At 49.6% G+C, this 288,358-nt stretch overlaps 1 protein-coding gene across 13 annotated transcripts; it reads right to left on the bottom strand.

The window, feature by feature from the left end:
- Positions 1-53,481: 53,481 nt before the first annotated feature.
- Positions 53,482-284,783, bottom strand: DYSF (dysferlin). Of its 13 annotated transcripts, none has more exons than XM_025353665.1 (56): positions 284,320-284,783; positions 257,792-257,847; positions 256,750-256,841; positions 234,048-234,153; positions 225,349-225,463; positions 223,952-224,044; positions 223,371-223,576; positions 221,658-221,786; positions 221,168-221,230; positions 220,389-220,439; positions 216,935-216,965; positions 216,246-216,361; positions 210,739-210,865; positions 208,672-208,775; positions 201,649-201,717; positions 201,430-201,473; positions 197,502-197,584; positions 188,958-188,999; positions 187,184-187,299; positions 186,618-186,731; positions 185,128-185,305; positions 184,394-184,518; positions 182,240-182,346; positions 176,588-176,780; positions 174,322-174,477; positions 170,463-170,594; positions 170,208-170,374; positions 168,945-169,059; positions 168,545-168,650; positions 168,137-168,279; positions 165,040-165,213; positions 149,581-149,674; positions 148,957-149,034; positions 140,531-140,712; positions 138,458-138,598; positions 137,757-137,786; positions 136,473-136,502; positions 127,891-127,992; positions 127,612-127,773; positions 126,434-126,599; positions 125,825-125,901; positions 95,477-95,575; positions 83,542-83,670; positions 80,800-80,955; positions 79,188-79,279; positions 75,562-75,732; positions 74,720-74,862; positions 72,498-72,637; positions 71,180-71,268; positions 70,819-70,914; positions 70,281-70,422; positions 65,768-65,867; positions 60,840-61,018; positions 58,953-59,062; positions 57,587-57,734; positions 53,482-53,791 (listed from the first exon to the last, which is right to left on the bottom strand). In XM_025353665.1, the coding sequence occupies exons 1-56, from the start codon at positions 284,405-284,407 to the stop codon at positions 53,753-53,755; spliced, it is 6,336 nt and encodes a 2,111-aa protein (XP_025209450.1). In that variant the 5' UTR covers positions 284,408-284,783; the 3' UTR covers positions 53,482-53,752. The 13 variants fall into 13 exon arrangements, with proteins under 13 accessions (XP_025209450.1, XP_025209452.1, XP_025209449.1 ...); XM_025353667.1 differs by lacking the exon at positions 223,952-224,044 and adding an exon at positions 118,810-118,872; XM_025353664.1 differs by lacking the exon at positions 284,320-284,783 and adding an exon at positions 271,553-271,778.
- Positions 284,784-288,358: the final 3,575 nt, after the last annotated feature.

Below are 288,358 nucleotides of genomic sequence, written 5' to 3'. Positions count from 1 at the left end.
AAGATACATGCACACTTATGTTCATTGCAGCACTACTCAAAATAGAAAGACATGGAAGCAACCTAAATGCCCATCAATGGCAGATTGGATAAAGAAAATGTGGTACATATGCACCATGGAATATTATGCAGCCATAAAAAGGAACAAAGATCATGTCCTTTACAAGGACATGGATGGAGCTGGAAACCATTATTTTCAGCAAACTAACATAGGAACAGAAAACCAAATATTATGTGTTCTTACTTATAAGTGGGAGCTGAGTAATGAGAACAAATGAACACATCAAGGGAAACAACACACACTGGGGACTGTCAGAGGGTGGGGGGTGGGGTGGGTAGAGGAAGAGCATTGGAAAGAATAGCTAATGGATGCTGGCCTTAATACCTAGGTGATGGGATGTTCTGTGCAGCAAACAACCATGGCACACGTTTACCTATGTAACAAACCTGCACATCCCGTACATGTATCCCTGAACCTCAAATAAAAGTTGGAAAGAAAAAAAAAGAAAATGAAGCATGTATTGTTCTGACAATACAAGGTATAGAACGTAAAGCTTACCACTCTCCTCTTGAGAGATGCAAAAGCTAGCAATAATTCCTTCTAAGAAAGGGGTAAATCAATGGATGGCAGAAAGAGATGTACAGGATTAAAGAGGCTGAGATACCCTAATGTAGAGCCTGTACTGGTTTTTGAGAACACAGAATCTGAAACCATCCCAGCCAATACAAAAAGAAGACATACCAGGACCACTGGCATTTGCCTGCAGTCCTCCCTTTTATGAAGCTCTCCCCTTTTGATCCAACTCCAAGTCTACCCTTCCTTAGTCCAGACTCTTCCCTTACAGAAATCTCTTTCATACACAGGTGTGAGAATCTGAGAACAGCTGTTAATGGAATCTCTGGGGCATTGACTTTATAACAAGCCTCAAGGCCTTGAGCTAAAGTAAGAAATAACCAAGAAGAAGAAGAGGATGGCAGTCAAGAGCATCAGAACTACTCGGGGAGCTTGTCCAAACCACACACCTAATGATTTGGAGACATCCCAAGAGTGGGTTGAATGTTTTCAGTTCAGCCATATCCCTGCATAATTTACATTCTGCCCAGGACCACTCTGTCCAGCTTCCTCCTTGCCATAAAAACTGGAAATTCTACCCTCCAACCCTTAACAAGTGAATGGAAGCATGTTAGAAAACTACAGCCATGCACCACGTAACATAAGAGGAGTATAACATTTCAGTTAACAAGGACCACATATGCCACGGTGGTCCTGTAAGATCATAATACCATGTTTTTACTGACCTTTTTCTTTGTTTAGATACACAAATACTTCCCGTTGCACTACCACTGCCTACAGTATCCAGTACAGCAACACACTGTATAGGTTTGTAGCCCAGAAGCAATGGACTGTATCATATAGCCCAGATGGTAGTAGGCTCTACCATTTAGGTTTAGAGAAGTATACTCTATGATATTCACACAACAATGAAATGGCCTATCAATGCATTTCTCAGAACGTATCCCCATTGTTAATTGACACCCTGACCATTAGCATTGATTAGCACTTACAATTATTGCTCAGCATCATTATTATCCATTGAATTAAAATAGTTCTTTATACTATTTAAAACTTTATCACATTGACCATACGTCATTGGAGCCTCTTCCTTTCCCTCTCCCCATAAGATAATAGAGAAAATAATATTATCCTCACTTACAGATAATGAACTGTTGGTTTAGGAAAAAAAACTTGATAGAAATGCTCTCATTTTACAGATGAGGAAACCGAGGTTCAGAGAGCATGGCTAACCCAAGGTCACACAGCATGTTAGTGTCATGGAGTAAGAGGAGCATCTTGTCATATAATACTAGCAGTAGCTGTCATTAGCTGAGTGTTTACTGTGTGCCAGTTCCTGCAGGCAAGATACATCCAGCATACAATCTTTGTTAATCCTTATGACAACCCTTCCAGTAGGTGCTATTATTATCTTTGTTTCATCTATGATGATGTCAAGACTCAGTGTGGTTAAGCGCTTTGTCCAAGGAGGGATGCAGTGCCTCTGAGTGATACTGGCTGGGTGGGCACGGAAGTGCATGGAGTGAGGCTTCCTAGCCTGCCAGCTCCCTCCACGCATGAGCTCAATTAGACCTGACAGCCAGATGTCTGGGGTGGTGACGTCAGGGATTAGGGCAACAGCTGGGGGGCAGCCAAGCTCTGGTTGGTAGCCCCCGCCCAGACAGTTCCCCATGTGCTGGGAGCCACATGGGAGCCAGAATGAAAGAGTATGGCTGTTCCTCCCAGCTGAGGACACCCCGCTGATGAGCCTGTAGCTGGTCTTTGTACACCAAGAACAACTAAGTACTTATGGGTCCCTGGATGGAATGGGTCCTTGGAGAATGTTGGACGCAGTCCCTGCAGCTCCAATTTCAATGAGGTAGCTCCACCTTCTTGCCTCCACTAGAAAGGGCCCCTTAGGGACTTTTCCATCCTAGTGGCTCCCAGTGAGCAGAGAATGGTGCCTTCCTCTCCTCCATCAAAGCCCCCTCTATTCAGCCACGACCATTTCACCATCCTGTTCTATGGATCTGCTCCATGGTTTCCTCCCAGAGGAACATCTTGCTCCTTTCCCAGGCCTGGCCCGTGCTTCAGAACATACACCCAGGCTGACCTCACCACTGTACTTCACAGACACTTTGGTTTGAGTGTCGGGCAGTCTCGGGTCACTGGCAGTGAAAGTCTCCTGTAGTGTCCCTTTCCCCAAGCCCTGACACTTCCCTCTAGCAGCAGCCCTTGAAGCCTCTCCAGTATCCAGATGTTTGGTGTCCTACAACTGGCTGATCTCCAGCCACACGGCGGCAGCATTAATAGACCCTGCAGGCATAGAGGCTTCTGCTGGGGAAGATGGTGGTCAGTTTACTTAACTCAACTGTAAACAAAAGCAATAATTAGCCCAAGTGAGCGGGGGAAAGGAAAAGGAATAAATCAAACCCAGGCTCAAAAAGCACCTGTGAAAAGGGTTCCCTGGCCCACTGGAATAGTGGCTGTAGTAAACAAACCATGAGTGACCTTGGCTCACAGACTATTAATTTGCTGATTGTTGATGGGTTTACACAGCTTAAAATGGGAATAAAGCCATGGTTAGGCAGCAGCCCAATCTTCTTGTGTGTGAGCATTTAGTCATTGAATTAGCAAAGGTGGATCAGCCCTGGTCTGGGCTGTGGGCTGGGGTGAGAAGAGACTCGGACCCTGCCGTAATGGGGTGCATTCAATGTAGCTGTGTCCTCTACAGACTTGGAGACAAATAAGGGAGGAGTCTTTTTTGTACTCAGATAGCTACACTACTAAGCAGAATCAAATAGGTTTAAGTACTAGTTAGCACTCTTGAATGCAACTTGAACCAGATTAGGAAAAGAGATGGATATCATCCACTCAATGAATCCAACCATGTCATGGCAAGAGCAGGATGCAGCTGGGCTTCAGGAAACCTTCAAATGCTCCAGAACACTCTCCCACTCTTTCTCTCGCCCAACCCCATGACTCTCTTGGTGTTAGCTTCCTTCTCTTACTGAGCAATGGCTCCCTTCGCATACACACACAAAAAGACCTCCAGTAACTTCCTGGCTATATAGCTCACCATTTCTATCTCATTCTATTTCTCAGTTTCTCTCATATATATATATATAGATAGATAGATAGATATAGATATAGATATATAGATATATAGATAGATACATGTAAAACATATATCATATATATAAATATATATAAAACATATATCATATNTAGATACATGTAAAACATATATCATATATATAAATATATATAAAACATATATCATATATATAAATATATATAAAACATATATCATATATATAAATATATATAAAACATATATAAATATATATATAACATATATATCTCTCTCTCTCTCTCGGGATCAGTGGTGTATGCCTATAATCCAGGACCAATAAATGGTCCTTCCTTCTTCTTCCTTTTGGTCTATCTTCCCCTTTATCCTTCCTCCCTCCTACCTGGGTCCCCAGCCTGCCCCAAGTCCTTAGTCTTGCTTTCCCCAAAGACTAAGCTCAGACAAAGCCAGCATCCCCAACACTGATGACATTGATGAAACCTGCAACTTGAGAGGGACAACTGTTTGATGGAAATTTCTGGAAACTTTACTTATCCTTTTCTTCCCAGACCCTTCATGGAGCACCCTATTCCAACCCTTGTCCAGACTCCCCTCCTGTCCAGCCTAAAGCAGCTATTGCCTCCAGCACTTCAGGAGGCAGAGGCAGGAGGATCACTGGAGCCCAAGAGTTCAAGACCAGACTGGGCAACATAGAAATACCCTATCTCTTTAAAAAAATGCAAAAGATAGTCAGGTGCGGTAGCATGTGCCTGTGATCCCAGCTACTCAGGAGGCTGAGATGGGAGGATTGCTCGAGTGCAAGAGTTTGAGACTGCAGTGAGCCATAATTGTGCCACTGCCCTCCAGGCTGGGTGACAGAATGAGACCCCATCTCTTTAAAAATATATATATATATATATATATTTAAATATTTATTTTTAAATTATTTGAAGAAATATTTAAGTATATTTTTATATAAATATATTTTGTTTAAATATATTTAAATATATAAACATACTTTTTATATTAATATATTTAATATATATTGCATGTACATATGCATGTATATATAAGGGAATAAATATATATATGTGTGTATGTGTATATGTGTGTGTATATATATTCACACACACACACATAACATATATATATATATATTAGGGAAGGACTCTGATTGGCCTGGAAGACACATGGCTGGTCTGGAAGCAATGAACTAGAACCAGAAGGGGAGGAGTTATGACTGGCTCAGCTTTAGAAAGTTCATCAATTGTGATCATAAAGGTAGGGTTGTCAAAGACCAGGGCCGTTCCCTCTCTTCAGCCAGGTGAGTGGCGGGGGCATCAGGGAAGGGAGAGGACTCCAGATGATAGAAGGAGTGCTCGATGTTACTGCCTCAGTGAGGCACTGCTCTCTGATGACAGACGATAAGAACTATATGGCAATGTGAGCAGCGGGGTGCAGAGGGAAGACTCTGTGACTGAGTTGGGCGGATCGAAGGAGGTGGCATGAAAGTTAGCCCAAAGGTTGAGCAGATGTTCAACAGGTGAAGAAGGAGGCAAAGGCACTCCAGACTGAGAGGAGCAAATGACAAACACAGGAGCCCAAGAGTGGGTGGTTATGGCAAGAAACAGCATGTCCAGGTGATGAAGAAGGAGTTGAAACTGAAAAACCTGATGGCTTCTGATACGGTTTGACTGTGTCCCCACCCAAATCTCATCTTAAATTGTAGTTCCCGTAATCCCCATGTGTTGTGGGAGGGACCTGGTGGGAGGTAATTGAATCATAGGGGTGGTTGCCCCCACACTGTTCTTGTGATAGTGAGTTCTCACAAGATCTGATGGTTTTCTAAGGGGCTTTTCCCCGTTTTGCTCAACATTTCTCCTTGCTGCTGCCATGTGAAGAAGGATATGTTTGCTTCCCCTTCCATCATGAATGTAAGTTTCCTGAGGCCTCCCCAGCCATGCTAAACTGTGAGTCAATTAAACCTCTTTCCTTTATAATTTACTCAGTCTCAGGTATGTCTGTATTAGCAGCATGAGAATGGACTAATACAGTCTCCATCTGAAATGGCTTGGAAAAGAGCGTGGACTTTATTATATAGTCAAGCAGACGCTATGAATATTTCCTGAGCCAGGTTGACAAGTTTACCATTAGTACCTCATTCTATTTCTCAGTTTTGTTTAAAATATATGTATATCAGGCTGGGCTCAGTGGCTCATGCCTGTAATCCAGGACCAAGAGGTGGTCCTTGCTACATGGTCAAGCATTCAACAAACACCTTGAGAATGCTTGTTATCATTCAGGCATCATGTCAGGTGCTGAGGACTGGGAGAGGGAAAGCATGTGATTTTGCCCTCATAGAGCTCCTGGGCAGGTGAGAGACAGATTCATAAATGGATCATCATAATTCTGGTATGGGACAGAAGTTGTGCTGTGGAGGCCAAGGATCAGAGATAAATCTCAGCCCCCCAAAACGCATGGAAAGGGGAGTGAAGGGGCTTCCCAGAGGGGTTGACACATAGGCCAAGTCCTGAGGGCTGAGACGATGTTGGCCATGTGGTTGAGGAGAAGGAGAATGAGAAGACGCAGAAAACCCAGGCAGAAAACAAGGATGTGCAGTTTTCAGAGCTCACCAAGCTGTTTGGAACAGCAAATCAGGACGAAGAAGAGGCAGAGACCAGGGGTTGGATAGGAAGGAGCAGCCAGCGGGATGTCCACTGCAAGCAGTGAGAGCCAAGGAGGTCTATAAGTAGGTGACAGCTTGATTGAAAGCACATTCTGAAAGAGTATGGCTGTATCATAGACCTCCCAAGGTGAATGCAAGCAGAAGGCAAGGGGACAACTAGCAGGCGGCTACGAGGCCAGGTGAGAAGTGAACAGGACATAGACCGAGGCAGGGGAGATGGAGAGAACCGAAGGCTTTGAGGGAGCTTGAGGAATGGATTACATGGGAATGATGGAGAGAGACCAGGGGAGGGTGCCAGACACAAGAGCAAAGGCCCCAGGAGGAAAAAGAGATTCAGGAAGCAAATAATGAGTTAGGTTTGGGGAATACCGATTTTGAGGTGCTAGTGGGACCACCAAAAGAAATTACTCAATTGTGAGGTGAAACTGTGGGTGTTGAGTCAGGAGGTATATCTGTACTAAAGTTAGCCACTTAAAAGTCATTATTCAGGGGTTGGGGAGGGCAGTGAAGCCGTGAAGAGCTTTAAGTCCAATGGACAACACATACAAAGAGAAGAGAGTAGGCCTAAAACGGGAACCCTGGGAGCAGCAAGCAGCACTTGACAGGGCAGACAGAGGAAAACATCCCATGAAACACATTGACAAGTAATCATCAGGGAGAGGCACCCTCCCCGCTCTCTGTCCCCATATCTGTTCTCCCCTCCTTACAGGCAATAGGATTTTCAGCCAGATACATGTCCACCTGCCTGGAGAGTATCGTCCTCAGTGAGACGTGGCCAGGTGCTTATGCTCTGGCTAGGGGAAGGGAGCTGATGTGACGTTGCAGGCTCCAAGTCCTGTCTTTCAAGAGAAGCTGCCGGCATCCCCTTCCTCTTCTTTTTCCCACTGATGACAGGGTCTGGAGCATCCATTCCAAGCCAAGAAATGAAAGCACATTGAAGATGGCAACACGAGTAGAAGGAACAGATCCTGACACCATCAAACCACCACACCAGCCATGCACCCAGCCTTGTACTCAAGAAAGGAAAGAATTTGTGTCTTGGTTAATTTGTATTTGAGGTTCCATTAGTTCAGAGGGGTAACAGAGAGAGGCCAAGGAGGAGAGGTGGTCAGTGTAATTGGCTTTGCAGAGGTCAAAGGAGGACGTGGCAATAAGGCTCTGGTGACTGCAGTAAGCATAGTCCACTGGAGTGGAGGGGCTGTCAGCCAAACTGTGCATGGCAGGTTGAGTGGAAAAGCGAGGGTGGACAGCAACTTCAAGAGACATGGAGAGCCAGGAGATGAGGTGTGGGTGGGAGAGAGGGGGTAAGGAGGCCCTTTCTTTGCAGGAATGATGTAAGTCCTCAACTAGAGCATTGTGGCTGGGTTAGCCAAGAAGGGGGCAATGAGGGGTGCTGCCATCATTGGGATATAGGGACATCCCAGGCCACAGGGACCCATAAAACATCCCAAGGTCATGAAAGGGGCCAGGAAAAAGGAGGGCATTGCCAAAGCAATGGCTGCTTTGGGCTGGACAGAAGGGGAATCTACATAAGGCCTGCAGTAAGGTGCTTTGTGAACGGTTTGGGAAGGAAAGGCTAAGTTTCCAGAAAGGTCTGCCACACAGCTGCCCCTCTCAAGTCACAGCATTCATGGACGTCATCACCATTGAGGATACTGGCTCTGTTTGAGCTGAGTCTATGGGGCAGGCAAGACCAAGGGCTCGGGGCAGGCTGGGGGCAAGGGGAGGAGGGAGAAAGGCTGAAGGGGAAGACAGACCAAAAGGAAGAAGGACCATCTCTTGGTCCTGGGCTTTCCATCCCTGAAACAGGAAGAGTGGGGACTGGAAAGGTCTGGGTCAGGAGAAGGTGCCGCCTGGATGGCCAGCCACACGCTGGGCCCCAGGCTCCCCTGGAGAGTAGCTGGGAGACAGAGGGTCATGGGCTCTGGTTCTCACGTCGCCAGGGCTGAGGGGAACATGGTTGGAATGCACCACAAGCCAGCAGTCATCCCTCAGGGAGGCCAGTGGGGAATCTCCAGCCCTGAAGTCATCACCACCCGAGGAGCCTGGACCCCGACATGGAAAAAGGGTCCCGCAGGGGCGCCCGGCGCCGGCCGGCACAGATGAGCTCATCGTGCTTGCTGCCTCTTCCCCTCTTTTCCAGGCATCTCAGATTTCTAGATGTCAGGAGCATGTGACAGACAGGCAAGAGGACAAGAAGGGGGCTGGATATGGACTCAAGGTGGAATGTGGGATGTGGGAGGCCAGAGGTGCGCCCCCAACCCCAGCACTGCTTCTGCCTCCCTTGCTTTATCCTGGGCCAGAGGCAGGCATGCTACCTTCCCTCTTCACTTCCCATTATGGCACCAAAGGAGCCCACCATGATCAGGCCCCTAAGAAAACACACCTGTGTTTCCTGGAGAAGAGCCTGCACCTCTGTCCTCTCCCATCAGCCCAAACTATTATCACTGATTTGCTTTGGAACTGAGAGGCCTGGACTCAAACAGAATAGGAGACAGGAGGTCAGTGGCAGGAGCCTGGTGGCACTGGGGGCATCATGATCAGAGACAAGGAGCTTTCACATTATCCTACAGACAGAGCACTGTGCTAAGAGTCAGAGATACGGCCGTAGCTCCTCCACCACCACTTCCTAGCTCTGTGACCCTGGAGAAGCCACTTTCTTTCTCAGAGCCTCAGTTTCCTTTCTATTAAATGGAAATGCCACCTGACCCTAAAGTGAGGATCTATTGAAAGCACAGAGGTGTGCTTTAAGACCTTAAAGTTTTTTGCACTCTAAGAGAACACAACATTAATGCAAATAAAAAACAATGGTGCCAGGGGGCACCATTCACATTGTAGCCTTTAAGCATGGCTTCCCCGGGAGCACGAGCCCATTTACAACTGCAATGTGAAGGGTGCTCTAGGAAGTGGTGCAGACCTGCAGACCTGATATGGTTTGGCTGTGTCCTCACCCAAATTTCATCTTGCATTATAGTTCCCATAATCCCCATGTGTCATGAGAGGGAGCTGGTGGAAGGTAATTGAATCACGGGGGTGTTTACCCCTATGCTCTTCTCATGATAGTGAGTGAGTTCTCACAAGATCTGATGGTTTTATAAGGGGCTTTTCCCCCTTTGCTCGGCACTTCTCCTTCCTGCTGCCATGTAAAGAAGGATGTGTTTGCTTCCCCTTCTGCCATTACTGTAAGTTTCCTGGGGCCTCCCCAGCCCTGTGAACTGTGAGTCGATTAAACCTTTTTCATTTATAAATTACCCAGTCTCAGGCAGTTCTTTATAGCAGCATGAGAATGGACTAATACAAGACCCAATCCTATGGCTGGGACAGTAACTGTTCAGAAGGGTCCTTGGGTGGGGAGTGGGGCTGCCATAGTCATCTGACCATTTGGATGGCTGTCTGGGAGCCAGGTCCTTGTAGAAGAACAGTTCTGCTAAAGACATTCTAGTCTAAACAAATTCATGCTGCTTCCTAAGAGGGTGCTGCAGGAGGAAGCCAGCCCAATGCCACCCCATTGCATCTCCAAAAGCTACGCCAAGAGACAAAGAAGAGATAGGAACACCTTGTCAGATCTGGCACCTAGCGGGCTAACCCAGACACCCCTGGATCACTTTGCCCAGAGTCCTGTGAGTTTATCAGTTTTAAAGACTAGATTTCCTGTCTGTACAGGGCATACCAGACTGTCAAGGTCATTGCCATTGTCAATCAGAAATGTTAAAGGCCAAAAGTGGCCCTGGAGTTTGAACACTTGGGCCTGACCCCTCCCCAGTATAGAGTCTCCATTGTGGGAATCTGAGGGACAAGGGGCAGCCAATCCTTCAGCTGGACAGCTCTCTTTCAGCACCCAGAACTAGAGGTTTCAAGGTGGGAAGTGTCGTTCCACCAGCAGGGAGGATTTTCTAATGGAAGAGAGGGAAGAAAATGAGCTACCAGTCACTGAAGCCTTGATCTGTGCTAAGTATTCAACCTACTATTGCCCAGCATACAATAAGTGCTCAATAAATAAGGTGCTAAATGAACAAATAGATGAATGGGGGGAGGGGTGTGAGCCAAAAATCATTTAACATCCTAACTGCAGTAATTCCATTTCCTATGATATAATGCCTCTTTTAAGTAGATACCTTAGTGTTAAACTAAGCACCTTGGAGGACCATGTGGTGGCAAAGCTGGCCTCGGAAGAGAGATGGAAGGCAAAGGGAAATACATTGTCCAGCATAGAAAAACAAAAGGTTGACAGATTTTGGAGAGAATCCAAGGGACCAAAAAAGGATGCCTGGGACCTGGGGAGAGGGGCTGGGCTGGGAAATACAGCAGCAGGGCTGGGTCTGCAAAGAAACACAGTCAATGAGAATGAGCAGCAGACTCAAAGACTTTTCAGAACAGTAAGGTCTAGAGATCACTCTTGAAGCTGTCACCTAAGCTGCACTTGCAGGGATCCAACCCCTAAAACATCACCCGCAGAGCATAAGTAAAGACTGCCGTGCAATTCTGCATGAATTAGGCCATCAAAACTTTCAGGAAATGGAACAGGCTGCTCCATACATGGAGAGTGCTCCATACATGGAGAGTGCTCCACTGCTGGAGGTTTCTAAACAGAGTTCTTAGAAGCGGGGTTCAAGCCTCAGAGGTGGGTTGAACTCCCAGGTCACTCCTAATCCTGATAATTTGCGATTCTGATAAAACGGTCAAGAAAGTCCTTCCTTCCATTCATTGAGCCAACACCTGCCTCCCTGTATGTTTCTCTCTTCTGAAGCAATACTCAGAAAGTTTTGGCCCTTGTTCACATTCAAGTCCTTCAAAGATTTGAGGGTGTTTTCATGAAGAGACCATTGCTTGTCCTCCAAAATCTCATCTCTCTGGATTTGGGCAAACATTCAGACTATACTTCCCAGCCTCCCTTGTCATTAGGTGCATCTATGTGACTAAGTTATCTCCAGTGATAGCTGAGTAGAAGTGATATGCACCACTTCCTGGCCTGGCCTATTAATAACCGCCCATGGGCCATTCCTTGTTCTTTTTCCTCCCATTGATCAGGATGTTGACACCTGGGGTGACTTTGGAAGCCATGTATTGAGGATTGCAGTGTTGTTACCAGAGAGCTTCCTGATGTAAAGAGAACCAATGTACAAAAGGGGGACAATGCATAGAGCATTCCCCAACATTATTTAACTACGGTGCATTTTACTTATGGTTTATGTTGCAAAATATCTGAGCATGGCATTTGAATCCCCTTCATGTTCTGGATCTACCAATCTTTCCATCCTTATCGTCTGCTGCTTCTTTCAGTGAATCCTGTGCTCCAAACAAACGTTCCCAGAATCTGTTGGATTTCTGGGAAACCAGAAATACCAGAAAAACCAAGGACCAATGGAAAGCAGGTTTGTGGACTTTGCCATGACTTGTCCTGTCTCTTGCTCCTGGTGTTTCCTTTCTCTAAATTGTTTTCCCCTCATCCCTAAGCCCCTCCGCATTGGCCAAGTTCCTCCCCCATGACCATACCAGCCTTCTGTAATTCCTCCATTGCTCTTTCTACGTCCCACACTCCATAAGCAAACAGTGCCTATCATAGTCATTAGAGAGTTCACAAAAATTCCAGTTATCCTCTTTCCAGGCACCTAAGAAGATTGTATTTCCCTGTCTCTTCTGAAATTAGTTTTGCTTTAGCCAATAAAATGTAGGCAGAAATGATACGTGTCACTTCTGAGCAGAGGCTTGAAAATCCAGCACATGTTTAACCATATTCTCTTTTTCATCTGCCACAAGACTGGCAAACTTACAGATGGAGGCTAAACCATCAGCCTTAATCCCAGAGTGAAAATGATGAGGAGCACAGTACAGCCAACCCACAGTGTCCAGAGAGTGTGAGTGAGAAATTCTGTTGGTAAAGGCTATAGAAATTTTGGAGTCTTTCATTACCACACTATAACCTAGTCTAAGCTGACCAACAGAGAAACAGTGCATAACTCATCACATTCTCTCCTTACTGCCATGGTGATCCTAAGAGCACACCGAATTGGATCCTTCATCAGCACAGGTCCATAGGTGACAATGAGAGCAGGTCCCCCTTCTAACCTATTTTAAACATTTTGTATGAGGATTTAACTTTTGCTGCACAAACTCCCTAAGATGTGGGAGATGGCTGTTACTGCAGCATAATCTAGCCTGTTTAAACTAATGACTTTAGATGCCCTACATATATGTCTGTCTTTGATCTTAATATCCTCATGTTTACAATAGTGTCTGTCATTGCTGCAGCTACCATCATTGCCGTCATTTCCAATTCCACCATCCCCACTACTATGAAATTCAATCATCTTTGCCAACATTCCCACCACTACCACTTCCAACAATAATTCTGCAATCACTCCCACCATCCCCATCATTGTCATCACTCAGTACCACCACTCATTTTCACTTTCATTGCCATAATTATCAAATCTATCCTTATTCCTAACCCCTCCCCTTGCATCACCCTCATTACTGCCATCAGTCCCATTATTACCATCTCTCCCAAACCACCACCACTACTGCCACTATATCATCTCCACTGTCTTTGCTAGTAGCACCTCCTCTGTCATGTCTGCCTTTGCTGCCACTATCACCTCTATCGTCACTAATACAATCACTTTTGTTGTAGCACTGTAACTATTTCACCATTATCTCCAACATCATCATCAATATCATTTTCACTATCACTGGCTCCATCACTGCCTATCACTTCTCCTGTCACTTCCTCTCTTATTCTTATTATAAAAACCCCCACTGTCATTGCCACTTTTTCCACCTCTGTCAACTCCATCATCACACTATCACCTTCAACTTCACTGCCACCATCACTGTTAGATTCTAGGAGTCATTCACAGCTTTCCCTTCCCCCTTGTCCTACCCTCAAGGAGGAGGATGGCAATAGTTACTCAGGTCTGAGAAGAGCTTATGGTGCACTGTGCTGAAGAGATAGTGTGCCAGACTAAATGTCTAGCCCACATGGGTGAAGTATGAGGGCTGGGGACTGCTCCCCCAGTGAGAAGGCTTTTGGCTTGAACCTTTTCTCCCTACTCCTCTCTCTCCCATGTGGCAGCCACATGGTCCTGGAAAGGCCAGAGCAATGGAGCAAATGCAAGATGTTTCTGTGTTTCTTAAGCTCCCTTTTGTGGCTTTCTGGTGAGCGTGGACATATCCAAGACTTGGGTTTGGACCTAGAGGCAGTAGATGGAGCAGGTCTTTTAGCTGATTTTGGTTCTGAGCCATTTGGACTGACTTATTTGGTCAATATGTTCTCCACATAATCTAGCATGGCTTACTAGAGTTCTCATTTTTATATTCTATTTAAATCTTTATTTTTATCAAAGTAATACATGTACATATTTTTGAAAGTAAAATGTTCTACAAGGGTTATAATAAAAAACATCAGACTTTTGCTCCAATCCTGCTCACTTCTGAGTCTTCTTCTCCTGAGGCAAACATTTTGAATTGTTTTAACTCTTTCTTGTATTCTTTATTTCCAGATTTCTAAGTGACATGATAATATGGTATTTCTGCATTTTTCAGCTTTAGATTTCATCTTTTGACCTATCAATAAGTATTGATCTAGATGTTTATGGAAGATGAGGATTAAGTTCTCTTGCACTACCACTTACCCACACATATCACCCCCTAACGTGTACACACACACACACACACACACACACGAATATTGATATTGATCACAGCCATATTCAGGCTTTGCATTACTATTACTATATGACTATGACTATCATTCACAATTGAGCCCCTTTTGGTTCTTATATAACTCTTTTTTCTCTAGGAGTTAGTAATTGCCTTGTTTTACCATTTGCTCAATTGTCCATGGATCATTTACCAATTCATTCCCAAACTGTCCAACAGAACTAAAAATTTCCTTTGGCTATACACTGCAGTCAGTTCCATTTTCTTCTTGTGGATCTCTTTCCTGATAAGTCCTCCATCCTTATGGCCCATCTGACTGATTGTTCTCTATATATTTGGATGACTCTCATCCTGAAATTTTCCTTCCGTGATTCTCAGACTTCCCTTTCACTCTATCCTGATTGTTAGGTCCTTTGATTCCTTTCTCTTCCTTGGTTTACTTCCTAATTCAAAATGGATAACATTTGTCAATATCCTCCTTAAAAAATGATGCTTAGAAAGTAGTTTTTAAAGATCATTCATATCTAAAATTATCTTTATTTTTACTGTCACACTCAATTGTTAGTTTGGCTGGGTATAGAACTCTGCTTTGGAAAGCATTTCCCTCAGAATATAAAAGCATTGTTTATTTTCTTCTAGCTTATATGGTACTTGTTGAGAACTTTTATGCAATTCTGACTCCCAATAATTTGGAAACCAACTATTTTCCTCATTCTATAATTGTTAAAGTTTTTGTCTCCAGAGTTTTGAGATTTCACTGCAGTGTGTCTTTGGCTGAATGGTTTCTTGGTTTGGTTGATGTTTTTAATTCAGCTCGTCATGTACCCATAGAAAATTTTCAGTCTCTAAATTCATATTTTACAGTTCTAGTTAATTTATTATATTTTTCCTTTGGTAATTTCATATCCTTCCTTTATTCTGTTTCTCTCTAGGACTTATAGTTGCGAATCCCACTCCTAGATTGATAATCTAACTTTTTCTGTCAATTCTCATTTCTTTGGTATTTTTGTTTTACCTTTTGGGAACTTGTCTTGACTTTATCTTCCAACCCTTCTTCTGTTTTGATTTGATCTTTAAATCAAGTATGAATGTTATGTTTGTATTTCTTTTTTATGTTCCTTTAAAATATATAACGTTTGGCTCTCATTTAAGAGAGACATTGGCTGGGTACAGTGGCTTACACCTGTAATCCCAGTGCTTTGAGAGGCCAAGATAGGAAGATCACTTGAGGCCAGGAGTTTAAGACCAGCCTGGGCAACAAAGCGAGACCCCATCTCTACAAAAAAATCTAAAAATTAGCCAGGCATGGTAGCATGAACCTGTAGTACTAGTTACTCAAGAGGCTGAAGTGAGAAGATCGCTTGCACTCAGGAGTTCAAGCCTGTAATAAGCTACAGTTGAACTACTGCCCTCCAGCCTGGACAACAGAGTGAGACCTTGTCTTCAAAAAAAAAATTAGAAATGGGCCGGGTATGGTGGCTCACACCTGTAATCTCAGCACTTTGGGATGCCGAGGCTGGCGGATCACGAGGTCAGGAGTTCAAGACCAGCCTGGCCAATATGGTGAAACCCCATCTCTACTAAAAATATAAAAAATTAGCTGGATATGGTAGCGCATGCCTGTAATCCCAGCCACTAGGGAGGCTGAGGCAGGAGAATCGCTTGAACCCGAGAGGCAGAGGTTGCAGTGAGCCGAAATCACGCTACTGCACTCCAACCTGGGTGACGGCGTCTCAAAAAATAATAATAATAAATTAAAAATAAAAGTAACTTCACCTCATTTCATCATTCTGAAAATGTTCATTGTAATTTCTGTGCTGCTTTTTTCATCGTTTCCTTTACTGTCCTTTTTCCTCTTTGTTTTGATCTCTGCCTTTTGTGTTGAAGGGCTTTCTTAAATGTCAAGTAATTATTAGGTCCCCATTTACGTCAAAGTGTGAGGCATTAAAATCTTGACTGAGAGCGGTGGGAGGAGAAGAGAGAAAGGTATGGACAGGTGGGCTTCACCACTGAGTGGCTGAGTGGGCTCACAGTTTCCCTGGGAGACCAAATGTCAACAACTGCAAGTCTTTTCTCTTGGGAAAATCAAGAGAAGTTTTTCTGAGAAAACTTTTCCCAGGAAAGTTTCTTCTAATGTCTTGCTCATGTAATATTAACCTGGCTACCAGTATTCTGGGATTTGAATGAGAAGAGAGCTAAGAGCCTCACCTTTCAGAAAACAAATTTATCCTTAATATCCTTGTTTTCAGACTGGCTCCTCACTCCTCCCTCAACTGTGCCTGGTGCCCCTGTGCCCAGAACCTTTCTGGTCCTGGGAAGGGATGATTACCTGAATGAACAGAGTAACGGAATAAATCTGGGATGGGGAGCTTCTTACTGCTTCTTTTTTTTTTTTTTTTTTTTGAGATGGAGTTTCGCCCTGTCACCCAGGCTAGAGTGCAGTGGCACGATCTCAGCTTACTGCAACCTCTGCCTCTTGGGTTCAAGCGATTCTTCTGCCTCAGCCTCCTGAGTAGCTGGGACTATAGGTGCGTGCCACCACACCTGGCTAATTTTTTGTATTTTTAGTAAAGACAGGGTTTCACCATGTTAGCCAGGATGGTCTCGATCTCTTGACCTCATGATCCACCTGCCTCGGCCTCCCAAAGTGCTGGGATTACAGGCATGAGCCACCGTGCCCGGCCTCTTACTGCTTCTTTAAAAAACTTCTAATCAACCCTCCCATTTTTCAGCCTCACCCTGAATCTGTGCCTTTAGAAGTAATTGGTGCCTCCAACTCCCAGGCCTCTGTAGGATTCTGTGGCTAGAAATAGTTCACTACCTGTTGGTTTCTACCATCTACCCACACACCCTTGCAGTCTTGGGTTTCAGTTTTCTGTGGTCTGCTAAGTCAGATACCACTCATCCGTGTACTTTCTCATTTCCAAATTGTTAGCTTCTCTTATTTGCTGATGTTTCCTTTCCCATTCTCTTTTTCCTTGTGGGTTTATGCCTTTAAAAAAACTGTATTAGTGACATTTTAGTGGGGCTTCTGGAGGTAGCCAAAATAAACATGTGTGTTCAATCAGCTACAATTAAGAAGTTTAATGTTCTCTATTGTAGTTCAGGGCCAAAGTAACAGTTAATCATAAGGCATTCTTCTACCTTGCTTTGCCTGCCTTCTCTGTGCCTTTATCTACTGAAGTGGAAGACTGGTTGAGGTAGTCCTGATCACAAATCACCCTGTCTCACCATGACACCAAATCAAGTGTAACTTATTCATCATCCTAAACAAGCAAACATTGTCACCTCTAACATAGCCTTCATCACCACCATCACCATCAATCACTTTTATCCCCATCACCACCACTATCCTCACCTTTACTTCCTCATTACCTGCATCATAGCCTCCATTACCACTTTTACCACTACCTCTTCCATCACTTTATGTACCTTCTCCATCATTTCCTCCATGATTTTTATCACCATGGTCACTTCTTTCACCACCACCACTCTCTTCACCATCATTATCTCACCATCAACTCCACTGTCATCGCCTCCATCATTTTCACCAAGACTTCCACCATCCTCCAGCATTATCTCCTTTAGAAAGATGTTTTACATTCTATATTGAATATATCCTTCTCCCATGAGTTGCCATAGTGATTTTCAGTAACATAGAGAAGTGATTCCCACATTTGAACACACACACACTTCTTTCAGAAAAGAAAGTGGTGGAAAAGAAGCTACTGATTTCTGCAGCTCAAGTCACATTCATGGGTAGAGACAGGGGACAGGGAACATGCGTTGAGCCCTTTCTAAGCAAGAGACATCATACTAGGTGTGTTAGAAAGGGATCTTCTTGGGTGAGAATCATTGCCCCAGTTTTATAAGGAGGTAACTGAGATTCCCAGATGCTAAATAATGTACTCAAGGCCACACAGTTAATAAGTGGTGGAGCCAAGATTCCAACCCTGTGTGACTTCAAAGTCCATGTTCTTTCCATTACATTATGCTGGCAAGAAATCTCAGGAGCTTGGTTTAAGCACAATAGGATATGACTCTGAGAAGAAAAAAAAAAAGACATAGTCATGGTCTCTAATCCCAGGGCAATCTGGTCTAATGAGACGGGAAGGAGCCCCTCTCTCAAACAAAGAGATAATCACTGTTATCTGATGAATAAGACTAAATCCCTGCCTTTACAAAGTACAAAGGCAGACCCTTTACTTTGCCTGAAGTCCCCAGCAACTCTTCCCAATGCACAAGCCCTGCCACCTCTCCCTGACCTTGGATTCCCTGAGGGAAAGAAAAGGAGTGTGGACATCCAGTCCTGGGAATGCCTGGGGTTGAGAGAGCTGAGTTATTTTGGGATTGTTTACATTTGGAATCTTCCTGATCTTTGGTCCCAGAAAAACACCCACATGTTGGAAACTCTTCCGAGTTATTCACTGTTGGGGTTTTTCTTCATCTCCTTCAGCTTTTTCTTCTTCTTGGATGGAAAAAAAATCTGCTAGTGATTAGTCACAATCTGTGAGGCTCAGCTTTTGACAGCCCCACTGAGAAGAGAGAGACAAAGAGGCTCAGAGAGGGGCCCAAGGGCAGATGCTGCTGGGAAGGAAATATGAGTTCACGGCATTGACCTCCCGGAGTGAGGGATGGTCCATTCACCTCTATCTACCAGGGGACAACCACTCCCTGGATGTAGGGCCCTCCATGGCTGTTCCATTCCAAGTCCTCATCCCAACTTCACTGGGGAGCACAGGCCAGGGCATGTGTTAGAAAGAAGCCAGGGGGTCAGGACTGGGCAAGCAGGCTACAGAGAGAGAAGAGGAGTGGCTACCAAGAGCAAAGGATGCTTGCCCCATGGGGTCCCTTTGACCGCAGCCTCCATGGATAACCCAGAGTACCCCATATCAAGGTGAAAATAATAGCTGTAGATGAAAATCCCAAACCTCCTTGGACAACCATGTGATCTCTGGCAGGTTTTATCACATCTTTGTTTTCGTGGAAATCCCAGGGTGTAAGTGGGCCTCCTGCTTTTTTGCAAGGAGGTTAAAGGTCGAACTGGGCTAAGCACTGTCCACTGAGGCCAGGACAAAGGGATATTGTTCTAGCTGAAGAACGAAGGCCTGGAAGTCAGATCTGGATTCAATTTTAAAATCTAAGGATTGTGAAACATGGTGGGGAGGGGGAAATGAAGGGAATTTGGGAAATCTCCCTTGGTGTAGGTCTTTTTAAAGAGGTTTCAAAGCAACAAAGGGAAAATCAATTTCAATACAATAAGCAACAATACAGCAGGATGGCTTAATGTCAGGGAGATGGCAGAGCCTTCCCTAGAGTGAATGGGACCCTGGGCAAATATTTTTTTGCCAGGCTCCTGTCTATATAAACAATTGAGTCATTCAAAATCAGCATGTCAGCACCATTCTGAAAGCCCAATTTCATGTGATCCCACATAAAAAATTCTTCACCAGCCAGGGGAGCAATCCACTCACCAGACTGCCTGCCAGGAACCAAGTCCAGCTATGTGGCCCCAAGATGACTGCACAGGCATGAGGCCCATTGCTCCTTGGTACATCTAGTCAACCTCACACATGGGTTTGAGTGTCAGAGGGTACCCCAAGGAGGAGAAATAGGGACTGGGGCCCACACAGGTACCAGTTCAAGCTCAGGGTGCCCCAGCTAGACGGCACTGCCAGCCCTGGTCAGTTCCAGCTACAGTGAGAAACCTAGATTTCAAGGAGAGTGCTACAAGGCATGAGGTCCTTCTTACCCAGGTCTGAGGGTGGTCCTGGGGCTGGAGGCAGTAGCCTCTCAACAAGGCTCTTTATACCTCTACAGTGAAGGAGGCCGAGGGGCAGGTAGCAACATCGGCTTTTCGGTCCAGGCTCTGTTATTGGCTATGTGACCTCAGGTCACCGTCTGTTCCTCTCTGAGCCTCAGGTTCCTCATCCATAAACCAGTAATGGCAATGCCCACCCCATAGAGCTGTCGTAAAAATAGTCCAGTTTCCTGATCCTGCCTTTGCCTGCAAAGGGCCGACTTGCCTATGGGCAGTGTGACCCAGGTCTAGAATCTTGGCCCTACCTCCAGGGGCTCCGGGGCAGGCCTGTTCTGGCACCATTTCTCCTTGTCCCTAGTGCTAGCCTTGGGAACATGGCTCAGCCTTATTTGAAAAGAGGGGCCACCAGGCCAGCGGGGAAGCACAAGGCCGAGGTAAAGGCCTGTTATCCAAAGTAGGTAGTTGAGGGCAGTGAGTCCAAGCTGTGGACTTGACAGGAGGGGAGGAAGGCCCAGGCTAGGTCACCAAAGCAGGGTGCTTGAGGCTGTTATTCCAGCAGAAACACTGCCAGCGTGGACTGACAGAGACAGAGAGGAGAAAATAAGAGAAGGCAGCCTGACAATCAGAGCAGAATTGCAGTGATACAGCCAAAAGCCAAGGAATGAGGAAAGCATTCACCTTGGAAAAGGAAAGGAAATCACTTCTTCTTTATGGGAACTACAGGGTAGGGGCTGAGGAAGGTTCTCATCTGGGGGTCACGCTGACCTTGTAGGAAAAGGAGGTGGCAGCTGAGCCCCCAGAGAAAACTATTCAAAACTGTTCAACCTCCATCTCCATCCAGTGCTATGCACGACTGAATCCTGGTGGCTGCTGAGCACAACTCCACATTCTCTTCCACAAAACTGCCCCACGAGTTGGCTAAGGAGTAGCCAGGACCTGGGGCCAGCTGGGAAGTAGGGATCTGGAATAAGCTGAGCATGTCCTCTCTCTGTCTCTCTCTTTCTCTACTGATTACCCACCCCATTCTCCAATACTAAGGGAAAATCCCCTCTGACGGCACCTGCTCTTGCCTGTGGAGATAGATGGAGGTCCCCTAGGACTTTCAGAATTGTCAAACCAAGCTTGAACAGCCCCCAGAGGAAAACGCAAAGGACGCCCTTGGCAATGACCCAGCAAGGACTGCCCTAGAGCCTGTCATGGAGACACTCCATGGGCCTGCCATGTCCACTACTCTCCCATGCCAGGCAGCTAGCTTGGTCATCCACTGTGGAACCCTCTGCATTCCCAGCCTGGGGGACAGATCCCTGCCCAATTCTCACCTCCACTAGGGAGGGCCCCACTACCCCATTTATGGCCACTTTTTAAAAAAATCCAAAATGTAGTCTGTCAAAGAATCTTTTATCTTACTTGAAAATTTAAATGAAAAGTCTTACCAAGATACAAAAGTCAATTTCATTTCATTACAGTACCCATTTAATGTACCAACATTACCAGAAAGAAGAGGCCCTTGTGTACATCAATGGCCCCAGAACAAGGGCTGGAGCTGCAGGTGCAATGCCATAGCTGGCAATTCAGTCCTTTCCTTGTGACAGAGTCTGGGACAGATACTGGCCCTACCTGAATAGGGGGAAGAGCTAAGTTCCTACTGAGTCTAGAGATTCTGAATGGGTGGAGGAGAGGTCTCCATAGTTGTGTCCCAGATCAATCAGTCATCCAGGCCTGAGATTTACCAGAGTGAAGGGGAAGGGTGAGAAAGACCACTGGGTGAGGAGAACACATGAGAGCGCCTGCACCCAACGGGAAAACTGAGACATAGTTGGCCAAGTTTGGTGAGATCGGGAAGCTGCGACCCCTCAGGTCAAGCGATGCCTTCCTGCTCAGAATGTCATTCTCATTTATTGTGATAATGAATGATTGAATATCCTTTTAGATCGCTCTCATACCTAACAACTCCAGAGAGGGAGGCTGTACATTATTTCTGCCATTTGACAGTGGAGAAACTGAGGTGAAAGGATGGCAGTGTGTCCTTCCCCTGCACCACCCTCTTCAGAGGCAGGAGCATGGGGAGGAGCCCAGGGCAGCTGTATGGAGCCCCCAGGGCCTGGCTCACCCCAGCATTTGGGTGGAGCCCGGACATCCCTCCTTATCCTCCCCTGATGGAGGGAAAAAGAGCCAATGCTTCCCAAGCCAGGGCATGAGAAGATGGCTCTCCCCAGGATAGGAGGGGCCACTGATCACCAGGAAGCAGCCCAACCATTTTCACCAGGCAGCCTTGCCCACACGCACCGACCAAACGGCCTGGGTCAAGGCCTCTGACCTGGGCCTGTTCTCCACGAAAACTGGCGCCTTGGGAAACAGCCCTCATCTCGTAGGAGAAAGATTTAGCCTCATCTTGGGTACCTGTGACCAAATACGCCCACTTCATCCTGCTTAGGCCACTTGGTGCTGAGATCAAACCTAGGTTCAGTCCCATCAAAAGACTGGGAGCTCCCCAAAAGCAAATTGAACTGTTACGCATTTACTCCCGAGACTAGTTCTTGCCTATCTATTTCCCAGAAAGAACTGGGATTTGAAGTTTGATGATTCCTCCTCCCAGATAGCCATTTGTCTTAGATTTCCCTCCACGGACTGGCCGGGACTCACCACCTGTTTGCCATTCAGTGAATGAGCCTGAGTCTCCCCATTGCCCAGATGGAGAAAGCAAGTCCCAGAGACATCAGGTGACTTGCCTGTCAGAAGTGTTCTTAGTCCTGGACCTCTGGCCTCCCAGCCTGGGGCCCTTTCCTCCAGACAACCTCGCCATGGCCTCATGGTGTTCACCCCAAGTAAAATCCTGGAGCCAGGACAGGAACTGGGACAAAGAGAAGGAGGACACTGGGGCCCAGGCCTTGACCCCAAGTTCCTATTTATAATCCTTGTTCCGGAGACGGCCACTTAAACACACATTCCTGATAACTGAATAATCTTTGGCACCAAGCAAAAAATAGCCTGTGGCCCAGACCACAATTGCACAGCTGGAGCAGGGTGAGCAAGGACGGCGCGGCCCCAGTGGGGCAGGACAGGCTGCTGAGGGGGAGGGGTGGCGGGCGGGGCCGGGTTGGGACAAGTGAGTGGGACAGCAAATATAGCTGGTTAAATATAGCCTTGCCGACCTGGACACAGTGCCAGACTCCTCTGCAGTGAGCAGTTCCCAAATCGGCTAGCATCTCCTGTTCCCAAAGGAAGTGATAGCCAGAGGCCTGGAGGGGAGGGACTTGAGGGGCCTTGGTGACGATGGACCCCAAGGCTCAGGAGAAGTCTGCAGACAAACCGATGCTCTGCCAGCATCTTCTGGAAGTGCCACTTTGATGCAGGAAGCGTGGCTGTGCCCTGAGGTGGATAACAGAGGTTATCTCATTCCCCAAATGAGCTGGTCAAGACCCCAGACACCTTCCAATCCCCGGAGGACTGACACTGAGGCCTTTTCTCCAAGAGGCCTCAAGTCAGAAATGGAAATGAGAGAAATGGAAAGTTCTGAAGTCCAGAGTCCAGAGGGGTCGCTGAAGCAAGCCAGGGGCCTGACCTAGGTGGGGGCCTCAGAGATGGCAGCCATGGACCTCCCTACCCATACCCCCTCCTTCCCCTGAAGGATTCTGGCCACACAAGCTGCTTGGGCTGACGGTGTCGCAAACCTTTCTCTGCACCTGTCAGTTTCCTCTCAGGGCCCCTCAAGTTGCTCCTTCAGGGCCAGAGCTTGGGTCTGAGTTCTGAGACTTGGAGAATCTGTTATGTGCCCACCTAAGGAGTTATCACAGTGGTAAACAAGGCAGACAGCTCCAGATCTCAGCCCCTCTGTATGGTGGTGGCTCCTGCACTCCCTGGAGGTCCCAGGGAGCATCTCACTTGTGGCTGAGAATAAGCCTCCTCCTCATCCATGTCTACTCACCTGTAAGCCACCTGAAGAAGTCTCACCCCAGCCCTTGTTGCCATTGTCCCCCGAGACCCCATCCATACCCAAGTGTGTCCCCAAGCTCCCAAGGTCACCAAGCTGTACTACTTTTCTGCCAGTCCTTCCTTGGCTGGGGTCATCAGGGTCCCATGGGGAATTTGAGGAGACCATCCCTGTCTTCATCACTATCCTCACTGCCTGTGCCTCCAAATCCCACAAAGTCCAACACTTTCTCTCTAAGCAGGATATGATCCACACTTATCATACTTCCACCAATCCTGCCTTCAGCCTCCTTCCAATCCGGGGGAATCCTCCTTGGATGTGCTCTTATGGGAAGTAGTGGCACACTCCTCCAACTCAGAAAGTAAGATGTGCCAAACCCTCCCCATCACTGTTCCTGACAGTCAGGCCAGGTACTGTATGTCAGTTCAGCAAGGACCCTGCAGGAAGGAACTGCTGAACCTTCCTAAGCTGCGGCTGTTAAGGTTTCTGCAATTGTGTAGGGGAAGGGGCTGCAGCATGCAGGGTCGGTGCAGCCAACTTTGGGGTCCCAATGTCAGACACTGGCCCTTCATTCCACAAAGATGTCCCAAGAGCCCACAATATGCCAGGCAGCACTGTGCATATCGGAGGGAATGAGACCCAGGAGCTATTCTGGTAGATGCTCAGAATCAAGTGTGCTGAGAAGGACAGCGTGAAGATGAGGGATGTACAGGAAGCCTAGCCAGGGGATGGGGTCAGGAGAGCCTCTGGGGGGCAGGAGCCAGAGGGGTGAGGGACTCCAGGCAGGACCCCTGTGTATAAAAGGGCTCCAACTGCAAGAAAGGGGGTCTGTTTGAGGATGTGAAAGAAGGGCAGCCTGGCTGGTGCTCAGAATGAGACAGAGAGAGACAAGAAAAGACGGGAGAGACAGGAGGAGGCTAGAGAAGTATGTAGGGGCCAAATTATGCCTTGGACTCTGTGTTAAGGGAACTTCTGAGGGAAATAGGAAGCCACTGAAGGGTTTTAACCAGGCGGTAGCCTGATCCATTTATATGTTACAAAGATCCTTCAAGCCACAGTATGGAGAGTAGATGGGAGAGGGCTTGGATGGGATGTAGGCAGGCCACTTAAGAGACACTGTGAACATCCAGGGGAACAGTGGCAGCAGCCTGAACTCAGCTGATGGAGGTAGGAGGTAGGGAGAGGTAGGCAGTTCCAAGACATCAATAGGAAACAGAAACCACAAGACACAGTGAATACTTGGAAGAGAGAAGGAGAGACAGAGAGAAGTAAAACATGCATTCATTCATGTATTCAGCAGCAAGGCAATGAGTGTCTAATGCACATCAAGGTCTTTGCTAGGCACTGAGGATACAGTAGTGAGCAAGACAACAAAGTCCCTCCTCCTGGGGGTTACACTTTAATGGCATGGGAGCAATGTAAAATAAATAAGTAAACGCAGACAGGATCATTCACAATCATAAGCCACATGCCAGGAAGACAGAAGAAGTTGAAACTGTAGGCAGCCTTCCAAGCCCCTTGTCCCTGCTTCTCCTTCTGGAACGGGCAGTTTCTGGTACAGCACATTAAAAGGCATGAGCTTCAAGCAAAGAAACTGCTTGGTTGCCCCTTTCCTTAGGTAGACAAATGACCTTGAGTGAGGTTCCTGGTTATTTTAGAGGATGAGGTTGTCATCCAGCCTTGCTAAAGGCTTACACAGAGTCCACAGTCAGCTCTTCAGATCTAAAGAGCCCTAGCCATGGGCCACATTGCCACGAAGACAGAACAAAGCCTGGCCTCCAGGTGTCAAGCCCAGAGTCAGGAAAACCATCCGCCATAGCCCTCCCAAGGCCCCTCAGACTGACGCCATATGCAGGAGTCCTGCCAGTGAGAAGCTAGGGCCATCCAGTTATGGGGACACATGGCCTGGGAGCCCTGCTGTCCCCTGCCCCAGGCCTCGCCAAGGAGTTTGGAAGTGAGAGGTGCTAACATCAGGATATGGCAAGAGTCTCCATCAGAGGAGTGGGCGGGAGACCTTTCATGAGCTGGGGCCTCACTGCAAGTCTCATCCACACCAGTTACACTGAGGACCAACTTCTTCCCAGCCACACTCAGTCCTAATTCTGGTCACATCAATGTGACCTCAGACTGACCACAACCGTGGCCACAGACCGATCCTGAAACTGACTCAGACTGATTCCAGTCCTGGCCAAGACTAACCTCTGATACTGGCCACAAAACTGACCTTGTCCAAAGACTCATCCTACCCTGGCTACAAAACTGACCCTGACTTGGATCACAGACTGACCCCTGACCTCTGACCAGGGTTAGTGGAATGGACCATGCCATCACAAGCCTCACAGGGCCCACAGGTATCAATCTGGCTCTACTCGAGTGACAGCCACATGTGCCAGAAAAATGAGGATCTGTCCTGTGCAAACCCAGGGCCACCTGCAGCAATCAGTCTCCCAGGCAAGAGGGCTTCAAAGCAGCATCCAGAACACCAGAAAGAGGCCACGCAGTTGCCCAGCACACCAGCTTATTGGCCTGTGGATCTTTGCAGTGCAGTTCCCCGTCAGGCATGCCTCCTTCTCTCTGCTTACTCTAATCCTGCCACCTGCAATCTCACCCACCCTAGGAAGCTGATCCGACTGCTCCACTTAGCTTTTCAAAGATCTTTGAAATGGGCAGGAAATGTCTTCTAAGAGCGTCACTGAAGAGTGTCTTTCTCCAACCTTTCAAACCAAGAGTGGATGCAGGACCTGCCCTGTCCTTCCTCCAGCAAAACTCAGTGGAGACCAGCCTGGAGTTTTTAAAATAAAGTTTCATTGTTTTCTTGCATACATCGTTGCTGGGGAGAAGTCATGTCAATTTGACTTGGATTTCCTTTTGTAGGTTATCTGTTATCTCTCTCTAAATAAGTCAGGAAGAAATGGGTTTGGGACCAAAGGATCAAGGAGAGGCTCATCCCTTGGGACAGCGGGTATGGACAATGAAATGGGAGCCTGGTTTGAGGGTTCCTGGCTTATGCTGTCCCCCACACTCTCCGCTGTGCCTCTGCTCCAAGCTTCTTCCCATTTTCGTATTCCAGAGCCTCCAGGTTCCTGAGAACCAGGGTGCTCTCCATATACAGTCCCTATTCTCAGAGCTCTGGACCCCCATTATTTCATGTCAGGGGGCCATTCCCCATTCCTGCATGGCTGGCCAAGGGAACTCGCACATATGGGTACCTCTTATGCAGAGTATGTGAATAATTGTATCCGCATATGGATGTGCATGCATGTGGATATGAGTGTGGGCATGTTATGTGTTTCCATGGGTGCATGGATATACCTGTCCATAAACATGGATGGGAGAGTGTGTAGAAGGCACCTGTATGCATGTGAATATTTGGTATGCATGTAGACCTGTATGAGGTATGTGGGTATTTGTGAACGTGTTATGTTTCTGGGTGTGTCTATATGTGTGCATCTGGGTGTGTGTATGTTTTTTAGATGTTGTTCTTCCATCCCTGAGCAGCAGTGTTCTCCTTGTGAGAGGCTCCCTGCAGGGTGCCCTCACCTGTGTTTCCTGCACACGCCTCAGACTGGATGTGGCAGATTCCCAGCAAAGCTTCAGGGCTTGGGTTCAGTGGGACAAGATCCCAGGCCTCCTCTGTCTGTGGACAGAAGCACTGACAGAGCCAGAAGCCTGTCAGGAGTTCAGTGCCCATGGGTGGCCTGGAGAAATGAAAAGTTCAGAAGCCTTTGGGGTGGTCTTGTGCCTCAAAGCTGTTACCCCAGTGCCAAATCCAAGTTCAAGGGGCAGTTACTGCCAGTATATGCCACCTGCAGCTAAAATCCTGTCCCCAGGCTCCAAGACTGCCAGTATGCAAAGTACTAGCTCTGGCCCCCACTCTGCCCGTACATCATCACTAACTCCAAGGTCCACCTCCCCCATTCCACCCTCCACACACACCCTTGCAGAGAACAGAAAGAGACAACCTATGTGTCTTTTACTCCAGGAATTTAAGGCTTCCCACAGGTGGGATTCTGAGCAAGCCTGAGGGGTAAAACCCAACAGCACCAGTGGACAGATTCTGCATCCCTCCCTCTCAGCCCTGCCCACCCGTGAAGCAAAATCAGAGGCTTCAGAAACTGTTTAGGGTTCTACCCCACCCTGAAGGCTGAGAGAGATTTTTAGAAGGTGAACTGACTTCCTCTATCTAGCTTTTAAGTTCTGAAAGGAGTCTAGGACCTCAGCACACAGGCTCACACACTGATCTACACTATCCTTCCTGCCAGGTGGAGGGAAAAGCAGAAAGTGAGACATCCTGGGAGTGCTGTGAGGCATCCTGGGAGGGTTGTGCGGCATCCTGGGAGAATTGTGAGGCATCCTGGGAGAATTGTGAGGTATCCTGGGAGGATTGTGAGGCATCCTGGGAGAACTGTGAGGCATCCTGGGAGGGTTGTGAAGCATCCTGGAAGGGTTGTGAGGCATCCTGAGAGAGTTGTGAGGCATCCTGGGAGAACTGTGAGGCATCCTGGGAGGGTTGTGAGGCATTCTGGGAGAACTGTGAGGCATCCTGGGAAGGTTGTGAAGCATTCTGGAAAGGCTGTGAGGCACCCTGGGAGAACTGCGAGGCATCCTGAGAGTGTTGTGAGACATCCTGAGAGGGTTGTGAGGCATCCTGGAAGTGTTGTGAGGCATCCAGGGAGGGTTGTGAGGCATCCTGGGAGGGTGGTGAGGCATCCTGGGAGGGTGGTGAGGCATCCTGGTAGGTTTGTGAGGTATCCTGGGAGAACTGTGAGGCATCCTGAGAGAATTGTGAGGCATCCTGGGAGGGGCATGACGCATCCTGGGAGGGTTGTGAGGCATCTTGGGAGAATTGTGAGGCATCTTGGGAGGGTTGTGGGGCATCCTGGGAGAATTGTGAAGCATCCTGGGAGGGCTGTGAGGCATACTGGGAGGGTTGTGACGCATCCTGGGAAGGCTGTGAGGCATCCTGGGAGGATTGTGGTGCATCCTGGAAAGTCTGTGTGGCATTCTGGGAGGGTTTTGAGGCATTCTGGAAGGGTTGTGAGGCACCCTGGGAAGGCTGTGGGGCATCCTGGGAAGGCCATGATACATCCCAGCAGGGTTGTGAGGTATCCTGGGAAGGCTGTGAGACATCCTGGGAGGGCCGTGAGGCCTCCTGGGAGGGTTGTGGTGCATCCTGGGAAGACTGGGAAGCATCTTGGGAAGGCCATGAAGCATCCTGGGAGGAGCATGTGGTTTGGGTCTGTTGCCAGCTGAACTGCTTATTAGCTTTGTGACCTTTGGCAGGCTCTGTTGTTTTCTTATATACAGGGATGAAATCATTTGAAATCCAAATTGGAGTACTCTTGAGAGTGAAAGGGGGTAGTATTAATAAGTATACCCAGAGAACAGATATCAACTCCAAGTGTTGGAGGGAAATGGAACCTATGATCACCCTATGTCATCTAGAGTAGTGACGAAGATGATGATGATGATGATGATGATGGTGACAGTAAAGGACTGTCCCTGGTAGATGTTCAGGCATTTCTATTTGGCCTGGAACCAGGGGATGAGCACAAAGGGAGGGAGAAATGACTGCAGACACTCCCTGCACCTTCCTTGCAGCCCCTCTGCTACAAGGCCTTCTGCCCTCTCCCTGCCCTATTCACCTCCACGTGCCCCAACTCTACAACAGCGCTGATGCCTTTAGCAGTAGCCTACGTTTATCTCCAAGCGAGCACGAGGTTCGAAGATCAGATAAACTTTCTGGCAGACGTGGGCTGACGGCAGACTGCCAGAGGTGGGAATGGCCCTGCAGGCGTGGGGTCAGTTGGGTTATTTTGATTTCTCCATATGGAGTGAGGGCTTCTTGGGAAAGAAAAATCTACAGCGTGGAGGGAGAGAGACTCGGTCTCTGATGAACTGCACTTGGCTTTGCCATCTAGCTTGGAACAGGAGAGGGAGAAGAAAGAAGTCCCAGGGCAAAGAGCTGAAAAGGCAGGGAGGAGAAGGAGCCAGGGAAAAAATAAACCTGGAGAACCTATTTTAAAAGTCATTCTTTTTGGTTCCAGCTCTCCCCCACCACACCCCAAAGCCCAGGCGTTGGGCCACAGGGTGTGGTGACGAGGTGTGTGTGGTCAGTGATGGGAAACCCTTAGACATCCAGAACGGCTGGGGAAAGGCCAGGTGGAAGCGAGGGGTGGGCGGGGCCAGGCAGAGGTCACCACAGCCAGTCCCCTGTCTCCCCACCCTTGAATGTGCCTTAGACTTTTGCCTTAGACTTCAAACTTCTTTTTTATAGTGATACACATTATATGCCACAACCCAAAATACACAAACTTCTCCTCCAAAATACTTGCCCTTATTAAGCTGATGCATCCTATATTTTTAATTCTACTTTTTTTTTTTTTTTAACGCTGATTGTAACTCATGACATTGCTTTCACAACCCAGTGTAGGTCATGACATATGGTTCTGAAAAATCAGTACTCCAGACTAGTACTTCTCAAACCTTAATGTACCTGCCAATAAATCAGCTGGGAGCTTGTTAAATACATATTCTGGCCCAATTGGACTGGAATGAGACCTGAGACTCTGCACATCTAACAAGCCCCCAAGTGATACCAGTGCTGCTGGTCCTCAGATACTGGAGTAACAAGGCCCTGGACCACATTTCCTGGGCAGTACCAATTTCAGCAAAGTGTTTTGGGGATCATGCATGAAAAGTCAAAGGGGAAGATGGAGGGTTATCCCACTGAGGGCTATCCATCACTCAGCCTCCAGGCAAGGCTGCAACCAAAATGCAGCAAAGACGTGGTGCCATATGATGGCAAAGAGCTGCCTCCGGGGATCCAGGTCAACTGCTATGATCTTAGGGCCAAGTGAGGGTACAGTAGCCAGTCAGCATTAGGAACCTTACACAAAGAAGAAACTTGTGACCAAGCACAGTGGCTCACACCTGTAATCCCAGCATTTGGGAGGCCAAGGCAGGTGGATCACGAGGTCAGGAGATCAAGACCAGCCTGGCCAAGATGATGTAACTCCATCTCTACTAAAAATACAAAAATTAGCCGGGCGTGGTGGCAGGCACCTGTGATTGCAGCTACTCCGGAGGCTGAGGCAGAGAATTGCTTGAACCCGGGAGGTGGAGGTTGCAGTAAGCTGAGATTGCGCCACTGCACTCCAGCTTGAGTGACAGAGGGAGACTCCATCAAAAAAAAAAAAAAAAAAAAAAAAAAAAAAAAAAAAACAGGAAAAAGAAAAAAAGAAAAAAAAAAAGAAAACAGAAACCTGTAAGTTTGGGGCCCTCACTCAGCACTCTATCAAGCAGGATTGATAACATCACAAACTGAGGTTACTCATTCAAGATCTAGTATTAACCAAGAAGAGCTCTCTGGTTACTGTCTAGTTCTCTGGGGAGAACAGTAATTTTGACCCTGTCTGTAAGGTACTCAAGTTAGAAAACATTATGCAGGAATTGCTTAGGGCAGCAGGTCCCGAACAGAGCTCCAGAAAACACTGGCTCTGCAAGATCATCAACCAGAAGTGAATTCCAAGGCAAAATGTGTTTGAGAAATATACAGCATGTTATTTATCTCCTCCAGTCATTCACAGTGAAAGGTTCTGAGAAGACCTGCCATCAATAATCCTGTTTGATTTGTTTGAATTCATCCTTTCCCGAACTTACCCAACCATGGAAGTCTTTTCTTTTTCTTCATTTTTAAACCATTGTTATAGACTGAGTTGTGCCACCCACCACCGGAATTTATATGCTGAAGTTCTAACAGCCAATGTGACTATTTGGAGATAGGGCCTTTAAGACAGTAATTAAGGTTAAATGAAGGGCAGGGTGGGACCCTGATTCCATAGGACTGATGTCCTTGTAAGAGAAAGAGACACCAGAGCTCTCTCTTTCTCTCGGAGTGCACACACCGAGGAAAGACCATGTGAAGACATGGCAAGAAGGCGGCTAATAGCCAGGAAGAAAGACCCACCAAAAACCAACCTTGACAGCACCTCGATCTTAGACTTCTAGACTCCAGAACTATGAGAAATAAATTTCTGTTGTTCTAGCCAACCAGCCTGTGGTCTTCTGTTATGTTAGCCCGAACAGACTAACACGCCTGTCTATAATCATAGATTATAGATAGCAAGAAGTAAGTGACCCAAAGTAACACAACTGCACAGAGCTGGGCACACAGAATCCAAACTCAGCTCCAATTGAATCAGAAGACATCCTCAACTCTCCAGAGGCTTCAATCTAGTTGTGTGCAGATACGATATACCCACTCATGATGAATAGACAGCTCATCTTCCCAGGCACAAGACCATGTATTAAGAAACACTGGTGTTCTCAAAGGTTTCTCAGAGAAGGTTGATTTTAGAAGGGGGTGCAGGAGTAACTACATGAAACTGATGAGATCAGCTCATGGCAGGAACTTAGGTGCTAGGCTGAGGACCTAATATTGGCACTGTCAGAGAATAGAGAGCTATTGGAGGTTCATGAGCAACAGGGGCATGACATGGTCTGAGTTGACCAAGATGTGTGCGATGGCCAAGAAGGAGCTTGGATCGGGGACGCCCAGGGGCCAGACTAGCCATAGAGTTATTCTGCAGCGGTAGAACATGGATGGGGTGAGGAGGCTAACTTCACCATCCTGCCCCAGTCTCTGCCCCCATGATCTTGCCACCTGGGGTAGGAATGTATGGCCCCAAGTTGGATTTTCCAGGCCTTGACATTTAGAGTTGGTCCTGGCAGCCAGCCCCTCCCAGAGTCTTGCTGGGGAAACACAATGAGGGGTAGAGGGCGGGTGGAAAAACTTTTTAAGGTCACACACACACACACACGTACGTCTAGGATGGCTCAGGGGGCTCTCTCTGTTCTGCTCCTCTGCTCCCTGTATATGAGTGAACCGCAGCTCAATGCTGTCACCTTCATGTGTCCTCCCCAGGCCAACTCACTCAGTTTGGAATTGTTATCACATGAGAGGAAGGAGAGTGGCCTAAGTCAGGCTCAAGAGGACTGGCTGGGACATCAACCAGGCCACCATCCGCCCCCTGAAAGATGCTCAGTTGGTCTCATCAGGACAATGACTCCCCAGTACGGGGAGTCCTGAGGCTGTTCAAGGTGCTTTGGAGGTGCCCTAAGGGGCCAGGTACCCCAGCATCAGCCTCCTCACCATCACTCCCATCCAAACCAGCCCTAAACCAGCTCAGGTCTGCTTTTACCTGTTTTAATAAATTGGGGTCCTTAGACATTTTACTTAGTGAAAAAGATCTAAATCTCAAAAAAATATCATCCTAGGGTTTGGGGGAGCAGAGGTGCTGAGCTGCAGTGGATACTTCCATCCTTCCAGGCAGGGATCGGAACTGTGATAGGGGAGGCCCTGCCATTCTCTATGTCATGCTCAGTTCCAAGCACAGTTTTCCCATTTCACATTACACACCGAGTATGCAAGAAATAAGTTGCTTTGCCTGGCCCTGGCCACGCAGCCAGGATCTCCCATCTTCCCCGGGAGGGGTGACAGTAATTCCAGCACCTATTGGTTCCTGGAGGGAAAGGCCCCAGGACCACTATTGCCCCACTCCAGACAGTAGCATGCACAGTGTGTATTCTAAGGAGGCAATCAGGCACGGGGACAGACAGCAGAGATGACAGGAATTGGGATCCTGTCACTGCCAGCCTCTTACAACTCATGTGAATGTGTGTGAGCCATTCAACTATTCTATTTCTTGTCTGTGAAAGGGGAACAGGTAATAGTGCCTATCTCATAAGGTTAGCGTGAGGATTAAGTGGCCGTATTTGCAAGCACTTGTATCAGTGCCTGACTCCTCATAAGCACTCCTCATATGTGAGTGTTCAATTAATTCATTCACTTGAGTCCATGTAACTGGTGCCCAGGAGTTGGTGCAACTCAGTGGACCAGGAAAGAAGACAGCCACTAGAGACAAGAGAGTTCAAGGCTGCATCAAGACCCTGGATTTGAACCCTCTGACACTTACTGAATGATGATTTGGGCCAGCAAATCCTCTAGGAATTGCCCCTCATCGGGGAAGCCTGCTGAGATTAAAGCCACAGCTTCTTCCAGCGCTCTTTTTGAGCTGTCTCACAGACCACCCTGTCCTCTCCCCACACACAGATGGCAAACACTCTAAGCCCTGAGCAGGTTCTCCAAAGAGAGGTCCTGCAGGGAGGGCCTAGGTATAGGGAGACACTGGCTCTTCTAGCCATGGTCAGAAGGGTCCTCTGACTTCTTGTATCCTGTGCTGTGACCACAACTCACTTCCCAGCCTTCCCTGCAAGGGCCAACATGGCCAGGGCTGGGGAGGCACCTCTCCTGCAGCCCCCAACGTCCCTCAGAGGAAGGTTCTGTGTCTCTTCTGGCCCCTGCTGTGAGAGGCCACAGGGAGGGGCTGCCATTTGGGGGCCCTGGCTGGAGGCTTCGATGTCTTCCAGGTGTGGGGAGGCCCAGCTGGACGGGCAGGTGTGGAGAGGGCCAGAGCAGCTGCGAGTGTCTGGAAGGCATTCGGGCAGCTAATGAGTGCAGGATCTAATTAAAAGACTGGAGGAGGAATCTGGGTCCAAGCCACGTGGAGCAGGAAGTGTAGACCAGGGGCCCGCCTGAGCCTGGGTTTGGTGGGGTAGGAGGAGTGCTTGGCTGAGGAGCTGGGGCCAAGGGGGAACACAAATATGGTCCTGACCCTACATTCCCAGCCCTGCCTCTTCCTTCAGGACCTCAATCGTATGGATTCTAAAATGGCTGGGGACTTTGACACCACGTCACTACTCTCTGCAGAGACAATGGGCTCTGGGCTGAGGGCTGAGGAGAGAGGCAGGGGTGAAGAGTGGCCAGTGAAATTCTCCAGGCCTAGCCCAATTCAGCCCACACCTGTTTCCAGGACAGACACTCAGGTGGGGGCTGCACTCAGCCGAGTCCCGTGGGGACAGGGGACAGGGGACAGGTCTGCCTTTGCTGTAACTCGGAACTCCACAGCTTCTAAATTAAGATCTCCAATTGAGGCCGCTTTCCTACGGTGTTTCTGAGGGCTGGAGATGGGTGGATGGGGAGTGCTGAAGAGGAAGCTGAGAAGGGTCAGCTGATACCCTCTGATACCCCCTGAGCCCCATGAAAGTGGACCAAGCAAGGACATGTCTCCACCACTATTACCCCATCCTGCTGTCACACGGTCACCATCAGCACCATCACCGCCACCTCAATCCTCCACATCGCTGTCACCACCACCACTGTCACACCCCTAATGCTGGTCACCAGCCAGCAGTGCCCTAAAGAATGTCCCCTCTGTTGGGCTCCCACCTCACTCCCTGCAGGCTGTGTCCCCCTCCTGCTCTGGGCCAGCAGACCCCGGCTTCCTCGTACACAGTTCAGATCCAAACGTATGCTCTATCCTCACCTCACCCCTGCCAGGATCCTGGACAGGGATCTTCTGACCCTCAAGGTCTCAGGTGAGGGCCAGGGCAGTGTGGCCCCCAGTGTCCACACACAGGAGCTTCCACTAGCTCTCCCAAAGAGAGACCTGGCTCTTGGTTCCACTCTCCTGAAGGCCTCTGCGTACCCCAAACCTGGAATTCCCTTCAGTCTGGATGGAAGGGTGCCCCGTGGAAGACCTGTTTCCAGATAATGGGCTCAGGACCCCAGAGGTCTAGTGAGGGTCTTCCCAGGCCCCTCTACACATGCTCCCTCCCACCCTCACAGGCTTCCTCCCAGTATTCCTGCCCCTCACCACCCCTTCCCATCTGCTCCCAATCACTGCAGCTAACGTCTCCCAGCATGCCTTTCCCCTCCTAGTCCCTGAGGGAGGCTGGGGAGCATGACGCCCCCAATTCTGGTCCCTTACTCAGGGTGTTAACGAGGAACAGGTTTTCACCCCAGCTGTGGGCTGGGCCCTGAGATGGGAGTTTCCTCTCTCCTGCCTTCTCCTTTATTCTTCAAATGGCCCAATTTCCCCAACAGATGCTGGGGGATGAGAGGAGAGAGGCAGGTGGGGAAAATGAAAGCTGCTTTCTGGAGTGGAGGTGACAGGGAGGGGAGGAGAAGGCAGAGGAAGAAAAGCGGGTGACTGAGAGGCGCCCCAGTCCTGAGGTGAGAGGGAGGGGAGGTCATGCAGAGGCCAGACCCACAGACCTAGAGGGAAAGCAGGGTCCTAGGAGAGAGCTGGACACCGAGGTCCCCGCAACCAACCCACAGCTTCTCGGCCCTCAGCCTCAGCTGCCTCACATGGACAGCCTGATCCCATCCTCCTCATCCCACAAGTCTCTGGTCAGGCGTCTTCCTAGGGACACCCCGCCCTCCAGTAGGACAGACCATCCTCCCTGTCCCAGAAGCAGCCTCTGCCACCCTGCAGGGCATGGGGACACATGCTTGCCCAGATCTGCCTGCCTTCCCAAGGGCAGGGGCAGTCTCATTTATCAGCTCCTGGCACAGCCTTCGGGGCTCAGCACACGCTCAGCATCTATTGGCTGATTGAATAAATGAATGAAGTAAGGACACTCATGCAAGTGGGCAGCACGAGGAAGAGTGGAGCTCTGCTTTCTGCTCCCTGCTGTGTGGCTGTGTGGGCCCAGGCAGGCTCCCACCGCCTCTGGCCTCACAGGTGGACTGGATCAGCTGGGTGGGAGCCCTACCTTCTCCCCATATGGAAGGATCTGAGGGCTAGGGCTGAAAGGTGCAGGCAGAAGCTGCTCTTCCAGGGCAGAGAAGGCCTGGATTGAGCTGATCCCTGAAGTCAGCACCCAGGTTGGGGAAGAAAGGGAAGGGCTCCTCCTCCCCCGAGAATGTCGGCACGTGGTCCACCCAGCTCTAGGTGTGGATCCGGGGGTGTTTTGCCCTCAATTTCCAGGAAGGAAAAACTCCACACATGTCTGGATTTCTGGTGCAGGATGCATTACCAGGTGGGGCCATCCAGAAGTCCTCCTTGGTGCCTGACTGCCTTCCCTTCTGCTCCCTGACCTGCAGAGGGGCCATTCCGAGGGGCAAGCAAGGACAGGGAGTGTAGGAGCAAGGCCCCCGCTGCTGTCCTCCATCCTTCCCTGATCTGCCACACATCCCCCGACTCGGCTGCTATGGCCACGACGGCAGGGCTCCTAAGGAAGGGCTTTGGCATCTTGGAGCGCACTCTGCTACATCATGCACAGTGAGCATAACACCAACAGAGCTGGGTCTTGAGCCAGGCAGGGACAGTGCCCGGGGTGCCTGGTTAAGGGACATGTCTGCTAAGAAGGCAGGCCTGGGTGGACCCGATGGCAGAGGTCCCCAGTTCTCCCTCACCTGGATGCATAGTCACTCTGCAGAGGTTAAAAAGTCTTTTCCTAGCCCCAGACCGAGCCCTCACCCTGGTCCTCAAAAGCGCTCTCTCCATCATCTCTCCCTCCTCCCTTCTCTCCTCCTTAACAGCCCCTGGTCGCCAAACTCCTGGTGAAAGAACTCTTCCTGTCGCCCCATGGAGAGTTCCCTGCACACTCACAGTCGAGGTCAAACAAGCCCCATAGCCACCACCAACCGTGAGGTCCATCTCCTAGCCTTCACTGGGGATCAGGTGGTCGGTGGACTGGCTGAGGCCAGCTCAGGGTAGGCTGCAGCCCCCAGCCCTTTCCAGGGGCAGAGCAGCACAGTGGCTGTGGCCTCTGACCATGATTTAATTTGCTTCTTACAGACCACTCAGGGGTGCTGCTTCCTCAAGACGCTGCCCAGGATTCTACATGGGAAAAACCCTGAGATGCTTCCCCAAGGCTTGGCTGCTCTGACCTGGGGTGCCAACTCCTGGTCACCCTTGCCAGGCCAAAGGGAGGTGTAAGAGGCAAGTCAGCAGCCACAGCCGGGCTCTGGATGAAGGAAGGGTCGGCCCCAGGGCAGAGCCCTCACACTCATGCAGGGGGAGCTGGCTCCAGGGCTCCGCCTTGCCTGCCACTCGCCTTTGCACTGTAGCTCCTCACAGGGCAGGGGAGCCCGTCACCTACCAGAGACACCTCTCCTCACCATCTCTAATGTGGGCACCTCTTGAGGGTCCTTTTATACTAGCAGCCTTGAGAGGGCAACGTGCAACCCAAAGAAGAGGCAGGCTGATGGACAGGCAGAGACATTCTCAGAGCTCTGATCCTCCTGCCACCTCCTCCAGGAAGCCTCCCTTCATGGGGAAAGGCCTCCTGTGAGCCAGGGCCCCTTGGCTCTGAAGGCTTCCAGAGGAGCTGCTGCCAAGCCACTTGCTCTCCCTGTGGCTGGAGAGGCAGCTGGCCCTACATCCGGTCACCACTTTCCCCTTCATAGGACCCCAGTGAGGCCCCCCACCCACCCACTCCCAGGGAGTTCAGTGGGTCCTAGGGGTTCATGCAGGTGTCCTAGTCCTCTGGGCCTGCTGCGCTCCCGGCCTCCACTGCAAGCTGCACCCCAGCCCCAGGCAGGCAAGGCCCCGGCCCGAACGCTTCTCTGCCAGGAAAACACCAGCCCCCGCTATTCTGGGCCTGCCACCCTCAGGACCATTCAAGCTCTACCACGCATTCTGGGTCCTCTGAAACATCCTTCTGATCCTCCCAGGACCCCCTCACAAGCCAGCGTGCACCCCCGCAGGACCCACATGCCTGCCTTCCTCTCCTGCCAGGGCCCGGCCCTGGCTCTTCCTCCTCGGCAGCTCACTCATAGGGGCCTGCGTCTACCCAGGTCCCCATGCCCTGCCCTTGGCCAGACTCCCCCATACCCTGAATGGCCTCGAGTCTCGGCAGGGACCAACCCTGCTACACATGTGAACGAGTGTCTGTCTGGTCTTTGCCATGGGTCCCAAGGGCCCCCAAGGGCAGTATCTCCACCATTTGACTGTGGGCTTAGTAGAGGCTCTGTCTTCCCCATGAGAATACATGTTTGCCAATGGCAATGGTCATGCCTTCCCCACCAACCTCTGAGCTCTCCAAGTGCAGGGGCTGTATCTCCCCATCAGACCTGAGGCTCCCTGAGAGCACAGATGGGGTCTCCTACATAGGCCTGGGGGCTCACAAGGGGCAAAGTCCACGTGTGCCCTATCAGTGTGCATTCGAAGGGCAGCCATGCTTTTTCTCCAATCTAAGGGCTCCCTGAAGGAGAGCAGATGCTCTCACCTCAGACATGGGGCTCTGTGGAGGCAGAGGCTGTGTCTCCCTCATCAGACTAGTGGTTCCTAATGGAGCAGGCCCACCTACATAATTCACAGGGCCAGGTACAAAACACAAATGTGCCTTTTTCCAAAATTATTAGGAATGTCAAGGTGGTGATAGTAGGGCATTAAGCCAAACGTGGGGCTCTTCTGAGCGTGGGGCCCTGTGTGACTGCATAAGTCACATGCCTGTAGAGCTGGCCCTGTGTGGAAGGGACTGTGCCTCCCTTGTAAGATGAGGCGCAGGTGAGGAACTCAGAGGCCAGGTGGGCACAAAGCCAAAGGGAATGGGAAGAGGCCTGGAGGTGAGCAGGGCAGGCCCCAGGCCCCAAGGAGGGACACACAGGGTCACCTCCCCAAACAATAGGGCATTCATGAGCAGCCTGGCTCCGCAGCAGGGCCCTGACGCCAGGCCCCGACGCCAAGCTCGGCCCTGTAATTCATGCTGCAGTCCCCGAGCCGAGCACTGGCAGGGGCTCAAGTAGGAGAAAGTTGAGCTGCGGAGGTGGCTGCAGTGGAAACATCTATTTTTACCCTGGCAGACGGGGAGACAGGTCAGCGGTGGCTTTGAGTGAATCCCAGTGCAGCCACCCAGGGCCTAGTCCCAGCCTAGGGACAGCCCAGACCGGCGGAGGGCCACCCAGGCAGCCCCCGTGCAGCACCAGGTCAGGCCGGCCTCAGACCAAGGAGCGAGTCAGAGCATCCCCGGAAGGGGCCCCACCAGGGCCGTCACATTTCTCCCCAGCCCTGCCCCTGGCACTCACTTCTGTCCCTGTCTTGTGAACAATGTCAGCTCAGAACAGAAGTGGAGATTCCTGCAGCCCTTCCCCAGCCGTTCCTGGTCAAGCACCACCACCCCCACCCCCGCCTCCCCCGCCTCCCCCGGGGTTCCTGGGGATGCCCTGGGCTATCAGAGTCTGAGAATGGAGAAATCAGAGGGAGAAGTAGAGGGTCTCATCTCGCCTGCCCTGAGGCGGGGCGATCTGCTCAGTGACCCTTATCTTGGAGAGGTCGTTGCTGAAGCCAGTGAGTGAACACTGGTGAGTGACTTTCAGACTCTGCACCAGCCTAGCTGGCACACTGGTTAGGTGGCTCCTACCTGGCTCGCGGGTGAGGCTGGCTTTTCCTCAGTTCTTACCTCCAGCAGCCAGCACTTGAGGCCCCCACCTGTACCCCCCGCAGGTGGAACACTGTGTGCTGAGGTGTTTACGTTACATAAACCCAACCACGCTCGCTTGTCAGGAAATTTGTGGCTCCCCTGAGGAATGAAAACTCAATGCCTTCCTGCACAGGGCCAGGCAGGGATCCTAGCCACAAGCCCTGGGTCCACCTCTGGCTCCTGGATCCCTCTGGTCTGCTGCCAGAGGGAGTAGCATGGGGCGGGTTGGGTGGGGGTGGTGGTGCAGGAATGTCCCCAGTCCACTCACCTCTCTCTGCCCTGGTGGGCAGCCAACCAGCCCCTCTGGCAGCCGGCTAAGACTGAAGCAGAGGAGGACCTGGGTCCCCTGCCCTGGGATTCACCTCCAGTGCATCCTGCGGAGCTGATGGAGAAGGCCACCTGCCTTTGAGTGGCAGTTTAGCATCCCCACTCTGGGAAGCTCTCTCCTCGTTTAAGGACAGTCTGCAGTCCTCATAATCTCCAGTGCTACCACCCAAGTCTTTTGGACCCACTCCTCAGCCACCCATCCTGATCCATCGCCTCCTTGGCATACTACAAATACTCCTGTCCAGTTCTAAGCATGTATTAGCTAGTGTACTCTCAGGTCCAATTTGCCCTCCTTCCTCCCTGTCCAAGTCCCATTCCTTTGGGGCTGAGGAATGAACAATTGCCCTCCCCAGATGAGAAGGTTGGGGTCAGAGATCCTTGGGGCAAGAGCTGCCCTGGAGGATCGGGCAGGGGTGCAGAGCCAAGAACCGTCCATCCACACATGGCTGCAGAGTCATGTCCAACACAGCCCTGGGTTGGGGGGGTGACACCTACATCACTGTCCTTGAAGACGGGGCCCTTAGTGGTGTGCAGTGCACTGCCAGCTTCTGAGGAATGACAGAGGATCTGGGCTCCCCAGGGGTATCACTCACTTTTTATAGGTCTTCTGAGCAGCCCTGAGGCCATCCCCTAACAAGTCCTGCCTGTTCTATGGGGCCTCCCCGATTAGGGTCTCGCTCATAAACCACAGAGGTCTGAGCTTCCATGGGAGGGAAGAAGGGCCATGCCCCAGCCCCAGCTGGGGGAGGAGGGAGGAAAGGGGGCTGCAGACAAATGGTTTTTACACTTTGAGTTAATGAGGGTCAGGCAGGGGCACCCACTGGCAGGAGGGAATAAATGAGAGAAAAATTGAGGGGGGGATGGAGGAGAAGGAGGGGTGAGGGCTTTGAATGAGGGAGGTGAGTGGAACGCCTAGTCATAAAAACCTCTTACAGACACGCACTCACACAAAGACACACATCAGCCTGTGCAAGCTTCCTGAGCCCCGCTGTGTGCCCAGCCTGGGGCTGGAGGCTGTGAAGCAGTGGCCTCCAAATGCACTGATAGCAAACCTCCACTGCTGAAAAGTCTGAACATGCACTCCCCGAGATGCTGATTTCTCTCCCCACACATCTATCCATGGACAACAGTGAGGACTTCAAGGCAGGTTCTAGGTCTAGGATGAGGGCCACTGCTGCAGGTGACCCATGCAAGGCCTCTGGGTCATTCAGCGGTGTTACTGACTTCTTGGCAGATCTGATTATGTCCTTGTTGTTTTTCAAGCTGCAGTGCAATGGTGCGATCTCAGCTCACTGCAACCTCTGTCTCCCGGGTTCAAGCGATTCTCTTGCCTCAGCCTCCTGAGTAGCTGGGATTACAGGCGTCCGCCACCAAACCTGGCTAATTTTTGTATTTTTAGTAGAGACGGGGTTTCACCATATTGGCCAGGCTGGTCTTGAGCTCCTGACTTCAGGTGATTCACCCGCCTCGACCTCCCAAAGTGCTGGGAGTACAGGCATGAGCCACGGCACCCGGCATGTTTTTTACTTCCTAATGCAGCTTCTCTGGGGAGCCCCTGCATGCGGTGAATGCATGGGTTAGCTGTGCCGTCATTTCTACTTCCCATGGTTAGCTTATCTCCCAGCCACCATTTTCCCCTGTTTGTATGCTTAGCTTAATTTCAATCAGAGTAGTTCCACGGTAAGAATTATTTTCAGCTGTATGTCCATTTCCATGAGGGTTACTTTAGTTACATCCAGAATGTGTAATCTGTAAATCCCCTTAACTGACCAGGTTCACACCAAAAGCTAAGACACAAAAAGCCATACACCAAAAGCTGAAAAACAAGGATGGCACTACCACTGCCTTCCCTCAGGACTCCTATGCACTTAGCATAGAACACATGACCATGAGTCACACGGCATGAGTGGCGTCCAAGGTCTATCCAAACATCATATATTAAGAAAGAGTAACAGATTGGATTTGTAAATGTTTTCTTCCCATACCCCAGTGAAGTGTTGTGCACTTCCCAGGGAGAGGTTTAGAGACCATCCCTGGGGAGGCACAAAGAGGAAGATGCTTTACATCCCCTCAAAGACTTAGTCAAAGGTGGGAGAAGAAAATGTAAAAGAAGATTTTAAAGCTGAGCATCTACCAGGTGCCACATTCCACATTCCTGGCATCTGGACCTCACAGGAACTGAAGGAGCTCTGATGACCTGACCACGTTTGACTAGGGGGAGCAGGGACATAACTGCCCCAGGCCTCACAGATGGCGGGGAGAGAAGCCAGAGAGCTGGAGTCAAGTTCAGGCTGGCCTGAATGATTCCTGTTAATGTAAGCAGCGGGTGGTAAGGGCCCTGAGGAGACACACACCACGAAAGCAGGAGCTCCAAGCCTGCCCGGATGGAGAAATCAGAGGCAGCCTCATGAAGAAGGCAAAGGAGGGGTTTCACCCTTGGTGACACTCAGACAGCCTCCCTCATCCATACTACATCTACACGTCCCTGGGGGCCTCACCTAATACCCCCCACCTGCATCCCCACCCCCAGCTTTCCCGTAATGCCCTCCGCAGAGGAGGCAGGTGATCCTGACCACCCCAGCCCTCCTGACCAGCGAACTCATTGCTCCCACAATCCCCCACCCCAGCCTACTCTGGGCAGGGATCATGGAGGTGCCCTGAGGCAGGCGGAAGGCCTGAGTGTCCTTCCTCTATGGCAGCACCGCTTGTAAGGAAAACACCGTTTTCCCAGTTTAATCCTAACTCCTCAATCTTTCCAGTGATTCAACTTTTGCCTAGGGCTGTCTGAGAGACTTAAAAGAGCCCTGCCTTAGACAAGGAAGCAGGGACTCACCCACCCACCCCAGACCCGTCAGGACCTCTGGCCTTCTGAGCCTTCTTATCCTGCCCTTATATCTCAGTGACTGCTTAGACACTTCAAAACAGACACCCAGGATGGCCATGGAGAAGCCCTGCAGAGAAGATGCTCAAAAAGAAAGAAAAAGGAAACTACCTAAAATCCATCAATAGGAGCCCTGGCTAAATACACCATGGTTTCTCCGAGCGATCAATGATTATACAGCCATAAAATCATGTTGTAGATGAATACGTATACGCGGATGGGTATTCACAGTACAGTGGTTACAAACCACTCTGCACAGTGAGATCACATTTAAAAAAAAAATACTAACATATGTTTTATACTCACGTGGAAAATTCTGGAGATACCCAAGTACCAGCAGTGGTTCTTTCTGAGTAATGGGATTAGTGGCTGTTTTATACTCTTCCTTTTGCTAGCTGTTTTCTCCGGTTTCTATAATGAACATATATTACTTTTGTAATAAGACAAAAACCAATAAAAGCTATTTTTAAAAATAAAATAAATAGTCTCCCATGCCCATCTGGAAATAGTGTGCTGCCCTGATCACTGGTGGGGGTTAGAGTGGGCAGCGAGGAGTGTGAACTCCGGAAGCATTTCCCAAGCCCAGGCTGGGGGCCAGGTGGCCAACCACAGGAAAAAGACGGCCAAGGGGGCTCTGTGCTTGTCTTCCCAGCTCAGCCTAGAGGGGGTGAGGACACCCACTTTGGTCCTAGAAAGAGTCAAGCAGGGAGCAGATAGGAATGAGCAGAGACACCTTCCCTGGCCCAAAGTTTCCGATGAGCCACAGAGGGCTGAAGGCCCCACTTCCAGGCAGTATAAACACAGTTAAGTCAAGCTCAGTCCTGCCTCAGCCCCTTGCCACTTGCTGTGCCCCCTACTGTGATGCTGTCCCCCAGGTTTTGCACGGCTCACTCTTGTCCTTCGGCCAGGTTTCTGCTTCCGCTTCACATTTCCAGAGGGCTTCTCCCCTCTCCCGTCTAAAAAGGCTCATTTGTTTAGTTAGTTCCTACCATAGTGATTTTTTTTAACCTCCTTGCCTGGCTTTATTTTTCCTCCTAATGCTTCCTTATCACCGCTTGAAATTCTTTCTCATCTGACTCCCTGACCAGGAGCTTTTACAAGGGCAAGAAGTTTGTGCTCAGAACAGAGCCTGGGCACAGGAGTTGTTCAATAAGTATTTGTTGAGTGAACGAAAAACCTGTAAACTTCACAGTGCCAACACTACCTCTACACACAATGGCTCCCCCTGCCTCCTGCGTCCCCCCTCCCCACCTGGCAGGAGTTCTGGGTCCAGCCTGGAAGTCAGCAGATGTGAGACTGGTTGGGCGGGGTGACTGTGCTAGGGGCAGAGTCAGGAAGTTGGGGTAGCACGAAAAGCAAACATTCTGAGTCCACATGGCCGGGGTTGCCTTTCATTAACAGCTGCATGATCTCCCTGAGACTCAGTTTTCTCATCTCTAAAACGGGGCTCAAAATAGCTATCTCTCACGTGTGAGGACTAAAGGCAGCATCGTTGCCTAGCACAGTGCCTGATACACAGTTGGCACTCGGTAGCCAGGGCTCCCTCTCTGACCAGCCTGGAGGCGGGCCAGTCTCAAACTTCATCCTCAGCCGTGAATGAGCCATCTCTGGGGGGCGGGGGAAGGGCTGGCTTCTGGGGAGCACCCTACTCCTTCTCCTCCTCCTTCCCTCTCTCCCAAGCTCCCTTACCTGGTGCAGACAGGAGGAAAAAGGAGAGGAGCAGAGAGGAGGGCTTGTCCTGGGTGAGGGCCTGGGAGCCTGGCCTGGTGGGATGTGAGTCCCAGGCACCTGGGGCAGCCTAACTGTACAGGGTGTGGAGCCTCCCCCATGCAGAGACCCCAGGGAAGGCAGACTGGGTGCTGACCCAGGGCTGACGCGGCTGCCCACAGCACATACATGGGCCTCTACTCCTCTCTGTCCTCCTTCCTCCTCCCCTCCATGGCGGAGGTGCTCCCTCGGGCCCATTCTTTTCATTCTTCTGGCAGCCTGAGCCTTACTGTGAAAACCCAGCTCTCCTTGGCCAGGCCTAGGTTACTTAAGGAGGCTCCAGAGGACCCCAGGGAGTGGCAAACAGAGCCCCCGCCTCCAGTCTGAGGCCTGCTCCTCGAGGCCCTGGACTTCTCCCTAAGGGACCTCTTCCTATGGGGGCTTTCCCCTGCGGGCCTCGGCTCCCCCACCAGGACCAAATTTCCCCATCACTCTCCTCCCTCCCAGTCTCAGACACCCCGACTGCCCACTCACACCACCTCACCACCACCTGAGAAACAACAGTAAATCGAATCTCCTCCAATTCTCTCTCCTCTTTCAAAACTGGCTTCCACCTGGCCTCCTCTGGCCATTCTTATGCAATTAAGCGCAATTCAAACACCCCAAGGGATTCCTTTAAAGTAACTGATGCCCCATCGCAGCCCTCCCCAATGGAAGAAGAGGAGGAGGCAGCTATGTCACAGAGGACTGCTCCTAGGTCTGAGAGGAGATGCGCCTCGTTCCTAGCCTGTGGCGGACACGAATGCCCAACCTCCCCCATCCCATGAGATGGGCGTCTCCAAGGAGAGGCTGGTCATGTCTTCCCCAGCAGGCCTCTCCAGGGACATTCTTGACCTAGGAGGGCTCCTAGCCTAGGCATGCTTGCAGGCTAAGACCCCTGATTGTGTGGGTCTGAGGAAGGTGGGTCCAGAGTGTGTCCCCAAAGGGGCAGACTCTCCTTAGCGGAACTCAGAGAGGGGCATAGAAGCCAAAATGCCAGCATGTGAATGCACAGTGGGAAACACAGCTTGCGCCAGCGTAATTTACACAAGGACTGCCTGCAAGCAGGCCTGTGCCGGGAGCCACAGCACCATCAGAAGGCTGCCTAGGAATGTGGAGGGCAAGGGACATATCATGGCCACACCCCATTAGCCATGGGGGATAGAAAGTCTTGCCACGGAGTCACAAGCCAAGCCTCTCTTCCCCGGACATTGTCAAGGTGGGCGTCTGAGACTCCCATTTTTCTCCTTGGGTGGGTGAATGCACGGCCCATTAAGACTTGCCAGGACCTGGGACCAGTGGCCTCCTTGGCAAGGCTTTGCCAGTCTATGCTCTGAGCCCGCACACAGTCCCTTCCTAGTTCAGCTCTCAGAAGGCAGCTCTGCTTCCACTAGCTCCATGTCTTGGATGGCACCTTGCTGCTGCTCCAAGATCTGATTGGTGCAGGGAATCCAGGAATCCAGGGACAGCAGGGAGGGGGAATGAGGGTGTGGCTTCAGAAGGGTCCCCTGCCCTGCCCCATTTTCCAGGCCCAGCCACGTACTTGCTTGTCCCCTCAGTTCAGTAGCTGGCAGAGAGTCATAATTGAATTTGCAGTACGGCCGAGAATGAACCAAAAAAAAAAAAATCCCTTTATATGTCTGGGATTAATTTATCCCTGATGGCCACATTCACATGCTCCTTTCTGCTTGAGTTTCCAGAGTATATTCTGGCCAACAATGTGAAGCACGCACACGCGCACACACACACGGAGAGGAAATGTATGTGGAGAGCACACTTGGGTGCTTGCTGTGTTGATGCCTGCGTTGTGACTGGGTCGGAGGGAGTACGGGTGTGTCCTGGGTGAGTTGGAGTGTGGCCGGGCATAACCAGCTGCATGAGTGGGTCTATACAAGGGGTCTTCAGTGTGCACATCTGGAGGGACCCCCATTGCGGTCATCTGAGGCGATAGCCCACCTGAAGGCAGCATGTGGAATAACCGCAGTCACGCTGCTAGCTAGCTATTAAAGGAATGCCTAGACACAGTGGCCGAGACACGGTTGGGTGGAGGGACATTGAGGCAGCTGCACAGTTTCTCTGCAGTCCTTCCCCATTTCTAGGGAGAAAGCCGAGCCTTTCTAAATGGAGAAATGAGTCAGCATTGCCCCCACGTTGGAGGAGCCTCCCAACAAGGGGAGCCATCTCCCCACTGCTCCGTCTTCTTCAATCCTTGCCTCCTCCCCAGCACGCAGGGCAGACAGAGCTCCTTGTTTAAGTGAATGATTACAGTTCTCGTGCGCTAAGCGCCTGCTCTGCATCATCTCAGGTAGTCCTCACAACACCCCATGAGGAAAAAGCCATCATTCCCGTGTTTCAGATGAGAAAACTGAGGCCTAGAGGTCACACGACTTGCCCAAGGTCACATCGCTCAGTGGCAGGGGCAGGACTTGGACCAGTGTGTGACTGATTCCAAACGTCATGCCCTTCACCACCAGACTGGAGCAAGATCTCTGCTAACCGGGCATCTGTTAGGCTGGGAATCCCTTTTTAGACTGAAGAAGCCTTTGGCCCTGAAGTGCTGCTGCCTCACCAAGCCTCCCAACTGCATCTGGATCTGCAAGATGGGGGGAGCGCTCCCAGGCCAGTGGCTCCAGTGAGAGCTGAGGGGGGCACCTTTCCTGGGGTTTCAGGGTATCTTTCTGTCTTTTGTATCCTGAGGCATCTTTGACCTTGTCCTCTTCTCCAGGCAGTAAGCCCAGATGGTAAAAGTGCTCCAGGGGAGGGAGAGGGAAAAACAGATCACAAAGAGGCAAAATACACCAGCAGGTATTTTTAAAATGTATTACCCTTTATACATGTGAGTGATTTGTGTATTTCGCTCTTTTGCCCTTGGTTCTCGGTCAAGTCCTTTTAGAAAAGATCCCGGAACATCTCTGTTGATGTAAAGGGAAGAGTGTCCTACCTAGACCTGAGCTCAGTGGGGACACAAGTGGGCTCCTCAAAGGCCCCCCAGGGGGCCCCGATCCCCTGCGGGAGTGCGAGGTGGGAGTCTGAGGAGTATGAAGCAGAGGCAGGCTCCAGACTAGGTGGAAACAGGGAGAACCGGCTAGCGGGGGCAAGCGGTAAGCCTGGGCGCCAGCAGAATGGTGTGGTTCTGGAGCTGCAGGGATAAGGAGCACGAGGAGGAAATGCTCCAGCGATTGCGTGAGGTTCTTGGTCTTGTTCCTGTCCCCGTCTGCCCCTGTCATTCTGTCTCTGGTCCTCACCATGAGTCTGTTTCTCTCTGCATCTGCCTCATTTGTTGTCTCTCTGTTGCACACACATCCCCCACCCCATGAAAAACTGAGACCAAAACAAAGGCAGAGAAACAGAGTCTGCAAGCCATGCTGGGCCAAGCCACAGGGAATAGGAGCCGTAGCGATTTTTCCCCAGAGGAAGGAACAAAAGCACATGGGGAAAGGGGAGAGGGGAAGGTTGGCGTCACTCATTTCAATAGCTCGCAGCCGTGTGAGGACCTCGCGTGTCAGGGTGAACCCTTGCCCTCACCCAGTTCTCTTTCCCAAGCAGGAAACGTTTCCTGGGCTGTCACCGGGTCCCAGTCAGGGGATGCCCACCTGGCTCCTCTGGAAATCCCATAATCCTACATTTATGAAACACATGGAGAGAGGATTGAGACAAGTTTGAGTTCCCTGGGGGTGGAGGCAACCTGGGGAGGGGTTGTGGGCCGGACAGCAGGGGCTACACTCAGAGCCCTTTCTGTCTGTCTTTCCACACTCCCGTCACCCCGTCCTGGGCTGTCCACACAGCCCTGGAAAAGGAGCAGAAAATGGTGTGTGTGTGTGTGTGTGTGTGTGTGTGTGTGTGTGTGTGTGTGTGTAGAATCTCTCAAAAACACCAGCAGACAAAATAAAGGCAGGGAACTGAGTATTCTGGATACAAAAGGCTTATCAAGCTTTACTGAACCACTTTTCTTTCACAGATGAGAGTTATTCTTCACCTTACTGCAAGAATTGGTCTCAAATGTTGAGAACTAACTGAATTTAGGAACATAAAACCCTATTTGAAATGGCTCAGAGAGCCTGGCTATTTAAAGAAAACTTGCAATGAAACACTTAGTAAAGTCCCTTCAGTGAAGGAAGCAGACATCTCATTAAGAATTGAGATGTGATTTCAGCCCTGGAGGCGCAGACTCCAGGGTGGGGGGGTGGGACAGTCAAGTCTGCTGGTTTCAATGGAGTGTTAACAAGCCCTGTAACCGAAGAGGGATGGCATTGACTGAGCGTGGCAGACAGGCACCAGGGCAGGACAGGGGGAACACCCGGAGGAAAGGGCCAAGCTGAGACCCAAGAGATGGACACGGCAGAAGGAAAGGCAAGAGGTGAGCAGGGAGAGTGAGCAGGGCTGGCCTCCCTCCTGAGGGCAGTGGAGAACCACGCAGGGCAGATCTGAGAGAGAGGAATGGCCAAAGGCAGTAGCATTTGGGTTTCAATGACGTTGGCCTGTTGGGGGCCTGATCATAAGTGGAGATGTTAGTAATGGGACAAGAAGTAGCTTGACTCAGATTCAAGAAGCAGAATTTGTGGGATTTGGTGATGTCTTGCATATAAGGAGTAGGAGGGGGTAGGACTCAAGGATGCCTCCCACAGGTGCAGCTCCAAGGACTAGATGGGTGGAGGGAACAACAGAGCAGGAGTTTTTTAATGGGGCAGAGAATGGAGACTTTGAGTGGGGGGGGTTTGAGTTCACAGTGCCAGTGCGTAAGCAGTACATTAAGGCGCCTGCAGCGGAGGGGAGAAACTGGGCTACAGTGAGGGATTCCGGGGTCATTCACCTGTAGAGGGCAGAGAAAGCGGGGTGGGTGAGGGTGCCTAGGAGCCACACAATATGAGAACAGGGCCGGGGAAAGAGACCTGGGGAACACCACAGACCAACAGAGGGGGACCACCAGGCGACTGTGGTATCATGGAAGCTGGGTACAGACAGAAAGTTGATCAAGAAGCAGAGAACGTCTGTGCTGTCAGCTACAGCTAAGAATCGTGAAGGGTGGGCGTCCACAGATTTAACCACCAAGGCTAGATGGTGCCCTTGTGTGAATTAGAAAAAGGTGCCCCTTCCTCAAGGTAATTTACTTCCATCAGAAAACTACTGTAACACACTGATTTTATTAGAACAAAACACTTTACTGCCATCTGTGGGAAAATTGCTATAATAAATAATAAACGTATGATGTCTTATATGTGGTGCCTGTGCATGGCAGCCGTGGTTATTGCAGATGGCAGTGAAAACCAGTTTCAGAGGAGCAGAATGAAATTCGCCGGCAAGGAGGCTTGGAGCTGTGGGTAACACGGGACCCAACCAAAGATGGCTTACGCTATAAGGAATGTCTGGCCCTGAGTCACAAGCTGTCTCCTCTGGTGTTATGGCGGCTTCAGGGTTGGTGCTTCCTCAATAGCTTCACCAAGAACCAGGTCCTCCCCACTTCCTCTGCCGTCCTGTGTGTGCTGGCTTTCTTCCTCAGGCTCATCGCCTCAGGATCACAAGATGGCAGCCACAGCTCTAGTCATTACATTTTTCCGTAAGATTGAGAGGCAGAAGATGAGGATGTGTCTCCTTGTGTGCCCCTTTTTATTAGGGAGAAAACATTTCTAAAGGTGCCTCAGTCCCTGTCATAACCACCACCCCCTTCCCCCGCCAGTTGTGATGTCAAAAATACCTCCAGACATTGCCAAATATGCCCTAGAGGACAAAAGTGCCCCTGGCCGGAAACCTTGGCCCTAACCATGTGGAAACTCCTAGAGATCTTTGAAGCAGCTTCTGGTTATGAACTACTGCTCCCCCTATTGTCTTTTCCACCCCTGCTCTTGACTCCACAGCTCCTATTCATCATCCATCAGTGTATTGTAATTGCCCATCTACTTGTCTGTTTCTTCTACTCAACTGTGAGCTCTAGGAGGGTGGGAACCATGTTTATCTTACTCAAGATTGTATCTCTAGAGGCTACCACCCTGGCTGGTACACAGATAGCCCCCCGCCGCATATATGTAATATATGTTTTATGTATATATATATTACATATATATTTATTTAATGAGCAAATGAATGGACGGATGAATGGATGAATCACCCTGAACCCTTTCAGACCTTTCCCATTTGGCTCCTGGATTAGTGAACCAGTGTTCTAGAATGTCCCTCTGCAACCAGTCGCACAGCAGCCTGAGCAATTGTCCTTTGCCATTTGTGACCACAGACCATTTTAAGAATCGGGTGGGATCACTGGGCCCTCACCCCATCAAAGGCAGTTTGACATAAGGTTTATATACCTGAAGCCCACCCATGTACCCCCAGGGGACTCCTGTCTCCCAAGAACTAAGCTAGAATGGTTTTTCAGAAAAACATGATTCTGATCAAGGTCTGTCCAGTTTCGAGTCCTTCTGGCCTTCCTCACTGCCTCCATAACGAAGTTCAAACTCCTCAGCTGCACACACAAGGCCCTCCCTACCTGGCCTTGCCCTTCCAGCCTCTCTTCCCTCTCATCTGTTGGGCCACTTCCCTCCAGGCTCACTCTCCCCAGCCATGCCCTGAACCAGCTGAGTTCTTTGACAGCTCCGTCACTCGGCCTCCACTTCTGCCACTGAGAACACCTTTCCTCTCTTAGCCGCGGGGCCAGTCCAATGCTCCACTCAAATGATATCCCTTCTTGAGAGTCTCCTGCACCTTCCTTTCTCAGGGCAGTGGGCACTCCTTCTTTGATACTCCCAAAAGGGAACAATTTCCCCACCATGCTGGGAGCTATGGAAGGCCAAGAGTCCCATGCAACTCATCCTCAGACCCTGCTCTAGGCCTGCTACATAGAGCATCTCAAGGCACGTTTGCTGGACGTGGTGTCCCCTTGCCATCCATTCCTCATCACCCTCTGAGTTTTTCTTAGTGGCCTATGTGGTCTCAGAGAGCAGCTTCAAGCACAGCCCTATGAATGGAGCCAGCTTTAAACTGAAGCCAACTCTGAGAACACAAACTCTCAATGACCTCATTGAGGAGCTGGATCGGCCTTTACCTGAAGCCAATCATCTGGGTGTTTCATTTCTGTAAAGCCACTGAATTCCCTTTCCTAGCTTGAGTGGGGTTTTCCATTACCTGCAACCCAGAGAATCAAGAATAAAGTGAAGGAACAAAGGAAAAAATAAGCACAACGACCCCTAACGCTCTTTTAATCCAGCTGATAGTTGCATGGTATTCATTCATTTCCTCTTGCCTTTCTGAGCCTGGAAGACAAAACAGAGCTTCTTTCCAAAGCAAACCCCCTCCTCTCCTTCTCCAGAAACTGATTCCATGAATTACCTCATACTCTTTCTTGTGTCTTTGATCTTTCCCTAACCAGTGGCTTCCTCCTTCCTCCCTTCAAATATTCTCAGGTTTCCCCTCTCCTAAAAACTCTCTCGGGGCCTCCTGAAGCGGCGGCCCCACCCCTTCCTTCCTCTCCCTCTAGCCCTCCCTAAAGGCCAGCCTCCTCTCACTGCCTCCCCACAGGAAAGCTTAGCGTGCTCAGTGAAGGCTCAGCACCAGACTGACCTTCCCAGAAAAGCTCTGACCCCAGTCTCTGCTGTGTCCTATGTGCAGTGTGGCCCCTGGCTCTAGGGTTCAGGTGTCAGGGTCTCAGAACTCATAGCCACCTCTAGCCTGAAGCTCTCCTGAAGTAAGAATCACCCTGCTTTCAAGGTGCAGCTCCCTCACTCAGGAAGGCTCCAGACATTAACCCTGTCCCAACCACCTCCAGTCCTGCCAATCAGTGAAGAGCCAAGGGGGACTGGGCCAGGGTGCAGGGTCACAGTGGAAAACAGGGGACACCTCCTGGGTAACAGGAGTGGAGGCTGCCAGCACTGTGCTTACAGAGTTCAGCCCCTCGGGCAAGAGAGGCAGGAGACTCTTGGAAACGTGATGTTTTCAAGCTCTTGGCTTTCTCTCCAAGTATGTTCCTGCTGCTCCTGTAGATTAAGCCCAATTCCTGCAGGAAATGTCAAACCAATGGCTACAACTAAGCTTTAGACCACAAGAAAAAGGTGTCTTTGTCAAGATCAGATTCTGAAAGCAGAGAGAGGAAGTGGAGAGACAGAACCCAAGCAATCCCAGGATTCTATGGGAATAGGCCAAAGCCAGAGGTGCTGTGGCCTCCCTGCCTAGCGGATTCCTGGCCGAACCCTCCCCCCTGGAGTTCCCTTTCTATAAAATGGAACCTCTTCCCCAGCATGGTCAAAGAAACCAGAAGATACGGGTAGCTGCCCTCCTAGGCAGCTTGGGAAAGAGACAGGGGGTGCCCGAGTGAGGAGAAGGCAGGGGGAAAGGGGAAAGTCCTGGATTGGAGAGGAGGCAGAGAAGGCCGGGGCTAAGGCAAGCCAGACACCAAGCCCCAGGCCCACCCCACCCCCAACCAGTCTTGTGAAAGAAGCAGCAGTTCCACAGGGCCCCACCCACTGCTTCTGGGCTGCCTCTCCCTCCAGAAGGCTGGGCCGGAAGTAGCTCCTACACCCAGTCCACCCTCCCCACCCACCCAGGCACATCCCCCTTCACAGTCACACCCTGTTCAGGTACCGTAGAGATACACACACTGACACTGCTGTGTGGTTCAAACTGTTTTATACTGAAATATGTCCAAGCTGATCCAAAAAAGCGTTGGGTCAGGGGAGAAGGAAATGATGGAAGTGGGGTGATCTCAGAGCTCCATGTAAGCAACTCTGGGAGTGTGGGCCGGTCCATCTGTCTGTCTGCCCACCCTGGCAGGACGATCAGGCCTTGGAGGTCTGGAGGAGCTCGCCGAGCTGAGTGGAGGAGGCAGGCCAGTCCCATGCTGGAGGGGACCCCACGCCCGCTCCTACAGGGCAGGAGAGTCCTCAGCTGAAGGGCTTCACCAGCTTCATGGCAGCATAGTTCTGGAGGGAGGGAGGAGACAGGGACACATGGTGATCCCACTGGGGCAGGCACAGCCAGAGCTGCTGTCCCGGATCTGGGGCTCAGAGGACGGGGCTGAGCTGCCAGCAGGCAAGAGGCTGAGAGAGGAGGCTCGTGGCTCTTCAACCACCTGCCCAGGCCTCGCCCTCACCACTTGCCATCCATCCCATGCGGGGCTCAACACTCGGCCCTGCCTAGTGCTCCAGCCCATCAGGCAAACCCATACCCTCCAAAACTCCACCCGCACCCTCCCACCTGGGGGCTAAAGCTGCCCAAATTGCTCTGTCTTCTCCCCCATTAAGCCAGGCCCATTCCCAGGTTCCAGCTGACTGCCCAGAGGACTCTGAGCACCCTGGACCTGGCCTCTTCCGTCAGACAGGTGCTGAAGGCAGGGCCCAGGGTCCTCCCCCACATGGCAGCCCAGGGCTCACAGGTCATCACACCCTTGTCCAGAAAGCAGAGAGAGAGAGAGCTGGGGACGGGCTGTCGTGGATGACCCACGGCACAGCCCAGCACTAGAGGCGGGGCGCCCTTGATTGAGCCCTGCCTGCTGCAGGATTGACAGTATCCTCCCCTCCCCACTTCTCCCCTCCAAAACCATGAAAACACATACAACACAACACAGGGCTCCTAATTGGGACAGTATGTTCCCCAGCGCCGGCCGGGGAAAGCCAACTCTGGAAACAGAGCGGGCCTCCTTCTCCGCCAAACGCCTCCTGCCTCCCCACGCTGGCCCTGCTCCCGGCTGGCTCCGAGGGGGAAGCTGAGAGGAATCAGACAGGCTGCCCCCCGTACCCCTCCCAAGGGAATTTCCAAGAGGGTGGGGGATTAGGCCAACTGCAGGGAGCTGCCCTGTCCTTGAGCCCCTCTCCACTAGGCCCTGGCTTGGGGCGGGCAGCCTCTGTCCCAAGGCCTGAAAGCCAGGTGAGGGTCACCAGGGCCCGGCCCTCATAGTCTGGTACTGGCCAAATGATTGAGTGACTTGGGTGGAGGGAGGCAGGATGTGCTCAGCTTGCAGCAAAGACCTGCGAGCAAAGCCAGTCTGCAGCCTCAGGCCCAGGCCATCCCCTTCATCCCTAGACCCCTCATCTAGGATCTGACACCCCCATACCAGCCCTGGGAGAGGGGAGGCAGGGTCCATATTTTAAAGAGGAAAACTTCCAGAAGAACTCAAAGGAGCGTGGCCCACTGCTGGGCGGCCAGGAGACAGGGAGGAGTTCTGACCAGGCCCCCCACAGTGCCGCTCTGCTCCTGCCCACAGGGATGAAGAAGGACCACAGGCTGGAAGTAACTGGAAATCTTTCCTTCCTCTCCCGGCCAGGCAGCAGGGCCTCCTTCCCCAGGCCCCTGGAGGCCTAGATCTGCGGCCCAGTAACCTCACAGTGCAGGGTGCAGCTGGCAGGGGCTGGGCTTAGGCATGTCACGGGTGGTGGTGATGCCACCCACTTTGGACCTGCCCTTCCCCTCCCTTTGGCTTTTCAGAAGGAGGCGTGGCTTAATGAACAGCACCCAGGGAAGATGACGGTGCTCCCCTAAGCACAGTCCCAGCCACAGAAGGCCAGAGCTGGCCTAGCGCAGCCCCTTCCTCACGTGAGCAGGAGGGATTTGCCAAGGTCACAGGGAGAGTCGGTAATCCTGACTTCAGCGACAGAGCTCTGTCACATCCAACAGGGTTTCTCCAACCATCATGTGCCCAAATGCAGATTCCCCCTCAGCAGGCTGGGGCTGGCTCGGGACTCTGAGTTTCTAGTGAGTTCCCTGGTGCTGCTGCTGCTAGTCCTCAGACCACACAGAGGGCAAGAGTCTGCAACAGCTCTTCTCTTCCTAAACTCCCATGGCCTGAGCCTCCCGAAAGAGCGTTGGACCATCCACAGTATTTTTCCTTACTCTCTGGTTTCAGTGTCTCCCCAGGGAACTGAGCGCTCCCAGTGGCACGAGGCCTCATCCTCTTCTCCCTCATCCCCAAAACACGCCCTTACCTCCCAGACACACACAGGTGCTTAGAGTCTCTGTGGCTAACTGAACACTGGTCAGCTGGGCTCCGAATGGGAGGTGGAGCTTGAGGCAGGCTGGGAAAGGTGCCGCCTGTGCAGGAAACACCAGGCAGAAGTCCTGGCGCCTGACCCCGGATCTCAGGTCACAGCGACAGCTCATGCTACAGGACACCACATGTGCACACACCCTTCCACAGTCCTGTATCTCAGCTTATATTTGTCATCTCATCTTCCTTTGCTTAAAGAGGCCTCCCACATGGTACACACCTCGGGTCCCTGCAACCTAGATCTACCCTGGACCACAGTCAGATTTTGCTGATCAACAAACCTCAGAACCTCAGAAACATTTCGCCATGGCGCCTCGGGCGACCACAGCCAGCTTAGCAGGTCTGGCCTATAGGCAGACCCGTCACCACCCTGGTTCTAGACTCTCCTTAGTCACTATGGCCCAGAGGGTAGCTGATCTGGGCATCCAAAGCAGACGTCTTTTCCCCAGCTCCTCTCGGTTCAGCTGTTAGGAACTGCATGGAAAGATGTGTGGTTTTAACTCTCTTCCTCTCTGAGATGCATTCTGCAGACACAGGCATAGGCCAGCTACAGTGGGAGGGGGGGTCTTGCCCTTTCCTTCTCCTGGAGGACTCACAGAGCAAAGAGCTCACCTAGGGGCAGTTCCCCAAGCAGCCTGTCTGCCATGGGAACAATGCTCTGGGCCAGTGGCCTGGTGCTGACCAGGACCGAGGCCTGAAGCGGGAATCACAGCGAGCCCTGGATTGGGAGTGTGCGCGAAGTAGTGTGCAGCCTACAGCCAGGCCCTTTCCTTCCCTGAGTGTTTGCGTCTTTACCACCAACATAAGGTCCTCAAGGGGTGGATTCCACCATTCTCTCCACTTTTATATAGGGTTGGAGTTTTCATATTAAAAAGGTTTCTTTTAAATTTTAAAGAGCATTAGAAATCAGGTGTCAGCCTGAGAATGCTGCAACCCCTTCAAGGTCTAAAGTATCAGAGACACCGGGGGAGGCTCCCTGGTGATCCGGGTCCCCTGATGAGTTGTGTGGGTTGGGGAAGTATAGGCAGGGACCTTCCTCCCACAAGCAGGGCCCCATAGAGCAGGGGCACGACAGCCACCTCTGGTCATCAACTGGTGATGAGCCACCTGCAAGCTCATCAACTGACTTCTTACCAAGTGAAAGGAAACCCAAATGGGCATCGAGCCGAATAAGGGCTCCTGGGCCAGTCTCCCACTCCCCAACAGCTTTCCTATGCCCACCTGCTGCAGGAGGCAGGACACACTCTATTGAGGGCCTCAGGTAGACCCTGAGATGCTCTCCCAGCCCCAGCTCCTCCCTTCCTCTGGATTTGCAACTGCTGTCAAGACAAAGGGACCTTCTCTGCTTTGCCATCGACATCTCACCTTCCTTTCAGACCCAGTTCCACACCTCCCTTCCAGAAAGGCCCCCGCCCACCACAACCCAAAGGGCCTCATCTTCTCCTAACCCCTTGATTACATATTCTAGGGGCTTGCTGAGGACAGCTTTGTCTCACCAGGAAGGGCAAGTACTCAGTTTCTCTCACTGGACTAAGAGCCTCCAATGGTAGAACTTTGTATACCTACCAGATTAGAGACCACCCAAAGCCGGGCTCTGTATCCTCATCAGATCAGGGGCTCTCCAAGGACAGAGGTTACTTCTCTCCATTAGACTGGGAGAGCTCTTTTAGGACAATGATGAACTCCCCCATTAGACCCAGAGTTCCCCCACCATAGCGCCATCAGGCCTGCTCACCGGGAAGGCGTAGATGAAGATGGCCAGGAACAGCAGCAGGATGAAGAGGATGATGAAGAGGATGATGGCCCACCGGAAACGCCGCCACAGGATGAACTTCATGGTCTTGTATGGGGAGGTGAACCACAGGAAGGAGGTGTCGGGGCGCCTGGAAGCGAGATCCTGGAGGTCAACTGGGCAACCTCTACTAGGGCTGCTTTCTCCAAACTCTGCTCTCAACAGCAGGTCCAACAGCCTGGCCCTCCACAGTCCACCCCCAGCGCCTGCCCAGGCCCTGTCCCTAAACTAGCCCTTTGCGCTTGTATTCCGTCTCCCGCAAGCCCTTGCTACAGTGTCACCCCCACCTGTGCTGCCCTCCTCTTCTGGGTGCTGCCAAGCCCTAAGCATCCTCAGGGGCCCAGTTCTCTGCCACCCTCTCCAGGACACCTTCCTTGGTGCCCTTGCCCATTCCTGACCCAGGACTTAATCACAAACTACAGATTTAGGAGCTGGGCAGTGCCTCAAAGTGCTCCCCAGCCCACTGAGTCCCAGATAAGCCAAGCCACCTGCTCAGATGCACATGGCTGGTCCATGCTCAGGGAAGGATGGTGGGAAGAGAACATAGGAAGCTGGTTCTCTCACAACTAAGAATCTCAAAACCTTTCCCTAGGCCAGCTCCACAACTCAAAGTACGTGGAGGATTCTGTGTCTCCATCATGGCCCCGTTAACTCAGACTGCACGCTGGTGTCTCATGGGGCTCTCTTTTCTTCCTGTGCAGAGCCCAGCATCCTTGGGCAAGGGTGCCTCTCACTGCTCTGCCAGCCCCATGGCACAATCATAGCACATTCCCTAAGAGGCCTGTGATGTAGGGAAGACAGGGATTGGGCTCCCCATTTCACAGATGGGAAAATGAAGGCTGAAAGACCATTTGAAAGTCATACTGGCACCACAGGAGACCCATGGAAGGCAGCTTGGTAGGTAAGGTCAAGACCTTGATTGGGCTCTGGAGCCAATCAGACCAGGTGAGAACATTTCCGCTTCACCACTGTCCTAGCTGGAATGCCCTTATTGAACTTTGCTGAGATTACAACTACCCTGCAGGGAAGGTTCCATAGCACGATGTATACATGCATATGATAGCATGCTTGGCACGCAACCAACAGGTACCCAGTAGCACCTGCGTCTTGAATTCGCTGAGCCCAGTGTTCTCTGGAAAGATGCCCGTCACCTGCCCGCTAACTTACTGTGTGGCCTTGGATGAGTCATGCCTCTCTCTGAGCCGTGTGGGCTTTGTGACTTCTACATGGCCATGCAATGGGATGCCTCCTGGACTGTGCCTGTACCCCCAGACCTGTGGGCATTGGAGCTCAGGGGCTGGGCACTGACCTTGGGTCCTCAAGCTTAGGGTTCATGTTGGGCTCATCCCTGCCCTGGCCAGCGGGCCGCTCCTCATGCTCACTCTCTGTTACAATCTCCAAGGTCATTTCCAGCTTGCCCTGAGGGGACAGAGAGCGCCTGGTTAGGGGCACAAAGGCTCTGCTCAGTGGCCTGGAGAATAACCAGGCCAGGAAAAACATAAGGGCCACTTCATTATTAAAATAAATAAATAAATAAATAAAAATAAAAAAAGATGTAGGGTTTCTGAACATAAACGCAGCACCTGCTCTTCGTAAAACATTTGGAAACCTCAGAAATGTATAAAGAAGGGAGACTCTCACCCTCACGTCCACTACATGGAGACAAGCACTGTTAACATCTGCATGCATCACAGCTGATTTTCTCTGCAGGTGTATGAAATATACATTTCCATAGCTGGCTTCTTTTCACTTAGGAATATTCACTATGTAGTTGTCTAGCCTTTAAAGTTTGGTTTTGAACGACTGCCAAACATTCTATGGGATGGTTGACCATAATTATTTAGTAAACTACTTATTTTGGTTCATTTAGGTTGTTTCCAACTGTTTGATAGGATAAATAATGCTGCAACAAATATCCCAGAACCTAGATTTTTAAATGTTATTGGGTTATTTATTTAGAAGAGATTTTAGAAGTGGGATGACAGAGTCCAAGGGCAGAAATATTGGTAAATCTGTTACTATATGTTATCAAATTGCTTCCTCCACACAATAAAACCATTAGCACTCCCAGCAGAAGTAAAAGCGGGGCCTGTCTTCTCTCTGCATCCTCAGCAGCAATGAGCATTTCTATTTTAAAAATATATATAATTTAACAGACAAAAAAAAAACCCCACATTTTAAAATACAGTAGTCCTCCCTTATCTTTGGGTTTGATTTCTAGGGTTTCAGCTACCTGTGGGCCAGTACAGTAAGATATTTGATACACAGAGAGAAAGACCACATTCACCTAACTTTTATAACAATATATAGTTATAACTGTTCTATTTTATTATTATAGTTGTTACTCTCTTACTGTGCCTCATTTAGAAATTAAACTTTCTCATAGATATGTATAGATGGGAATAAACATAGTACATAATATGGGCTTAGTACTATCTGCAGTTTCAGGCATCCCCTGGGGGTCTTGGAACATACCTCCTGCAGATAAGGGGGGACTACTGTATCCCTTTATTTAATTACTAGAGAGACTAAATCTTTTTAAAAATGTTTTGCAGACATTGGTAATTATTTTGTGAATTATCTATGCATGTCGTTTTCTCCTTTTTCCTTTGGGGCACTAGTGTTTCTTATTGTTACCATTCTTTATATAACAAGTAGATTCAATTTCAAGGACCACTTTCAGGGTTGGCTGGCTGCCTGCAATTTCTAAGTAAACTTCCAGGGATTAACTTCTTCTCCGTGGCTGCTGTGGACTCAGGGGAAGGACGGTTCCCTCTGGCCCTCCAGTCACCCCTCTAAGCAGACCTCTCAGAGAGTAGAGCAAGGATGGTCCCTCAGAGGGTCCTGCTCAAATGGGAGAGGCATGACCCCTGTCCATTCACCCAGGAAGCCCGGATCAGAGGAAACCCGGGACACAGGTCTCTATTAAAGCCAATGAACAGAGTATAAACAGAGTCGTCTTTTGATTTAAATAGGCTTCCCCTGGGATGTGAGCCTCAAAGGAGAAGAAGGCTGGAAATTGGGAGGAAAGAGGGAGAATGCCTTGGAAAATAGAGTAAGGGGGGGACGGGGACAGGAGAGAGGGAGAAAGGAGGAGGAAGAGTAAGCATGTATTTTCTAATGATGTATTTTCTGACAATGTATATGGAAGAAGCTGCCCCCATGCCCTCCACTGGGGCTGGAGAAGCAGACTTACCGCCAGTATCTTCTTCTCACCCTCTTCTGCTACACAAGGCCACCAGCCCTTCACTGTTTTCTGCTCAAAAAGGGACACAAACCATTCTGGGTGGAAAGTGTCATCCAGCTGGTCCAAGGAGCACTTCTCGGCTGTCTTGGCTGGCTTGGGCATGCGGTTGAGATCGAGCTGCAGGGAGCCTGCAACAGAGAGGTGGTTTTTGGCCAAGGGTTGCTCGAACACTGCCAGCCTGTAGCCACCCTTAGGCAGGGCAGCTTCAGGAAAAACTCAGTGACCTCCTCTGTCACCAGCTTCTATCCATGGCCGAGCCACAGGTAAAATCTCACAAACTCTCCATCTCCCCACCCATTGTTTCCCATTCCATCTATACAGCTTCCCATTCACCTACTCACGCATTCATATACATGTTCATCCACTCCTATTTACTCACCCTTAACAAAGCCACCCACCTCTTCAATAACTCATTTATGTACAAATCCATTCATACACCATCTATAAACAGCGATCCATCAATTTTTTAAAATTGTTTTTATCATGGTAAAATATGTATAACAGAACATTTGTTATTTTAACCATGTTAACTGCACAATTCAGTGGCTTTAATTACAGCCACAATGCTGTACAACCATCACTACTATTTCCAAAACCTTTGCATCCCCCAAACAAAAACTCTGCACCCATTAAGAAAGAACTCCCCGTTCCTCCCTCCCCTTCGCCCTCGTAACCTCTAGTCTACTTTCTGTCTCTATGAATTTGTCTATTCTAGATATTTCATATAAGTGGAATCATACAATATTTGTTCTTCTGTGTCTGGCTTATTTTGATTTCCATAATGTTTTCAGGGTTCATCCTTGTTGTATATATCAGTAGTGTTTTTTTTTAAACCGTATTATTTTTTATGGTTGAATAAGATTCCATTCTAGATAGATACAGGTTGAACATCCCTAATCTGAAAATCTGAAATTCAAAATGCTCCAAAGTCTGAAAGTTTCTGATTGCCTACATGATGCTACAAGTGGAAAACTCCACACATACGTACTTAAACTTTGCTTCATGCATAAAATTATTTTAAATATTCCGTAAAATTCCCTTCAGATTATTCTTACAAAGTATATATGAAAAAAATTTTGTATTTAGATTTGGGTCCTATCCCAAAGATATCTTATATGCAATTATTCCGAAATCCAAAAAGCATCAAAAATCTGAAACACTTCTGGTTCCAAGCATTTCAGATAAGAGAAATGTACCACACTTTGTTCATTCATTCATCTGTTGATGGACACTTGAGTTGTTCCCATCTTTTAACTTCATATAGTGAATAATGTTGCAGTGAACGTTAGCACACAAATGTCTGAGTCCCTGCTTTCGATTCTCTGGGGTACACACCTGGAGGAGGATTCTTGGTTCATTAGTAATTCTATGATCAGCTTTTCAGGGAACTGCCAAACAGTTTTCCACAGCAGCTGAATCATTTTACACTCAAACCAACAATGTCCCAGCACACCAGCAATTTCTCCACATCGTCAAAACACTTGTTCTCTTCTGGTTTATTATTATTGTTATTATTATTATTATTATTGCCATCTCAGTAGACATGAAGTGGTACCTCACTGTGGTTCATCCAACAGTCTTTTTCATCTACCACCTAGTTATCCAAGCAGCCATCTTTTTATATTGTTTTATCTAATCATCCCTTTTATCCATTATCTCCCAGGATACCTTCAACTATTGGGTTGAACCATATGAAAATTCTTGTATTTAACTATCTTTGACCCATTTAAACAGCAATTTCATGTCATTTCACCTAATCTAATCATGATCTGATAAAGTCAATGGGATTGAGCACAGGCTGCTGAAGGGATTAAGAAAGATCAATAGAAAAATTATTTTCTGAAGCCAAATTAAAGAAATTCTCAAACACCATGCAAAGGTGATTCAAATTTTTTCAGTGTGGAATGCATAGTTGCTATAAGTGAACATTAAATATAACTTTTTTTCTAGTTTTCTTTCTTTCCACTCATCCATTTATCAATCTGTCCTTCCATACAGCTGTCCATCTACTTTGACCTATCTACATTCCTCTATAGCTACCATTTGTTAAGCACTATATCTGTCCATTAATTAGGTTATTATTCCACCTGTCTGTCCACTTATTCAACTGTATAGTGGCACTCATCTATGTCTCCACCCACCCATATAGCTCTCCATCCCTCCAGTGCAGATGAATGAATGTTTATTTTCTATTTGAAATATGATGCCAATAGATTAAGCAAATATCAGAATATTAAACCACACACACACACACACACACGCACACGCACGCACACACATTATCTCAGCATGACCTACATAAGAAACTGTAAGGAAACACAGGATAACTGGATGGTGACTTTATAGGTGCTTAACCATTACCTTTAAAAATTAAGAAATATTCAAAAGACATAAATTACATAATTAGAAAATAAATTATGAAGGTGGAAAAGAAAAATCTCATGGATATAAAAGCTAGTATTTGTTAATGGTTTTATTTTTTAAAACAAAGGATGAGTCTGTTTAACTTTATTTTGAACATGGTTTACTCAGTCAGTAAAAAAGGCAGGGTTTTTTTGTTTTTCTTTTAAAAACTAATTTTCTAAAGCCTCACTTCATAAAGGAAAGGCTGATGCCATAAATTCATAAAGTCTGTAAGAAAAAAGACTCCATAAACAATTTAAAGCATAAGAAAAATCGGGAGAAATTATTTGCAATGTATTCTTAATACATAAAAGGCTCTGAAAATCAATAATAAAAGATGAACATTGCAAAACCATGAAAAAATTCCACAACATGGATAATAAATACATTTTAAAGTTCTACCTTAAATGCAATTAAAAAATGCAAATAAAAAGGAAATATCTTATTGGCAATTTTTTTTAATGTACAGTGGTAGCAAAAGTTTAGGGAAAATGGCACCCTGTAGAAACAGGGCACAGGTGGGAGTATAAACAAGTAAAATCTTTCTAGAGGGCAACTGAACAAAATGTTTCAAAAACTATTAAAATGTACAAAGACACATCTGCTTCTTAGAGCTAAGCAAAGATATGCACAAAAGATCCAAAGATGTGCATACACCAAGGGTGTCACTCACTTTGGAAAACCTGGAGATGACCTGAATACCCACCAAGAGAGGATTAATTAATGAAAACAGGGCCCATCTCTGCGACAAAACATAGGCAGGCATTAAGTGTGATGATGGAGATATAAATGCAGATCGATACCTACTGACCAGAAAGGATGTTCTTGGAAGATTAGGTTTTCCAGAAAACCAGGATATAAAACAGTCTGTGTAATAGAAATCCATTCATATACATATGAATATATGTGTGTATTGTATATGTATGCATGTAGATGTCTATATATTAATACATATATAAAATACTTATGTTTAAGTCTCAAATAATATATAACATAATAATCCATGCCAAAATGTTAGTGGAAATTATCTCTGGGTGGTGAGATTAAGGTGGGGAGGAGGCATTGCTTATCTGCGTTTTCTAATTCCTCTACAGGAATTATGTACAAAATAATAAATAAAATAATAGAAGTCAAACTTGGTGCCACCCTTTTTAGACCTGATGCTTTTATAACAAAGTTCTCTGTGTGCATGTGGCCAGGCCAGGTGTGCAGGGCGGGGGAACAGTCAGGTGAACTGGCAGCCTTCTCCCCACTGCCGGAAGCCACACCTCAGAATATCCCCTGCAGGGGCCCCAGCGCTCAGCTAAGACCCACTCACCTTCTCCAATCAAGGGCCACCCCAGGAGAGCTCCAGGCCACCCTGCTCCCAAGTGGCACAGCGGATCCAGAAACCATGGATCCTGACTTCCTGGGCTGCCATTTTCACAAGCTCGCTTTATTTTTTAATCAAGGTAAAATGCACGTCACATAAATGCACCACTTTAACCATTTTAAGTGTACAAATCAGTGGCTTTGAGTATATTCACAGAGTTGTGCAACCGTCACCACCATCTAATTCCAGAACCTTTCCATCACCCCGAAAAGAAACCTCTTACTTGTCACAGTCACTCCCCATCCCCGCTTCTCCCAATCCCTAGCAACCACTAACCTATTTTCTGTCTCTATGGATTTGCCTATTATGGACATTTCATATACATGAAGTCACATAATATTTGACCTTTTGTGTCTGGTTTCTTTCACCTGGCATGTTTTCAGGTTCACCCACAGTGTAGTATGTATCAGTATTCCATTGCTTTCATGGCTGAATAATACCCCATTGTATGGACAGACCGCATTTTCCAGAGTTAACCTGTATAGCCATGACGGAGCTATCATGAACTCATTGCTCTCACGGACAAGCATGCTGGCCCCATACAATGTCTTCCTCCTTGTCCCCATATCCTAACCCTACAAGGCCACCATCACCACCTTCCCTTCAACCCAGAATCCCTGCTCCCCAGCCCCGGATTTCAGCACAGCCCTTTCCACCAGAACCCTGTCTGGCAGTAATGGGGATGGAGGCTGTGTTTGTTCATTCAGTCGGTCACACAGGCACAAGGATGAAGAGTGACTTGAGACCCTCACTCACAGGGCTCAGTCTGTGTCGAATGTGAGGCCAGACAGCTGGCGACAGGCAGCACACACTTGCGTCCCTCGCATCCTTACGGATCTGAGTCCCGCCATCCAGCATGGCCGTGTTCAGTGCCACCTCTACTGACAGGTCCACCCTCAGTGGCCACCAATCACTCTGACATTGCTGTGTGTCATACACCTCACTTAACACTGGGACACATGACCCTGAGCTCCCTGAAAGCAGAAAGCAGGACCACTCCTCCTGCTAGGCTTCCCCAAGGGTCCAACAGTGGCATAAACACACAGTGTGGGTGCTGGGGCAGCCCCCAAGTGCAGAATGGGATTCTAGAAATGGTGCTTACCCAGAAAATCATCAAAGGAGAACTTGTCATTGTCCCAGATCTGGAATATCACTCGTGCTGGGATTTTGCTCTCAGTCTTGTCCAGCCTCCAGAAGGCATCCTGACCCAGAGGAGGAACAGAGAAGGATGCAAGGAAGCAAGGTTAGAGAGAGGCAGTGTGCCCTTCCAGCCTGGAGGCTGCCTGGAGGAGACAGAGGAGTAGGACATCCCCAAGGGTCTTGACAGAGTCAGGTCCTGTGGGAAGACTGGGAAAGGCAGATCCCAGAAGGCCCAAAAGGGCCCAAAAAGGCACCATGCAGGCTCAGTTCACATAAGATGGCTCCATTAATCCTCCCAATTCTGTAAGTCAAAGTCGTCACTACCATTTTGCAGATGTTGAAGGAGAGGCTTGGAGAAGTTAAAGGAATGTGCCTGAGGTCTGACCACTAATAATAATATTAATATCATGCTTCCTATGCATTGGCCCTCTACTGCTATGAACTCATTTATCCTTCCAACTACCTATGAAGGAGATACTATCTTCACAGTGGAGGAGACCAAAGCGAGTAATTTGTCCAAGATCACACAGCTTGGAAGTGGCAAGCTGGATCCAAATTCTGGCAGCCAGGTTCCAGAGTCCTGCTCTGTACCGTAAACCCTGCTCTGTACCTGGCATCTCAGGGTCAGGGTGGGGTAACTGAGACTCTGAGGGACCCCACCCCAGCCTGGCTGTCACAGAAGGATCTCCCAGCACGCTGCTGTAAGGAGTTGGCACTGGAATCTAGACCCTAGCTCCTCCCTCTCCACCCCACCCAACTTCACTCCAAGAGCTTGCCCCAGAGCAAAGCCAAAGCCTGAAGTACTGGGAAGTTCTGTCTCCTACTGAAAGGAGAGGAGGGGCCCTTCTCTCCCCACCCCATCTCCCTCAGACCAGCTCGCCTGGAACAAGGTCATCTTGGGCTTCCTCCCACTGAGATTTCATGAAGCAACTGAGCGGTGTGGGACTGCACACGCGGAGGCCGGAGAGCACCCCTCAGTCCAGCCATACTCAACCCCCAGCACTGTCACTAGGGCTTTCCAGCGCAGTCTTGTTCTCTGGTTTCTCACTATAACTCTCCCCTGGGTGAGTGGCAAGGACAGGAAACAGTGTGACCATCCTGCAGACAACGGGTGCCAAGTCCTGAGTGCCGGGTCAGAGCAGGGGCCTGGACCCAACTCTGCAGGGGAAAAGCTCCACTGAATGCCTGGTAAACCCACCCTTGCTGTCCAGCCAGGGCCTGCTGTGTGGCCAGCCCAGCCTCAGAGGTTGACCATGGAAATCCCAGTGAGCACCCGAACCGAAGACCACAATCCCTTCCCCGTGAAGACTGGTCACCGTGCAAAGCACCAGCCACGGCCTGGACTGCTGCCTGGGTTGGGGAAGGGGCTCAGGTCTCCAGCTGGCCCCTCGCCTCCAGCCCTCTGTCTGGTGTCTCCCCCCTTTTCCGGGCCCCAGCCCTTCTGCAGGTGCCTCCCTCCTCTGGCGAGCTTTTATGGCCAGCTCCGCAGGCCCGCCTGCATGGCCCGCCAGCAGCCTCCATTCCTCTGGCCGGCTTGGTTTATGGGCTCGGTAATGAGCCAGAGGTTCAAACGGCCCCTGGTGGGAGCAGCTGGGCTGGGGCTCCAGCCTGGGGAATGAACCCCCCCAGGTCCCAGGCGCTCATTATGCTCCTGGCCTGGGCGCTTTTACTAGCTGTTTATTTGCAGGGTGGGTGCCTGACGCGCAGGCAGGCCCCAGTGGGTGTGCTGGGCTCCAGGTGGGGAGCCGGGCCGGGGCAACCAGTGGTGGTTCAAAGCCGCCGGATGAAAGGAGACCTTGTACTTTACGACAGTCTCGTCTGGTTAATGGGGTCCCTGGAGGGCCTGCCTGCCAGAGGCCCTGAACCCCACGGCAGAGGCCTGACTCTGTGGCAGGCCCAGGGAGCCCAGAGGCTGTGCAGCGCCCCTGCATAAACCCACCTCAGACTCGATCCTTCAGCCCAGCCCAGCTAACTGGTGCCCCACTGTGGCCATGGCTCTGCCTGCCTCCCAGGGTCCCTTCACTCCAAGAGGGACCCTCTGGCTCCGCCTTCAGCCAAGCCAGTTTCTGTCTGCCACTTCTGGTTGACTTCAGAGCCACCTGGCCCCTGTTTCTGTTTCTCAGCCTCCTCTTCTGACCTTTTCTGCCCCTCCTTCCAGCCACCTTCTCCCCAGAGTCTGGCATCATGTAGAACGTCCCTTCCCCTCTGGCCTTTCGTCTCAGCGATCCTCTCCTTCAACTTCCTGACCCCTCTTCCTCCTCTCCATCCCTGCTCCCCCAGGGGCTTCTCATTGTCCTAAGTCTGGCCCAGACCCTCTCGGCCATCAGGCAGTCCCTTCCATATCCTGTCTTCCTCTGGAACTCGCCCACAGGTTGGCCCCACTCTCCCCTTCTTCATTCCTCCTGACCAGGCTGTATGATAAAGAGACAAAACCACATCGTTGCCAGAATGGAGTCACCCCAAATTCTTAATCAGCAACCACAACTGGGTCCCCAGAACTGCCAGGTAACCCTCTCTGTGATGCCAGTCACACTCCTCCCCATCTCTCTGTGTCCCTCCCCCACCCACTCAGCACAGCAGCTCTTTCCAGCTTTTTCCACTGGTCTCAAGTCACCTGCCCCAGTACCAGATCATCTCTCCTCTTACTTCAGAGACAAAAGCAGAAACCTCCATTCCAGCCACTCCTTATCCACATCTCCACCTGTCATGAGGAAGGGGCTGTCCCACCTCCCACTCCTCTCGGTCTCAGTCCCCATCCATGTCCAGCCCTTCTAGGTGAGCCCTGGGGGTGCCACGTGCGGCACAGCCCCCCCTGTCCACTCCCAGGCCTCCTCTCCCTCTGTCCACAGCAGAGCGGGCGGGGGCAGTGCTGTGTCTTGGGGCAGATGCAGCCTTGGCTTTCTGATGGAAGCAGGCTTGTGACAGGCAAGCACACCGAACAGCAGCAAACAAGGCTCAACCTGCAAACGGCCCAGGCTTTCCTTGACCTCACAGAACCCTGTTGCTCAGTTCTGCTTTCTGCCAGTCACTCCACAGCAATGGCTCGGTAAAGAGATCCACTCAACCCTGTTGAATCCGTGTTTTCTTTTGTTTCATGGTTTCGGAAGGCTCCACAGAACATTTTGCTTTCTCTACATGCAGGTGACTCTGCATGTTAGGCTGGGAAGGGCCATGCAGAGGGGGTGTAATGAAGAGAACTAAGAAAATCCAGGCACAGGAACGCATCATATATCCCCTTCCTTTCAAGAGACAAGGAGTCATAGAAGCTTTGAGGCTTAAAGCCTTGGGCCACCTCTGGAAGGAAATTGGGCCAGCAGAACCTAGATGCCAGAGAGGCATTTACCCCCTTGAGTAGGAGAGCACCTCAGGGTGGGACAACGATGGTCAGAAGTTACAGCAGAAGCCCCTCTGCCTCCAGCCAGCATAGCCCTGAAGTCTCCACTGCCCTCAGCGCCCATTCTGTGTTCTGGGGGCTGCTCTCTGAGGGCAGGCCTAGTCCTACCAGGAAGAGGCCGGCTGCCCTCGAGTTCTGCCTAGTTCAGGGGTAAAAAGTTGATGCCCCAGATGAGACCTAAACTAGCAGATGCTGAGACACAGAGACCGAGGTCCCCAAATCCAGCCTCCCCTCTGGCTGATGCAAACCAGGTCTCCCCAGGTGCCTTTGGCCTGCAGTGAGAGGCGGGAGTGGAGAGAGGAGGGTGATGGCTGTGGGCCTGCAAGCACAGAGCCGCTCCAAGTGACTGCCCAGCTTGGACAGTGACCATAGGCACAGATGTGGAAAATGGGGTATGGGAAAGACTTGGCCAAGCAACTCCCAATCCTGTGGACACCATGATCTATAGATCAGGCTGGCCTTCTCGGGAAGCTCCCCCATGGGGTCTGCCCCACTGCCCCTTTGAAGGCCATGCTGGGTGTCCCTACTCTGCCCACTCAGACCCCATGATCCTTCCTGCTGCTTAACTTGCCTGAGGTAGGGAGGGAGGCAGTGACTTTGGGATCTGGATTTAGCTACAAATGATGGATATGGCACTGTGTGGTCATGAGGTGGCCATGGGGTGACGGCAGTGCTGGGGATGGGAAAGATGGTGACAAGGGGTGGATACAGAGATGGTGGAGGCAGTAATGAGAGCAGGGGTAGGACCATGGTAGTGCCATGAACGACGGAACAGTGGTGGTTACATTGGCAGTGAGGAGGCAACAGTCGTGATAACACCAGCAGTGATGGGACAGCAGCCATGGTGACATTGGCTGTGATGGGACAGAGGCCATCACACAATGCTGAGACAGCAGTGGTGGTGACACTGGCAGTGCCGGGACAGTGGAGGTGGTGGCCATGTGGAGATGGCAGTGGTAGCTCCAATGTGGTGGGGCAGCAGTGAGATTGTGACAGAGGCTGGGCAGGGACTTGGTGGCCAGGTCAGGGTAACTTTAGAAGCCCTGGTGCTGACACCACGGGGAATGGGAAGGACACTGACCTTCTTGGCAACGGTACAGACTTGCTCAGCCGGCAGGTAGTCGAAGGGGAAAATGAACCTCCAGTTGAAGTTGCCTTCACCTCCCAGGGAGCGATAATGCACGTCTGTCTTTTGCTTGTGTTCTTCAAAGCCAATCATCCAACTAGACATACACATTTTTAGAGAATGGTTCTCATTAAGATTTCCAACACAGCATATACATTGTCAACTTAGGCAGATAAGGAGTTAAGAAGGTAGATGAGCTTACTGCAAAAGAATTCCCAGGAAATCGGCACGATGTACAAAATGTGCCATCAATTTGAAAACATTCTAACTTCCCAGCCACTAAACTTGTAAGTTCAACCCAAAGTTCAGTGCGGAAAAAGAAATCTGGTTGGAGAACAATTTCCCCAAAGGCAGGGACCACCCCCAGGAGCCCTCCTTGGAAACTTGCTTGTTCTCCCCTTCCCTGAGCCAGAGCCCCTCATGCTGTGTGCAACCCAGAGGGAGCATGGGAGCTGTGGCGAGCTGGACAGGCAAGAGGACGCTGGCTCCCTACCCTTTCACATAAATGTCGCTCATCTTCTCCCCTGTGAGGCTCAGGTCATCCAGGATCACATCTCTTGTATTCCAGATAATACAACGCAGGAAAAACCTGGGGAAAGGTATGACTCCAATCCACCTAGATTTCCTACCAGAGGATGGGAAGGCCTTGGCCAAGAAGCCAAGAAGCAGACTAGTCCAAGAGGACTTGATGCCTGCCTGGCTGGACACTGGCCCAGGCCCAAACGAGAACTGTATTCCATGGCCCGAATAGCCTGAAGCCAGGCAGAAAAGAGCAACCGCCTAGTCCCACCCACAGCAGGCTGCAAGGCCCCCACCCCTCAGCCCAGCTCAGAGCCTGTGGCTGCGCAAGTCACCTTCTGGCTCTCCGTGGGGTGATGTTGAAGGGAGGTCCAGGGCGCCCCAGGGCCTTCGGAAACAGGTCAACCCACATCTGCAGCTTCCCCTGTGGAGACAGGGCCCGTTCTCTCCCCACACTTCTCATTTAGCCAACTGTTACCAAGCACCTGCTCTGGGCCAGACGCTGGGGACACAGAACAGAGAAACCCAGGCCCTTCCAGAGAAAACCTCACTGCCCTAAACGGGACTACAGGGTCAACTGCAGAGGTGACCACTGCCCGACAGGCCTCTGACTTGGGCCTGTGCCTGGGGGTCAAGGGTCAGGACAGGCTTCTCAGAGATGGTGGTGGCTGAGCTGAGTCTTGGCAGCCAGGGGAATGGCATGTGCAGAGTCGTGGCATGTCAGAGAGCACCGTTCAGTTATGGAGGGCTCAGAAGGCTTCCATGGCAGGACACGGCTCTCCCTGCCCACGCCTCATCCTCCTCCCTCTCTGCAAGTGAGGTGTGAATTTGTCTCATCTTAGAGCAGAAGGAGCAGGGATTGAAGTAACTCGATTAAGTCACTTCTGCAGGGTCACAGAACTAGAAGATGAAAGAGCCAAAGTTTCCACACCCGTTGCGCCACTTTGGGGAGGCCGGTAGGCAAACCACCTAGGTGGAGAGAGAGCTCAGTTCCAAACAACAGAGGTATGACCTCTGGCATTCACAAAGGCAACCTCGTGGCTCACTTTGGCCTTTCTCTTTGCCTATAACCTTGTCTCCCCTTCTCCTCTTCCAAAACCCAGCTCTGAGCTCACCTCTTCCGGGAAGCCCTCCCTGTCACCATCCCAAGGCTGCTGTCTCTGTGGTCCTCGCCCTTCAGCGTGGGAGGATTCCCCTCCCACTGAGGACTGTTCTCTGTGGGTGGCTTTGTCATTTGGTCATAGGATGCCAGGGCCACCCTGGCTGCATACCCCACAGCAGCCCAGCACAGGGCCAGGCATCTGAGACTGAGTCACTGACAGAGAGTGGTTGGATGGGGGCATCCTGAAGTCAGGCTGAAACAGAGGCTTCAGGATGACAAGGAGAGGTCAGAGGCCAGGCCTACAGGGGTGAAGGGGGAAGCTCAGACTCGTTTCACAGGCCCTGAGGGATGGAGGCAGCCAGGGGAAGCCAGACCCTAAAGATCCCCTCCAAGGCCAACCACGGCCGCACTTGGACTGTGAAGAAATGGGTCAAGGAGGGGTTGACCAAATCTCAAGGGACCCACTGGCTCCTCTGGGATATCCACGTTGTCCCTGGGGTTGGGGCTATCTGGAGTTCAAGGACTCTGGGGCCCAAGGGTCAAAGTCCTACCTGCTCGATGTCTGGCTGCAGGGGGCTGTAGAGGGGCCGTGACTCCACGTGCTCTGGGACCAGGCCCTGCTGCTGAAGCACGTGCAGAGCCAGACGCTCCTCCACGGGGCCCAGGTGTGGGTTTGGGATCCTGCCAGCCTCTGCCCCAGAGAGAAGACAAAAAAAAGATTGCAGGAGGAGGGGAAGTGAGAGATGATGGGGCTGCCCAGTGAGCAGGCTGAGCAGGGCTGCCTGAGAGTAATAAGAAGCCCCTAACCCCCGCACCCTCACCCCCGGCCCAGATGCACTTGTTCTGGTCCTCATGTCTCACTTTCCATAGGGGAAATCTTGCTGTCCACGAGCTCCAGGCTTAAAATCCAGATTCCCCATTGCCATCATTTCTACCAAGCCTGTTCTATAAAGTTTTTCTTCCTATTTTCCACCATACAAATCCTCCTGTCTCCAAAGCCCACTTCTTCCAGGAAGCCCTCCCTGACTGCTCCCAACTCTAAGCCTCAGCAACCTTCGCCCCTAGATCTGGCATCTTGGTGCTGTTAGTTTTATGCTCTCACTCACGTAAGTTGTTCTATTAGCAGCAGTAGCTAAAATAATAGCAATAACAGCAAACACTTCTAGAGCAGGAACCACGTGCCAGGCACTATTCTTCAAGCTATTAACAAATTTATTCTTCACAAGGATCCTAGAAGCTGAGTGCTGTTATTATCCCCATTTTATAGATGAGAAATTTGAGGCACAGAGAAGCCACACGACTAGCAGCAGGGCAGCTGAGATCACAGGCTCATTTAGGAAAGATGCGTGACGAGGCATGAACACCGCTTCCTGCCCCCACGTGTTTCCCAGGTACATCTCCTCCCTGCTAGGGGATGGGTCAAAAACTGGTGCTACGGGTGGGGAGAAGACATGCGGTATTCCTGACCCTGAGAAGCCTGGCCAAGCATCCAGCAACGTGAACTTAGAGCCCACTATGTCAAAGGCCTTGGCTTGGGGAGCTGATGGTGGGCACACGCATCTATACATGTACCCAGGCGTGCCCATGCACACCCATATGCACACACACACGTGTTCACCCATCAGACCTGCCCTGCCCATTTCAGTAGGGGCCTCAAAGAAAGAGGCCTGCGCCTCAGAAGGCACACAGGGCCAGGAACCTGGCTGTGCTCCTAGCTGGTTGGATGACATTGGACAGGTCGTTCACCACTCTTGGTCTTACCAGCCTCATCTGTAAAAGCAGGCAGATGTTGGACTTCACCATCTCCAGCTTTCTGGCTTTTGTTTCCTATGACTTTATGACCATGAGCCATGGCCCTGTGCTAAAGTTGCTCACAGACTAGTAGAAGGAAATGAGGCTCCTCTGAAAACAGATGCACATTCTATGGGAAAAGGGAATGAAGGGGGGCGGGGCAGGGGCGTGCCTTATGGCCGAGCCTGGCTCAGCCATGACCTGGGAGAGTCAGGAAAACAGAATGAGAAGGAGGAGGGGGTGGGGGATGGGGGCATCAAAGCCATCCTTTCCCTTTTATAACCTTGGCACCAGCTCTGACATCAAACATCTCTGAAGCAACCAGGAGGTGAGGGGCCAGCTGGGCCTGTAAACACCTCTGGGGAGTCTGAGCTGCTCTTGAGTGGGTGATGCAGGCCTGCGGGCATCTCAGACACACGGAGAGCACGTGGCGGGATTCTCAGCCAGCAGTGCTGGGCAGGACCCAGGGCAGGGTGGGGGCACTACCAGGCCTGCCTGCCTTGGGATCCTTTCGCTGCATGGGCTGTGAGTGGGGAGCCTGGAAGGTACCATCAGGGTCAAGCTGCCAGGCTGGTGCAATTCAAGTAGAAAACCGTTTCTGAGAAGTGGACTGTACCCTAGACTCCAACCAGAGTCAGACCAGCCAATGCCAGAAAGACTGAGCCTAACTCTGACCCTGACACTGGCTTCAGACTCACCTCTGAGCTTGCCCTCAGATGGGCCCCAACCGGGCCTTGGACTGCACTCTGACCCTGAACGTGCCCTGACCTCTACTTTTCACAGCGGCATCACAGGTCAGTACTGGTGCTCAAAGTACCAAGTGCAAGTGGAGCCCCTCTGTGCTGCCCTGGCGAGACCCATGCCCATAGTCTGCTGATATGGGTTATGTCCGCTTGGGTCCTTTATGGTAGCAGAGGGTCTGATGAGAGAGGAAGGGATACAGCGAGAACCCACCATGGTTTGGGGTCATGTGGCAGCTCACCTATTTCTTCAATGGAGTATTCTTTATCCTGAAACATCACACGGTCTGTCCGGTACACAGGCGCCTTGACTCTGCGCTGCTGGCAGAAGAGGTGGAGGAGCTGGGAGGGGCGGAGCTGGTCCCGCCACTGGTTCGGTCCAGAGCTGAGGACCAAGCACAAGACTTAGATGAGATGCTTCAAGGACACTCATGAGGGCAGAGGGGCATGCAGGGACCAGTGTACCCCCATGCACAGCATTGCCCAGCCCTTGCTTTTACAGTGGGTGTCCCATCTGATCGCTCACCATGATGGGGTATCCCATTTTACAGATGGAGAAATGGAGACTCAGAGAGAAAAGGACTCGTTTAAGTATGGAATTGCAACTTAAATATTTTCAATTTCCAGAGTTAGAGGATCAGACCCAGACAAGACTCGAGACGGTGGGAAGAGAGGTGCTGTCCTCACATGCGTTCCCCTGACATAAAACATCACAAAATTCCCCTTTGGGCCCAGCTGCAGCACACGTGTCCTCCCATCTGTCTCCTCTGCTTCTTTCCTGCCTTCCTTCCCTCTCTTCCTTTCCAGGTGCCTAGCCCTCTCTAGGCCTTCCGTGTGCATTACAGATAACTGGATTATAACAATGTGATGAGCCAGGTTCTTGGTTCAAATCCTAATTCCACCACTTAGAAGCAATAACATCTCTGGGCCTCAGTTTCTTCATCTGTGGAGTGGGGATGGGACTCCTATTGGACTCAGTGAGAGGATGCCTAGGAAGTGCTGAGCCCAGGGCTGGCACACAGTAAGTGCTCAGTAGACAGGGGTGCTGTGTTGTCAGAGAAGCAGCCAGCCCCCATCCACGTACACACAGTAGGTCTGCGGGAGTCCACAGCGAGCCGCAAACTTGGACAGCAGCCTGTTCTCCAGGTCGATGACCGTCTCACCAATCTTTTCATCCTTGGAGAGGAGGTCATAGTCGTAGAGAGTGACCTTCAGGTCCTTCTCCAGAGGCAGAGTGCAGGTCAGCTCAAACATCCTGCAGGAGAGGCAGATTCCCAATGTCACCCAACATGGGGCACCCAAGGGAGAGGCAGGGCAGGTCAAGCGCTCAGAATTACCCCAGGGAGTCTTCCTTCCTTGGGCCCCCTATAGCTCTTACAGGCACAACTACCCACAGCACTGCTGTACTGGGCCTGTCTGAGTGTGTGTGTAGGGAGAGGGGGGACAGGACTTTCCCAAATAAACTGTGCTGGGCATAAGGCAGGTGCCTGCCTGATGGAACACAGACCAAAATAATGAATTGGAAATGCACATTAAAACTGAAGCTTTGACCATGACACCAGGAAACAACAGATGCAAGAGATGTGAAACTCCAGAGCCAGGGGCCAGAGCTTTGGAATTTACCGATGACACGGCCTGGGGCCTGCTTTTTGGACTCTTCACACCCACTTCTGGTTTGGGATGAGGGAGAATTGGTGAAAAGATTTCTCTGGCGAGAGCTCTTGCTGTATCTGAGACCACCATCTACCATGGGCATCAAAGGCAGAGGCAGTCTCCCTTCTTCCCCTAAAATGAGCTCCCTGCAGGTTGGAGACACAAGCCTGGCACCTGGTGCATGCTCAGAGAAACGTAAGCAACTTGTGGCATGGAGAAGGAGGGCAAGGGCCACATTTGGGAGGAGGTGCACTCTGGCCCATGCCTGGGCAAGGAACACAAGGATTTCCTGGGAGGAGAAGAGGCCACTATGAGGCCAGACTGGAACTTCTCTGAATCCTGCCCTGTGGACCCCCAAAGGGTTGGAGCAGCGAGAGATTGTGGAGTGGACCATCTGAGAACCAGAGGCCAGGGACAGCAGCTAAAGGGACGCAGCATCTGCCATGTCTAGAAAGTGCAGTGGGAGGGCTCACGGGGGGCTCTCTGGGGAACCTCTGGAAAGCACGCACAGGAAAATAAGTCGGCTTTCAACATCTGTGGTTCAGAGAGTATCCGGAAGACAGCAGTGGTGGGCACATGAGAAGGGCCCTCTCCCTAGCCCAGACACTGCAGGAGTCAGAACCTCAGAGGCCAGCCAGAGCAGGAAGGGAGAAACACTGGACCGGGAAAGGAGGAAGGCAGGGCCCCTCCTTCCCTACACCACACACACACACACATATGCACACACACACATACATGCACATATACACACTCCACACACATATGCAGACACATGGACACAGACACACAGACACACACACACACAAATACACACATGCACATATGTGCACACATATACACAAATATACACATACACACATACATACTCACATACACACACATACACATACACACATTCACGGACACAAACACACACATACACACACCTACACACACATACACACAAATGCACATATACACACCATACACATACACACATGGACACACACATACACACACAAATACACATGCACATACACGCACACATATACACACAAATACACATACACACACGTATACATATACGCACACTACACACATACACGGACACATGGACACAGAGACACATACACATACACACACACAATACATGCCACACACAGACACAGACACACAGACACACACACACCTACACACATATACACATGCACACATATATACACACACCACACACATACATGGACGCAGACACACACACACACACGTGCACATATGCACACATATACACATACACACATCCATACACACATGCACACGCGCACACACACACACACACACACAACTGCACCCAAAGTGGGGACACACTCCTGGAGCCATCAGGGAGCTCAGGATTCCATACAAATGGGCAGTGGGTTATGGCCTGAGACTGTGGGTTCGTGAGTTAAAGTGGCTGGGCTGTGTGAGCAGAAAAGTCACCTGCCTGTCAGTTTCCACAGGGGAAAGGAGAAGGTAATGCCATGGAATCCATGCTGACAAAAACCAAGTTGTGCTTTGATTCCACCTCATGCGTTGTGTTTGTCTGACACATGGGTTATAGAATGGAAGGGTTTCCGTTCTGATCTGAAGGAGGCTTGAAGCACCAGGCAGACCAGCTTGCCCAGGATTGGTGGGAGATGGGAAAACAGGCATGGGAGGGGTGTGTTCCTGCACTGGCTCCCCTATCTCCCCTGAACCCTGACATGCCCCTACCCACTGTGGAACAGGCCCTGCCCACTGCCCCATGAGGATTAGCCTGAGGCCTGGTGCCAGCCCCTGGAGCTCGTCAGCTCCTGGAACTCAGACGGAGTTCCTCTCTCCCACCTACCACTTCCCTGCAATCCCCGCTTGGTGGAGGCTCATCACTGGCCAGGGCTGGTTCACCTTCAAAAGCTGCATTTCTCCAAGGAGACTGGGTCCTCACTGCAGGGTGAGTGACCACAACTAACTCAACAGACCCCAGTTTATAAGTACCATATGTGACTTGATAACATCAGAACAGTAGGTGTCTTCTCCTGCAGGTGCAAGAGAAATAGCTGCCACCCTCCCTCTGCATCCTCCCCTCTCTGGCCTAAACAAGCTCACATCCAAATAGCAATTCAGGATGCCTAGGAAATACTCCCATGCAATGGGCATTCATTTTTCCTTTCCTTGTTCTTAGATTTCAGGAATCATTTTACTATCTTGGGTCTACATTCTTCCCTAGCTCTTGCTACAGACATATGTGGGACACTTACAGAGAATTAACTACTAAATGCAATGTTGTATAACAGATGGGTCCTGAGACATTAGTAAAAGGGTATTAGTAGGAAAACTGACTAAATCTTTTGAAAAAGTCTAGAGTTTGGTTAATCGTAATGCACCAATGATGATTTCTTCATTTTGACAAATGTCCCATGGTTAGGTAAGATGTTACCAGTGGGGGAAATTGAGTAAGGGGTATGTGGAAATTATGCACTATTTCTGTAACTGTTTAGTAAATCTAAAATTATTCCAAAGCACAAGTTTATCTTTAAAAAAAAAAAAAGAATTAGCAAATGCATCTTCTGAGTTTACATACAGATTTCTACTTTTTTTTTTGAGACAGGGTTTTGCTCTGTCACCCAGGCTGGAGTGCAGTAGTTTGATCACAGATCACTATAAGCTCAAACTCATAGGCTCAAGGGATCCTCTCACCTCAGCCTCCCAAGTATCTGGAACCACAGGCATGCACTACCATGCCTGGCTAAGTTTATTTTTTGTAGAGATGGGGTCTTGCTATGTTGTCCAGACTGGTCTCAAACTCCTGAGCTCAAGCCATGTAGATTTCTGATCTTAGAGGTAATTGTTTAGTGTTTAACTAGGAGCTTCTGCTGGGATCAAGTCTTTGGCAGCTGAAGAAGGGCTAGCTGACGCTATGCCCCCACAGACATGAAAGATTTAAGGAATACAGTTTTGCCCCAGGAGATAGGGACTTCACAGTGCCAGTCATATCTCCCCTACTAGACTGTGGGTTATCCTGTCTTGCTCCTCCACCCCAAGACCCAAGATGCCCCAATTTACTTTCCAAACACAGGCTCCAACGTGCAGGGGATGTAGTTATCCTGGTCACTCACTGATTTCTTCCCTATGGAGATCTTGATGTAAGGATCACACTGGAGGAGGAGACAAAACACGTCTGTGAAATCATTTCCCCAACCTGTCTTTGGGGCTTCATGAGTGCCTTGCCTCTGGATGGGATGAGGGAGCAGCCATCAGGAAGTTGAGATGTGGGCTGTGTCCTGCCAGGACAGGGCCCCCTCCCACATACCACACCACTCCACTTGGCCCCTGATATGGGCTTCTGGCCTTGGCTCCAGCCGTGGGAATGGGGCACCTGAGTCCTTCACACTCCCAATCTACTGCTCCATTGGGAGAGGCCGGGCCCTTATCAGAAACACAACAGTCTGCATGCATTACACACACGACAAGAGAGCTCTCTGTGACCTCTGTTTAAGTATGTGGAAAGGGAGAAGGGCGGTTAGCCTATGTCAGCCTAGGCTAGCCCAGGGAGGTCTCCCCCCATGCTTCTTGGAAGCAGCAGCACCCCTCAGCCAGTGGCCCAGCAGCTGGGGCTGCAGATTACCCAGGGTTAGTCTGGCATCAAGAAGGCTTCAAGCATATAAACCAACCCGCCAGCCATGACCACACATTGGAGGCCATCAGTGGTGCCTACGCTGAGAACTGCTCCATTCTGCCCCTTGAAAGGTGGGGCTACAGGGTGGGAAAACAGGCCTCCACCCGCCACCTGAAGGACACAGGCTAGGCCTAAACCTGCCTCAGGAGACAAGAGGGTACCCTAGCCTCATGCCTCTAAAGGCAAATCAGGCCCCACCCCTGCCTCTCTTCTTTCCTCTTTCTTTCTCTTCCCAACATTACTCTGCCTCCCACCCCTGCCATCTCCCCATAACTCCAGACTCCTTTCCTCCTTCAAATATCCCCTCTCCATCTCAAGCAATGACTAGGGGCAGACAGCTCAGGCACTTACCTTGGGCACAAAATGTAAGGAGGAGCCAAAATAGTTATCAAGATAAACAATATTTTAATGAAATATTTTAAAAATTAAAATCAATGTCAATAGTCTGTGATGAACAAAATATCAAAAATTTAAATAAAGACAGGGTGAGTGTTACCAGCATTCCCTTTTGCCTGGGGCTCCGCCATGACTAGGCAGAGCAGTCACTAAGCCTGCTCCTCTCCCCTATCACTCCTCTCCATTCACCATTGAAAGTCTCAACCTATACCTTCAGTCTTACTTATCTTTATGCTTTATTCTTGTTCTAGACAAACATTAAGCAATTTTCTTTCAAATCTTTGTCTATGCTTTTGGCCCCTCTTAAAACACTATTTTCTTCTCCCTCCCAGCCTATCAAAATCTCATCTATCCTAAGAGTCCTATTCCTTCCAGGAAGCCTTCTCCATTTTCCCAAAGTTCTGTACTGACATTGGCCTTCCCTGACCTTCTAGAGCACTTGGTCCTTAACACAACTCCATCCAGGCACCTCTCGGTTTTGTGTGTTTGTCTGTTTCCCAACCTACTATGGACTTCCTGAGGCAGAGTTTGTGTCCAGGTTCTACAGGCCACTTGTACCTGAGCCTGCTACTCTGGGGGAAGTGAGGGCTCTAGGAGAGTTACCTTCCCATTGGGGTCCTTGGGCTGCAGGCCAAATGCTCGGACAATGTAGATACGGACCAAGCACTCCTGGGGTCCCTGCGCGGCCAGCTGGTGGAACTGTCTTGGGGGCATGGGGATGGCTGGGTCTTCTGGGAGGGGATAAATTTTGAAGAGGCCCTGAAAAGAAGAAAGGGTGAATTTTCATTTTTATCATCATTGTTGATATGGTTCGGCTGTGTCCCCACCCAAATCTCAACTTGAATTGTATATCCCAGAATTCCCACATGTTGTGGGAGGGACCCAGAAGGAGGTAATTGAATCATGGGGCCAGTCTTTCCCATGCTATTCTTGTGATAGTGAATAAGTCTCATGAGATCTGATGGGTTTATCAGGTGTTTCCGCTTTTGCTTCCTCCTCATTTTCTCTTGCCACCACCATGTAAGAACTGCCTTTCACCTCCTGCCATGATTCTGAGGCCTTGCCAGCCATGTGGAACTTTAATTAACTGTAAGTTCAATTAAACCTCTTTTTCTTCCCAGTCTTGGGTATGTCTTCAACAGCAGTGTGAAAACAGACTAATATAGTAAATTGGTACCAGGAGTGGGGTGTTGCTGAAAAGATACCCAAAAATGTGGAAGCGACTTTGGAACTGGCTAACAGGCAGAGGCTGGAACAGTTTAGAGGGCTCAGAAGAAGATGCAAAATGTAGGAAACTATGTAACTTCCTAGAGACTTGTTGAATGGCTTTGCCCAAAATGCTGCTAGCAATATGGACAATAAAATCCAGGCTGAGGTGGTCTCAGATAGGGATGGGGAACTTGTTGGGAGCTAGAGCAAAAGTGACTCTTGTTATGTTTTAGCAAAGAGACTGGTGGCATTTTGCCCCTGCCCTAGAAATTTGTGGAACTTTGAACTGGGGAGAGATGATTTAGGGTATCTGGCAGAAGAAATTTCTAAGCAGCAAAGCATTCAAAAGTTGACTTAGGTGCCGTTAAAAGTATTCTGTTTTAAAAGGAAAACAGAGCATAAAAGTTCAGAAAATTTGCAGCCTGATGATGTAGCAGAAAAGAAAAACCCATTTTTTTAAGAAGAAATTCAAGCCAGTTGCAGAAATTTGCACAAGTAGCAAGGAGCCTAATGTTAATCCCCAAGACCATGGGGAAAATGTCTCCAGGCCACGTCAGAGATCTTCACAGCAGCCCCTGCCATCACAGGCCCAGAGGCCCAGGAGGAAAAAGTGGTTTTGTGGGCCAGGCCCAGGGTCCCCATGCTATGTGCAGCCTAGGGACTTGGTGCCCTGCGTCCCAGCTGCTGAAAGGGGCCAATGTACAGCTTGGGCTGTGCCTTCAGAGGGTGGAATCCCCAAGCCTTGGCAGCTTCCACATGGTATTGAGCCTGTGGGTGCATGAAAGTCAAGAGTTGAGGTTTGGGAACCTCCGCCCAGATTTCAGAAGATGTATGGAAACACCTGGATGCCCAGGCAAAAGTTTGCTGCAGGGGTGGGGCCCTTATGGAGAACCTCTGCTAGCACAATGCAGAAGAGAAATGTGGGGGCCCTGATGCCCCATATCTGGGGCACTGCCTAATAGAGCTATGAGAAGAGGGCCACCTTCCTCCAGACCCTAGAATGGTACATCCACCAACAGCTTGTACCGTGAACCTGGAAAAGCCTCAGACACTCAACACCAGCCCATGAAAGTAGCCAGAAGGGAGGCTGTACCCTGCAAAGCCACGGGGGCAGAGCTGCCCAAGACCATGGGAACTTACCTTTTGCATCAGCATGACCTAGATGTGAGACCCGGAGTCAAAGGAGATCATTTTGGAGCTTTAAAATTTGACTGTCCCGCTGGATTTCGGACTTGCATGGGCCCTATAACCTTTTGGTTTGGGCCAATTTCTCCCATTTGGAATGGTTGTATTTACCCAATACCTTCACCCCCACTGTATCTATGAAGTAACTAGCTTACTTTTGATATTACAGGCTCATAGGTGGAAGGGACTTGCCTTGTCTCAGATGAGACTTTGGACTGTGGACTTTTGGGTTAATGCTGAAATGAGTTAATTTTGGGGGACTCTTAGGAAGGCATAATTGGTTTTAAAATGTGAGAACATGAGATTTGGAGGGACCAGGGGTAGAATGATATGGTTTGGCTGCGTCCCCACCCAAACCTCAACTTGAATTGTATCTCCCAGATCCCACGTGCTGTGGGAGGGACCCAGGAGGAGGTAATTGAATCATGGGGGCCAGTCTTTCCCATGCCATTCTCGTGATGCTGAATACGTCTCACAAGATCTGATGGGTTTATCAGGGGATTCTGCTTTTGCTTCTTCCTCATTTTCTCTTGCTGCCACCATATAGGAACTGCCTTGCACCTCCCGCCATGATTCTGAGGCCTTGCCAGCCATGTGGAACTCTAAGTTCAATTAAACCTCTTTTTCTTCCCAGTCTTGGGTGTGTCTTTATCAGCAGCATGAAAACAGACTAAAAACAAATACAATTGTCACCGACACAATCACCATCATGACCACCACTCTCATCTCTACCAGAGTTACCACCACTGAGGTCACCAAGCCCAACACCATCCCATCACCACAGTCAGATTCTGCATCAACGGCACCACCATCACCACCTCCATTACCCACGTGGTCACCATTATCAGCACCAGGGTCACCACTGCAGGTATGACCCCTCCCCTTCACTTATTGCTCCAACACCATAGTCTTAGGCCCACCTGAGTTAGGGACATGTCCTTGAGGATTTACCTTAAATTCGCCAATGACAGATGGATCTTCTGTCTCCTCCTGCGTCTTGCCCCGGTACAACTTGAAGGTGTTACAAAAGTCAGACAGGCCCTCAAAGGCCTCCACATTCTCCAGCTGTGTGTCATAGACCTGTCATGCGTGGGGATTAGAAGAGTGGAAAAGAGACAGAAAGAAAGTAGAACAGCAAAGGAAGAGGAAACAAGAGAAGGAGGGGAAACATGACAGTATGAGAGTGAACAAAGAGAGAGAAGGAAGAGAGAAGAAGAAAAGAAGGGAAAGTGACCAAAAACAAAATAAAGGAATGAAGGCAAAGAAGAGGGCAGGGTTGGAGAGGCGGAGAGGTCACAGAGGGAGCCAGGAAGGAACAGAGGAGGAGATGGACAGAAAATTCCAGGGAAAGGGAGCAAAAGGGAAGATATTTGTTCAGCTCCATTAGGGAACAGGGTTTTCTGGTTAATCAAATATTCTAAGAACTTGAGAGTCATCAGAGACATGGGCAGTACATTTTTTAAAAGAACAAGATTATGAATGAGCAAAGAGTGGACTGACGTTTTATTTGAAGACTGTGACAGATGTCTGGAAAATTAATAGGTCAGCATTTCAAGCAAAAATGTTCACATACAGGATATCCAATGACAACGGTATCAAATATCAATCCAAGGGTATCTTTGGAGCATCACTTTAAACTTGTTAGCTCAAATGATTTACTTGACTCTTCTCAAACAGCCAATGATTATTATTTGTTGAACCAGTGTTTTAGAATTGCTTAGGATTTAATAAAGAAGCAAGCTGTTTTTTATTATGCTGATAAAATGTATCTAATAAAGAGTAACGTTAAACAGGTTAATATACATGCTAAATTGGTCATATCTGAAATCATCTTTCTAAATATTATTTCTCATTTAGGCCCAGCTCAAATTCTGTCTCTTCCTTGAAGGTCACGTTCTATCTTTTCTAATAAATATTTAATTATGCAAGTGATATAGGTTCATTATCAACATTTAGAAAAATATAAGCAAATACTTTTAAAAATTAATATTGTCTTAAATTCTGATTCTCAAAAATAACTAGTTATTTGATAAGCATTTGGTATATGTCCTCTTCAATATTTTCTTTATATATATAATTTTTTAACCAAAATTATGGACTCACAAGATACAAACTTGTAACTTGTTTTGTGGATGGGGGGCACAAGTGAGGGGAGAAGTCTCACTCTGTCACCCAGGGTGGAGTGCAGTGGCGCAATCATGGCTCACTGCAGCCTCGACCTCCTGGGCTCAAATGATCCTTCCCTATTAGCCTCCTGTAGCTGGGATTACAGGCATGCCACCACACTGAGCTAATTTTTCTATGTTTTTTTTATTTATTTTATTTTTGTAGAGACGAGTTCTGGCCATGTGGCCCAGGTTGGTCTCAAACTCCTGAACTCAAGCAATCCTCCCACTTCATCCTCCCAAAGTGCTGGGATTACAGGTGTGAGCCACTGTGCCTGGCCTGTAACTTGTTTTTTAACCTATGATGTACCATGAAAATCTTTACAAGGTCAAAATATATACTTCTATAATACTCTTCCTTCCTGATGGCAATATGATACTCAATTTTATAAACATATTACTAGATACAATGAACACTTAGTTTTGCGGTTTTTCAATATTATTATTTTTATTTTCTGCAGAGACAGGGTCTCCCTATGTTGCCTAGACTGGTCTCCAACTCCCGGCCTCAAGCAATCCTCCCACCTCGGCCTCCCAAAGTACAGGGATTCCCGGCATGAGCCACCAGACCCAGCCATCAACATTATTTTTTAAAACAACTTATAGGGTAGAGGAGTTTTAAAAACTCCTATCCAAGTGTTTTCTGCACTTGTTTAAATTCATCTTTATTATAAGCTCCTAGAAAAGAATTCCTTGACAAGGAGTATGCACATTTTAAGACCTCTGATGTGCACAAATTGCTCTCTGGAAAAATTGTATGGATTTATATACTCCTAACTATAGAGTTCAAGTGTGCCCACACTCCCAGCCTTTCACCATCAGAGTACATTTTCACCCTTTTTTAACTTTGTTAATTTGATAGATGGAAGATAGTATGCTGAATTTTAAATTGCATTTATTTAATAGAGTAATAATAATAGAGAAACTTGCATGGGTTTATCAGTCATTTGTATTTCTTCTGCTCATCCTTGTCATTTGTACATTTTCCATCTGTTGGTGTTTGTTTTCTGTTCTGTGGTGATTTGAGAGACTTCTTGGTATATAAAGAATATTAAACTTCAGTCTATCAAATATGTGTCCCAGTCTGTCACTTGCCTTTCAGTTACATTTATGTTATATTTATGATATTTTTATTTATGGTATGTTTATGTTTGTGTTTATGTCATATTTATGGTTATGTTTATCTCATGCTTATATTTATAATTTTTTAGCCATACCAGAAATTTCTAGATCATCTCATCTAAAGATCTTTTTCTTTATAGTGTCTGCCTCTCAAATTATACTTACCATGTTTCATAGCAAGATTATTCAACACTCAATTCAATTTGGTACCCAGCATGAGGCAAGAATTTAATTTATTTTTTGCTAAATGGTTAGGCAATTATCTAAGCATCATATTTGTTTAAACTTCTCCCTTTCCCATGACTTGTGTCATATGCCAAATGCTCACACCTCCTTTTGTTTGTTTGTGATCTCTGCTCTATTGATCTGTGCATTTTTTCACCAATACCATGTTTTAATCACTGTGCCTTCATAACCTGTTTCGTTATCTGATGTTCCTCCAGATGAAATTTTAAAACATTAAGTTCCATTCTCAACAAAATGTTTCTTTGGAATTTTTGTTAGGCTTGCATTAAACTTAAAACTAATTTTCAATAGGGGAATTGATATCTTTATAGTATTAACATTTTAATACAGGAACATGATCTGATTCTCAACTTACGCAAGACTTTTACTATTTATAGACATCTTCATACAGAGCCTACGTGTTTATTGTTGAGTTTATTCCTCATGAAGCTTGTTTTGTCGGTATTACGAATGTGAATTTTTCTTCCGCTAGATTTTCTAAATAGTTGCTGCCATCTTACTGGGTTCTCCTGACGGTCCTACTAATTTTTCAGTTGGTTCTCTTCAGGTGGTAAGCAAGTCTGTCAGACACAGGGATAATTTTGTCTTCTCCTTTCTAAAATGAACGACCCGTTTCTTTTTGTTGACATTGAAATGGTGAGAAGATACGGACCAATGTGAGTGACAACATGAACGTGATCATGGTAAGTCTTGTCTTGACTTTGTGAAAGGACAGCCCTAGTGTTCACTCAGTACCTTAATGTATATTGAGTCACAGAGCGCTTCAATAATCTACATTCATTAAGCCATGGACTCTTTCCCCAGACAAATGCACTTAGGAACATTCGTGAGAAATACAAGTTCAATTTCTACAGTAAAAATCCTTCTGACGTCATGAAGTTAGATGTTGGCTGTTGGCTTGAGAGATGTTCTTTTTAACATTAAGGAAACTCTGATTTCCAATATGTTACTTGATCTTATAAATCATCAATACATATTAAACTTTATTGAATGCTTTTCAGCACCAACTGAAATAATCTTTGCTAATGTTACCTACTGATATGATTAATATTGTTCATGATTTCCTAATGTTGAACTTTTTATATTCCTGGAATGAAGAAAATTCAGTTATCATGACATTATTTTAATATTAGTTAGATTTCATTTGCTATTATTTCTCTAACATTTTTCATATATATTCATGTCATAAATGATACTTATACATATGGCTGGACTTTACCAGATTTTGGTGGCAAGGTAATTCTAGCTCTATAAAAATCGAGGTTTTCTACATTTTAATATTTTCTCTGCTCTGAAATAGTATATATAGCACAGGAATTATTAATCCTTTGAAAATTTAGGAAATTCACTTTATAATTCCCTGGCTCCAGCTCTCTCTTTGAAGGTAATTCTTTGATAATTTTCCTGTTTCTTTCATATTTCTTGCTGCTTCTTGAGACAGTTCTGTTTCTCTTTTCCTTCACATTATCTCATTTTAAGGAGATTTTCAAATCTATTAACATAGAAATAAACTTAGAATTTTTCTAAAATTCCTAACTCCCAATTATCTCTGCTGTTATGTCCCTGTTTTCTTTTTTTTTTTTTTTTTTTTTTTTTTTTTTTTTGAGATGGNATTTTAAGGAGATTTTCAAATCTATTAACATAGAAATAAACTTAGAATTTTTCTAAAATTCCTAACTCCCAATTATCTCTGCTGTTATGTCCCTGTTTTCTTTTTTTTTTTTTTCTTTTTTTTTTTCTTTTTTTGAGATGGAGTCTCGCTCTGTCGCCCAGGCTGGAGTACAGTGACACGATCTCGGCTCACTGCAAGCTCTGCCTCCTGGGTTCAGGCCATTCTCCTGCCTCAGCCTCCCGAGTAGCTGGGACTACAGACGCCCGCCACCACGCCCGGCTTATTTTTTGTATTTTTAGTAGAGATAGGGTTTCACTGTGTTAGCCAGGATGGTTTCGATCTCCTGACCTCGTGATCCCCCCGCCTCGGCCTCCCAAAGTGCTGGGATTACAGGCGTGAGCCACTGCGCCCAGCTGTCCCTATTTTCATTACGGATTTTGGCTCGGTTTTCTACACTTCTCTAGAGTAGACTAGCTGAAGATTTATCTATTTTAGTTGATTCATTCCAATCAAAGTGCCAATTATTTGATTTTTTTTCAATTCAATTCTACAATTTTCTTTTTTCTAATTTTTTCTGCTTTTCCTTTTTCTCTTTTGTCCTGCTGTTTTAAGGGCTTTTCATTATCATTATTCTAACTTCTTGAATTGAAGCTTTATTTACTCCCTTTTTCCAGATAATGAAAATATTTACTCATATGAAATTGCTTCTGCTCACTAATGTCTTGGCATTGCCTCATTTGTTTTGATACATTTTCATTTTCCTGGCATTCTGTAATTACAGTTTTATCTTTATTATTTGATCCCAGAGTTAGATACTTAGTTTTCTTTTTTTGTAATTAACATAATTTCTTAAGGCCACATATTTCCTCCGAATGCTGCTCTGACTATAACCACTAAGTTCTAATACGTAGTGTTTTATCACTGTTTCCTAGATGTTCTGTGATTTCTGTCAATATTTTCTCCTTCACCCAAGAACTATTAAAACAGAGGGTTTTTTATTCTTTAATTTTCCAGGTAGAAGAGGCCTTTTGGGCTTTTGATCTTGTTACAAATTTCAAATTTTATTGCATTACAATCAGAAAATGTTGTCTGTGGTGTTGTCACTTTCTGAAGTGTATTAAAGTTTTCTTCATGGCCTCTTACATGGTCAATTGTAGTAAAAGTGCCACATGTGTAGTCTTTATTTTCAGGCTACTGGGTTAAATCAGGTTACTAATCACGCCAAGCCTTCTACATCCTCTTCTTTTTTTTTTTTTCTTTTTTTTTTTTTTTGAGATGCAGTCTTGCTCTGTCACCCAGGCTGGAATGCAGTGGCACCATCTTGGCTCACTGCAACCTCCACCTCCCGGGTTCAAGCGATTCTCCTGTCTTAGCCTCCTGAGTAGCTGGGATTTCAGGCACACGCCACCACACCTGACTAATTTTTGTATTTTCTGTAGAGACAGAGTTTTGCTATGTTGACCAGGTTGGTCTCGAACTCCTGACCTCAAGTGATCCACCCGCTTCGGCCTCCCAAAGTGCTGGGATTACAGGCTTGAGCTACCGCACTTGGCCTCCTCTGACATTTTTGTCTCCTTGATCTGACATGAACTAAGAGAAGGGAATTAAATCTCCCCCTACCAATAGAAACTGTGTTTCTATTGCTTCTCATATCTCCTGTAAGTTGTGTTTTGTAAGTATTGATGTTGTATTATTTATCATATGGATATTCTCATAACTGTCATATCTTGGAATTATACCATTTAGCATTATAAAGTGTCATCCTTTGTCTCATTTAATTTTAGGAACCTGAATACCCTCTCATCTAATATTAAGATTATGACTTCTGCTGTCATTTCATTTGCATTTGCCTGGCACACATTTTCTTAATCTTATTTTCAAACTTTATCAGTCTTTTCATTTAAGAGTTAGACTTTGCTTTGAGATCTGATTTACATTTTGTAATTAGTAAGTGACTGATGTAACATGTATTGACAAGACAGATATGTTTGGTCTTGGTTTTAATTGTGTAATTATATGGTCATGTAATGTATTTATATCACATTTCCTCATTTCATAGGTTTTTTTTTTTTTTAATCTTTGCATGGTCCACTTTCTGTGTGTGGGGAGGTGGGGAGTGGTGCGTGTGTACAGTTCTTCTGACAGCTGGAATGATCTCAGCTTCTGTTCTAGTATTATTATACATTTATATCTTCTGATAATACTTAGCCCTCTCTGTCTTTAGGCATAGTATTTATGGGGTCCCTACTGTAGCAATAATAAAATAATCCAATTTTATCTCCCTCCTTCTCCCTATCACCCAGTTTTAGACAACAATATCTTCCTTAACATTTACCTTTGTACTATTTGCTTTATCTTGCTTCTATGCCAATTATGTGACTGGCCAATTTCAAATAATAGCTGTCCACTGTATTTATTTTATCATATGGCAATCATTGTCCTTACTCTGTATTCCATACTCTTTTGTCCTTCTCCACCTAATTTTTGTCAGTTTTATCATTTCTACATTTTCATATATATGATATTTACATTCTTACCTATTACCTTAACCCTTCCATTTGTTTTCATTTTGGTTCTAAGGTAAAATATGACCATATTCACTTTTTTTTTTCTTTTTTTGGAGACAAGGTCTTGCTCTATTATCCAGGCTAGAGTACAGTGGTGCAATCATAGCTCACTGCAGCCTCAAACTACAACCAGTCCTTCTGTTGTGGTTTCTCCAGATAACTTCCCAGGTTAGTTGAAGTTCACCCCCTAGGAGTTCCTCTAAGACAGGCTCATTGGAACCATATTACCCCAGTTCCTGAATATGTATAAGTGGTTATCTGTAGCCTTTATGCTTGGAGGGGAGCTTGGCTGAACATGTAATCCTCAGGTCACCCTGTCTTTCTTTGATGATCTTATATCAGTATGTTATTGTCTTTGGATATTGAATGCTGTTAGGAGAAAATGGAAGCCACCTTGATTTGATTCCTATTTTAAATAACTTAATGTTGCTTTTTTCTTTTCAAGGAGTGGGGAGGAGGTATGACTACCCAAAGAATTATTTCTTTAGCTCTAAAGTACAATACTTATATTAGAATATGTCTCAGATTGACCAATTTTTGTCAGTTTTTCCTGACACACCATGAACTTTTTCAATATGTGTATTCATTTATTTCATTTCAGTAAGGTTTTATCAAACCATAAGGGTTTTTGTTTTTGGGGTTTTTTTTTTTTTTTTTTACTATTTTGGTTGTCTGCCTCAGAGACTCCAATTATGCAAATGTTAGGTCTCCTTTCCCTGATGTCTTTATCTGTCATTTTTCTCTTTGTTCCTTTATAACTTTTTCATTTCCGTTTGCTTACTTTTATAGTTTCTGTCCTCTGTGCCCTTGGTTGTGTTTTCCATGTGGCCATTCTGTCCTGTGCTCCTTCCAACTTCACATTTTCATCTCTTTCTTTCCTGAGTCCTGCCAGCTCATAGTTTATCACTCATCTTATCAGTCCTTGACTTCTTTCATTTTTCCTTTGCATTCTGACTGCCCGTTTTGAAAAGGTTCACAGTAAAGCATTTCATATCATCTGCTCCTTCTTTTGATAAGTTTTAATTTTGATTTTCTTTCCTTTTTTGCAGGATTTTTGAATTCAGGCTACACCATTTTTCAAAATTATTTCTCACTAAATGAGTTGAATTTTCCTAGTCCAGCTACTTCCTTTGCTCCCACCACAAAGGCAGACTGCTTCCTGCAAATATGGCTCATTTGGATAATTCTTGTTTGTGTAGCTCCACCTCTGCTTCTCTGAATCAAACTAGGTCTAAAAGGCTTCTGCCATCAGCTTCAACCTGTCTCCAAAGTTTCCATATCCACAGTTGTAAACAAAGGATATGACATTTATATTTCATGGTGAAACCTCACTTTCAGGAACTGTATTTTGAAACTATTATGAAAATTTTCAAACACACACAAAAGTAAAGAGAATAGATAATAAACCCCCATGTAACCATTATCTGTCCTAAATCATTATCAACATTCTTCCATTAGAAAGTATATTTTTGCTAGGGCTTTCTGAGATCTGCTACCACTCTGATCTTTCAACATTCTGCGTGTATCTTCTCTTCATTTACTGCTGAGTGGCCTCTAACCAATTTCAGTTGTCTTTGAGCAGCCCTTACATATATTTTGAAGTCTGTGGCTTCTATTTGTTTCCAACTTTTCTGAAAATGGATTTTGTGGGTTTGAACGATTTCCAAGAGAAAAGGGGAAAAATGCTGACTTATGCAGCCATGTTCATACTGGAAGTCCCAATAAAATATTTTTTAAATTTCTAAGCGGTTGAATTTTTTGTTTAAACTTTTGTTATTAATTTCTCATTTTATTGCATTATAATCTGGCTTGTAAGATTTCTGCTTTTGGTAACTTACTACAAAACTAATATGTGATCAAATTTTGTAAGTATTCGCTGAGCATCAGGAAAAAATGTATTCTCCATTTTTTACTATTTTTATTCTCTATTTTAAAGCTATACTTTTAACTTCATGTAGCTTAGAAAACATTTACCTTGTTATTCAGATCTTTTATCTTCTTATTTATTTGCTGTCTGCTTGATCAGTTAAGGAAAATGGTGTAATGAAATCCCCACTGCAACTTTAATTTCTGTCATTTTGTGCTTTTATCTGTGTGAGATATTAGTTTATATATTCTTATCCATTTTTGCTTTAAGTATTTCTAAGCTTTACTATTCTATGCATAAATATTTGAGAGTCTTTTCATTGAAATGTACACCTTTTATTTATATGAAACACTCTATTTTGCTTCCTTTGCTCTTTACTTTAAATTCTGTTTTCCTTTGGTTTACACTTACCTTGTTCGCCAAAATATTGTTTTCCGAAATATTTATTTTTTAGCCATTCTAAGTTATATTGTTTTAGATGTGTCTTTTAAAGACAGTACAATGAATTTTGACTTTTGATATAGCCTAAGAGTCCTTATCACTTAATGGGGGAGTTTAGTCCACCTTTATTAATGAGGAACGTGGAGATGTTTTGTTCTTTCTCTACTACGTGTTTTCTGTGATTTCTGTTTTTAATGCTTTCTTGTTGTATCTTTTGTTCCTATATTTTTCTATTTAGATTAGGAGTTGCTTCATCCCCCTATGCTAGTGATTTCTAAAATCTGTTTTCCTGTACCCACTGTGTGCTCCATTCTCTCCATAATGTGGCAGGCTATTTTTCAAAGACCCATGTTGGTGATGGTGGTTTTCTTCCATTTACTTATCCTTAAAGAACCAGTGTTTCTTCCAGGTCTAGTTTTCCCCCAGAAATAGTTTGAATGCATTTTGCTTTGGACAGCCTATTTTCACTTGGATGCTGTCAGAGACCTCCTCCAAGAGGTCAAGCCGGAGGGCTGGGTGCCAATTCAGCATCCGCACCTGAGGGAGCAGTGAGGGGCCAGGGCCATGGGCCATGGGCCACCCTGACAGGAGTCCTCATTCTTGCTTGGGTTGTGTGACTTTTTGGCAAGGCCACAGGACCACATGCCAGACCTAATGTGTCAGACCTTCTTCCTGGTACACAAATAGTTCTGTCTCTTCGCCCAACCTCACACACCCAGCTACCAAGTCCAGAAAGCACTTGCTGCCTGAGGATGGCGGCTGCTGCTGCCTGTGCCTCATCTCTGAGCAGCCAGGTCTCCAGGCACAATTCACCAGGCAGGCCCATAGAGCAGAGACAACTTTTGCTGCCTGGTGAAACTGCCCTCCAGAGTGCCTAGCAGAGGCTCTGTGCCAAAAGAATCACCTGAAAGCCCAGGCCACCTGCCACCCTGACAAGGGTAGCAACTCTCTCTCATCCAGTCCCTTTCAAAGGGCTCCTGGGTCCTTTTCTATGTGTCTAACAGCCTATGCCCACCTCTCATTTTCTCCTCTCCAAGCCTGGGAGGCAATTGCGGGGTACAGTCTCCCCCATTTATAATCAGAAGTAGTGTTGCCAGATTTAGTAAGTGAAAATACACAATTCCCAGTTAAATCTGAATTTGAAATAAATAACTGATACAGAACGGGGTCTGGGAAGTGCTGGGTAGAGGACAACGGGGTCCCTGGCGAGGGCTTCACCCCTGGGCCTATGCCCACAGACCTAGGGAGGACAGGCATTTCTGTTTTCCTGCCCAAATGTTGCCTTTCCCAAGACCATCCTGGCCTGCCACACCCCCATCCTGTGCCTATAAAAACCCCGAGACCCTAGCGGGCAGGAACACAAGTTGCTGGACATCCAGAGGAACACACCAGCGGAGGAACACAGGAGCGATGGGATGTCAAGAAGGACCCACTGGCATGTCAAGAAGGACCCACTGGCGTAGGAGCACACCAACAGGCCCCAGCAGGGCGGCAGGCCATCGACCCGCGGAACAACGCGGAGTCTGGCCCGGGTGGTGGGAGGAGAGTCCAAGCCGCTGAGCAGCACGACTCCAGGGGAAAACCACCTTCCCACTCCATCTCCCTTCTGGCTCCCCAGTCTGCTGAGAGCTACTTCCACCGATAAAACCTTGCACTCAATCTCCAAGCCCACGTGTGATCCAATTCTTTCAGTACACCAAGGCAAGAAACCCCAGGATACAGAAAGCCCTCTGTCCTTGCTATAAGGCAAGGGTCTAATTGAGCTAACACAAGCCGCCTACAGATGGCTAAGCTGAAATAGCACTCTGTAACACACGCCCACTGGGGCCTCAGCTGTAAACATTCACCCCTGGACACTGCTGTGGGGTGGGAGCCCCACAACCTGCCCATCTGCATGCTCCCCTAGAGGTTTGAGCAGCAGGGCACCGGAGAAGCCAGCCACACCCCCATTGCACGTCTTGTGAGGGGGATAAGGGAACTTTTCCTGTTCCATAACCAATAATTTTTAAATAAATATGCCCCGTGCAATACTTGAAGCATGTTGATATTTAAAAACTATTCATTGTTAATCTGAAATTCAAATGCGGCTGGGCATCCTGAATTTTGACTGGCAACCCTAGCAGGGAGACCATGCAACTCCTTTAAGGAGTAATTTCTGAGTCACCTCTGATTATCTTCTTTAAAAGTAGTCTACTTTTTCAAAGTATAATTATATTTGTATAATTTCCTCAAAATACCACAATTTGACTGACTCATTTCTGGTTTTTTCCACAGAAACAGGGTTTCCCATATTTTCAGATTTGTAGGTAATTTTCTGACCCAATTGTAGGAGTTAGGGGTCAGGAGTACATTCTCAAACTGATGCTCTTTATTTTAACACAAATTTTCTATTATAGAAAAGTTCAAATAACACTGAAAGACATGGAATAGGACAACAAATCCCTGCCTACCCATCTCCAAGCTTTAACAATTTTCAATGTCATGCAATATTAATAATGCTGACTATTTTGAACATCAGTCAGGGGGACCACCCTGTTTTGGGTGGCGGCGGGGGGAGCTGGGGCATGTTAACACAGATCATTTCACCTCTAAACACTTCTGTATTCTTCAGCATTCTCCTAGGAATACTGTCTTGGTTATCCCAGCCCACACTCGCTTCAGGCTGTAAATCAGTGGGTGGTTTTCTCACCCAGCTGGTCTAGTAGCATTCATCACCCTCAGACACTGAATGAGGAGGCAAATGCAAATAGATCTATTGCACGAGCTCTCTTTCTGTTGTCTCCCACTGCCCAGCACACACACACACACACACACACACACACACACACACACACACAGCGACCATCAGACTGAAGAGAGGTCTTACCTTCAGGGTGTCAAAATCCTTCTCCAAGTAGGAGCCGCACTTTTCCCTCTCCCCTATGGAGGCAAAGAATTTGCTCCACCAATCGATAAACTCTTCCTCCTGAGTGGGTAGAAAGAAAAAGACCATTTCAGAAACAGGACTTGCCAAGGAGCGTCCTTCAGAGTTGAAAACCCACCCTCTGCTGCTGGGCTGCTCTGGACCACAAGGCTTTCCTAGGGGTGATTTGGGGGAGCAGAGAGAGGAAACCTCCGCCTCTCCAGGGGCAAAGACTGCAGACTGAGGAAGAGGTTTCAGCATTTGGTTGGTGTTGAGAAGCGGAGGCTCTAGCCCTAGCTCTGCCCCCCAAGCATGTGTGTTTCTGTCAAACTCCCCAGCCTCCCTTTTCCTTTCTGTGAAGTGGGCATAAGCATCTTTGTAGTTCCTGCATCGCAGGGACCCAACACACTGAGACCAAAATCAGAAGGTACATAGGGTAACTCTTAGGGGAAAATGTCAATAATGTATTATTTATGAATAAAATGCAGGAGACCCAGGAAAATTCAGACCCAAAAGAGTTTTATCTATTCTGTCCACCCGTCTCCCTACCCAGGCAATAAAGGATGCATTGGAAATCAGCACTTAGCCTTCCCAAGGTCAGATCAAGTTCAGATCAAGGCAGAGTCCCTGAAAATCAACTAATACTAAGTACCCTTTATTCCACAGACACGGCTAAATGTGAGGTATCAGGTGAGAAGAAAGGAAGTGTATGACAGCACATTTTCTGTGTGACACCTGCATCCTTCCTCCAGTCACTCCTATTTGCAGGAAAAGGTGGACAGGACTGTTGTGGCAAATCCTGACCTCCCCACCTTTTAACTCCTCCTATACACAGTGTGTCTGCAGGCCCTCTTAGCTCTGGTGTCTAGAATATTCCTTCAGCTGTGTCCTGTCTCAGGGGGCGGGGTGTCCTGTCACCTAGAGGGTCACCAAGCTCCCTGAAAGTGGGATGGTCAGTCCACCCCAAAAGCTCACCAAGGTCTCATCACTCAGTCTGCGCCCATCTGTACCATTAGAGCTCATCTGGTTTAGTGGGAAGGGCCAAGTACATGGCGTCAGGAGCTCATTCTCGAACTCGCTTTCCTCCTCTGTATGAGAAGGTAGGCTAGAAGATCTCCCAGGAGCCTGCTCTGATTCTCCACCAGGAACTGAATATCTATCACAGAGTTTCTGAAAATGCTCGCGGCCCCTTCAAACTAAAGCCAAGTGCTCCGAGCTCTGGCTTACTAAGGGTAAACACAAGCTGGAGCCCGGCCAAGGGTTCCTGAACAGGCACCCTGGGGAGAGGGTGGGATGAGGTTCTCGAGTCTCCACCCATCCTGGAAGTGTGGTCCTAACACCCCTTGTGTGGCCGGGTGGTCTCCAGACACACCACACAGGGAATGTACACCAGAGTGAGGCTGAATCTGCAGCCAGCCCCTACCAGACGCACTTACCTGGAGGATCTTCTGCAGCCAGGAGAGAGGAAACAAGGTCAGGTGGGGTAGGGAACAGCATGGCAGAGCTTTCTGACTTATAACCACTCTAGAAAAAGCTACCTTAGAGCAAGGCAGACCCAAGCCTTGATGTTTGAAGTTCCATTTAAAGAAAAAGGTGCTATGGGTGACACACATATACAGATATACATATCAAACTCACAGGATGACCCACACACAGAAGAACAGACTTACACAGTCACGTCCAGGAGAGATGTGTATGCTAAAACACACATACGCCCCCACAGAAACACACAACGGCACATACTGGCACACAAGCAAACATGGACACTTAGGTAGAAATGGTTAGAATGGAATCCAATTTAGCTGTTGAGTGCCCCGGAATCTTTATTTTTCTTTCCCAGCCCAAATACTTAAAGGTTTGAGTTTATAACTCAGGCTCAGAGTCAGGCACAGACAGACAACCAACCAGTGAGTTCTGTACAAAGAAAAGACAGGAACAAGAATTGTGGGGAAGGTATCACACTTCCCTCAATCCTGAATAACCAAGTTAATTTCCAAAGGAGTCACAGACAGATAGTCTGAATAATACCATTAACAGTGACAACTAAATAGACAAACATTATGTACACTAAAAACAGAAGATATACCTTCTTTTCCAGCACCTTTGGAGCACTTAGAAAAAAATTAAAAAGCCACAAAGCAAATCTCAGTAAAGTCCCAGAAATAAAAGCACTATCAATCACATTTCCTGACCATACTGCAGTAAAACTACAAAAATGAGAAATTTTAAATAAAATACTAACCTTTTGGAAATTTAAAGGCATATGCTTAAAGCCTGCCTGGTCAAAGAGAAAACCAAAACTAAAATCTCGGATACTCAGGAAATACCAACAATAGGAGATACATGTCCCAAAATGTATGGGTTGTAGCTAAGCCTGTATTCAAAAAAAAAATGTATCTTAAGTGTTTTCACTTTTATACAAAAAGAATGAAAATAAATTACCTGATAATTCAAGAAATTGGAAAAGGCAGAAAGACCAAAAAAAATTGTAAATAGAAATGAATATATTAGAAAAGAGGATATTACAATTGATAACTAAACCCCAGAGCAAGATTTCAAAAGACCATTAAAATAGATAAACGTTTATCAAATCTAATTTTTATAAGTAGATATACTATTAGGAATGAGAAAAACCAAATAAAAAGATATTATTGGAGACAATGAAAATATTAAGAGGTTTACGAGGCTGAAACCAATGACAAAATCTTAGAAAATGTAGATGAAGTGAATGATTTTCTAGGAAAATAAAAATTACCAAAATTGATTCAAAAGTAGTAGAAAACATGGAGAGATCAATAACCTTAAAAGAAAGTGGAAAAGATCTCAATGAACTACTTCCAAAAAAAGACATGAGGCCAAGATCATTTCTCAGGGGGAAAATTCTACGTTTCAAAGAATAAATCATTCTTTGTTCCACAGCATAGAAAAAGACAAAAGATTTTATATTTGTTTATGAAGCAAAGCTTGACAAAGCAACACACACACACACACACACACACACACACACACACACACACACACGGATTAATCTCATTCCTGAAGAGAGACTTAAAGATCCTAAATAAAACACTAACGAACAGATGGCAGCACTCAATCTGGCGTGGTCAAGCTGGGTTATTCCAGAATACAAGAGTGGCTCAGCCTCAGTGAGTCAGGAGAGGAAACCCACAGGATCATCTACAGCAGAGGTCTGAAAACAATGGCCTACTGGCCAGCCACCTAGTTTCGTAATTTAAATATCAATATCTTCTGTAGCAGCTTTCAGCTACAATTGCAGAGTTGAGTCATTGCAACAAAGACTTCATGACCCCCAAGCCTAAAATACTTACTACCTGACCCTTTAAAAAAAATTTGCCAGCCCCTAGTTTATAAGATGCAAAACAAAAACAAAAAAAATGGACGTTTAAGAAGTTAGAATTTTTCATTTATTCTCAAATGAACCTCTCAGTGAATTAAAAGGAAGCTTTCTTAGCATTATAAAGAATATTTTAAAGCAATAGTCAGCATTGTGTTTGACAGTATCAGGATTTCTCCCTTCTGGGCTCTTGCACATATAGGTGCCTTTGCCAATAATTTCATGTGACATAGACATAAAGAAGCAGTAAAGCAGGGTGGGTGAAGCCAGGACCCAGAAGCTAGACTGCCAGTGTTCAAATCCTGCCACACTCAGTGGTGTGACATTGGGTCACTACTTAACCTCTCTTGGACTCAATTATCTATAATGGAAAAATAATAGTGTCAATTTGACAGTTATTGTGAGGAATCAATGAGTCAATATCAAGAGAGTGCTCAGAACTGTGCCTAGCACATAAATGCAGTGTAAGTGTTTCTTGCTCTTACTGATAATAGTAATATTGCTGTTGTTGCATGGACCTGGTTAGCTTCTTGGCCAAGAGCTAATCTCCTACAAACTGCTGGTGGGCACGGATGGCCACTATCATTCCAGAATGCAAATCGGCTGTACATTTCCATAGCCTAAAAAAACATGCACTTTGACACAGCAATCTTATTCCAGAATTCTATGCAAAGAAAGTAATCATTGATATGCATAAAGATTTTACTTCATTTAAAACAGTGAAAAATTGGAAGCAACTTAAGTATCCAACAATAAGGAACTGTTTGGATAAGCAGTACATCCATATGATTAAACATTACACAACCTAAAAAGTGATGCTGGGAAAATATATTTACTGACATGAAAAGTTACTCACAACTGATGAGATTTATAAAGGGCTAAAAAATAACGTGATCTCATTTTAACAAAAGGACTAAACCCCAAATGTTCATAGTGGTACTCTGAATGGTAAAATTGTACACGTTTTATTCCTTTTATTTTGTATATAACTCAAAAATTTCTAATTTTTCATTGTATGCAAGTATTCCTTGCATAGCTTTAGAAATTAAAATTTTTTAAATAAAGAACAACAGCAAGATGCTTCAAAACACACTACCAATAAAGTGAAAAGACAACGCACAGAATGGGAGAAAACATTTGCAAATCATATATTTGATAAGGGATTTGTATCCAGAGTATATAGAGAACTCACAACTCAATAATAATAAAAAAAAAATCATCCAGTTTTAAAATGGGCAATGGATTGAAGTTGACTTTCCCCAGAGAAAATATACAAATGGCCAATAGCACATGGAAAGATGCTCCACATCATTAGACATCACGGAAATGCAAATCAACACCTCAGTGAGAAACCACTTCTCACCTGCTAGAATGGCTATCATCATAAAGTCAGATCATAAGTGTTGGTGAAGATACGGAGAAATTAGAACCCTTGTACACTGCTGGTGAGGACATAAAGTGTTGCAGGCACTTTGAAAAACAGTTTGGCAGTTCCTCAAAACATTAAACATAGAGTTGCCATATGGCCTAGCAATTCCATTCCTAGGTATATATCCAAGAGAAATGAAAACTTATGTCTACACAAAAACTTGTACATGAATGTTCAAAGCAGCATTATTCATAATAGCTAAAGGGTAGAAAGACCTAAATATGAATCAACTGATGAGTAGATAAAGAAAATGTGATATATCCTTACACTGGCACATTATTTGGTAATAAAAAGGCAATGAAGAACTGATACATGTTATGACATAGATGAACCTAGAAAACCTTATGCTAAGTGAAAGAATTTAATCACAAAAGACTACGTACTGTAGGATTCCATTTATATGAAGTTCCAGAATAGGCAAATATATAGAAACAAAAAATATTTAGTGGTTGCCAGGGGCTGGGAGTGGTTGGAAGGGACTGCTCACTCCTTAGCCTCTCTAGGACTCCATTTATCTAATCTGTAATGGAAAAATAATAGCATAAGTTTGACAGTTATTATGAGGAATAAATGCTCTTCAGTACTTTTTTTTTTGTAGTTATAAGGATATTCTAAAATGGATTCTGGTCATGGTTGCACAACTCTGTTAATATACTACAAACCATTAAACTGTACACTTTAAATAAGAACCTGTATTCACATGGATTATCTCAATAAAGTTGCTAAAATTAAAAAGAACAAATGATCAAATACAACCATATAACATCAAACAAAAGAATAAAAGCAGGAATCTCAAGTGTTTCTTTCTAAGGAAATAAGAGTTCAATTTTTTTTTTAATAGAACAAGTTATTTACCACCAACGGGACCTAAATCTTACCACGCTCTGTTTTCCCCAAGTTCCCCTCTTGGCTACAATTCCCTCTTCCTTCAAAGTTCCAGGTGATGTCTGGTGGCTGTTGTTCCCCAGCAGACTCACAGCTGCTGAGACGAATGGCCTGTGACCTTCCTCCCGGCCACGCCAGCTGGCTGGCTGCTCAGTGACTTTTGCCCCCATTTTCTTCCTACATCCCACAGGTAAACCCTCTTCTAATCAATCACTCACACTTTTAACAGCAATTATGCATGTGACAGAATCATGATTTACATATTAACTAATATTTTCTTGGTCCTACAATGCTTTGTTTACCCCCTCGCCCTTTCCTTCTCCTAAACTCCTTGCACCTCTCTTGTTCCATTGTACTTCTGGCCAATGCCACCTCGGGTTAAATCCAGCTCTTCTCCATTTCGCATCAGGTCCCCACAACCAAATGTGGCTGAAAAAAACCATGAAATCAGCTGCTGGGTCTCACACCAAGTTCCTGGCACAGCTTCAAGGAGCCCCAGTGCCACCCAGCACCCCATCTCACTTCCCTGGCCCTTTACTCGCCCCTTCTGATACCACCTGCCACACTCGCCCTCTCCCCAGCCCTCTAGCACCTCCTCCCTAGACTCATGCTCAGCCCATGTCCCTGCTTCCTTTCTCCTAGAAAGTAGAAGCAACCAGAAGAGACTTCCCCAAGCCCCCACCAGCACCCACGCCATGTGCTAACTTCCCTTCTGCTCCTGTGGGTGCTTGGCTTGTACCCCAACCCAAGGTCAACCTCTGCCCTCATGCCCGGGGCTCATCCCCTCTGGCCCATTCAAGGCCATCACTCCATGACTCTCCCCACCCTCTCCTGTGTCACCAACATCCCTCCCCTCTGGGTCATTCCAGTCGGCCTTCACACATGGGCACCAGTGCCCCACTATTCACCAAGAATATGTCTCTCTCTCTGCCCACATGTTCCCTTTTGGCTTCCACCTCATTACCTTCACCCCTTTACAGAAAAACTTCTAGAAAGAGTTGTCCATACTTATTGTCTCTAATTCTTATCTTTCCATTCTCTGTCCTCCTCAAAACATTCTTGTCAAGGTCACCAATGACTCAGACCTCAATTATCAATCCAGAAGCAGTATTTGGCAGAAGTGGTCACTCCTCTGTCCCTGAAGCATCTCCCCTCGCCTTGCAGAGCTCCACGGTCTGGAGCACCACAGTGTTGTCCTCCCACCTCACCAGCCACACCTGCACAGTCTTCTTTGCTGCCTTCTTGTCACCCACGCTTTGGCCATCTGAGTGCCTCGGGGCTCAGTGCTTGAGCCCCTCCTCTCTATCCACTCTCGCTCCCTTGGGTTCTCCCTGGGTCTTAGCTCTTTAAATAGCACATACGTTGATGAGTCCCACCTTGAGCTCTGTCCAGCCTGGATGCCTTCCCTGGACTCCAGCTGCCCATGTGACATCTCCCACTGGACACCTGATAGGCTTCTCAAAGGTAAGTCCAGATTCCTATCTCTGAACATCCCTGCTCAGTCTGCTTATCCCACACCCTTCCTCATATGAACAAATGGCAACTCTCTCCTTCCAGATGCTCAAGACAAAATCCCTGCAATCACCTTTGACTCCTGTTCCTCATGACCCTCATTCAATCCATCAGTCACTCCTGCTGGCACTACCTCCAGTGCATATTCAGAACCAGACCACTCTATCACTACCGCCCCAGTCCAGCCCCATTATCCCATGCAGGATGACTGCAGCAGTTTCCTAACTTGCCTCCCCACCTTTACCTTTGCCGTCCTGCTCCCTGAATCCATGCTCAACCCAACAACCATGTACATGGGATCCTGTCACCCTCTGTGCACATCCCTCCAGTGGTTTGTCAGCTCACCCAGAATAAAACTAAAGCCCTTGTAATAACTTCTAAAGTCTCTTATGGTTGAGCCTCCACACCTCCCTGATCTCACGTCCTTCCGCTTTCTTCCTCACTCATGCCACTGCAGCCAACAAGGCTTCCTGGTCCTGAACACTTGCAGCATCCTCATGTCCTTCCCCTGGCAGGAATGCTATTCCCCCAATAGATCCCTAAGCCACTTCCTCACTTCCTTCTTGTCTTGATTCCAGTGCAACCTCAGTCTCACCCTTGTTATTGTCCATATTGTAAATCACAACCCCCTCTCAACAATTCCTATTCCCCCTTCATTGCTTTTTCTCCACAGTGATTATTGCCATCTGATATCCAATAGATTTTACGTGGGTAATATTTGTTATATTAGTTAATTGTATCTCCTTCTCCATGAAGGCAGAGCCTTTTATCTTTTTTTTTTTTTTTTTTGAGACAGAGTCTTTCTCTGTCACCCAGGCTGGAGTGCTGGAGTGCAGTGGTACTATCTTGGCTCACTGCAAGCTCTGCCTCCCAGGTTCAAGCGATTCTCCTGCCTCAGTCTCCCAAGTAGCTGGGATTACAGGTGTGTGCCACCACACCCAGCTAATTTTTGTTATTTTTAATAGAGACAGGGTTTCACCATGTTGGCCAGGCTGGTCTCAAACTCCTGGCCTCGAATGATCCACCCACCTCTGCCTCCCAAAGTGCTGGGATTACAGGCGTGAGCCACTGCACCGAACCCCGTTTACCTTTTGTAACACTCATAACCTCAATGCTTAGAACATTGCCTGAAACATAATTGCAGTTCTGTCAATATTTGATGGATACAGGAATGCCTCAACAGCAGAATGTGGGGAAAGAGGGGGTGATCCTTGGCTTTGAAGTTGACAAAGACTGATCACATGCCATTAAAATAATACGCTTAAAAGAATGTTTTGTCCAGCCAGTTTTTCCCCATCATAGGCAAAATAAATGAAAGTGTAGAAGGAGAAAGGAAGCAAGAATTAGAGACTTGTGATAGTTTCTGATAAGGCACCGCACACCCTGCCTCCAGGTCAGCTCTAAAGTATATACGGAACAGACCCCTCCATAACTTTGGGGGTCCAGACAGCAGCAGCCACCCAAAAGTTGCCAGAGGAATTGGATGTGGGGCAGTTGACTGGAGATGGCTGCATGGGTGTCATGGGAGGCAGAGCCTAAGCCCTTGGAATTTCCCGTAGACCCCAGAGTGTCATGGGAGAGCTGCTTAATGGTGCCCCACTCCCTGTAGGGCTTGAAAGGTAGTGGAAAGAGAAAGAGCCAGGAAACCTAGAAGGATTTGGGGGCTGAAATGAGAAGATGCAATATGGCCTGTGTGCCCAGAAATCAGTGAGTCTCTAAATGTCAGAGTGGACACATACTGGTGACCAGGACTTCCTCCCTGTGGAGGTCAGGAGGTTATGGAAGCCCAACCCAGAATTCAGCTGCCTCCTGGGGTTAAGGAGGAAGACAAAAAGCCCAGACTACCTAAGTTTAAATCTAAAATGCTGAAGATTACCCGGATTTTTCTGCCATCAGGAAAAATGTGGGCTCAAAGGAGAGATTAAGTTGATTTACAGAAAAATAAAGTTCTATTTTTAACACACTCACAGATGTGACTTGAAAATATCATTCCTGCTATTTCACTAATCTGGCTTCTGATGGAGTTATTTCAAGCCCACTTCTCCCTTTTCTTCGCCAGAAAGTCCAGGAATAAGTTAGCACACCCATAAGAAAGAGCCCCACAAAAAAACAGGACAGCTATTCCATGTCTGAACTCAGAGGTGCCAAAGCCAACTAACCCTCTGATGTTAATGGAATCCCATATTCCAAAGCTCCAAAAGGGAAATAGTGGTATGTTTTCTCATTCCAAATGTGTTTTTTACCTCATTTTGCAACAGCAAAGTATCCAGTTTTGGAACATGGCAAGGAGGAAAAAGAAACACAAAAGGTTTGATATTTGAGGTGTCACCTTAGGCTTTAACAAGAAGTCTGGCCACTAAAACATCACACCCCCATGCTCAAGGTTCAAGGCCCCTTGTGCAGTCAGCCAACCCAGTAAGTCTGATCAAGGCATGGACTGGGAGCCTCTCCAGTTTCAGCTAATAGCCAACACGCAGTTCCTGGGCAGCCAGAGCAAAATAGCAGAGATATGTTTCTCCAGTCTTGATCCAGTCTAATGAGCACCTTAATCCCCCTGAAGACCCAAATCAGTATGATACATTCCAAATATTTAATCTCCCACCAGCATTCAGTAGACCTAACACATTTCATAAATATGGGTAGAAAAACAGGCAACAATAATTCCTTTCTGTGAAGTCAGGAAGCAGGAGACAGGGGGCAGGTACAGAATTTGTTTTCTCTTCCCAGGATGACCAGTTGAATCAAAGAGAAAAATTTCTGGTCAAATCCGTTTGCCACCAAGGTTATAATGCTAAACCTTAGGTCACTATAGAGAACTATATGCCCAACTCTTAAAAACAAAAAAAAGTGGTCCATTATTGTTTATAATTTTAAGTAGGCCTTCATGCCTATGTCAACCCAGAGATAGACATCCTAGACTGTGCTGAAAGTAATTTCCCTCTGAGTACAAATCATCATCATCAAGATAATAACATAACAACCCAACACTGGGGTTACTGTAAGGCTCAGAGTAGATATCTACAAAGATATGCTGTAACCTGTAAAGTTTACCATGATTAATGTTCTTGGTGATATTGCCAGTGTCATCAGTTTGATCTCCAGTACTGCTATCCTATAGCTCTACATCTGTATTACTGGAATCATGGTACAAAGGTTCCTCTAATTCTTTCACGTCTTGAGATTTAGGAAATGGACTATTTAATCATGCACACATGAATAAATACATATGTAACATAAAAGTACTCATGCCTACATGTAGACCAGACAAACCCCCAGACATGCAAATACCCTGACTTCAAACCTACTCCACCCTCCATATACAAAATCACTCATGCCCCTCAAAGCCACATAGACATATGCCCACAGCCAGCCACCGTGTTGATTCAGCAGAACTCCACACACTCATAACATAAGTCACTTAATTATTTCTACAAGTGGAACACTGGGCTTTCAACCTCTTGTAGACACTCCCTGTAGTCCAGCCTCCTAGTCTGTGGAGGGGATCATTACTCCGCTTACTCTGATTTCTGGATCAGCAGAGGTGGGAAAGAAGTGAAGACTTTTAACCAAAGTGCTGAATTGCTTCCAAAGGCCCAGAGACTACATGGGCCTGAAATCCAGTAAAGTCAAACAGATGGCAAGGGGACCTGGTCACTTGACTATTGGCCTGCTCCGGATGGGGGACTCACAGAGTGTCGGGGAACTGTGGGGAACCCCAGGTTGCTGATGTTTTCTCAATTCAGGATCCTAAGATAGATCCTTGGGGGCCCATGCCTGGATTCTGTGAGGGCACCATAACCCCATACAACTATGCAGAAAGCCTAGAGGAATGGAACCTAGACAGTAGGTGAATGAAAGAAGCTTCCATCAGACTCTTCAAACATACGAAGAAAGCAACAAAACATCACTAATTCAGAATCTATGACAATTCCAATAGGGCCTGGGCAGCATACCTTATCTTCCTTCTGCTTATGTATACAATTTTGCTTAACAAGAGTTCCAACCACTCAAGAGAAAAACTATTTTTGAAGGCCTTCCCAAGACTACAGAAGCATTCATCAAGCTACAGACACTAATATTAGCTCTCCTAAATTCAATTTTAAGAGGATTTGAGGGGAGCCTACTATGTGCCAAAGTCAACCTACTTTCTAGTTACTGTGTGCATTTTCATACACAAAATCACATTACTTTTCAAATATTTTATATTTTGAACTTGTTGTTAATTTGCTCTGATTTCCCTGTGCCTTGGTTAATGTAGAGAAGAGTTAAAGACAAAAGGTGGGTTAATAAGCTTCACCAAGCACACTCAGAGGGGTCTGGTGCTCAGCAGTGAGCACTGCACCGACTTCCAAGCACTATTTTGACCCAGGCTAGGGAGTAGACAGTGCATAGGACCAACAGGGAGAGGAAGACATCAAATTAGACCTCAGAGAGAGTTGCCTATGCTGTAGATTTCCTAGGGAAGCTGAGAACACCCCTCTAGGAAGAGATGAGTGTTTTTTCTTTAGATGGGAAAACAGATCCCTCTTGGACCAGGGGAAAGACCCCTTGGGGCAGGGGGTGGTGGAGGGGTTATGTCAGGATGAGGTGGAGGCAAGGAGGGCTGGATGGTGGGAGCCAGGGCCTCCTCCTCCCTGATGGAGCTCTGAAGTTTGCCAGACAAGTTTCACCCCAGGCTGTCCCCCCTGCAGTGTGCAGCGAGGGAGGAGGGGTGCACCCCCGAGGAGACCACAGGAATGCCAAGCAGGGAAAAGGCGCCCCGAGCCAAGGGCTCCGGCAACAAGGATCCAATATCGGAGGGTGACTCCAGCCCCCGTAACAGGAGAGACCGTGAAGTATGTGCTCTGCTTCCCAACCAGCAAACACAGCAAATAACCAATTACTCCAAATAGCTAACAGATTTCGGCTCTGATTCCCTCCCCTCGTCTCCCCTGTGCTTTCACTTGTCATTTGATGGGCGATTTGTATTTGCTCTGAGAAAATGAGAGAAAGAATGAGTCACAAAGGAAGGTCCAGATTACACCAGTGACGGGCATCAAACCTCCTAATCAGAACTAATGGGAGTGGGGGGAGGCCAGGCTGCACTGGCAACACTTCTGAACGAGTGATATTTTTAAAGAAGTACAGTTACTTTCAAGCACATACAGTAATTCTTGCTAAACCAATATTGCCAAATACATGTCCTTAGGAAACCTACTTTAAGGAAAAGATAAGTGTCTTCCTAATTAGCACATCTGATATGTACAAAAGTACAGGTAAAACCATGAATGTTATTAAAGTTAAAATACTCCCCCTCTAACTCTCCAGTTCAGAGGTGCAACCATGAAGTTCAGAGACAAACTGCCTTGGATGCCTTCTGAAAATGCTTCCTCACTTGGGAGCCACGCCCTGTAATTGATTCCTTTGCTCAGAAAACCTTTGCTTCAAAGTCTTGGAATAATTTGTTGTCAGTACTCATGAGCTGCAATAAGGCATCCCGCATCCCCCCACAACCTGGAATTAAGGGAAATAGGGCTGCCCTTGGAGAATTAGACCATGAAATAACTTCATAGTCAGTGAGAGCAAGGAGAGGCAAAGTCACCTCAACAGGGAAGAATGCCTCCTACCCTAAGACTTAACCATAAGTGGGGAGAACGTATTAATCCAGAGAAAAAGCATATTCATGAAGAAAGGTACTAATCAGGCCTGAAGAACAGGCAAACAGGAGTAAGGGGTAAACACTGACAGGTGTCCACACCAGCACCATCAGGGGAAAGGGGGCCTACGCTTAGGGACTAAAGCTGCCCCTACCTTTGGAGATGGATGTGTCAGGCCATCTTGGTCAGCTGGCACTAAAGTTCAAATTATAGAACTCTTTCTCTCCTCATTCTGATTTCTCACTCTTAATCACAATTTGGCTTCCCACTCACTGAACTTATAGGAGACTATTCGCTGGACCAGCCACCAAGGTCACATGCCCCAGGTAGGTATATTTCTCATGTAAGTTTACACAGATGCTAGCTGTGAGAAAATTGACCCAACAGGTGTCTGAACCCACAAGGTTAAGGATTCACTCAGCCAAAACTGTAGAAACTTCCCTAAAGTAACACCCTGCCTGGTGGGCCTGGTAGGAAAGGGTCAACTCTCCTTTACTTAAGAAATTCCTCTATAGAAGTTCATTGGTAGGGACAGCAGCTCTGGCCCTCCGGCCTACCCTAGCTAACCCCTGACTACCATAACAAACATAGGAAATAAACTCTTCAGCCCAGAAGAATAGCCCCATGTCGCTGCCTCTGATCCTAGTTTCCTTCTTACTTATCCCACCCTGCTAGATTTCTAACCAGCAAAGTGAAACTATTGCAAATCTAAACTATTTCCTTCTTCCTTTTGTCTGAGTTTGAGATTAGAAGGGGCCATGAATTTATGGAAAGAATCTAACTGAGCTCCCAGTATTTGACAAGAAAGGACTTCCCTCTGTAAGGATAAACACAAGGCAAAAAAACGAGAAGATATTAAGGGCAAAAGAAGGAGAGCAATCTGAAGACAAAGACAAATGTCTCCCAATGCTCTTAAAGAGTTGAGTAAAAAGCAGAAGAAAACAAATGGCTCATGTATATTCATAGGAAGTCTTAAGAGGAAACTGCAAACAAGAAATTAGAGTACACAACCCTGAAGGAGATAAACCTGCATGATGAAAACCATGACTTCAAATTTAAACCTCTAATAAAGGCATTGATTTCCAGCAAAATGACAAATTAGGCAACCAGCGAAACCCTCCAAGTAAGAACACCTAAATTTACAGATAAGATACTTCTAAAATCCATTTTAAATGCATGACTGAGCTGATAGGAATGTAAAGAAAATCCTTAAGGGCAAATGAGAAAGGAAGAATCCAGAGAAATAAGGAGCCAAAATGCATACTAACTAGGGGACCCAAAAAGCCACACACTGAACATTTAGTTTTAAGTGAATCTGGGTTTATAGTGTCTACAGACATCTGGTAAAAGTAAACACATATCCTCTCCAAAAGAATGTAACTTCCACACAGGCCCCAAAGAATTCTCAGATAAAGTTCCAAGGAACATGGTTCACAATCAAACACATAAGGAACTAGGCACCATGAGCAAGAGCCAGCTAGAGCCAACCAATTGCAGAATCAGGAAACAGAAGTCAGAGTAGTCAGAAATAGGGCTTTAAGGAAAAACTGTTTAAATAAATAAAAGGCATTAAAAGTATGCCAAACGGACAGGAGACCTTCAAAAATAAACAAGCAGATTAGGGGAATAAAACTTTTAGAAATAAAAATATAGTACTTAAGACTGAAAACTCAATAGATAGGGTAAAATAGCAGATTAGAAACTGCTAAAGATCGAGTGAACTAGAAGATACACTTTCAGAAATTAGCCAGAGTGCAATCCAAAGAAATAAATAATATGAAAGAATGTTTAACAGACATGAAGAATAGAAGAGGTCCATTATATACCCAATCAGAGTTCCAGAAATGATGGGAGGATGGAATCTGTAACATTTGAAGAGATAATGGTGGAGAATTGCTCAGAATGAATAAAAATAATATCTTTTAAAAATTAAATTAAACTGATTTTATTTTTTAAATTTTCTTTTTTTTTTTCAGACAGGGTCTCACTCTGGGCCAGGCTGGAGTACAGTGGCACAATCATGGCTCACTGCAGCCTTAACCTCCTGGGCTCAAGCGATTGTCCCGCCTCACTTTCTCAAGTAGCTGGGACTACAGGTATGCATCACCACAGCTAGCTAATTTTTTGTATTTTTTGTAGAGACGGGGTTTCACTACATTGCCCAGGTTGGTCTTGAACTCATGGGTTCAATGATCTGCCTGCCCCAGCCTCCCAAAGTGCTGGGATTACAGGCATGAGCCACTGCACCCAGCCAAAACTAAACTTAACTTCAAAACAAAAATTTTTTAAGTCCTCAGATTTAAGAAAACAATAGCACAATGGAAGTCAGAAGAGAGTGCTGACAGAAAATAACTATTAGTGAAACTATTATTTCCAAAATAAGGGTGAAAAAAATATTTTCAGTCAATTAAAAATTGAGAAAGTTTATAATGAACTGACCTCAATTATAGGAATTTCAATAGGCCATACTTCAGGAAGAAGACCACTGATATTTAAAAAAAAAAAAAAAAAAAAGTAAATGGGAATATAGCTAAAAGAAAAAATGATTACTTAAAATATAATAGTGCTTTAAAAAGGTAGGTAAAAAAGATAAAACTAAAATAGTGTACAAAAGTTTGCAAATTGATAGATGATTGGAGCTAAAGCAGTCTAAGTTCCTTGTAATATTCTGGAGGAAGACATAAACACCAATTAAATTTAGACTTTGCTAAGTTAAATATGCATGTTAAAATTTCTGTACTAATCACTAAAGAAATAGAAACAATACATAGTTTTGAAACTAAAAAGAAGAGGAGGGATGGAAAAAAGAGGGGAATATTTTAATCAAAAAAAAAAGGGCTGATAGAGATACGAAATAAGATGGCAGAAACAAATTCAAATATATTAGTAAAGATTGTAAGAATGGATTAACCACAAATAGAATCTATTTGCTGGTCACAGGAGAGATAGCTAAAATTTAAAGACAGAAAAGTTGAAAGTAACAAGATGGAAAAAGCTATACAAGGAAAATACTAACCAAAAGAAAGCTGGGGTAGCTATATTAACATGAACAAAACAGACTTTAAGAAAAACTCTCATTAGCAGAGATTTTAAAAGACAGAGATGGGCAGAGGCTTGCTACATATTGTTAAAAGATTCAATTCCCCAGAAGATATAAGAATTCTCTATAGAGAGAGAAAAAATATAGAGATCATCAAATATATAAAAGTAGGTGGAATTATAAGGAGAAATTGACAAATGTCACATCATCAAAGCAGAATATTTTCATATCTCGCTCAGAAATTGATAAACCACCACAGACACAAAAATCAGAAGAAGTACAGATTTTAATAACAATTAACAAGCCTGTTCTAAATGCACATTAAATATGTAAGACATCTGGACAATACACATTCTTTTCAAGCACACACAGGACAGTTACAGATTTACACTAGACCATAAAGCAAGTGTCAGGCCATTTCTAAGTATTGAATCATTACACACAGACTACATTCTCTGGACAACAGAGACCATTCCAGTTAACCTAGAAATCAATAACAAAAGATAACTTAAAATATAAGTTAGTAACTTCCAAAAATCATGTTTTTAGATAACTTAGGTGTCAAAAAGAAATAATAAAAATCCAAAAATACTCAGAATGGGAAATAACAAAAATATTAGTTGTCAGAACCTACAGGATGCATAAAGCAGCAGTGACAGGAAATTTTATAGCCTTAAATGTTTACATAGAAGTTAAAATATAATAAACTCCCCCAAAATAGAAGGAAGAAAAGAAATAAAATGGAAGGAATAAAATAGAAGAAAAGAAGTGAATAAATTATATAATAAGGAAATAATAGAGAAGATCAACTAAAAATTCTTTGAATAGACTGAAAAAAATCTGACAAATTCTGGCAAGAATAATAAAATATAATCTTGAGAATGAAAGGAGGCATAAATAGAGGGAGAAGAAATTCTTTTTGAAAAATTAAGAGATCATAAAAAATGTTACACCAATATTTTTAGGAAGAAATAGATAATTCCTAGAAAATTTAAATCACCAAAAGTCACTCACATAGAAAGAGAAAATCTCAAAGGTCCTATAAACATTTTTTAAAGTTGCATCAGCAGTTTAAAATATTCCCAAAAAGAATAGTAAGTCTAGACAGTTTTATGAGTGAATCTACCAAACATTTAGGCAATGGATAATGTTAATCTTATGGCTTACACAACAGAGGTCATTTTATAAGATTAGTATTATCTAGATACCAAAACGTAAAAATAATAGTATGAAAAAGGAAAACTTTAAGCCAATATCACTCCAAAAAAATGATGCAAAAAAAAAATCCTAAACTTAACATTTGCAAACTGAGTCCAGCAAGGCAGAAAAAAGGATAATATATCATGATCAGATTAGATTGTTTCAGAAACGCAAAGTTGTTTAAGTACTAATATAGATATATTTATTAGTGTATATTAAGTTCTCTAAATCTGAAATTCCTGTTATATATATTTTAGATATCTTGGGTTATCTAATTAACATATACATTAATATATTATATCATATAATTATGTATTATATATTAATGTAATTCATTGCATTAACAGGTTAAAGGAGCAAAATTATATGATCACTTCAATGGATACCTTAAAAACATTCAATAAAATTTAACAACATTCATGAAAAAAACAGCTAACTAGTAAGGTTCTAACAGGTAACTAGGTTCACCTGATAATTTTAACGCTCAGTGGTAAAACATAAAAACATTCATTTTTAAATTAGGAGCAGAAAAGAATACGCTCTATAACCAAGTACATAGAACATCAGCTGAAGGTTCTAGTCAATGGCAATAAGACGAGAAAATAAAATTAAAAAGTAAAAGAAATATAGACAGAAGAATTAAAATTGTGATTAACCACAAATTATATGATTGACTCCATAGAAAATCCAGGAGAATTCTCAAACCAGTATAATTCATAAGAGATTTTAGTGAAGTTTCTGGATATAAGATCTGTATATGAGAATTGATTTCATTTATATACAAGCAAAAACCAATTAGAAAATATACCTTTAAAAATTCAAGTAAAGAGAACAATAATGCATAAAATTGCTAGAACTAAATATAATAAAAGTTGTACTAGACTTTTTTGGATAAAATTATAAAAATTCATTAAATTACCATTAAAGAAGGCCTAAATAAATGGAAAGATATATAATGTTCATGGTTAAAAGGCAATATAATAAAAATGTCTGCTTTCCCCCAAATTGATCCAGAAAGTCACTATAACTCTATCACAAATCTCAACTTTTTTTTAAGTTGAAAAACTGATTCTAAAACTGAAGTGGAAAAGCAAAAGACTAGAATAGCAATGGTGTTTCCGAACATAAACAAAGTACTTCCTTATCAGAGATCAAGACTTATTAGAAAGCTATAGTAAATAAGATAGTGAAATGGCCCAGGGAAAGACAAATAGACCAATGGAACAGAATAGAGAGCCCACAAATAGCCCACACTTACATGGAAACCCAACAAATGACACAGCTGTCACTGTAGGTCAATGAGAAAGGACAGGTCATTCTATGATGATACTAATTCATTGGTTAGTTATATGAGAAAAAAATCTCTACCTCACAGTTAACACACACGCAAAATCAATTCCAGGTGAAATAAATACTTAAGTGTGAAAAGCAAAACTTTAGAATTTTTAGAATATAGACAAATATCTACCTTTAACAGTCTTTTCTAAACAAGAGAGAGAGAAAGATAAACTGATAACCCAAGATATCTAGAATATATATAATAGGAATTCCAGATTGAGAGCGCTTAAAAATGACTTGAATGTAGAAATTAAAGAAAACAATCTATTATAATATCAGCAGAATTTTTAAGGAGCTGGTTCTTTGGATGGAAAACAGCTATAAAATACATGAAATTATATGAAGCCTAATAAGAAAGGAAAATAACACAAATACATAAAATTAAGAATAAAGATGAAAACAGAATAGATACAAAGCTTTTATTATAGTAATATGTACAAATTTATACCAATGTTAACAGGCAGTATGTGATGACATCTCAGCTACCAAATTGATTGAAGAAGTACAAAATGATCAAAGAATCCCCTCCCAGAAAATGTGTTGAGCCCAGTTTTATAAATGCATACAAGACAGTTGCATCGTATACAATTATATAAGATATGCATTCCTGAAACTCTTCTATAATTCAAAACATATAACATAACACCACTTTAGAGAAAAAATCATGGCTATCCTGTATTAGCTACATAGATACAATTTCACCACCTTTTAAATTACATGATTGTCAGTCTTTTTTTTTTTTAATTTAGGTTTCCTACTATTATACATTTTGTACATAAAGCCAAACTATTGGAATATTTGTATCATATCATTTCCAAACTGCATAATTTAAGTTCATAAACAGTGTCTCTAGTGTATTTTGGGGCCTTTCAGCAACAATAATTATCATGCCACAGAGCCTGTTTAAGAGCACAGAAAGTAGAAGCACACCTGAAAAGGATTTTAAGGGACTAGTATAACCCTGACATCAAAGTGTAACAAAGACTCTTTGAAAGTAATACTTACTAATAGAGACGTAAAAATCCTAAGTAGTAGCAAATCTAACTCAATAATGTATAATAGAAGCTCTCCTCAAAACTTCTTCTTAGCCAGGATTAACAAATTGCTGTCTGTCCTGTCTGCAACAATCTGCCTGAGGTCCAGAACCACTGACTGTCCACAGCTGTTCTAGGATGCCCACTGCAGCTCCAGAAGATGAGCTGGGTGTTTGCCATTAGTCAACTATGTTTCCTCCAAGACCTCTTTATGCCAGTTGTACTAATAGAGTAATTGGATAAACAAAGTATACACTTAAAAACACATAGAATTTGGATACAAAAAGGAAGGGCATTGTATCCATGAAAACTAATTTAAGGCTTTTGTGTTTTGGTGGAGTTGTTTGTTGCAACAAGGTCTCACTTTGTCACCCAGGCTAGAGTGCAGTGATGCTATCACGGCTCACTACAACCTCCTCCTCCAGGGCTCAAGCAATCTTCCCACCTCAGCCTCCTGAATAGCTGGGACTACAGGCATGTGCCATCACACCTGGCCAATTTTTGTATTTTCTGTAGGGACAGGGTTTCACTATGCTGCCCAGGCTGATCTCAAACTCCAAGGCTCAAGCAATTTGCCTATCTCGGCCTCCCAAAGTGCTGGATTACAGGCGAGAGCCACCACACCTGGCTTGCTTTTGATTTTTTTTTTAAGTGAGGACTATCAAGTACAAGTGAGATAACATAAAAGGTGGAAGGGCATCTTAAACTCTAAGAGGACTCCACACTCAGATTTTTTTTTTTTTTTTTTGCAAGTATCGTTACGTTCTCATCAAACTTTAATAAACCTAAAATTAAAAATCCTAGATAATGCATTTTGGATATGATTTATACCAAAAGGATGACATGACACACAAGTCAGCACATCCAAATTCAAAAAGAGGGCATGGCACATGTCAAATGATTGACAAATAAAGTTAAATGGATATGGTTAAAAACAAAATGTTTGTGGTACATTTTTTTTTTTTTTTTTTTTTTGAGACGGAGTCTCACTCTGTCGCCCAGGCTGGAGTGCAGTGGCATGATCTCGGCTCACTGCAAGCTCCGCCTCCTGGGTTCACGCCATTCTCCTGCCTCAGCCTCCCGAGTAGCTGGGACTACAGGCGCCCACCACCACGCCCGGCTAATTTTTTGTATTTTTAGTAGAGACGGGGTTTCACCGTGTTAGCCAGGATGGCGTCGATCTCCTGACCTCAAGATCCGCCCGCCTTGGCCTCCCAAAGTGCTGGGATTACAGGCAAGAGCCACTACACCTGGCCTGTTTGTGGTACATTTGTATGACTTTTAATAAGCCCCTATTTAATCAACTTTTTCAATTAGCCAATCAACTACCTGTCTTGACTGCATTGGATAAGGTGGCTGCAACTGTAGTAAACTATAATACCATGACCAATTGACCGATTTGGGTTTACCCCAGGAATATAGCACAATAATACACCATATTAACAGACAATGGAAAATAAAATTATCATCTTAATAAATGCCAAATGACATTTGAGAGAATTAAACTTTCATGCCTAATTTTTAAGCTATTAATAAACTAACAATCAGCTGGGTACGGTGGCTCACGCCTATAATCCCAGCACTTTGGGAAGCCAGGGAGGGTGGATCACTTGAGGTCAGGAGTTCAAGATCAGCCTGGCCAACATGGTGAAACCCTGTCTCTACAAAAATACAAAAATTAACAAAGCGCGGTGGTGGGCACCGAAATCCCAGCTACTCAGGAGGCTAAGGCAAGAGAATTGCTTGAACCCAGGAGGCAGAGGTTGCAGTGAGCCAAGACAATACCACTGTAGTCCAACCTGGGCAACGGAGCGAGACTCCATCTCAAAAACAATAAATAAACAAACAAACAAACAAACAATAAAGGACACAACCTTGCCAAAATCAAATATCTGTCTGAAACCATCAATAATTATCCTAATTAATGGAAATCTGGCGGAGGCATTCTCATTAGAATGAATGACTAAATAAGTCTGCTCAGCAGCATCTCAAATATCAAATGGTATTTGGAAAAAGGAATAAGCCATTATTATTAGAAAGAAACTAACATGTTTATCATTATTTGAAGAAAACGATCTTGCCTACTTGGAAAACCAAACAGAATCAAAGAACAATAGTCGGAACTAATAAATGGGGCTTTAAAAAGAGTCAGTTCCAAAGTAAATATACAAAAATATTATTTTCCTATATTCTAGCAATAGTTTGACAAAGTCATAAGAAAAACAGATATTCCATTTAGAACAGCACCAAAGACCATAAAATGCCTGGGAATACACTTTAACAAGAAATGGCCTGAACAGGTGTACCTGGGGGTAACAAAACAAAACAAAACAAAAAAACAGAAAGTAATCATCTGGATGGACATATATAAAGTAAACTAAAATAAGTCCTTTAAGGGACAAAAGAAGACAATAGGAGAAATAAACGAACTAAATGGCAAATGATACGTAGTTAAAAGTTCATATGACATGCAGCCATATCTTTAAAGAATACAAGAATAGGCTGGGTGTGGTGGCTCATGCCTATAATCCCAGCACTTTGGGAGGCCGAGGCGGGCAGATCATGAGGCCAGGAGTTCGAGAACAGGATGGCTAACATGGTAAAACCCCGTCTCTACTAAAAATACAAAAAATTAGCCAGGCATGGTGGTGCACACCTGTAGTCCCAGCTACTCAGGAGGCTGAAGCAGGAGAATTGCTTGAACCCGGCAGGTGGAGGTTGCAGTGAGCCAAGATCACGCCACTGCATTCTAGCCTGGGCAACAAAGGAACACTCTGCCTCAAAAAATACATATATATAATATATAGTATATATTATATACATTATATATTATATGCATTATATATTATATAATATACATTATATAACATATAATATGTACACACAAATATGGAAAAATATTCATATATACTTTTAAATTTAAAAAATCCAAATTATAAAAAAACTATGATCCCAATTTTGTTTTTAAAAAGTATTCATGCGAGCTTAAAAGACATCTAAAAAATGAAGGCACATCAAAATCCTAACAGTGCCTATCATTAACTGGTAGGAATAAAAGTGGTTTTAACTTCCTGCTTGACACTTTTTGTGTTTTCCATATTTTATTTAAAAAAAGATAAATCAGAAAAAATATGTATCTATATCGATAGACTCCTTCTAGAAGTTCATGAGACCCCCAGTACAGCAGTGCCTCCTCTTGACACCATAAGTAGAATGTAACTCACTGCCTTTGGCAAGTTCTGTCTCTTACGCCACCCTCCACAGGTCAGGCGCACATGCTGAAGGCCAGACACCAAAGTCATCTTCCTAGAGGGACCCACAGCCCAGAAAGATGACACCTAGGGAATCCACTCAGGCAAGCAGAAAGGAGCCCCGCCAGAAACTGCAGGAGCAGACTGTTGGCCCAAGCAGACCTCTTAGCACCCAAGGGGGCCAGCCAGGGTTCCTCGGTCACACGCCCCCTTCACACATCAGGGAGGAGCACAGAAAGTCAGCCTGCCATCTGAGGTCCCGCGCCCAGAAGAGGCTTCTGGGGTCCCACACTCCAGAAGTCAGAGTCTAATCGAGAGGTTTCCCTGCCTCCACTGGCCCATGCAGCCCCACCTAAGCCCCCAGTCCTCACACAGGTAAATAAAATTAAGGTAAATCCCAGGAAGTAACCTAGGGGTGTCCATTTCTGAGCATCTACTCCATAGCTTTCTCTTACTCCTCCTTTACAGTGAGGCAAAGATAGGTGACTTTCCTGCTAGGGCTCAGGAAATACCTCCTTTTTTCCCTCCCACTCTTCCCTCCCGTTTCCCTCCTAACCCCCTACCCCCAGCCCCACAAAGGAACACAAGGAGCCCACAAATAAGTAAACAATACATACATGAGGACTGGATGGAGGAGAAGCCGTGTTAGTAGGGGCCAAGCTCGACAGACCGTCTGCAAGCTACAAACGAAACATGCTGGTTAGCAACGGGATTAGAGAATCCACTTTAGGGAAAGCTGGACAGTCCCCAGGAGGTAGCGCTATCTGACCAGGCACCCTCTGCTCTTCCTCCAGGGAGAACATGTGCTTTGGAGTTGGACAAGCCTGGCTCCAACACCTCACCAGATGTGTGACTTTGGACAAGCCCCTTGACCTCTCTGAATCAGCGTCCTATCTGGAGAATGGGTCCAAAGCCCACCTCACAAGGCGACAGTGAGTACGAATGAGATGAAGGCTGGGCACGTCCAGCACAAGGCAAGGCACGTGGAAGGAGTTCAGCCAATGCCTGACTCCTGCCCACTCTCTCACATGTCCTCCCTCCCTCTCCAAAATCTGCCTACTTCAGGGACACTCCAACTCCCCAGCATCCTAACCACTGAGCCACACTAACACTGCAGGGCATGGTTCCTAAGCTATAGCAGGTTACTCAGTGTTCCCTCCTCCAGGACAAGAACCAGGGCATCATATGTCTTCTCCAAAACCTGACATCAGTGGGGACTTTAGGAGTCTTACAGTCCAACCTCCACTCCATGCTACAAACCACTTTCTGCATCTTTTTCTGAGCATCAGCTCCTTGCCTGCAATCTCCCAGTACTGTGAATCAATATTTCATAATGTTCACCTTAAGAAATCCCTGCGCTGCAGCCTGAGGAGGGCCTCGGGGCTCAGGGCTGAAGGCAGGGAGACGTGGTCAGAGGCCACTGCGATACTCTAGGAGAAGGGAATGGGGCTCTGGGTGGATGAGCCCCACAGGCTAGCAAGTGGGCAAACTGAGAAGATGCATGCTAAGCAGAGGGAATCGCAAGCGCAAAGGTGGAGGGGAACAAAGCAGCACAGCCCCTTCGAGAAAGAGCAAAGGGGTCAGGAGGGTAGGTGCTGGGGAGCAGCCAGCTGGGACCCAGAGCTGCCAGGGCTGGCTCCTCATCCTCTAAGCCTCGAGCTGGGGACTCTGGGAGGACTCCAAAGGGCCAAACCCCAGGCTGCCCTGCCTTCCTCAGCACGAAAATTCTGGGAGACACTCCCCAGATGCCCACAGAAACCCATGGAAGGTGAAGCCCTGCTGGGCCCAGGAGGGGTGTTTGGGAACTGGGATCCCTCCCTGCTCTGTGAAAAGACACATCACTGAGGGGCCACTCAGGGTTGTTCAGAGCCAGAAGCAGAATCAGCCCTGGGCACCTAGCCAGGGCTGCTGGATGGCCCTGGGGTGCTAGCCACATGTCATGTGACCCCTGGAATAGACTGGGTGAACTCCATGTGCCACCCCCAGCTGGCCAGAGATGGGCCTCGCCAGGCAGCAGCTATGCCCCTCCCATTCGCATCCTGAACCCCACAGAAGCCTTACTGTTATTTTTAATGCAGTTCTTTTTTAGAAAGGTGAGAGGGAAACCGGCAGTTCACCAGAGCAAAATAAAGCTAAACATAGTGTTCCAAAGATCTGGTCCAGCTTCAGAAATTACACGTTCCCCTTTGGGACTCAGGCATAATTTGCCACTCTGGTTCTGGGAGCACGTTCCCACCTTCACGGCATCCCAGAGACTATAACCAGAGCAGCAGGCTCAAAATTAGCCCCAGCCCCAGCGCCTGGGAGCCTGGGAGCCTGGGAGCCTGGGAGCCGGCCAGCCCCAGCACCCACCCCACAGAGTGAGGAAACAGTCTCCCGAGGCCTCCTGCACACTAGCCGGCCAGGCCTGTCTCCTGCTGGCACCCCACGCTCACCACACACACAAAACACACACACAGACACACACCCACCACCTCTACTCCACATACACACCCACCTCTGCCACACACATCTCTACCACGCACACACACACATCCCACCTCTACCACACACACACATCCCACCTCTACCACACACACCACCTCCTCTACCACACACACCACCTCTACCACAAACACCCACCACCTCTACCACACACACACACCTCTACCCCACACAAACACACACACTCCACCTCTACCACACACACCCCACCTCTACCATACACACACACACCCCACCTCTACCACACACACACCACCTGTACCACACACCCCTCTACCACACACACACATCCCACCTCTACCACACACACCACCTCCTCTACCACACACACCACCTCTACCACAAACACCCACCACCTCTACCACACACACACACCTCTACCCCACACAAACACACACACTCCATCTCTACTACATACACCCCACCTCTACCACACACACACCACCTGTACCACACACCCCTCTACCACACACACACACCACCTCTACCACACACACACACTACCCCTACCACACACACACATCACCTCTACCCCACATGTACACACACCCCCTCTACCACACACACACACCTCTACCACACACACACCCCACCTCCACCACACACACACCACCTGTACCACACACACACATACCACCTCTACCACACACACACCCCACCTCTACCCTCCCCGACACCCCACCTCTACCACACACACACCACCTGTACCACACACATCACCTCTACCCCACATGTACACACACCCCCTCTACCACACACACACCCCACCTCCACCACGCACACACCACCTGTACCACACACACACACCCCACCTCCACCACACACACCCCACCTCCACCACACACATCACCTCTACCACACACCACCTCTACCACACACACACACTACCTCTACCACACACATCACCTCTACCACATACCACCTCTACCACACACACTCTCCACCTCTACCACACACATCACCTCTACCCCACATGTACACACACTACCTCTACCACACACACACCTCTACCACACACACTCATACATACACACATGTACCTCTTTGTCACATACAACATACACACAGAGTCTCACTTCCAAGCCTTTGTCCGAGCCCTTTTGCCTGCCAGGAAAGCCTCCCTGTCCTCCCCTGTTCACCCACCCGCCTCAGAGGCCCCTCCCCGGAGAATCTTCCCCGGATGCTGAACCTATGCTGAACCTGCAGGGCCAGGAGACTCCAAGAGCTTGGTCTCCTTGTTAATGAAGCATCTCCTCACTTTGGCGTCACTTATTTGAGATCTTCTGGACATCCCCTCTTCCCTTGTCTCTTTTTGACCAGAGCTGGAACTTCCTAAAAGTTATTTCTCTAATTCTTCAGCACACACATATTCCCACCTCCCGAAATTCTCCTTCTCTGAAGACTTAAAGAGGAGCCCCTCTACCCAAGAGTGCTCTCAGAATGCTCAGCAACAGCCGCCCTTGCCATACCCAGCTGGCTCTGGGGGCATCTCAGTGCCTCAAAGGTGCGATTTCTGGGGGCACAGCCTCTATTTGGAGCTTCAAGACTCTCTATAGAAAAGGGACAGGGGGTGGCAGGCTCTCTGTGTGTTCCTGAACACTCTTTTTTCTTCCCCTAATCATAGTTACAACACCAAGAACTGCCTTAATAAAAAAAAAAAACAACTAGTGAACGAAGAACTTAATTTTATTTTAAAGGTAGAAATGAAGTCAGAGACAGAATCAGAGACAGAAAGAGAAATCCAGAAGGAAGAGGAAAGAATGGGAATGAAATGTTGGGAGCTGTACATTCAGATTGTGTGTTTGGGTGGGTTTCAGTATTTTTCTATATTTTCCAAATGCTATATAAAGAACACATATCATTTTATCATCTGAAAACAATGAAACATCATTTTCTAAAGCAGAGAACTAGATGGAAGAGGATACTTCTGCTCTCCCTATTTGATGACACACCCAGGCCTGCCCTCAGAAAGTTCAAAGTCAAGGCCACAATTCCTGCACTGCCACCACCAAGCCTAGACACTCCTCTGGCCAGCACCCATGGGAGCTCGTGCACACACCTGCTCCTATCCCCCCACCTCTCATGCACACTCATGTGCACACACCACCCCCACCCCTAGTCTGCCAGGCTAAAGTCTACACATAGGATGGTTGCACTGACCAAGAACAAGTGGTGGAGTTAATACGTCTGAGTATTTCTCATCCCAATCCTCATTGCCATGGAGAGTTTAAAGAGGCCAGGCACCACCCAAGCAGGGGCCCCCGCTTACTCCTAGAGACAGACACTGATCTACAAGCCCTGGGAGGTTGAGCACAGACCTGCCTTATACACGTTTTGAGTCACCTCCAGAACTGGCCACTCTCGACACAAACCAAAACACTTCTAGAAACCTGAGAAATGCTCCGTGGTGAGTGTGCCAGCCCATGGCCTGAACATCAAGCAAGAGTCTCCAGTGACATGTTCTAAATGTGTGGCCAGCTCATCCCAGGACCTGGACAGATGCTGGTAAGAAGGCTTCGGGAGCAGAGAGAAGGTGTCACTGAGGAAAGAGACAGGAAGGGACCAAGATGGAAAGGTAACTCTGGCAAGAGCAGGTTTGAGCTAGGAGGGGTCCTAGGACCACAGCCAGGACACGGTGAACACATCCAGCACCAGGCAGGGCTGCATCAACTGTGAGGACAGAACAGGCTGCTGAGAAACACCGGTGGGGCAGACAGGAGCCAGCCAAAATCCAAATTCTGTCAGACCTCTCGTCCCTCCTGTCCCCAGAGGCCAGGGGCTTTCACACTATCTGCATTGGAGGAGGAGGGAGAGGAAGAGAGCCCAGCCATAGTTATCTAGCAAACCACTGGAACTGCACCCAGGATCAGCTGCCTCCTGGGTTGGCCTTGGAGCGCCTATCCTCCAGAGTGCCAGGGACAGGGAGGAGAGGCGAGCAAGTGAAAGATTTCCTGGATCAGCCCAATCAGAGCAACAGATCTCAGAGAAAAACAGGAACAAAGTCAGATACCAGACAAGGGGCTTCCCCAGAGGGCAAGGGCTCCCTGGAGACCAGAACTGGTCTCCCTGCTGGGTTTGAGGCTTTTGAGAACAGAGTTTTGTCTCCTTCATTAGACAGGGAGCTCCATGAGGGCAAGGTCCAAGCCTCCCCCATCAGAGCAAGGCAGTGTCATTTCCTCCTCCTCTCCCGTCCCAGGCCAGGGGAGGCCCAGCCCCTCCCCAGGTGGGCACACCTCCAGGAGCCCCATCCCAGCTCCAACCAGTGCTGCTGGTCTGGCCGGCAGCTCTAGCCAGAGTGGCCGTGTGCTCCCACAAACAGCACAGGCCTGGCTCTGGCTCAGACCCCAGCCCCAGTTCCCTCATGTCAACGCCGGGAGGATGGCCAGGCTGGGCCTCCTCATCGTCTGCCTCTGGCTGTGCTTGTGGCCAGCAGGACCTAAAATAGTCCCTCCCCATCTGAGTGTGCAGACATTTTGAGGGCAGCACACACAGAACGGAAATCCTGCTGGGCAGGCCCTGCACTTCCCTGCACAATCTCAGACAGGCCTATGGAGCAGCCGGGAAACGGGAGCCAGGAGCAGGCAGCCAGAGTTTGGGGCAAATTATCTGCCTAATTCAGCTATAAACACCCAAGCAGGCCAGAGGCACTAGCACCGAGTTTAGTTAAATTTCACAGAGGGACATCTGAAATTTCCATTTGGGTTTCCCCAGCCAAGAGAGTGATTCCTCCTCAGATCCATACAGACAGTAGCCAGAAAATCCATCCATCCATCCATCAACCCATGCGCCCATCTACCCACTTATCCAGACAGACAGACTTTCATTAACACCTCCGCTAAGCGAGGCCTTGTGCTGAGCACTGAGAATACAAAGAGGAAGGAGCCGCAGTTGCTCCCCAGAGCTCAGCCTGGGGAATGTGCTAACATTGACAGAGACGTGCAGGCCCTAGGGCAGCACAGTGACCCAAAATAGGCAAGTCTCACAGAAGAGGAGGAACCAGGAAAGACTCCCCCAGAGAAGTGACCATGCCTAAGTTAAATCTTAAAGAATGACCAAGAGTTGGCCAAGGGACAGGGGGCAGGAGGTCTTCCCAGCAGAAAGGCTGGCAGGGCAGCGCCCTGGAGAGCCACGGAGGCTGCAGAGATGGAACTCAGGGCTTCTGAGGACTTTTAGCATCAGTGAAACTACAGATGCAGCAAGGCCCGAGGACACAGGTGTTGTCCACACAGGCCTGGAGGCTCTGCCTCTGGGTGGCTCGGAAGTTCTGGGAGCCCCAGGGTGCCAGGGGTGTGACCAGCATCTTGCAAAGCCCAGAGAGGAGGGTGACAACCTGGAACAGATGGTGAGTTCAAGGCTGGTGCTCACAGTGAGACCTTTCTCCATGTCTGCTGTGGGAAGGACCATTTGGGCTCAGCCCTACAGAATCTAGAGCCACTCCATGGCCCACAGTGGGGGCAGTGCTGCCTCTCAGCACAAGATGCCACAGACCTCCTGCCATGCTCTGTGGCACTGGCATCTGCATCACTGGCTGGCCCTTGGTTGCTGAGTATGTCGCAAAGGGATGACTCCTACCTCCCCCAGGGCTGGAGACCTTAGAATGATGCCCCTTCCTGCCTCTTTCCTCCTTTTCCCTGCAGATAGAGGAATGGGGTGAGATGGACTCTTGGCTTGGACACAGCCTCCTCTTTCTAAGCTGTCTGCAAGAAGCCGCCAAGCACAAGCCCACAGAACAACCTTCCCCCTAAGAAGGGGCCTGTCCAAGGTAGGGAGATGGGGCTGGAGGATGCCAGAGATGGCCCACTCACTCCCTCCCCTGTTGTCCTTCTCTCATTTGCTCCCCACCCTGATTTTCTCGTGATCTCCAGGAGAAAGCCCTCGCCATGGCCCCCAGGGTAGAGGGGCTATTTTTCACATATGCTTCCAAGAAAAGGGATTGAGTCTTGCACAGATGAGCGCACCCCACCCCGCTCAGCCAGACTGACAGCTCGCATCTGGGTCCCTCTACTGGACAGTGTCCAGCCGCTGAAGCCCAGAAGGGGATGTGTATAGAGGCCGTGTGATAATGAAGGGTTGGAGAGAAGGGGTGGGAAGAGATGAGGAATGGAGGGGAAGGGTGACCCAGGCCTCCCTGGAAGATGTCCATCCTACCTGGATGGGGATGAGGGGCTCCTTGTCGTCAATGTCGATGAGCACGTCTTCCCCAGGACTGAGTAGGCTCACATCGTCTGCAGGGGAGGGAGCCATCCAGGCCTGAGAGGGGCTCTCTCAAAAGACTCGCCCCTCACCAGCCCCAGGGCTCAGCCAAGGGACCGAGACAAGACCCTGCAGTCTCTCCACATCTCTCAGTCAGTACCTCTCTCTTCCTCCCTCCCAATAAGTCCCTGTCTCATCTCCATCTCTCCCATCCTCCTTCGCATGCCCTGTCTCCCACTTCTGTCTTCCTCTCCTCACATTTCTCTCCTCCCTCCCCGCATCATTGTCTCCCTGCCCTCTGTCTCCCTCCCCCGGGCCCACTTTGAGCCCTTGCCCCTCAGCTCCCACGGGTATCAGTTACCTGCTCCTGGTGCCCCCCCACCCAGAGCTAGGATCTGCCCTAAGGAAGGCGAGGTCCCCGCCCTGTGGTCTAGCAGAGTGGAAATCGCTTCTCATTCAGGTCTCCATATGAGAAGGACTTCAGGATGCATCTCAACTAGGAAGGGTAGCTTGGCCCTGAGGCCCCCCGTTCCCTGAGCTGCCCATTGTCTCCCCTTCCCCTACCTGGGCCACCCTGTGGGGATGGACTCTCCGCCGAGTAGGGGTCACACAGGAAGCTCTCCAGGGAGCGGATGGTACACTGGCCCACCACAGGCCGGCGGCCAAACTGGCGGTTATCGATGACCTTGATGGTGATGGGGGGGCAGTAGAGCTCCTCCCTGGGCAGCATCTGGGTGGAGGAGGAAGAACGCACTGGCCCGAATGCCTCTCTAGGAAGTCTCCAGGTCAAGCCCAAAGAGCAAAAAATGACTATAAACCACAGATAATCCCCGCAGCCAGAAATCCAAAATGGTGGCTGGCCCAGAGCTGGGCAGTAGAGCGAAGCCACCCACCTTTTCTGTCAGCCCTTTGAATGCTGCATGCAGAGGCTGGCTTTCCCCCCACAGCTTTACCTTCCAAATACATCCCGTTCAGCCTGAAGTGAAAACAAGGCTGCGTTCCCTCACTGACTGGGGAGCGGGCGAGGGGAGTTGGCCCGGGACTCAACATTTCTTGCAGACAGTCCCCCCCAAGTGGATACTCAAGAGTTGGCTTACAGACCCAGATTCTTCTCCCCGCACACCCAAAAAGCACTTTGAACACAACTTGAAATAATTTATATGCTCTCCTTCGGGGCAGCTTTGGCTCAGCCAAGAGGAGGCTTCTGTTGACAGCCACTGGGCCTGGAATTTCTACAGCGCTTTCATCTTGCAAACCATTTTCTTTTCCTCAGACCTGCCTTACTCTGGCCACTAGGTCTAGGCATCCCAGGAAGCTGGAGAGGCCTGGGGGGCCTGAGGGCTATGGGGGTGAGCTCCTTTTAGGGGGCCCAGGCTGGGGTAGGACATGGTCAGAAAAGGTTTGGAGGAATCCTGGAAAGCCAAGCCCTAGCAGGTCCCTGAGGGTGCTCCAGGGGACTGAAACCTGTCCCAGAGGGAAAACAGCCAGGGGATGGCTCCTTGGGACTTTCGCTGATCCAGGATCTGGGTAGGAGGCAGAGTCTAGCCCCATTTGTCCTACTCAGAGGCCTGAACCCTTCCAGTGAGAAGGGTATGAACATTTCTCCCCATGTTCACAGGAAGGGGAGGGGTCCTACCCTGGACCACGCAGGGAATTGGAGCACAAGTCCCAGGCTGCTCGGGGCCATGTAGAACTTCTAGCCCCAGGATTCTGGAAAAGGACAGTAGGGAGGTGGGGCTCACCACTTCCATGAAGAGGGTACAGATGTCAAAGTTGGGGTTCTTCCGGAGGTTCCTGATGACACAGGACTGCACCGTCTGGCCCCCACACTCTACCACAAGGCTTGGGGAGGAGATGCTGGCCAGCTGGTAACTCTTCATGTTCCGCAGGCCCCATGCCAGGACCTGGGCACACAGAATGAGGAGAGTGGCTTGGAAGGCCCCAGGCCCCAGGAAAGGCTGGGGCAGGAAGGGGAAGGGCATTCTGCTCCCAGCCCCCACGCCCAGGCCCAGCCGGCTCACCTCGATGGCGGTACGCTGGAGCGCTGGCTTGATGTTCTGAGGAACCATGTAGATGTTGGCCTCCCTCTGGGGTGGTGGGTAGGGCAGGTCTGTGTCCTCAGACTGCAGTGGACAGCAGGTGAAATGGAGGCAACGGTGGGAAGAAGACCAAGGCAAAGAGACAAGAGAGAAGGACAGATAGGACAGAAGGAAATGCAAAGTGCAGGGAGAAACAGAGACGCAAAGACAGAAGTGGACAAACAGGGAGGCAGAAATGAGAAAGCTAAGTCAGTTTTGGCCAGGCACCATCTTCTCCAGGATCACAATTCCAGCACCTTCACCCAGGGTTCAGGTCACCCTGTTTCAAATGAATCCCTCCTCCCATAACGCAGGCTCTGCTGCCCCCTGAGCTGCTCCGGGTCTGCCCCTCCCTGACATGCACACGGCACATGCGTGCACACGCTGCCCACTCCATCCTGGCAGTCCCACTTCATCCGCTCTCAGTCCCAGAGAGGACCACGTGCCTGCCCCCCAGCCTGGTTCTCCTGCCTCCTGGCTCAGACCCTTCCAGGTTATCATCTGCCCTGGTATTTCACCCCCACCCCCATCCCCACCCCCAGACACCTTCCAGCCCCAAACCCCACCTCTCACACCTGTCCCCTGTGAGGACAGAACACTTGCACTGTGAGCCAGAAAAACAGCAACCGCCCAATGGGAGAAGGGGCTATAAGGGCCCGTCATCCCCAGAGAACCAAAGCACACTGCTGGGGAGGGTCTCTCTCCACTACAGAGACGAGCACGTGTGTGTAAATTCTGGCCTACTAAGGGTTTGCCAGAAAGAGTTGGGCAAAAATCCTCAATGATCACAAAGAACTACATGAAGAAGCAAGATGGGGCAAGGGAGGCAGGTACTGCCTTAGATAGTTAACCGCCAATAACAACAGTTAGGAACACAGGTGTGAGTCCTACCTCCACTACGTATGACGTTAAATAAATTATTTCACCTCTCTATGGCTTAATGTTTTCATCTATAAAATGGTTAGCAAAAGTTGTCAACCTGTAAAGGTCAGGGTGAGGGTTGAAGAAGTTAATACCTGTATAACATTTGGAGGAGTGCCTGGTTCATGTAAACCTTCAACAGGACTATTAGCCCATGTGGTGCTTTTGTGACGATTGGAGAAAGATGTGCTTAAGACTCTTTACTTCCATGTCAGAAAATCATCATATTTTCTGAGTTTATTTGAACAAGACACTTTACTGCCACCTATTGGGAAATTGTTATAATAAATACAAGTATATGGTGTCCTGTGCTAGAAATTGCACCCCCTTAGACACACAGTGTCCTTGTGCAGTGCCCAACCTGCACATCCATACGTGGAGGGCCTGACATGCAGGAAATGTTAACTATAATTAAAAGGACTGTGATGGACACTTTACAGAGCTTGCCTCATGTAATCTCATTTATTAAACAATGAAATCATTGGATTCATTCTCCAAGCAACTTGCGTTGGGTTCTTTCCACAAGGATGGTACATCCATACACAGACGCTCTGCCATTGATGGTGGGAGCAGTCAAAGCAGAGAAAGATATCAGCAGAGAAAGACATCAGCTTCCCCCACCTCCATGACTCACTTCACAGCCAACCCAAGCCACACTCCTGCCCAGTGACACCCTGATGACACCATGTTTTCCCGGACCTACAGCAGCTGGAAGCTTAGTCCTAGAATCAGACCTCATCTCTAGTTCCAACTCTGCCACCTCCTCGCCGTTTGACCTTGGGCAGATTACTTAACCCCAGTGACAGTATTCTCAGATGAAGATCTGAGATAAGCTGCTGAGAATTAAATGAGAGAACAAATCTGACTAGCGCCTGGCACACAGGAGGCGCTTAGTCAATGGCTGTGACTGTAACTATTACTAGAATTGTGCTTAGTACCATTGTTTCTGCCATTGGTGTTGGTGTTGATCTCCCCAGGGTGACTTCAAGAGAGCTGAGCCATCAGAAGCATCTTTCAGGGCAACACTGGCTTTATTACTGTCTCTAAGTCACCAGGGCATAAAGCAAAAATCTTGTCATTTTCCTCCTGATCCACAATGCAGGTGACATGATGCAGGAAGCACCTGCCTTGCTGACTGGCTGATAGGGAGGAGTGATGGACAGGGCTGCTGCAGTGCACAGTTCCAGGGGCTGCTATGCATGGCACAGTCCACATGAAAGGTGCCCTTGGAGGATAGAGGCAGGGCCTGAACAGCTTCTACAGGCTGCTATGGGGACCCCCAGTTTGATGTCCTCCCTGGGCACTCCAAGGCAACCAGCTGCAGGTGGCAGCACAGGAGGGTATCCTCTTTAAAGACAGGGTTGCACTTGAAGGCCTGCTTGTGGCCTGTTCATGGCCCCTTACAGCTAATGCCCAACACAGTATGGACCCAGAGCCAAAAACCTAAGTCAAAGAGGGGCCAAAAGAAAAAACCACCAGGGAGGGAACAGCCCCAGGATCCCCTGAGTGGAGTGGCAGAAAGACCAATTTTCTCATATACTCGTTCTCTTAAAATCACTAGGGAAAACTCACGAACACATTCCTCCCAGAGTATTTCCTCTCTAGGCCCCCAAACGCTGGGCAGTATCCACTTTATCCCTCGTTTCCTCAGCCTGTCTCTCCCTCGGGGCTCCCTCAACCTCCACGGTGATGACATTCCTCTCTAAAGGCTGGGGACCAGGCTCCCCATCTTCAGGAGCCTGCTTGCTGAGGGCAGGGGAACAAGAACCTAGAGAAGGTTAAGCTCCAGTACCGTTTGGAGAAGGCCCTGGAGGAAGAAGGCAGGAGCACACAGCTGCGGAGCATCGGGCCCAGCGGAGGCAGAAGGAAGAGACAGGCAGAGACAGTGGTTAGAGGTATGTCCAGGCAGCTTCCTCAGCACGAGGTCACCGCATGCATCCCAAGGCCATCTCTGTCCACCGTGCTGTCCCCAGGGGTCCCAGGACATGCTTCTTCCCTGCCATTTCCTGCCACCTCCCAGGGTTGCCTGCCTCTGTGGCTCCCCCTATGACCATGCATCCAAATGCTCCTCCCCAATTTTTCACACTGTCTCCTGGATCTTCTCCTTCCCAATTTAAAGACATCCCCATCTCCCAAATCCACCCGTGCCCTCCTCTCTGTGACCCCTCTGCAGGTTCCCTCCTCTCCTCTCTCTAATCCTGTCTCCTCCTTCATGTCCACACCACCAGCTGCCCAGTGCACCCTACTTCTGCCCTCAGCACCCCTCCCCAGAAATTTGTCTCCAAAGTCCCCTACCCGAAGGACACTCATGGGCTCTTCTCTCTCTCGCCCCCTCAGCAGCAACTGGCCAGCTGACCTCGCCTTCTTCCCAAACTGTCTCTCTGGATCCACACTGCTGGCCCCCACCCTGTTTGCTGAGCCTCCTCTGCAGCCTCCCCATCTTCCTCCACCAAGCCCTGATCTGCTCCTTAGCCCTCTCCTGGACTTTCTGCTCCCAAACATCTCTGCTAAGCCCCAATATCTTACTGCTTAGTTCATTCATGTGTCCTACTGGCCTCTCACACTGAACTTGTCCAAAACTGGATTCTTTATCTTCCCCCTCAGAACCTGCACACTTCAAGTCTGACCCCACCATCCACCTAGACAACCAAGCCAAAAGCCCCCATGCCATCCTTGGCTCCTCCTGCCCCTCATCGCCCTGCCTGACTGATCACCAAACACTGGTGAGCCTGTCTCCTGAACATCTCTCACGCCTGCCCACCCATCTCCTTGGCTCAGTGCAAGCCACCACCCTCTCTCACCTGGACTCACCAGCACCCCCTTTCACTCGGTTCTGACACCCTCTCCCGAAAGCCCACGCGCGCTGCAATCTGCAGCCAGGGCAGGCTTTCTAATAACGTCACTCTTTGCTTCAAGTCCTCCAATGTCTTCCCACCGGCTCAGGATGAAGTGCAGACTCTTTCAAAGTAGCCTCCACAAGACCCCTAATCTTCCAGCTCCTGCTGCCTTCTCTGGGCATGTTTCTCCTCGGATAAATTTCCCCTTGATGACCCCAAGTAGTGATGAACCACCTCCTGGGATACACGCAACCCCTGCCCTTCTGAATGCTAACAGGTTGCAGGAGACACCATGCTCTTTTAGCTTTGAGGCTTGGAGCTCAGTGGTCCCTCTGTCTGAAATGCACTTCTACCCCAACTCCTTCTGTACTTCCTATTCGGACTGCAGGTGTCTATTTAAATATTCCCTGGTGCCCCAAGCTTAAGTACCCCCGTAGCTCCCATAGCAACTTACACTTATTCTCATAGAAAGACACATCAATCCATCACCCCGTGCCATCTCCACGTGTTCATTTGATTGTGTCCTTGGTTAAACCAGCAATTCGGTACACAGGGACCATAGCTGAATTCCCCCGTCCAATAAATAAATGATTATGAATGGATAACTGAAGGGGAAGAGGGAGGGTGAAGACAGAAGAGTGGGTGGATGGGAAGATAAAGGAATGAATCCAGCACACACTCTCCTCCTTCCTAGCACCCGTGGCTGCTCCAGCCTGACCCTGGGTCCTCCCCAGGCCTGCTCATTACTCCCTCTGGGTCAATTTTCTTTACTGCCACCTGAATCTAACCCATTTTTAGGGCCTAATTCAAGATCTCTAGAACAACTCTCCAAGACGCTCCAGAAACGCCTTATAACCTGACTCTGACTCTCTTAACCCCATCTACGTGACCCTTTCCCCACATAGCCCATTCCCAGGGTCCTAAGGGGTCTCTGATCAACTCACAGGCAGGAGTCCTGAGGCCTCTGCCAGCTCTTGAGCCTGGTTTTCAACTTTTTTTCTGGTCCAGTCCACTTGAGGGGTACAGCACCCCCATCTCCAGGACAGTAATTCTCAGTGAGGTGCTGTGACCCTCATTGCAACTGGGAAGCCTCTCAGCACTGCTGGGCAGACGGGGTGTGGACTGAAAGTGCCACCAGAACATCCTGATTCACCGTCCTATGGCTGATGGGGGACTCTGATAAGCCTAACTAGAGGAAGCCACATTGGACCAGCTCCCGACTTGCTCCCCTCAAATGCAGGGACAACCAGGGGCGGCTGCAGGGATGGGTTCTACAGGTGTGCAAGGTGTTGATCAAGCCAGCCCAGACTAAGAGGACCCCAGGAACAAGTGAAGCTCTCTCCCCTACCAGAGCTGAAGCCATCCCTAAGCCCACTTCAGTCTATCTGTCCCGCTGGCCAGTTTAGCACAAAGAACCAAGGCCCTGAGCCATGAAAGGGGCTCCCCTAGCCCCATCTAGGGGCCACCACATTAGACAGGAGTCGCTCCCAGGGCAAGGGAAGTGGTGGCAAGCCTCCTGGGTCAGCCCAGTCACCAGTAGCCTATGGACCCTCACCTCACCCAGCAGGGGACAGAAGACTCTGCAGTCACATCCTGGTTCCTCCGGGAGCTCCAGGCAGGGGGCAGCCAGGCAGGCTGGGAGGGCTCCATTGTCTGCCTGCCCCACCCAGCTCGTTAGGAACAACATGTTGCTCTAATTACACTTCCCAGGAAAAACAGTGTTTTAAATTAAGGCCTTGGGGGAGGTATGGGGGATGGGGGACCACTGGCTTTATTTTCCTGATTGCAAAACACGAAATTTTTCCTTCCAGTGGATTTGGGGGTACAGGAGAGTACCCCGGGTACATCTCAGAGTAAAAGCCATATATACCCTGCAGCCTGGATGGGTGGATGGAGTGGCATCTGGTGGCCCCCACCCCTGAGCTGGCAGTAAAATCAGCCATGAAGCATACAATCCCTCCCACCAGGGCATCCCCTGCGCCAGCAGGAGAGAAGCAGCAGAAGCAAGGGTAATACTCTAAACCACGCCCCCTCCCCTCCCCACCTCCCCAGAATGGTCAGGACCGCAAGCCCCATGGGTCTTCCTCTACACATGTTCTGTATCCTAGGGGGCCCTGGGCGTTCGGGGGCCCGCCATCACCTCTGCTGCTGTGTGTGCGTGCATGTGTGCGCCCTCGAGAGTGTACACAACTCGCACACACTCACACGTGCGTGCACACATTCTCCAGTTCTCAGGAAATCTAAAATTGCAGTTTCTTTGAACTCATTCCCCTTGGCAGCATGGACTGCCTTTGTTCTCCAGACAAAAAGGAAAAGAAACGAGACAGAGGGCTCAGAAGAGGCGGGGAGAAGGAGGAAGCTGGGGCCAAGGAGCAAACAGGAAGAGTGAAACACGAAAGGAGAGTGGGAAGAGACTCAGGAAGAGAGGGAAAGACAAAGAAAATGCAGACCGGGGAACGCAAAGGAAACCCTTCCCTCCATCCGTTCCCTCTGCGAGGACTCAGATCTCCCGGACATCATCAAAGCCTCAGACACACCATGCAACAGCCTCACTTCCTGACCAAGAGCCACAGAGAGGGGCGTCCCAGGTGGGCATAAAGCCTGGGAGAGGGGAAGTTTGTTGTCCACCAAGCCGCATCCAGGAGGTGACATGCCCTCAGCCCAAGACACTGCTGCCTGGGCCACCTCCCCGCATTTTCTACCAATCCCAACTTCAAAAGCTAGCTCAGTGGCACCTCTTCTGGGAAGCTATCCTCGCTGTCCTGCTCTGGGAACCTTCGACAGGGGCAGACAGCACTTCATCTCATTCACAGGCACTGTGGCTTGGGAATCTCCGCACCTGGCTGCGCTAGCTGAAAGGCACTTCCCACAAGAGAGGATAGCCTTAAACCATCCTTCAGAGTCACTTGCCCCATCCGTTCCTACTGGTCTGTCTCCAGTCCAGGCCCCTATCTCAACCGACTCAAGAGCCTCCTAGCCAGTCTCTCACACCCACACCCCTGCAGCCAGACAGCTCCCCAACACACCCATCCTTCCCTCACTGCCCCCTGACTCTCATGGGCTCCCGTGGCCAGGGGCTCAGGAAGAGGCTCCCAGCCCTCCAGGAAGGCTTGAGCACTCTTCACGAGGACGGGGCCGGGAGCCTGGGAGCGGCCAGATGGGAGATACAAGGCAGGAGCTTGGTCACAGCAAAGAAGACAGAAAAACCCTGCTGGGGTCCTGCCTCCAGCAGAACCAGCGGCAACAGAAGGACCACCCAGCCCCAGGGCTTCTTAAAGTGAAGAGGACTCAGCATCTTGGCATCAGGCTTAGCCTTCAAGTGAGAAGGACATGGGCTGAGCTAGGGGTCCCAGGGCTGTTCCCTGGGGCTGAGGGAGGCCACAAGGTCATCTTCTGGGGCTGGTCCCTGGACCAGCAGATCATTCATCCCACTGGGATAGGTCCTCCTCGGACCCTTTGAACCTGCTGGCCTGGCCCAGCCCTGTGCCTAGCACACTCCTAGGACTCGCTCTCCCCTGGCCCTGCTGACCCACACCCGCCCTCAGCCTGCCGCCTGGTTGGCCCTGCAAGGGGACACTTGGCGCTCTTTGGGCTCTGGCCCACGAGCTGCAGTTTTGATTTGCTTTCTGACGAGACTGCAGCCAGATCCCTGCCCTCGGAATCTGAGCCTTCACTGTTATATATTACGAATCCAGTTATTAAGGATTTTAACTTTTTTTTAATAACTCATCCCTGGGCTGGGTCTTCTTCAGAGCAGGCTGTGGGTTTTGGCCACAAAGTGCACTCAATCAAGAGAGAGGGCTCCGTGCTGCTTCCCTGGACAGGACTCCACCTCCCTTTCCAAATCGGCAGTCTTTCGCAACTGCAGCCAGAAGCAGGAGGCCGCCTGTCAGGCGCAATTACAGCGAGCTCACTTGGCGGACCCCACCTCGGTCTGGGAGCAAAAGGAAGTGAGGTAAGGGGTGCGGGGCCTGTGGATCCCACATCCTGACTCTGCACTTCAAGTCCAAATTGCACTGAAAATGTCAAATAGTGTCCGCTCTCAGTCTGGGGATTCCCTAACGGCAGGAAGTGGCTGCCCTTTTCCCAACGCCTCATCTGACCAGGGCTCTCCTTCCTGTCTCTCCGCCCAGGTCTCTGCCACCCACCCTCTGGCCTGGCTCACGACAATCCACCCACAGATGCACAGGAGGCCATAGGGAACGTGCTTCTCTCCTCCCATGGCAAAAGATGCAGTCTTGCTTTATCTAAATGCAAACTCTAAACTTTTTCCAGGCCCTAGGAGGTCTCCAGCTCACCCCATCCCCCAAACCAGCCAGGACCCAAACTGGTCCTTGGCCTTTTAAGCCAAAGACATGTTTCTCACTTTCTTTCTAAGTGCTGATGGGCATAAAGACATTTGGCTAATGCCGCCTCCACCAGAAAGCCTTCCTTGACTACTCTGGCCCCTTCCAAACAATTTATTCTTCAAAATGTGCCACCTGGTACTTAATCATTTAAGACTCTGTATTGCTGTTCCTGTTGTCTGGGTGAAATCTGGCCTCCCAGCAGGATAGCAAGCCTTCTCAGACCAGGATCACCCCCAGGACACACTCTGGGTGGCCCTGAATCCACACAGAGCATGGGGAATAAAATCCAGACAGGTCTCCATGTGACAGGTGCCTACTGCGCACCAGGAACCTGGAGGGCTCCAGGTGTGTGCTTGGAGGCTGGCTTCACCTTCCCGCCACCTCGGCCCACCCACCCCAGCCACCAGACCCAGCTCACCTCATCCAGGATCCTCGATGTCTCCTGCACCTGGCCCACAGCCATGGGATGTGGCACATCCAGGAGATGGTGATGGGGGGTGGGAGGGGAAAAAGTTCTCCATTAGTATCAAGGAGCACTAGGCAGGGCCAGAGGTCAGCACGCAGATGCCAGCACTAAGAAGAGCCAACAGAAACCACCTCCCACCAAGGTTAAGAATGATGTACTTCCCAGGCACGTCCCCAACATGGTCCCTGAGAAAGAAGGTGTGATGGATGTCAATGCAGAGGGAGGCTAGGAAAGGTTGAAGCATAAGCCTGGACGCCAGGAATCTCTGGAAGCAACAAGAGGAAAGCGAAGAACAGCAGGTGCTGGGAAGGGCCTGGGAGCCTGCAGCCTTGGCAAGCCGAGAAAAGCCAACCTAGAAGCCCCAGGAGCAGGCAGCACTGAGAGCAGGAGCTTAGGACAGGGAGGGAGACCTGGAGGGGCAGGGCTGGTGAAGGAGGGCCTGCATGCAGGGAGGGCCTCCCAAGAACTCTCTAAAATGTGTGTGGGCTGCCTTGTGAAGGACAATGGAGGTGTCCCAACACAGCCCAGATGACTACTTCTCATAGATGCAGCTAAACGTGGCATGGAATCAGGTAATCAATCCAATGCACCTGGGTACCAGTCAAAGCTCGACATTTTCTACCAAGACCCCCAGAAGAAGGAAGGAGAGCAGCGGTAAGGGAATGAAGCCTCCGTCTCAGGAAGAGGAAAGAAAATGGGGTCTTGGTAAGAACAACTCAGAGGGAAATGTGGTCTGAATCAGAGCTTCTGAAACTCATGCATATGTGAGAGGGCCCTGGAGGGTAAGCTGATACAGAGATTGCTGGGCTGCTCCCTCAGAATTGCTTCAGTGGGCTTGAAGTAGGACTCAAGAACTGGCCACACTTTCAGAACCCTGGGGCTAAGTCAGTGATTCTTAGCCCTGGATGTGCATTAAGATTCCCTGGGCAGTGCTGTCCCGGGGGTCCTAATGCTCAGCCAGCTGAAAGCCACCGGGCTGGACAATTATGAGGATCCTTCCATCTGGAATTCTGTGGTTCTTGGACTTCTCAGAGAAGAAGGGCAGGAAAGACCTGAGCTGGGCAGAGAGACTGTGAGCTTCCTCCAGCCCACACCCTCCTCCGCTTGAAAGAGCTTCCCCAGGGGCTTGAGGCAGGATCGTGGTAATGCCTGACCGCCCTTCCTAACCCAGAGAGATGCCAAACACAGGGAGACTGGCAATCAGTTTGAAGAAGGAAAGGTCAGAGCAAGACTTACCTCAAAACCAGGAATATGGTGGATGGCCGGCTGGAGTGAAGAAAAGAGAGCTCTGGTCATGTGCTTGTCACCCAAGGCCCCCATCACCCTCATGACACTCACAGACTATGTCAGTGATCACACTGTCCATGGTTTGCAGCCTCTATTCCTTGGGGGTGGAAGGGATGCTAGGTTGGCACTGTGCCCATCCCTTCCAGACACTTCACCCAGAGCAGCCCTACTTCTATTTGGTCTACATATTGGGGTTCACGTCATACTAAGAGGAAGTTTGAAGGTACAGCTCCAACCCAAACCTCTCATTTTACAGAGGGGAGTGGCTGGCCCAGGGCCATGAGGCTAGGTCATGGTGAAGCCAGCACTGCAATGGGGATCCTGCCCTTGCCTGTTCCTGGAGTCCCTCGCATTGTAGCAATTAAGGCTCCCTTAATCAGGCAACAGAGGTCCTCCTCCCAGAAACCATGTCAGGATACGATCCAAGGAAGATTAAATCCAGTGACCAGAGGACTTGGACACTCCTGATCCCCAACATTCTACTCCAATGTTAGATGGTATCCTGACCCAGGGTTCAGAAAATGGGTCTCAGCAGGAGGCCTGGCTTCAGAGGAGGCGTTCCAGGCTCCCACAGAGGGTTGGCCCCCACCCCACCCCTGCCATGCACCTCCTGCCTCGGCCTCCTGGATCTGGATACAGACCAGCCTCACCTTCTCTCTCTGGATGAGCTCAAAAGAGGCCAGCAGCTCCCCCGTCGGCTGGCTGCCCTTGGTCAGTGGGAACCAGGCCAGTCGGGGTGTCCGTTCCAAACTCGGTTGACAGATGCAGCGGCCCATAAACTCATCTGCGCCCTAGACCAAGCATAGAGAGACAAGAATCAGCATCCCTTACCCAGGGCTCTGGGGAGCCTCAGAGAGATCAGGTCTACATGTGCCTTCTGAACTAGCAGGGGCCTCAGTGAGGGCACCCCCTCCCACAGAATGGTGAATTCTGCTCTCCTTAGCAGGACTCAACAACAAGACAAGATGCGAGCAGCCTCATGACTGTCACTAGGTTTGAATTCCCATCATGCTCGAGAAGTCCCTCTGGACTAGTGTCCAACTAGTGTTTGCCCTGCTGTAATTTAATCAGCGCTGAGACTACTGGAGACCAGAGAGACAGCCTCCTGGCATTTCTCTAATGCCCTCAGCAGTACAGGTGTTTGCAGTTCCAGGGACATCTGTATCTCCTGCTCATTTCACCCTTAAATTCCCCCACTTTGCAAATGGGGAAACTGTGATCACATTCATCAAATTAAATAAGCCTGGACAAAATGATGTTTTCATAAAGGAAGGTGCCTTTTCTTCAGGCACCTTCCTTGACTCCCTGCTGCCCGGAAGACAGATCCGTCACACTGGATGCAAGGGCAAGCCCCCTCAGGGCTCTGGCAGCCTTCAGCTCGTACCGCCACCCTCCTGCCCTGTTCTGCACTTGCACTCAGTCCTGCTGAGTCCCCCTGACCAGTGCCAGCCCAGCTGCCTGCCTCCCTCCTGCTCCAAAGGTGCCAGGGCCTGTGCCCTTCTCCAAACAGTCCCACATGGACTCTTCCTCCGGTTGCTCCTTCCCCCCTGCATGGTACCAGCTTTTCCTTCCAAGCACCCCAATGTTGGACCCCCCAGCCCAGGCCTGCCTTACCCATGGCCAGCTGTCCCCATCATCTGGTGAGGAATAGAGACAGAAGCACCTTTCCCCACCCCTGCCCCCCATACCCACCCAGGGAACCTGACATCTGGTCAGTGCAACTCTTACTGACAATGTCTTCCAAACCCATCCCCTCCCCTTTTATCCCACCGCCACCTCCAGCTTTGCCATGCGCCCAGTTGGTCTCTTCCAGCAGCATCCAGCCTCCTCTTCGGAAACGGCTGCCCTGACGTCATCACTCTCCTGCTCCCCTGGATTCATACTCCCTTCTCCTCCTTCCAGGCCTCTGCCTCGCGCCGACACCCCAACCCCACATTTCCTCCAGGGCCCGGGTCTTTCCCAAAGGCTTTCCTGACATTCCAGCCCACAGCACTCTCTCCCTCCTGGGAGCCTCCTAGAGCTGCTGTGTCCAATACAGGAGCACCAGCCACCTGCAGCTATTTAAATTTTAATTTTACTTCGCTAAAATGAAGTAAAATTTACAATTTCATTTCTCAGCTGCACCAGTCCCATTTCCAGTGCTGGGCAGCCTCATGCAGCTAGAGGCTCCCTTTTCGGACAGCACAGCCCTACAGCTCGCCTGTCACCACAGGAGGTCCTGTGGGACAGTTGTGGTAAGAGGCCCTGCCTGTGACACAGAGCTGGGAGGCACTTGGGGACCCGTGCTCTCACATGGAGGATTCTCCACTGTGTGGGTGTCTCGGCTCCCACCTAAACAGGGAACCCCAAGTGAAGGGCCACTCAGCCAGTAATGCAAGTGCTCGATGTACATTTAAGGATTCCACACCGCTCCTCGATGAGAAGAAGGGACTGGCCTGAGATTACACAGGCAAGGCAGAGGCAGAGAAAACCCAAGCCCCTGGCCCACAACCAAGCACCTTTTCTGGATATGTTCCCTTTCACTGATGAGCAGTGTCTGCTGTGGGAACGGCATCTGTGCTAGCAATCCATTTTTAATGACTCTAAAATAGTCTTAATTGCTCTAGGGCCTGCGGAGTTAGGGGAGCACCCATCTGGCTGGGCAGCCACGAGTTCCTGGAGACCCCACCTTTGCACATGGTCCCTCCCTGTGAGGGGACGAGGCAGGAGCCGGGCAGACTCACATAAGTGTCATGGTCGTACAGCTCCACCACAATGCTGGGCGGCTGCTCAGCAACTGTGGCCGGCTCGCCGAAGATCTCGATCTCGTAGAAGATGAGCGTCTGGTCCCAGGTGGGGTTAAGGGTGTTCTTCACCACCACCGTCTTCTGGCTCTGGTGCAGGAAGGAGACGATGGCATAGGGATCTGCACAGGCCGGAGATGGGGAGGGGAGACAGGACACAGCAGGGGCCATGAGAGATGTCTGCTCCAGAGCCATGTGGGGCCACAAAGCTGGAGCAGGGCTGTGGCTGCCACTCTGGAGCAACAGCATTCATGCTGGGATGCATCTTCCCTATGGGGTTCTTCTAGCCCTGCCATGAGGCCAGCTGGGGGCCACAGTAGGGACATGGAGCCTGGGTCCTGGCAAATAGGCACAAGATCCAGAGAACATCCCTTTTTGTGCTGCTTCCTGAGCTGGCTGCTGGAAGCAGGGTCCAGCTGGGGGAAGTGAATGTCTGTACGGTCTGTTCGTTCATTCATTCATTCATTCATCCAACAAGCATTTATCGAGTGCCTTCTTTATGCCAGGCTAGGGGCTAGGTGCTAGGGGCTGAGAATACAATTTGAACTAAATATAAAATATCCACACAAGCTAATGTAAAATTATGATTTGGGTCAGAGCCTTGAAGAATAGACATAAAATGCAGTGAAATGTGTTAGGGAGGGATCTGGCTTCCTTGAGGAAGGGGGAGCAGAGCAGAGCTGCTGGTGTCTGTGAGCTCTGGGATGCCACCACACTGACGTGGCCAGTTCTGCATTTCAGCAAGCTCACTCTGGCTGCCACATGGAGAACAGACTGCAGGGAGCACAAGGAGGTCTAGGGAGACCAGTTCTGAGGCCACTGCAGTGGTCCAGGGAGGAACGATGGTGGCTTAGATGGGTGTGAGGTGCTAAAGGGAAGTGCACAGACTCAGCAGCTATTTAGCAGTAGGGGTGTGAGAGAAACCCAAAGGCCCCCGCAGCTCCCTGCTGCCCGCGAACTCCTTTCCAGCCTGCCAGCCTTGGCCACGCCAGCCTGGGACCCAGCCACAAGTCATTCCCTCTACCTTGTCCCAAAGGCAAGTTGGTGTCACTAGAGCAGACTCTAGGGCAGTGGTTCTCAAATGTGAGCATGCTGCAGAATCATCTGGAAGGCTCACTCAGGGTGCTGGGCCCTGCCCCCAGAGACTCGGATTCAGCAGGGCCAGGGTGGGCCTGAGAATTACATTTCTAACAAGTTCCTGAAAGCGATGTTCATGCTGTCTTCTGGGACCACATTTTGGAAACCAATGCAGGAGAGGGACTGAGTGCATATAACTTGGGAGAGGAATGCAGGGCTTGGAGGTGGGGGCGCCCTTCAGCTCCTCCTAATGGGATGTCACCTTGAGGGCTGAACCCAGTGCCTAACCACGCACTTAATACCCTTGGCACCCTGCTCCATCCTGCAATGGCCTATGCCCTCTGAGCCCTGCAGTCCAGCCCTAGCACTGCCATTCACTTCCCATGTGACCTCAAGAGGGCCTCAGTGGCCTCAGACGTAATGGCCTCTGTGTTGCTGGCCTCAGAAGGATGCAGGTTCAAACACAACCCAGGGGCTGGGATGGGGAGACAGGGCTTCCGCACAAAGGGGAGAAGAGCAAGACAGGCTCCCTGGCCACAAGAAGACCAAATGGGACACCATGGCCACTGCATAGGTGGCAGAGAGAGGGGTGGCAAGGAGTGACCAGGAAAGAGGCGGGAAGGTTGGAGTGGGCAATGGCAGGAAACCCATCAAGGGATGGAGAGACCAGGGTCCAAGGTTGTGCCTGTTGCCAAAAAAAGAGCTGGTTTTAAGAGCAGGGGGTATCTAAGTTAAGGGGCGGACTCAGCCATGGCCACCCACTGGCTGAGCAATGCTGGGTCTGGTTAATAGGAGGCAGCCACCAGCCTGGGATCAGCCTGACAGCCATCAGGCACAAATCATGGAGGACTTCCTGCAGGAAAATGGTTTTGATCCTGATTCTGTGGAGCAGAAGGGGGCAATGGGAGGCCCTTGGCAGGCGAAGGAGCCAGAGAGAACTGCCCACCACGTCTCTCGACCCCCACCTGGTGGGAGCCTCCCTGGCATGGGGCTCCCCTTTCCATGCACTGGACCTGGCAGGGCTGGCCCTGAGCCCTTTCCCTCCTGCCCCTGGCAGGGCCCAGCGGCATCTGTGTATTTAATGAAACCGTCTGGCTGTGATACCATCAGCTCCAAGCTCGGCAGAGAACTTCTCCAGGTTCCAGTAATGAAAGGAGGGCGCGTTCCGATAAATAAAACCATATTAGAGAGCCAGCGAAAAAGCCCCTTTTGTTCCCGCCCCGCCCCGTGCTTCCCTACGCTTTATTTTTATAAGCGTGCGGGCCCCAGACCGACCGCGTTTACACAAAGATCACAATTGCACATTGTAGCGGCTGTGCACGCTGTATTGGTGTTGGCAGCACCCCCCACGCTGGCCCCCGAGCAGGCTGACTCCTTCCAGCAGCCCCATTGGCCCAGGCAATGAGCTCAGCGCTCAGGGGAGAACGGGGAGGGGGTGGCTTTCAAACAAAAATCACCCAGACCTACACACGTGCCCCACCCGCCCATGGGAGGAAAAAACACACAACAAAGGCATTGTAAAGAGCAGGCCTGGAGGCCTGGGGCCTCAGACACTGGGCTACTGTGTACAGGGGCCTGGCCTCTCCCTGCACAGGACCCCACCCCTCAAAAAAAAAGAAAAAGGAAAAAGGGGAATAAGGGTGTTGCTAGAGCAAGGTGGTCAGATGAAGGACAGCCAGACACACTCACAGACAAATCCCTCTTCCAGGAAAGCTAAGAGGAGGGAGAGGCAGATTCCCAAAAAGCGGTGGAGGGGAAGGTGAGGGGCTGGGTTTTGCACGTGCATCACAGCATAGGGCTCTCCCCAGGGCCACGCCCACAAGCCATATGCAGCGCGCAGCATGCCCTCGCTGAGGCAACCACTTTGGATTGCAGCTCTGAGGAGCACGGCTGCCCCAGGGAGGATCCAGCCATGAGCACACAAGGATTCTACCTGACTCCATCACCACAAGGGAGTCAGGGACCTGTCACCGGGCCCCAGGCAGACAATTCCTTGGCTGGATCCAGAGCCCTACATCAGGCTGTTTGGGCTGAGCCCTGCTGCTCAGATGTTCCTGGATCTCCAGGGAGGACCGTCTGCATTCACAATACACTACGCTTTCCTCCCGGGCCTTCCTACCAACCACTCAGACCACCAGGGTCGGGGACAAAGTGGGAAGTATCATCCCATTTTTCAGAAAAGGGAGCTTTCCCCAGGAAGACTAAGTCGCTCAGCCATGATCCTATGTACTAGACCCCCTGACTTCGAGTCCAGTGCTCCTTCCACCACGCCACCTCATAGGAAAGGGCCCTTCAGAGAGGGTGGGATCGACTGCCAATAACCAAGGCAATGCAAATGAGAACTAGACTCCAGCAATATTTTTCCTATAAAATTAAGAAAAATTGTTCAAAATTATAAAAACCCGGTATGGGCAAAGAGTCGATGAAATAGGTACTCTCCTTTATTGCTGGAAGCAATTCAGCAAGCCTTCAGAAAAGCAATTGGGCACTATGCCCTGAAAAACATAAAACCGTTTATACCCTTTTCCCATATTCCTGGGAGGCATCCAGATTCACCAGAAAGCTAGATGTATGTACAAAGATGTTCACTCTCACGTTATTTGTAATGCATCATTCATTCACTATACAGTTATTGATTGACTACTCTGTGGGAGGTTAGCACAGTGCTAGGGATAGGAAGATGAATGAGACGTAATCCAAGCTCTTAAGAGTATGACTACTGGTTGGAAATTGTAACCTAAACGGGTATAATACAAGGTGATGTGCTACTTAGTAGTGGAGTATACAGGGGCCGGGATGAGGAGCGCCTGATGTCACCTGCTGGCATCAAGTCAGGCTTCCCAAAGCAGGTCTCAAGGATGAGGAGGTAGGCCGTGCAGACCAAGGAAAAGGGGGCATTCCAGGCGCAAGCATGGCACGGGTAAACACACCAAAGACTTTAGGTACTTGGGGAGCAGCAAGCCATTGGTCTGGCTGAGGGGACGAAGGGAGCACCAGGGCAGTGGGGACAGAGGAGGCAGGAGGGGAGGAGGGGTAGATCACAAACGGTCCTGGATTCCTGCTGAGCACTTTGGACTGAATCCTGTAGATCAGTGTTTCCCAAAATGTGTTCTTTGAGTGGTGGGTTCTCTGGGGAGCTAATGAGTGCTTAAACAGATTAAACAGGCTCCTTCCCTGCAGCCGCCTCAGAGCCTCTCATATGCCACTGTGCATTGTAAATCTCGAAGCGTGCAGTGTTTCCCAGTCTCTCTTACTCAGGAACCCTTTTTAAGTGGAGTATTTCACAAGCCTCCAATGCACTTTGGAAAACACCTCCTTAAGCTCGTCTGGTGGATTGCCCCAGCCAGAGCCAACCTTAACAAAAAGCTGTGCTTAAAAAGGGGTTGGGAAGGGAGACTGGAGTTCAGACTTGGGAAACCCAAAAGCAAGAAATCCCCAGCACCACCCAGGACTGAGTCTGAATCTGAGGGAAACTAAGGCACCAGTCATCAAGACGTGGCCCCAGCTGTGGGCAGCTCTGGCTCATCAGACCTCACTGTAGCCTGGCCTGGCAGGACTATCCCACAGGACCACCTACCTGGCCCACCACTGTGACCTTACCTGGAGCTGTAAGGCCAGCAAAGAGGGCACAGGACTTTCTACTTTCTTGAGAGGTACTCACCCCTGTAAATTAATAAATGATGTGGCATCTGGTCTATCAGCCATCTCTCATTGGCTTGGTTAGCCAAGTTGAAGCCCCTGAGCCCAGTGACCTGGGAGGCCCTCACAGAGGGATTTCTGGGCCCCTCCTAAGCTGAGGGTCATCCCTTGGAATACAGTGACCTCATGATAGAGCTGCATGAGGGTCCTCCATCTGGGCGGGCTGCTCTGTAAGCAGAGCTTATGATCCCTCCAACCACAACAGCAGTTCTTAACTGGCAGAAGGGGCCAAACTGACACCTTCCTCCCTGATTCCCTGTGAGAAACATCAGTCTACAATGAAGAGTAACTCAGCTCAAGCTACTGTTCAGGGAAGCAATGCTACCCACTCCACACCAAAGGGGTGGGCAGGACGGAGCTAGGTGTGGTGTTGGTGACGTGTTCTAAGTCCTCTAAAGTCATAGCTTTTCATTTCAAAGCAAACCCAGTACACACAACAGATGTTCACAAAGCAGTGGCAACCCCGTCCCAACAACAAAAAGAAGTCATTGAACTGGCCGGGCACAGTGGCTCACGCTTGTAATCCCAGCACTCTGGGAGGCCAAGGCGGGTGAATTGTCTGAGGTCAGGAGTTCAAGACCAGCCTGGCCAACACGGGGAAATCCCATCTCTACTAATACAAAAAATTAGCCAGGCATGGTGGCGGGTGCCTGTAATGCCAGCTACTTGGAAGGCTGAGGCAGAAGAATCGCTTGAACCTGGGAGGCAGAGGTTGCAGTGAGCCAAGATAGCACCATTGCACTCCAACCTGGGTAACAAGAGCAAAACTCTAGCTCAAAAAAGAGAAGAAGTCACTGAATTAAGTATCACTTTATGTTTTTTATGACTAATTGCTGCACAGGGAATACACATTAATAAACACATAAACACACGCCACAGATGCCCTTCCACTGGTCCAGAGAATTGATATCCCAGCCATACAATCAAACCCCACTCAAGTTGCAACCCTCAGGCCATCTGGATGGCAATATCTCCAGGATAGCCTCCCTCTCCCAAGTTCAATATTGTTCAACAAGTGTTTTCTGGGCAACCCCTGCCTATCTCCTCAAATATTCAACCAGGGAGAAGGAGCAGCCATGGCCCCAATGTCCAGGCAGCCCCGAGACCCACCATGTAGAGAGAAGCAAAGAGCACAGCACAGGGCTGTAGGAGCCCCAGGGGAAAGGCCCAGAGAGCCACAGGTCAGAGGCACTGGGAGAGTGGCTCGAGGAGGGCCCTCTCTGCCCCAGACACCCGGCAGGCAGCTGGAAGCTGCATCGGCGACAGACACTGTGCCAGGCCCTCCCCTGGCCCCAGACATTCCGGATTCACACATAAGTTTCCTCAGAGAAATGCCAGCCGGTGGCCGAGCACAGCCTCCGGCCGCCAGCCACCCCAGGGTCAGTTCCAGGGGAGAAATTGCTTTGGTTTAGGGTTTGGGAGTGAAAATAAACACTCTGGGTTTTATAGGTTCACCCATGTTGGCTGCTGTTTTCCTTTCCAGCAGCTGCTCAATCGGGCCTTTCATTCAGAAGCCAGTGGCCTCTGAGGAAGCCCTGGGCAGTGCCCTCAAAGCTCAAGGGATGTTTATTTGGGGGAGGGGGTGGGGCCAGGATGGAAAGTGTGACGTCTCTGCAGACCGGTGCCACTGCCCTACCAGAGGGGAGCATCGGCTCCCAGCGCTGGGCCCTTGAAGGAGTTCCCTCCCCTCTCTGCGGGGTCCTCGGCCTGCAGGGCCCACAGAGGACAAGGGGGCTTCTGCCTGGGCCCCACCTGGCCACCCCCCTCTCACAAACCCGTTCCCAGCACCCTCACCTCTCACGCCCTCCCAGGAAGGGAGAGAAAGCAAGGCTATAAACTCGTCCATGTCCTTTTTCTCAGAGTAAGTTCTAATTGTCAGACTCCTGGACAAGTTTCCCAGGAAGTAGCCACTGCAGATTCCTGTCTGGCCTGGGCCTGTCAATTCTGGCAGGCTGCTGCTGTACACACTTTCGAGGGAGCTCTCAGGACCCTGGCCCCAAAGCAAAACAGGGTAGAACCTCCTCATCCACCCTGCACCTGGCTGCACAGAGCTGGAGGATGGGCCACTGAGGGCCATAGCTGCTGGAGAGGAGGACGCAGATTGGACCCCACATCGGGGAGGAGAGTGGACCAGCAAGGAAGTCAGCAGATGGCCATCACCTGCAGAGCCATGCTGTGTCCAGGAAGTCACTCCCATAGAACTCAGTTCTACTCAACCAAACAGCAGGCATTAGATGGCGAGAGCCTTGGGTTCCATTCCCAGCTCTGACACTTGGTAGTAATTTTAATGCAAGCATTTAGCTAACTTATCCGAGTCTCTGTTTCTTCACCGATAAAATGGGGATGTTGACCACCTACTTCATAGGACAGTTGTAAGGGTTACAGGAAATAATGTCAGCAAAATGCCTGGGCACCTAGTGAGCACTCAGCCATCAAGTGCTGCAGGTTCAAACGTAAGATGAGGCCCCTTCCTGGGGGAGCTCATGGTTAGAGCAGGAAGGAGGTGGCAGAGATAGACCACTGTTAATCTGTGCAGTGGGGAAGGCCTCTGAGGGAGGTGCAGGTGAGGAGCTGGCCAAGCGCTGAAGAAGGAGCAACCAGCTTGGCTTGGGGAAGTCAGAGGGCATCTGGGTTGGGTCTTGAAAGATGACTAGGAGTTTGCTGGTTAGAAATAGGGAGCAAATGCATTCTAGACAGAGCGATCACTGAGTGCAAAGGCCAGGCGTGGGCAACATGGACAGAGTTGGTGGGGCTGCAGCTACTGGATAGAGGGCAACGAGCAAAAGGTGAACCAGGTGAGGACCACAGGGCCAGATCACAAGGGACTTGTCCACTGTGCTGAAGAGTTGGAGGCTCCTGTCAGTGTCTATACTTGAAATCAGAGGAGAGACATGACCAGGTGTGTCTGGGGCAGTGCAGAAGGTGCCAGGGAGGTGAGGAGATAACCAGAATGACCTAGATACAAAGGGGCAAGGCCAGTGTCAGATGGCAGTGTGACATTAAAGAGGAGGGAACAGATCTGAGGGATTCAGGAGGTAGAATCCTCAGGACTGGGTGACTAAGAATTTCCAGCCTGGGTAACACATGGCTGCCAACCCCAGGGCCATGGCAGGAAATGCCGAGGCAGCCTGGATCTGGGTGGGGGAAGCTGGGGAGCAAGGTCACATGGAGGTTTGCACAGGATGAACTGAGGTGAGTGAAGGTGGAGAAGTTGGGGGACCCCGGTGTCCAGAGAGAGGACACAGACAAGACTTCTTGGAGCATCAGGATTAGAGGGCAGTGAAGCGTCAAGGAGGAGCAGGTCAGAGAGGAGGCTGCAGGGGCCCTCCAGAGGCTGGCGGCTGGAGCCAAGGCCAGAGGAGCTTTCAGGAAAGAGGGGACAGTCAGCGAAGCCTGATCCTGCCAAGGAGTCCAGCAGACCATGGACAAGAGTTTGCTGCACCTGACAACCAAGAAGCCACAGGACCCTGGCGACAGCACCCACCTCCATGCACCCAGCAAACAGCACCCCTTGTTGCCGGAAAGCCAGATGTCTCCATTCCCAGCTCTCAGCCCACAGTCTCTGACTCTCCTGCCTCTCTCCCACCTACCAGAAAAAGAGTCCTTGTCCATCGCAGCCAGGTCCCGGGCCTGGTACATGTAGCAGCGTAGATGGTAGCGGTTCCCATCTTCAACAAGGGAAAAAATAGAGGTGCCAGAGTGAGTGGTTGGGGTGGGTAAGAGCTGGGGCGGTTAAGAGCTGGGGCTCGGGGCGAGGTGGAGTCTGTCCCTAGAAAGGGCAGCAGACAGAGGGGCTGAACGAGGGAAACCATACAGGCCACTGTGCGAGGTCAGGAGAACATTCCACAGCTCGAAAGCGGACACCTGACTAATTAACGTGTCCCTGGGCCAGGCTAGGGCTGGGGGAAAAGAGGTAGAGGAGGAGGGGAGGAGGGGAGGCCAAACAGACAATGGGAGCAGCCACAGAGCACAGGGTCTTAAATGCCTGATATCAGATTTGAGTGGGCGGACACACCACACAGACAGGCATAGACACGTGCGAGCGCACACACATGCACACACACACACACACACACGGCACTGACCCACCAAAAAGCACACAGACTCAGCTCCCCAGAGCCCCACATACACACCTGATCTTATAACTCCATCCAAACAGAAGCATAAGGTGACACACCCCTATCACCCCATAGATGCCTCGAAGCCTCACTTACAGTCAAATATGCAGGAAATTGTGGGTCTGTTCACACCAAAGCTCAAGGTGGAGACGGACATGGAATCTTCACTCTTGTCGTCCACCACGCCGCCCTGGAGACACGAAGCTGGTTATGGCAGATTCTGCCCCCAGGCCTGGGGGTGACAGGGAGACTAGCCCAGAGAGTTAGATCCCCAGGGCCAGGAGATCTCTCTGCTGCTGAAAGCTGAGCCATCAGCCTCTACTTTCATTCTGGGGAGCTTATCCTCTCCTAAAAAATCACCAGACTCCAATGTCAAAGCATCAAAGGACTGTGGGAAATTCTTCTCCCTCTCTAGTGAAGACCAGATGAGCCAAGAACGGAATTTTTAGTCGTTTCAGGCAAAGAGATTAGAAGGAATGACTCGAAGGGGCTCTCCAGGAGAGAATCAAATGGGGATCTGTCCACTAGGGACAAGTCCAGTGGAATCGCAATGTGGAGGTTCCAGGCCAGCATCTCTGGGTCCCCATCTCTGCCATCCCCTGCTAACATAGAGCTGGGTCCCAGGCTCTGGAGGAAGCTGTACCACACACCCACCATCTCTCACCAGTTCCCACTCTGCTGAGGGTGAGCAGGGCTCAGGCTGAGGCCAGAGGTGGGGACAGGAGTGGGTGGACAGTCAGGCTTGGAAGCCAAGCTGTCCATTTACTGTGTATAAAGCTAGATGGTCAGCCCTGCCACCTCACCCTCATTAGCACTGGACTCCAACCACTGAGCCACAAACCACTTTGGGGAGCACCAAGACCAGACCACTTCCCTAGGCCAGACACCCAGCTCTCTGATGCACTTTCTCAGCCCAGAGCCAGAAGCCCAAGCCACAGCCTACAGAGGGACTGGGAAGAGTCGGGGGCCGTTACTAGACACCCCGTGCTGTCTGCTCCCTCTGCACTCACTCAGATGTCTCCAAGTGCCTCTCTCCTCTCCCTCCTGCCCGCTACCCAAACTGTCGCCTGCTCCATTTCAGAGGGGTGGGGTTAAGTAATAAAGCGGCCTCTGCTCCACTTCCTTGTTCAGTCCCACATCTCACAAATGTGTACACACCCTTGAAAGAAAACCCTGGCTCTTCCTCAGACAGCCCGTTCATCCCACCAGGCCCACTCAGAGTGGCCAGTTCCCAGGATTCTTCTGCTGGGCCACCGTGACCTTCACCCGGGAACCATTTCCCAAGAATTTCAACCTCTCCCCAGGCTCTGAAGCTACAAAGCCCCCCACTGCCTCCAACACAAGACACCACTGCCACTACTGTGCCCCTGCTCTCCAAACCATGCCCACCCTCAGGGCTCAGTCCAGACCCCCTTGTCCAAGAAGCCTCCCTGGACACCTGTTCTCCCACCTCTGGCCAGGCCATCCCCAAGCCAAAACCAGCTTCATCACCCTCAGTCACTGTGCGGCTGGCTCCTTGGCCTGAATCCTTCAGTGGCCTGAAAGGTCCAGTCCAGCCTTCTCCCAGTCAGACCCCCAGTGACCCGCCTTATCTTTCCCCATCCAACACCAAGGCTTTCTTCCCCCAATCCCGGCCCTTGGCTTCAGGCAAACCACACCCCTTAAAGCTGTCCCAGACGTACTCACTCCCATAGCAAGCTTACGCTGTTCCACAGCCAGAGGTGCCGTCAACCATCCCAGGCCGCCCCATCTTCAGATCATCTTAGGACACCTAAGCAAAGCCTGCCCTGGTCACTCTGGGTCAACAAAGAATTGCACCCTAAAGGTAGGCTGGGCCTTCCTCTGCTCCACTGCTGCAAAGGGTCTGCAAAACACACACTTGGGAAAGACTGAGTCCCTCTGTTCTCCCAGGGGACTCTCCAAGGTCCTGCTATCCCTGGGTAGGCTCTGACTTCCACTATAGGACATCCTCATTTCTGACAGGGAGATGCCCAGACTCTCCTCTTCCTTTAGCCACAACTTCAACATGGGCTCTGAAATCAGATTCCTTGGGCTCCAGTTCTGGCCCTGCCATTTACTACTGGCTACGTGACTTTGGGCAAGTTGCTTCACTTCTCTGAATCAATCACTTTACAAATTTGGGATAATTATACAGTAGCTATTTTAGAGAGTTGCTTTGATTATTAAAGAAGATAGAGAACATGTAGTTCTTAGTACATTTCCTGGCTCACAGTAAATGCTCAAGAAATGTTAGCTATCAATGAGCTTACAGGGCTTGGGGAGGGGGCGTGTCATAAACTATAAAGTTTGTCACGTGCTGGAAGTGGTATTCACATCACTCATATTTGTTCAAAATGATTCCAAGGTGTTAAAGTGGACATTTCAGTAAGAATCAGGCAAGCCAGCAAGGGCCTCTCCCAATGCCTCCAGGTGGTTTATACATGGTTTCTCTCTCTCTGTCTGTCTCACACACACACACACACACACACACACACACACAGGGAGAGGTGTCATACACATACAAGGAAGGACCCAAAGGCCTGAAATCCTCCCTTGTGAACAGGTGTGGAAGCCCTGGGCCCCTGGCAGGAAAGGCATTTGGCCTGGCCCTGAGGCACTGGCGTCCCCACTGGAGGGAGCACCAAGCCCAGCAGCGAATGACCACAGAACACCCCCCTGGCTGCAGGGTGTGCAACACCAAACACAAAGCCAGACCTGGGGGCCCAACAGGCCACTTGGACTTGAGAGGCAGGGACACTAAGGAAAGCTCGTTACGCTGGAAATAGGGCTTGGCCTGCCCCCAGGTGCAACAATGCGTGATGCCTGCATCTCCAGCACCTCCAGCTGGGGCATAGGTAAAGGGTGGGAGCAGTGGGAGTAGGGAGGATGGGGGTGGACTCAGCTGCGGGTAGGCGGGATGGACTCTGTGGTCCGTCTAACTTGGTCTGGCCACACACAGGTGCCCCATCCGCAGGTAGGGGGCTAGGGTGAGCGTAGGGAGGGAGGCGCCTCCAGCTCCAGGTCCCCATCCTTCCTCTCTCCCTCCCAGCGCCTGCAGGGACCTCCCTGCTTGGGGATGGCTGCCAGTGCACATCCCCACTCACCTCGCACCTCCTCTAGATGGCCCCCCTCACCAGGCCCCTGTCAGCACCACTCCCAAGGCCTCTGTCTGGGGTTCTGGCAGCATGTTCTGGGTCTCTGTCCAAGGGCAGGGCCTCCTGCCTGCGATCAGAAGCAGCATCTCCCTCCTTGGGATTTCCATGTGGACCTCACTGAGTCCCTGGCCCCTAGCAGGCCCTGGCCCTGCAAGTGACTGTCCTGCAGGGAGAGGAACTAGCACGCCCTCTGGGAATGCCCCTCACACCGTCTGCTTTCCAAAACCTGACCTGGCTCCAGAAGAGGGGCCCAGCCACACCACACCTGGTCCAGGGGCCCGCTGCCCACCCTTACCCCATCTGCCACCCGAGTACAGACCTTCTCCCTCTACCTCAGGGAGACAGATGAGGATTTTTGGGAAGAAGCATTACTGGGGGACCAGGGGAGACACACCCCCCCGAGTCAGGCTCAGGGAAGCCACTAAGCTCAGTCCCTCTTGGTACCGCCCTGATTCACACTCTGGGCAAAATTCCCCCCACACCTGGCCAACATCCTTATATCCTCTGGTCCACTGCCCCTCCCAGGGAAGCCTGGACTCTCCATACAGCCCCATTAGACCCTGGGAGCAGAGGGAAGGCCACCCCTCCCTCCCCGCCCACTGTGGCCTCTGAATTGAGTCTCTGCCAGTCAGGACACTACCAAACCCACACAGCCCCACACCCCTACAACCCCTACCTGCTCACACCAGCTGGGACACTCTGGGGTCTCCTTTCTTGCCGCCAGGCCCTTGCCCTGTGTGTCCCCTGACTTTTCCATGCAGTCTTATCATCAAGGTCGCCCTGCAAGGATGTGTTAGGTACCCCTCCTGGGCACTCCCACTTCGCCCTGAATTTCCCCAGCCACTGCACTCACCACCTAACATTGCAAGCACCCACCTTCTTGTCCCGCCAAGAGCCCAGCCAGGTTCCCAGAGTGCACCCGTCACCCAGCAGAGCACCTCACAGGCAGTAGGTGCCCAGCACATCATTGGTGAACGAGTAAGGGAATGCACGAACAATGGGCACCTGCCTCAGGGGAAGACAACTGCGTCGGCCTTGAGGAGGGCAGGTGACACAGGCCGGCCCGGTGATCCGCCAATGTCATGCCTTCTTGACTCTGAAGTACGTCCTGGTTTTCAGGTGTGGACATCAGTGTGGTCAAGCTTGGGGAATTTCTCTCAAAGCCAGTAACAAAGCCTCTTGAAAACCCTATCTGGGAACTTTGGGGAAGCATCTCCCTCCCATCTGTCTCTCCTCAGACGTGCCACCCATTTACAAAACACCTACTCTGTGCCAGGCATTGCCCATTCAAGTTGTAAAACAGCTATTGCTGCTCATGCGGCCAGTGGCACCTGCCCAGAGAGGCCATCCCTGCCAATACTGTTGAAAATTGCATTCTAACACACACAGCCTCACACGCACCCACACAGGGCTACTGTGGAAAACGCAGGGCTCTTCGACCTTGGCACTATTGACATTTGGGGCTGGAATATTCTTTGCTATGAGGCTGCCCTGTGCATTGTAGGATGTTTAGCAGCATCCCTGGCCTCTACCTGTTAGATACCAGTAGCATCTCCACCGAGTTATGACCACTAAAAATGTCTCGACATTGCCCAATGTCCCCCTGTGGACAAGTTGAGGGGAACTGCGCCCTATAGAGAACTAGTAGTGCAAACTGAATGAAATGATACCCCACAGTCCTTGGCAGGTACCTGGTTTAACTCTTTCATCTCTCCACGCTCTCGTTAAATACTCCTCCTCCCCTCTGGCCCTTTGTAAATGTCCTGAATTCATAATCTTTCCTGTGCCACAGGGCCTTTACACAGAGATGTCCACTCCATTTGGAATGTCTTCCAAATGAGCTAACTCGGGCTTTTCCTTCGCTGCATCATCTCTGAGGCATGGGCACCTCCTTGGCTGCCCAGCCTTCAGCATCAGCCCCTACCCAGCCTCTCTTATCTTCTCCCTTGCATCCACCCTCCATGTATGCGGGCAAGGCATGCACACTCCTTTATCCCCTGCACCCAGTCCAACATCAGGCATGTAGTGGGCATCCAATGAAGATTTATCACATGCGATCAATCACCAGCATTCCCTCACCCTAAGCCACATGTACAGCACCCAGGCCTAAGGTCCCAGGGCAAAGGACAGGAAAGGTGTGTCAGACAGCACCTCCTACCTTCAGGAAGCTCAGAGTCAGGTCTGATGTTACTATGGAAAAAGGGATTAATGTGGACTCACTTATACCCCAGGATGAGGCCATCTGTGGGGTGGGATGGAATGGGGTGGGCCTTTGGAAACCCCTTCAGGAAGGCTTCCTGGAGGAGGGGAAGGAGGGTGCCGGAACTGGGAGAGCAGCAGCAGCATGCTGGGGCTTAGAGGAAAGGCTTGGCCAGGTGGGCAAGGCCGGGACAGAGGGCCGGTTTCCCTCTGCTCCTACTCTGAGCCCCGTTCAGAGCCAGGCTGCAGGAGAGGCTGATGCTCTGTTTTCTGCCCACCCACCCTTCACCCCCACTCGCATACACATATTCTTGCCCAGCCCCAGGGCCAGGCCCAGGGCATTGGGTTTCCCACAGTCACATTCCTGCCTCGATAGCTCATGCCACCGCGACTCCCAGGCTGGGGCTGGCAGCCACGCGGTCTGTGGCCACACACTCCATCTTGGGCTAGCTGTGTAAGGGATCTTGCTGCTCGTCCAGGGGACTGGGCAGCCTCCAACCCGCTGCTGCCCGGCTGGAAGCCACGGCTCCCTGGAGGAGCCTGAGCATAGGAATATGAGGAATCTCCCCCAGGGGTCCCCAGAGCCAATGGCCAGACTCACCTGAGTCTGCCAAGGACTGACATCCAAGGACCACAGCCGGGAGAAGATGGGCAGGTTCTGGGGAAACACAGCCTACGAAGGGGAATCCTCAACCCACCTAAATCGGATCAATACGAAGATTGAGCCCACCAGCATGTCTGAGATTCCTTCTGCACCACCGGGTGTCTGTGCCTTCTGTCTGCAGACCCGCTATTTGCTATGGTGCCTTCTCTAAACAGGGCCTAAAGTTCTGGCTCAGGATCTACAAAGTGGAGACAGTAAGGCGACAGAAGGGCCAGAGCGGGATGGACACAGCAACAAGTCACAGGCTAAGCAGTGCAGCTTCCTGGGGCTGAGCAGGCAAGGGAAAGCCCCACAGTGGCCAGAAAGGAAACATCTCAGGGGCCACCGGGGAGGCCACAGAGACCCTCCCTGCCCCAGCAGAGTCAAACAGATGGGTGTGGACCAGCTAGAGGCTGGCTACCCCCCTTCACTTTATGGAAAGGACTCAACTCCTACACAGGATGGGCCCGAAGAGCACCCATGGCAGGGCTGTTGGAAGGGGCACTACTGTTGGGGGCCATCCCCCATCTCTTATGTAAAAACGATCAGGGGGCCGTGAGAGCAGCAGGTGCTGGAGTGAGCGGGTATGGTTCACGAGAGCAGATTACATTTTCAGGAATTCTGCAAGCCAGTTGTTAAACACATCCATTAGTAAAAATTAAATCATATACATTTACCACTAAAGAAACTATATTTAAAAACCCAAGGTGATAAATACTTGAAATCCTTCTAATTCCTTTTTTTTTTTTTTTTTTTTTTTTGAGATGGAGTCTTGCTCATCTCAAATTGTAATTGGAGTGGCGCAATTACAGCTCACTGCAGCCTTAACCTCCCTGGGTTCAAGCAATCCTTCCACCTCAGCCTCCCAAAGTGCTGAGATTACAGGCGTGAGTCACCACGCCTGGCCCATTCTAATACTTGTACTACCTTTTCCTGTTATCTCTGCTCCTGAGGCTGCTTCCATCTCATGTATCTGCGATGAAAATATTATATATATGTGTGCTACTGCCCGCCTCTTCCCAGCTCCGTGTTCAGTGGTGCCACATTACTAGCACGAAATTGCTCATGGCTGGAACATCTACACCGTGGAAATCAGCAAATGCTACAAACCAGGGCTGGGGATTGCTTTGTTTTGTTTTGTTTTGTTTTGTTTTGTTCTGGAGACCTGGTTGTTAAACATTAACCAGCACAGTGCCAGGGTGACCTTCCACGTCTTCACCATCTTCACTCTTCACTATGGGCTTTGCTGGGATGTCCAAATGCCAACATGATGATGTAGTGTAGACTGCTATAAACCCTGCACAACCCAACCATTATCCATAAAATTTTTCACAATATTCATGGGAGGAAACACAGCTAAACAATTATGACTTGGCTTCTCGGTTGCCTCAGTTTGCTTATGTGTAAAATGGGAGTGCTGATAGACCCTGTCTCCTAGAATTACTGGAAGGGTTAAATGAGATATTATGTGGACAGGGCAGAAGGCAATGGCTGGCCCCTGGTACACGCCCTGACACCGAGGTTGACAGACCTTGTCTATAAAGGGCCAAGTGCTAACTACTTTTGACTTTGTGGACCACAGAGTCTCTGCTGCAACTGAAACACAAAAGCCGCCACAGGTACTACGTAGGTGAATGAGTACCAGCTGTGTGCCAATAAAGCCCTTTTTTTTTTTTTTTTTTTTTTTGAGATGGAGTCTCCCTTTGTCTCCCAAGCTGGGGTGCAATGGCTCGATCACAGTTCACTGCAACCTCCACCTCCCAAGTTCAAGCGATTCTCCTGCCTCAGCCTCCTGAATAACTTGTATTTTTAGCAGAGATGGGGTTTCATCATATTGGCCAAGCTGGTCTTAAACTCCTGACCTCAGGTCATCTGCCTGCCTTGGCCTCCCAAAGTGCTGGGATTACAGGTGTGAGCCACTGGCCAGTAAAGCCTTATTTACAAAAGCAGGCAGAGGGCCAGATTTGGCCTGTGGGGCATAGTTTGCTGACCCCTGCTGCATAAGAGGAGGTTATTATTTTTGTTGTGTTTTTAGCATTCCCACCTGATTAGCAAGAAAACTGGGACCCAGAGAGGTTAAGGTCTTCCCTGGGACTACACAGCAAATTAGCTGGCAGAACCAGGGTTCCCCTGCCCACTCTCAAGGCTCTTCCCAGGCTCCTACTATCCCATCAGAACTCAAAGCACCCGAGCAGAGTTCTGGAGCTACAGACGGTTGGATGCCAAGTCAGGGCTGTGGGGAACCCAGAGCCCACTTCATTTCCCTGGCTGCTCCAGCCTCAGCTTGCAGGGAAACCCCACGCAGGCCAGGAGCCCAGGCCAAAGGAGGGGAACCCTTTAAAAGACAGAATGGAACGCAGGAACACACAGACTCCCTTTCTAATCAGGGCTGATTGCAACCGTAAGTGGAATAGCAGGCGAGAGTGCAACCCCATTTAATTTACAGCTGGAGCCAGGGCTTGGAAGCAGCTGCTAAACTCCTTGCAAAACTACTGGCTGGCCCCTGGGGAGCGGAGGGTGGAATCAGGAAACCTGGAGGATCCACCATGCCACGTGTGGGCTGGCACGAGCATGTATGTGTGTGTGTTTGTCCTTCTAGGGTTTCCATGTCTCCACATGTGGACGTTGCAGAGAACACTGGAGCAGGTTTCATCCCATGCCAGGGTGCCTTGGTAATTAGAACAACTCTATGGCCCAGTTTGCCTGGAATGGTCCTACTTACGCCTGTTTTTCCAGCGTGATTATTAATAGTGTTCCAGACTGGACAGTAAATTATACGGTCACTCTAGCAATGGCAGATGAGGACCCTCATACATGTACAATGAGCCTCATGGGGGACACCCAACACATGCCCCCGACTGTAACACACTCTGCAGCCATGAATCTGGGCACTGGCATTTTGCCTGAGGTACATGGACAAGCATTTGAATCCTCCAGACCTTGGGGTTCAAATCTTGAGCAAGACAGACGCAGGGTCCACACATTTAGAGTTACCCAAATTGTCCCCTACTGTGGGGCAGTAGGAAGAGCAGCGAGGCCTCTGCTTGAGAGGGGACCCAGCCCTCAAGCTGCCCATGCTAGCACGATGCCAGGTATAGAACAGGTGCTCAGCTTGAATATTCAAGAAACAGTCCAGAGATCCACAGAGCTGCCTTCTAACACCCCAGCCCCAGACCCAGCCGTAGGCCTTGTTTCCTAATGAGGTAAACCCCTCATGCCTCCCAGGGCCTGCCCTTGCTCACGGTGACAGCTCTGGGAACCAAGCCTGGGTCCCCTGCCCACAGCATGGCTTCCTTTCAGGCACAGAGCTGCCCCTCCCTCCCCATCCACATCTGACCTCCTTTTCAGCCAGCTCAAATCGCAGATTACTTCTCTCTGGAACCAGCCTTTCCCTGACCCACTTCCCTGCACTTCTGACTCCCAACGGGCCTTGCCTCACCGGCCCAGGCTTGAGCCGCCTGTCTCCAAGGGTCCTCTCTACTGCAGTCGGGACGCTGGCCTCCACCAACCCTCTGGAGGTTTCCCAGGATGGAGGCTGGGGGGCCAGGTCCTCTCTAGCTGCCCAACTGCCCAGGACTGCCAAGCTGCCTGGCTATCAGGCGAGGAGAAGGCCGCCCAGGACAGAGGTGTCTAGTCAGCAGCATCCAATCCTCCCACCCTGGGACTCTACCACAAAGGACTCCATGGAGCAGGAGGGACATGGTGCCCTCATGGAAGTGGGGGAATGAAAGCGCCAGATGGGGGTTTCGCTGCTGGTCAGGAGACACCTGGAGAGAGGGACAGACGAGCCACTGCCCGGACCTTGGTTCTAGCACTGACTCGTGCTGTGCTGCTGGACATCCCCGTTCAGGCCTCTGCTTTTTCCAGGGCGACTTTAGGGCTCGGAGTTGTTCCAGAGCAGAACTGTCCAGTAGACCTTCCCGCAGTGATCAAACCATCAGTGGCTGCACCAGCCAATGTGGTAGCCGGCCACTTGGCAGATGAGGCTACTGAGCACGGGAAATGTGACCTGACTGGGGAATTGAATTTACTTATTCTGATTTACTTTAACTGTAAACTTAACTAGCCACCCTTGGCTAGTGGCTACTGTGTTGGAGAGTGCAGCTCTAGAGCCTCAGTCTCCCTAACTATAAAATGGGGCTAATAATAGAATCCAGCCTTCTGGGGTCACTATGAGATGATGCATATAAAGCCTGGTTTTTAGCACATGGTAAAATCAACATTAATAATTCTTATCCTCTATGGGGTCCTGGATCCCCTGGAGCATTGGATAAAACCATGGCTCTTACACCAGATCATACCTGCGTGCGTGCACATGCACAACTTTGCATCCAATATCAAGATGCTCCTACATCTCCCAAGGCAGGTCAGGCACGCCTTTAGAAAAAGAAAGTTTCTTCCAGCAGCAAAAATCTCCAAGATTCTGAGCAGCACACGTTGCCGACGTTTCTGTCCCTCCCCTCCCTGCCAGGCCCAGGCATCTCAGAGAACCCTTCCCAACACTCAGGGCCAAGCACAGAGGCAGGGCTTGGAAAAATCCTCGATCATGGAGGGCAGGCTCAGGGCAAGGGCAACAGGATGGATTCTATGAGCTCATCCCAGCAGCCGTCACCAGAGTTCCCAGAGAGGCCGGTGGCGTCAGGAGGGGGTGACTGGGTGGGAGGCGGCGGTGGTGGCTGCTGTGGCCACAAGGGCTGTGGGGTGGAGAGGGAGGCTGGATGGAACGCGCTATAATAGCGGCTTTGTGCTCTGCTTCCCAGCTCCCTGGGAACGCCAGGAAGATTATGAAACCCGGTGTCTTTGGAAATGCCAGGATATTAGCTGGAAAAAGAATAATACGAAAATAAAATAATGCTCGGGATGGAGACAGCAGACGATTAGCAGACGGAGCCAGGGCCTCCCGCTCCGTGGAGGGAGCCAGGCTTGGCCCCGGCAGAAGGTTTCAGGGAAAGGCTGCCCGTGCTAATGAGCAGACAGGGCCTGCCTTCCAACAAGACGTCTTCCAGAGGGGAGCTGGCAGGCAAGGCCCAGCCCGCTGGTGGACGTGTGGGTCAGGGAAAAGGTGGCAGGAAGCAAGGGGGCGCCACAGACCTGGTCCTGAACTGTCAGATTACCAGCAAGGCTACCTGGCTTCCACCCATGGTCCTTCCCCAGCCCCTGCTAGGCCTGCCTCCCAACATCCTTCTTCAAGAAGCCTCCCCTCATTAGACACTGCCCCTCTGGAATGATTCTTATTCTACCTCCAACACTTCAAAGACGCAGATTCTAGGGGTTTATTTGCACTCACATGTGAACATCTCTCTTCTTGATCAGACAAGAGTTCCCCATGAGCCAGGCCCCCACCAGCAGATCAGGAGATCATTAGAAGTAAAGACCACGTTTCCCCCACCAAGCAGCAGGGAGAACATGTCATCTTGCCATACCTCCCTCTCCAGGACCCGGGCCACACACCTCCCAGCAGGAATGCACATGCTCTGCCTCTCTCAGAAGGGCACCCAAGTGGGGGGCCAATGGGAGCCCCATCTTGATGAGGCACTTTGTACTTCACATCTGTGCTATTCCAAGATGGCCCCTGGACCGGCGGCATCAGCATCACGTGGAGGCTTGTTAGACACAGAGACTCTTGGGGCCCACCAGACCCTGAATCAAAAGTCTGCATTTTAACAATATCCCCAGACAGCGCCTACTTTTGCTAAGTCTGAGAAGCGCTTCGCAACATGCATCGTCATTAATCCTTACAATGGTCCTGGGATTCAGTTACTTGCGCGAGTGGGGAAAGAGAGTCACTAATGGCATGAGTGACCTGTCCACAGCTAGTTAGCAGGGAAAGCAGAATTTGAGCCACAGAGGCCTCACGCATCCCACCAATGAGTCACCAGGCATCAGGGACCCGTGGGCAAAGACCAGCTCTCAGGACAGAAGCCAGGTCCTAGCACCCAGAAAATCCAACCACCTTCCCCAGGATGCAGGGAGGACCTTAGCCCCAATGCTGTGCTGGGGCATCAGGACATCCCAGGACAAAGACAGCAGCTCGGCCGCGGGAGCTCAAACCATTCTGGGTCCTGGCAGGAAGATGGAAAGGAGACTGTGGAGGGAGAGTGGGAGGGTGAAAGAGAAAGTGTGTGTGTGTGTGCGCGCGCGCGCATGTGATTGTGTATGTGTTCGTGTGAGTGTGTAAGAGAGTGTATGTCAGAATGTGAGTGTGTATGTGTTGGCGTGTATGAGTGTGTAGAGTGTGTTGGTGTGTGTGATGGTGTGTGATTGTGTACATTAGTGTGAGGGGTGGGGTTCATGAGAGTGGGTCTATGTTGGTATGTATGGGAGTGTGTGGAACGAGTGTGTTGGTGTGTGTGAGGGTATGTGAGAGTGTGATTGTGTATGTGTTAGTATCGGTGTTAGTGTGTGGGGGTGTTGTATGAGTGTGTATGTGTGCGTTAGTGTGTGTTGGTGTGTATGAATGTGTGGAGAGAGTGTGTTGGTGTGTGTGTTGGCGTAAGACAGTGTGTGTGTTGGTGTGTATGAGTGTCTGAAGAGTGTGTGTTGGTGTGTATGAGTGTNGTGTGTGTGTTGGTGTGTATGAGTGTCTGAAGAGTGTGTGTTGGTGTGTATGAGTGTGTATTGGTATATATGAGTGTGTGGTGAGAGAGTGTGTGTTGGTGTGTGTGCTGGTGTGTAAGACACTGTGTGACTGTGTGTCACTCAGGTATAGAGTCTTCCAGACAGTCAAGTGGGCCTGTGGCCCTGTCCAAATGCCAGACACACCTAAACCTTCCAAAACTCTCTGCTCCTCCAGCTGCAGGTCTGTGGGATCCGCCCTCTGAAGCCATTACCTCCCTCTCTGGTTCTTTCCGCCAGCCAAGCTGTCCCAGGACTCAGGGCTTTGCCACATTGGTCTCTTCCATGTATCACAGGCAAGTCACAGGTAAATTACAATCCATCACCCGCCTATGGCTGCTGCCTTCACGCCTGGTTTCAGCGATCCCTCAGGACAGTCTCTTCCACGAGAAGAATACACAGATCGGTCTCTCTGCTTCTGGGAAGTGCCCCCCTCATTCTCCCAGGCGCTGAGCCATGAAAGCTTGGCCTGGGTCCCCCAGCCTTGTCACTTTCTTCCTCCAGGCCCTAGCCAGCCCGAGGGCCCATCCACGCTTTGTCCACGTGTCTCCAGTCACCTCTATCCCACTCCCAGCCCCCTCGGCTCCCCGCTCCAGCCTTCCTGCCCTGGGCCGCCTGGCAGGCAGCCATCAGCTCTGTCTCCCTCACACAGCACTTCACCGTGTGTGTCAGCCTTGCCAGGGCCAACCGTGAACTCATCACAGCCCGCCCCACCCCGCCCTGCGGCCTGGCAACCACAGGGGCCCCACTGTCCACCTCTGACTCTTCCCTCCCCAAACCCTGCAGTCCCACCTCCCTCCACCTCAGCCCCACGGCCTCACGCCAGGTGGTCACCTCTCGTGGATCTCTACCCAAGACTCCTGAGGCTTCCTGATGGGAGGCTCTGCCTCCCAAACATCCTCTATGGCTGCTTGACTGATGGTCCTAAAGCCCAGCTCTGACTAGAGAACTCCTCTTGTCAATAACTGACACTGGCTCCCTACTGCTCTGGTCACCGTCTAGACCATCTGGAGCTCTTTGCCCAACACTGCTTTGGTTTTTGGTTTTTGTTTTTCTTTTCAGAAGCTCCTTTCCCCAATCTGGTGGCACTGTTAATCACAGAGAAGGTGCATGGCCCATGCCAGCCAATCAGAATGCTCCATCCCTCACCCAGGCGCAGGGGCTGGCGGGGCACCACCAGGCAGAGCCGGTCAGTCATGCCCCAGACTTCACTGACATTACTGAGAAAGCAGCACTCGGGGGTCTCCAGCTGCAAGGAAAACAGAGTGTGGCGCTGTGGGCTGGGCTACTTTATCCAGCAGGACTCTGCTGACCAGAGGGACGATGCTGGCCTTTCGTCACCAGCAACATCTTTGCTACCACACAGAGAGAGCCCGTATGAGACAAGGCCAAGACGGGGTACAAGTCCTGGGGACAGTGTGTGAACCTGTTTCCTGCCAGGCCTAATGCCTGCTTCACCTCTTGGGTTCTTCCCAGCTCTGTGAGCCCACAAACCCCTTTTCTCCTTAGCTCCTTCAGGTGGAGCTCTGGCTGATGGAAACAGTTCCTGATTACACAGGGTGCCTTCCTGGCCTTCTCAGACCTGGCCCTGACTCTGACGCCTGCCAAGGTCTTTATACCCCACCCCTCAGCTAGAGCCACAGGACCATCACCAGCCCCTGCCCAGTGTCCAGGCCAGGCCCTTTCTGACTCAAAGCAGAGGGGGCCACAGAACACCAGCCCCACCCCAGGAGGCTCCCCTACTGCTCTGACCTCGGCAGCAGCTCCATCCTATCCTGCCCCACCCTGACCAGAAGACCAGTCCACAGTCCAGAGCCGAGAGTTCCGCTACCTCCCCTCAGCCTCCCCTTGACCTGGCCCCAGGACAGGGGAGGGGCTCTCTCCAAAGCCTATGGCAGGCTCCTCTGACGTCCTCAGGCCCCCAGAGAACTTCCTCTCCTATACCACCACTGCTGGGCCTTACCCACCATCGAGGCCTGAGACTGACAGAGCCTCCCCAGCCTGCCCACTCACTCTCAGGGCCACTGCTGGCTTCACCTCCCTGCCGGTGCCCAGCCCGACAGATCCTGAGCCTCCCCACAGCACTCCTCCTGCCTTCAAAGTCAGACTGTCCTACAGATAGGTGCCCAGCCTGACCCCAATCACACAGCTGGCTTCACATGGACACCCTCACATCCCATGGGACCCGCTCTCTAGGGCCCAAGCCCAAACCCCCCAGGGAGGTGCCGGTCCTGGCTGGATTTCAGAGGAAGCAGCTCCTTCCCCAGCAGAGCGGGGACTGGCTATGTGCCAGTACTGAGTGCTCGCTCAGACTGTCCCCGAGGCACCTGCTCCTCTCTTTTGGGGAGCCCATCACCCAGGTCCTGGAGAACCTTGAGCCTACCCTAGTTCCACTGGCTACAGAAAGTGCACCCTGGGCAGGGAAGCCATCCTGGGCTCAGCTTCTAACAGAAAGTGCACCCTGGGCAGGGAAGCCATCCTGGGCTCAGCTTCTGAGGCACACCTCTTCCCCAAAATTGCTGGGGATGCCCAAGAGATGGTCTCTGCCTCAAGAGGATGTACGTGCAACCAAGGACACTCTGGGGCCACAAGACCTCTCTCACTCCTCCCAAGGGCCTCCTCGCCCATCTTCATGCCAGCCAGCCAGGCACAGGTCAGCCAGATGGCCAAGGCCATCTTCCCCTCTGCTTTCATCTTGACACCTCAAAGTAGTAGCAGCAAGTGTTTCAGTGCCAAGGAAGCTTTTTCATTTTAGGAGAACACCCAGACTGGGGCTGCTTTCCCCACATGCCGCCCCACAGATACGGACGCCAGGATGACCAGCCAGTGTTCCATCTGAAAGTCCTAACCTGGGGTCCCTGTGCCTCTCCCACGTCAGCCCGCACAGCCCTGGGTAACCAAGATCCACCCCACCCGACCCAGGACAAGCGCAGCCCCACGTACCAGGGCCCCCTCGAGGGCAAACACAGCTGCAGGCCCCGTCTTCTCCAGGGGCTCCATGCGGCGGCGCCAGCGGCGGCGGCGGAAGGCGTCTGTCTTGCGGTACTCGAGGTGGAACTTCCAGCCAAAAAGAGAGGCGTACTCCCAGCCCTCGCCCTCTGCCTCCGCCTGCCTATGCTGCACAAGAGAAGGGGCAGACTCAGAGGCCAGTGGGAAGGCTGGGGGAGTCCTGTGCTCAGCTCTACCTTTGCCTTCCTGTCCTCCATGACAACTCCCCACCAGCTCCCACACCAGACCCTCCAGCTGGGAAAACCTGGGAGAGCCACCTAGAGGAGAGGGGCTTTCTGCAGCCACAGGAACCTCGGGTCAGAAAATCAGGAGGGGAGAGGAGGCTCCGTGGGCTGCCGGGAGAACCGAACACCCAGAAAGGGAAGGTAGACTGACGCAGTGATGAAAACACTGGGCTTTTGACTTGCTTATTTGTTTGAATTCTGGGTGGATTTCATGAATCCAAAGTTTTCTTGTCATTTCCTTTTTCATCTTCACATCCTGTAGTGGGTCTGCAGCTCACAGGTAAAAGAAAGATCCTATTTCCCAACCACAGCCAATGTCTCCCCAGGGGGTAGACCCAACTCAGCTGTGGAGGCACCCCCTGTACCTCGTTCATGGGGTCCCTTTCCCAGGCCTGAAGGGAGTCCTGGGAACCCCCTTGCCATTCAGTTCCTGGGAGAGAGTGACCTGGCACTGTCGTCAGACACCACCTCACGTCTGGGCCAGAAGCACAGTGACAAGGGCTAGTCCTGGAGGCCAGCTGTGCCCCTCTCCAGGAAGGATGCTGGCTGTGGGGTGGCGGGCAAGGCACATGAGCCTGGGCAGGCTTTGCCTCTGTCTGCTAGATGCCCCTTCAGGGAGAAAGTTGAATCTGTCTGGTTCACAGAACCAGGAACAGCTGGTTGTCCAAAAGCCTTGCCCCTCCCTGGACCCAGCAACAGTCCTCTGTAGGTTCTCTGCCCCCAAGGAGAAAGGAAGGAACCTGGGTCATGCCACAGGCTACTCCTGAACTAAGGGAGGTCTGGTTCTTCAGCCAAAATTCAAATATGCGTTTAGAAAGGAAGATCATAGACCAAGAAGGTTCAGGGGAGGCAGGCACAGAGGCTGTGCAGTGCACAGGCCCCTGTGTGACCCCGGAGCAAGTGCACATGCTTGCGTGGGTTCATCCGTGTGTACGATGGGCCTGACAGTGTCCTGTGGCATCTATGCTCAACTGTGGGCATGTATGCTTGCGTTGCATGAATGCCAATGGGGCCTGCCCCAGCACCTTCACCAGCCAGTGTACACATGTGGCGCACCCATCCCCAGCTGCCATCAGCATCGACAGCTCCCAGCTCCCAGAAGCTACCTGCTCCAGGGAACCCCTATGCTAAAGAAAATCCCCTCACTGAAGAGATAGGTATGTGCTCCAGCTCACCCCAGCAACCCCAAGCTTAGACAAATGACTAAGAGGATACAAAGCCCAGCCCTGCCTCCAGGTGAGGGTTCTGTGGTGTTCCAAGTTGTGCACCTCCCTAGGCCACAGCTCAGGCCCCAGCTGACCTGCCTGAAGCTGCATCCTTGCTCCTTACACTCCCGAAGGCACTGCCCCAATAACGTGCAGCCAAATCCACGTCTTAGCCTCTGCCTCCAGGAAACCCAGCCTAAGACCCAGTCCGTGGGTGTCTTTCCATCTTCCAGGTCAGTGTGTGAACTTTGCATGTGATCTCCTGCAATCATGGGCATCTGAGTGTGTCTGTCCATAAGCATCTGTGTGTGTGCTGGGTGCGATCTGTGAGTGTGTTGGGTGTGATCTGTGCTGGGTGTGATCTATGGGTGTGCTGGGTGTGATTTCTGTGTGCTGGGTGTGATCTGTGGGTGTGCTAGGTGTGATCTGTGCATGTGCTGGGTGTGATCTGTGGGTGTGCTAGATGTAATCTGTGTGTGCTGGGTGTGATCTGTGGGTATGCTAGATGTAATCTGTGTCTGCTAGGTGTGATCTGTGCATGTGCTGGGTGTGGTCTGTAGGTGTGATAGGTGTAATCTGTGTGTGCTGGGTGTGATCTGTGGGTGTGCTGGGTGCGATCTGTGTGTGCTGGGTGTGAACTGTGTGTTTGCTGAGTGTGATCTGGGTGTGATCTGTGGGTGTGCTGGGTGTGATCTGTGGGTACGCTAGGTGTAATCTGTGTGTGTGCTGGGTGTGATTGTGTGTCTGGGTGTGATCTGTGCATGTGCTGGGTGTGATCTGTAGGTGTGATAGGTGTAATCTGTGTGTGCTTGGTGTGATCTGTGGGTGTGCTGGGTGTGATCTGTGGGTGTGCTAGGTATAATCTGTGTGTGCTGGGTGTGATCTGTGGGTGTGCTGGGTGTGATCCATACTGGGTGTGATCTGTGGGTGTGCTGGATGTGATCTGTGTATGCTGGGTGTGAACTGTGTGTTTGCTGAGTGTGATCTGGGTGTGATATGTGGGTGTGCTACGTGTAATCTCTGTGTGCTGGGTATGAACTGTGGGTGTGCTGGGTGTGAACTGTGGGTGTGTGTGTTTGGTGTAATCTGGGTGTGCTGGGTGTGAACTGTGAGTGTGCTGGGTGTGATCTGTGGGTGTGCTAGGTGTAATCTGTGTGTGCTGGGTATGAACTGTGGGTGTGCTGGGTGTGATCTGTGGGTGTGCTGGGTGTGATCTGGGTGTGCTGGGTATGAACTGTGGGTATCCTGGGTGTGATCTGTGTGTGTTGGGTGTGATCTTTGGGTGTGCTGGGTGTAATCTGTGCATGCGCTGGGTGTGATCTGTGGGTGTGTCAGCTGTGATCTGTGTGCTGGGTGTGATCTGTGTGTGCTGAGTATGATCTGTGGGTGTGCCGGGTGTGATCTGTGTGCTGGGTGTGATCTGTGTATATGCTGGGTGTGATCTTTGGGTGTGCCTGGTGTGATCTGTGAGCACCTCCAGTGAGTCCCAGGTGCATACCATGTGCACACATGCAGGTGTCTATGTGCATGCAGGTCTGCACCTGTGCCTGCTGGTCACCTGCGATCAGGGGCCTCACTCCCACCCACCATCTGCTGGCTCACCCTCTTCAGCGCTTCCATCTGGCTGAGATCCCTCCTGCGCAGGCGCACCCAGCGCCGCCGTCGGTGTGTGTAGTACATCTTCTCAGCAGGGACCCAGTGCTTCGGCTTCCGGTCCGGGGGAATGGTGATGCTATACTCCCAGCCTGGGGGAGGGGGAACCCGTCACTCATTGCTTGGCAGTTCCCCATCTCTCCTGGGACCATCTCTGAATTTGGGGCATGGTCACAGACTCTTGAGCAGCCACTGACTCTCGGTCCTAATTTGTAGCTTGGAGTGGGGGTGCCTTCAAGAAGTGTTCCGGGGTGGGTGAAATAGCCCAGTGAAGGGCCCTAGCATTCAGCTGTCCCCACCAGCATGGCTTGAGAGCTCGCCGGGGATGGGGCTCGCCAGGCTCCACATGCTACCCACCTTGCTCATCGACAGCCCGGTTGAGGTCTGTGGACCATTCCTCATCTTCCCACTTCCAGCCCAGTGGGCACTCAATGTCATCTTTGGGAAGCACCTTCTCCCCGTTCTAAGGACAAAACCGAACAGACAAGCAATGAGAGGAGACAGACAGATGTGAGCAGGGAGGCAGAAAAGATACAACTTGACAACATACGTCCTCGAAGTCCCAGATAGAAGGGCAGAGCCCCAGAGTCAGTGTCCTGCCACCACTGCACCCCACACTTTCCCTCTGGAAACCAAAGCATGAAGGCTCCGGAGGTAGGAGGGGGCAAGGAAGAACATGCCCCAGCCTCCCCTGAGCCCCAGGTGCCTCCAGAGACCAAATGTCTAGACCCCACCTGCCCCTGAGCGCCTGGTTTACCACATCGGTGTAGTTGTCACTCATGTAGATCCACTGGCCTCCGGGAAGCCGGGTCTGGTTCTCAAACACCTCCTCCACAAAGCTCAGGTGACCGGCGTCCATGTCATGGAGCAGGCTGTGGAGGAGGGCTGGTCAGAGTCTCCACTGGAGAGGCCCCCATCCATCCACCACCTCCTGGAGAGCACCCCTGCCCATGTCAGCCTCACCCCAACCAACAATGAGAGACATGGGGGTGGGAGGCAAGGGTGCAAGAGACCAAGGCAGAGAGTGAAAAGGAGACCTAGGGACACCCTGGGATAATCAGGGACAAAAGAGTACATCACCCAAGATAAAGAGAAAAGGAGGCCAACTGAAGACAGCAAAAGGAGGATGGGCAGTCGAGACTTGATGGATAGTTGTAAAAATATAAAGTGTTACCAAGTTGTACTCGTAAGATTTGAGTGCTTGACTGTATAACATATTATACTTCAATGTTTTTAAGTAAAAAAAAATTAAACACCACAGAGTTGAATGCCAACCAAACAGGAAAAGGAGAGGAGAGAGAGGCAAAGGCAGGAATAGACATGGAGAAGGACCACATAGATCTGAGAGGGACTGAGAGAGAAAGGACCACTCAGGGGATGTGTGAGCAGTCCAGACATGAGAAGGGTTCATGTGCAGAGGAGGTGATGGGCTTGTCCTGGGTGTCTTGGAGGATGGGGCCACACCCAATGGACACCACACAGAATGGAGGCTTAAGAATAAAGGCCTGGCCAGGCGTGGTGACTCAAGCCTATAACCCCAGCACTTTGGGAGGTTGAGGAGGATCACTTGAGCCCAGGAGTTCAAGACCAACCTGGACAACATAGTGAGACCCTGTCTCTACAAAAAAATTAAAAATTAGCCAGGCACGATGGCACACACCTGTGGTCCCAGCTACTCAGAAGGCAGGAGCAGGAGGATCACCTGAGGCCAGGAGGCTGAGGCTGCAATGAGCTGTGATCATGCTACTGCACTCCAGCCTCCAGACAGAGCAAGACTGTCTCAAAAAAAAAAAATTTTTTTAATGAAAAGAATAAAGGACTGTCTGACTATCCAAGCCCTTCTGGAAAGGACTGCTGCCTGGCGAGCCTCAGTGCTGGGAAAGTTCAGTGAAGTTCCTATGACCAGTGCAGGAGCAAGCAGAGGGATCAGCAGAGCCCCAGCCTGCCTCCAAAAGGAGGGTGCAGTCCATGGTGGGCAGCCTGGCCTGGCTCTCCCCAATCCTCCCTGCCCACGACTCACGTCTTCTCCGGACACACGAACCAATCTCCAGCCCAGGTCCAGCCGGCCGAGGGGCGGAAGCTCTCCTTGGGTAGCTTGATCTTGCCGGTGACGTCAGAAAACTTGGGGTAGGTGAGGCCCGTTGTGCCCCAGTTCCCGACCAGGGCCAACTTGGTCTGGTTCTCATACTGGAGGGCCAGGAAGAATGAGACGTGAACAGGGGGCCCAGGCAGCTCCAGGGTGTGGGAGGCAGAGGTGGGGGCTGCAGGCACTCACGGTTTCAGCAAAGACAGACAGCTTCCCCTCAGCAAACTGGTTGAACTCCTTCTCATCCACAGAGAGCCCAAACCACAGCTTGACCCGTATCTGCACTGGCATCCGGGCCCCAGGCACCTTCTCCATCGGATACTGGGTACCAGAGAAGGACAGAAACCCACAGTCCCCTTCAGGATCCAGATGTCCCAACGAGAGCCTGAGGAGGAGTCCTCCAGGGCTGGGTAGACCAGGCTGACACCCTCACTGGGAGTGTCCCCTGTGGAAGCGCTTACCAGAATTGCATGGAAGGGGAGCATACAATTGAGAAATGCCCACCCCACCCCCCCATCCCTCACCAAGATTCCTCGCCATCAAAGGCAAAGGCTACATCATTCCCTTCTAGGAGCACTCTGCAGAGAGGAACCATGTCTAGCCCAGGATCTCTCCTCTCCCCTTCTCCCACCACATCCTCGCTTCCAGTTTCTTCTGGAACAGTGCTTGCCAATGGAACGTTCTATGATGAAAATAGTTTATATCTTCACCATCCAATATGGTAGTCACTAGCCCCATGTAGCTACTGAGCACTTGAAATGTGGCCAGTACGACTGGGGAGGTAACGTTTTCGTTTCATTTACTTTTAATTAATGCAAATTTAAATAGCCATCTGTGGCTACCATATTGGACAGCACAGTTCTAAAACTTGTCTCTAAAGGAGACACAATGATACAGATCTGGAAGGAGAAGAAATTAAAGCCTCCCCCTTCAAGTTTAATATTGTATTTCTTTGGTTAGTGTATCATCTAATATCCCTACCCTTTCAAGTGATTATCAGCGTGTCAACCACTGTTCACTGGTCTTCAACTGCTTTTTATCCTGAAACTTTCAGAAGCTCTGCCAAATGGGATAACCACAACAACCCAACATGAAACAGAAATTATTCTCCACAATTACTTCACCATTTGATTGAAACCCAAGGTCAGACATGGCCTGAGGAGCAGAAGCTCCTGCTCTTAAAATTCACATTGTCCCCTAGAGGAGGCAACACATTAAGTATCCAGGCCTAGTGTCATGAGCTCAAAGCAGTATATCCTCTGGGGCAGGGAGCCGCCTGAGCAATGGGGTGGGTTCAGAAAAAGAAAGGGCGGCTGAGGTAAGGTGTCCCACGCTGGTCAGGGAGGCCTGGATCCCTGGAGGGAGAGCCCAGGGCAGGTAGGAGGCTCAGGAAGGGGCAGAGGACATGCCAAGGCCGGGACCACCTCATACTTCCCTCCTGCAGACACAGCCCCGCTTCTTTTGGTTCATCTTCAATGAAGCCTGGAGGAGCCCCTGAGTCCACGTGTCATGCCCCGGGGAAACCTCTCCATGGCTGTTCGCTTAGGCTGTCCTCTCCCCCGGGTGGTTAACTGCCTTTACCCTCCAAACCACCAGCCCCAGGGAGATGGCAGGAATGCCTGACCCCCACTTCCCCCATCCACCCCCGGCTCTCTCCCCTGTCCTCCCCCAGACGGGGCCAGCCTGCCGGACCCAAAATAGCAACAGCAAATAAAGAAATGTCTAGTTTGGGGCTCCTCTCTCTCCCTGCTGGTGCTCATTTTTTCCAACTTTGGTTTAAGTTCAGAAACACCAGTGTTTTCTTGGTCTCTGCTTGCTGCCAACATTTTTGTAGAGCTTGCTCAGGAGCTACTGGCGGGGCTCATAAACTCAGTGGGGAAGACTTCGAGAAACAATTCTATATCTTTTTTTTTTTTTTTTGCTTGAAACCAGGGAAAATGTTTCAGTTTGCATTTCCCTGAGGCTACATGGCCAAGAGGTCAGAACCTGGAGCTCGTCCCCTCCCAGCGAGTCCACCAGGCACGATTCAGCAGCACCCCCGCTACTCTCACAGACAGCCTTCCCGTCAGCCCCGCTCAGATGCGGCCACTCCTTGACTGCCTTCCCTTTTTGCCCTACCAGGCCAGGAACTGGCTTAGGAGGTAGATTCTCAGAGGTTAGGCTCTGACAAGCACAGGAGGTTAGAAGCTAACGGGAAACATGCCCCAGCTGGCACGTGAGCAGGTGGATGGGGGCAGCCTACTGCCCAACACACAGACACACACAGACATAACTTACTCACACAACTGTGTGCAGACATGTGCTATCCCTGGCCTTCAGCTGGCCTCTAGTCATGGCACGCATAGAGCAGGGGAGCTCCCCAAAAGGAAAAGGGGAGAGGTGGGGAGAGAAACTAACATCCATTGATCACTTATTTCCAGCAAGTCCCATCACCTGTGTTACCTAACTCAACCCTCAAAACCTGTAAAATGGGCAGCCCCACCCACCCTCATTTTACAGATGATAAGACAGCAGGCAATTCAGAGAGGTTAAGCAACCTGCCCAAGGCCACACAGAGCTCCAGTCAACCCTGGCATCCTCTGTGCTACTGAAACCTGTCCTCTCCACACCCCCCAGGGGACAACAAGATGACTGGTCAATATACAAATGCATCTGGGCATCACTCAGGGGGCTCTGCTCCCAGGTTCGGGCTCGAGGCTAAAGTAAGTCAACAACGACTTCCTGGAAGAGGGGAGGAGGGAGGAGAGATGTGGGGAGGGGGAAGGTCGAGCGCAGAGGGGTTTTAGGGAGGTGGACTAGGCTGGATGAAGACCCAGTGGCTTAGGTCAAGGAGGCCTTGAATGCTAGCAGAGCTATTCAGGGCAAATGAAAAGAGATAAGGAGGGCTGGCGCAGTGGCTCACGACTGTAATCCCAGCACTTTGGGAGGCTGACGGGGGGGCGGATCACCTGAGGTCAGGAGTTCGAGACCAGCCTGGCCAACAGGGTGAAACCCCGTCTCTACTAAAAATACAAAAAAAAAAAAAAAAAAAAAAAAGAGCTGGGGGGGGTGGCAAACGCCTATAATCCCAGCTACTCGGGAGGCTGAGGGAGGAGAATCTCTTGAACCTGGGAAGCAGAGGCGGCAGTGAGTGGAGATCACTGCACTCCAGCCTGGGCAACAGAGTGAGATTCCATCTCAAAAGAAAAAAAGAGGTAAGGAGCAGGCCTGCTTCTCAGGGCCGCTCCTCCCCAAGCAGGGGCAGCCTCACTGATAGCCCTTCAAGGAGGGCCCTCCCTTGGGCCTGGGCAGCCATCGTGCAGGGAGGGATCTCCCGCATTATGTCCTGCACACCAGGACCACAGCAGTCTTGGCTCTATGTCTGCACATGAGCCTAGATGGGCTCTCCCCAAGCACCTGCTCACCTCCCAGTCACCCATCCCCAAAGCTGGTGACGCCCCTGGAAAGGAGGAAGAGGGAGCAGGGATGGGTGTTGGAAGAGGAGAAAGGGCAGGAGAAGTGGGGGCTGGTGAGACCAGGGGACACAATTACATGCTCCCAGCTCTCCAGTGGGTCTAGCTTGTGGTGCGCCTGTCCCAAACCCCAGATACCAGCCTTCCCAGCAGAGGGACCCGAGCCTCAAAGTGACTCCAGCTCCAGTCCAGGGCACTGGGGTTGGTATGGAAGCCAGGTCATACAAGGCCTGCTAGTGCCTGGGAGCTGAGGATTGAGGCCTCTCTATATAAAGGACACCTGCCTGGAAGGACAAACACAGCCCCAGGGGTGAGCCCTCTGACATGGCCTGGACCACAGACTCCACCTCATTCACTCCCAGCGCCAGTGATTCCAGCTCAAACCTACTAGGTCCTACACTAGGTGCAGGGGCCTGGGGACTTTGGGGGAGACCGAGGAAAAGGAAAGTTGTTTTACCCAAAGACCTCCTCTCCTTCCAAGACCACAGCCTAAGAACTAAGATAGGTCAAGAACAGGAGGGGGAAGCAGAAGAGGTGGGAGAAAGGCCTTGTGTTGGGAAAAATATGATCATGATTTGGGAAAAAAGAAAACTCACTTTCAGAAAGATTGTCTGCAACTTCCCACAATTCTTGCCACAGTAGTTGGCACCCCGCCGGGAGAAGAGGACTTGGTGGGCGGGCACCCGCTGGTATGCCACACGCTTGTCTCCCTGCAGCATCCAGATGATGATATCCGGCAGGCTGTTCTGGGGCTGAAGAGAGGGCGGTGGTCAGGGTGGGGATGGTGACACACCAGGCCCACGCCCCACAGCCACACCGTGAGCTGACCTCTGACTCAGAGGCCACAGAGGCCTCTCCTCTCCCAGCTTCCATCCCACATGCTGCCCACCCTGGCCTTCCCCCAGACCTCCCAGGGCTGGCTGGTGTCTGGCTTGAGTGGCAGTAAGCCCCCAGAGGACAGAGCATAAGGCGGCTCCCAGCTCACATGAGAAGCCCGCCAAGGTTACTGAGCTGAGTACATCCTTCTGGGAAGAGACACTCCTGCCTGGACCTCAGACCTTACATTCTTAGGCCCTCGCTACCAGGTAGACATTCCCGGGGGCAAACATCAGAGAACGAGATTTGACCAGGGAGGTCACATTACGCCTAGGACACCACCCACCTTCCTCAGTCCCGAAAGCGGGAACAGATCCATGGAAGGTATGCCCTTCCCAGAGGACACACCCTCCTCCCCTAGCAGCAGGATTCCCGTGGCCTGAAGACACTGGACTCTGAAAATGGTGACTAGTCCGGAACGAAACTGCGAGGCCCCTAAGCCCCTCCAGCATGATTGACAACTGCTCCCAGCTGCACACTCTGGCGAGCAGGCTGATTGGGTAAGGGTCCATTTGCTTCCAAGGATGGTGAGCAAAGTGAGCCCAAGTGGGGCCAGGTCTCCACCCAGGGCTCCTGCTGAGCTGATGCTCCTGCAGCACAGGTGAAGCATGCCCATGCATCACTTCACTGAACCCCAACAGCGAGCCCAGGAGGCAAGACAGGCAGCCCCATTTGACAGGTGAGGAAATTCAGGCTTCGAAAGCTTAGGAACCAATGCAGGTTTTTCTGATTCCAAATATGCGTTCCTAGCCACTATACCAGGGGTTCTCAAAGTGTGGCGCCCACAGCAGCAGCAGCTTCTGGGAACTTGTTAGAAATGCATATTTTCAGGCTCTGCCCCAGTTCCATGAGGGCCAGGAACTCGAGGGGTGGGCCCTAACCTGCTTTTCACAAGCCCTCCAAGGGATTCTGATGCACATGCAAGTTTGAGAAGGGCTCTCTCCACGGGGCCCTTACAGTAACAGCACTGTTCGACCTTAACCCCTTCCAGTCGTATCACAATTGATGCTTAGAGTTCAGGGGTCAGTGTGGGCTGAGATTACAGAGAGCAGCCCATGACCAGCCTGAGGGGTTGTTCTGCTGCCACTGTGAGGGGTTGGTCCACAGCTGAGCAACACAGTGTCCGCCAGGGAACCAGCCTGTGCCTATAGGCCCTGCTGACTCCAGGGACCCACATCCCTTCCTGAGCAGCCTCCCTCTCCCCTTCCACAGCTTCCTCCAGTAGCCCCTCTCCTGGCCCTGCCCTTCTCACACTCCTGGGGAGAGCCCCTACCTCCTGCCTGGGAGTCCCACATGAGTCTGGTCAGAGCAGGCAGCAGCGATGTCTGCCCACCACTTGTGAGCAGACCCTTCTCATTCCAGACAAATCCCTGACCTGCCTGTTTGCCAGGGAACGGGGTGGGTGCATCTGGCCACACAGACCTCAGGGGGAGGTTCTGCAGGTGGGGAAATAGTTCCCCAAAGACAAACCAGAGCCGGTCCTCTCTGATCAGATACAGCAAAGCTCAGAGTTACTGAAAATGTAGCCTTCTTGCACCTGGGGCTCAGAGGCATCCAGGACAACAGGAAACAGAGGGTCCAGGCAGGGGAGGTTGTTGGCCAGGTGCAGACAGGCACTGGCTGGCAGGAAGAAGGAGTCGGGAACCTGGAGAAGCAGGCCCTGGCACTGAACCTAGAACCAGGCACCTGGATTCTGGTTCCAGTTCTGTCTCTGACATACTTTGGCAAGCAGAGGGCATTTATTAGTTACCTATTGTGTGCCAGGTTCTGTGCCAGGCCCATAACACCCAGTATCCCATCACACCCTCTCTCTTCCTTCTACAAATTGGTCCATTGAGGTTCAGAGAGGTTAAGTCACCTGCCCAAGGTCACCCAGCAATGGAACCAGGGTGGGTAATAATCCAGACATTCCCCTTGAGCCTGCCAGTTCTGATGTTCCAGGCAGCAGGAGAGCAGAAGAAGAAAGGTACCCGCAGGCTTAATTACCTCCTCAGCGAGGGCACGCAGACGCAGGAGCCAGTCCTCAGCCTGATCCAGAGCAGCAGGGAGCTCACTGTGGCCAAGCTTCAGGGCCAGGGCAGCCTCCGTGATTTGGCTCAGGTGACGGGTGCGCAGCCGGTACAGGTACTCGTCCAGGTGGGTGGCAGAGGGTATCTCATGGATATCACCCAGAGGCTGGCTGTGAGGGACAGACAGATGGAGTGTGCCTGATGAGCCCAGGGCTCCCCCAGGTCCAGGCATGCACATGTGTTGGGGTTCTCACAGCAGGCCCCACCCCCTCTGCCTGCCTGCTGGGTGCCTTCTCCAGCTGGCTCCACAAGCACAGCCATCTCTGTGTGATGTGCTCCATCCTCACCTCCTCCAGGAAGCCTTCCTCACCCATGTCAGCCTACATGCCTTCTGATGTGGAGTCCCCAGCCCCCGATTCCAGGACTGCCAGTTTGGAATCTGTCCTCAACTCCAGTCCGGTGAGTTCTTTTGCACATATGTTCCCCTCTGCCCCACTGACTACAGGCTCTCAGAGGGCCCAGGGGGTCCCACTCCTGCCCCCTGGATCCTCCTAGAGTAGAGGCCCCAGCGCTGAGTGCCTGCTCTGAAACAAGCCCGCTCTGTGCTGTGTGTCCGCATTCTTCAAGGAAGAAATTTAGGAACCCCTGAAAAGCCACTGCAGGCACTGCGGGGAGGCCAGCAGCTCAGATGTATCCACCTGAGGTGGGATGGGGAGCCACGACAGAACCCTTCCCAGAACCCTCTGTTTTGGGAAGCCTTTGGAGAGGAGGTGGGGGGTACATGCAATGCCAGAAACACAGCCCTGAGCCCTAAGAGGTAGGAAGTCAGGTTTAAGCTCAATCCTGTTTAGAGGCAAAGAACTCTGACCTCCCCCATCCCACAGAGGCACCCTAAAAGTCCTTCATATGGCTCCTCCTCGCCATTCCAAGCCCAGGGGTCGGTACCCACACAAGCGCCATGCAGAAATGCGACTGGGCGGTCTGTGCACTCTCTAACCAAGCAGGACCCCTCTCCATTTTCCCTGATTGAGGGTATGGGGGCTGCCCTGCCCCCACCCCACCCCCTTGACTCCCAAACAGGACATTAGTCAAACCCGCTCCACCAGGTCTGCTCCCACCACTTGCAGCCCCCCCACCTCCCCTCCCCGCAGCGTCTGACTCCCGGCTCCCGGCTGATTTATTTTTCTGCCAATTTCCCCGAGCTATGCAGAACCAATTACCGCCGGAGCGCAGCGGCACCGTCGCCGCCAGATACACCACTCTGGCAGGCCCTCGGCGCACTACATTTTTCCTGTTATTTTTTTTAATTGAATTTTTAGGGTGGGGGGAGCAGTACGCAAACTCCATCTCGGGAAACTTAAGCCCCGGGGCCTGTCTCAGGTCACGTACTGCACACCCTGTAGTAATATAATATTTACTGCCCCGAGGGTGCCGCGGATGGGCTGCCCCAGGCCGCTCCTCAGTGGTGGAGCGGCATGCTCCGTGGGTAGCGGGGCGGGGGTGGGGGGCCCTGGGCCGGAGCCCTGGGCTGGGGCCTGCCTGGGAACCAGGCCTGAGTGGGCCTGAGGGCGGGGGCAGGCGGGTCTGGAGAGGGATAGGGAGAGCCGAGCCAACCAGGGTGATTTATGCGCCCAGCCTGGGTCGGGAGTCGGGAGGGGCTGCAGTACAGACCACCAAAGGGAGATTTTCATGGAGGCTACAGCCCAGCCAAGACTCCCCAAGAAACATTTAGGACCTGTGAGTGCCACTAACAAGCTGTCTCCGTGCTGTCTCGGCTCTTTCCCTCCTCAGGAAAGCCCAAGGCAGGGGGTACGGAAAGAAGGGGAGACCAGGAAGAGGAGGCTGATGGCGCTCCACCCAGCCCTAAGCAAAGCCAGGGGCCCCGCCAAGGCCGGCTGACTTGAAAATTGCAGGTAGGCCCAGCACAGGGCTCAGCAGGCTGAGAGCAGAGTGGGCTGGGCTGCTCCCAAGGTCCCTGCTTGCCTCTGCGGGGCCAGGTGGATACCTGTACCCTGGGCAGTGTCCAGCCTGAAAGATGAACTGGCCTCGGGGCATTCATTTCACTCCTTGTGAGCAACAGCTCTCCCCTGGGCCTGGGCTGGATGCTGCATCCAGAGATGAGACCTGGCCCTGCTCTCAGGGGGCCCACAGAAGAAAGATGCAAACAGATCCCTGCCTGAGCAGCCTCAGAGTCAGGAGCCCTTCCTGGAGGAAGCGGGTTTGAGCTGTACCTGGCAGGGCCAGCAGGAGTTAGTAAGGCCCAAAAGAGCAGGAAGGGCATCCTGGCTGATGGAGCAGCATGTGCACAAGTGCAAAGACACAGAGGCAAGGGGGAGCCTGGAGGGGTGGGGACGCTGAGGGCCAGACAAACCAACGCAGAGCTTCAGAAGTACAGGGGCTCCATGAGGCAGGTGGTGGGGACAGAAAGGCCTGTCCACCAGGATGAGAGCAGGGGCTTTTCCTGGATGCAGTGGCAGCCACTACAGGGCTGACGTGGAGGCAGGCGTGACACAGCTTGAAGACGATGGGGATACTAAAGGAGGGATGGGAGAGGAAGGAAGGAGGAAGGACATGGGTGAGGCAGAGCCACCAGGGCTGGGGCAGAGGAAAGAGGAGGCGAGCAGTCAGAGCTGGCTCAGGTTTCCAGCGTGGGTTCTAGGGAGCCAGGAAGACAGTGCCGGGAGGTGATGAAACCTGTCTGCAACACGTGTGGCCCCAGACGCAGCACGGAGGTGCTGGCAGGACATCCACGTGGACATGTCCAGCACGTTGTGTTCATAGGTGTAGAGATCAGAGGAGAGGGCTGGGCTGGAGGAACAGAGTGGACACCACCGGCACTGGGGAAGGGGGAGGCTCCCGGAAGATGAGCCAGGAAAAGGGCTGAGATGGAATGAGGAACACCGATGCTGGAGAAGTGGGCCAGGCTGGCTGGAGAAAGGGTGAGCTGCTGTGGTCAGCTGTGGGCCTGAGTTTGCTCAAGGCCCCCATGCCCAGCTGCTCTGCACGTCGGCTGTGATGGTGCTCAGCATCACACAGGATGCTCCCACACAGGAGAGGGGGTGGAGGAAGCCCTCTTGCTGAGGTGCGGGGCACTAGTGGCCTCAGGTGGAGCTGAGCGAACTGCTCCTGCTGCCTGGAATTCCTCTCCTAGACAGCCATTATGCATTCCCAAGAGGACGGGAACCCAGCTCTCCTCCCAAGCTCCTAAGCTGGAACAAGCATCCCTGCTGGGAGGCCCAGCCACTCGTCCAACCCCGGGAGAGTGACTCAAAGGGGCCAGAAGTGTTTTTAGGCAGATCCTCCAAGAGCAGAGCCCTGCAGAGGTCACTGAGGGCAGCCAAGGACTCAGGGCCCACGGGTCTCAGATGTCCCAGGCCCCTCAGACTTGCCAAGCTACAAACAACACGGGGGTCATGTGCAGGGCCACGGGTAGAACCCAGAATCCTGGCCCACCCACCTCACCCAAAGTGGTGCCAACGTGGCACTATGAGTCATCCTGCAGGTGGGGCCTGGGGCCCTGGGGATGCCCTGGGGAACTCACCCAATGGCTGCAGCCACCCCAGGCTGACCGTGCCCGTATGCGCCCCTCCAACCCCACTCTGTCCTCCCACCTCCAGACCACAGGCCAGCTTCCTCACAGATGCCTCAACACAGCCTGTCCCGAATGCCTCACCTCCCCCTCAACTGGCTCCTCCTCCTGTTGACCCTCTCAGAGCACGGCCCCCATGCCCACCTAGCCACCCTGGCCGGGACCAGGGGATCATTCTGAACCTTCCTGTGGCTCCCACATTCACCCCATCAAGTTCTGTCCATTACAGAGCAGCACTGCAAGGGGGTTCTGCCACTCACTAGGTGTGTGAATCTGGGCAAGTTAATCAACCTTCTTCCCTGTGCCTCAGTTTCCTATCTGTAAAACAAGGGTCATTTACTTTTTTTTTTTTTTTGAGACAGAGTCTTGCTCTGTCACCCAGTCTGGAGTGTAGGGGCGTGATCTCAGCTCACTGCAACATCCACCTCCTGGGTTCAAGCAATTCTCCTGCCTCAGTCTCCCAAGTAGCTGGGATTACAGGCACCCGCCACCACACATGGCTAATTTTTGTATTTTTAGTAGAGATGGGGCCAGGCTGGTCTTGAACTCTTGACCTCAAGTGATCTGTCCGCCTCAGTCTCCCAAAGTGCTGGGATTACAGCTGTGAGCCTCCACACCCAGCCTACTTTCTACTTCATAAGATTTCATGGTTGGTTAATAGCAGAGACCCTCGGGGCCACCCAATTGGGCAACAGCCTCTCCTGCCACCTCCCCCACCCAGGAGGCAGCAGGCATTTCAGGCTTCTGTGCTTTTGCCTTGGCAGTCCCCTCTCCAAAGGCTAACTCCTGCTCCTCCCTCAAAGTCCACCACAGGCATCCCCTTCTCCAGGAAGCTTCCCTGAATTCAGTTAGTGGGAATGAGATGCACCTGCTTGGAGCTCCTACAGTGCACACCTCTAACTTCCTAACAGACTTTACCTCCTCTGCCCATTTTTTGCATCCAACCATCCCTGGAGGGCTGAAGTTGTACCTTTGTCAGTATGCTCTGGGTGTCTGGCACTGAGCCTGCCAGGCTTCAGGAAGGTTGGGGGAAATGGGTGAATGGCCTGTCTGGAATTCCACCGCTGGGCCGGGAGCATTTCTCTGGGGTAATATTTTGATAAAGATATACTTCCTAACTGAACCATAAACAATAGAAGGGATGCTGCATCAGTGGCCATGGTTATCAATTCTCTGATGCGTTCAGCAGGGCTATATAGCCATGCTGAGGGAGGGGTGATGAGGCGTATAGGGGGCATAGAATACATTTGTGTATATTCACACATTTGCATATATTAATCCCGTGGAGAGCAGAGGGGCGACCATTTAAGTCCATTTAACAGCTGAGAAAACTAAAGTCCAGAGAAGAGAAGCTTCCCAAAGTCACAAAGTCAGCTAAAGAGACCAGGAGCTAAGTCTCCTGACATTTCTTCTTCTGAGCAATAATTATGCTACCATTTATGAAATCTTTCCCAAGGGCCGGGCACTTTGTTTAGAAGATATTATAAAGTAGTTATTCTTCATGCCAGGTTGAAGTTGAGAAAACCAAGGGTCAGAACCCACGGGTGGCTCCCCAAAACCACATGGCAGTGGAGGAGATGTGAGATGCCCCCCTCTGCTGGGCCTCCACACCCGGGGCCTTCTTTTCCTGAAGTCGACAATCAGCCGTGTCAATAGAAGGCTAAACAGAAACCATGATCCCCGACATGGCCTTGAGGGAATGAGGGGCGCCGTCACCCCACCCCCCAGCCAGCTCCTCCTGGAGATTCCATCAGGGAAATAAGAGGTCGGGGATCAGAGACACAATGCCCCCCATTCAGGTGAGCCGGCCACCGGGCCCGCAGCTGCCGCTGCTGCAGGGAGATTTATGACCTGCTCTCAATGTCACCTTTTCAACTCCTGCGCTGACTCCACCACCTTTGGACTCAGCACGGGCTGGACTGCTGGCCAAGCGTGGCTGGGAGACGTGCCATTGCTCACCGCCACACACGAGCACTCCCAGCGAAACAGGCCCAGTTGAGCCAGGAGAGGAGGGCTCCAGGGGCGCCAGGTCCCCCCTACCTGCAGCCTGCGATGAGCTCATCCATCATCTGAGCCACCAGTGAGTCCACATCCTCTGTGGAGCACTGCGCCTTCAGGGCCAGGTGGACCTGCTCCAGGCCAGCTTCCTGTGGAAGGGGCAGGCAAGGGTCAGGTGTGTCACCACAGGGCAGAGGGTGCACGCTGGACCCAGCCCCTAGGCCCTGTCACTGCTACTGAACCAAAAAGGAGTGAACAGTTAGAGCAAAGAAGGCAGAGCCCAGGCCCAACAAACCAGGTTCTATCCTGACTCAAGAACCTTCCAAGGCTGCCCGTACCCAAATACATCCAAAGTCTCATACCTGGAACTCCAGCCTCACATGTAGTCACAAGGAGCTTGGGGGCGGGGGTGGGGGTTCTGCAGACTTGGAAAGAACTTGATGGCTTCTGATTCCTCCCTGCCACCCTCAAAGCAGGCCTGGCTTCCCACAGGTGAGTGTCCCTCTCCGAGCCTGCTCTGGTTCCCCACCTGGAACCCTCTCTCCTTTCCAGATTCTACCACCCTATGAGGCTTAGACTAAGAGCACCCTCTTCCCAGGAGCAGTCCCGCCACCTCTAATCACAGGAACCTCCTTCCTCAAACTCCCGTGGCTGCTCATTCCCTGTGCTGCCTCCCAGGGAAACAGGCCCTTACCAAGCTTTTCTCCAGCCCTCTCCATGGGGCCTCAGCCCTGAGCTGAGAGGCCAAGGACTGTCCCTCAGCCCCCCACACGCCCCTCCCCACCCACCGGCCTTCCTGAGCAAGGACGTGTGCTCGGGATTTGGACTGCCGGTCTCATAGAACTGGAAAGAACATGGTCCCTGCCCTCTTGGAGTCTGGAGTCTTGCTGTGAGCCAGTGATTGGCCCAGAAGGCAGAGTCTAGAGCTGTATGGCATCAACTCCACGTTCTCCCCATCTCAGCACTCGCTGGTCTCCTCTTTCCCCTAGAACTGCCAGTCTCTGGGAAGGTGGGGCCACCATGGCCTCCTTCCCTTCTCTGTCCACCTTTCCTTCAAGCCATGCTCACCTCCCCACCCACAGATATGCCCAGGCCTCTCCAGCCCCGCTTCCCTCCACCTGCTGATCCCAGCATGCTCCTGCAGTGGAGCCTGCACCTGTCTCCTGCATTTTCCCACCAGCTGTCCCCATCCACACCACAGAAACCCCTAGAGCCACTGCCAGGACCATCAGCTTCCCACTCAACCTCCTCACCTCCCTTGGCCTCTACACCTCTGCCCACCTGTGATTCTCCTCCATTCTGGCCAAGTGCCAGGACTGCAGCATCCAGCATCTGTAGGGGCCTCCCCAGATGTCCCCTCCTCACCCCCAAAACAGAACCTGACCTCATATGCTCTGCTCTTCTCCCCAGTTTCCCAATTCCCCAGCCACCTGAGTTCCTCCTTATAGCCCTTCCTCAGCCCCAAATCCAGTTGGCCACCAAGGCCTTGTAGCTCAAGTCCTGCAATTTCCGCCCCCGCCCGAGGCCATCTCCTTCCCAGGGCTTGGTCACCCTCCCTCAGGCTCCTGCAATGGTGGCCTAGCTGGGTTCCCACCCCCCATCTGCTTGCACTGGACACAGCCCCCTCGCTGGCCTATGATGCCTTCCTGACGCTCCTTGGCCACCCTCCCTGCTCTGAGCCCAACATCTCTCTGCCCCTGGAGTGTCACCTGTACCTAAGTTTAGAAAGCCCTGTATGAGAGGCACAAGTGAGCCTATGCCCTCCTTTAATAAACTGACTCCCTGAAGACAGAGCCAGCTCCTTGTTCACCTCTGGCCTCTAGCTTCTGGCTAGAAGTTTCTAGCATAAGCCCTTGTGTGCATTAAGAGTCCGAAGGCCTGTAATGAGTAAGTGAGCGAGAGCAAGGCCGTGCCCTGCTGCGTGACATAGGTTTTCTTTCTGCTCCCTTGCCCTGGGTCCCACTGCACACTGGAGCTGCCTCAGGTTGCTCGCATCCTCTTTCTCCTCTTCCAAGCGTACAGGACAGGACCACAAGCCTGGTACTGCCAAGACACCGAGGACACCAACCACGAAGGTTAGTAGGCACAGCCATGTGTCATTGTGTGCACCAGTGGATGGTGGTCTGAGACGCCCCGTGCAGCGGGGTAGCAGGTGCATGCACAGGCGTGTGCAGCTTTGGGCACGTTTTCACTCACCAGCCGGTCAGCAATCCCAAGCAGCTGGTTCTGAGTCTCGATTCTATGGCTGATGTCCTCCCAGTAGGATGACAGCACCACCACAGGTTTCACGTTGCCCCAGGGTAGGTAGTAGTAGTGGCACCCTGGAATGGAGAGACAGGCCTGAGCACTGTGCCAGGAGCGGAGGGCGGGTGGGATGGGGTGCTAAGAGTGCCAGCCTCCTGGGAACTCCAGGGCTAGGACTGGCAGAGCTGGGAAGGGGACCACACGTGGGAGAGAGACAGGCACCTGCTCACCCATCCCCTCGAAGAACTCTCTTGGACACACGTGGAGTGACCCGTGTTGCCCAGTGTCCGAAAGAGGTGCCTGAGCTCTCTGTGTGAGTTGAGCAGACAGCTGCAGCTCTCATTAGGGCTCCAGGGCATGTCAAAACTGAGGAGTTGTTAGAGCTGCCCTGGGAAACCCAAGGCCACACTCCCTAAAATGTCCAAACCAAGGCCGGCAGACTCCTTGAAATGAGCAGGATGGATCGGGGTCAATGCTGACCACAGCTGGTCCCAGGAGCTGCATCTGTGGGCACTAGTAGCAGGGCTCCTCGCCTGGAGGAGAGCAAGGGGACAGCTGGAACAGGTTGGCCAGGGCCAGGGCCTTTGAATAGCCTCCAGCAGCTTTCCGTGGGAGGCAGGATTTAAGGTGTAGCCCCCTGCTCTATGATCCTGTGATCGGGGTCCCAGCCAGGAGCACTGCCTCACCGTCAAAGACTGCACGGCTATACTGAGTGGTGGAGGCCAGCGGCAGGCAGGTCATGTCGAACTTGTTCCCATAGTTCCCGATGCTGACCTCAAACTGGATGGCGTCATCCACATCCTGCAGCATGGTGGCCGAGTAGAAGGCTGCAAACAGGGAGTACTTGCGCCTCCTAAGGTACTTCTGTGAGCAGAGAGTGGGCCAGAGGGTCACAGGAGAAGCAAAGAAAGGCACCCGGGCTAGGGAGGGGACATGTATCTGGCAGGCCCTGGCCATAGCCGGCACCCAATAGCTCCTGGCTGGACTGACAGGTGGCAAGTAGCCCAAGAAAGAAACAGCATCCAGATTTCATTGCTAACTGAACAAGCTCATTCCAGATCTGCGTGCGTCTGGCCACGTTTCCCTAATAAAAGCTGCTCCTCCAAGGTCAAGCTGCCCCTAATCCAAACCAGCAGCGATGGTACCACCACATCAGCTGAGTGGGGTCTCCCACTGGGCCCACAGGGGCAACCTGGAACTTCTCTGCCATTCAGAGGGGCTAAAGGCTCTAAGCCACCAGGCGCCTGCCCAGAGCTCCTGCCCCATGCCACTCAGGGTCTCCCCCTCAGCAGCCAGCTCTGCAGGATACACGGACTGCCACTGTCATGTGCCTGGGATGAAAGGGTCTCTTTGTCCCCTCCAGGCACTGAGCATAGGGCGGGGACAGGGCAGGAACTCAATCCTATGATTGAGAGAAGAGGGGTCAGACAATTGGGTATTAGGTGAATGTAAACAGTAGCAACAGCTAGCACTTAGTAAGTGCTTACTGCAGATGTGTATCAATTTCCTTAATTCTCACAACCATCTTATAAATATATTATTACAAACTATGTAATATAACTTTAAGTATAATATATCCCCACATTCCAGATAGGGAAACTGATGGAGCCTGTAAGTGCTGCAGCCAGAATTCAAACCAGAGCCATCTGACCACTGTGTCTAACAGCTTAAATCACCACACGGACTCTGCACAGCTGCCTCCTGGACACAAGGCCAAGCTCCACCATTTGTTGCTCTGATATATCTGAGCCTGTTTCCTCATCTGTAAAATGGGAATAATAATAGTAACAGCAGCCACCTCATGGTGTTGGGAGGAGTCAGTAACAGCAGAGGTGTCAGCAGCACAGTGCCTGATACATGTTCAGTGCTTATTTGACTTAATAGTTATCCTTACATTATTATTATAAAATCACATCTCATTTTGCATCAAACTCTAGACTTTTGAAATATTTTCATTTATCTTCTCTGAGCCTCTGATCATCCCTCCAGGGAGGCAGGGGCAAGTGTTAATTTATTCCCACTTTACAGCTGAGACCTGAGGCCCAGAGAGGTAAAGGCACTATGCATGTAGGCAGAGCTGAGTCCTCCCTCTGCCATGACACCTCAAGGCCAGTCCAGTGTGGCCATCCCTTCCCCGCCCCGACACCCAGCTCCCACCAAGAGCCATGCCCCTCACCTCCACCCGGAGGATGTCATCCGCAGGAAGGTCCTCCACCTTCTGCTCACTGTGCTCCACCAGCTTGGTCTCCAGGGAAAGCAGAAGCCGGCCACGATAAGCCACACCTTCCCCCTGCCAGGGAGGTCAGGTCACCAGGAGCAGGGGAGACAGAGGGAAGGAGGGGAAGGAAAGGGGCACCCTCTGGCCCTGAGGTAGCTCATCTCCCAGGCACCCAGGAGGTCCCTGAGCCAACCTCATCTCTCTGCAGATGAGGAAAGCATGGCCCAGAGAGTTCGGGGGATATGACAAGCCACCCAGATGGACAGTGCCAGATGCCAACCCAGAACAAAAGATGAAGAAAGAGAGACAGGGTCTGGGTCCTTCAGGGCGGGGAACATGGAAGGATCAGACTGGCACTCGGGAGAGGCAGCGTCAAGGGGCAGAAGGAGAATTCCCTGAGTGGGTGACTGCCTGGTTGTGGGCCCCCAGGTAGGGTTGGAAGACCCTGCATACAGGCCTGGGCTCCTGAGGGACCTGGGCATCTGGCATCCTGCCCTTGCCAAGCAGGGCTCCAGCTGGCTCACCTTGCCTGTGTTGAGCTCTGCGTAGGGGTCCAGGAAGCCCGTGAACTCTCTGGGACTGCCATAGAGGTTGATGTAGCAGGGCCCAAAAGTGGGGAGGAAGCCCAGGTGGTCATCCACTGGGAGACACAAGTGGCAATCAGAGGGATCGGCCCATTGGGGCTTCCCAATGCTCAACCCAGCCACCTTCCAGCCTGAGCCCACCCCTGACCCTCAGTTCCCCCAACATGCACCCGATGCAACTCCTGTCAGTGTATAAAGACGAACGCCACGAGCGATAGCTCTCGTGCCCTCCCCTAAGTCTCTTTACTCCTCACCATCATGCTGAGATGCAATCATATTTTTATTATTTTTATTAGTCTCATTTTATAGATGAGGAAACTGAGGCTCAGAGATGCAAAGAAACACATGACCACAAGGTGGCAGGGCCCAGAATGGTGTCACCTCAAAGCCCATGCACTCAGCCAGCACACAAAGTTGGGGTTCAAGGCCCTCTACTGCTCGTGCCCCTCCCCAGCCCCACCCCATCAAGTCCTGCATCTGCTCTCCATCCTATGCTTCTATAGGCACTGTAGGCCCTGCAGCCAATGGGGAGGACCTAAGAGGTCCCAGAGCCCGGTAACAAGAGAAACCGTCTCCCAGGAGGCCAGGGATGGAGCCCAGCTAGACGTTCCTCCTCCCTAGGGCAGCCGCCAGGCACATACCCCCTGCCCTAATGGCCTTGCCTCATCCCAGAATCTCCTCCACACACACACACACACATTGTGCAAAGAACATTTTTTAACAGAGCAGGTCAGAGCAGAGAGAATTACACTCCTGAAGAGGGGAAATCTCTCCACATCCTTTCCATCCTTTTTTGGAGGCTCTCTTTTGCTAACATCATTTTCCAGCTCACAACTGAGTTTCCCAATGGGACTTTACTGGCCATACCCTGAAAACCCTAAAATGCCACACGGTCCCTTTCAGAGGAATGGGGAAGAGGTTGTTTCCAAAATACCAAAGGTGGAAAGCAGGGCCAGAGATGGGAACCCTCTGGAACGACCCAATCAGTCCACACAAGGATGAGCCAAAGTAGGCACAAAACAAATGGCCTCAGCAGAGAAGTGTTTGAGCCAGACCTAAGGTCATGCACTGCGAGTCCAGCCCCTGCCGAGACCCTAGGGATGAGGGAGGAGCCAGGACAGGGAGGGACCAGAAGGCTGGAGCCTCACCTCCCCTCTCAGCCAGGGGCCACCCCACCTCCTTCAACACCTTCCCTCTCCTAGACCCCAGCACAGACAGGGCACTGGCCTTCAGGAGAGGTGGGAGGCCCAGGTAGATGGGCTAACAGGAGCATTACTAATTATTTGCGTTAATCATCTCAATTATGATTTACCTTGAGGATTTCAACTCCAAGAGTTTTTAACTCCTCTTGGCCTCCTCCTGGCCCCTGAAACACCTCACACTCCCCTTGCCCCACTCCAGACCCCCATGCCTGCCCCTACCCCTCACTACCAGACAGAGGGGTCTAACTGGAGCATCGGCCCAAGCCTATCCCATTTAGGAAGGGTTGGGGAAAATGGGAGGAAATTGGCCCTTAAAGCATTCCAGACGATTTACATGCTCTACACAGGCTGAGAGGCGACAGCAAATGTAAGTCCAGAGACTTACGTTTGTGGGGGAACCTCAGTCCCACCTCAGGCAAATCAAAAACCCCCATGCCTCCAGCACCCTCGCCGCTCTAACCGAAACCCAAGGCCCCGCTCCCCTGGTTGTCCCCAAGGTGACAGCAACGTACGGTCTGAGGCTTTCGACGGCTTGACGGCACCTGCAGTCTCCTCTGAAGCGTAAAGAAATGGAATAGGGGTTAGGGTGGGCATGGCTGGGAGAAGTACCGGTTACATGAACAGGCTGTGGATGGAGAGCTGGCAGACAGACAGATGGAAAGACAGCTCCAGGCTGTGAAACAGATGCAGCCCGAGGCCCCACCCCCTGCCCAGCTGTAAATTTATCATAAACTAAATCATCACGGCCCCTCCAGACGCAGCCCCCAACACCCCATGAGCCCTAGGGGTCCCACTTGGCCTGCCCATCACTCTGTGTGTTCCGTTTGCCGGACCCGAAATTTGATTCAATACACTCAAGGAATAATTCAGAAAAGAAAATGTGCTTTTCCATATGATAGCCAGATAAGTGAGGGGAACAAAGTACAGACACAACGGAAGGGTGGGGAGACACAAAAGGGCCAGAGCTAGGAAGCGAGGCACACCCCACACTCCAAGCCCACAGGCAGGTCGCACTTGGAACCAGGCGCGCTGCGCAGGGACATTTCAAGGCACAACATCTCCACCTAGTGGCCATGTCCAGAATCACCCCTGAAGGCTCCACGTTGCATGTTCACTGGCATCTGGCTTCTGACACAGGCCGCTTCCAGGGAAGCACAGAGCCAGACGCTGTCCACAAGCTGAACACGCTACACACTTGGGTGTGCCCCTAAATGTTGGTAAGGAATGTCTAGAAATAAGAAAAGCAAGGAAGGAAATGCTCTGGCACACATATGGACTCTGAATCTGTCCCTCACTGCTAGGCAGGTACACAATGCCGCCAAGGAAGCGGACACCCCTCGGTCTTCCTCCACTGTCCTCTCTGATTTCTGCCTCTTCCCAGATCTGACCTTCCCATTCTCCTTCTGCAACAGCAAAGTGTGACGCAGTCTGAGGTCACGTGCCCACCCGGGACGTGGTTGGTGAACTTGCTGATTACTTCCCTTCCTCGTTTACCTCTACCTGTTGCTGTCCTCCAGAAAACACTTCTTTTCCCCTAGCCCTGTGACTGCAGTCAGAAGTCAAGGGTTGAGGAAAACTTTGTGAAGGAAGAGTGCACAAAGACACAGAGAGACAGAGTGGAGAAGAGAGAAGGCAGCATGGCCGCCCGGAGTGAGGACAGGGCAGAGGCAGCAAGGAGGGCCCGGCCCAGCCCCTCGGCCCTCCTCAGCCAGGCCTCAGCTACAAACATCAGCCGGCAGACACCAGGGCTGCATAAATCATAATTCATGGCCACCTTCATCTCCAAAGCAAGAGGTTTCCTTCCATGGGCAAGCCAGGGCTCTGCTCGTGGGGAGATTTCTGCAACAGCGAGAGGGCCAACACAGGCACAGCTGCAGGCCCAAGGAGAGCAGTGGCCAGGGACCACCGGAAGGAAACAGATCCCATTTTAAGCTCCTTCTAAATGATTGCTAACAGGCCTGGCCTGTTATCTTGGGCTAATGAGGCCAAGGTCACAGTTCCAACCCCCATGTGCTTCTTACAGAGGCAAAGTTGGCTTCCCACCCAGACTGATTTTGAATTCTGGCTGCAGACTGGTGCCCAGCCCAGACGCAGAAGTCCCCCTAATCCCATCGGCCATCTGACCAACACATGCCTCTGGTGGCTCAGAGGACCAAGTGGGTAACTGCAGAGCAGCCTGCCTCCCAACCACACCTTTTCATTAATTCACCCTTTCTTTCTTTTCTGTTCTTCCTTCCTTTCTTTCTTTCTTTTCTTTTCTTCCTTCCTTTCTTTCTTTCTTTCTTTCTTTTTCTTTTTATTTATTTAGACAGTGTCTCACTCTTGTTGCCTAGGCTGGAGCACAGCGGCATGATCTCGGCTCACTGCAACCTCCACCTCCCGGGTTCAAGCGATTCTCCTGCCTCAGCCTCCCAAGTAGCTAGGATTACAGGTGCCCACCACCATGCTGGGCTATTTTTTATATTTTTAGTAGAGATGGGGTTTCACTATGTTGACCAGGCTGGTCTCGAACTCCTGAACTCAGGTGATCCACCCACCTCGGCCTCCCAAAGTGCTGGGATTACAGGTGTGAGTCACTGCACCCAACCTAATTCACACATTCTTTCATTCATTTGTTCATTCAGCAAACCTAACCAGGTGCAGGAGGAGGCACTGGGAATATGCAATAAGACACGGCCCTGCTGATGTCTTAGGTCAATGACTCCTGACTTGGGGGCGGATCACAGTCTCTGGGTGTGAAGGCCCATCCTGGGCTCTCGCCCCTGTGTCTGCAGACAGTTCAAGGGCACAGTGACTAGTGAAGCCACCCAAGACAAAGCCTCTATTTCGTCCACATCACCCTTCTGCCAAAACACAAGTATTTTATTGTGTTTTCCCTCAGTCCAGGGAGCCGGGGCTATGGAAGTCCAAAACACAGATGAATGCTCCCAGTTCGGTGACCCGAGCAACAAAGCTCAGCTGCCTCACCTGGGGGAAGCTGAAGGAGATAGAGAGCAGGACCTCCTAGCCCAGTGAGCCACAAGTCCCAGCCCTGCACACAGTCCCTGGGAGGTGCATGAAGAAGCTGAGGCCGTCACCTGCAGTCTGCCCCGCCAGCTCTCTCTGCCTCTCGGCACATCCCCAAGCCCACGGCAGCTGGCTGCCTGACTCTCACTTGCGCCAGGCAAGAGGAGAAACTGAAAACTGCTGGGAAATCAGCATCATCTACATTCCAGAGATGAAAAGAGACTAACTTTGGATTTCTTAGCTATGGAAAACACTAAGATACAAGTGCTATTTATGGAGCATGAGTTTCCTATGTATAAAGTTATGAAAGAATCTGTGTACATTTCACAGAGCTCATGTGCCTATTACCTTTCAAAAGACCTGCAACTTCTAAGGAAAGCACTCTTTTTTAAAAAACAAAATTCTTAATACTTCAGAGCACAGGGTCCAAGGAACACTCTAGTGTGCCCAGGCAAACTTGTGGGCAGAGGTGTTTAAGAGGTTAGTGTTAGGTCTTGTCCTCACTGGAAACAAAAACAAAAACAGAAAAACAAAAACTCCTAGTTGAACCAAATCATCTGGTGAACCCTGAGGCGGGGAAATACAGAGAAAGAACTTGTTTTTACAGTTCAGTTTCATTTGGGCTTTGAGAGCAGTGAGGAAATACAAGTGTTGTCTATCGCCCCAATGGGCTAGAAGCCCACAACGTGGAGAAACAACATAAAAAAGGGCTGGAAGGAAAGTTGGAGCGACGCGTTCCGAGGGGGCTGCGCGCAGGTCAGGGAGGCTTGGCAGGAGCAAGGCAAGGGCCCGACCTCAAGGCCAGAGAGAGGCCCTGGCCCCAGAAAGGGACCCACCTCTGCAGGAACGGGTCGGCAGAGTCCGAGAGTCATCCAAGACAGCTCCAGTTGGATGCACAAGTTTAACTCTTTTACTGCCACTTAGATCTAGCTATTTAACTGCATGTTCAAAACCGGTTAGCTGGTTGCAAGAAGATTCTCATTTATTTCCAGAACCATCGGTGATGGAAGGTGGGCCCAACTTTGAATGCCTTCCGAAGCACGCTGGGTTGCCTGTGACCTGAGCGCCATCTAGTGACCACAAAACATCTTTCTCGCCTTCCCACCAACACACTCTTGCGGACACAGAGAAAAGTGAGGGCTCACACAGCATAGAAATGAAGGTAGGTCGGAGGATGCGAACTCTCCGTCAGGGGGCTGGCGACAAGCACCGCTGCAGCCTCGTGAAACACGACTGTCGGAAAACAGTCAGAAATGCCCCACTGTGCCTCCACCAGTGTCTGCCCCTGGAATCAGAGACAGAGACAGTGCCAGCCAGAAAACTGAAGAAGAGGTTCCTTCCATACCAAGAGTGCTGACCTGTGAGGTGACCCTCTGACTGCATTACCACCCCCAGATCTCTCTACCTGTTCGGGAAGACAGCCCTTCTCAGAAACTATCTGAACAGCAATAAGTGAAGGGGCGGGGCCACATCCCGGAACACATTGTTCCCCCAGCGAGGAAGGGAGGGGCTGGGGCAGGAAGAGCAGGTTTGCAGTGCCTGCAGGAAGGTCGTTTCTGGGACTAGTCTAAAGTCCCAACAAGGAAATCAGAAGGCAGAGAGCAGCTAGATGTGGAAGCTCAGGGAGGGTGCCTGGGAGTTTACTGTACAATTCTCTACTTTTGCGTGTACTTGAAATTTTCTATAATTAAAAGTTGCCCTTTAAATGTTTCAGAGAACTCAGCAAAACCAGTCTTTTCATTTCTTTCTTGCCACATGGCCTTGGCATATGTCATCACCTCTGCCTGGAACTCTTTCCTACCTACTCCTCACATGCCGGTGGCTTCCCCTCTGGCAGCCTAAGACACCTCCTCCTAGAAGCCTTCCTTGACTCCATCAGGCAGAAGCAGCTCTCCTCTACTCTCTTATTCTCTTTCACCATGCATGTCCTTTTCTTCGAGGGCACTTAACACAACTTATACCCATATATTTATTTGTCTGCTTGTTTGTGGCCTGTCAGGACTCTAAGTTCCCTGACGGTGTGACCAAGAATATTTTGTTGAACCCTCTATGCCCAGCCCCTGACACAAGGCATATGTTCAATAAACATCTCCTAAAAGAATGAAGTGAATGGAAAGCAATATCAGGTATATGCCTCTGATAGCTGCCTACATTTACAGAAGGACATGAGGACATCAAGCAGCTAGAAGTCTAAGTTAACAATGTCTTGCTTAAAAACGATGTAACATTTGGAAGGCCAAGGCGGGTGGATCACCTCAGGTCAGAAACTCCTCAGGTCAAGAGTTTGAGACCAGCCTGGTCAACATGGTGAAACCCTGTCTCTACTAAAAATACAAAATATTAGCCGGGTATGGTGGCAGGCACCTGTAATCGTGGCTCCTTGGGAGGCTGAGGCAGGAGAATCGCTTGAACCCGGGAGGCAGAAGTTGCACTGAGCCAAGATCACACCACCACTACACTCCAGGCTGGGCGAAAAGAGCAAGACTCTTTCTCAAAAAAAAAGAACATTTTAAAAAATGGTATATCCAGTCTCCTCTCCTAGAGGTCTCCTAGAGATCTAGAATCTGGAGATGATCTCCAACTTCAAGAGCACTGGGTAGAGTCGGCCAGAAACTGGGCATGTTAACCTGTCCTCCAGCTAAAGATCTCAGCAGGTGGATGAACAGAGAAAGACCCACACACCCTATCTGTGGGAGATACCAACACTGAACAGATCTTGCGGGAGAGTGAATAAAGCAGGGAGAGGGCAGAGAGCCAACCAGGATATGGAAACTGCATCCATAAGATTCAGGAAAGCATTCACCTGCATACTGCAGAAAATGATTTGGAATCCTCAGTAGAGTACAAGAAGATGTAGTTTTTGTGGAACAAAGCAGAACTGCCGGCAGAGAACAGACAAGGAGCAAAGAAGTAAAGGAAAATATAAAAGGAGTGACAGGGGAAAAAGAAAGCTTGACAAGAACCTACAAATGCAATAGCCCATTTTAAACCATGTACGAAGCAGTAAAAGGCAGAATTGGTACAGAAAAAAAAATCGGATTAGCAACATAGAAAGCCCATCTTAATGATAAAAACAGCAAATGTTACTTTAGGGTTATTGTGTACCAGACTTTATAAGAACCTTACCTTTATAATCTCATGATTTTTACAACCGCCTCGTGAGGGTTGGGACTTGCAAGAGCCCCATTTTACGGAGACTGGAGCAACTCACTCAGTTACAAAGAAGCAGAGCCAAGAGCATTTGAACCCAAGTTGGCCAGCTGGAGAGCTGGAGCTCTCCCCACTCCCCCACTCTGCCTTCAGCTGTCCATGGCATAATGTCGGAATTTTTAAAAAACAATCCTCCACCCAGATTTAAGAATTCATCATGTCTCAGACAAAATTCAATGGAAAGTGTCCTTTACCAAGAAAGATTAAAATAATTTTCTAAACTATCAGAAAAAAGATAAATTCCTATGAGCAGCATCTAGTCAGGAAAAAAATAGACTAACTATGAAAGAATCAAATTGGACTGCTCTCAGAAAACACACAAAAATAAATTCAAAATAGATCAAATGTTTAAATGTTAAAAAAAATAATAGAATTAAATACAACCTTAGGGTCTGCTGAACCTTAGGGTTTGAGCATGACACAGAAGGCAGAAACCATACTTTCATTATTTAAATGGGAAATTTTTAAAATAAAGACAAGAAGCTAGAAAGTTAAAGAAGGAAACAATAAAATCAGTCTAAAGAGAGTTAAAGAGTGCAAAGATTAAAAGTCCGATAAAGTTTTAAAATATACTTCTAACCAGCTAATCAAGAAAAAAAAAAAAAACTCAAATATGTAACATTAGAAATAAGAAAAAGGAAAACACCACAGGTAGAGAGAATTATTCAAATTATAAAAATTTGCTCTGTGCAACACTATGCAAACAAATTAGACCTCAATGTAATGGATGCTTTTCTAGGAAAACATAAATTATCAAAACTGACCAGAGTAAAAGCAGCAAACTAAAAATAACAATCATCACAGGAGAAATTGAAAAGCTTTTAAAGAGCTATTACTATACCCACTCAAAAAGGGCACCCAGCCCATATGGTTTTATGGGTGAATTATTTCAAACCCTCAAAAGACTGTATTCTTATGTTATATAAACTATTCCAGATGTTAGAGAAGACTTTAAATCTTTACAATTAATTTTACAAAGCCAGCATAACCCAGATATCAAAACCAAAGAAATAATAAGCAGACATACTAGTTGAAGATAACAGAGAAACAGGCCCAAGAACACATTTAGGAATTTAGTACGTGATAAAGGCAGCATTTTGAAATACAGGGAAAAGATTACTCAAAATACAGTGTTTGTATCACCAAAGAACAATTTTGAAAAAAGTAATGCTAGATCCCTGCCTTATTCCCTAAGGAAAAGACTAACAGATTTGGCTACATAAAAATTTCAAGTTTCTATAGGTCAAAAACTATTAATTGGTAAAATAAAGCCAACAAGAGTTATTTACTACATATATGACAGAGGAAAAGTTAATATCCATATATATACAGAACTCTTACAAAACTATGAGAAAAAGATAAACATTTCTTCATATAGGCCAAGAACATAAATAGGACATTTATAATACAATGAATATAAATTATACAAACATGTTATATATAAATATAAAATAATTATTTAAATATATTCAAATTGAAATCATCAACTTCTCCAGCTATCAATAAAATGAAAATTAAGGCAACAGTGAAATACCATTTTCACCTATCAAATTAACAAAGTTCTTTTTTTAATATTATTTTACCCTGTGTTGGGGAGGGCATAGCAAAATAAGCCTAGGGACATGATAAGAGTATAAAATAGTCCAGTCTTTCTGAAGGGCAATTTTGATAAATATCAAAAGCCTTAAAAATGTTGAAATCCTAGGCCAGGTGCAGTGGCTCATGCCTGTAATCCCAGCACTTTGGGAGGCCGAGGTGGGCGGATCACAAGGCCAGGAGTTCGAGACCAGCCTGGCCAACGTGGTAAAACCCTGTCTCTACTAAAAATACAAAGATTAGCTGGGCGTGGTGGTGTGCACCTGTAGTCCCAGCTACTCGGGAGGCTGAGGCAGGAGACTTGCTCGAATCGGGGAGGTGGAGGTTGCAGTGAGCCGAGTTTGGGCCACTGCACTCCAGCCTGGCGATAGAGTGAGACTCCATCTCAAAAAAAAAAAAAAAAAGTTGAAATCTTTTCCAATTTTAGCTATTTATCCAAAAGGAAACTCATGAATTACATAAAGATTCAGCTACAGAAATATTCATTGCCAATTTAGTTGCTTATAATGTGGAAAATTTTGAAAACACCTACATGTTCATCATCAACTAGTTAACATGGATCATGATACATTCACGTAATGGAACATGTGTATTCATTTAAAATTGTATTATAGAAGAACATTTAATAACAGGAAAAGATATCTATGTTGTATTGTCAAGTATCAAAAAGCAATTTTCAAAACAATTTGTTCTAATGTATATATATACATATCTATATATTAAATACACACATCTTACATGCATGTACAGATATATACACACATACCGAAAGGTCTCGGAGTGCTAATAGTTCTGTCTGGAGGGGTGGGCTTATGGGTCATTTCAGGTAAATTTTATATTCTTTCAGATTATTTCTTTATTTAAAATTTTACAAAATGACGATGAGTTACTTCTTTAATAGACCAATAAGATCTATTTCAGTAGCTTTTGAAACCGCTAGAGCACAGTCGGCCAATGCAGGACCTGACGGATGGCATGGCCACAGCCAGCCAATGTTCTCTGCAGGAGTGAATTATCCTCTTTGTGCCCTTCAGTGGCATATCCCACAATCCAAGTGTGGAGAACCCTAAATGTCTGCAAGACCTCTCTTTCATTGCCAGAGCCCTTCTCAGTGGAAAATGGGCAACAAAGGCCTTATCATCTCCCCTTTTCTGCGAACTCTCAAAGGTAGAGGTATAAGCTGGATAGAGGGGGGACAGGGGAGAGCACAGGGGGTCAAAGGGCAGAACGAAGAGGAAACATACCTTCTATGTCTCCTCCAGGGGCAGAGATTTTCGACATACTCAGGTCGGCGGTAGCAACGATGTCATTGTGAGTGAGGCGATCCCTAGAGCAAGGGAGCAGAGAGGGCCTGAACACAGGGAAGGAACTGCAGGCCACAGCCCACCCAGGAAGTATGCGGCCTTAGTGACACATCGCGGGGGGGCGGGGGGCGGGCAGAGAGCGCTCCTGGTCTTCACTTTGGTAGGTTACTGAGGACTGGTAATCCCAGAGATGAAGAAACTGCACAGAAGACGTGCCCAAGACTCTCTGAGAGGGAACTAGTTCATCTCGCCAACCACCAGCATCCCATCAGGCAACCAAGCCCCCGCTGCCAGCTTGGATCTCTGCAGACACATCTGCAGGCTGACAGGGAGGAGGGCGGAGGCAAGGAGGCAGGGCCAGAGACTGGGGAGACTGTTCGGGGAGACTCTTCAGGGAGCCAGATTCCCAGACCCAGGGAGAACTGAGAGGCTCCAGGAGCTAAAGAAATGTTCAGATCAAGGAGAAAACTAGGTGACCAGGAAGAAACTATCTCTAAGGCCACAGTCTTGAAGTAGCCAGTGGTAATACACGATTCCTTTTTGTATCTGACTTTGTACGTAACGGAGCACTTTTAGCCTTTATCACACCGGAGGCTCACACAGCCTTGAGAAACAAGCACTTTCATTATTATCTCTGTTGCACCAATGAGGAAACTGAGGCTCAAAGCCATGTAGGTATTTGCCCAAGGTCATTGGGAGGGAGGGGAAGACCGGAATGGAAGTCCTGGCGTCCTGATTCCTGGACCACTGCTCCTGCATGGCACATGGCCTGCTTCCAGGGGCACAATTCTCGGCTCCCCAACCAGTGTAGGGGACTGCGGCCAGGAGCTCAAGGAAGCTAACCGATTGATTCACCTATTAGCCAACCACGTCCTGTGCAGACCCTCCCTCTGAACCCCACTCCTGCCTCCTTTGATGATAATAAACAGTAATTGAGCTAACATTTATTGAGCACCTACTAAGAGCTAAGCACTGCACTAAAACCATCAAGTGACTTAACTCACATCAGCACGACCAGGTAGGTACAATTAGCCCCAAATTCAGATGAGAAAGCCGACGTTGAGAAGGTTAAATAATTTGCCAAGATGGCAAAGCTGGGATTTGAGGCCAGAGATGTTGACGTGGAGACCAGAGCTTTGATTGCAGCCACCTGCTGCTTCCCGGGTAGGCTAGACCTGGGGTCAAAACCACTAGGTCAAGAACCCCCACAACAAAAAATATTCCAGTCCCAAATGCCAATGATGCAGAGGCTGAGAAACGCTGGGCTGGGCAGGACCCATCTCCTTCAGGAAGTTTCTCCTGGGTATTTTCCCCTTCTTCTTGGTGCCTCTTTGACACCCTCTCCCTGTTGTGAGTGCCTTAGCCATGGGCAGCTTCAAATGACACATCCCAACCCCATTATGAAAGCACACCCTGGCATGGTGCTTCGATTTTTCTTTGAAATCCTGACCCTATGAGGTACCCTAATCTCTGCCCAATTTCTGTGCTCCTTCCTTCCTCTCTCTTTGTATTTCCCAGGGAGGTGATTAAGCTTTGATTTTCAAAGTTTTCCATCGCTGGTGCTACATTAGGAAGAATGAATTGTCAGCACAGACAGATCTTTACCATTTTTCCAGGTGAATGATGTTAATAAGAACTGAAAAGCTGGGTGTGGTGGCTCATGCCTGTAATCCTAGCACATTGGGAGGTCAAGGCAGGTGGATCACCTGAGGTCAGGAGTTCAAGACCAGCCTGGCCAACATGCTGAAGCCCCGTTTCTACTAAAAATACAAAAATTAGCCAGGGGTGGTGGTGCGTGCCTGTAATCCCTGCTACTCAGGAGGCTGAGGCAGGAGAATCACTTGAACCTGAGAGGCGGAGGTTGCAGTGAGCCAAGATTGCACCATTGGACTCCAGCCTGGGCGACAAGAGCGAAATTCCATCCCAAAAAGAAAAAAAGAACTGGAAAGTAAAAATTTGCTGGAACATTTTACAATGAGATTCTCAGCACCAGATGACTGACAGCCGATGGCATTTGTACACTGTCTTCATGACCAAACCCTAGACAAGACCAGCACTTGAGAAGGAATTGGATGTCTGACCTCCAGCCTTCTCTGAATTGGGAGACGAGGGAAGGAGAGTGGGAAGAGAGAGGTTTTGCTTTATGGAGGTAGGGGGTGGTTTGTGTTCTTTTTTTGTTTTGTGTTGTTTGGTTTTTTTAATGAAAAAGGAATTTCTGAAGAATTAAATGGAAGATTAAGTTACAGAGAAACGGCCATATGGACTATATCCTATTTCCAGGATTCAGGTAATAACAAGAGCTTATCTGCATTTTCTGGGAAGAAAGCACTCTTCTGGATAGGAACTTGAAGCAGCAGAATGCTTTCTGGCCAAGAGTTGGGTTTTGGGGCTTGGGGTTGCTTTTGGAAAATACAGCAAGTCTGAAAATAGACTCACAATAAAAATGCCACTTCAACCCAAACCAGAGATGCAACCACCAGATTCTGTAATGTGTTTGGATTGTACAGTACGCTGATGCCTTTGACACAGCTCACCCGGACTCGGGCCAGACACATCCACAACACAGGAGACAACCGCACCCACACACATCCACATGTGCAAACACGCAGGGACACGCACAACCCATTGCCCGCAGTCAGAGCGGCACACATGGAGAGCTGAGATGAAGAGATCATTCTGGGATGTAAAGCACATCTTTCCTCCAAACCGCTTCCCCACGGTACATACCCGTGGTCACTGCCCTCGCAGCCTCTCCCTCACAGGCCCTCCCGGCGGCTCTCTTTCCTCTCCTCTAATTCTCACAAGCTGTTTTCTTTAGGCCTGGGGAACTGGCACACAGCTTAATGGCTCTGTGGCCTGGGGGTTTTTCCCTAGTCTCTCATTATCCTCCTGGTTGGGGGTGTCACGGGCATGAGACCAAAGGAGAACACGCTGGGGAACCACACAGCCAAGACTTCTTGGGGGCAAGGAAAGGACAACTCTCTCTTTTTGGGAAGCCCAATGCCCCGAGATCACACGTGTGGACCCCGAGTGTTCCCCTCAAGTGTAAGAGAAAACTCCTGTCAACTAGCAGAAGGTGGCATGGCCTAGTGGTTAGGAACACAGGCTTTGGAAACAGCAGGCTTGGGTTCAAGCCTGGCCTCAGCTACTTTCCAGCTAGCTGTCAGCTCGGGCAGGTCACTCAATCTTTCCCAACCTGCCTTCTCATCTGCGAACTGATGTCGGTGAGCTGATGGTCAGATGAGACGACTCGTGTCGAGTGCTTGCTGGAAACGGGGTTTGGTGTTTAGTAGGTGCTCAACAAGTATTAGATGCTGTGATCTTTCTAAGATGCCTGCGAGCTGCTGCCCTCACCTGCTGCACAGCTGCCGTGGCGTCCCCTGCCCAGGCAATCTGGGCCACTCCTCCAGCCGGGGGACCCTACCTTTTCATCCCACCAACCCAGGGCTGCACTGCAGCCCATCCTCCCTGAAGCTCTGCTCTTTTCAGCCCCTGGTCTTGGTTTGTGAGCCTCTCCTCACTGGAACATCCTCATCATGAGCTTAGCAAAACCCCACCCCTCCTGCAGGCCATCACCTGTCCCACCTCCTCCAGGAAGCCTTCCCAGCTCCTCCTGCCCTCAGAGATGATTCCTCACAGCCGATCCCAGCTGGCCCCTCCTTATCTGCCTCCCTGCCAACAAGCAGGTGTGAGTAAGCTTCCCAGGAAGTGCCCACACCCTCTCCATCCCTGGCTACCCCAAGGGGACATTACCTCACCTGAAACTTCTCCCTCACACTCTCACTACCAGTCACTGAGCCGAATGAAACTGAGGGACCCAGCACCCCCAAGACAGCCCGCCCTAAAGACCCCAAGACTCAGGACTCACCAGTCTATGACACGAATCCTCATTTTTTCACACATGGAGGGAAACTGAGGAGGGAATAGAGGCATGTTGGGAGAAGAGTCCTTTTGAAGATAGAACAGCCCCTCCCCACCTGAGCTGAAGTCTGGGATACTGGCAGGATGCTGGGGAGGCAGAGCCCTGGACCTCCCGAAGCCCAGAGCCCCAGGGGCCTCCTTGGCTGTGCTGGGGTGGGAGGCTCACCATGGCAGGCAGTGTGATGTTCTGGTTCCACTGAGGGTTGGCCGTCTTCTCCAAGATCTTGCTGCAGAGCTAGAAGACACAGGGAAGGGACAATGGATCGAGCTCCATGGGGACTCTGGGCTCCCCAGGGCCACCATGCCAGCCAGTGGCCATTCTCTGCCACACTGGCTGCCCTCAGGGCTGGGTGTAAGACCCTGGGGTTGGGGCCTAGTACAGGGGGCTCAGACACAGGGAATCTTTGCAGAGAAAAAGCTCAATGGAAGGTCAGAGCCAGAGCTGGGGAGTGGGTAAGGGTAGGGTGGGTTGTCTGAATGCCACAGCCCTTCTACCCTTAACTCACACCTCTGGCTGAAAATCCCCCTCCATACCTCCCATTATGGCCAAGACCCTAAATGTGGGGGCCCTGAGTCCAGTCCAGATAGGCTTTCCCAGAGGCCCTTATGGCCCAGAAGGCTCTTTTGCCCATTACCCCATATCATCCACCATGTAGGAAGACTGTGACCTCTAGGAGATCAGAGACGGGGGAGGGGAGCCACGCACCGAGGTCGGAGAATGAAAGAAAATTCAGGGAAGATGCAAACCCTGTAAGCCACAGTCTGCCTCCAAGCAGCCCTGCCCTAAAGACCAGGCTTTTCGCAAACAAGAAACCTCACAGGAGTGGAAACCAGATCAAACCAGCAGCTCAGAGGCCAGCCCTGGCCTTGGAGTCCATAAGGAACACCAGGCCCCTCAGCCAGCCCCAGCGCATCCTGTACCCACACACGGGGGCAGCAGGTAAAGATTCAGTTTCAGATACACAGATCCTGGTAGATTTCCATGTTCTACACATGAAAATAATAAGCAGCCTTTTCAGAGCATTTACTGTGATAAGCCCTGCCTTGTGCTAAGCATTTTATGTGCATTATCTCATTTAATGAGCATCTGACTTAAATCAGAGACTTCAGGTCCCCAGGGGTGAGGATGATGTCTCCGTTCCTGGTCCACCCAGTGCTGGCCCCTGCCCTCACCTTCCCCCTCCTCCCTATAAAAAGAGCCCCAGACAAAGGCCACACAGGGCTGGGTGCAGGACGGAGTGCCAGGATTTGGCCCATAGAGAGGAGTAAGGAAAGAAGAGAGACTGACGATCCAATCCAATGGAAGAAAGAGCAAAGAATGGAAGAGACAGTTCACAGAATGAAGACGCAAGGCCTTGAGACATATAAAAAGATGCTCCATCCCACTCATAAAGAAACACAAAGAAAACCAACAAAATGCCATTCCTCACCCGTCAGATTCATAAAAATCTCTAAAGTCTGACAGACCACTGTTGGCAAGGCTATGGGAAAACTGCATGCTCATGTTTTGCTGGGGGGAAAACAAAATAGTTTGACCCCTCCAGAGGACAATTGGCCACTATCTATTGCAGTTTCAGATGCATGTTCCCACTGCCCTATCAATTCTACCTCTAGACACCCATCCTACAGAAACACTTGCACATGTGAGGAATGACACATGTGTGAGGCTATTCACTGCAGCGTGGCTTGAACTAGTAAGGATTTGGAAAAACCCGTGTGTCCACCAGTGGAGAACAGGTTAGATCAAGTATGGTCCATCCGTACAATGGAGTACTAGGCAGCTCTCAAACAGAATGAGGATGCCTCTAGGTAGTGACATGAAACAATCTCCAAGTTATATGATTAAGTGAAAAAGCAAAGTGCAGAGCGGTGAGTGTGATGCACAGCCATTTGTGCTAAAAGGTAAAAGATAAAAATCTACAGTTGGATGGGCACGGTGGCTCATGCCTTAATCCCAGCATTTTGGGAGCCCAAGGCAGGTGAATCACTTGAGGTCAGGAGTTCAAGATCAGCCTGGATAATGTGGCAAAACCCCGTCTCTACTAAAAATACAAAAATTAGCCGGGAGTGGTGGCACATGCCTATAGTACCAGCTACTCGGGAGGCCGAGGCATGAGAATCACCTGAATCCAGGAGGCAGAAGCTGCAATGAGCCGAGATTGCACCACTGGACTCCAGCCTGGGCTACTGAGTGAGACTCCGTCTCAAGAATAAAAAGAATCTGTAGTCATATTTGCTTACACATGCATCACAAAACCAGAATAATATAAAGGAAACTAATTGCAATGGTTTTCTTTGAAAAGGAAGAAATGAATGAATTGATTGTTGGATGGGGTACAGAGCAAGAGGGAGATTTTTCATGATAGATAGATAGATAGATAGATAGATAGATAGATAGATAGATAGATTAGATAGATAGATAGAATAAATATACTACCTAATTCAAAAATTAGATAAACAAATTTTTAAAATAAAAGACACGTGAACAAGACCCAGCTGAGCGGCCCTGTCAACTCTGTGCCCCAGGTCCCTGGAATAAGAAGGCACAAGCTGCCCCAGCACACACACAGGATGTACACGGGCTGCTTCAGCCCCTGCCCCAGGCATCTGGCCCTCCTCCATCTCAAACACTTCAACCTGGCTGCCTTCACCAGGATGTGGGTCTGGGGGCTTGAACAGCACCTGGTCCATCTGCCACACCCCAGCCAGCACTGCCTCTGGCCCCAGAGATCCCTGCCAGCCTTACCCCATCCTGTTTCACCCATAGGGACTCAGCCAGGGCCGCACCATGCTGCTTCTTCCTCTTCCTCTGCTTCTCTTTTCTTCTTCCTTTACCTTTTTTCTTTACCTTCCTTCACTCCCCAATGGAGTATTATTAGCACACTCTCTCTGGAAGGCTATTTGGTCATCTGTATCAGACACTTAAAGATAAGCCCTCTGGCTTAGCAGCCCCAATTCTAGAAACTTCCCTATAGAAAAGCAATCAGAGTGTGGATGAAGATTCCTGTATGCTGATGTTTGTCACAATGTTGTTTATAAAAGGGGAAAATTAGAATTATATATATCCAAAAATAAGTCAAATGTTATAGTATACTCATCTGACAGAATATTATGCCACCATCAAAAAAAATCATTTCAATGACTATTTAATAATTTGAGAAAAGATGAGACAACACAAGCAGTTTACCAAACTGCATGTATATAGTTGATTCTCATTATTCATGGTAGTTACTATCTATAAGGTCACCAGGAACCCTGAATTGGTGAACACTGACTCTTTACCCCAGAGGAGAAGCAGGGTTAAATTCCTGCCAGCCTCTGTCACAACGTTTTTGTCAACTGATCAATAGGTAACCTTGGTTTATGTGTGCTTCTGTGGAAGGACACCTTACTTTTGAATATATATTGTTGAGTCATCGGCATTGAACTTACAGCCAATGGCACCGTGACCGAAGCCTGCAGAAAGCTTACCTATCACGCGCACTTCCTCTGTCAGGCACATCACAGCTGTTCTGAGCTTAGAAAAGCCAGACAGCACTTCAGCATGACATTTGGGGCCATTTTAAACAGTGAAGTTGCCAACAAAGGCATAAAAATGTGAAAAACATGAGACTACACAGGACACGTATCAAAGGACACGTATTTTGTCTGTGTCCTTTGATACGTGTCCTGTGTAGTATCATGTTTTGAGACTCTCTGCCTCCCTGCTTCAACTCTCATGGAGTAAATACATGTCTTTTGATCATGGACACATGTTTACTCCATGAGGGCTGGAGCAGGGAGGCAGAGAGTCACCGTGTTCAACCTCAGCAACCAACATATGTGCTGGGAGATTCCAATTTTTCGAAGCCCTGAAAGTGTCCTCAAATCATCACTAAAGTGCCACGAGTGTTGATTTTGGGCTTGCAAAATCAATATCTTCATTATTTTATTCCCAGTAAGTGGGAAGAGGGGAGGTAAGAGGGTAGTGGGAGCTAAAGAGAGAAAACATACTAGAAGGAAATACAAACCAATGTTACCAGTAATTCTCTCCAGGGTGGTGCAGGGTACAGAATACGGTGCAGGATATAGAATATGGTGCAGGGTACAGAATATGGTGCAGGATATAGAATATGGTGCAGGATATAGAATACGGTGCAGGATATAGAATACGGTGCAGGGTACAGAATATGGTGCAGGATATAGAATATGGTGCAGGGTACAGAATATGGTACAGGGTATAGAATATGGTGCAGGATATAGAATATGGTGCAGGGTACCGTATATGGTACAGGATATAGAATATGGTGCAGGGTACAGAATATGGTACAGGGTACAGAATATGGTGCAGGGTACAGAATATGGTACAGGGTACAGAATATGGTGCAGGGTACAGAATATGGTACAGGGTACAGAATATGGTGCAGGGTACAGAATATGGTGCAGTGGGAGTTTTTGTTGTTTTCCTTTTCTCTGATTTTTTCAATTTTTTGCAATTTGTGGGTTTTATTCTTAAATTCATAAAAGAAAAAAGTTGTTTTAAAACTTCCTGTCCTGCCCTACAAGTACCTACCTTTTGTTTCTTCCATACCATGAAGTGCACAGTCGCACGCACTCTCCCACACTATCTTCTTAGTAACTTGGCCAAAGCAAGTATGGTTCACATCTTGGATAGTACTGCCACCAAGCGTCCATAAGGGGAAATGCAAAGAAGGCCGGCTGGGGTGGGTGGGGCACACAGAAGGTAACCTCAAGGCTCTTCAGCTTAGGATGTAATGAGAAAAAAGGGACATGCAAGCAGGCTAAAAGAGAGGGACAGGCAGAATGAGACACGCCATAAGAGCAGCAGAAGCAGGGAGGCCACAAGGAGGTGGCTCAGGGAAGAGAGGACACAAGGGCCTGGGGACCACCAGAGACGGCTGGCCAGATTGAAACTTTCAAGACGGAGTGTTGCAGCTGCCTCCTTCACCATAAGGTCATTCTTCAACTCCCTCCACCTCTTTCTAGAGGAAAAATGGGAGGTGCAGCTTCTTGCATGAGCCCAGATGCCAACCCACTGTATACAGTCACTTGTCTTAGCCGCCTTTGCCCCTTCACCTCCCCTAGATACTGGTACCTTCCTACAGAAATCCCCAGGGCCAGCCAAGAGCATCTCAGAACAGAAGACCCAGGGAGATCAAAGATGCTAGCAGGGACCCCGGAGCAGCCAGGAGCCCCAGAGCTCTGAGGCTTAGTTCCAACGAATGTGAAGGCACGTCGGTCTTGGTTCCAGCCACCATCGAAATACCTTCTGTGTTGGGAATGCGAAATAAGAACAATCTCAGGACGTGAATTTCCCAAGTGTCAAGTGGAAAAATTAATCCTAGTCCTTGGAACTAGTGTCCCAAAAAACATACAGCCGCAGCTTCCTGTTTCCTTCCTGCCTTCAAGCAGCTGTCCCCATTCCTCCTGATGCCAGGAGCAGGGCGTAAGACCCGTACCCTGAGCCCACACCAAAACCTGCACTCAGGTGAGGATCTGCAGTGAGCAGTTACACCTCCACATGAACGAGTTTAAAATCTGCATTACATCCCCGTGTACATTTTCACTGGGACCCTGTGCTAGTCTCTGATGAGAGAGAGCCCAGCTCAAAGGGGCTCCCGATGGCCACCTTCAGTATAATTCAAACATCAACACAATAATGACTGATTTAACACATTAAAAATAAAAAGCATTGAGGTCCATACTAATACTCAACGAGGCAGGAGGGAGAAAGCTCTTCTTTGCAGAAAAAAAGTCAGCTAATCAAGAGAAAAAGAATGATAATGAGAAAATCACCACTTTGCAGTCCCAACTAAATGACTTCTTCAGACAGGAAGGTCAATGGATGCTTAGACCATTAGGTAAGAGATAGCTGAGAAATAGGATATCCGTACAGTGCCAAGATATTGCCCACAGTTTACTTGCTAATTACAAAGGGGGAATATTTACTTTTATAAGAGAGCCATCTGGAGGCATCACTTTCACCATGTGATCAGGCAATCAACCCTGATGATGGGACAACCTGACATTATGGCTTTCTGTTGTGATGCCATATGACATGCAGAACATCACCTATGCTGACTTCTTGCCGAAATACTTCATCTGAGTCTAATCGAGTCTCTAGACCTAACTTCCAGTTTACAAGAAAGAGAGGAGCCAGAGAAACAAGTTAAACAGCAGAAGAAAACAATCGAACAAATCCAGTACTTGGACAAATGGCCTGGGCTGTTCAAAACTTCGATGCATGAGGTGAGAAACAAAGGAGTGGTCCTGGGAACAGCTGGCAGTGGCTACGGGGACACGAGGTAGGGGTGGGCCCTGGGGACATGTTTAAAGTCAAAAGCTAGAGATGGCATGTGTGATATGGAGAGAGAAAAAAGAGGGAGGAATCAAGGCAGGTCCACATTTTCTGCCTTTGATGGTTGTACCTGGCTAAGACAGAGGCTTTTGGATATGGGGCAGTTTGCGCAGAGAAAATGACTCCCTCCAGGGCTCAGAGGGGCAGCAGGCAGAGCTGTTTAGAGGCACAGAGAGGCCTGGGGTTGAAGGGAGGGGTTGGAGAGCTACCGAGTTCTCTGCGGAGAGGTGACGGCTGAAGCCTGGGAGGGCTGGGGCTGCCAGGAAAGCCCGTAGGGGGCACACAGACACTGTGGGCTGGACAGCCTGGGTAGAGACAAGAGCTGGGACAGAAGTCAGCAGGGACTGGAGCCACAGCACCGCCTCAGGGCAGGAAGGCGGGCTGCAAGGAAGAGACTAGGGCACCCATCAGAGGGGTCTTTCTCTGCCCAACTCCCCCCACAACATTTTTAAAATAATCATTTTGTTTTTATCCCACATCTTTAAAATATAGTTTCCCTATCTTTATGCCTTCATGTCTGGTTTCCATGCTATTGCTCCATTTTCCCCCAAATGTTCCTCTACTATCCACTGTCCGACGTCCTCTCCTGGGCTATCCGCATCTGTGTGTCTGTCTGGGACACCCCCAGGCAGACCTGTCCACATTCGTGTGCAGGGCAGCCTCTGAGAGCTGGGCCTGTGTGGGTGTCTCACCACACACCAGGATCAGCCCCTCCTTGTGCACACACATCTGGTGCGGGCGCCTCGCTCTGTCTTGCTCTCACCCCGCACTGTCCACAGGGCACCAGGAAGTCCCCTCCCGAGAGAACCCTCCTGCTCCCTTACTCCTTACCATTTTCCCCGCAAAGCTGACCTCCACAAAGGGGTCCACCAAGTTCTTCTTGTTACTCTCAAAGCCAAAGATCTGTTTCACGTTGTCCATCACGGCATCGTCCACTGGGAAGAGGGACACACCAGTCATTGCCTGCCTGCTCTCTCACCTCCAAAACCCTGACTAGCCCCCATCTGTCTCTAGGCAGTCCTGGGACTACCTGAGCAAGAAGTTGTGACCCCTTCACACAGGGACTCAGTCCAGGGGCCCCCCAGTTGGAGGACTGTCTCAGAGCAGCAACTACTGAGAGCACCGGGCCACTTTGTCACCAGTCCCAAACGGCTCATTCACTGTCCTCACCCTGCATTCAAAGCCTTTCAATCAAATCTACCAACTTATCGACTGCTTGACTGATTGGAAATCTACATCAGTCAGGGCAGTAAGTGCCCAGAAAAGGACTGGCAGTTGTTATAACAATATCCCATTATTGGTGCCTGGTTGACATTTTCCTTTAAATCTATTAGTGCAGCGATTTACCTGAGGTTAACCAAGAAGTCAATTCTGTTGTTTTTTTTCTAAGAGTTTTTAATCTATGCTGCCCCAAACCAGTTATTTTTGAATGAGTCAGATTATTTACATATGTAGATACAGATAGATAGATAGATATGTATATGTGTATACACATACATATGTGTAGAAAGTATGTTATGTTTATAGGCATATGAGTGGGTGAGTGGAGGGGATAGTTAAAGATTATATACTAGCTAATGTCTACATGAGTACAAAAGGCACAACAATTAGCAAACATTTATGATCTGTTTACCCATCTATTTTTTTTTTTCAAACAACATTGCAGGGAATTCAACACAAAGCTCTTTCACCTTAAGAAAAGCAAACATTTCTATTTCCCCATGCCCCTCTTGAAGTTCACCAGCCTCACTCTACATAGTTGCAATCAATAAGTGCAGAATATTTGTAAGCATGTGTTTTAGTACTGAATTAATACCCATTATTTATTTACAGGCTTTCTTCAGGATTTGGTCCAAGTAAGCTTGTACATTTCATTTCTTGATGTCAGCAGCCAAAGCAGAAACTCTCAAACAATTATCTTTACGAAAAAGTTGTAACCAGGGACCCACGTTGCAAACCTTCTCACTGACTATACTGTGGACAGTGGCTTGGTTGTGTTGATGCATGCTCTAAAATAGCGGCTCACAACTGGGCCTCACAACAGAACAACCTGGGGAACCTTTAAACCCTACCAGTGCTGAGCCCTGCCCTAACTCAAGTCCATCTGAAATGCTAGAAGCAGGGCCTTGGCATTTGGACCGTTTTGAATCTTCCCAGGTAATTCTAATATTAGCCCAAGTTGATAACCAGAGCTCTCGAATATTCAGTATAAATCCCCAGTATTTACTAAACACACAGATGGGTCTAGAACCGGGCCAACCACTGTGAGGAACCAGGCAGTGGCCACATTGGCCCTCCTGGGAGGAAGAGATGGTTGCAAGTCGGGTACCCACTGTCCCAGTTTGCCGGAGACCACAGGGTTTCCTGGAACAGGCACTTTCAGTGCTAAAACCAGGACAATCTGAGGCAAGCTAGGATAGTGGGTCACCTTGTGGATCCGTGTCCTTCATCTGTGAAGACAGGGGGCCCCAGGAATCCTTCAAGCAAACCCTTCCAACGTTAGAGCAACTGCTCCCCAGTCCAGCTCTGCCGACTTGCAGGATGGGCTTCCTCATAGCGGAAGGGAAAATCAGTGAGAGCCAGCCCTAAGGCCAGAATAGAGTCCAGATGGTGCTGACTCCTCAATGACAACCAAGAAAATGGGTCCACAGAGTAGCCAAATAGCCACACCAGGCCCAGAGGACACTGGAATGGAGCTGAGAGGCAGCTATTACTCTCAAGAGTTCTTGAATCTTCGTAACTCCACCAATACTGATTACTTTTCATTAAATTCTGATTGTTTTCCTAGACACCTCTCCTTCCCCCAGGGAGCTGACCCCACCCGCCACCGCCCACCCTCACCAGCCCTGCGCCTCCAGCCTCCTGCAGACCTCCCACCCAAGGGCGCGCCCCACGCACTCTGTGGCAAGTCCTCGGCCCGGAAGACCTTCAGGCAGAAGTGGGCTCCTCGCAGGGCCACACCTGTGGGCCGGAGCAGGTTGCTTTCAATGTCCTCCTTGTCTTCAGAGGGCTCTTTTCTCTCCAGCTACAAAGGAAACCAAATATGATTCCTTCACGCACTCCTGAGTGCAGGGTTTTACTCTCTTTTTCTAAGAGTTCCACTTTCACCACATTCTGAAGCAAGGCAGACTGCGCTCCACCACTTAGTCCCATACAAGGGACTACCGCATAGTCCCAGGCAAGGTCCTTCACCTGAGCCCCAGCTTCCTCTTGAGTACAGCAGAGACCATGACACTGACCTTCCAGGACTGTGCGAGGAACATCTCCAATAATGATGGAAATGCATGTGGCACACGGCAAGCATTCCACCAACCTGTCTCCTTCCCGCTCTCCCCCACCTCCCAGTTAAAATATAATACAGTAGTCACTGAGGTCTAAGCTGGCCGCTCTATCTTCAATAACATGCAGGTGTTCATTCACCCCGCCAGTAGCTACTGAGTGACTAGCAGGTGTCTGTATGGTGCTGAAGGGCAGGGGATACGGCAGTGAATAAGGGGATGACGTGAATAAGCGCCCTCTTCCCATGGGGCTGACTATCTTGCAGGGAAAACAGACTTTCAGCAAACGAATCCAATAACTTGTCCTGTGTCTTGTGGTTGGAACCATAATAACAAAAATCACATCCCACATGTATTGATGTGGATGCACTCTCTCATTTAATCCTCACAGCACCCCCCTTGAGTGGGTCTCAAACTTGGCTGCACATTAGAAACACCTGGTGGGGGGCCGGGTGCGGTGGCTCACACCTGTAATCCCAGCACTCTGGGAGGCCAAGGCAGGCGAATCACCTGAGGTCAGGAGTTCAAGGCCAGCTCACCAACATGGGGAAACCCCATCTCTACCAAATAATACAAAAATTAGCCAGGCGTGGTGGCGTGCACCTGTAGTCCCAGCTACTCAGAGGCTGAGATGGGAGAACTGCTTGAACCTGGGAAGCAGAGGTTGCAGTGAGCCGAGATTGCACCACCGCACTCCAGCCTGGGCACCTTTTCCCCATCTCAAAAAAAAAGGAAAAGAAAGGACACACCTGGGAAGCCCAGGTCACACCCCAGACCAATTAAAACATAATTTCCGGGAGAGAGTACCCATGCAGCTGTAGCTTTTAAAGCTTCCCAGATGATTCCAACTGGCAACAGAGGCTGAGAATTAGTGTCTTCTAGACCACTGCTGTGCGTTCCTATTAAAACGCGGGTTCTAGTTCAGCAGGTCTGGGGTGGGGCCCAAGAGTCTGCATTTCAACACGTGTCCAAGTGATGCCCACACTGCTTGCCCACAGATGATGCTCTGGGTGCAAGGGCCTAGAATGCCCCCACTTTACAGATACGAAAGCTGAGGTTTAACACAGGCTGGAAGCAGAACCCACGTGCTTGGAGAGCACAGAGCAAGGGGGATTGTAACTATACTGAGGCGGGGTCAGAAATGCTGCCCAGCTTGAGACCTGGATGATGAGCAAGAGGTGGAGGCATCCAGATGAGGAGGCAACTCATGCAGAGGCCTTTGCACAAGGGGAAGTTGGCAGCTGGAGGAACAGACAAAAGATCTGGTGGCTGCTCTTGGGCTAGCGAGCAGCGAAGGGACGGGAGAATAGCAAGGTCAGGCTGTGCCCAGCAGCCCACTCCTTGGACAGTTGCCTGGACTAGCCTCACCTCATTCATTTCTCACTCAGTCACACTTGACACGTAGAAACCTGCTTCAGGATCCTCGCAGCAAAACACTCAATCCCAGAATGCCCATATCACAGCAATGCCCAAAGGGATGTGTTCTGTGTTTATTCTCCTCAGCTCATATCAGAAGAAAACAATCATCTTTCAGGCATCCATAAAAGGGTCTATTCCCCTAGACAATAAGCACTGATTGAGCACCTACTGTGTACAAGACCTGCCATACTAGGCAAGAGGGGAGATAAAAGATACCGTATTTGCTATATTGTCCCCATCATCAAGAAACTGAATCTCACTGATGAAGACAGACACATAAGCTGGTTAGACTACCAAAGGGCTGGGTGGTGGCCCAAAGGAAAGACCAATACATTTTCCTGGAGGACTTCTTCCTGGAGGCAAGCTTCAGGGAGGAAGTGGCATCTGAACGGGGACTGGAAGAACAAATTGGTGCTTGGTAGGCAAAGAGAAGGAAGGTATTCCAGCAAGGGAAAAGGCCGGAGAGGAATGGAAGAGTGTTCTGGAAAGAGTCATATCATCTGGTGTGGCCACAGACGGGGCCCATGAAGATACATAACAGCAAGTGGGACTGGGAAACTGGGCTAAGGCCAAATGTCAAGGGCCTTGAATGTCATGCTAAGGATCTTGGACTCTATCCTGAAAGCAATGGGAAGTCACTGGACATTTTGTAAGAGGAGACACGCATGATTCTACCTGGGTTTAAAAATGATGACTGTTGGCCAGGCACAGTGGCTCATGCCTGTAATTCTAGCACTTTGGGAGGCCGAGGCAGGTGGATCACAAGGTCAGGAGTTTGAGACCAGCCTGACCAATATGGTGAAAACCCATCTCTACTAAAAATACAAAAAGTAGCCAGGCATGGTGGCGCATGCCTATAATCCCAGCTACTCAGGAGGCTGAGGCAGGAGAATTGCTTGAACTTGGGAGGCAGAAGTTGCAGTGAGCCAAGATTATACCACAGCACTCCAGCCTGGGTGACAGAGCAAGACTCTATCTCAAAAAAAAAAATAAAAATAAAAATAAAAATAAAGATGACTGGTGATAAGGTGGGGATAGGTGGAGAAGTATAACATAAGAAGTTAGGAGACCTCAGAGGACACTTAGGAGGGATGGCAGAAACTGCTAGTTGTTCCCCCAAATCCAGTCTTTTCTGCCTCCTCTAACAAACCCTCAATTTTTAGCTGGACAGCATTAGGATGGACTTTATTTCCCAGGCTCCCTCGTAGTTAGATGTGGCCATGTGACTAAGTTCTGGTCAATAGGACCTAAGCACAAATGTGTACAACTTCTGGGTCACGGCTTTGAAGGAAGAGACGTGGCCTCCATAGTCCTTTACTCCCATTTCCCTGGCTGGAATATGGACATGGTGATGAGAACTGGAGCAACCGTCTTGGGCCGTGTGATGGAGGCTGCATGATGATCACAGTGGAGAAAAGGCCAGGAGCCTGGGTCTCTGATCATTGCCGAAGCACTGTGCCTATTCTGGACTGTGGCATTCATGAGAGAGAAATAAACATCTGTCCTCCTTAACGCCTATTATTTGGGGCATCTTTGTTACACCAGCTGAACCTATATTGTAATTCACAAAGAGACCCAAGTGAGAGAGAGTGGGAGCTGGGCCTCAAACTCTGGTCTTGCGATGGGAAAAAGAAGAGGCATACGCAGAGGTTTTCACACCAACAAGACTGGCCAACTACTTGCATGGGGACTGAGGGGTAAAGAATGAAACTCTGGCCTCTGGTTTGGGGGACTAAGTGGCTAAACATGCAGTTTCCTAAGATGTCACCTAATACAGGATGGGGAACAGGTATGGGAGCTTATATATAGAATAAGCGCACTGTTGCAAAAAGAAATGCAGCAAATGATACCAGGCTTTGCTCTAATACGTCAGAGGGGCCTAAGGGACACGTTAATGTGGCCTGATGGCAAGACAACTGAAACTGAGCGTCCAGAGCTCAGAAGATTCAGGCTGGAGAAGAGCAATTTACAAGTCTCAGGTGGTGTCTGAAAGAGACGGACTCCTCAACAGTGAGGGGCAGGACACAGCAAAGGAACAGGGACTGAACTGCAACATCAAATTCGAAGAACCCACTGGAAAAGGAGCAGGGAGAATCAGGACAGTCATGAATGCTAAGGGAGGAGGAATTTCAAATACAGCGTGGGCTCCGGAACTGAATGCTGTGGAGCCGTGGTGCAGACTAACAACAGGGGAGAGCTCCTAAGCTCTGGTGATGAGCAACCCTTACACCAGTGGTTTCAGGGAGGGGAGGCGGTAGGATTCCTACTGAAGAGAAAGAACGAGCAGCTGGTAGTGGAGTGGAAAAAGGGGGACGCAGTGCACCCTTTCAAGAAGTTGGTGATGACCAGCAGTAGGAGAGAGAGAAAATAGTAGTGGAAAGGAGGGGTGGGGAGAAATGGGTCAAGGAAGGGGTGCTTTAGGATGGGGAAATCTTGAGCCTGGCACAGATCATGGAGCAGGAGGCAGAGGACACAAGTGTGAGAAGAGATCAGAAAAAGGAGGCAAATAAGACAGTGGAGGATGTGAGGTCACGGCCAGGAGGTGGTGGGATGATGGAGCGGGAGGGGCGGCGGAAGGGAGGGAAGTGGATGAAGATGGGGGGGGCAAGTTGAGGACCACAGGAGCTCCCAGAGCTCTCACCACGACATCGCTGTGCAGCTCTGCCTCTCCAAGGGAAGCTGAGGTTAGAGCTTAGGAAAGGGAAGAAAGTCTGGAGATAGCCAGGAGAGATAAGGAGTAAGGAGATGAGGAGAATGAGATAAGGAGTAAACTACACCCAGGTAAAGGAAGAGGCAGACAGCACCCAGGGCCCAGCTGAAACCCACCTTCATCCAAGCAGCACGTCCAGGTGGCCAAGGAACCAGTGTGTGGTGAGGATGGGGGTGACACGAGGCATGGCAGGAGACCCCAAGGGCCCTGTCCTCCTCTCCCTCCCTGCCCAGTGCCATCAGCCATGTTCAGGATGCCCTGGTACCTCACCCTTGACCTTCACCTCACCCCTGACCTTCACCTCACCCCTGACCTTCCCCTCACTCCTGACCTTCAGCACTCCTGGCTTGCCCTCGCCCAACACATCCACCACCCACACGCCTCTCTTCTGCTTCTACGCTGCTGAGCACCATGAGGCAAGTGGCTCCACTACAAACAAAGCATCCAACCCAGAGTGGGCACTCTGGTGTTTGTGCAGAAATCCTTTCATTAAATCTAGCCCGTCATTCCTCTTGCACAAAGATGATTCCAAACCTTTTCTCCTCCTCTCACACATACAAAGATGCGGATACCTCCCCTGCTCTCAACACTTTTCTCATTCTTACCACCTCCAACTTATAACTTTACTTACTGACATGTAGAGATGAGCATGATACATTCTTAGGCAATAAAATTCAAGTCACAACATAATATATATAGGATAAGCTCACTGTTGCAAAAAGGAAAATATGTGTGTGTGCCATTCCAGAGGGATGTGCAATGAGATAATAATAGCTCTCTCAGAGTGGTAGCATTATGAGTGATTCATTTTTTATTAATACCTTGCACCCAGAGCACTCATTTTTCATTAATGCCTTTCTACATGTTCTACATTTCTCATTAATTACCATATGTTAGTTTAAATCAGAAAAAAAAAAAAAGAGTGTTTGTGGTTTGGTGCCCCCACCACCAAGTGCTGTGTGGGGGACCGTAAGGAAGACCCAGGGAAATGTACTCACAGGCGCTTCATCCCCAGGCCCCAGCACACAAAGACTTGTTTTCAGGTAACCTCTGGCCCCAGCAGAGAAGTCATCAGGGTCTGAGAGCAGCAGCCACTTCCTGAGATAGGCGTGCCCTAAGAGAGACAACATCCACTGGTGATCCCAGAATCAGAAGACCCCAGCCTGTGACCACATCCAGGAGCCCAGGATGGACTGCACAGGGGACGTAAAAGATTCATCCACTGGGCCATGAGCCCAGGACTCAGATTCTAGAATCAAAAGGTACTTTGAGTGTTCATGCGGTCAGAGTCAGAAATATTAACCCTGTAAGAGGCTGGCAGAGCCAAACCCAGGCCATTTTCCTCCCCTTCGAGAAGTGACCAGACCAGAATGGAAACCAGGGTGAGGAGAAATCCTGGTTTGTCACCCAAATGACCTGTCCCTGTCTGCCGTGAGCCCAGTCTCCAGTAACGGGGCCTTTCAGATCTAGCCTCCCTGAATGGGCCAACGGAGACACAGGTGAGCGTTACACGCTCCCGAGGGCTTGTCTCACATGGAGGATGAATGACCTACCTTCTCTCCCAAGATCAAACCCTTCCTCTAGATTCTAAAACCCCCAGGAGGGACAGTGAGGATCCCAAATGGGTGTCTCCAGTCAGCCTCTAGAACCAAAATGCAAGGATACAGCCAAAGTGGTGAGAACTCACGGGGCTCTCTGTAAATGGTGCCCACGTCCATCTGCAATCAACGAGAGGAGACACAAATCAAACTCTTGCCGCTGAAGCATTAAACAAAGTGTGGTGCATTACACGATTCCATTAAAAACCATGTTTTTGAAGAACTTTTGGAAGCACAGGGAAACATTCACCATTTGATACTATATGAAAAGAAAGTGAAATACATTTTGATCCCAGTTTGATAAAGAATGCTTATGTACAGAAAAGAAAGAGGAAAGGAGGCTGGGCGTGTTGGCTCATGCCTATAATCCCAGCAATTTGGGAGGCCGAGGCAGGTGGATCACTTGAAGTCAGGAGTTCGAGACCAGCCTCCTGACCAACATGGTGAAACTCCATCTCTATTAAAAATAAAATTAAAAAAAAAAAATAGCCAGGTGTGGTGGCGCATGCCTGTAATTCCAGCTACTTGGGAAGCTGAGGCAAGAGAATCACTTGAACCTAGGAGGTGGAGGTTGCAGTGAGTTGAGATCACGCCATTGCACTCCAGCCTTGGCAACAAGAGCAAAAATCCGTCTAAAAAAAAAGAGGAAAGGAAATTCACACAATAGGACTATGTTATCTCTGCATGGTAGATTGGGATGATTTTTATTTCATTTTTTATTCCTTCCTGTGTTTTACAATTTTCTATTAAAAATCCATAGATTACTGGGATGGTGACAGTGGGGAAGGCCGCAGCGGGCAGCGGGGGCGGGGCACAGGGAGTATATGGGAACTGTGTCCATTCCACTCAATTTTTGCTGTGAATCTAAAACAGCTCTAAAAAGTTGTCTATTTTTTTAAATCATAGATTACTTTTATAATTAGATACAAGTAAAATAATTTTTTGACTTAACCCTTGGGTTCTCAGAACAAGAATGTAAAGAGACTCAAAACATAATTAAGATTTAATTTGTTACAGAATGACTCAGGCTCAAACTCATTCTTTTAAAAAATGCTTCTCCAGGTAAACAGATTTAGTTTTTGTTTTTGTTTTTTTGGTTTTTTTTGTTTTTTTTGAGATGGAGTCTCGCTGTGTCTCCCAGGCTAGAGTGCAGTGGCGTGATCTGGGCTCACTGCAAGCTCCGCCTCCCGGGTTTACGCCATTCTCCCGCCTCAGCCTCCCAAGTAGCTGGGACTACAGGCGCCCGCCACCACGCCCAGCTAGTTTTTTGTATGTTTGGTAGAGACGGGGTTTCACCATGTTAGCCAGGATAGTCTCGATCTCCTGACCTCGTGATCCACCCGCCTCGGCCTAGTTTTTTATCTTGTGACTTCTTTCCACAGGCAATGATTTGGGAAGACATCGAAATCTCACCTGCTGATCTAGCCATCGGGTCCAACCTAGCAATTTTTTTTTTTTTTTTTTTTTTTTTGAGATGGAGTCTCGCTCTGTCGCCCAGGCTGGAGGGCAGTGGTGCGATCTCGGCTCACTGCAACCTCTGCCGCCCAGGTTCAAACAATTCTCCTGCCTCAGCCTCCCAAGTAGCGGGGATTACAAGCGCCCACCACCACGCCCAGCTAATTTTTGTATTTTTAGTAGAGACAGGGTTTTACCATGTTGGCCAGGCTGGTCTTCAACTACTGACCTCAAGTGATCTGCCCACCTCGGCCTCCCAAAGCACTGGGATCACAGGCATGAGCCACCACGCCTGGTCCCAGCAATTATATATTGCGCAGAATAAATAATTCTAAGGTAACTGTTCTGACAACAGGTAGAATACAAGCCCCTTATTTTAAATTTGTATTTAAAATACAAATGTAAAGAAGGAAGGCATAATACACTTGGATAGGGGGGAGAGGGTAAAATAAGCTTGTGCTCTTTCTTTCCTTTTGATAAATCCTTGAAAATTTCAAAATGAGAAAATTAATAACAATTACATCAAATTACATTAAAACACCATGCAGGCCAGGCGCAGTGCTCATGCCTGTAATCCCAACACTTTGGGAGGCCAAGGAGGTCAGATCACAAGGTCAGGAGTTCAAGACCAGCCTGACCAACATGGTGAAACCCTGCCTCTACTAAAAATACCAAAAAAAAAAAAAAATTAGCTTGGCATGGTGGCACACACCTGTAATCCCAGAAACTTGGGAGGCTGAGGCAGGAGAATCACTTGAACCCAGGAGGCAGAGGTTGCAGTGAGCTGAGATCACACCACTGCACTCCAGCCTGGGTGACAGAGCAAGACTCCATCTCAAAATAATGATGATAATGATGATGATGATGATAATAATACAGGTCTCCTTTAGTCTGTGCAATTACTAGTTACTTTTACTTTACGTAATCTGTTAAATCCATTGGTTCTCGGTTCTCGGAGTAGGACTATTTACTTCTGGACTGTCTAGGACAAGTGAGGAGGCTGGGGCAGGGTTCCCCCCTCTCCATTGCCTCTCCCTCCCTCAGGGATCCACATCTGAACCCCACTCCCAATCCAGAGTGAGAGTGACATCAGGGCAGAGAGCGCTGAGTCTCACTGGCCCAAGATGGCCAGGATGAGAAGAAGGGCTGCCCAAACTCAGATCTCACACTGCCTTCCCAGAGGCGGGGGAAAATCCAAATTACAAATAAGGGTCTTGATTCTGCCTGTTGGAAATAAGGGAAGAAGTACTTCCCTCCCCTCTCTTTTTGTCAGAACACTTACCTTAGAAAACTTGTAAATATATTACACTTTCCCTGTCTCTTTGAAACGCATCTTTTAAAGAAACTAAATAAGCCTTTTGTCAGCTTTAGTATGCAAGTGTCATTCTCAGGACGTCTGAAATGTAAACACCAAGGGAGATGGCTCCTCTATGTCCCAGCTTCTGTGGGAAGATAGGAGCCTAACTCCCGTGCGCACCTGGCTCCAAGTTGTTAAACTACTTCCTGTCATAAAAATACGAGTTTCATTTTTGTTTGGTCTTCTGGACACAATAGCTAACATAGATGGTCACTCCGATTACCAGGTGACTTTGGGATGGACTCGGTGTGACCAACGGTGCTGTACATATTTTTAAGAAACTAAATAAGTCTTTTGTCAGCTTTAGTATACAAATGTCATTTTCAGGAGGTCTGAAATGTTAAGTCCCCTGACCTGAGGGTGGGGCATGACGTCTCTTGAGAATGTATGCGGTGGGCAATCAGTTGAACCCGCTGGCTAAATTAGCATGAGATTTCTTTCTGTCTTTGCAGCATCTTAGCAGATCATTGCCTGTGATGTGCATCTCACTCTGGTTTAAGGCCTCTTCAATGATAGAAAAGTGCTTTCTTTCTCTTCTACCTTTGTGGAGAGGTTTTCTGGGGTGAAAGGAGATGCTGTGCAGAGGGTTTGGTGTTGTTTTTTGAAATAATATTTTCCCAAAGCAGAGACACACAGGATCTCTGGAGTGCCACCCCTGCCCATGGCCCACAGAAGCTCCACCAACACGGAGAAGTGAGAACTGACTGCTTTCATTGAAAATAAGCAATTACCCGGAACTCCCCAAGGAGAGCATCTGTCCTGAGAGAACGGGAGTCTACCACCTGCAGAGAAAGATCACGGAAACTCACATTCACAGGGAACATGTGGCCCACACGGCCAACCCAATAGCTCTTCCCTCCCAAACAATAACTGCCAACGCTTCACACTTACTCAATTCCAGAGATTGTTCTAAGCAATATTTAGCCCTCACAAGAACCCCATCAGCAGATACTGTCATTATCCCCATTTCACGGATGAAATAGGGGCACAGAGACTTGTACAGAAACACACAACCCCTACATGGCATAGACAGAGCTGGAATCCACCCTAGTGCCAGAGCCTACACTTTCAGCCGCTTGGCTGTAGTGCCTTTCAGAGGAGATGGGGGAAGAGCCAAGGCCCAGAGAAAGAGAATCTCCATCAGAAGCAGGCACGCGGATTAACAAAATAAGACGGAAACTTAAATGTTCATTGCCACAAGTGATTCAAGGACCCTGACCTAAGACCCCAGGGGGATGCTGAGCAGTGGGGTCTCCTGCAGCTGCTGCCTCCAGCTGAGCTGTTGTAGGCATTTCTGTGACCCGTAGGGCCTGACTGTGAGTTACTCCACATCATCCACGTATCAGGCTTTAACACGCCTCCCTCTCACACACACACATACACACTGACAGGCACACACACGCATGCACACACATGCACAATCACACATACACACACACACACCTGTGTGCACTGACACCTATGTGCGTACATGCAGCCCATGGAGAACACTTTGACTGCTGAGACGTACCGTGATAAAGATGGGCTCATCAAACAGCTCCGCGGGACAGTCAAACAAGTTGAAGAAAAGAGTCTGTTGGTTCAGAGCAAAGGGAGACATACCAGTGCCTGCTGACCCCTCAGGCCAGGGAGAGGGAGGACCACCCCTGCAAGCCTCCACGCCTAGCAGTTTAGTCCCCTCGGAAAATGTGGATTGGGCTCAGCATTGGGGATTGGACAAGTTCTGGGGTGATCTGCCCCTGGCCTCACAGACATGGTCATTTCAGGGTTGGGTGAATGGCTGGCCGTATAGGGTGACAGGGATGTGGAGCAGCAGGAGAAGTAAGAGCAGGAGCCCTTTCTCCAGCCCCACAGATAACCTCCTTGGGAGCCAGCACGTCTCACCACCCAAGGTCAGCGCCATATGTAAACACTCTTGAATGAATTGCCAGGTGTCTGCACTGGGCTTCCAGATGGGAAGGCCCACCAAGGTTCTGGCCCTCATGCCCCGTGTCTCCCACCTCATTGAAGAGTGGGCTGTTTCCCTTGTGGATCCGTGTCCGCTTGGTCTGCCCTGCAGCAGTAACCTTGACCACAGGCTTGATGTTCACCCCGGGCAGCTGGCGCCCCTCGATCACCTGGACCCTAATCTGAAAACCAGAAGGAGGAAAGAGTAGGAGGAAGGGGGAAGAGTTAAGGACCACCCACCATCCACCCCAAGAGTCAGAAATCTCAGGGACCATCTCACCACTGGCTTCTTGGGAAAAGTATTACAAAGGAATTAGGAAGAGCATTATATGAACTATGATATTTTCCCACCAAGGCCCCTTACAGCTATAGAAAATTCCATAGCTCCATAGAAGAGCTGCCAGGCTGCCCCTTGTCAGCTACCCACATTAAACCCCAGGGGTGGGCAGATACAGCCCCCATTTATGTCATTCAGCCGTTGGCACAAGCCCCACCCAAGACCCCATTGATACTGGCATTTTTAAGTGGCCTGAATGTTCTTTATTGACAATTCCCTCAGAGGTCAAACTTACACAGTGAAGTGACCCCAGAAATAGTCTTTATTCTTTATAAGATGCAATGCTTTCTTACAGTCTGAGAAATAAATTAAGAACTTTTGCCATTGAGCTGTAAGTAAATGAAGACTTCAGGAACATCTGTGCTTCCAAACATTAGGTAAGATATTTTAAACTATGAAATTTTACAATATTAAGGCAATGGGAGGATGGATGAGTGATTTTTAATCTCCTCATTTTAATATATTTTCCAAACTTTCTAAAATAAACATATGTTATTTCCATAAAGAGAACAAAGGCAGTATGAACGTGTTTGGGGAATAATAGTATGGGGGCTAGAATTTTGTCTCTTGGGGCAAACAGTGGTTAGAGCTAGAACTTCTGCTTAAATTACCATGATTTAGAATAGGAACATATTTTTGCAATTTGTTGCACTTAGTATTATAAATAGAGATTTCAGGTTCCTGCTTTTAACCTTAAAAGTAGTTGTAAAGAGTTAAATATCACTGTGTGACTACCTCAAAATAGAAAATTATTTTGAACAGAAAAAAAAAAAATAGGCAAAGGACCAAAGTTAAAAGCAAGTAAAATGGGATGGATTTTTGGATAAAAATGTGTCGAAGTGTTAACATTAATAGTTTTTATTCTGTGACGAGCTTGAACAAATTCAAATTCCATATGACTCTCAGAAAAATCCATGGCTTTATGCAGGGAGATAGATATAGGGAGAAAAAAGATGTTAGACAGAGCTTCTCTGATGTAAGGATCTTGTTAAAATGCAGATTCTGGTAGAGTAGGTCTGGGTAGACCCTGCATCTCTAACAAGTACACAGGTGATGCAGAAGGTGCTGGACACAGACCACACCTGAATGGCCAGGAGCTTGCTGGCTGGATACTCCCTGGTTAGAAAAACAGATCAGAGATGCAAAGACATGCTGAATCTCTGCAGTGAGCTTTTTTGTTGTTTTGTTTTGTTTTGTTTTTTAAGTACAAAACCACGGGGCTGGGCAGAAGCTTGTTCTGTGGACCTAAGATGTGAACTCCCTGTTCGGCATCTGCCCAGACCCAGGGAAACTACAGGTTCCCCCCGCAGGAGGGCCCTGAGGATCCCACACACATCTTCCCCTGAAGCTGGACAAACCAGGCAGGTGCCTGGCACCAGCAGCTGATGGTTGAAGAGGAGCCTGGGGTCAGAGAAAGCCTGTTCATCACCTGGAAGTCCTGCGGTTTGTCTGACAGCAGCTTTCTAGATGTAGGTGCACTTCGCTTTCTTTTGATCCCGGGGTAGTGGGGTGGAGGATGCAAAGGTAGTTTCCTTGGGGTGGTGGGAGCCCCTGGCCCTCCGCTTTGATCCAGGAATGGCTCTGTCTCATCTCCAGTGAGTCCCTGGTCCTCTGTGTCTTCCTCTCCTCCTGTGTCTAAGAGGAGAGGACCCTAATGAGGCCTGGGTCCCTCTGGCCCTGTCCCTGCCCCTGGGACCCAGCCCAGGGGGCAGAAGATCCAAAAGGCATGGGTACTAAGACTCACCCCTCTTCCTCTCCCTCCTCCCTCCCCATCAGTGAGCCAGGATGGATAAGGTAGAAAGAAGAGGAGCTTTCAGCAGCTGAAACTTGAGGGCAGTCAGACCAGTTAGTCAACAGGAAGAAAACAGAATGGCCTAGCCCTCCCACCCACCAAGTCCTGCAGGATGAGTCCTCTGCCACCTGGGCCCACTCCAGCGAGCTGACCATGGCAGCGAGTGAGACAGTTACAGGGAGGGTCTGGGATCAGGACAGTCCTGGCCCGTGTCTCACCCATGGGGGCCGGCCACTTCTTTCCAGAGTATCTCGTGTCCACGGTGCTGTCACTGAGCAGGGACCAAGTCTCGGCCCGGCTCTGTCCCCCGCCTGTCTTGTGGGCAGGGCATAACCCCGGGAGGGGAGGGAGGAGGTTGGGGTGAGGGAAACCAACCTACTGCACCCCCAGCCCCAACCCTGCCTTCCCCGCCCACCCCAGCCTGGTGCAAAGCTCAGAAATAGCTGTGGTGCCCAGTGGCACCTGTCAATTCTCACCACCTCCCAGGCGTGTCCGGAAGCCTCCCCTGATTGGCCTGCACCTAACTCTGTCAGATCCACCTCAACATGGTCCCAGAGCATTCGGGTCCTCCCCGCTCCCCACCCTCTGCCACCAGGGGCACCTCTCCTTCCTCCCCTGAGCCCACTCCAGCTGCACAGCTCAGGATTACCAGGTTACTCCAGTCCAAACGGATCTCCCGTCTCTAAGCTCGGACAGTGCTGAGCCCCAATGAGACGGCTCTGCTCTGCCGACCTCACCACAGAGCCCTTTGCTGGGCTGGTCCCAGGTCAGGCACAGGGCACACTCAGTTGAAACCTGGGCTGCTCAGGTTTTAATGCTGTGCTTGCTTCTAGTTCCCTTCACTAAGAGAAAAACTCTAGAATCTTTCCCATGGGCAAGTGCCCCCTAGCCCGTCTGTGTAGCTTCCTCCCAACCCCAGCAGGCTGGACCACATGGAGGCTCCCACGCCCAGGCCCACCACTGGCGAGCCAGCCACCCCGGGATGACCAGGCTGGCAGATCCAAGTGAAGAGAGCTGAGACAGGCACAGCACTTAGCTAATTTAGTCTGCTCCCTTCACAAATAATCTATGAGCCCAGAGAGGGAAAGTAATCAGCCCACAGTCACACAGGGACTCAGTGTCAAAGGTAGGACTGGAACCCTGAAGTTCAGCTCAGGGCTCTTTTAAGAAAAAAACTAGTTTTTTGTCACACACCATCACCGAAGGCCTGCTGGGTCCCGAGGCAGGGAAGCATTCGGTTCTGGGGAGTTTGTGGTGCCTCAGGTATCACCTGAGCCAGACCCCGTCCCCACACACCCTTCTGAGAGCTGCACAGCTCAGAACACCCAGTCTGGGCTCAGCCCGGTCCCCAGGCAGCTGGGGCTGGAAGGCATCCTCACACTACTCGCTGCAGCGCCCAAGGGAACCTGCCTGCTGCCCCTTCTTTCTGCACGGCAGAAGGCAACCCTCAGGACTTCCCACCCACTGCACCCTCTTCTCTCCAGGCCTGGGCAGCCCCCAACCTGGGGAGGGCAGCAAAGGCTGGGAAGCCTCGCTGCAGCTCCCAGCCCCCAGGCTCAAGTGCCACTGCCGGCCTTCTTGCTGGGGCTCGGCCAGGCCAACGTAGGCTACTCACCTGCCACTACATCCAGGTCAGGCAGAGTTGGGGAGGGCTCCAGAGGAGTAGGCGGCGGGAACAGGGGCACAGCTCCAGGCAGCGGTGTGTAGGACACCTGCAGGACCAGCGAGGCCTGGAAGAGATGAGACATGGGAGACAGGTAAGTACACTGGCCTCGGACCACTGCCCTCCGGTATCTTCCCTGTTTCTGGCATCCCTCCACCAAGGAATATGGCTCTGACAAGAGCCAGGTTTGCAGGAGGCTGTGGCAAAGGCACCCCCAGGGACCTATCAGCATAGTCACGTGGTTCGAAGCACGGAATCTGGGGTCAGTTTCCACCACTCAGGAGCTGTGTGACCTTAGGCAAGATCTGTGACCTCCCTCGCCTCAGTTTCCTCATTCCTCACAGGCCAAATGTGGAGTGAATTAGTTGATGTAGCACGTAGTGGGCTTCTGCAAATGAATCAGGGATCCAACCTCTCCTGCAGGATTTTTCCCACTCTCCACTCGGCCTGTCTTCAGGAAAATGTCCCTTTGGCCACTCTGCTCAGTCAATGGCTCGCCCCTACTTCTCCAGGGACGACTCAGCTTTGCTCTGCTTTGCTCAGGCGGCAGCTAGCACTGAGAGGGTCTCAGCGTGCTGCCAGCCTTGCGGAGCCCTCTTCCTTCCTGACCCCACCACATCCTCAGCTGCCCCAGCTTGCACCGGCCAGAGAGGAGAGGGACTGGTGACATCCCTCACAGACAAGGCCGGGTTGCCCATGTGCCCACCCCAACCCTCACCCCGAACCTGGGAATGGCACAACCTCAGCAGGCTGTGCAGCCTGGTTGCTCCTGGGCCTGCCTGAGCCCTGCCCCGGCACCACAGGTCCCGTAAGCCTCCTGGGGCAGCCATTCTCTCAAATTAGCGCAACAGATACTCTAAGAAAGTTTGGGAAGCACAGAAAGCTTTGGAAAAATAATGCAAAAGAAAACTAATTGTCGGCTGGGCACGGTGGCTCACGCCTGTAATCCCAGCGCTTAGGGAGGCCGAGGCAGGCGGATCACGAGGTCAGGAGATCGAGACCATCCTGGCTAACACGGTGAAACCACGTGTCTACTAAAAATACAAAAAATTAGCCGGGCGTGGTGGCGGGCGCCTGTTGTCCCAGCTACTTGGGAGACTGAGGCAGGAGAATGGCATGAACCTGAGTGGTGGAGCTTGCAGGGAGCCGAGATCACGCCACTGCACTTCAGCCTGAGTGACAGAGCGAGACTCCGTCTCAAAAGAAAAGAAAAGAAAAGAAAAGAAAACCAATTGCCCATAATTCCCTGACTCCACATTCCAGTTCTCTCCAATCTTTCAAACAAATAGTAGAGAGGTCTGCTGTATGCAAAATGATTTTCTTTTACTGAATGTCAGACAATAAGCTCTCCCCAGGTTTTGACAAACCCTTTATAAACACAGTTTTTACTGAGGCATAATGTCCCTCTGAGTGGCTCTCGCTAGTTCACTGGACCTTTCTGCTGAATGATGTTAGGGACGTCCAGGGACTCATGGAGCAAACTCAGTCCCAAGACAGAAAGGCCTGAAGGCTCCTGACACACTCCACTCTTGAGCTTGAACTCTCCAGACTGGGGCCCGGGACAGCCACACTAAGGGAGAGCAGCACTGGTGGAAAGCAGGGCACAGAACACTGAGGAAGGAGGCAAGAGCTAGCTCAGCATCCCAGGAGACTCAGGAGGAGGTCGACAAAGGCAACTGCGACCCTCGAATTCCCTCACCCAAGGCATGGCCATAACCTGCCCTGTGGGTTCCTGAATCACCACCAGGTGTCGCCACTTGAGCAGTCAGTCCCCTCAGCTCCTGCAACCCGGTGGAGGGGAAGAAAGAGCCTTCCTGGCCCTCCAGACGCCACACCTGACTCCTAGAGATGCCAGTTCAGTAGGTCTAGGGTGGCCCTGGGTATTTGCACTTTTAACAACTGTCCTGGGACTTTCTTCCACTTCAGCGAAAGGTAAGTTGGGCTCTTTGGAGAAATAACTACTTCCAGGGCTAGGGCAGAGAAGATACAAAATGAGCCTGGACCATCTTCTTGCGCCAGAAAGGAAGGGAATGCTTAATGAATGAATGATTCTTAAAAACACGTCAAAAGAGGCTGGGCAAGGTGGTTCACACCGGTAATCCCTTTGGGAGGCTGAGCCAGGCAGATCACTTGAGGTCAGGAGTTTGAGACCAGCCTGGTCAACACGGTGAAACCCTGTCTCTACTAAAAATACAAAAATATTAGCCAGACATGGTGGCATGCACCTGTAATCCCTGCTACTTGGGAGGCTGAGGCAGGAGAACTGCTTGAACCTCAGAGGCAGAGGTTACAATGAGTCGATCATACCACTGCACTCCAGCCTGGGCGACAGAGTGAGACTCCACCTCAAAAACATAAAACAAAATAATAAATAAATAATAAAAAGTAAAAACATGTCAAAAAGACACAGAAGCCAACTTTCAAGAGCTCCCACAGGCCAAATCTGAGACAACAGAAACATGAAAATACAGAATAACAGTAACAGGTTAAACAATTGAATAAAATAGAAACACACAAATCCATATTGCAATAAATAAATAGGAGAGGAGAAAGCTTTTCCTGACCACAAAATGCCAACTGACTAATGCAGGAAAAATAACTGAGAATATCACTATGTAGCAATCATCAAAGCAATAATGAATTCAACCAAGAAACAGCAGTGATGTTAAAACTCCTGGTATGGCAAGGTGCAGTGACTCACGCCTGTAATCCCAGCACTTTGGGAGGCTGAGACAGGAGGATTTCTTGAGCCCAGAGTTCAAAACCAGCCTGGGCAACATAGTGAGACCCCCCCATCTTTACAAAAAATAAAAAATTAGCCAGGCATGGTGGCCCACGCTTGTAGTTCCAGCTACTCAGGAGGCTGAGGCAGGAGTATCACTTGAGCCAGGGAGGGCAAGGCTGCGGTAAGCCATGATTACACCACTGTACTCCAGCTGGGCAACAGAGCGAGACCAGTCTCAAAACAAAAACAAAAACAGTTCATGGAGGCTGGGCACAGTGGCTCACACCTGTAATCCCAGCACTTTGGAAGGCCGAGGCAGGTGGATCACCTGAGGTCAGGAGTTCAAGACCAGCCTGGCCAACTTGGTAAAACCCCCCCGTCTCTACTAAAAATACAAAAAATAGCCAGGTGTGGTGGCATGCCCCTGTAATCCCAGCTACTCGGGGGGCTGAGGTGGGAGAATTGCTTGAAACCAGGAGGCGGAGGCTGCAGTGAGCCGGGATCTCACCACTGCACTCCAGCCTGGGCGGCAGAGTGACACACCATCTCAAAAGAAATTAAAATAAAAATTTAAAAAAAAAAACAGCTCATGGAACTCATGGGTAAAGGTTAGATGACAAAGAGGATATTACAGAGTCACAAAATTCTGACATGAGAAAGGGGAGTAGATGAATGACTAGCAGGGACACCCAGCAGATGCCAGTGTAATCAAATGATCACAGTTAGCAGTGCGGTGACCAAACGAATCACAACCATCCCACCTGATAGGGCACAAAGAGAGCCACGCAGCGTCAGTGTCACACTCACACCCAAGATGCACAGCCTAAATCTAAACGCAGGAAACATCAGGCAAAACCAGTATGGGGGACATTCTACAAGCAATTGGCCTGAATTTCAAAAAAATAGCCAGCTATAAGGTTATAAAAGTCAAAGAAAGACTGAGGAAGTATTCCAAACAGAAGAAAACTGAAGAAACAGAACAACTAGGCGCAACACATGAGCCTCAGTGGGATCCTTCTGCTACAAAGGACACTGTGGGAAAAATCAATGAGTCGGGACTGAGGTCTGGGGATTAGATGAGAGTGCTGTGTCCATGTTAGTTTCGTCCTTTGGAAGGCTGTGTTTTGGTTATGTAGGAGGAAGTCCTTAACTGGAGAACAGCACACTCAAGTTCAGAATGATGGGCCAGGAGACAAATAAAGCCCGCTGCCCATCCATGCTGACTCCAGCCCTCCAAGAGTAGCATGAGGTCAGGACCAGCTGCATAATGTGCAGGCCCAGCACAAAATGAAAATGCAGAGCCCATTATTCCAAAATGAAAAATTAGCTGGACGTGGTAGCCACGCTTGTAGTCCCAGCTACTCAGGAGGCTGAGGCGGGAGGATCACTTGAGCCTACTTGAGCCAGGAGGTCAAGGATGCAGTGAGCCTTAAGAATTTCAAGATGGAAACAGTAGAGAATTAAGCCAAGCAAGAGGCCCTTGTGAGCGCAGGGCTCCGTGCAGGGGCCCCAGAGGCCAGGCCTGGGTGGGGTGTTTGTTTGACATGGCCCGAGTTGGGCCCACATCTGAAAGACAAGGAGTGAGGGCCTGCCTGGCATGTGTGGCCTGACCCTTTCATTCATTAACTCACATGTTCATTCCTTCGACGTGTGTGTGTGCATGCGTGTTGGGCACCTGCCAGGGCCAAACACACTGTTCAGGATTCTGGGGACACTTCCATAAATAAGGCAAAGGCCCCTGCCTCCATGGAGCTGATGTCTTGGCAGAGAAGACAGACAATAAATAATAAACAAAATAAATACATAAAGAAGAGAGTATGTTAGAAAGAAAAGAAAAAGTAAACCAGAGCAAGAAAGATCAGGGCAACGACAGGGTTTGCAGGTTGCAGTGTTAAATCAAGCGGTCTGAGTGGACCTCCGTGAGGAGAGGAGAGTTAAGCAAAAACTTGAAAGGGCCACACCTGGGCTGCCCTTGGGCCTCTGACCTTGGAGACAGATCCCCTGGAAGAGCGCCCCTTCCTGTTTCTAGGGGCTCACCCTGCTATCCAGTCACTGCACACCACCTGGGGGCTTCTATACACCGTCTCTGTGAGAGGTGGAGCTGCTGGAGTGTAACTCCTCCACACCATGTCCAGTGCCAGCTCCTCAGCACTGGGGCTCGGGAGCAGCCCTCTCCAGGACGCAGACAGGAGCAGCCCTCTCAGAGAGAGGGCTCCGGAGACCACTTAGGCAGCCCCTCCTGGGGTTTCCTGAGCATCCGGTGTTTCTACACCGACAGCTCCACACCAACCTCCTGAAGAACTGGCACCATCCGGGTGGCTCTGGGCCCTTGAATGAGACTTCTAGCACAGAGCAAGGTCCGTCTTCTAGCTGCCCATCAGGAAGCCACAGGGACATCCCTGCAGCTCCAGAGGCTCTGGAGCTCAGGGTCTAGAAGAGATCTCAGCACCAGGGGATGAGCCCCAGGGACCACGGCTTCAGGATCTGATGGTGAATACTGAAATTCTTTGGCTCTGCTGAGACTCTTAAGGGAAAGTGGGCATGTCCATGGGCCCCACCCAGGACCAGGACCTTGTACCCTCACCGTGACATCACAGCTCAGCCACTGTCTCCTTCTCTAGACAAACAGAGCTGAGATTTTCCTCCTGGGGGATGTATAGGAGCCCTGTGCTCTCCCAGACCACACAACCTGGGCCTAGAGTCCCAGTGGGACCCTCCTCAAGGTCCTCCACATCACAGGTCCCCGCCTGACAGCCCAGGTCCTCAGGTCTCCAGCCCAGCAGCACTCCAGGGCTCTCCCCGCACAAGGCCATTGTCAGTCAATCGTGTGCCCACCAAACATGCTGCCCTGCAGCAGGGTAACCTCGGTTGCCCTCGTCTGCTGCCTTGGGGCCCACAGTCAACGACATCAGCAGAACTTGAGGCTCCTGTCTGGCCCCAGGCTAAGAGGGTTCAGGAAACTGAAGGCGAATGACCTCCTCAGACCCTCCCTGGCCGTGACCCTCCTCTAGGTTGTGTGGTCAGGCTCTGGGGTCCTTTGCCCACCGTGCCATGCCCAACACATTGTGTGCCACCTACTTCCTCGACCGCAGCTCTCCAACACTGAGCTCATCAAAACCAAAACCCAGACCAGCCCACTCTCACCTCCCCTAACACACATGTCCTGTGTGGACAAGACAGGCCTGATACGTGCCTGGCCCTCACTCACCTCTCCCTCAGACAACCTCCAGAAGCGGGCGGAGGGTAGCTGTGGCCCTGAGTTGATCCAGGGTTGGTTGGCAGAAGCTCCATACCGTTGAAGAAAGCTCAGGGACTCACTGAGCACTGTCCTGCCCACTTCAGGTCCCTGCTCCCAACACACAGTGCCCTCCTGGCTCCCTGACCCACACACCACTGGGCTTTGTGGGCTCTTGTCCTCCTTTGTGATCTGACTCCGGCTTTAAGGCCTGGGTGATGCCTACTGAGTTTTCTCCATGTGTCCACACCTTCATGAGTGAGCTGCTCTTAAAATACATCTGGGAGGATGCTACTTCTTTTCCTCCGTGTGTCCTAAATCCCCATGGCCTGGAGGTTCCTCCAGGACAGGGGGAGTGTTTTCCCCCATCAACCTAGCAGCTGCCAGACGGTAGATCTAGCATCCTACATGGCACACAGCCCAGCGTGCCATATCTGAAGAGACTCGGGTGAGAACACTGAGCAAAAGGCAAACGGGGTCGGCAGTCAGTCTGCGGCAGGACTCCCGGCCTCCCCTACGCCTCTCAGTCTGCCAGAGTTTCCTAAGGAGCCCACTGGCCCTGTATTCACTCCTATCACCCCATCAGCAGGTTCCTTGGCCCTTAGAGGCAACTGAGCTACAATGAACTGGGGGCACCTGGCATGCTCTGCTGATTGGGCTCAGCTGAAACATGAGGTCTCAGTGAGTGGCCAGCGAGAACCCTCAATGTTGTTGGCTCTCTGTCCCTGCCAAGCACACCTCCAGTTATCCCTACCTCACACTACAGTGCAGCCAGCCCAGGTCCCAGGCAGGAAGCCCCAGCCCATAGGGTCGTACGACCTGTCTGGGGCTGCTCTGTGACCTTAATGCCATCACACAGGCTAGAATCTGGTCCTAGACCCTCTGCACAGGTGATGACTCCCTCCTGGGCAACAGGGAGGAGGTTCCCCCACCCACTCCATTTCCAGCCCGTGCTCAGTTAGTGGGGCTCAACCCACCAGGGTCCAGCACTCTCTCCCATCTACCACCTCCTGGATCTCGCACACCCTTCTTGGACACATGGTTGGTGAAGGATTATAAAGTTCTGCAGACAGTCAGGAATCTCTGGCCAGGGAAGAGAAGGCAGCAGGCTCCCCACTGGTAAGCTTGAAGCCCAGACAGTGTGTGAATGAGGAGCAGGAGTAGGCGAGGGGAAGCATGGAGGGGATGGCCCCAGCCTGGCACGGCCCCATGAACAGGGACCAGCTATGGAAAGTTCTGCCTTGGGGCTGGACAGGCCTTTGAGGTTGGAGGGAACCAAAGGGCAGGAAATGTCAGTCATGGATGTACACAGAGCTGGAGTGGAGAGATGCTGGTGTCCCAGCAAGGAAGTGAGAACCAAGCCTGACCCCAAGGCTCTCTCTCGCCAGCTGCCTTGATACCTGTCATCTCTCCATCCGTGTTCTGTGCCTCGAGGGTTGGGTCTGAGACTCCTCAGGACCCCTGAAGGGGTAGTTCCAGAACTCCTTGGGGTCCTCCTTGACCACAGGGAGTGTTAAGGGACTGGAGGCTCAAAGGGAGGATGACAGGGGACTCAGGGTGATAGAGACAGGCTCAGTGAATACTGCTCTAAACCAGAACATTCTGCCAGTGAGCCCTGTGTGGGAAAGGGATGGACTCTTCTGGGAAGTGACATCTCCCATCAAGGGGGCAGCCCAGCCATCCCCAGCCTAAGACCCCTCGGGAGCAAAGTCCAGCACTGGGAGGGCAGCAGACTGGGAGTTCAGTGAACCAGGAGTCCATCCACCGCCATTCCATCAGAGGGTCTAGGGGATGAGCTCCTAGTCCAAGCCCCTGTGGGGACAGCCACTGACTGTGTGACTTCAGGGGTTCCTTTTCTCTAGGTCTCAGCATCCAGTCTCATTCCATTCAGAGATCTGCCCAGACCAGCCACTTCCTGACTCACCCAGCCAGCCAGGAGCCCTGGCCTCACACACCCGCCACGGGGCAGTGCAGCTGCCCTGCCTAAGAGAAGTCGGGACCTGAATCCCCCAGACCTCACAGGGAGGAAGTACTTCCAATCCATGGTTCCTGGTACATCCTGGAAGGCGGGGCTGGCCCACAGGAGAGGTCAAGAATTCTACCAGGAAGAGAGAACCCTGCAGGGTATATTTAGCTCACTAAAAATAACAGGCAGAGAGGAGGGCTGGGAATTGTCTGATTGGACTTGGGGAGCGCTGAGAAGGCCAGGGGAGGGGCAGGAAGAACAACGGAGGAAAAGGAAGAGGGTCCCGGTGGGCAGGGGAGAGGGCTGTTTCCCTGCCTCCCTCATGCCCTGTGACCCAGATATCTCAGAGATTCTGAATGTGGAAAAGAGGGCTGGGTGGTGAGGGAGGAGGGGAGGTCTGCCAGGGAGACTAGGTGCAAGGCTGACCAGGAAGCTGGGGACAGGAGGTGGCCAGACAGGCAGCCCCAGACCAAGGGACAGGCCAAGCTGCTGCGAGCCAAGGCTGACTTGAGCCCTGCAGATGGGGTCGGGGCTCCCTCTGCCCTTCCCATCTCCCCTAGTCCAGTGCCTCTCCAGACACGGCAAACTCTGGTCAGGGAGGGCCAGGCCTGCTTCCTGGGAGCTGAAGTCAGACACGTGTCTGGGGTCAGAATGGCAAGGCCCAAAGAGGAAGCCACCTGGCAATGCCTTGGACCATAACCTGGCAGAAGCTGATGGGCACTTACCCCTGTGGGCTGCTTCTTGGTGTCCAGCAGTGGGGCATTGAAGCTGGCGGACAGACTAGGGGTGGCGAGGACCTCTCGGAGTGGGACCTTGGCTTCCCCCAGGAACCTGAGAGGAGAGAGAAGTCAAATGTAGAAAACTGGCCTAAGGCACCCTGGCTCCTCTGCCAGACCCCTCACTGCCACCACTCAGACGAGGCTGGTCTGACAGTCACCTGGCACCTCACGAGGGCTCCCCTGCACCCCCATACCCAGTCACCACCATGCACCATTCCTGGAAGGCCTGGCCCCTGGGGAAATACTTGGGCATGGGAAGAGATAAGAGATACCTTTCCTTTCCCAAGGTCCACCTTGGCCCCTTCCCGCCCCTCCCCAGAGGCCCAGCCACGCCTCCACAGAGATGAAGGGTGGTCTTCCCATGAGCCCTTGACAGTCCACCAGGTCAGTATCTCATCAGCCCCACACTGCCCCTGAGCCCCAGCAGCTCATACAACCCACGTCTACACAGGCCGTCTGTATTGGAATCCCAGGGCTCAGCCAGCAGTGATTGTACAAGAAAAGCAAAGAAACCTTCCTGTCTTCAGGGACAGGGAGAAAAGGATACTGGGGCAGGGGAAACAGGCCCCACTCCTGAGAGGCCTTGAGCGGTCCGTACCACACACACCAGAGGCTGCATTTCTGACTGACAGGAGGGGTGGGGCACATGGACGGGTTATTAGGAAAGAGTAGGTTGGCAGTGCGATGGTTGGCACACGCTCCCTTCAAAGAGTGCAGAGGAAGCTATGAAGTGGGCTCACCATGTAGTCTGCCCCTCTGTAGGGGCAGCAGGAAACCAGGGGCAGAGAGTGGCCTGTGACCATCAGAACCTGTTGCCTGGTGTCTGTGTGTGACTTCTGCTTGCCTCCTGGGAACTGGACTTACCCTGCCTATTACTGTCAGGGCACAAGGCCATGTTAGGCTGGTGAACAGCCACAGGTGTACTTCTTAATTGCTTTTTCCTGATGGATGAACAGTACACCTGTCATCTGGGACCATTCCTTTTCTGGTCTCTGCAAATACTGATTGGAATACAGATTTTTATGACCCTATGAAATAAAACTGCAATCTTGACCTAATAGGTGTTTTTCTTTTGGTTTTTTTTGAGATGGAGGCTTGCTCTGTCACCCAGGCTACAGTGCAGTGGCATGATCTCTGCTCACTGCAACCTCTGCCTCCCAGGTTCAAGCAATTCTCCTGCCTCAGCCTCCTGAGTAGCTGGGATTATAGGCACATGCCACCATGCCTGGCTAATTTTTGCAATTTTTTAGTAGAGATGGGGTTTCACCATGTTTGCCAGGCTGGTCTCGAACTCCTGCTTGTGATCCGCCCACCTTGGCCTCCCAAAGTGCTGGGATTACAGGTATGAGCCACGGCGCCCAGCCACTAGGTGATTTTTAAAACTGATTACTCACACTGAGATACCACTTCACATTCATTAGGATGGCTATTATAAACACACACACACACACACACACACACACACACACATTCCTGGAGAGAAAAATCACAGGTGTTGGCCAGGATATGGAGAAACTGGAATGCTTGTGCACGGCAGGTAGGGATGTAAAATGGTGCAGCCACTGTGGGAAACAGTATAGCAGTTACTCAAAAACTTAAACATAGAATAAGCATGTGATCTAGCAATTCCACTTCTGGATATATACCCCAAAAGAAATTGAAATCAGAGACCTAGATATTTGCACACCTGTGTTCACAGCAGTATTATTCACAATAGCCAAGAGGTGTAAGCAAACCAAGTCTCTATCAACAGAGGAGCAGATAAACAAGATGTGGTCCATCCATACAATGGAATATTATTCAGTCTCAAAAAAGAAGATTTCAACACATGCTACAGTATCATGAACCTTGGAGACATTCTGCAGAGTGAAATCAGGCAGTCACAAAACAACAACTATTGTATGAGTTCACTTATATGAGGTAGCTAGAGTAGTCAAATTCATAGAAAGTAGAATGGTGGCTGCGACAAGCTTGGGGGAGGAGGAAGTAAGGATTTATTATTGAACAGGTACAGAGTTTCAGTTTTAGAAGATGAGAACATTCTGGAGGTGGACGGTGGGAATGCCTGCATGACATCGTGAATGCACGTAACGCCACTGAACTGTGTGCTCACAAATGGTTAAAATGGTAGTGTTTATGTCTATTTATCATAATAAAAATTAAAATAAAAAACTAGCCACTTATTTAAGCTTCTCAACAACGAAATCCCTCTTTTTCCATCCTTCTTGAAAGCAGCAGACTCTGTCGCCTTGCCCATGCCCTTCTAGCAAGGCAGTAAATGTAATATACACTCAAGGTCCATTTTCTAATCCTTCCTGAAAGAAGGGGATAGAGGGGGAGAGATATTCACTAATATTCAATCCAGGGTTCGAAGTCCCCTCACAATGCTAGCAGCCATATTTTCTAGAATGTAAACTGATTTGTGTTCCATTCCTTCATAGCATGGAGCAGGTTTTTTACCATCACTTAATAAGCTGGGGTCCTGGAGTGTCTCCATCCTAGGGGCTAGTGCCAGAAGGCACCCGTCAGTATGTTGACTGAATTGTCCTCAGGACCCAGGCAATGTCACAAAGACCAGACAGTAGGTATAGAGGACACATGAGTCCATGCGACATCAGAGATCAGAGTCACCCTGTCCATCACGAGAAAACTGGGGTGGCAGAGGGGAGTGACTTGCTCAAGTGGGAGAATGGCTGAGTCAGCCCCAGGACCCAGGTATCTAGGTTCCCTGTCAATCCCCCAGAGCACTGAGGCTTCTCTTCTTGGGGACTGGGAGGCAGGGCCCAAGGAGGCCTCATGGACCAGAGAGCTGTACATGGCAGCTGGACCTCCAGCTTAGGAGCCCTCAGGACTGAGCAGAGCAGAGTAGCAGCCAGGTCATAGGGTGTCGAGAAAAGCCAGACCTCCTCTGCCTCCCTTGCGGTTGTCCAGCCCTCCCAGCCCAGGGAGAATTCCCGGAAGTGGGTCAGGGAACAATGGCAGGAAATGCAGAAGGAAGCAGCACCCCCACCCCTGCCAGCCTAGGGTGCGTCTTGGATGCCCAAGACACAGCAGCCAGAGTTGACTGCTTGTTATTTTCTCCCTTAAGTGTCTTTTGGGGCTATGAAATACACCCCCGCAACCCCTGCTATAGGCCTGGGAGTAAGCCCCTCCAAGAAGGGTGGCTTCACCAGCCCCCACTCCTGTAGGAGGAAGGGCTGGAAACAGCAGGGCAGGCTGCTTCTCCCACAGTGTAAGGAGCAGGCTGTGGTAATCAAGTTCACAAGAGTCAGGGAAACTCAGAGCCTCCCAGGAAGCCTTGCTCAGGGAGGAAAGGAGGGGGGTGCAGAAGAGGGACCCCCTGGGAGGCTAGAGGGGTCTACGGCTTGGTTACAGAAAACCCAGAAGGCCACTCATCATTCATCCGTTCATTTCACAGAGGATGGAGAAGATGTGGCTTTATCCAGGGGCCGCCAGGTCTGGGGCCCGTGAGGAGACCCACCCCATCTGGAGTCAGACTGAGGCACAGGCTCCAGGGCCAGGTGCCCTCTGCTCATCAGGGATGCTGCACACTCAGTGGGCACCAACCAGGGGCCTGGCAAGCGGCAGACAGGATTCCAGAGGGTCGGATGAGGCAAGGAGGGGGCCAGGGATCCCACACAGGGCCAGCTCTGAGTGTGGAGAGCTTACACAGGTGGAAATGACACCCGTGGGCCCTGGTCAAACCCCTGCAGCCCACATGGAGGAAAATACCACAGGCGCTCCCAGCCTCCACACACCTCTTGGCTAGCTGTGCTCTGGAGCTACTGGAATGTGGGGGCTGGAGAAGTGTGGGGACTGAAAGAGCCACAGCTATCCCAAAGAAAGATAAGGCAGGAACTGGCATGGGCAAGGGAGGGAGAGGCCAAGGCAGCTTGTGGTCTGACAGGGCACACGCTTTTCCTCCATGGAAAAAGAACTAGTTCCCAAACTCACCATCCAGGGATGCTGCTACTGCCCTATGGCAGAAGGGAAGGAGGCATGGGTGGCCCCCAAACCTTAGCCTTAGGCAGCATGTGGGAGTGTGGGAATCATGGCAGCCAAGTCAATTTATTTTAATGAAGCATGAAGAAATCAAAACAATTTTATTTTAAAACACTGGTCTTATTACATCATTGTAAGAACAAAACAAAACACAGGAGGCAATTCAAATGTCCATCATAGACAACAGGTAAATAAGGTACAGTACATTCATACAATGGAACACTAGACAGCTATAAAAATAATGGGGAATTATTCACTTATGTGGAAAATCTTCAAGATACAGTGTTAAGTGATAAAACAAGGTGCAAAAGAGCATGTATAATATGCTACTTGCTGCATAAAAAAAGAGGAAACTTAGAATCTATATGGGCAATTAAGCAATAATATAAGATCTCTGGAATGATCTATAAGAAACTAAGAAGAGGGGCTGGGCGCGGTGGCTCAAGCCTGTAATGCCAGCACTTTGGGAGGCCGAGACGGGAGGATCATGGGGTCAGGAGATCGAGACCATCCTGGCTAACACAGTGAAACCCCGTCTCTACTAAAAAAATACAAAAAACTAGCCGGGCGAGGTGGCGGGCGCCTGTAGTCCCAGCTACTCAGGAGGCTGAGGCAGGAGAATGGCGTAAACCCGGGAGGCGGAGCTTGCAGTGAGCTGAGATCTGGCCACTGCACTCCCGCCTGGGCGACAGAGCGAGACTCCGTCTCAAAAAAAAAAAAAAAAAGAAACTAAGAAGGGGGGTTACTTATTGGGGAATAGGAAGAACTGGGCAGATCAGGGACAAAGAGGCCAGGGAGAATTTTCACTGCATTTTTAAATATAGTTTCTGTTTTTATAACTTCTTAAAGTTGTTACCAATGCAAACAATTAAATTTTAAAACAAAACATAAAAACTCCTTAAAAGTCTTAGAATTTATTCATTCAACAAATACTTATTTAGTATGTGCAACAAAACACAGTCTCTGACCTCATGGAACTTGCATTCTAGTAATAGCAACCCTCCTATTAATGAAACCGGCTTTGCAAAAATTATAAAAATGAGAGAATTATGACAGTGAAAGAGATCTGACCCAACTGACTCCATCTTGCCTGTCATCTCCAAAATGCCCTATTAATTCCTGGGCATAGGCCAGCTAACCATAGAAAAATTTAGTTTATAGTTTAACTTTGAAACAAAGATGATAACAGTCCTTTCCAGAAACAAACCTCGTCCTTGCCTGGAGACCAGAGTGCCTTTGTAAAACTCAAATTAGCCAGAAGCTTAGGAATTATGGCTCAGGAGTCATGCAGCCAGTTGCTCCTATGGGTAACATCACTATTGTAGAACCTAAGATTGGTGTTTGAGATATTTTTCAGACCCTGCATTCCTGCTGGCACTACCTAGACTGGTAAACTGGCTCATCTGGTCATGTGGCTCCCAACCAGGAATTGACTCATGGCAAGAAGACAGCCTCAACTTCCTGTGATTCCATCCCCAACCCAACAAATCAGCACTCCCATTCCCTAGCCCCCTGCCCACCTGTGGCAGGCCAGATCTCACTAACAGCTGAACAGGCAGGCCTTCATAACAACTGTTCCAGCAACTGTTTCAGCACCAACTGAGTGGTAAAGTTAAAGATTCAAAGCTGAGGCTGGGCGCGGTGGCTCACGCCTGTAATCCCAGCACTTTGGGAGGCCGAGGTGGGCGGACCATGAGGTCAGGAGATCGAGACCATCTTGGCTAACATGGTGAAACCCCATCTCTACTAAAAATACAAAAAATTAGCCGGGTGTGGTGGCGGGCGCCTGTAGTCCCAGCTACTCGGGAGGCTGAGGCAGGAGAATGGCGTGAACCTGGGAGACAGAGCTTGCAGTGAGCCGAGATCGCACCACCGCACTCCAGCCTGGGAGACAGAGCGAGACTCCGTCTCAAAAAAAATAAAAAAATTTTTAAAAATAAAAAAAATAAAAAAATAAAAAGCTGATAGAGCCATTGCCATCATACGAAGGCTGGAATGTAACAAAAGCCCACCAAGAGTTTTGCCCAGGCCTTTCCGGGGCCTTGATGCATGACAAGATAACAAAGGAATTCTTAACAGGACCCATTTAGGATTAAACAAGTTTTTACTGGGGGTCTGAAGAAATTCCCCAGGTCTTGACAAGTTTTTTGGGGGGTCTAAAGGAGTTCCTCAAACCTCCATGGTTTAGCAGGAGACAAGAAAAGGGTAATCACCCCTGGCCCCTGGACCCATCTTGATTAAGTACATTTACTGAGGCCCTGGAGGAAGGTCTTCAAAACTCAGACCTTAGTTATAGATTCAAAGAAGTTAGTCGCTTATGTCTTTAGATGAATGCACACTTACACGTAGACATATAGCTTAGAAGGTATATAAGCTCTGGAAAGCTTTGTAATTTTGACTTGGCCTGCTGATATTTTCCAGGCCTTCTGCCTGTACCTGGTTACAGAAATAAACTCTCTTCTTTCCCAGTTCATCTGTATCTCATTATTGGGCCATGAGAATAAGTAGCCAGACCCTCGGTTTGGTCTGGGAACACACCAGTATTAGTCCGTTCTCACACTGCTAATAAAGATATTCCTGAGACTGGGTAATTTAGAAAGGAAAGAGGTTTAATTGACTCACAGTTCAGCAGGGTTGAGGAGGCCTCAGGAAACTTACAATCATGGGGGAAGGGGAAGCAAACATGTCCTTCTTTACATGGCAGCAGCAAGAAGGGCAGAGTGAAGTAGGGGAAACACTTTATAAAACCTCAGATTATGAGAACCGGGTGGAGATCACTGTCCTCATGATTCAATTACCTACCACTGGGTCCCTCCCACAACACATGGGGATTATGAGAACTACAGTTCAAGATGAGATTTGGGTGGGAACACAGCCAAACCATATCAGCACCAAACAATCTTTTAAAAACTCTAGCCTCTGAATTTTCGAGGAGGCTGATTTGAGTAAGAATAACACTCCAGTCTCCTATTTAGCCAGCTCTGCGTGTATTAAACTCTTTCTCTGTTGCAATTCGCCTGTCTTGATAAATCAGCTCTATCTTGGCAGCCAGCATGATGAATCCGTAGGGCGGTTACATTAACTAGGTACATATTAGATACACTACCTCCTTTAAACAGACACTAGTCCTGTGGGGTAGGTACTGTTATTAGTTCAGTCTACCTCATAGACAAGGAAACTGGGACTTGGGAAGGTGTTTGACTTGCCTGATTTCACACAAATAACAAGGCTGACAGAGCCTGACTCCAAAGGCTTTGCTTTGAACCCTACAGTGAGCCTCCTGTGCCACCTTAGAGGCCCATGAGTGCATCATGAAAGAAACAGAAAGGTTGTTGGTTTGCTTAATCCATGGGAAGGGGAGCCCAGTCTATAAATTTGATCTGGCCTATATTTTTTTAATCTTATGCCAAGTGCTATTTTTTGTATTTCTGATGCTTTGACATCTGGAGCCTTGTTGACCTTGGAGGGACTGTCTTCCCACAATTCCCAGAGCTGATAAAGGACTCCCCACTTGCCAGCAGGCCTTTCATATGCAAACCAGTCACTTTGAGCCCATACCTCACACCTCCTCCACGGCCTGTCACACTCAGGGCCCACCACATTCCCCTCTCCTAAGCATCCTAGGGCTAGGTTCCAGCAACTCAGGACAGCCCCTACTGTTTATGTCTATACACAGACAGCTTTATGTCTACGTGTAAGTGTGCCCAGAGCCCACAGAAATTATTCAAACTGGCCAGTCCCCAGTTCTGTTTACCCTGCCTCGCCCATTCCTTCCCTCAGAAATCACAATAAAGGCTCTTGTCCCCATGTTCCCCTCACTCCCTCTGCCTCCCGATTGACCCCTGCACTGATTCTGGCACTGACGCCAGAGCTTCCCTGTGTGGCCCTGCACGGTGTGGCCTCCCCTTGGAAATGGTAACACACAATCTTTTCAATGACAGTCATCTCCTGATCTGTTGGCCTCACTGTACCTGAATAACAATAAAACCTATATTTAAAAACATACACATGCTTGTTCTTTGCTGGGGAGGTCAGGAATTAATGAAAAAAAAATTTTTTTTTTGAGACAGTTTCACTCTGTTGCCCAGGCTGGAGTGCAGTGGCTTGAACAAGGCCACTTCTTTTTTTTTTTTTTTTTGCAACAGGGTCTGGCTCTGTTGCCCAAGCTAGAGTGCAATGGCATGATCACAGCTCACTGCAGCCTTGACCTCCAGGCTGAGGAGATCCTCCTGCCCCAACCTCCCGAGTGGCTGGGACCACAGGTGTGCACCACCACAACTGGCTAATTGTTTTCTGTGTGTGTGTGTGTGTGTGTGTGTGTTATAGTAGGGTTTCACTCTGCTGCCCAGACTGGTCTCAAACTCCTAGGCTCAAGTGGTCCACCCACCTTGGGGACCCACCATGGCGGCATAAGCCTACATACCCAGCCTTGAGTGGCCATTTTAAAAAGCTTTTAAAAGCTCATTAATTGTATTTTTCAGATGGGTTAAAGTCTCATATGAAGAGGAGGTTGGGAGGTCTACACTATGCAGGGATGGCATTTGGAGTTTTCAGGAGGTAGCCTTGAAGGCAGGGCCCTAAAAGAGGGAGGAGAGGTGGAAGAGAAGGGTGCACTGTGGGTGCAGCTCTGCATCATGGTAGCTGGCAGAGACCCCGGAGAAAACAAGTGGGTCAGAGAGAGGCAGCCCTGTGGTGGGACGGCTGAAGACCCAGAAGAGAGCCACCATTCCAATGGAAGTGGTCTCCATGCCTCTGCACCCACAGCGCACCCTTCTCTTCCACCTCTCCTCCCTCTTTTAGGGCCCTGCCTCCACCCCTGCAGAGGGTAGCAGAGTCCCCCAGTGACTCCGGGACTTCCCCTATGCCAGTGGCGGTTTAAGCTGAAGAATATGGGTGTGCAGGAAGCAGGGCTGGGGCAGCCCAGAGGACCATGGCCCTGGTGCTGAGAGCCATGTTAGCAGCAGGAAGATGGGAGGAGTGGGTACAACTCAAACTGAAAAAGAAGTCGACAGGAGACAAGCTACCTTCCCCCAAATGCCCCAAAGGAAAGTGATCCAGAAAGGCTGGCAGGGCACATAGCTCCTGTTCTATTGGGTTCATGGAACAGCCCCGGTGGTTGACCCTAGGATGGCACACTCACCAACCCAGTGTTTTCAAACTGTGCCTTTCAATCTACAGCAACACTTTGAAAATATTCTTTCTCTCAACTATCTTCCAAAAGTATTACTCATTCAGTGAGTAACAGTAAGAGCCCTCAAGTCATCCTACCATGCCAGAAATCTAGCCCTGCAATCTGACCAGCTGCATGGCTGGGTACACATGACATAACCTTCCTGAGACTGTTTCCTCATCTGTAAAAGTCATTCGTTCATTCAACAAATATATAGTGAGCACCAATCATGGGTCAGGTACTGTTGTAGGTACTGGAGATACTGATGAGAATAAAATGGACAACCTGCCCTGCACTGTTGGAGCTTGGAGGAAATCATGCATTCTTCAGAGGGTTCTGGTAAAATTTCAGTTAATGCACCTAACGCCCCCCACATGTGCCTGCAACATAGATAGGACTTGGTGGGCATCAGTTCCCTTCTTCTCCTCCCCACTCACCATGTTCCTGTGCTTCTCTGCACATTCCCATCCCACCCAGTGATTGTCAGGACCACATTAGATCATGACTAGAAGTGCTGTCATGTGCAGGAGGGTTAGATTTCTTTTTGATCTTTCCTGAGGATAGAGAAATAAGACCCTCAAAATGTCAGGGAGAAAAACTGTAGCCAATAGAAGGAAGGACTTTCTAATGAATAATCCAGCCCTGGAATGGGTGTCTGCCTCACTCCAACACTGTCTGTCAAGGATGGAAGAGATGAGACACCCAACCTAATGACCCAGAGGTCTCCCAACTCTGAGACAATGGCCCTGAGCCAAGGGGTGAGGCTCAAGGCATGAGTCACCAAGGCACAGTGCTAGGCACAGGTAAGGATCAATGTGTGGTGGCCCTGGGGTTACACCAGCACCACTGTGACCATGAGAGCCTCACACAGCCCAGCCTGGTACATGTGGAAGGAGTACTGGAGATGAAAATCAGCTCATACCCATCATGGTAAGGATTGGATCAGGCAAGGACCATCCACGGATGCTAAATTTAGGGGGACATTTTCTTGAGAAGCAGAATATTGGCACCATCTTAAAGTATATCTTAACAAACTTCAAGGGGGAGAAAAGAACATTAATACGCAGTGGAAAAATCAGACAACGCCTTGACCAGGTGATTGAAATTAACATTCCCCAGTAAGGAACATCACATGCCTCCAGATCCGGAGATAGACACAGCATCACTTAGACAGAGATGAGTAACCTAATCCAAGCTTGAATCTAAGCATGAGAAAACATTAAACAAATTGCCGTGAAAGTTGTCAGAATCAAAATGAAGTCGCTAATGTTAAGAAAACCCTGACAAAAAGAGCTAAGGAAGGCCATGAAGAGAGGGTTCTCATGCTTGTATGCCTGATAACGCAAACCCTCACAAAAGACTGCAAAAACACAATCTTGCACAAAGGCCATAACAGCCTTACACAAAAAACACTTCTGCAAGAACATCTGCCCACTAATTACCTGTCCAACCTCAGACCAGAATCACCCTTGTAATTGATTTTTATAGCCAAGGATAATATTTCAAAATAATTATGTAATCCTAATTATTTTCCTCTAAAAATCTGTTTCTTTCTTTCTTCCTTCCTTCCTGTTTTTTTTTTTTTTTTTTTTTTTTTGAGACAAAGTCTCACTCTATCACCCAGGCTGGAGTGCAGTGGCGTGATCTCAGCTCACTGCAACCTCCATCTCCCGGATTCAAGCAATTCTCCTGCCTCAGCCCCCTGGGAAGCTGGGACTACAGGCGCACGCCACCACGCCCGGCTAATTTTTGTATTTAGAGTAGTGATGGGGTTTCACCATGTTGGCCAGGCTGATCTTGAACTCCTGACCTCAAATGATCCACCCACCTTGGCCTCCCAAAGTGCTGGGATTACAGGTGTGAGCCAGCGCACCCAGCTGAAAACCTTTGTGTTTCTTTACCTCCTTAAATACTCACATGGTTTACTATGGCATGCATATTCCCACGGCTGGCTGTATTCCCTCATAAATATCTTTTTTCTTTAGAGAGTCTCTCTCCGTTTGTTATTTAGGTTGACACCCCAAATGAGGAACATTCTATTAGAAAAAAGGAATACTATATTATTCAAAAATGTAAATTGTCATAAAAGACAAAGACTATGCAAACGTTCCAAATTAAAGGAGGCTATGGAAACATGACTAAATTCAATATGGACCACGGGCTGGATCCCGCACTGGGGGAGGGGAAAGGGAAATTGCTATGAAAAACACTATTTCATCCATTAACATGAATGGAATATAAGCAATATATTAGACAAAAGTATGGTATCAGCCAGTTGCTGTAGCTCATGCCTGTAATTCCACCATTTTAGGAGGCTGAGGCAGGAGGATTCCTTGATCCTAGGAGTTCAAGACCAGCCTGGACAACATAATGAGACCCTGTCTCGACCAAAAAAAAAAAAAAATTAAATTAGCCAGACGAGGTGGCTTGTGCCTGTGGTCCCAGCTATTCAGAAGGCTGAGGTAGGAGGATGGATTGAGCCCAGGAAGTCAAGGGTACAGTGAGCCTTGTTCAAGGCACTGCACTCCAGCCTGGGCAACAGAGTGAGGCCCTGTCTCAAAAACAAAGAAACAAACAAAAAAGTATGGCATCATGTTAAATTTACTGATGTTGATAACTATGTCCCTATTCTTAAGAAATATACACTGAAATATTTAGGAGTCAAAGACCATGATGAATATAACTTACCTTCAAATGGGAGTAAGAGAAAGAGGGAGAAACAAGAAGGGAGAGAAGAGAGAGAGAAAAGAGAGAGAGGGAGGAAGGGAGATAATAATAATAATAAATATAATAAAATACATATAATAAAACTAATGGAGTAAAATGTGAATAAGTGTATCTGAGTAAACAATATATGGATATTCTTTGTACTATTTTTGCAACTTTAAATTTGAATTTAAAAAAATGTTCCAGAAGGGTTACCATGTATCCATTTCTCATTCTTTCTTTGAAACTAAGAAAAGGACATGCCAATTAAAACCATGTAAATACTACAACTAACTCATCACTGACTCAGCTGCATCATCCCCTGGTTAGCGTCAATGAGCCGGGTGACAGGAAAGTGAGAGAGCCCTGTCCTGGAAGGAGACACACGCCGTACAGCGGAGGAAGCACCTGTCCTCTGAGCCCCTCCAGCTCTCCACTATGCGTGCCAGGCAGTGAGGGGCAGGAAACGGGGGACAGCAGGACATTCCACAGCCCCTGAGTCCCCTGGCCTCTGGCAGCCTCCCTGCCAGTATTTGATTCCCCAGGGCCTGCCCAAGGGTAACTGTAAATAGTTTTCCACTTCAGTCTAGAGAAAGACAAAAGAAAAATGATTCTGAAACTCAGGGATGTCCTGGATAGAATCCAGGGCAAAATATAGTCGTAAAAATCCTTGAAAATAAGGATATGGTCAATGTTTACGGGCCCGCTGAAAACAATGGGGCAGTGAAGAGCAAATACTCCTGCCCAAAACAGCCTCCCAAGCATGCCAGAACCAGGGGCTGGCAAACCAGCTTGCTAAAACCAGAGGCCAAGCCCATGCCTTTTCCCAACTTCTAACACAGAGCAAAAAGCTCTGCCTTTATAAAGGTCTATGTGCTATGCATATTCACTGCAGCACTACTCACAATAGTAAAAACAGAGAATCAACCTAAATGCTCATCAATGATAGACTGGATAAAGAAAATGTGGTACATATACACCCTGGAATACTATGCAGTCATAAAAAAGAATGAGATCATGTCCTTTGCAGGAACATGGATGGAGCTGGAGGCCATTATCCTTAGCAAACTAACCCAGGAACAGAAAACCAAATACCAAATGTTCTCACTTATAAGTGGGAGCTAAATGATGAGAACACGGTAGGCATACAGAGGAGGATGCACACTGGGACCCTTCAGAGGGTGGAGGGTGGGAGGAGGGAGAAGATCAGGAAAAATAACTAATGGGTACTGGGCTTAATACCTGGCTGATAAAATAATCTGTACAACAAATTCCCATGCACAAGTTTGCCTATATAACAAACCTGCACCTGTACCCTGAACTTAAAAATTCAAAACAAACAAATAAAGGTCTGTGTGTACACATGCACCTCCGGGTAAATGCCTATTGCCATGTGAATGTGCAACTGACAGGTGACAAGCAGAGAGAAAAAAGTTTTATACAGATAGAACAGAGTGAGGGTTAGTATTCCTAATAATACTACAAATATATGTAATTATTATGAATTAAAAAGAAAAAGACAAGCAACCCAAAATACAATGATTGGCAATCACAAAATAAGAAATAGAAAGGGGCAATCAGCACAGAAAAGATGCTCAGCTTTACAAACGGCCAAGGAAACACAAATTACAGATACTTTTTTTGGTCCCTCATACTAGCAAACATAAATTGGCAGGCACTTTATTGCATTGTTGCTGAACATTAATTGGGACATCATTTTTGAAAAGCAATTTGGCAGAATCTACAAAAATGTTGTTTGCTCATACCCTTTGATCTAGTAATCCCACTTCCAACGACCTATCCTAAAGAAAAAAATAGCATAAGAACATAAAAATATTTGGATAAAGATGTTCACTGGATAAGCATTCGAGAGCAAGACATTGGAAAGAAACTAAATATCAGTCAATGAGAGTACGGTGGGGTAAACTACGGTGCACACATACCACGGAATACCACGTAACAATTTAAAAATGTGACGGACTGACCTGGGAAAGAATCAATGATGAAGTGATAAAAAGCAAAGTGCAGACCAATACATATAGCATAATTCCATTTTTGTATAAGTAAACAAGCATGCATGTATATAAACAGATGTCTGTAGATCACTTAGGAAAAGTCCAGAAAGATATGCACCAGGCTGGGTGTGGTGGCTCACGCCTGTAATCCCAACACTTTGGGAGGCCGAGGCAGGCGGATCACCGGAGGTCAGGAGTTCAAGACCAGCCTGGCCAACATGGTGAAACCCTGTCTCTACTACAAATACAAAAATCAGCTGGGCATGGTGGCGGGCACCTGTAATCCCAGCTACTCCGGAAGCTGAGGCAGGAGAATCACTTGAACCCAGGAGGCGGAGGTTGCAGTGAGCTGAAATCATGCCATTGCACTCCAACCTGGGCAACGAGAGCAAAACTCTGTCTCAAAAAAAGAAAGAAAGATATGCACCAAATCGTTAACCATGGGCATCTCTGGAGAAAAGAGAAGAAATGCATGGGTAGAAGGTGGGAGAACTTGTACTTTTTCTTTTAGAACTTTTTAAGAATGAAATGCACTTTTATACTTATAAAAATTACTTAGATTTTTTAAATATTTTTGTGGAATTTTTTAGTTGTTTTAAATTTAAAAAAAAAAATACATGTGCACATATTATGCAATGTTAGTGCACACTCAGGTACTGCCGGGTGTCCAAATGGGCCACGCACATAGTGTTCACATGTTTGTGGCGTTTATGTATGGATTCTGCATCTGTATGGATTCTGCTCCCAACAGCCCCCATATATTGCACCTTCAGTATTCCAAGCACTGAGCAGGCATTTGACACACATGCATTATATTATTTAAATTTTACAGCAACCTTGCAACATAGGAACTGCTTTTGCCATTGTCCTGATGAGGAAACAGTTTCAGAGAGGTCCAGGTCAAAGACAGGATAGGACTCTGCTGACAGTGGGGTCCTGAGCAAAGCCCCTGACCCTCATTCTCATTCCACCACCCCTGCCCTGCAAGCTCTTATGGGCAGCCTGAGAATCAGAATGCCTGCTCCTCCCAGTACAGAGTCCCTCAATCCCATCAGCACGCTCCAGGTGTGGGTGACAGGCCCCGACTGACCAGGCCCCCTCCCTGGGTGCCTCTGTCATCTCCCACGCATGGCTACCCTAAAGAACTAAAAGCATGTTCAGCCCCTTCCTGGAAACCTCCACATTCCCTCAACAAATGAAGCTCATTGTCATAGGAGGCATCAGACTGCCCTCACCTCTGGCCCGATGGCACCAAGGCCAGGCTCAGAGTTGGCCCTATGTCAGGAAGACACACCATTCCTAAAATATCTTCTCATAATCTGTTGCAGTGGCTGGACACCTACCATGAACACTTCCCTTCTTTCTAAGCAGAGTCTGAGCTATAAAGCAGCATCCCCCAGTTCCTGAAACAGAGTGAAACATGAAGCCATAGGCTGCCACCTATGCATTCATATGATTTGGTGCTTTTTCAACCCATAGCTGGCTGAGAGCAGCCTTTGGTGGGAAAGGGCTGGGTCAGTGGGACTTGGAGCAGTGGGGGCAGCAGAAGGAAGCACGGGGCGACAAGGGCAAGGCAGCAATGCAGAACTAACATTTAGGGAGCCCCCCATGGTGGCAGGTCCCTTGATTTGATACTCCCTAAGAACGGAAGAAAGCAAGGCTCGGGGCGTGTAGTGACCTGCCCAAGGCCACAGAGTGTTGCAACTAGACCCTGGCTCTTCTCAAAGTCCACGCTTATTCCACTGGACCAGATCATCCAGCTCAATGTGGGGATGGGAGGAGGAGCAGCTGAAGGAGGAAGGAGGAGAAGGAGCATTGGAGCTCAGGAAGGTTCTCAGGTTGTCTCCTGGTTCCTCTCCAGTTGCAGGCACCATGACTGACGCTCAGACCATGGGGGAGGGTGAAGGCAGGAAGGCATCTGAGTGCAGGTGAGAGGCCCCACAGTGCCCACTTTACAGAGTCACCCGGTCCCTAAAAGGTACAGAGTAGATCACACTATTCCAAAGAAGATGCCACTGTGAACACCTAAAAGAGAGCTTCTTTAAAGGCAGTCGTGTGCCTCCTGACTAGACCTCCTGCTATACCTCTTGATTAAAGCAGGGAGGCTGGGGGCATGGTCAGGCTGGAGGGTAGAGTGACCAGGAAAAGCACAGGGAGCCCACTGAAGCCTGTATCTCAGAGAAACGATGATTAATGCCTTAATATACGGTGTCACCTGTGGTATTTGAGACCTCCTCATTTAACAGGGTGTTTTGTATGTTTCCTTGTTGCATCTGGGCCCCCTGTCTTGGGGTCCGGTTAGGCCTGGGGTTAGTGAGTCACTGCAGGCAAAGCAGCATCATTTTGACCCTGGTGCTTTGCCAGGTGGATGTTTTGACCCCATGGAGGTTTTTGCTTCCATGTTAAATTTACCAAACATTTAAATATGAAAAACACCTACAGTTATCAATTTTCACTGAGAAGGCATTTTTCCAGAACAAATTAAATATAACCAGTTTAATGTGTTGATACATTTTGCATACAGAGTGATTAAAGTGCTTTCTTTTTATCTTTTACCATCTTTATTTTCATTTTACCAAAATTCTTTTCATTGAAGACAATTAATCCCTGTTTAAATTTCCCAACACAGATTTGGCTCACAGATTTTTAAATTATTTTTTGGTTGACATCAAGTTTTATCAAATATTGCTCCCTGCCATTTTGAGTTTTCTTTTGTGGAATTATTTCTACTAAGTCCAATTTCCCAGGTCAGTGTTTGCAGTTACCAACAGGATTCTTCCGCCTGTTTTTCAGTTCTTTAACAATTTTACCATATGCAGTTTCAGCCATTATTACTTGATGGTGATTATTTTGCCAATAATCACATACATAAACAATTACAAGAATGACCATTTCTATCTATTTCTTAGTGAATCCATGGAAAAATCGAGAGCAATTCCTTTCAGAAGTGCCAGCATCAGACCAAGCACAGTGGCTCACACCTGTAATCCCAGCACTTTGGGAGGCCGAGGCAGGTGGATCACCTGAGGTCAGGAGTTCAAGACCAGACTGACCAACATGGTGAAACCCCATCTCCACTAAAAATACAAAAATTAGCCAGGCGAGATGGCGGGCACCTGTAATCCCAGCTACTTGGGAGGCTGAAACAGGAGAATCGCTAGAACCTGGGAGGCGGAGGTTGCAGTGAGCTGAAATCATGCCGCTGCATTCCATCCTGGGCGACTGAGCAAGACTCTGTCTAAACAACACCAACCAAAAAACACCAGCGTCTCTCTAACACAATGAGTTCTCTACCCTGCGTGCACACTGCCCCCTCTGCCATGGAAACCATCCCTGGTGGTTTCCAAAAGTGCTGACTCCTGCAGCCCACTCCAGAGGTTTCTGTTTAATCAGTTTAGTGCAGAGCTCAGACACTTATTTTTTTTTAAGCTCCCAGGTCATTTCTAGATGTAGCTGGGGTAGAAACACTGTTCTAAAAATCTAAAGCTGCTCTGTCCAACACAGCAGCCACTAGCCACATGTAGTTAATTAAATCTAAGCCATTAAAATTAAATACAGTTTAAGATTCAATTTCTCAATCACACTAGTCAACACAGAGACATTTCCATCATCTCAGAAAGTTCTAGTGGGCAGCGCTGGTCTAGAGTCCAGATCAGTGGCTCTCAGCTCAGGCTGCACAATGAAAACACCAGCACCTGGAGAGTGGGTGATGCTGCACAGACCCTGCCCCAAACCAATTAAATCAGAACCTCGGCCGGGGCCCAGGCATGGGTGTATGTAAAAGCTGCCCAGGTGAATCTATTGTGCGGCCTGAATTGGGAATCTCTGGGCTGAACATCCCGGGGACCAAAACACCTGGTCAGGGACCTGGATCATCTCCCCTTAAGCTTCTCTCTGAGAAGCCCCAAGTAAACAGGAACTTGTCCAGTGCAGCCTGGAACAGGACCCGCCCGCTAGGTTTGCCCGAGTGTCTTCCATCCTAAGGAGTGGAGCTTCCTTTATATGCATTGGAAACCTGATTTTAGCCAGATAAAGATCCATCCCTGAAGTTGGCTCAGGGGTCCTCGGGCTTAGGGCTGCCCCTCTCATGGGTTAGTGGGATGCTGAGCAGCCCAGAGACAGTTCCCAGATGGAGATTTCCTTCCCGAGGCATGAAAGGATTCCCCAGATCCCACTCTGGGCCAGCAGACCAGTCTGGTTTAACGAGGTCACCCCTAAACTGCCAGTGATCATCAGGAAAAAACCAGAAATGCCAAACGCCCCGGGAGCCATAGGAAAGAGAGGACAGTGGCAGTGAGGATGGTGAGGATCGAGGAAGGGCAAGAGAAGGAGGAGAGAAAGAATAAAAGGAGGGGTACAGGAAGGAAAAGAAGCAAAGCAGGAGATGCAGAGACAGAGCTGCGAGTGAGAGGCTGTAAAGAATGAGGGAGGCTTGAGGGGAAATCTAGAAACAGAGAGAGCCAGAGGGTGGAGGTGGGGAAGAGGGAGGAGAGGCAAGGTGGAGGGGGACTGAGAGGGTTAATGGACACAGAGGGCTGTGATCCCCTCAGTTGGAAGAGGTCGAGGGAGGACAGCAGATGAGCTCACAGAAGACACGCCCAGGACTCCCACAAACAAAAGGGGTGGCTGCATGATGACTCCGGGGACCCTCACTGGAACCCACCAACTGGAGAGGCCCGAGGACAGTTGCAAGGCACAGCCACCTAACCCTTGAGTCCCTCTTTGCTTCCTGACCCAATCGGCAGGACTGGAGGGCAACGAGGAGTTCTTCAATCTAAACTGCTCATTAAAGGGCTGGGAGCAGTGGCTCACACCTGTCATCCCAGCACTCTGGGAGGCTGGGAGGTTGCAGTGAGCCAAGATCACACCACTGCACTCCAGCCTGGGTGACAGAGCAAGACTTCATCTCAAAAATAAATAAATAAATAAATAAAATGCTCATAGAACTGGGTTCCCTGAAGGTTTTTCCTTTTCTTTCAAAATTTAAACTGTCTTGTCACTCCCTGGTATGGTTTTCCTTTTACACTTTTAGAATTTGTATTGCTGCTTGTCTTTGGTTGTTTTCTCACATCCATGTGCAGGGTGGAAGTACTTCGCCATCTGGTCATGGGGTGGGGGTGACAGAATTACCTTGCAGGTACCTTTGCTCCCTCCCCTGAGGCACTGCCCCTGCCTGCAAACAGCTGAGGAGGCCACACATCCCATGTTTTCCTGGCACAAAGCCAGTGATCTCAGCTCACTGCAACCTCTGCTTCCCCGGTTCAAGCGATTCTCCTGTCTCAGCCTCCCGAGTAGCTGGGATTACAGGTGCCCACCACCACGCCCGGCTAATTTTTGTATTTTGAGTAGTGATGGGGTTTCACCATGTTGGCCAGGCTGGTCTCGAACTCCTGACCTCATGTAATCTGCTGCCTTTGGCCTCCCAAAGTGCTGGGATTACAGGTGTGAGCCACCGTGTCTAGCCATGAAGTCAAGATTCTATCATTTCCTCCCATGACAGTGTTGCTTGGGCATATTCTGAGAGTCCTCAAGTATTTATGAAGGTATGTGCACATTTCAATCTAGTTTAAGGCAAGTTTTAATTGCTAGAAATCTGAAACTGAGATAAATGTTTGGAAAAATCAAAAATTACACTTAAATGCTATAAGAAAGGTGTTTCTGGTAAATTGGTGATGCTGGTGAATCGGCTGCCCTGCAAACTGATCTTTGAGGACCTGATTTCTGGCACACGGCCCTGCAGTGAATTGCTTATGTAGGGCACTTCTTTTTAGGGAGCTAGCTGCCCCCAGGAACTAGAGGGCACCCACAGGGGCCAGTGGGAGGACCCCAAGGTTCAAAGCTTCCCGTTCCCCATATGACCTCTGCTCCACAGAGCCAGAACAGCCTGCGTGTGTCCCTCACCTACTGTCACTCTGAGGGCTAGACTGGTCCTTGAATTGATCAAAAATATGTTCACAGCTCTCATGTTGCCTTTGTGGTCTTAGAAATCTCCCTACAGACAGCTGATTTTTTTAAACATTGAACTTCCAGAGATAGAGTAGAATCTAGAGGCTGGGAAGGGTAGCAGGGAGAGGGGGGTGAAGCAAGGTGGTTAATGGATACAAAAACACAGTTAGACAGAATGAATGAGATCTAGTATTTCCCTAGCACAATAGGGTGACTACAGTCAACAATAATCTATTGTATATTTTTAAACAACTAAAAGAGTAGAACTGGAATGTTGCCAACACAAGAAATGATAAATGTTTGTGGTGATGGATACTCCAATTACTCGGACTTGATCGTTATACATTATGCCTGTGTCAAAACACTACGTGTACCCCATAGATACGTACAACTATTATCTACTCATAATAATTAAAAAAAAATTTTTTAAGGAAATCTCTAGCCAGGCACGGTGGCTCACACCTGTAATCTCAGCACTTTGAGAGGTTGAGGCAGGTGGATCACCTGAGGTCAGGAGTTCAAGACCACCCTGACCAACATGGTGGAACCCTGTCTCTACTAAAAACACAAAAATTAGCCAGGTGTGGTGGTGGGCACCTGTAATCCCAGCTACAGGGAGGCTGAGGCAGGAGAATCACTTGAACCTGGGAGGCGGAGGTTGCAGTGAGCAGAGATTATGCCACTGCACTCCAGCCTAGGTGACAGAGCAAGACTCTGTCTCAAAAAAAAAAAAGGGGGGGAGGGGAATCTCCCCACAGAGACTAAAAATGCTGGATAAGATCATGAAAATGAAACATGTGCTTCCACTACATGGCCTGCAGTAACCAGACTGTCCTGCCTTTGCCCCTCTAAACTCTGTCAACGCCAGCATTGTCAGGGGAACTGAACTCTCCAGAAGGGACCAACACCACCCTGGGGCTTCCAGGAGCCTCTGAGAGGCACATGGGGCTCAGTGATTATGAGCATGTCCCAAAAACCTGCCCTCCAATCACAGCTCTGCCATCACTAGCCTTCAAGAAAGTTGCCCAATCTCTCAGAGGCTCAGTTTCCCCATCTATAAAGGTGACAGTTACAATAGTCGTATCTAACTGATGGGTAAAGGTCTTGTATATAAGACAGCATGAGGCCAGACACTCAGCTGTGTGGCAGTTGTGTGACTTTGCTGCTATTCTCCTCAGCCTGGCATTGGAGACCCCCATCTCAATTCTTCCCCACCGCCCACTTCTCACAGGGCTGCACCTGTAAGGCCTGAGCCTGGCTGCCCGCCACATCCACACACTGGAATACCCTCCCCTTCTCGCCTTTTCAAAGCCTACCCCTGCCTTCAAGTGGTGGGTCTGAGTGACCCTCCTCCAGGAAGCCTTCGAGGACTGCCCACTGTCCAGGGCTACTCCCTCCCTGGTCTGCGGGTCCACCATTCATGCCTGTTAGCGGCTGCCTTGCCTTCCACAGTGTCTATGTTGGGAAGGTAGCCAAACTGATTCCAATCCCTGTCCCCCGTGCAGGTGGAGATGGCTGAGGCCAACAGCTGGAAGAGATGGGCTCAAGATGCCCTGGCCCACAGGCCTGGGCCCCACACCTTGCAGCCGCACTTTTGGGGGCCCAGTGAAAGTGCCCCACCCTCCCCACACTGTGCACCCATGGCCAGCAGCCACAGAGAGAAGGTGGCAATTCGGGTTTTTTTCCGAGTTTTTAACATTTCAAATTTTCCAGGTGTTTTGCAGCTGGAGACCCTGATTGCCCTTCCCTAGGTTCCTGAATTCTCCTCCTCCCCAACCCCTCCTGCCCCACCCCGGGGCAACACAGCCAGGCTTCCAGGCCTCAGATGCCGCTGACCTAGTTCCCAAACAAAGGCTCCCCTGTGAGCAGGTCACAAAACAGCAAGCCCATCCCTGACGCTCGGGCCTAGAGCTCTGTAAATGACACTTGAAGCATGAACCCACTCCTGCTGGCATCTAATGCAGATGCCTCCTCTCATGCCCAGCAGGGACAACTGGACTCACACCCTGAGGCTCGAGGCTCATCACGTGCAATTTCATGTGCTGTGTCTCCCAGTCCACCCACAGCCCCAGTCCAAGGCCCACCCATCTGCAGGTTGGGTTGAACCTGTCCACCCCCCCACCTCCGTTTACAAGGCCCAGGAGCTCAATGGCAAGAGAAGGGATTCATCGCCTGCCTAGGGGGAGCCGGCTTTTGCCACCACAAGTTTGCTCCTGCTATTCCCCCCACCAGGAAACCCACCCACTAGGTACATGAAAAACTCAGCAGAAACCCTGACACAGGGAGGCGCCCAGGCCGGGCTACCCATTATTACTGTTCTGATTTCTAAACCACGAATCTTACCTCTAGTCCTGCCCCTTCCATGAAGCCTTCCTGGAAAGCTCCCTGCTGGCCGCAGCTTCACTTTGCCTGCCTGCCTGCCTCCTGGAGGGGGCCTCTGCCCTCACTGGCCTGGGCTGGGCCAGGAGAGAGAGCCCACCCACCTCAGGGATCCTCTGGGCTGGAGCAGCAGGCAGCGAGTCTTCCTGCTCCCTAGGGCACACACTGTCTGTGCAAATGCGTGGACACCTGATTCCAGCCCATCTTCCCTCCCCTGTAGCCTGGCAACTCAGCCGTACCCATGGCTGAGTTCCTGAAGCCACAGCCAGATTCTCCCAGCATCTATCACTGGGCCAGTCCCACGGGAGGAGGTGCTTGGTAAATGTGAATTGAAACCCCAGCTCCCTGGGGCCTGGATTCTGCAGTCTGCATCCTCCACAATCCTACCTGCACCTTCAAGCCATGGAGCACCCCGCTCTGGCCACCTTACCTGTTCCTCCCCATCGTCTCATGGTCTTTGACCACCACATGAAGCTCAGAGCCCTGGTCCAAGGGGATGCCCTTGAGGTCCCATTCAAAGCCCTGGAAGAAAAAGAGAAAAGGTGTCTTAACCTATGGGCTTCCAGGAGAAGAGACTGTGTCTGCTTCACCTTCATGCCCCCGGGGCACTGAGTAGGCATTCATGAATGATTTTAGTGGATAGGCAGATGGACCGATGGATGGATGGCTGGCTGGCTGGATGGATGGATGGATGAATGGATGGATGGATGGACAGATGGAGACCACAGCTCCAGAATTTCAGAGGTGACAGTAAGAGCTGAAGACAGCAGAAGAGAGAAGGAGAGAGGGCTCTCACAGGCCCCTCTCCCAACTCAGTTTCAACCCATCCCCAGGAAGCCAAACCAGGAGTGTGGCTGGGAAAAAGCCAGGTGACCCTGAAGCATCCTCAAGGACCAAGATTATTGGGCTTGTCCAGAAGCCAGGCCCTGGGGGGCAGCACGAGTTAGTGCCATATTGGCTAGGCCCCCATGACTCTCCTCAGAGCAAAGGCTCCCCTGTGCATCTGACCCCATCCATGCAAGGCAGCAGGGCTTCCAAAGGACCACCCGGGAGCCATGTATGCAGGGAGCTGGTTGAGGAGACAGGGGCCAGCAGGAGCCAGAGGAGGACCTGCCTCATCAGGGAGGGCTGTAGGGAAAAGGTGAGCTTTGAGCAAGGAAAACGAACAGCCTGTGTGAGAGAAACAGGCAGGCAAGAGAGTCCCTGAGCACCCTTTACTTGGCTGGCCAGAGCTGGGGGAAAACAGAAACAAAAAATGTCTAGCTCCTCTCCATTTACCTAGTAGGCCAGGCCACCAACCCTCCTCCCAGGTTCCTAGAGCCAGAAGGATTTCACTGGCAGGCTGGACCACCAGCCCCTCCCCACCTCAAGGACGCTGCTGAGAAGGCACTTCCTCCACAAGCCCCCTAACTTGTCCCTGCAGACACAACTACAGCAGAGAGAGAGAAAAGGAAGGAGAAAAACTCACATACCTCATTCCATACAGGGTTCACACTGTTCTTGATGACTTTGGTTCTCTTCTTCACCCCTATAAGACACAAAAGGAAGAGTGGGGAGACACATCCCGCCCTGCACCTTCCACTGAGTTAGACTCAGCTTCTGAGACCTGTGCTTCAGCTCGGTCGCCAAGGGAAATCTTACAAAACCAACAGATTCCCCGCGAACCCACCAGTCTGCAATGAATCCCCAGTGCCAGTCACACAACTTCCCCCTGTCAGCTCTGGGACCTCAGAAACATGTTTTCAAAAGAAAGCACCCAGGTCAACTCTCCTTATTGAGTTTGTTATTGTTATTTCTGACTTTTTAAATAATTTTTTTTTTTTTTTGAGACGGAGTCTGGCACTGTTGCCCAGGCTGGAGTGCAGTGGCGCGATCTGTGCTCACTGCAATCTCCGCCTCCTGGGTTCACGCCATTCTCCTGCCTCAGCCTCCCGAGTAGCTGGGACTACAGGTGCCCGCCACCACGCCCGGCTAATTTTTTGTATTTTTAGTAGAGACGAGGTTTCACTGTGTTAGCCAGGATGGTCTCAATCTCCTGACCTCATGATCCACCCACCTTGGCCTCCCAAAGGGATTGCAGGGGTGAACCACCACGCCCAGCCTAAATTTTTTAATTATAAATTTTCTGATTCTAGCTTTTTTGTTTTTTTTAGAGACAGCATGTCTCTCTGTTACCCAGGCTGGAGTGCGATGGTGAGATCATAGCTCACTGCAGCCTCAAACTCCTGGGATCAAGCTATCCTCTTACCTCAGCCTCTTGAGTAGCTGGGACCACAGGCACACACCACTAGATCCAGCTGGTGTGTGTGTGTGTGTGTGTGTGTGTGTGTGTGTGTGTGTGTAGATGGGGGCCTCACTATATTGCCCAGGCAGGTCTCGAACTCCTGGCCTCAAGGGATCCTCCCACCTTGGCCTCCCAAAGTGCTGGGATTACAAGTGTGAGCCACCACATCCAGCCTTCTAATTCTAGAAATGAACCATCTTCCTAGAAAGTATTTCATTTCTCTTTTGAACTATATCTACCTCCAGAAATTATAGGATTCCATCTATAAGAAATGTCCAGAATAAGCAAATTAATAGAGACAGAAAGCAGATTAGTTGTTTCCAGGGGCTAAGAAAAGGGAAAGGGAAGATGGAAATGGGGCGTGATTGATTAAACTGTATGGGGCTTCTTCTTGAGGTGATAAAAATGTTCTGGAATTAGATCATGATGTTGATGGTACAACATTGCAACCTAAAACCACATAAATTATATACTTTGAAATGGTTAAAATGGTGAATTTTATGATATGTTAATTTTACTTCCATTAAAACAAAATCCACTTCACCCTCCAAGGCCTTGAAGAGGTCTGTCTGAGGCAAGCTGTCCCAAGGAAGCTCTATGTGGCTGGGAGGGCCGGCTGAGGGCATGCAGAATGGCTTTGAGGTGGACAAGAAGATCTAACACTTTGATGGCTGAGAGCTCACCCACAGTGCCCCAGACGATGCACGGCAGAAGCCCTTCCTCTGGAGCGGTGGGCATGAAGGGGCGAGTGCCTGTCCCCAGTGAGGTGGGACAGGTGAGGCTTGAAAGAAAAGTGGCGAGGGAGACGCACAAGGAGACCCCCGTCCTAGGGCAGGTTCTACAGCTGTGAGCAGGGAGGTCATTTCCATAGAAGAGCCGTAGGCTGGGAGAAACAGGCAGCTGCCGCAGCCCCTGGTCCTTTACTGGGCTGGCAAGTGCATTTCTCTCTGAATGATCCACAAAACAAGGAGTTTGGACAGAGCTTCGGCCCTCTCCTCTTGAGGGCCCACTGTGTGGACTGACAGGTCAGAGCGAGGGGTTCCCCCACTAAGCCCAGTAGGTCTGCAGACATATCTTCCATGAAGACACTGACCCACAGAAAGAGTGTGGAAAGACCCAGAGAAGAAGAGAAAGCATTTAATGAAGCTTTGTTCTGCAGTGCTCTGGGGAGCACAGGAAGGGCTACCCATGTCTGACTTTTCCAGTAAGCATCAGGAACAGAAATGATGGGGCGTTCAACAGACAATTCAAGGGGTTCAGCCCGACACCGAACTTTTATTTGGGTCGGCTCTTAAAGATCACCTCATTCCACCCGACCTGTGCAAGACTCAGTGGAAAGCCTTTGGTCTCCACCCGGATGGCTCAGCTTTCAGAGAGTCCTGCCTGGACCACGAAAGCCCCTTGAGCCTCTGGCAACATCTCCCAGGAGCCCCAGTAAGCTTTAAAGTCAAGCACATCAGTGCCCATTCAGCCTGGAGCGGTGCAGCCTCCTGTGGGGTCAGCCCCACCCTGCCAGGTTCAGAGCCTGGAGAAGAGGAGGAGGGAAGCAGAGAGGGATCGAGCAGGCAGGCAAGGGGTGAGGGAGGATTTGAAGAAGAGGAGAGAGAAATAGAGAGAGAGAGTGCACACGTGAGAGGGAGCAAAAGACCATCTGCGAGAGGGAGGCAGAGAGGAGCTCAGGGAGATTCTAAGGGAGTTATCTTGTAAAGATTTGCTCGCTGTAGTGAGTGCTGCAGAGATTCCAACAAACCTCCCGCAGGGAGAGGGTGAGCTCCCAAACTCCCTCTCCCGCTTCGAATCACTGATCATGGAAAAAAATCACGAAATTTGAAATCACAGACCACTATAAAACACTTATTTCCTGTGATTCTTTGAGGCAGCAGTTCAGACTTTTTGGTCACAGGATGTCGCTGTTAAAAATTATTGAGGATGCCAAAGAGCTTCTACTTAGGTGGCCTGTATCCATGAATTTTTACGTTAGAAATTATAACTGAAGCATTTAAAAATAATTAAAAATAATTATTTGGTAGCTAATTTTAAAATCACAATAATAAGCCCAATAAATATTAACATAAGTGACACATCTATAACAACAATAACAAAAAACTGTAACTTCCCAAAAAACGAAAAGTGACACTTTTAGATTTTTGCAAATCTCTTTAATACCTCAGCATTCAAACTGCTAAGACTCCTCTTTTTGGTTGATGTCTATGAAGAAATCCAGCCCGATATGTAGTTGGAAAGGGAGGCCTATTATAATAAACTTTCAGATAATTATGAATATCCTTCTTTGATACTACATCAAAACTCAACAAGTATTAGTTCTTAACTTCTTAACTGTGAGTTGCAATGTGAAATCTGAAACCAGACCAATGAACAGTTTGTACTCTGCTACGTTAAAATTCATTGTTCTATCTTGCACTTTGACTGAATCTTTCACCCATGTATGATTCTGTAACGGCTGCACTGGTCATTTGGAAAATTTGTGTTCAATCAGTTATGTAGATCTTCCAGATGTTGACACATTTCATAATGCCCTAACAAAAAATTACACTCATTCATAATGTCACCATCAGCCTTCTGTAAGGAGGTAGGGTGATTGAGCAAGCTGCCTGCTTTACAGCTTTCCGTCTTACAGCCTGTTTTTCTCAAGCTCTGTGTAGCAGGTGGTCACCTAGTGGGCTAAAACCAGTTCCTGACAGGCCCCAGGAACTTATAGATGAACCCCAGTGAACTTTGCCCATGACCACGCTAAAGCCTGCACCCCAGGAGACCTGTAGCTTCATTACCATAACATGCGACCTGTGTGCTGACACCTGACTCACTACATCTATGCCACTGGGAACCCTCCTCTACATGCCATTATGCACCCTCTCCCCTCTCCGTTGCCCCATAAAACCCTCTTGTCACTTTCCCTCAGGGAGACACTGCTTTGTCCCGGTGCTCTGGCTTGTGACAAGTAATAAAACTCCTATTGATCAAAACCTGCATTCTCATGCAGAGTCGTTTGTTACTCCCCATGTGAACAAATCCCAGTTTTGGGGAAGTAACACTTTCAGTACTGGGAAGCTGGAAGTTACTTCTCAAAGTTTTCTAAACTCCAATTTCTGCTTGAAAGCTCAAATTTCTTTGATTGGCAGCAAGTGGTATTTCAAGCCATTTTCCTTGAAATGGCAGGCTTACTCTTTCATTTTTAAGAAAATATCTGCCCAATGCCCAGATCAAATAACTATAGTTTGTCAGTCATTCTTTAAAGTAAAAACAGTATTCTATGAAAAAAAAAATCAGCTAGTTCGGTTTGTCACTCAAGCAGTGAGTCCAGTGCTTTTCCTGGAGACAGTCATCGCTCTGTGATGGGCAGCAGAGGTGCTCTATACATACTTCCCATTCCATCACACAGAACATTCTCAACACCTGTACAGGAGGATTCAAACTGATCCTGTTACTGCTTCATCAAGGACACTCTTAAACGAAGCTGCCTTTTTATTTTTAATTGTGAGTGCATGCAATCTAAAAAACACAAGAAGCACAATTTAGTGCCAAGGCCTTTTTTTTTTTTCCTTGAGATGGAGTCTCGCTCCAGTCACCCAGTCTGGAGTGCAGTGGTGTGATCTCGGCTCACTGCAACCCCCGCCTCCCAGGTTCAAGCGATTCTCTTGCCTCAGCCTCCCAAGTAGCTGCGACTAGAAGTGCCCACCACCTAGCTTGGCTAATTTTTGTATTTTTAGTAGAGACGGGGTTTCACCATGTCGGCCAGGCTGGTCTCAAATTCCTCAGCTCGGGTGGTCTGCCCACCTCAGCCTCCCAAAGCGATGGGATTACAGGCATGAGCCACCACGCCCAGCCTGCCAAGGCCTTGATTAATGTTAAGGTGCCAGTAGCATTAGCTGCCATTGCTGTTGTACCATCAGTACAAATGTCCAAACAGTGAAAAAGGCAGTTGTTGTGAAGGAGTTTTGACCTTCTGACCTGTTCAAAGAATCTTGAGGATTCCCCCCAGGTTCCACGTACACTTTAAGAACTTCTTAGGGACTGGTGAGGTCCTCACACTTGTAATCCCCGCAGTTTGGAAGGCTGAGGTGGGAGGATCGCCTGAGGCCAGGAGTTCAAGACTAACCTGGGCAATAGAGTGGGGCCCCATCTCTATAAAAGCTTTTAAAAATTAGCCAGATGTAGTGGTGCATGTGGTGCCTGTGGTCCCAGCTACTCAAGATGCTGAGGTGGGAAGTTTGCTTGAGCCCAGGAGTTTGAGGCTGCAGTGAGCTGTGGTCATACCACTGCACTCCAGCCTGGCCAACAGAGCAAGACCCTGTCTCTAAAAAATAAAATAATCTCTTAGGAAATTCATTTAACATTTCTGCCTCAATTTCATCATAATAATACCTACTTTACAAGAGGTTGTTGTGAAAATTACCAAGATAGAATGTTGAGGTGCCTGGCACATAGCATGCTGATTACATGTGAGTTTCTTTCTCCTGCCCTTCCCTCTGTGCCCACTCTGATGGATCTAGTGAACTCCTACTGACTCTTCAGCACCCAGCACGGTTGTCTTTCCTCTGGTAAGACTCCCCTGACTCTCCCAAAAGAGGCAGCTGGTCTCTCTTTGGTGCTCCCTAACCAAGCTGTGACCACATGTGCAGCACAGCAGCATAGCAGTGTTCGTCTAGCTCTGAACCCTCAACTGGGCTGGGAGTTTCTGGCGGCAAACACCATGCCTTACGCATGTTACTAACAGTAACCCTAGTCTATAGCGAGGTGGCCAGTAATCGGGTGCTGAGCGAATGGGTCCTTTTCTTTCCATGTTGACTGCAAGTTGACTTCCTCACGAGAGGATAGAAGCGCTGTTTCCAGGGAACGCCCCAAGACTTCATTCATGGTGTGGCTGTTTGTCAGCAGAGGGAGGATGAAAGGAGGCGTCATGTAGGGGAAGGGTCCTGGCTGAGCCACTTCGAATTCTCTGTGGCCCATGTTGGTGTGGCTCCAGCAGGAGTCAGACACACCGCTTTGGAGTCACTCGACTAACAGCCACCTTAGGGAAGACCTTAGGAAGGACTCATAACCTCCAGGCCTTGCTCCTCAGCAATCAATGGATCATAACAAAAGTGTTTGCTGCATAGGGTTCTGAGGAGGCCTGAGATGCAAGCTACGTGTCCACTTCCCCTCCCCTATCACAGATCAGCTTCCTGTGACCTACAGGAGTAACATGGAAAATTCCATCTGCAGCCTCTCCTGAGCTGCACACTTGGAAACTCATTTCCTGGTGCTCCAGGCTTCCTTAAGTGAGCGATATCTGTGTGCCAAGCCCTGTGCTAAATATCTTTTAATCATTTCCACTTCCTACCTTCCCTGAAGATGAGGAGAATAAAAGCCCTCAATGAGATTTCACTAAGTCCTGGTTAGAAGGGCCAACTCTGGGACCCTCTTGGGTAACATGAAGGAAGGGGTCACTCATGGGTGCTGCAGCCCCAAAGAGGAGCAGAAGCAAATGAAACATTCACTCAGTACAATCATGTGATTTACAGACACCAAGAAAAGGGAAGGCACATTGATAATTAGGAAACAGTTAAGAAAATAGTTCCTCATCATGGATTTCGACCCGCCCTGTTCCTGATCACTAATTTTGGCCTTGAGAGATGTGGCTTTATGCATGTAATTTAGCAGAAGTTTAAGATACAGGAAAGCTCACAGCTCATGCGGGGTGAGGAAAGGGGGCCCTGCCCTCTTCCCAAACTGCTCTGAGGAACTGGGGACCAGCAGCAGGTGTAAGAATCATTATGAAACCCCGAGGTGCTAGACTGAGTGACTCAGCCAATTACAAAAAGACAAATAGTGTATGATTCCATTTATATGAAGTACCTAGAGTAGTCAAAATCGGTCGGGCACGGTGGCTCACGCTTCTAATCCCAGCACTTTGGGAGGCGGATGCGGGCGGATCACCTGAGGTCAGGAGTTCGAGACCAGCCTGACCAACGTGGAGAAACCCTGTCTCTACTAAAAATACAAAATTAGCTGGGCATGGTGGCGCATGCCTGTAATCCTAGCTACTGGGGAGGCTGAGGGAGGAGAATCGCTCAAATCTGGAAGGCAGAGGTTGTGGTGAGCCGAGATCACACCATTGCACCCCAGCCTGGGCAACAAGAGCAAAGCTCTGTCTCAAAAAATACAAAATAAATCATAGAGAAAGTAGAACTGTGATTACCAGGGACAGTGGGGGAGGGGAATAGGGAGTTAGTATTCCATGGATACAGAGTTTTGGTTGGGGAGGATGACAAGTTCTGGAGATGGTGATAACTGCACAAAGATTAATGCCACAGAACTATATACTTAAAAATGGCTAAGATGATGCGTTTCATGTTATGTGCATTTTACCACCATGTTTTTTTTAAGTCCAGGTGAGAAAGGGTGTGGACATAGATGGTGGGCCTGAGGTCTACCAGCCAGTATCAGCTTGGGGAATGGGAAGGAGGAGGAGCAGAAGAGGTCTCCCATGCTCGGATGTCCCTCCTAGAGAGGGGACAGAGAGAAGGAGAGGAGTTGCGGTGTCTCAGACTCCCAGTGAGAGAGACAGAGAGACAGCTGCATCTGCCCATGAGTCAGGCAACAGGAGTTACTCTCAGAAGCTGCAGGGGGCTTTGGATCCTACAGTAGCCTGGATGCAGACTCTTGCTTTTCCCCCAAATATTTATTGAGGGCTTACTTTGTGCAGGGCATTTCTTGACGGCCCCATTAGAATTCTCATAAGACCAAGAAAGTGACAGAAATTCAAAGAATCAGCAGAAAACCCCAAGGCAGCAGCAAGTGAAAGAAGGAAAGATGGCCCTAGCCTGGGCTGAAGGAAGGGCCTGTATTACCTCTTGGTACAGACACCCCCAAACAAAAAGCACAGGTAGATGGTCATTCTGACACCTGCGCTGCCATGGTTTACTCAGGCCTAGACACCCCAGGAACTGGGCAGCTTCTCCCCTATCACCCTCAGAGCACTGCTCCTCTCCCCCTCAACCACCCTCCACCCCAACTTTCTAAATCCTAGCTGGAACCACAGAAGTGGCCAAAAAAGGAAGGAGCCATGGTGAAATGCACTTCAAGAGAAGTAGTCTTAAAACTCAGAAGGCCAATTAGAAATGGGGAAGATATTTACATATAATTTTTACTTGCCAATTAAAAAAAAAAACAGAACTGGGGAAGATGTTAGAAACATCTATGACAAAAATGGTAACATTCTCAATATATAAAGAGCACTTGCAACTAATGAAGAAAAAGACAAACATGCCCCACTAGGGGCACATGAAAAAGTAATTCAGTAAGAATAAATGCAAATAGGTGATAACAATGAAGTATCACAAATCGTATTTGTACCTTAAGAACGTGTCAAAGATTTATAGGACAGTGCTTTGTGTTAGCAGGATTATTAGAAAAATAAGCCCTCATACTTGGCTGACAGGAGAATAAAGTTGATACAGACTTTATTCAAAGTCTGTATCTTTATTCAATTTAGACTTTAAGAACAATTTGGGAAATGCAGCAATGCATTAAATCTGTCTATAACCTCTGACATAGCAATTTATCTTCTGGTATTTACCCAAAGGAAATAATTAAATATGTGGCCAAAGATTTAGTCACCACAATGTGCCTCACAGTGACTGTATAATTTAAGCACTGGATATAAATATAAACATTTATATAACCTAAATATTCATCAATAGGAGGTTGAGTAAATTAATGATGGTACATTCATATAATAAAATATTATGCAGACATTTTAAAAGGTTTTACAGACGAATACTTACTGACATAAAAAATGCCCCTTTTTAAAATTAATTAATTAATTTTTTTGAGACAGAGTGTCATTCTGTCATCCAGGCTGGAGAGCAGTGGTGAGATCTCGGCTCACTGCAGCCTCCGCCTCCTGGGTTCAAGCAGTTCTTGTGCCTCTGCTCCCCCCAAGTAGCTGGGATTACAGGCACGCACCACCATGCCTATCTAATTTTTGTATTTTTTAGTAGAGACGGGGTTTCACTCTGTTGAGGCTGGTCTCAAACTCCTGGCCTCAAGCAATCTGCCCACCTCAGCCTCCCAAAGTGCTGGGATTATAGGCGTGAGCCACCACACCCGGCCCCCTGGTTTATTTTTCAGCAAATGTGCAAACATTGCTGAAAGAAAGAGTCTGGAGACTTCTGGTGGAGAAATGGGACTGACCAGGTGCTATTTCTTGACCTGTTTGAGCTGGGTGATATCACACAGGTATTCTCTTCACACACATATTTACTCTCCACCATGGCATTACTATTTGGGCTGAATAACTCTGTGTTTGGTGTGGGGGACCTCCCCTTGCACTGTGGCATGTCTAGCAGCATCCCCGGCCTCTACCCTGTAAATACACACCCTGTGCCGCCGACCCCTGTGGCAACAACCCAAAATGTCTCTAGACATTGGCAAATGTCCTCTGAGGAAAAAACTGCCCCCAGTTGAGAACTACTGTATTAAATCATATATTTATATCTTCTGTACTATGCTTGTATGTTAAATTTCATAATTAAAAATTTTTTTTAAAGGGAAAAAAATCTTGGAGGAAACGTGTCAAATTGTTAACAAGTTAATTCGGCGTGGCATGATTTGGGGCTATTTTTTACTTTTGCCTCATGCCTTTCTGTAGTTTGTCATTTTTAACAGCAAGTACATATTATGTTTCTAAAAAGAAAACAGGCCAGGCGCGGTGGCTCACGCCTGCAATACAAGCACCCTGGAAGGCCAAGGCGGGTGGATTGCCTGATGTCAGGAGTTCAAGACCAGCCTGGGCAACATGGTGAAACCCCATCTCTACTAAAAAAAAAAAAAATTGGCCAGGCATGGTTGCAGATGCCTGTAATCCCAGCTACCTGGGAGGCTGAGGCAGGAGAATCACTTGAGCCCGGGAGGCGGAGGTTGCAGTGAGCCGAGATCGCGCCATTGCACTCCAACCTGGGTAATAATAGCAAAATTCAATTTCCAAAAAATAAAAAGAAGAAGAAAGAAAGAAAAGAAAGACGGAAGGAAGGAAGGGAGGGAGGGAGGGAGGGAGAGGGAAGGAAAAAAGGACATAAAGCTCTTTTATTCTTCTTCTTCTTTTTTTTTTTGAGATGGAGTCTTGCTCTGTTGCCCAGGCTGGAGTGCAGTGGCGCAATCTTGGCTCACTGCAACCTCCATCTCCCGGGTTCACGCCATTCTCCTGCCTCAGCCTCCTGAGCAGCTGGGACTACAGGCACCTGCCACTACGCCCAGCTAATATTTTTGTATTTTTAGTAGAGACGGAGTTTCACCGTTTTAGCCAGGATGGTCCTGATCTCCTCATCTCGTGATCCGCCCACCTCAGCCTCCCAAAGTACTGGGATTATAGGCGTGAGCCACCGCACTCGGCCGCTGTTTTCAATATTTTAAGTCATTTGTGATGTGTAAACAGCTAGGTTCAGAGAGTCCGGGGCCTTCAGCCCACTTTCCCTACACAGGTGAGTGAAGAGTGTTCCCTGAGGATAGGAATCCACCTCCAACTAGTTCTATAAGATCTCCCGACTCCTGCCCAAAATCTAGAGACCCCCAGGAGATAGAGAAGAGGAGGTGGGAGGGGGAGGCTGGAGGAGGAGACATCCCGACAGGACTGACAGGATGAGGGAGAGGGAAGCGTCAGTAATGACTTCTGGGTTCCAGGCTGATGACACAGGGCAGAAATTCACCAAGTGGGGACACAGCAGATCCAGCCTTCAAGGAAATAAGATGTTTCAGCTTTAAAGCAGCAGGGATCTGGTTTTGTTCTTGCATGCATCCAAGCACCTAGAACAACAGCACCAGGCACATAGTAGGTACTCAGTACATGTTTGTTCAATGAACTAAATGCATGAATAGAGGGATATAAATAATCACATTACGGAATGGAAAATGGGCAGGGCAGAAAAGAAGTACAGACGATTAAATACTATAGGAAATTAAGCTGCTCGTTCACACAATCAGTCAAAAATATCTACCACGGCCAAGTTACTCATGGTATTTTTAGTTAATGAATTAATTAATATAAAAACAAAAGAATGAGCAGTATTCATTAGTAGCTGCTACTATTAATAGAGGTCCTTAGATGGGGAAGCCAAAAAATTGCCCTCAGAGTCCAGCCTCCCAGAGCTCATAGTCTATTTTGGGAGGCAGGTCCTGAAATTACATCCGAGACAGGGAACAACTGCAAGGAAAGTGCGGCCAGCCCAGCCCCATACATTTCAGGCCGCCTGTAGGAGCCAAACACACAGTGCAGGCTGGCTTCTCTGCAAGCGGGCCACTGTCCCATCTGTGCCATGAGAAGGTTGGGCTCAGTGCTTCTCAACCCTGATGCACATCCAAAACACCTGAAAATTTGTCAGAGACAACACCTATGCCTGGGGCCCCACCACAAGGGATTTGGCTTCAGAAAAGGCAGGCAGGGAGGTTGGCGGTGGTCTTTGGTAAAGCTCCCACACACAATGTTGACGTGCAGCCAGAGTTGAGTCCCCCCAGCCTACAATGCTTTGTAAGTTCAGAACTTACAAAAGTTCTGTGTAAGTGTGAACTTACAATGCTTTGTAAGTTCATTCACACAATCAGTCAAAAATACCTACCACTAATGGTTTCCCTCCTTAGGCATCAACTCAGCCCCAAACTCCATCGTGAATGCTCCCACCAGGGGGAGCACAGTAATTTCACCTGCCACCACATCTCAGACCCATTTTTCCCAAGATGCGGTTCCAAAATAACCTGCATTGGGTATTTGTTATATGCTGATTCTTAGGTCACCTTCCAGACCTGCTGCATCAGAACGTCTTCAGCTGGGGACTCTGGAATCTGTTTCTCAAACACATTCTACAAGTGATCTTCAAGAACAGTCAAGTGAGTGAACCATGTCCCAGACTGAGTGAAACTCCCAGGCGCACCTGGAGGATGGCTAGAGGCTGGGCCAGAAAGGGCATAAACACTAGAGAGCACCTACTTGTGCTCAGCACTGGGACAAACCAATGAACAAATAGGACAGGTCACTGCTCTCAAGGCACCCTGATGCCCTAAGCATGCAGCTGAGCACAGGCCAGTGGGGGCGAGGGGGCGAGCATCCCTAGCAAGGTGCTGCTGCTTGTCATCCAGAGAGGAGAGACTCATGACAGCCAGGGGAATCCTGGGTGTCCTCCTGGAGAAGATGGCATTGCCCTGGGCTTCGAAACACAAATAGACTTGAAACAGCTGGAGATGTTACATTCTATTATATGGTATTTCTGTTTTCCGAGATCATCAGTGCAAATAAATAGTAAGGCATTACAAAGAAGGAATACAGTGATCTGGGCGAGATAGCAGCTGCACGTGTTCGGGATACTTGGGCCAGGGCAATAGTAAAGAGGGGCTTCAAGGGATTTGGTCATCTTCCCGACTCAAGGACAGTGCCCACTCCAAGCGCTGGTAGCTCCCTGCCGTGACCACTGACCTGAACACATTTAACTTCCCTGGGTTTCAATTTCCTTATTTGCAGAATGGAGACATCGGTAGCCACCACAGGACTGTTACAAGACAAGGGAAAGAGCTGTGAGCAGACCCAAAGAGTGTTAGAGCATCCAGAGCCATATACCAATATGTGCCCTGCTCAGTGTCCTTAGGGAATTTATTTTCCAGCCAATCGTGACCCCGCAATTTCTGCACAGCAAAGCCTTAGGCAGCATCTATGGACAGCGGAGAATGAAGGACTTTGTCTTGAAGTTGCTCTTGCATAGTGAACTCCCAGGCATGTCACCGATCAATGAAAATAGCGAAATTTTCTTCAACATTTCAAATCACACTTTTCAAAAGAGGAATACATATAACTTGTCCCACAGCAAAGAATAAAAGCTACATGTAGATCTCCCTTTGCCAAATCGTGTCTTTCAGCTATCATTATTTTGGGGGGCTTGGAGATATGATTCAGATCACAGGTCAGACTTAAAAGAGCTCCCTTGGTGCCTCCACTGAAGGAGGCTTATGAGAACGCCAGCCACTCTTCCCTCTTCATTTGACCATCTTTTCTGATACATGGATTTTTATTATCCTTATTTTTATTATTGATTCCACAAAGCTACAGGGTATGGCTCCTGGCTAAGTGGAAATCCTCTCTCCTCTCCTTATTTATCTTTCTCTGCAGAACTGGGGTCCTGACTCACAGCTATTGTTCCATCTCTTAATTTTGACAGATCCTTCCTCTTCCCTTTCCCCTCCTGAGACACCCGCTCCCGTGGGAATCTGTCTTGGAGGGGCTGGGGGAGGGGGTTCAGGACGCCTGGTGAGAAGCGGAGTGTGTGTGTGTGATTTCTCTGCTGCCCCACACAGAGATACCTGTATCTACTCTAAGCACTACATGTAGAGGCTTAGCTTCTTGAATTTAGAGAAAATATCCTTGACATTCCTCAAAATTCCTTGTATCAAGGCCATTTCCATACTATTCTGTTCCTTTTCCTACTGATTAAGATGGGGCAGATTCAATATAGCCAATGTTGGATAAAGATGGGTGAATGAATGAATGAATGAATGAATGAAAAAAGACAACTTTCAAAGCACATCATCTACACGCCCCGTGTTTCAGTGGCCCTGATTCCTCTCTACCTTCTGTACCCATCTTCCAACTTACCCTTATCCCCACTACCCAGTAAAAGCTCGGACTTTATTTCCTCTGGGTATCAGTCTCAGAAAAGTGATAACCGCTGACCTACGGCACTTTCGCTTTTCCAATTTTTCAAAGCCCTGTGGCATTTATTGTGCTCTGCTCATTTCTCCTCATCGCCCCCCTGCAGAAGTTGGGACTGGGATTTCTGTCCCTGCCGACAAAGGGAGAAACTGTGGCCTGGACTAGGGTTATTTCCCGAGCAGGGGCTGCAGACCCGCCAGTGAGCGCCGAGAGTCGGGTAGCACCCGAGCGTGGGCGCGGCGGCCACGGGGCTCTCACCTCGGAAAGTCAGGCTTGCGACAGGGTCGCTGCGCCGGTCCTTCTTCGCACTGGGGAGGTTGCTGGCCCTCACCAGCAGGCAGCACAGCATGGCTGGGCAGCCCCGGCGGCGCACAGGCGCGCAGTCGGGGCGGGAGCGGGAGCACCGGGCCCGAACACCCACCCAGCAAGCGCCCGGCTCCCAGGCAGCCGCGCCAAGAGAGCTGTAGCCTTCGCTGCTCCTCCGCGGAGAAGTGGCCAATGCCTGGGAGAGGCTGCAGGGAGGACACCGGACACCCACTGGGCGGACCCTCCCCTCCGGCCCCTACCCAGATCCGCCCTGTCCGCGGCGGGCGGGGAGGGACAGGGGTCAGACGGGAGCCTGTGGGGGCGCTGGTCCCTAGCTCCGCGGGTCCCAGCTCCCGGCCAGGAACCAGGCGCAGCTGACGCGGGCGCGCAGCTCGGCCTCCGAGAGCGCACAAGGCGCCGTGGGGCCTGCTCCGCGGGAGCCTCCGGTGACCAAGGCTCCACACCAGCCAGGGCGCCCGGGCCGGGTGCGCACTGGTGCCGACTTGGCCCCTGCCCTGTGCGCTCGGCGAAGGGGTGAAAAGGAGGCAGGAGTGCAGGCGGAAGGAGCGGGCGATCAGAGGCGGGGACGAGAGTGTGTCTTCGGGGAAACCAAGTCCGAGGGCGCGCTGAAGGGGGAGTGTGCGGAGCGTGCCGTGCACCCCGAGCCCCCGGCCTCCCTGCCTCTCGCCTCTCTCCACCCGCCCCATGATCTGCGCCCAGGAGCCCGTCCTCTCCCCCTCTGCAGGCTGCCGGGGCGGCCGTTTGGGTTTACTGGGACCCCCGGGACGGGAGAGACTCCGAGGTTCGAGTCCCCGCCAACCCGCCTCGGAGCCTTCTCCTCGGCTGTGTCGAGTCACTCATCTCTGGAGGCAGAGATCTGTATTCAAATCATACTGAGTTCCCTGGAGAACCATTCTGTCCCCTGCAAGTCCCCCATCCTCAACAATCTCTACACTCCCTAGTCTCCACAGTGGGAAAGCTGCTCAAGGTGTAAGCCTTGAACGGTGATAGTCGCTTCACTTACTATGCCTGGTTCCTTTCCAGCCTATGAACTTCTTGACACAGGGGCCCTGGCTTTGCGCTTCTATCCCCCAGCACTCCAGCACCTAGCCCCGGTCAGGGCACTGTCCGTCTTCCCACCTCCCAAGTCCTCGCTAACCAACCTGCTCACTCAACCTAAATGCACTGCTGCGCAAAATCTCAACTCCCTTTCCCCTCTCTTATTTTGAGGGATACATCATTCTCACAGGGCTAAGCCATAACCCTGGCGAATCCAACTCAGCCTGCCCCCAACCATTGATGTGTTGGAGAGTAACACAGCCGGCCTCAGGGGTGCCTTTTGTAGTCATGACCCCTAACTCAAGCGAGCCCTCACTGCTGGGGGCAATCATACTATACATCTTGCCTCCCTCTCTCCCAGATGCCCCTAGAATACCCCATCGCCCAACCCCACTCTCAGTTTGCTTCCTCTTTACGGAGCAGAGAACTTCCTTAGGCCCCCAGGCTCCTTCTAATGCCCTCAGCATCTGTGCCCAAATCCTGTGAGTTCTCTCCTGTTCTTACGAATGAATCACCCGTACTCCCCACTGAGAACAACTGGGCACATGGACATAGACCCCATCCCCTCGCTCCCATTCAGTGGTGAGTCTGCAGTGATTCTCTTGCTCTCTTGCCTTACCAAGTTCCTCTGTTTACCAGATCATCCCATGAGCACATAAGTATGATGCTATTGCTCTCAAGAAAGCATACCCTTGACCCCACATCCCCTTCAGCTACTGGTCATTTCTCTCTTTTCACAACAATGCCCTTGGAAGGAGCTCTTCATACTTTCTGTCTCCAATCTCCCTCCTCCATTCTGTCTTGAACCCACCCAGTGACACCTTCAACCCCACCAGGTCACCAAAACTGCAAATCCCCCTCCCACTCTCCTTCAAAATATGCCCAAAATCCCACCATTTCTCACCATCTCCATTGTAACCGCCCCCAGTGGAAGCCTGTCATCCCTTGCCTGAGTCATTTAATCAACCCCATAGACTCCCTATGTGTCTCCTGCTCTGCCCTTGCCCCCACGGTCTATCCTCAATCCAATTCTCATGACCTGGTTTTACTCAAAGTCTTCCAATTTTGCTCCCATCTCACTCAGCACAAAACTCAAAGGCCTTATGTAGCCTTAAAAGCCCTGGCTGACCTCCCCAGGACCCATGCTCCTTCAAGCATACTAGCCTTCCAGCTGTTCCCCAGATAGGCCAGACCAGCACCTCTCCAGGGTCTCTGCCAGCTGTTCCCTCTGGCTGGCATGTCTTCCCTTCCTTCAGCTATTCACTCCAATGAGACCAACCTGGCCACACAATTGAAAACCACAACTTTCCCTCTTTCATCTCCCTTTCAGGCTTCTTCTCTAGCACCAATCACTGTGTAGCATATGTGTCTTACTGGTTTTCTGTCTTCCCCATCAGAATGTCTGCTCCAAGGATGCAAAGGTTTTGGTCTGTTTTGTCCACTGCTGTTTCCTCAGTGCCTGAAACAGCACCTGGTGCAAAGCATGGTCTCCATAAATTCTTTCTAAATGATGGACTGAAAGAATAAACATTCATCCATCACTTCTGACTTGCTGAAAATAAGTCACATCCCTGCCTTCAGGGAGCTTCTGGTTGGGGGTAGAAACCACAGAGGGTGGCAACCACATCTATAGGCACTGTGGGAAGTGCTCCCAAGAAGTGGAAGGCTGGTAAAGGACAGAGCTGGGATGAGCATGGGGGTGGGGAAAAGGAAAGAGAGGAGAGTCTGAGCCCGTTCTCATCACAGCACCTTCTCTAGCTGCTTGGACCCTCTCCCCTTCCTCCCAACTGTACCCTTCTCATCTCCCCTCAAGATGAGGTGGACATTTGATTCCCTCAACATTCATCCAGACCCCCTTCCCTCCTAGCAGAACCTGACTGCTCAGTTACGTAGCCCCAGCTCCAGGATGGATCCCACTCTATCTGAGCACATTTCTCGGCAATGGCTATCGGTCTAGCAAGAGACCTGTGTCCTAAGTCGTTCCCCTGGAGAGACAGATTTATATGCCATGAATACAGAAGCCCAACTCCCTCTCCTGCTTCGTGTGCATAAGGAAGCTTATAGATACAATTGCTGACCAGTTAAGGATATAGCAGACACAATGGACAGCAGACCAGAGAGAAAAATGGAGCCTGCCTGGGTGCAGGATGATACTATGGAGTTGCTGACAGCAGCGGCCCATCTGGAATGGCCACTGCCAAGACGCAGACTGCAGTAGAGAGGCTGGCCAGTGTTGTGCACTCTGCAGAGCTGGTGGGGGCTGGGAACAGGTGGGAGCCCCACCCCCTACCAAGTTGGTGGGGTGAGAGCCCAGAGCTCCCAGGCACAGCTGCAGCTGCTTGGCTGTGGCCCCAGACCCAGGCATCCCTGCACTCTCCAGGGCCAGGAAGCTTGCAGGTTCAGAAGTGCCTTCTCCCCCTCTCTGGCCTCGTCCCACTCCAGTCACCCACTCCAGGGTGGAGCAAAGTTGTGTCCAAGCCCAGGTGCTGTTGCAACCCAGCCAGGTGTGTGCACTGACATGCCAGCCCCCTGCTGCCTCAATGCCCCCCAGACTTTGAGCACTGACAAGCTCAGGAGGGAAGTTGAGGGGCGGCTCTGTCCAGACCTGCAAGCACCCCTCTGCACGAACAGCCTAGGTGCCCTAGGCATGTTGATGGCAGTAGGAGGCAGACAGTCTCCTGGGCAGAAAGGGGTGGGTGAAACCCCACCTACAAGCCAGGGATGGCCTGAAGCCTGGGGGCTGGGCTGCCAGTTCCAGGTGGAGTCCTCAGCCCAGAGTGAGAACTTATAGTACTTTTTCCCCTGGCCCACTCCTGGCCACCCATGGACCAATCAGCACACACTTCCTACCTTCTAAGCCCATAAAATCCCAGGACTCAGCTAGACTCAGACAGATGTTGGGACTACTAGGTGCAGGAAGGAGCTACCCACTCTGGGTCAGGTCTCCTCCACTCATCAGGAAGACCTGCCTGCAGTGAGGAGCTACCCTCTGCAGGTCTCCTGTCTGCTGAGAGCTGGACACTCATCAGAAGAACCTACTTGCAGAAAGGAACTATCCCACTTCGGGTCTCCTGAGAGCTGTTCTGTCACTCAATGAAGCTCTCTCCACCTTTCTCACCCTCCAGTTGTCTGTGTACCTCATTCTTCCTGGACACAGGACAAGAACTCAGGACCTGGTGAATAGCAGGAATGAAATAGCTGTAACACAAACAGGGCTGAAACAACCTGCCCCCCAACTCCACTTGCCACGTTGCAGGTGATGAGAAGGAGATAAAAGCTTCAGCCCTTCGGGGAGCCCAGACCTAGGGGTCACATGGCTGTGACACTCTCTTTGGGGCTCTGCAGTTCCTGGTGCCTCCAAGCTTCTGGGCACCACTGCATTCCCCGGTAGTCACAGTGGAAGCCGCTTGCATTATGCCTGGCCCAGCTGCAGCCTCACACAGAGCCAGCACCTGTACCAGCACCTGGAGCTGCCTGCCCCACCACAGCTGGCATGCCTGGCTGTGCGCAGTGATGGGACCCTGCACTTGCTCACACACCCCTTGCTGCTCGGTGCCTGGCTCACCCTTGGCAGGCGTGGGATCGGGGCTGGTACTGTGAGCTGAGCATAGCCTGCCAGGCTGAGTGGGTGGAACGAGCCCAGTGGGCCCAAGCAAAACTCAGGCAAAGGTGCCACCAGTACAAAGGTTTCCAGCTGGAAAAAGCAACACCCTAAGGATCCTGTGACAGAGTTGTATAATCTATGTGCCCAGAGCTCACTGGGTCTCTGGACACCAGTTAGTGAGCTGATCCCCTTAAGACTATATATCATTTAATAAATTGATTTTCCCAAGGTTTAAACATGGGGTGTCCAGGAGGCAAACAAACCTTGCCTCTCTGCTCATTTAAGTCTATTTGAGCCAGGATTTCAGTTGCTTGCAGCATAAATCATCTTCATCCTTACTGACACCCATGACTTTGGTACCATCTATGTGCCCACAGCATCCAAGTGACTCCTCCAAGTCTTGCCACCACCCTCTCCTGCCCAGGCCACTGCAGGTGCCTCCTAGCTGGAGGCATCATCACTCTAGCTATGTCTGGCCCATTATCCAGACTGCAGCCAGGTGATCTTAAAACAAATAAGATTAGGTTACTCTCCTGCTAAAAGCCTCTTGGGAGGTTTATCCAAAGCCCTCCTGTGCTCTTGGGATGAAACCTAGATTCATTTCCTTGGACCAAAGGGCAAGGCCATTCCACCTCTCGCTCTCCGAGCTCTAGCTCCAGTGCCTTGTCAGTTTCTAGAATATGCCAGGCTCCCTCTCAGCTCTGAGGTCGGCTGTCCTCTCTGCCTCCAGCTGCCTTCTTCTCTTTCTTTGCAGAACCACCTATTCATACTTCAGGCCTCAGCTTAAAGATCACCTCTCCAGGAAAGCAGTCATGATATCCCAGGGTCTAGATGGGTCCCTCTGGCAAATGACTGCACAGCAGTGCTTTTCCTTCTTAGCACACATCACAATGGTCAGGAATAACTATTAGTGTAATTACCCGTTTCGTGTCTAGCTAGACTGTGGAGGGGAGAGACGAGGGAGAGACCAAGTCTGCCTTAGTGACCCAGGTATTCCCAGCGTGTGGTACAGGACTGGCCTGGCGTTGGTTTAGTGGACACTGCACATGGCTCCCGGGTACGGGTTCTGCCCCTGGTGAGTCCAGCCAGTGGTTCTCAAAGGGGATAGTACTGCCCCCTAGAGGGATTTTTGGATATTACAAAGCCTTTTTTTCTTTTTCTTTGTTCTGTCTTTTTTTTTTTTCTGTCTATCACAATGATTCCTGGCTTTGCTTTTTCCCCTATCATACCGCACCCTACCCCAGCTCCAATCCATCAGAGTCAGCACAGGAAATGGAAATCTGTAGTGGGTGTAACTAATATTTCCATAGGAACATTCCAAGGGACTTCTGCCTTCCCTTGGCTTGTGTACAAGGAAAAGGGTCTCCCCACATCTGTTCTGCAAACCAGAAAAGCAACCACTGGTGATCTGACCCCTGGACACTTCCTGAGGCCTCTTTCTCATCCCAGCCTCCAATTTCCTGGTCTGGCTGATGTTCACTGCCCTGGACTTCTCCATAATCAGATAACTGATCCCTGCAGACTTCATACTGAGGCCTAGTAACTCAATAGGGTTTCCTCCCGAGGGGACACTATCAGGAATTAAGTTCTAATGGAAATTGTGGCTGAGACCTGACCTCCACTCCCCAATATATGTTCTCCCCTTCATCCACAGAAATTTTCCATAGCACTTTACTTGCATACATGGTCACCCAAATAAAAACATTTCCCAGCCTCCCTCATAGCTGAATGTAGCCAGGAGGCTAACTGATGACCAACAGAATATGAGCAGAAGGGCTGTATATAACGGCCTGGATGTGTCCTTAAAGGGAAGGGACACGCCTCCCTGGCCCCCTTTCCCCTCTGGCAGGAATATAGATAGGGGCGTGCGCCATCATGAACCACGTTGTCAAAGGGAACTTCTGGGGATAACAGAGCAATGAAACAGGAGGAGCTGGGGTCCTGGACAGCCTGTGGGTCAGAGTCTTACCAGCCAGGACTGTCTACATTCAACTATTATGTGAGTGGAGAGACCATCATGCTTATACCAGTGTGTGTTAGGGCTTGTTTACAAACAGCTAGGTCTGCATCCCACCTGAGGCTTCAGGTGAGGGCAGCTCCTCAGGACCCCGGGCTACTCCAGCCCCACTGTAAAGGTGATAGGGCTGGCTTAGGAGACATAGCCTGGAAGGAAGGGCTTGAGGGGCCTGTTTGCAAACTGAGTTTCATGCTTATTGCAGTATTTCAGGGCTGACAGAGGTAAGGGAGACGGGGACTAAAGTGCTCCCACTCACTCCATCCTGTAGTCACTGATGACAGGTGCTGCCTGATGAGCCCAAGGGAGAGGACACTGGCTGTCTTCTCTCCAGAGAGCCCAGGCCCAAGGTCTCCAGGACTGAATGAAATACTGTGTCTCAGAAGCAGTCACTGGTGTTCTTTGGGACACATCCAGCCTACAGACATGTTGTCTTTAATCAGTACAATGTTTTATAACAAAATTGTACCTTAAACATTAGAAGATTTTTCCATATACATCTGAATTTACAGCTTCTCTTGAAAAAAATCAGAGAAGGTGGCATCTGGGCCTAGATTTGCCACCTAACACTGACCATCTGGCACCTGTAAACCAGGTGTCCCCCCTCAGCTCACTCCCAGTAGGCATATATGATGTCCCCTCTGGCTTGATCTCAGTCCACCTGCCATGCTTCTGGAAGTGCGTGAGTTTGTGATCCCTGTCACTTATTTGTGGCCCTACCTTCCTGACCATCGAGGAAGGCATGCTTCTGATCCCCTCTTGCTGCTGGAGTTGGGCCAGTTCTCCTTCTCTGACCACATTCTCCTAATGTTAGCTGGTTCTTTGTGTTTCCCAAGACCTAAACATGCGGAGCCCAGGAGGCAAACAAACCTTGCCTCTCTGCTCAATGTCCTCGACCTTGAGAGGAACATTCTATATGAGTTAACAGGACTCCTTCAGGGCATATTTGCCAATGTCCAAAGGCTTCCAGAAGTATAGATGAGGCCTTCTTCCCTCTCCCTTCACATTCATTTAAGAATACGTGTCCGGTGGATATCCCAATCCACCAGCTAGAATTGACAGGGGACCTGTGTGTCCAGCAAGAGGGTAGAACCCACGTGCAGTCCTGGTTCTGGCTACAGCCATGATTAGGGCCTGTCAGGGGAGAAATCCATAGTGGAATCCATAGTGGAAACAGTCCTGGGCTTCTGTGCTGGGCTTCTGTCCTAGGCCACCCTTTCCTAGCGGTGTGACCTGAGGCATGTGATTGGACGTTTCAGTGTCTGTTTCCGCTTCTGTGTAATCAAGAGAACGAGGACATTTTGCAGTGGTGTTGGGAGGATTAAACAAAACACTAGCAACTCCAGCACAGCACACATCCACAATAGATGTGAATGTTCTGTCTGCTAACATCCCATGCTAGTGGACAAATCTGGAAAGAGACTAGTATGCAGGAAGTAGAGAAAGAAAGTGAGTTTGGCCTGGGGAGAGGGACTGAAGAGGTTTGTGGGCTACTGGGGTGTCACCAGAGGAATATTTGTTCCCGGAAAGAGAAAGTACCCCAGTGAGGGCCACTGCCAGCCATCAGGCAGGTGGCCAAATGCTTTCACCTCAGAAGGGACTGCTCTAGGAGGGGCAGCCAGAGAAGACAGGCCCAGTGTCCCTAGGGGCAGACAGATGGCCACCCACCACTCAGCCTGTTGTGTCCAGCCTGGCAGGACAGTGGATGGACAAACAAAGCTGAGGATAGACTTGACCAAGCAAAAAAGACATTGATGGATGTATACAATTATTTCTTAGTACATGTACAATATATGTTAACAATAATGATTATCATAATAAATTTATGTAAAATTATATGTAATAATAATTATTATAGTTAACATTTATTGCTTGCCTGGCTGTTCGAAGTGCTTTATATGGACTAACACATAAACTCTCCAGAATCATTCCTCCAAAGCAGGTACAAGCTACTGTTATCAACACTTTACAGATAAGGAAACTGACACAGAACGGTTAAGTAACTTGCCCAAAGCCACACAGCTGGAAAGTGGCAGACCTGGGATCCCGAGTTCAAGATGCAGACAGTCCTTCTCTCCCTCTTGTTCAATGCTGTTATCCCACTGGACTGTGACTCAGGCTGCCAGCTAGCCACTCTTCTGAGCCCCCACCCAACTTTTACTTTCTCCTAGACTGGCTAAGCTTGGGATCCACAGTTACACGACCCCCTCCCTGGAAGTTCCAGAGCACCTGCCACACCCACCACAGGTTGCCCACCTCAGTGCCACGTGACCATTGCCCTAGTCTTGGCTTATCAGAATCTAGGCAGCCACCATAGCCCTGTCAGAGCTGTGAGCTGGCCCGGAATGAGGGTACTGCCTGGAGGGAGCATCCTGCATCAACTGGTGACTGATTGGTCCCATCAGATATAGAGAGGGTGAAGCAGAGAACAAGGGCCCCCTGAGATAAGAAAGCATCTGCAAGACTGGAACATAAGGGCTGAGGATGTCTGTGCTTGGGTGAGCGAACAGCAGTAAGGACCATGCACGTGATGTGGCAGGATGAGAGAAGTCAAAGTGCAGACTGAGGGGGGCATCAGAGTCTCAGCCAGGCCTGGATTCAAGTCCTGTCCCTCCACCTTTTCTTGCTTGTCTTTGGTAAATCCAAGCTAAAGCCAGAGGTAGATAGTAGAGTGGTTAAATCTGGGGATATTGTGGGGGCTCAGGAGCCAGATACTTAGACTCGAATCATAACCCCACCACTTACCAGTGTATAACCTCGGGCAACTTACTTAACCTCTTCATGTCTCAGTTTCCTTATCTGTAGAACAGGAGTGATGACAGTTGCTACCACACATGCTTGCTAAGGGGATTGAGGTGTATGTGTCTACATGTAAGTGCCTGGTACAAATTATAACTGGGTCATGATGTAGCTTATATTAACGTTCTAGTTAGAACAGTATCTGCCATAAAATAACCATGGTGTCAGTTAAACAGATCTCTTTCATAGGACTGTTGGTGGGATTTTAAAGAAACACCATCTGACAATGGTATGCTTTTGTGCTTAGCAAATGTCCATTCCCTCTCTTTGTGAGGAACACGCATTTGAAACCCCAGAATCCTCCATCTTTTGGTCAATTGTTTCACACTGTGCTCCTGCAGCCCTGCACTACCCCTACTCTGACTCAGCCTCTTGCTGGGGACCCCAGGCACCGCCCTCCCTGGCTGGCTCAGGTCCGAGTGCCCTGGGTGTGGGCAGCACATGGTATGCTCTCCACAGCACTTTCTTATTCATGCGCCAAGGATGCTGAGAACAACAGAGGGCACTGATGAGGGGTTGGGGGTGGGGACGCTGTGGCCACTAGGTGACCTTGGCCAGGCTCCTGCACTTCTCTGGGCCAATATCCTCGTCTTTAATGGGGGATAATATCCCTGCCCTTTGCCTCACAAAGCTTCTGTGAGCTTGAAATGAATGTCTACGTGCACAAAGGGGCTGAAAGTGTGGCTACAGGGCATTATAATCACGTAACCAAAGGAGGGGCTTTATGGGACAACAGATGAAGAGCCTCGGAAGAGCAGACCCGGCCCAGCTGGGGAGGAAAGGCTTCCCAGACTGGTGTTTTGCTTTGAGCTGCATCCCTGAGACCAAAGTCTTCTGTGTAATCATTCACCAAGCTGACCCTGCCAGGGAGAAGGAGAGTGAGCAGGCCTGAATGTCATGGGGAGGCCAAATTTGGACATGGGTTAGGAGCTTGGCTAATGCAGGAGGTGAAATGTGGCCAGGGGCTGGGGGAGGGGAGGGACTGCATTCCCCAGGACGGCCTGGCGGTTTCAGTGATGACTAGGGGTGGGGGCTCCAGTCAGTCTCTTCCTAGGCTCAGGGGCTCATGACGGATTGGCACAGAAAATGTACTTCCTTTTCCCAAGGTGAGCTGTGTGCTCTGGGCCCTGGAAAGGGGGAGCCTACCCCGAAGAGTCAGGCAGCAGGCAAAAGGCAGGTGGGGGTGGGGAGAGGGTCCAGCCAGGGATGTGTAAATGGGAGGATGCAGGATGGGGGGAACTGCTCCACACACAGGCCCTTGGGGCTGAAATAACAAAAGCCACACCAGCGGCACTTCCTGTACTTCTGGGGTTAGAAAGTGCCTGCCATCTATTATTCATTCTTTCCTTTCTCCAACCAGAGGTCTGAGCCTAGCCTGGGTGAGGGACCATGAGGTAGGAGCCTGGTGTATTGAGTGTATGGGGATGCAGAGGGGGCATGTGGTCAGGGAAGGTGGAAGAAAATCTGGTTCAGGCTGAGTGGAAGCCAGAGACAAAGCCCCTGACAGCAGGGGCTGCTGCAGCTGAGTGTACATGTGTGCACCTGGGGAGGGCACCATTCACAAAGCCTACTCAGCCCCCAGGTTCGGGGGCTATAAATGGGAAAGAGGTGCTGGGGTGGGAGGAGGCTGCTTCACCCACAGAGTGCCTGTCCTCCCTCCCCTCCATTAAGGGGCTTTTTACAGTATGAATGGTGTCCCCTGGAGTTGTGCAACAGGAGCCCAGAGCCCTCAACCAGGCTACTAAACAGGGCCACTGACCTGACCTGCCCAGAGCTGAGGATGCAGAGAGGAAGCATGAAAGACTCCCATGTCCTCCCTGCTGGAAACACCCGGATAAAGCTCATTTCCAGAGGCCATGCGGGAAACTGATTGAGAGCAGGTCAAAGCAGCATGTTAGAAGAAAAAGCACAGCTGGAGTGCTGCCACCACCCCTTTGGCCCCTGCTCTTGGTGCACGCTGCTTTCCAGGCCTCAGGACCATTCACCAACTCCTCCTTGAGCTCTGCTCTGGTCCAACAAATCCAGAAGCCCTGAATCTCACACCCGGGAGAGTGTACTCATGACATGACCCCCTGCACATGCTGAGCTGGACACAGGGCCTGTGCTTTCAGAGCTTCTATTCCTTGGAACATCACAGGTGTTCCAACGCTCCAGGCTGTGCATGTGCTTGGGATCATATGTGCAGATGGCATCTGTGAACAGGTGTATCCAGGAGCTTGTGGAACTGAAAGGGAATGTCTGTGCTGAATGGCCAGAAACCAACTAATGCTATGATTTCTGGAAGCCTGGGATGTAGTTAGAAGTCAGATCTCTGGGGAGAAGGGGAGTGGCAGGTAGTGGAGGCTGAGAGGAAAACCCGCAGGCTGGGTGGGAGGTTCACACTCTTTCCCCCTAGTTCTTCTCCCCCAGTATGGTTCCAAGCCCAAAGACCCAGCTGTGTAGATCCTAGCTCTGCTTGGTCCTGAAGGGTTCCTGGAGAGCAGACAGGGCCCATCCCTCAGCTCCTGGAGGAAAAGTCAAGTCATAACTCTATGAAGGTCCTCCTGTGGGAGGTCCCAATCTGATAGGGGAGTAGCTTTCCTGCTCAAGGAGGCCTCACTCTGATGACAGAAACCAGATATGAACCCACCTCCCTCCATCTACTGGTCCGTTGGGGGCAGGGGTTGGGGGCAGAGAAAGTCTCTAAAGGTTGGTGCTGTGACAGCTGTGCCCAGCTGCTAAATTTCCCCCATCCTGTAAAAGGGTAGGGTGCCTCCGCCTCCAGTGGCTGCCAGCCTGCCAGGCCAGCCTCTGAGAGAGAGCAAAGGGCCAGGAAAGCAGCCAGGCGCAGACCAGGGCGGGAAGAGAGCTGGGTTATAAATAGGCCTGGGACCAGGCCTTCGGGGAGAAGGAGGAGAGCCCTGCAGTACAGCGCTTCGCCGCCTGCAACGCGGAAAGACCTCTTTTCAGAGATCCCGAAAAGGTGAGAGGAGAGATGCTGGTCCCACTTTCCTGGCCTACCTCAGTGCCAACCCGGGCTGAGCTTCCAGGAGAAGCACCAGTCAGGCACATCTCTCCTTCCAGCCTCAGTTTCCCTCTGAGTCGCCCTCTGCAGACCTGTGTCGTTGCAACACTCAACGTCAGTCTGGTGGGGCCAGAAAGTCTCCTGTCTCTCAGCTCCAGGTGCTCTCCAAGGTTGAGAGCTGCGGCGTCACCTCCTCTACCCAACCCCGACCCCCGGCGGGGGCGGCCGGCCCCTCCTACCTGCAAACACCGCAGAGCAGTAAGCATCGCTGATGTCGGTGTCAGGCGTGTGGACGTTCTCAGCATAGAGGATGAAGACCCTCAGCATGCCTGGTGCGTGTAGGGCCCCGCGCGCCCAGGGCGCAAAGAGGGCTCGGAAAGGTCGGGAGGGCCGAGGCCCCGCTTGTGGGTCCCCTAGCTGGAGAGGGTTGGCTGGGCGAGGTCGGCTCGGATCTCTGGCTCCTGGCTCAGAGCTGTTGCTCTTAAAGGGGAACGGGCCACCCCCGGCTGCTCCAGTGGGCTAGGCTGGGTACCCACCCACGCTGGGCTCACCACGCTTGTCAGTCGGCGTTCCGAGAACAGGGGCTTCTGCTCATCTTCCACCCCCGCCGCCCTTCCCCAGCTCCGACGAGCTGTAATCTAATGCTCCGGCTGCGGAGTCTCCCAATGACACGGCATTTTGCACCTGGCTGGGCGGCGGCCGCGATGACCGGGGGCTGGACCAGGGCTCCGGGCGCCCGGCGTAGCCCAGATCTCGCTCTTGGACAGGAGAAGGGCTCGGCTCCTCCCCCGAGCTTCCACCCCTGGCTGAGCGCTGCGCCAAGTCGGTTGCCTCCTTCCGCCTCGGGGATTGGAGCAGTCTCTCCACAACCCAACCCAACCGCCCGGGTAGGACGGGGGATCCTGGGGAGGCTCTTTCCGTAAGAGAAGCCTGGAGCTGAGAATTTCATTGACAAGCAAGGCAGCTGTCTTAAAAACTTTGTCCCCTTTTTCTGGCTTTGAAAGCAGCACATGCCATTTTAAAACAAAAAGCATAAAGAAAGAAATCTCTGGTTCTGAAAAAAATAGTATATGAACATTTGGGTATTTGGCAGCCCAGGCTTTCTCCTCTGAATGTATATACACATGTAAACTGCAGTATTTATTATGTATCTGAGTGTAGAATGCAGTCTGTGTCCCACGTTTTCATGTAACATCTTGCATCATTCAAAAATTATTCATAAAGAATATTTTCAGTAACTATATAATTGTCTGTCATATGAATGTACTAGATTCACAAACTTTCTCTTCTTTCACATTTAGGCTCTCCCCAGATTCTATTATAATAGTGAGAAAGAGAGTTTCTTTTTAATAAAAAAATAGATATAAACTCATCTTAGCCCCCCTCCCTCGCTGCCCAGTTCTTCAGATTAGATTCTAAGGTCATAGGATATGACTTTTTTTAGGTTCTAGTACCTATTGCTAAACTGCCTTCCTGCAGATATGTAGATCCACACTCCCGGCAGCCGTGACTCACCTTCTAAAGAGGGCCAGTTGGATGGGTGTGCAGCTGTCAGCAAAACTCCCACAGCAGCCCATGGGGGCAGCAGACACACCCAGGGCAGGATGGGCTGGCCACTGACAGGTGGCTGATTTTTCCCCATAGGGAGATACCAGAAAAGAGCAACACTCCCCAAAAAGGTCTATAATTTCAAGGTTAGGGTAGCAAACATTTCCTGTGGTCACTCAGGGTCCTTCTGTAGTGATCTATGCCTTCTTTTCTTTGCATTTAGCACAATGTATGGTGGGGAGAGGAAGAGGAAGGGGGAAGCTGAAATTCAATCATTCATTTAATGGGAATGTATCAAGTTCTAAAATAAGTCAGGCCCTGTCCTGGGTGGGGGACACAGTGGTGGGCACAAGTGACACAGTCCATGTTATGGGCTGAATTAGGTCCCCTCAAAATTTCTGTGTGAAAGGCAACTCCAGTACCTTGGAATGTGATTCTACTTAGAGATAGAGCCTTTAAAGAGGTGAACAAGTTAAAGTGAGGTCATTAGGGTCATCCAATCTGACCAGTGCCCTTATAAAAAGAGGAAATTTAGATACAAAGACAAAGCAGTGATGCACACACACAGAGAAAGGGCCATGGGAAGACACAGGGAAAAGGCGGCCATCTGCAAGCCAAGAAGAGAGGCCTCAGAAGAAACCAAGCCTGCTGACTACACCTTGATCTTGGACTTGCAGCCTCCAGAACTGTGAGAAATAAATTTCTGTTATTTAAGACCCCCAGTCTGCAGTACTTTGTTATGACAGCCCTAGCAAACGAGTAGAGTCCCTAACCTCAAAGAGCTTCCAGTTCAGTGAGTGAAACTGAGTTATGGAATAAACACGTCAGTCACATACCATTACAAATATGTAAGCGCCATAAAAGACAGAAAATGTGGGAGTGTGAGAACAGAGAGCAGGGAGTCCTCATCGAGTGCCCAGGACAATAAGAGCTATTTGAGATAAGATCTGAAGGCCAGCTAGGAGTTCACTGGGCAGGACTGAGGTCGGGGCAAGAAAGAGAGTATTCCAGAGAGAAAGAAGGAAGCGCTCTGTGTCAAGGTCATGGGAGGAGAGGAGTGTAGATTAAGGGATTGTGGGATGGGGCAGGCAGGCTGGAGGGCACCATGCAGGGCGTGGGGGAAGCTTCCTGAGGCCTGCTAAGTCTAGAGGAGTGGCAGGATCTGATTTACGTCTCAAAAGCTCCCTTTGGCTGCCCTTGGAGAACACAGTGCAAGGGATCAGAGTGGAAGTGAAGAGTTAAAAGCTACGGCAGAGGGTCAGGGGAGAGTTTATGGTGACTTGGACCAAGGTTGTGAAAAGGGGGATGGCGCAAAGTAAGGCAAAGCTAGGAGGAAGAAAGGAAATTCTGCAAGAGCTGGTGAAGCAATCAAGTTTCCCACTACAGAACTTGGCCATTATGTGTTGCTGGAGAAAACAGCTTTGGCTTGGATGTGGTAATTGATTGACTCATTCATTCATTCATTTACCAACATTTATTGGTACCTTCTCTGTGGCAAGCACTTTTCAGATTCAAGTTTTAGAGAAAGATACCAAGGAGGGAGTAAAATTTAATTGCTTTGGGAAGAAGGGCAGGAGGCCCTGTTGATGTAGGGAAAGCCCAAATTATGGTCTATTTTTGAAGAAGTACAGTTTGGCTCTATTCAGATGTATAAAGTAACATGAACCTGCTCTGTGGCAGAGCTAAAATTGGACCTAAGAAGTGGCTAGCTGCTTGCAAATATGGTGTGGCTACAGTGATTTGAAAAGAGCCAGTTTTCCTTATAGGTTAAACACCTTCCTTGCAACTTCACTACTTTATTCATACAGAAGGCTGTCTTCAAACTTTTTCTGTCTGTGCAGAAATAAACCTCTAGTGAGCATGTCTGCCCCCAAATTGTAGGACACATTTGGGGTATCTTCTCTATTTAAAAGAACCACTTTCTCTGAGACTACCCAACCTGAATCAATCACATTATCTCCCAAAAATGTGGAATTGGGACTGAGAGAAGCTAGCTTCTGTGTGGCTGGAGCTGAGATGAATAAAATGGGAGGTTCAGAGGGGGCCCCGTGCATGGAGAAGTGGAGAAAGTTCCGCAGTCAGAGAAAAAGAGATCACATGTAGGGGGCGAGGTGGGGAAACCAAGACCCAGAAAGAGAGCCTTCTGGTTGTTGTTCCTGGCTCTCATTCCTTGAGTTTCCCTGCCTGTGAGTGCTGAGATACCTCTTGTCATGGATATTTGTCCTTTCTGGCTTCCAGCTTTTAATCTCCCTCTTCCGAAAACATCCTTTTCCCACCCCTCATGAGTGGTCTTGGTGGGCAGAAGTGCCTGCCTTTTTTCTGGAAGCTTCAGAGCTAGGGCCTCCCTCTCTGTGTCACTGGGCAGTGTGGCCCAGGCTCAGACAGTTGGATGCTGTCTCCCAAGACTTGAGACAAGTTCTTGAGCTTCAGGAAGTCAGACATGGCAGCTGCCATGTGACAGCAAATGACCAGGTATGGCGCCTGCTGTCCAAGTCCTGTTCATAACCAAAGCCAAGTTCTCCAACCTCCCTCCATTCTGTGAGCCCACCAGAGCTCTTCTGAAATCCTCTCTTGTTTCAGATATCCAGGCTTGGCTGCTGTAGCTAGCAGCCAGGGATCCAGACCAACATGTCCAGTGTCTTTATAGTGAGTTGTTGCACATTTTACTTAGGGTAACTTGAAGCACAATTCTTTTTATTTTTTTTAGAGACAGTCTCCTTCTGTCACCCA

Source organism: Theropithecus gelada, chromosome 13 (assembly GCF_003255815.1).
Source record: "Theropithecus gelada isolate Dixy chromosome 13, Tgel_1.0, whole genome shotgun sequence".
Classification (NCBI taxonomy): domain Eukaryota; kingdom Metazoa; phylum Chordata; class Mammalia; order Primates; family Cercopithecidae; genus Theropithecus; species Theropithecus gelada.
The sequence above is the reverse complement of the archived record's forward strand: the minus strand, read 5'-3'. Positions and strand labels throughout refer to the sequence as shown.

Excerpts from the sequence above, each read along its gene's own strand:
- DYSF (XM_025353663.1), bottom strand. The coding sequence starts at position 271,643 with ATGCTGTGCTGCCTGCTGGTGAGGGCCAGCAACCTCCCCAGTGCGAAG. Across the intron at positions 137,787-138,457 it reads AGCTCATCCAGAGAGAGAAG|CCGGCCATCCACCATATTCC; the intron begins GTGAGGCTGGTC and ends TCTTCACTCCAG. Across the intron at positions 118,873-125,824 it reads AGCCCCTCATCCCCATCCAG|CTTGCAGACGGTCTGTCGAG; the intron begins GTAGGATGGACA and ends TTTCGTTTGTAG.